Source organism: Balaenoptera acutorostrata, chromosome 5, assembly GCF_949987535.1.
Source record: "Balaenoptera acutorostrata chromosome 5, mBalAcu1.1, whole genome shotgun sequence".
NCBI classification, from domain to species: domain Eukaryota; kingdom Metazoa; phylum Chordata; class Mammalia; order Artiodactyla; family Balaenopteridae; genus Balaenoptera; species Balaenoptera acutorostrata.
Genome location: NC_080068.1, coordinates 105,852,152 through 106,129,729, shown reverse-complemented (window position 1 = coordinate 106,129,729; position 277,578 = coordinate 105,852,152). Strand labels below are relative to the sequence as shown.

Below are 277,578 nucleotides of genomic sequence, written 5' to 3'. Positions count from 1 at the left end.
AAGAGGTCAGGTTAAGTCCCAATCGTAGGATGGATGTTCCGGGGGAGGCTGGGAGAAGATGTTCCCACGAGACACCACCTCCTGGCTTCACTGAGCCCTTACACCACCCGATGGAGAAGGAAGGAATCGTTTACCCCATTTTGTGGACGAGGAAACCAAGGCCCAAGGAAGTTAAGGAGGACACTTAAGGTCACACTGCCAGTCCGGAGTGGGACTTAGGTCTATGAGAAATCCAAGGCCATCTTCTTGACCCTACAAACGCCCTTTCCCAGTCTAGAAGCCAGTGATTCTCCCCATTCCTACTCCACTTCCCTGTTCCCCAGAAGTGGGCAGGGCACCAGGGCTGGGCCAGGCACCTCTTCTGCTTCCCGGGGCGCGGGTCTGGGTCTTCAGAGGGCCGGGGTCTGGTACTAGAGCGCCTCTCAAACCTGCGGGTTTGCCCCCAAACTCCGGCGGACGCAGCTTGCAGAGTGAGGGCGCCAAGGCATAGGTGGGGCGGGTACGCAGGAGACTGGGGAGTGCGGTGGTGGTGGGCGGGGGCGGGAGCGGGGGCCCCGGGAGCAGCGAGGAACCGAGGAGGCAGCGCAGCGGCGCTAGCCCGGCGCCGGCCGCTCCCGGCCCCTGCCCCCTCGGTGGTGGCTCGCTCTTCGCTTATCCGGCTCCGAACCAGACACAGCCGCCGTCGCCGGCTGGCGCACTGCCGGCTCCCGGGAACAGCCCCTCGGGCACCGGCCGCTTCCCGGCACGGGAGGGGCGCAACGCGGCCACAGACCCGGTGGCGGTCGAGGAGGCAAGGGGGGTGCCGGCGCGCCCCGGGGCCCCGGCGCAGCGCACGGTGAGCGCCCCCCGGGGCTCGGGGATCCCTTAGCCGCGGGTCCCGGGGTACCAACCCCCGGGTACCCGATGGGGCCACCCGGGGAGCGCAGGGCAGAAGTTGGGACCGCGCGCAGCCCGCCTGTGCCGCCGAACCCGATATGCTGCCGCCAGGGCGAAACGGCACCGCCTACCGGGCGCGGTCCCGGCCGCAGCAGCTGGCGCAGGGGGGCGCCGTGGGGGGCTCGGAGGGGGCGACGCTGCTGGGGCCAGCGCAAGTGGTCACGGCCGGCCTCCTGACCCTGCTCATCGTCTGGTCCCTGCTGGGCAATGTGCTGGTGTGCGCGTCCATCGTGCGCAGTCGCCACCTGCGCGCCAAGATGACCAACGTCTTCACTGTGTCTCTGGCTGTGTCTGACCTCTTCGTGGCGCTGCTGGTCATGCCCTGGAAGGCGGTCGCCGAGGTGGCCGGTTACTGGCCTTTTGGGGCCTTCTGCGACATCTGGGTGGCCTTCGACATCACGTGCTCCACCGCCTCCATCCTGAACCTGTGCATCATCAGCGTGGACCGCTACTGGGCCCTCTCCAGGCCCTTCTGCTACGAGTGCAAGATGACGCAGCGTGTGGCCTTGGTCATGGTCGGCCTGGCGTGGACCTTGTCCATCCTCATCTCCTTCATTCAAGTCCAGCTCCACTGGCACACGGACAAGATGGGCTCCTGGGGTGGGGTGGACCCGCCATCTAACCTGGTCAACGGGGCGCCCTGGGAGGAAGCCGGGGAGCCAGACTTGAGGGCGGAAAACTGTGACTCCAGCCTGAACCGAACTTACGCAGTCTCCTCCTCGCTCATCAGCTTCTACATCCCGGTGGCCATCATGATTGCGACCTACACGCGCATCTACCGCATCGCCCAGGTGCAAATCCGCAGGATTTCCTCCCTGGAGAGGGCCGCGGAGCACGCGCAGAGCTGCCGTAGCCTTGAGGCCTGTGCGCCCGACACCGGCCTGCGGGCATCCATCAAGAAGGAGACCAAGGTCCTCAAGACCCTATCGGTGATCATAAGGGTCTTCGTGTGCCGCTGGCTGCCCTTCTTCATCCTTAACTGCATGGTCCCTTTCTTCAGCGGACACCCCGAGGGCTTCCCCTGCGTCAGCGAGACCACCTTCGAAGTCTTCATCTGGTTTGGCTGGGCCAACTCCTCCCTCAACCCCATCATCTACACCTTCAACGCTGACTTCTGGAAGGTGTTTGCCCAGCTGCTGGGGTGCAGCCACCTCTGCTCCCGCACTCAGGTGGAGACAGTGAACATCAGCAATGAGCTCATCTCCTACAACCAGGACACCGCCTTCCACGAGGACATCGCAGCTGCCTACGTCCATATGATCCCCCACGTGGTGACCCCAGGTGACGCGGAGGTGGACCCGGAGGAAGAGGAGAGCCCTTTCAGTCGTACGTCGCAGATCTCTCAGACGTCCCTAGATGGTGACCCTGCTGCTGGGTCTGTCGAGCTGGACTATGGAGGGGAGATTTCTTTAGGCAAAATAACGCCTTTCACCCCAAACGGATTCCATTAAACTGCCTAAGAACTGTTCTTCATGGATCTATATAACCGCATAGACATGAGCAAGCATGCAGAATACACACTGGACACACACATACATTTCCACTGCTGCTCAGTTTATCATGCCTTCCGTGTCGGTGTAGTAGTGCATGTGCTTAGAAACCTCACCTGACTGATTTGCTGAGGAAAGATTTGGCAGAAGCAGTTGGAAAAAACTCAGTCAAATATACCCTAGCCTAGCAGAGATGGATCAATGGTTCTGTTAGAGAAGATAAGATGGTGATTGATTCTAAAAAAAAAAAAAAAGTGGTATTTTTCTTTAAAAAGTATACTCTCCCCTCCCCTTTTAAATGAATAGATTGTTCAGTGACTTATCTGTGTTTGGGCTGATTTTTAAGCAATAAGGTTCAATGTGTGTGTAGCGCTGATGGAAGTGTGTGTGGCTTTCCTGTATCTTGCTTCCTGTGGCCTGTGTTTCTGCAGTTTCTACTTGCTGTGTGTCTTTGCTACCGCTGAGGAATTCTTCCTGATTTGTTCTGGTGTCTAATAGACACAAATTATGTGTTCTATGGGGTGATTATCATTGCTTTGCCAGATTGGTTTTCAGGACGGCTCCTAGAGAAGCCATGAGAGCATCCTTAAAAGCAGGAAAGACTTTGGCTGGGTCTGGAAGCACCCATTTATTTTCTTTACAGTCAGTTTGGCCTTAAAGGTACACACAGGGGCAAGAGAACTTGAAGAGTTTCTGATATCTCAGAATTTTAAAGAATTAGATACACACATCTTGAGTCTGTGCTGAAAGCTGGCTTCATGCCACAACATCAAATATGGACTTCTCAAGCCTGGAATTCCATTTTTTTTTTCTCATTTGGAATCTTCTTTTTCAAATTACATAACATAAAACAATTCTCCTGATTCCTAGACAGATGCTATCAGTTCATTGAAACGATGACATAGAATAATCACCTGTTCTTTCTCAACCTCAAATCTATAATGTTTTAAAGTTACATGGCTTTTGATCTACCGTGTTTTCTGAAGGGCTTTGAAATGTGTGAGTTGATATGCTTTCAAAAAACAAAGCCAATTTTTAAGTAGGCATTTTCATTTGTAGACAGTAGGAAGTGAGGGAATGCATTTTAACTAAAATGTAGGAGCCAGAGATGATATTTGAATGAACTTGAAATTGGAAAATCAACGAAAAAGCCCAGTGAATTCCAGTCTTTTGGTTTTTCTTCTGTGCAGTCTGCACAGCAAAGGGGAGCATTTAGTTCCAGAGCCACTCCAGACCAGAGCATATTATTACCATTAGATCTAAATGTGAGCGTTGTTAATGGAAGCAAATGAAAAGTGAATATGTAATTTCGTACAGGTCCCTACTTTGAAGCAGGCTTCTCAAGGATAGTTCAATCAACTTTGGTCTCTTTAGGGATAATTTTATTGTCAGTCTCCTGAACAACCAGGTCTTGCTCACTGCAAAATGTGCAGTGCCTGGCACATAATGCTTAATAAACAGCTGCTGAATGAATAACTGACTTTCTGGTATGGCGAGATTGAAAGCGAATCCTATTTGATACATTAGTTTTCATATATGATTTAGTCAGATTGATATCGGAATCTGAGGTCTAGTGTTCCATTTTTACCTCTTGTGAGCTGATTGGTAAGTGGACCATTAAGGAAACATCAGGGCAGTGAAAAGCGCCCTGCTCTGAGATTCAGGAGATAGCTGTGTGACCTCGAATGAGTCAACTCACCTCTCTGGGTCTCACTTTCTGTCTGCCTCTGTAAATTGAAAGAGTTATACTAGAGCACAGTTTTCCAAATCATGTTTCATGATACAAATATTAGTGGATAGGGTCTAGGGTGAAATAAATTCAGCAAACCCAGGTACAATATCTGTTTTCTACAGGGCTTCTTAGAACTTTTCCTGCGCGTCGTGACTCCCCAAGCAGGAGAGAATTCTGCATTGTTTTCCAATGTCTTTGACCTTGTGAATACCTGTTTGGTACAATTCCTTATTACTTTCTCTTTGGAGATCACAGTTGCAGGGAACATAGTTTCAGAAACTCTAATTGATCTGAAAAATCTCTAAAATGCAACTCTTCTATTCTAAAAGACAGGTTGTTACAAGAAAATTTTTTTGGTGACAAACGTTGTTCTAGGCCCCAGTTCAAATAATTTCTGTGTTAGGAAACACGGGTTATGTGAGGATTTTGGGAATGCCTTCTGCAAAATATCACTCATCATTCATTATAATTATTTATACCTACTACGTGCTAGGCACTCTTCTAGGAATATAGAGGTCTGGGAACTTATATTTCAGTGGGAGAGAGACAGCAAACCAACACTATGATACTGTACTGTACTGCAGTGTATTATGCTAGCCAGACTCTGTAATGTCTTGTCAGGCAGTGATACTGATGTGATGCAAAATAAAACAGAGTGAGTGGAGTGGTGTGGCTGCCATTTGATTTCGGGCAGTCAAGCAAGAGGCATGAAGAAGAGAGACACAGATGGAGAAGGAAGGCTCAGGGCGACACCAGCATCCAGGGGGAGGAGTGCTCTGGGCAGAGGGAGTGGCCAGTGCAGAGGTCTGGACACGGGACTGTGTGGGGCGCGCTGGGGGAGAGAAGGGTGGCCGGTGTGGGTGCAGGGCTATGGAGGGTTAATGCTAACAGCAACGGCAGACTCATTCTGTGCCTGGGCTGCGCATGTACGGATTCATTTAATCCTTGCAACCCTGCAAGGCAGGCACTTTTGTTACCCCCATTTTACAGATGGGGAAATGAAGGCATTAGGAAGCTAAGTAACTAGCCCTGGGTCACATAGCTCGTGAGCGGCCGAGCTGGACTTGAACCGGAGAGCCTGGCCATTGCGTCTTCCTTATCTGCCCTGAGGTGGTGAGAGGGGCTGCTGAGGCATGGCAATCAGCAAACGCACTGATGCCTGGATCAGAATACTCCTCGTTCATCTGTTCATTAGCTGGTTAACTGATGCATTCCTATATGCTTGTGTAAGCTGATGTCCATTGTGTCCCTGCCCTGGTGCTCCTTTGTGTTTGGAGGGGAGGCAGCAGTGAAAAAAGGAGCCCATATTTTGGCCAGGTACTTTCCTAATCCCTATTTGATCCTCGCATTAACCGCACGTACTACTATTTTTCCATTTTACAGATGAGAACACTGAGGCACAGAGAGGTTAAGTTGGTTTTCCAAGGTTAGATGACTAGTAAGTGGTGGAACCAGGGTTTTTACCTAGGCCTGTGGTTCTCAATGGAGACAATTTTCTCTCCCAGGGGACATTTGGCTGTGTCTGGAGACATTTTTTGGTTGCCACAATTGGGGGTGAGGTGCTCCCGCTGAGGCAGGAGATAGATGGGCCCCAGGCTGAGCAGCTGGAGTTGGTCCCCTGTGGACAGATACTCCAAGATGAAGATGATAGCTGGAACAAGAGGAGCTGAGCCCTGCCCAGGTAAGAGATAAAGAGACCACGTATTTCTCATTCTCGAGGCCAAGGAGACCCTCAAGGCTACACATGTGCAGAAAGGCTCCTCGGGGGCCGAAAAGGGGGGGTGTCATCCCATAGTAGGTGATGTCAACTTAACCATAGGCCTCTTCGCTAGAATCCACCTTGGCTAAGAGACACGCGTGCACACGGGGAGGACCCTGAGTTATACCAAATACAGACTCAGAGCCAGGCAAAGCAAGATGACTGGGCAGAGGAAACCTGGAAGAAATGCCCCATAGAAGATTCATAGATTCAAACTACCACAAGGGCGAGACACTGAGCCTGACTGTGTGTCTACTCACATGTATCCTTTTTCCTCCTAATAAACACTTCACTTGTTTCACTACTTTCTGTCTCTTTGTGGAGATTCATTTCTACAGAGCCGACAGGCCAGGGCCTTGTCACCGGCTACCGGTCTAGTGGCTGGGATCCAGCGCTCTCGCTGCCGCAGCCTGACTTCAATTTCTGGCCGGGACCTGAAATCGTGTTTCAAGCCACTGCAGGCTGAGGCCACCTGAGGTCACTGCCACCTAACGGCCGAGGCCAGCGATGCTGCCGAACTTCCTACGGTGCACAGGACAGCCTCCCACCACAAAGAATTATTTGGCCCTAACTCCACATCCCAGCTGCCTGTCGCAAAGCCGCACTACCTAGGCTTTGAAGCGCCACAGCCTTGGGTTCAACTTTTAGCTTCCCCTTTCTTAATTGTCTGAATTTGAGCGTCTCTCCTAGCTTCAGTTTCTTTGGCTGAGAAATGGGTAACTTAACCCCAAAGTCCCGGGTGAGTATTAAATGAGATCGTGTAACACTGAGATTATTTTCGTGTCGTTCTTTTTCCTTTCCTCTTCTCCTTTTTAAAAGAACTCTGCGGTTTGATATATTTTAAGAAGACTTTGAGGTTCCTAGCTTAGGTAGAACTACATCGTCCTGAAAGCCAACAGCGACGAGAGCTGAGACTCCTCCGGTCTTGTTCCCACAAGGCTTGGTCTCCTTCTCAGCCTAGACCAGTGTTGGGCACGAAGTAGGTGTTCAATAAATGTCGATGTCTCTCCCAACCTTGGTCTCCTAACACACACACACACACACACACACACACACACACACACACACACACACTCACACTCACGCACACACACACACACACACACATGCCAGGGTCAGGTGATGCCACTGAGTAACTAGGTGTTTACACAGCGAGTCCAGGGGTGGTGTTTTCTGTCGGGGGGTGGTGGTGGTCCTCGCATTTAGGGCTGATCAAGGGCCTGCAGGGCTGAAAGCCCCACAAGAAGTGTTTTCATCATGCAACACACCTGAATGCTCTTTGTAACTAGCAAAGTGCCTTCAGAGTGTTACCTTGACAATTCCCCCGTGAGGTCCTTCCAGCCTGCCCATTAAAGAGATGAGGCAGTTGAACTGGGGAGGGGTCCAGAGACTCACCCACGATCACCCAGCCAGAGGGACCCACGCTGAATTTAAAGGTGGCCTTAATTCCTGCGCTCTCTCCACCCACTACACGGAAGGAGCATGTGACAACAGGTGAGCAGTGAGCACTTCCTTAAACTTTGCATCTCACTCTCCTTACCCTATTCCTGTCTCTGGGTAATGGCAGGAACACTCTGTCCCCCACTTTGGGGAAGTTTCATGACCTGGTTGGTGAGACAGGACGTGGCAACCTAGGGAACAGCAGGGGCACCTCGGGCATTGCCCTCTCTAGGGGGTCTCCCACATGGTCTGCCTAGCGTGGTGGCTTCAGGGGAGGTGGACTTTGTACCTGGTGGCTCAGAGCGCACAGGCGCGCTCGGAGCATGCGGAGAGCCAGGTGGACCCTGAGTCTCCTTTGGTGACCTTGCCTCCATGAACTGAATCCCCAAGGTCAGACCTTATCCAAGGGGAGGGAATTAGACTTCACCTCTTGGTGGGATGTGTCAAGGAATTTGCAGAAGAGATGTTTTACATGTTATGTTTTATTAAAAAAATTATTCTGACGCAATTACAGACTTACAGAAAGGGTGCAAAATATTACAAAAGAATTTCTAATTACCCTTGATCCAGGTCCCCCCAAATTAATATTTTATTGTTACTTGCTTTGTTCCTCTCTCTCTCTTTCTTTTTTTCTTTTCTGAACCATATAAGACATGATGCCCATTTACCCCTGAACACTTCAGAGCGTATTTCCTAAAAACAAGGAATTTTCTTATTTAATCTACAGATCTTATTCAGATTTCATGGTAATGCTTTTTATAATAAAACAAGCCAAGATCTGTGTTGCATTTACTGCTGTATCTCTTTAGCCCTTCTTTACTCTGAAGCACTTCCAGCCTCTTTGTCTTTCATGACTTTGAATTTTATGAAGAACACCGAGCCAGTCACTTGGTAGAACGTCCCTAAATTTGGATTTGTCTGGTGTTTCCTCCTAAGTAGATTGTAATATACACTTTGGGCAGAGGCACCACAGAAGCGATGGATGCTGAGTTCCTCCCAGAACGTCGTGTCTGAGGCACATGCCGTCAGTTAATCTCATACTAGCAACATAAACTCTGATCATAGGATTGTGGCAGTGTCTACTACATAGTGACTATTTTACCCTGTGTAACTAGTAAGTATCCTTTGGAGAGATACTTTGAGACTATAAAAATATCCCATTATTACTCAGAATTTCACCCATTGGTTTTAGCATCTACAAATAGTGATTCTTCTCTGAATCAGTTCTTATTATGATTGCCAAATGGTGGTTTTTTTTTTTTTTAATTCCACCTTTTTTTATTGTAAGTCAAGGAATTTATTTATTTATTTACACCAATGTAGACTCTTGGATTCCAATTTTTTTCCAATAGGCTATAATCCTTTACTCTCCATATTTATTGTGATGTTTAAATTGTCCCAGATTTGGCCATTGGGAGCCCTTTCAAGTTGGCTCCTGTGTCCTTTTGATATGCTTTATTATCCTTTGAGCAGTTTGCTATATTTTGGCACAAGATATTCGAGTCTCATCTTGTGTATTCCCTGCCTGAGCCCTGGAATCAGCCATTTCTCCAGGGAGATTTGGTTCCTTTTTATTGGAGAATGGTATTTAGAAACCAAGATCCAGGTACTGGGGTGTTATTGCTACTGAGGTGACATTGCTGCTAGGTCCTCTTAAAGGACAGAGCTGGGAAATATATACATATATACATTCATATGTGCATATGCACATTTTCATAAGGATCCATATATATTTCTATATCTAGCTATGTACATATAAGTCCCATAGGTTACTTTTGGACATATTTTACTGTTACTTTTGGACATATTTTACTGTTACTTTTGGACATATTTTAAAATCATTACCTTGATTTCAGATCCTGACTTTCTAATGTCTTACTTCATGAGAACTGGAAGTCAAAGAGATTAAGTTAACTGCCAAGGTTTTTTTTCCTTTTTTTCATATTAAAATGGGGATAATAACCGGACTTACCTTATAGTTTATTGGCAGGGTTGTGTGATATGGTGCAGGTGGAATGTGGAAAGCCACGCACACAGTGAGAATTAGAAAACTATCAGTTCTGTGACTGTGTTCATTACACCTGAGAGTGCAGAGCAGGACCTCTTGTGTCCAGGTAATAGTTCCGTGCACCATTTCAGAGTTAGTGTGGGGACCAAGAGCTTAGGGCCAGGATCCAGGAGATGCATAGGATGGAACAGCAAACCAGACTTGGCCACACCTGGGACAGAAGAAACAGGACAAGATGTCAAACTTGATAAGGAGGCCAGGGGAGATCTAAGAGGAGAATGTTCTCGAGCTCATACAGAGCCCCTGGAGCTCTAGGTCACTTTGGGGAAGGAGTTACAGGGAACATGCGTACCCCCTTTCACAAGCGGGGCAGAGCCATCAGAATTTGGCTTTGACATGGTTAAGGAGATGCCATTTTGACATTCCCAAATTGGGGCCTGGGGATGCATGTGTCCCAGGATGTTAAGATATTGTAGGATGTTAACATAGTGCTGGGCCCAGAGGATTGTTTTCTATTCTCTTCTAAGACCATCTCTGGGGAACTGGCGCTCCACCAACAGTGACAGAATGGTGACACCTAGCATTTGACACCTGACCACATACTCTAATGCCAGATGTTTTATATCCATCTTTTCATGCCATCGTTGCAGTGTTCTTGTGAAGTAAGTGCCATTACTTTCATTTGAAAGAAGAGGAAAAGAAAGCTCAGAGAGGTTCAGTGATTTGTGTAAGTTCACACTTCCAGTAAGTGACAGAAGTGGGATGTGAAGAGAGGATGTTCATGAAGAGGGTTCTCTGCAGATGGAGCCATTGTCTACCTCCTGGAGAGTCCCCCCTTTGGGGCCTTACACACTCCTTGGAGGGATTCAGACAGAGGGTCACGCCTTCATACATATTGCCCCAGGGGTCTCCTCTGAGCTAAACATCTTGAGGCCCTGAAACTAATTCTCGTCAGATTCGGTTGTAAATTCTCTCTGCATTTTGGTCCCTATTCTGTGCTCTTCCAATGCCTTTTAACAATGGGCAATTAGACCTCAGTTGTCTATATCAGATTGGGTCTGCTCAGCATGTAGGAGGTCCTATCTTTCCACACCTCTGATAATTTCAAGAATTGGGAAAGCATGTCCAATACTGCTTGTCAGAAATTGCAACTATAGCTCAGTTCACACATCAATTTGAATTCATTGGTAGTGGCTGCCCAAAGTCCTGTGATGAGAAAGATACCAAGGCTGCATTCCAATCAATGGAAAAGAGGTGCCTGATTAACTAATGATGTCTATCTGGGGCTTGGGAGGTGGAGGTTGTGTGATAAGTGCTAAGCATTTTGCCATTCTGGGTCTACCAGTAGTCTTCAATCCTCTCTGACCCATAGAATCACTTGAGGGCAATCACTTGCCCCATAGAATCACTATTAGTGTCTGAAGCTCACTCCGAACAGTTGAATCAGAATTTCTGAGGGATAGGGCCTAAGATTTGGTATTTAAAAAAATTTGAATGTGTTTGAACGTATAGCCACAGTTGAGGAACACTATCAGTCTACATATCATTAGGCAGGTTTCAAAATTTTCTCCCTTGATCCTGCCTTACTTCCTCAAGGTGCACTTTTTTTTTTTTTTTTTTTTTTTTAAGGATTTTTCTTTTTTTTTTTAAATTAATTAATTTATTTATTTTTGTCTGTATTGGGTCTTCGGTTCGTGTGAGGGCTTTCTCCAGTTGCGGCAAGCGGGGGCCACTCTTCATCGCGGTGCGGGGACCGCTCTTCATCGCGGTGCGCGGGCCTTTCTCCATCGCGGCCCCTCCCGTTGCGGGGCACAGGCTCCAGACGCGCAGGCTCAGCAATTGTGGCTCACGGGCCCAGCTGCTCCGTGGCATGTGGGATCTTCCCAGACCAGGGCTCGAACCCGTGTCCCCTGCATTAGCAGGCAGATTCTCAACCACTGCGCCACCAGGGAAGCCCCCAAGGTGCACTTTTGCTACAATATTTGATTGGTTCTTATTAGCAATGACTACATCTGACAGTACTCTAGATCTCTTATTATCCTGCATTATTCTTAGATTTTCTGTCACAAGAAAGAATCTCAATGGCTAGCCTTTGTGGAAGATGATCTCAATAGTTAAACCAATTCAAACCTCACTTCAGGTGCGGCTAGAACATTCTCATTGAAAGTGAACCCTAGGGGTCCTTTTACTGAAGGAAAATAATCCAGTGGGCCAAGTGGTAATATTGGAATATCTAATACTCAGATTCCTCACTGGTAAAATGGGATGTAGAAGATGAGGAGTATTTAGTCAGTACCTAATAAATATTTGTTGATTAAATGAATTAGTGGAACACAAAATCAGAATACTTGTTAAAAATCTAGAAAAAAAGAATAAAGATATCACAATATATCCTTTGCCTGTTACACTGGAGACAATGGATCTCTTCAGTTTCACAGGCCCATAAATTCTGAGGAACTCTATTCTAGGATCTGTGTGTAAGAAATTATTTCCAAGAAGCTTCCTACAATTCTGGGCCTGATTTGATGAGATTCTGGTATTCGAGTTGATGCTGAAGTGGGAGGAGGTTTTTAAGAATCTTGGGAAGGGAACAAGTGTATTTCACATGTGGGAAGGATTTGAATCATTTGGGGGGCAGAGGACAGACTGGTAGGCGGCTTCTGAGACGGCCTCCAATGGTGCCTTCATCCTGCTATTTTCCCTAAAGTGAGGACTGAACTTAATGACTGGCTTCTAATGAAGAGAATATGGAAAAAGTGATGGCTGTCACCTCTGAGATTAGGTTACAAAAGACTTTCACTTCCATCTTGCTCAGTCTTTCTCACTTTCTTGTTCTGATGGAAGACAGCTGCAATGTTGTGAGCTGTCCTATAGAGAGAACCAATGGCAGGAAACTGGTGGAAGCCTCTGACCAACAGCCAGCAGGGACCTGAGGTCTGCCAGTAGCCACTTGACTTGGCTTGGTAGTGGAATCTTCCTCAGTTGAGCCCTCGCATGAGATTGCTGCCCAAGCTGACACCTCCATTGCAGCCTGTGAGAGACCTTGAACCAGAAGACCCAGCAAAGCATCACCTGGGCTCCTCACCCACAGAAACAATAAAGTAATGAATTCTGTTTTGTTTTGTTTTTTTAAATATTTATTTAGGCTGCGCCGGGTCTTAGTTGCAGCACATGGGATTTTTAATTGCGTTATGCAGGATCCTTTAGTTGCGGCATGTGGGCTCTCTAGTTGCAGCATGCAGACTCTTAGTTGTGGCATGGGGACTTCTCAGTTGTAGTACGCAGACTCTTAGCTGCTGCATGCATGTGGGATCCAGCTCCCCAACCAGGGATCAAACCTGGGCCCCCTGCATTGGGAGTGCAGAGTCTTACCCACTGGACCACCAGGGAATTCCCTGAATTCTTGTTGTTTTAAGCTGCTAAGTTTTGAGTTAATTTGTTACCGAGTGGTAGATAACTCATGTAGAAGGACAGGGAGGGAATAGCATCTACTGAGCCCTTCACTAACCTCAGGTGCATCATAGACCTTTTCTCATTTCATCCTCACGTCAACCTGGATGAAGAAGATGCTGGGTGAGTGTCAGGGGTAGGATTTGAAGTCAGATCTGTTTGATTCTAAAACTTGTACTCATTTCTCAAGTCCAGGATGCTACCCAGGAGACATTTTCCATGTTTCTAAAGTCAGTAATAGAATGACTAATGCTGTTGCTAAAAAGTTTGCACAAAATGAGCCATTATTAGTGTCAATACACTCAGCAACCTGCTGTTGCTGACCCCCTGTGTGTCTCCAGTTAAATACACACCAGGGCGCTGATGTACACAAAACTCAGATGCACACAGATGCCCTCACAATACATGTGTGCCCAAGCTACATTTATAAGCATGTTAGCTCACATATGCACACATAAGCATGCACCAGCACGCACAAGTGCCGTCACATATACCCATCTCATCTTCTAAGAAAAGATTCTTTACAACAGTCCATTCCTAAATAAACAAACATTCAACAAGGTTTTCGAGCCTGGACAGAAATGGCCACTATCATTTTTTTCTTTAGCAATATTCTATGTACTTTAAGCAAATTTGAAATCTGGCTGGAGACTTCAGAAATCATTTTGTCCACTCCCTTCATTGTGCACATGTCCCAGAGAAGTTGATGGACTTGTCTAAGAATCCCAGTAAGGTTGTAGGAACTAGAACCAGGTCTTCTGACCTCAGATCACTTTCTCTTTTTGCTCTTTCCCTGGCAATATGCACCTGTCACAGAGGCTGGGGGGTGGGAGAGATGGGGGAGTTGGAGGTTGGGGGCATGGGTAACGGTCCTTGACCCTGGAAATCCATTTCCAAAGGAGATCATGAGCGCAAAAACATTCATAGTTCTTTCTGTGTAAAAGAAGTTGACGACATATATTCTTTGTGTACAATATTCCCTGTTAAGATGGAACACTGTTTAGTTGTTTGTGGATTAAATACAGATGCCCAGGGATTTTTAGGATCCTGATTAATTCTAATTGAAAGAAGTGTGGAGAATGATAATTTGCAAATGACAAATGTTAGCACTTGGGGGGACAAAACAGCATTTCAAAAGCTGGTTTTTTGTTTGTTTTTAGTATTTCATGAAAGAGAGCAGGTCTTTCTGTGCAAAGTGGCAGGAAGCTATTTTCAAGGAAGAGCTTAGGGGGAAAGAGGACTTTGAAAATGAATTGAAAACAAACTCAAAGGCACTGGACCTTCATTACAAGTTCCTCCTCCTGGGCAAGAGGCTATTAAAATGAAATAAAGAATTTAAGCAAATTTCTGTTCTCTACCCTCTCCTCCTCCCCCAATTTGGTAAAATGATTTGGACATCTCAGGCAGCAAAGAATGATCATCAGATCTGGAAGCAAGAGATTTGGGTTTGAGTCCCAGTTGCGTCATTTTAAAGTAAATGATTCACCATCTCTGAGTTGGGTCCTCTCAGCTCTGATAATGAATACCATCATGCTTATATCACAGGGTTATTATTAATTCAAACAATGCTCATTTGCTAGAATTTACTCTGTACCAAATGCCATGTCAGGACTTGGGCAGAGTGATCTCACTGATCCTTCACAGCAGCCCTATGAGTAGGTCTGTGCATTTCTCTTGTACAGGAAAAGATGCTGAGGTTCAGAGAGGTCATGCTCCTTGCTCCAGGTCACACAGCTAAGAAGTGACAAGGTAGGGATTCCAACCCATGCCTGTCTGACTTGCTGCTATTCCATATGGTAAGAATGTGATGACAACAAATTGCAAAACAAAACAAAATAAAACCCACAAGCTCCAAAGACATATTGATTGCCTGTTCTGTCCCCCGCTTCCCACCATGCTAGGAACCCAGAATTGAAAATGGATTAACATTATGGGCTCTGCTTCCATGCACCTGACATCCTATTCTCCGGAGCCCTTGGAAGCTGGGGAGGAGAAGGAGTCTGGCGGTGGTGGTGATGAGGGGTGATGCTTTTGGATTTAACTTTGGACTCATGTTTAAGGTGCATAAGGGCCATCCATGTGGGTGGATGCGGTGATGACCAGGGCAGAGATCCGGGTCTGCGACCACCACCACCAGAGATAATAGCCAACATTGATTGACTGCTTAATTAGTGCCAATTAAGTTTCCAGGTGTTAGTCTATTTGGTCCTCACAACGATGCTGTGATGTAGCTGCTACCATCATCGCTGTGTGCAGAGCGGTGAGGGGACCTGCTTCTCATCCACACGCAGGCAGAAGGTAAAACCTCAAGGCAGATGGTTCTCGTGAGTTCCAGGGTTTTCCCATTTGGTGATTCACTGATCAATCTCCTTCCTCAAGCTTCAATATCTCCTCTATTTTGAGTCACTTTCAGTCTTGTAAGAGCGCTCCTGTGTCTTTATTTTTGCCTCGTTAGATTTTTCTGGGTTCACTATGTGTCAGAAATTTTCTCCCTGAAAATGAAAGCATTTTCGTGACTGTTGGGTTGAGGGACCCTCAAGGAAATACCTTTGCATACCAATAGGAGGCACTAAATCTTAATTCCTGCAAACAGACAGCAGGAAAGTGTTTGCCATGAGGAATGTGGTGAGGGAGGCATCGACCTGTTCTGAGCGCAGGCCTCTCAGCCCCCAGTGCTGTTCCCTGCACAAGTACAGGGTATGTCTACACTCTCTGCTCCCCAAAGACCTGGGGGCTCCAAAGAGCACCCTGGGCAGAGAGAGGATCATGATAAAAGTGATTTATTGGCTGCTTGCTACATGCACATGCCCCCTGCTAAACATTTCATAAACATTAACTCACTAAATGTTCACCAAAAATTCAGTGCAATTAATACTGCCACTGTACAAATGACAAAATGGAGGAATGGAGAGGTTCAGTGACTTGCCCAAGGTCACACAGCGAGTGTGGCAGGTCTGAGATTTAGATCCAGGCAATAACACTCCAGAGCCCACTCTCCCCACCAAGAACCCTGCCTGGCTTGGTGTTGTGGCTTGTGCTCCCATAGGCCCGAGTCCTGGGAGCCAAGTGAGGGCCCTCAAATATCCCATCTGGGACTTCAATCCCTGTCTTTTCTCTAGCAGCCCTTGACAACAACCACTTAGTTTATTAAGAGCATTTTTCTGACCTTAACATGCCCAGAGATTTGGTCAAACATTATTGTGGGTGTGTCTGTGGGGGTGTTTTTGGATGAAATTACCACTGGGCAGAGTGAAGCAGATTGCTCCTCTCAGCGTGGGTGGCCCTTGTCCAATCAGTTGAAGACCTGGCCAACAAAAAGTCTGAGTCAGAGGGACTCCTGCCAGACAGCTGCGCTGAGGCTTTTTTTTCACCTTCAGACTGGGGATGAAGCATTGGTTCTTCTTGAGTCTCCTGCCTGTCTCTAGCTTGCCAACTGCAGATCTTGGGACTTTTCAGGCTCCATAATCACATGAACCAATTCCTTATAACAAATGACTTTTCATATATATATATAGTCATATATATATTCATATATATACATATATATGAATATATATATATATATCCTATTTCTCATCTCATGTTGGAGGACAGGATCACAAGAGACCATGTCAAATCAGGCAAGAATATTTGATGCCTCTGCTTGGATGTGGCATATCTATATCTATCTTCCTTCTTTCCTCCCTCCCTCCCTCCCTCCCTTCCTTCCCTCTGTCTTCTTTCTTTCTTTCTTTCTTTTTTTCCTTCCTTCCTTCCTTCCTTCCTCTCTCCCTCCCTCCCTCTCTCCCTTCCTTCTCTTTCTTTCCTTCTTTCCTCCCTCCCTCCCTCTCTCCCTCCTTTCTTTCCTCCCTCCCTCCCTCCCATCTTTCCTTCCTTCTGTCCTCTTTCTTTCTTTCTTTCTTTCTTTCTTTCTTCCTTCCTTCCTTCCTTCCTTCCTTCCTTCCTATCTTCCTCCCTTCCTCCCTCCCTCTCTTCCTTCCTTCCCTTTCTTTCTTTCTTTCTTTCTTTCTTTCCTTCTTTCCTTCCTTCCTTCCTTCCTTCCTTCCTTCCTTCCTTCCTTCTTCTATTGGCTCTGTTTCTCTGGGGAATCCTGACTAATATAGTCTCTGACTTGCTGTTAATTGGACCTGAGGCTTTGGAAACTGAGCAGTTTCAGAGACTGATTCTGGAAATTTGAAGGGTAAGGTAGGTGGCCAGCAATCCAGCAGTTGGCAATAAGGTTTCCCATTAAGTGGTCTGAGAATCTAGGCAGCAGAATCTATTTTTGAGTGTCCAGTGGGGGCCATGAACTTTGTTCTCATGAGGCAAAAACTCTGGCACTGGGTTGGGAAAAAGGGCCCATGAGGAAGGGGTGTCTAACCAGCACAGTCCAAGAAGGGCAGTATAGTTGTAACTGCACAGCCAGGATTCAGGGTGAAACCCCAGGCTGGTCTCTAGATTAATTTAACAGATTAATTTAATTAATAGATTAATTTATTCATTCATTGATTGACTCATTACAAGAGGTAGTATGGCAGGATTTATGCCTGCCATAAAAACTTAGGCTCTGGAGTTGGGTTGCTAGTTTAGAATCCCTGCTCTCCCACTTACTAGCTATATGACTTTGGGGATAAGTTGTGCCTCAGTTTCCCAATCTTTTGAATGGGCATAATTATATCCAACTGCAATGCTGTAAGGATTAGTTGAGATACTTTATATAAAGCACTTAGAACAATCCATGGCACATTGTTAGTATTGAATTAACTTTATATAATGTAATAGTCAGGCTCTATTGTGATAATCTGCTTAACAAACAATCCCAAACATCTCAGTGCTAATAAAAAACATTTACCTCTCACATTCATAGATAAGCTATGGCTCTACAGGACTCTAATGGGTTTGGCTAAATTCAGATGGGCCTAGGTCTAGGCTGTGAGTTGGGTTCATGCCTGCTTCATATGGCTCTCATTAGGGGGTCCAGGAAAGGAGCTGCAGCTATCTGAGGCATGCCTCACTTAATGCCTCTGCTGGATGTGGCATCCTCTAAGTTTACTCACATCCCATTGGCCAAAGCAAGTCACACAGCCAGGCTCACTATCAGTGGGGTGGGGAAGTACATCACTCACATGAAGGGAGGGGAAAGCAAATGCTTTCTGAACAATAAATATATAGTAACACAATCTCCCACAGTATTATCAAATGTTTCTTGAGTGTGTAATAGTCCCCAGGAAATGTTCCAAGCATAGGGATTCAGAGATGAATCAGACAGTGACTCAGCCCTCAAGGGTACTCTCACCACCGTGTGGTAACTACAGTAACTGGAGTGGCACAGGAGGCCACGAGGAGGACCCCAGGAAAACTTAACCCCTCCTGGGGTCCAGCAAGAATGATTTTAATTCTCACAAGGTCCATAAATCAGGTATCACATCTCCATTTTACATATAAGGAAATGGAGACTCAGAGAAGATAAGTCACTTTCTTTTGGTCCCACAGCTAGAAAATGGCTGAGCCTGGAACCAAACCCTGGCATGACTGTCCCAAGGCTCTGCTCTTTGCATGACAGCACTGGACTCAAGTGTGAAGTCAGGGTCAGCAGGACCAAGATGAGGACTGACGGAGACTCCCAATCCTGGCAGGAGTCTGGTCCCAGGTCTGCATGAATGCGAGCTCTAGCAGAGACATCGGTAAGCCTAGACCCTCACAGCTGGACTAATCACTTCAACCATCTGAAGGGCAGACTCAACAACTGCCAATCCAGTGAACTGTCCAGAAGATGCTTTCTGTGTTGCCCTGTAATACTAAGTCCCCAAGCCCAAACCCAATGTGTCCTCCTGGTGTCCTTGATTCCCTAGAGTTTTTGCCTCTTTGTTTGTCCACAGTGCTGGGCACTTTCCCTATTTATGTATTATACCAGGTGATCGCTGCTTATGAAAAGCCCATATTCTCCATTTTCATCAGCACAGTCTCCAGAGCTCCAGCCAGTGCCTGGCACCGAGCAGGGGCTGAATAAGAAGGTGTGGAGTGAGCGAATGAATGGCTGGATCCATAGATGCTGCTGAGTCCACTGGAAGGAGAGCAGATGAGATTTATTTTTGTCCCTATCCCCTCTCTGGTCCTCTGGAGGCATTTTAGCCAGAATAGGTCTGGTGCACCCAAACACCAGAGTCCCCTGGGGACACAGGCACAGAGGCGAGTAATTGGCTCTCTCTTGTATATCTCAGAAAACATTGGGGTGGGGTGCCCCTGTCTTTTATCTTCTGAGAAGTAAACTCGATGTCCATTGTGCTCTATCAGCTGACTTTAACCCTTAACCCAAATACTCCCCTGATGCAAAGCACCTAGTCCAGATGAATCAGTAGTGGTACCTCCCCAATCAGTCTAGAGCATCTGTATGGTCACGGTCCTGTATCACAACATCCACTACAATCAGGGCCTGACAGAGAATCCTAATTTTCTTCGTGGGTTATTTATAACCAAATCACAGTGGGAAAAAGAGCTGTTCCCCTCTTCTCTCTCAAGAATGTCAATCTCTCCATTTCATGTAAGGCTTCTGGCTGCAGTGATAAGACTTAATGAATTGGCTTGTGAATTGGAGAGTGCTAAGGGCAAAGGAGTCTTATCTCTAAGAGACAAAGAACCCCAGAGATAAAGGGGGCCTTAGAGGTTTTCTAGTCTAACTATCCCATGTTACAGATGGAAAAACTGGAGGATCAAAGAAGTTAAATTAGTTGCTGAAGTCAAATAGTTAGGAAAAGGTCGGGGACTTGGAAATCTGAGTCTTCAGTTCTGATTCAGGTTTAATCACTCATAATATGTATGATTTAGAGCTAGTTACCCAATGTTTCTGAGTTTTCTGGCAAGTGGGAAGAGTAATAGCTATTCTGTGATGATTAGAGATAAATGTCTAAGTAGGTGGCTTATGGGAGTTGCTACAACGATGCTGGAAGAAAAGAGTTAACTGTTCTCTTCCCATCACCTCACATGGCTTCAACCAGCTTCACGCTGCAGAACACAAGAGATTTCTGTGTTCCCTGCTTCTCAGTGTGACTCATTTTGATTTTTCATGGATACAGAATAAGCAGGATTGTATGGGAGTTCTTGTTCCTCTAGACTGACAAAATACCAGCAGGAGGGATCAGGGTGAAGTTGAGGGAAAGATAGACTTACTCCATGACCTCCAGGATCCCTGTTCCTTGGTGTGTTCTCAGTCTTTGGTGAATTGCTCAGCAAAGGAGCTTTTTAGGGCTCCCTTCCACAGAGACTTCTGCCCCTAAGCTCCTCTCAATAGCAGGTCTGGTGAACCGTCAAAAGATAGCCATATACAAGCCAAGGAGAGAGGGCTCGAGAAGAAACTGACCCTGCAGACACCTTGATCTTGGACTTCCAGCCTCCAGAACTGAGATAACAAACTTCTGTTATTTAAGCTGCCCAGGCTATGGTGTCTTGTCACCACACACCCAGAAAACTAATACAGTCAGTTTCACTCCCTATAGTTGGAGGTCCGTGAGGTTCATTCTCATGGTGCTACATTAAAAATTTTTTTCCTACCTTTATTTATAAAGAACACATCTCCTAGCAGAAATGAACACAACACTGTAAAGCAAGTATTATACCCAATAAAGATGTTAAAAAAAAAGCCCCACAGCTCCTCCTCCCAGTACAGACACACTCACAGAGGAGAAGCTGATGACACCACCACCAATAACAACAGAACTGGGGACAGTGGAACCTTATTTGACACTAGTCTGTGTGCCTGACTTGGGCATCACTGGGAATTCTTCCTCAGCTGTGACCCAGACAGAGGCTTGGAAGGCATTTGCCATCTGGGGTTTGCCTTCTTGCTGCTTTCGGAAACCCTGCTTCTGCCACGTGCATAGGACACACGGCTCAGTCTTCCCTGCTGCTCCAGCTGACAGCCCGCCAACCACGTGGCACATGAGGGAGGTCATCCTGGACCAGCCATCTCTTGGCAGATCCACCATCCGACCACAGATGCAAGAGCGAATCCAACCAAGATCAACCCAGAAGACCCTCCCCTGACCTCTACACTCATGAGCTAAATAAATTTCTGGTGAGGTTTCTTAGAGCTATAGCTATAGCTAATTGAGGGTAACTATAACCTAACATAGAAAAAGCCAGGTGAGGGTGTGGTCCACTGTGGGTTCAACCCCAACGGAGACACTGTAGGAAGCTGTAGATACTGTAGGTCAACACTGTAACTCTGAGAGAAAACAGGCTGAGGTATTTATTCAATGATTCTCATTCCTTATTGTAGAGAGCTGTTCCCACGGGCGTTAACTCTGCTGAACGTCTGGGCTGTGGGACTTAGCCACATTCCATAGCTTCAGAGAAAGCCTTGAGGTAGAAAAGTTGAGAGATCAGACACCCCTTGCGATGAGAAGCCATCTGGGTACTTGGGTACTGTCCATCCTTGCAGCGGCTGAAGTCAGAGGTGGGCCCAGAGGATGTGGGGTGAGCACCGATGGCATCTACTGCAGGTGGGGCGTCTCAGTTACAACAGGAACTGTGCAGTGACGGACAGGGTACCGGGGGGGAGACTGCTTAAGAGAAGGGATTTGAGAATGCTCTGTGAACTGCCAAATATATGAATTGCATTGGTTATTCTTAATCTAATGTCAGGGATCCCTTAGTTTTTTTAAAAAAATATTTTATTTTTTGTGATTCTGTATATTCTTATTGTTTATTTACTTATTTTTAATATAATTTTTTATTGGGGTATAGTTGCTTTACAATGTTGTGCTAGCTCCTGCTGCACAGAGAAGTGAACCAGCCATATGTACACACGTATCCCTTCCCTTCTGGATTTCCCTCCCATCCAGGTCACCACAGAGCACTAGTAGAGCCCCCCTTGCTGTACAGTAGGTCCTCGCTAGATATCTATTTCATACCCAGCGGCGTGTATATGTCGGTCTCAGACATCCCTTTGATGGTGAACATTTCAGGCAAAGGGGGAGCAGACTCCCAGCAGCCTGACTGGGGAGCTGTGCTGGGGCCGCAGAGCTGGAGAATTCGTCTCCGTTCCACTTGTACTGCTCGTTGGAGGAGACTGTCTGCTTTGCTAAGTGTGGCCGTGTTCATGCTTCTGCAATGACAGAGATTATGAGCACGAGATAAGTGCTTATTAGCCAAGCTTATTTACTCAGGGACCAAATGTGTTCAATGGCCACTCCAGTGGAGGAAGAGGGACGTGTGCGTATATTTGACTAGAGATGGGGGATTCACAGATTAAAGGTTTGGGGAGAAATGTTTCCTGCACGTGCTTTTTTTAAAAGCCAGAATTCAAAATGTGAAGAAATGAATTTCAAAGGAGTGGAAGTCTGTGAATACTGACAGAGAGTGGAAAATGCAATGCTGGGCATGGGGCCGACCCCGGTCAACGCTTCCCCAGCGAGTTCAGGGGACGGTCAGCATCGTGGGAGACAAGGGCTCTGCACACATGTGGAGGATGGGACGGAATATTCTCCTTTTGGGGCAGTTGCTTTATTCTTTAGCAATTCATCTCCCCCAGAGGATGGGCAGTAACTTAGGCTACCTAATCTTGCCTAACTCAGATTTCCCAAAGGAAGTTGATCTCAGGAACTTTTTCTGTCGACCTCAAATAATGTCTCTAGGAATACTTGTAGACACCAAGCTGCAGGAACATGTCACAAACCCATTTCCTTGACAGGTATGTGGTCCCAGAAGAGATGAGACTTGCTTAGTATGTATCATAGAAGGAGGATTGGCTTGGGAATCAGAAGGTCTGGTACCTGGCTTGGCGTTATCTTGCTATTTGATCTGGGCAAGTCACCTATCCTCTGTAGGTTTCAATCTGTCCAATTCTTTCTGTTTTCTCATCAGTAAGATGGGACTCATAGTAGGTGGGTCGTTTGAAGATTAAATACAAATTCATGGAAAATGCTTAGAGCAGCCTGGCGCATACTGTGAGCTATAGGCTATTATTGTGATGATGACACGATGATGATGATGGTGTACTGGGCTTTGTGTTTATGGTTTTGCCACATCATCTAGTGATATTGTCATTTACTGATTGTGTCTCTACCATGAACTAGCCTAAATACTTTCTATACATTATCTATTTTAACCTTCAAAACAACCATTAAAATAGGCAATATTCCCCCCATTTTACAGATGAGAAAACTAAGGCTCAAGAAATTTATGCTACTTTCCCAAGACCCCAAAGCTAGTAAACAACAAAGTCAGGATCCAATCTCAGCTTGAAATCTCATTACCAGTAAAAGTAATTCACTGTCCATTAAGAGAGACTGTGGAGGGACTAACCTGGTGGTCCAGTGGTTAAGAATCTGCCTTCCAGTGCAGGGGACGCAGGTTCGATCCCTGGTCAGGGAGTTAAGATCCCACGTGCTGTGGGGCATCTAAGCCCGCATGCCGCAACTACTGAGCCCATGTGCCACAACTATTGAGCTCACGCACCACAACTACTGAGCCCGCATGCCACAACTAGGGAGAAGCCCACGTGCTGCAGCGAACAGCCCGCGCGCTGCAACTAAGGCCCGATGCAGCCAAAAATAAATATATAAATATTAAAAAAGAGAGAGAGACTGGGGAAATCTTTGACTGCCTGCTTTACAGAGACACTCTCCATCACTCTCTGAACCCTCACTCTGATCAAATATTCTTAGTAGCACTTGTTATTACTTGATATTAAGTTATGTGTCTGTGATCTGTATGACCCATAGAATGTAAGTGCTGGGAGGACAGCATTCTTGACTGTTCTTTAACTGTGGTGTCCTCAGTGCAGAGAACTCAGCAGACACACAGTAGGCTCTCAATAAATATTTGTTGACAAATGAATGAATGGTACGCTTATTAAACACCTCCTGTGTGCTAGTGAATGTGTTAGATCCTATGGATACAAAAGTCACCAATGTAGGCTGTTTCTGTGTTGGGATAAAATAAAGCTTGGAGGAAATTATAACATAGTGGATCTAGCTTCACAGTGACCTGGGAAAATGGGCTTTCTCTTCCCTTCATGATACTTCTTTTAAAAGCTGGAAAAATGGCACTCTGCTCAGGGCGGATAAGAGGTGCTGAAGAGGATGTGCTTGACTTAAAATAGCTTTGGGGGAGGTGCTCATACTGGCCAGAGAAGCATCTGATGGGCTTTTAAGACTCTTAAAGACTGGAAGAGACCAAATTCATCGATTTCTTCCTGAGCTGCCTTCCCAGTCCACGCTTTTACCCGCCTGACACCCACCTGCCTGGCCTGGGCAGGTGTTTATGTGCAGTTCGGGCTTCAGTCCTGAGGTCTGGCTACAGAAAAATTGACCCTGTTTCATAACATAATCCCAGCTCTAAGTGGCATCCAGCCTTTTGGTGTGTGGACAGAAGGGAGAGCTCTCATGACTCTGGAAAAGAGGAGGTGGCTCCTTCATGAGGGACAATTCAGGTGAGGTCCTCTCCCCCTGTGCCCTTGGTCCTTGTGTCCCTCTGGCCTCGGTCACCTGCCACTCTCCTCCTCTTGCTTGGGGTTGCAGCTGCATGGAAGTGCCGAGTCCCCGGAGCACACCGTGCTGTTTCATGCTCCCATGCTTCTGCTCATTCTTTTTCTTCTAGAATGCTCTTTCCCCTTCTTATGCATTCCTGCACGCCTTCAAGGTTTGGCTGAAGTGTCTTCTCCTCCAGGAAGACATCCCTGCTCACCATCACCTTCCCTGCTAATACTGGGTCAGCTGCCTCTCGTTAGAATCCATATCTTGTTTTGACATTTGTCACGGACCCTCCTTGTCTATTTATCAGCTTTCTCCCCCACTGGACTGAGCTCTTCAACAGCAGGCACCATGCCCCTTGCTCCCTTGCATTCGCGGTGTGTAGCATCTATGTGTGATAGATACCTATCGACTGAATGATTGATCTCTCAAAGATGGCACAAGCTCAAATAACCAGAGTTGACCTGCAGGAATTGTATTGACATTGCTGGGGTGCAGGAGCCAGGTTGCCCCAAAGCAACCTTAAGCTTGATGGAAGATTTGGCCAGAACCCAAGATCAGCCACCCAAATCCTTGGCCAGTGCCAGCAGCCAGGGCAGTTTCTCTAAGGAGATCTGCAGAGAGGCTGGTCACCTGTGTGCTTCTTGTTACTCTCTAGGTTCTGGGCTGAAATCATAACAGAACATCCTCACCCCGTGAACAAAGTTGGATGCCGTGGGCCTCTGTGAGCCCCTGAATTAGTCTGCCTCAGGCTTTGTTATTTCCTCTTCAATCCCGCCATACCGTGCCGCTTGGCAGCTGGTCAGCTCAAAGCCAGGATGGAACCAGGGATAAAGTTTGCCCTCTTTGGGAGATGCCTTGTCTCCATGGCTCTGTCCTCGGCCAGGTAGAAGCTGCCTGTCACAGTGTCCGGGCTGGACTTTCGGGCCTGTGCTCGCTCCTTTCTAGCAGCTGTGCACAGCTTCCCTTTACCACAGGCCAGACTTTTCTCAGACAACCTATTTCCATTTTGATGAGTTTCTTGGCACCCTGGGGCCACCACCGGCCCATCCTCATGTCCTTGGCAGCCGGCATATTACATGCCTGTCTTTCAGGAGCCTTTGATCACATTCAAACTTTAAAGCACGGGTCTGGGGCTTCTGGTGATGTTCTGCCTGCCTCAGCCGCAGTGGGAGCTGGTCAGCCTTTGGGGCGATGAGGGGTACCCAGTTGAGGGGCTGGGCTTGGTCAGTCTCAAGGGGGAATCACAGCATGCACTCTGGGGGACAGGGCAGAATATCTCTTTTTACCCCTAAGCCACTTACTGAGTTGATGGTTGATGTAGGGATTGTGGTTTTCCACATGAGGAAACTGAGGCTCAGCAGGGCTACGGAGCCTGGTAGAAAGAGCATTTTAGCTGCCCTGGGGGGCCAGCCAAGGACAGGTGGGCTTTGAGAGGAGACTTGGAGGATAGCTAAGAGTTTTCCAGGGTAAAGGAGAAGGAAAGTCATTCAAGTTACAGGGAACAGCATCTGTAAACTCCTGGAGTGGTAAATGAATGAAGTTTGGGCAGGAATGGCAAATGGGACCAGAGAAGAGGATTTAAGGAGGCAAGTGGGGGGGAAGCAGACCCAAGCCACAGTGTGAAAGGCTTGTGGGTCATGCAAAGGGGCTGCAATGGGGAGTCAGGGAAGTTTTGAGAGGGACATGTGCTTTAGGAAGTCCCTCTGCTGCAGCGGGGACAGTGATTTGAGGGAGAGCAGTTCTGGAGCTATTGCAATGCTGCAGATGTGTGAAGCTCCTGACGGCAGGAGGGGGGAAAGGCAGAGAAGAAAGAGAAGAACAATTTTAGCATCATCAGGACTTGGATGCTGACTGAGTGTTGGGGGAGAGGAAAGCAGAGTCTGTGTGGCCCTCGGCTTGCAGCCTGGGCAGGTGGGGGGATGCGACAGAAGAGGGAAGAGGTGTGATGCAGAAGGAGGTGGACATGCTGATTTGCAGCACCTGAGGGGTGTCCAGGGGTCGCTGTCCAGCAGATACTGGAACCAGGTCTGCTGCTGGGAAGGGGGTTCTGGCAGGAGGTGGTATCGGTCAGTCTTCAGCTGGAAGGTTGTTGAAACCATGGAAATGAGAGATACTGTCCAGGGATGGCATTTGAATGTGAGATGGGATGAAGGCTGAAGGTGGACCCTCAGTAAGAGTAGGAAGAACACGAGTCAGTGAGGAAAGCTGAGCAGGAAAGCTCGGTCAGGAGGGAGGTCCAGGTGACCCCATGTCGGCCAATTCAGTGTGCTGCAGGTCACACTGGGGGCCTTCTAACCTCCCCGAGTGGGTCAGGGGAAGAGTTCTGGGGGAGGAGCGCCCTGAACTGAGCCTTGAAAAGTGACTCTGCAGCTGGTGAGGAAGGAGGGATGTTGGGAGAACAAAGAAGTTAAGGACGCACTGAGGCGTAACATGTGACACTAATCAGTGACATTCTGGGGGAAAGTCTAGAAGCAGGCTAATGAAGGGGCCATGCCTTCTCTCTGCACATCTTTCCAATACACCAACCTGACCAGGTCATTCTTGTGTTTCAAAAAGCATTCAAAGTCTCCCCAGAGGCTCTGGCAGGTTTCCCTAAGAGGGTTCTGAGGGGGGGTTATAGGTGTTCCATTCTCCCTGGCCAAATATGTTTGGGAAAGAGTGGGTTAGACAAAGTTAAACAGGTTTCCTTACTGCCAGACCTCTCAGAACTTTCAGTGCACTCTGCGACTGTCCACGAAAGAGGGAATAATAGAAGGGATTTCCCAAACCCGTGCGACCACTGAACCCCTCTTTCCCAGGACCTCTGGGGTCTGAGATTTCATGAAGCACTCTTTGGGAACTGCTTGCCTTCAGCCCAAAGTCCTTATTCCTCAAAATGGAATTCAAGGTCCTGAATCTTGCTTCTTGAGTCTAGACTCTTACTGCAGTTTCCGACCCTCCTAGCACACCCTGTGCTCTGGCCACGCCAGCCACGCGCACGTTCCCCAGGTGCTGTATCATCACATGTCGTTGGGCTTCTGGGTAACAGCTCTTTCCCTTTTGCTGGCAAGGCCCTCTCCCTTATCTGTGGCTTGCTCCAGTGAGAGCCCACCTCCTCCTGGAAGTCTTCCCTGATTCTCTCAGTCGGGTTAGGTGCCCTCCCTTAATTCCACAATGCCCCCAGCTTCCTGCCATGCCAGCACTCCCTGTGGTGCTGAAACTGTGCACCTGCTGCCTTTCTCATCAGACTTTGCCTTCTTCAGGGGCAGGGTTGCGTTGGCTTCATCGCTGTATTCCCAGGGCTGGCCACATACTGAGCGCTCCTAATCATAGGTTTTGAGTTAATGGAAAGAGGCAGAGACAGAGCTTGCAATGTAGAACTGCTGCTGGAGCAATATTCTTTGGCCAGCTGTTACCAACCTACCAGACATTCCAGATGTTCTAGAGTTCCATCCAGTGTAAAAGGCACTTTCTCATACACTCTCTCACTTCCTGAGATGATAAGTATAGTTCACATTTAAAAAGAAATTTAGGAATGCCTCTGCCAGGGTTTTGCATACACAAATAAAGATGGCTCACGCATGGGATGAAGCCTCGTAAATCCAGTCTTTGAGAAAGGCTGTCCTCTCTCTCACTTGTAAGGTGAGCAGCATTGTGAGTCCTGGAGGGAAGACTGTATCTTGGCTTAGGACTCTCTTCCCTTTGTCTTATTTGGACTTGTGGTCAGAGCCGCCCTCGCAATCCCAGGGGGCACCATTCGCACAAGAGAAGGGGCAACAGGATGGCCCTGGCTTGGACCCTCCCTGGCGGGCACCAGTTCCTTCTTGTATCAGACACTGGGCTTTCACTGCAGCCCTGAAGTGGGAAACAATTGCCTTTGGGTCAACAGGTCTTTCTTGGGAGGCCAGTGATACAGCTGAGTTGAAAAGAGGCAGGGTCTATGTGCCTCATGTTGGAGATTATGCTAATTTGCCCTAACTGGGAAAATGCATTTTTTTTTGACGTGGATGTGGCATGTTAAATTGAACATTCGACTAGAATTTAGAGTATTTAGGCTCAAATATAAACTCCATCTTTCATCATCTAGGAAATCTTGGGCCGTCCCAGACTTCAGACTAATTTTTTACCTTATACAAATGGTAGAGGGTGACAGGGCTGGGGTGGGTGGGTCAGAAGTCCTTGGGCATCACGTCCCTGGTCCCTTCCCGGGCTTAGCTGCTGAGGTGCGTGGGAGCACTGGTGCTGGGCTCAGAGGCTGCAGAGCGTCTGGGTAGCGGGTGTTGGAGGGATTGGGGTTGGTTGTGGGTAGCCAGATGCCTTTTCCGTGCCAACAGAAAACGCCCTGCTGACCCCTGGGAGGAGATGGTACGGGGAGGGTCTCGTGTGTATTGCGGTAGAGAGAAGGAGCAGAGTGGTTAGGGCAGAGGAGGAAGGACAGGCAAAGGCTGGAGAGAGGCAGCAGGCAGCAGAACCTATTCCAAACAACCCTCCCGCCCGGCCTGCAAGGCTCACCGTGTCCTGCCCTCTCCCAACCTCTCTTGGGATAAATTATTCAACCTCAGAGGACCCCAGTGGTTAAATGATGAGATTAAGACCTGCCCTGGCAGGGTTGTCTTGAGGACTAGAGAGAATTCATCTTAGGCACCCAGCACGGCTCAATAAATTATATCGATAGATATTTCTATTAGTATTAATGGCTTTAACAGATCCTCACCTATACAACACTAACCTACTTACCCTCCAGGTCCTTTATCCACGTGATGTGTTGCTAAACCAGTTCTCCCCATTCTAGACTTGTGCATGATGATACTCTAGGGGGAATTGTGTCCCGCCAACCTATTTTACAGGTGGGCACTTGAGATCCATGAGTAACAGTTTGATGCTATTCTTACGATATCATTCTCCAGCCACCCAACTGAGAGTCACAACCCAGGCACTTCCTGGCACATTTCCATGTTCTAAGTATTTGCATTGCACTCATCTCCACTGGATTTGTTTTTGTGGCTTATTTATTTATTTTCCATCTCCTTCCACTTGAATGTCAGTTTCATTATAATTGTAAATTTTTTTCTTTACGCTCATATCCTCAGCACCGAGAACACTGCAGGGCACAGCAAGTGTCCTCTGTAATTAAAATTGGTGAGGAACTACCTTATAGGTTCTGGTGGCCAGCTTTGTGACCTTGGGCAAGTTGCTCTTCTAAGCCTTAGTTTCTTCTGTGCTAAAGTTGGGACAACAATACCTGGAGATGCAGCTTGAGGTCAGGCATCTCCAAGGAGGCCTCAGGGACATGCCTCAAAGGATAATGTTTTTGCAAACTCACCATGATCTGGCTTAAAGATGAAATCTTCTTATACCTGAGATTTACGGGGAATGACTCATTTCTATTATTCTCACAAGAGACTGATATATAAGCCAGGCATGATAACTTACTAATTTTTGCTATGAAAAACAGAATCATTGAGAAAAATCAGAGTTCAAACTAGTTTCAGCAGTTTGCTGGAAGCCAAATTATAATGAGAAGCCTGCTAGGGCATTATGGAATGAGAAAAAAGGGCACGAGTTAATTGATGTAAATACTTGTCATTTCTGGCATCTGGCTTTGAGAGCTAAGCATACATTTCCAAAATCAGGAGTGACTGGACAGGTTGAGACTGTAGGTCAAGGCATCCTTATCTTTGAGGAGACCAATGGCCTCTGCCCTGTGATACTTCAAGCTTTGTTTTCAGGCTTTCACAGCTGATCAACATCCCCTTATGATGGACAGAGCCTGCCTTGGACTCTTCGAGCTTTAGTTTTGTCTTTTAAAAACACTTTTCCGGGGCTTCCCTGGTGGCGCAGTGGTTGAGAATCTGCCTGCCAATGCAGGGGACACGGGTTCGAGCCCTGGTCTGGGAAGATCCCACATGCCGCTGAGCAACTAAGCCCGTGAGCCACAACTACTGAGCCTGCGCGTCTGGAGCCTGTGCTCTGCAACGAGAGGCCGCGATGGTGAGAGGCCCGTGCACCGCGATGAAGAGTGGCCCCCACTTGCTGCAACCAGAGAAAGCCCTCGCACAGAAACGAAGACCCAACACAGCCATAAATAAATTTATTAATTAAAAACAAACAAACAACAAAAAAACCCCACTTTTCCATCTTCTGGTTTGCTGGGGTCTCCCTCCTTGATTCTAGGTGGCTCTGGAAGAGTTGTCAATTAGATTGTACTGTCTCTTGCACTCTGCCCTGCCCACCACTTCTGGGTAGAGCATATGAGCAACTCATCCACCCTGGCCACAGTGATTGATCTGGGAAGATGTATGTGACCTGAGTAGGGCAATCAGAATCTTTGTAAGGTTGCTATCTGGACATTGGGGGATGGTAGACTGCAAAGCTGGCCACAGTAACCCCTCCCATCCCACACGCCCCTTTGCAATGTAACTTTAGCCACCGCCCATGAAGAGGTGGAGTCTATTTCCGCCCCCCCCCCCCCGCCACCCCCGCTACTCTTGAATTTGGGCTGATCCCATGACTTGATTTGATCAGTTGAAGAGATGTTGTTTGAGTTCTGAGTATTCTGTTGTCACTCTCGGAATCCTGCTGCCTTGTGAGCAAGCCAGGCTGGAGCTTCTTTGAGATTAAAACACTTGATTCAGCGAGAGATGATGTAGACAGAGAGAAACCCAGACATCCCTTCTGTTCTAACCATCCCAGTTGAGGCCCCTGATGTGTGAGTGAGGCCACCTGAGACCAACCATCCCCCTGCTGACACAACCTGACCACAGATGCCTGATCAGATCCAGAAGATGCCACACGGATCCAAAGAATTGCCCAGCTGAGCCTTGCCTGAATTGCTGACACAGAACTGTGAGCAGAAAAATGGCTGTTCTTTTAAGCCACCAATTTTGGGGGTGTTTTGTTCCACAGCACTAGAAATATGAAATTTTTTCCCCACTGGTGGCCAAGCTGAGAAGGTGCAAGTCTGGGGCTACAGGAGGCTGCTATACTGAGAAACTCAAGAAGAGAAAGCCAGGTAGAGAACAGCAGAACGGAGAGATGACAGAGTTGGAACCACGAATGATATTATTTGAGCCCCTGAATCCAGCCAAGACTTAAGCTGGCTGCCTTACTAGTTGAGCAAAAGAAAAACTTCCTTCTTTTTTTTTTTTTTTAAATTAATTAATTAATTTATTTATTTTTGGCTGTGTTGGGTCTTCGTTTCTGTGCCAGGGCTTTCTCTAGTTGCGGCGAGCGGGGGCCACTCTTCATCGCGGTGCACGGGCCTCTCACTATCGCGGCCTCTCTTGTTGCAGAGCACAGGCTCCAGATGCGCAGGCTCAGTAATTGTGGCTCACGGGCCCAGTTGCTCCACGGCACGTGGGATCCTCCCAGACCAGGGCTCGAACCCATGTCCCCTGCATTGGCAGGCGGATTCTCAACCACTGCACCACCAGGGAAGCCCCCTTCTTTAATTTTTAAGTTAGTATGAGTTAGGATTCTGCCACCTGCAACTTAAGGAGCCCTAAGTGATACACATTCATTGGGTGGGTGTGTTAATATATGCAGTTAGGTTTCAGCCAAATTTTGTTGGCCTGGTGACTTCCAATATCTTTAAAGTTAGTTCTTCTATCAGTCAAAATTCCCTGATTCAAAAAATATCTCATTCACAATTAGTTTATTCATTCACCAGCTCTCTATTGATCGCTTACTACGGGCAAGGGACTATGGTTACTGCTAGGGATTTAGCAGGTACTATGACACATCTGGTGTCCCCAGTCTCCACTTTAGGCTATTTAATTAGAATTGTGTTAAATTCCAAGAAAAAGAAATGGACGTTATGTGGAGAAATGGAGGTTATGTGCACAACCTACGCCACAGTTTTGTTGTGAGAACCAAATGGATCATGTGTGTGAAAATACTTAACATCGTTCCAGCATAAAAATATGTATTTTTATTTTTACTCACGGGATGAAACTACAAGCTCATTTCTGAAGTATCTGATCCCATCACTGAAAATACCTTCATTTAGATGTTCTTTTCTACTTCTAAATCTTACTTGGAATGCAACATTCTCAATTTGCCAAATAATGGGCTAGTGAGTAGCTGAGACGTGCCTGCTCTAGAGTCAAGAGGCATATAGTCCTGGAACTGCTGGAGGTCTGGGCTTCCGACACACTTCTGAAATACTGTCTCTGTCTTCACCACCTACACTTCCTGCTGAGAAACCAAGTGTTTTTTTTTTTTCCTTTGCCTTCATTACTTCCAAGCTCTAGTTCTTGGCTGAGACAAACTGCAGTCCCCAAATGCTATGATTTAATGAGAGGAAATTTACTTAATGTACAAATTTGCCTGGGGAAGTGACTCTGATAAGGATAATTACATCCACATCTTAGTGTAAATTGCAGCAAATGTCTAAACTGTGGGCAGCTGCTGAGTCCCTGTCACTCAATGCAACCTCCATCCTTTGGGGTGCACAACCAGCTAATAGAAGTTCAGTGGAAGAAAATGAGAAGTCTGATAATAGCCATCTGACCTCCCTGAGTTTCATCATTTATTCAGTTAAGAAGTAGTATCAGAATAGGGTGTTTTCTGCATGGACCTAGGTCTGGCCATATATGGAAGCTGCTGGGGAGGGCTTGGTCCCAGGCATATTGAGGAATTGAGGTTGATGCCGCGGTCATGATTTTTCGGTCCAGACCAAAAGCAGTGATCAGCCTCATCTCCTACTCTTATCCTCATATGAACCATGTTTGGCCACACCAACAGTTTCCTATTCTCTGAATATGCCATTTACTTGTTTATTTCCATGCCACTGACCCTTTTGTCTCAAATTCCTCCCCCCCCTTCTCAGTCTGATGAAATCCTAATCCTCATCTGAGAGGCAGCTCACATGCTTTCACTCAGAAACATCTGTCCTAATCACCCCAAGCTACAGTCATTGTGTCCTCAGGGCTCCCATCACATCCTCTTCATGTCTGTGTCAGGGCATTTATTTGTTCAGTCAATATATAATGAGCACTTACCAAGAATATGGGGTCCTGAGATGAATCAGTCATCTTCTTGTGGGCTCTCAGAGTCTAGTTGGGGAGATAGTCAAGTAAAAAAAGATAACCACAATTCTAGGGCAGTGATAAATCCCTCAGTGAAGGTGAACAGGGGCTTTTGTGGGAGTCAACGGGAGAGAACCCAGCCAAGACTCGGGAAACACAGAAAGAGTTCTAGAGGCAGGATAGTCTTTAAGGATGAATAGAATTTCCCCAAGGGAAGATAAGGAGAAAGTCATTCTATGGAGAGGGACCACTAGACCTGTGCTAATTATCAGTGGTTTGTCTTCCCTAATTTTTCTCAATCTCTTGAAGGTTGATTTTACCCATTTTTTAAATCCCCATCACCTAGGAAAGATGTATAGGTAATGTTTGGAGACATTACTCCAGAGAATGTTAATTCTGGTATTGTTTGGGGATCTGGGCTATAAGCAGTACTAAATAACTCAGTGAAAAATAAGAACATGTAACCAAAATAATGGGTCTGTATCAGTTACTGATTGCGTTTAACAAACAATGCCAAAACTTGGCAGTTTGAAGCAACGATAATTTATTTCTTGTGATTCTGTGAATTGGTTGGGTGGTTCTTCTGCTATTTTTTCTTGGACTCACTCATACGGCTACATTCAGCTGGAGGGTCACTGGATCTGGGCTTAGCTGGAACAGTGGATACAGCTGGGCCTCTCCCTTTATATGGCCTTTCATCCTCAAGGAGGCTAGATTGGGCTTCCACACAGGATGAGATTAGCACTCTAAGAGGGAGAGACCTGGAGCACAAGCGCTCATCAAGCTTCTGCTCGTTATTGCATTTTCTGATGTCTCAGTGGCCAAAGAAAGTTGCATGGCCAAGTCCAGACTCAAAGCAGTAGGGGATTACACAAGGGGATCACATCATCATGCACACCAGGAAGCATGATTCATCGGAGCTGTTAATGCCACAATCTACCACAGATCAGTATGTGTCAGGCAGTCAGAGCAGAAGGGATGAATATACATGTATGGTACACACAGGTAGAGATGCATGTCAGAGTCATTGTTCTGGAGACAAGGGGCTGGGGTCAAATTTCTGAGATCCTGTAGTGCAGTGACAGGAGCCCTAAACTTGGCTGGGCTTGGAGCTGGAAGAACAGGGTTTGGATCAAATGAAACGAATCCATTAAAATTTACTTCACAAGTTATCACCAGCATCATAAGCAATACTGTGAAAGTATTTTGCAAACTTGTAAAGAGGAGAAATTAGTATTCTTAGGCAGAAAACCCAGGTAAGCACCACAGACAGCTCCAAGACTACAGTGAAGCTGCAGTAACTACACAGCATGAATATGAATTCATGCTCCCTTAACCCGGAGGCACCTGTGCCCTAGAGAAACACCCTGCTGAGTGTCTAAATGATTAGATTTGCTTCATATATTCTCATTTGCCTTGGGCTATTTCCTGTCATGACCCGTATGAATTGAGTTTAGATTTAATCATGAGGAAGAGAAACCCCAAATAAGAGTAGCTTAAACAAGAAAGAAGTTTTGACTCTCACAAGCCAAGGTTATTGCTAGCCAGTTCAGGGCTGTTATAGCAGCTCTGCTCCATGAGGTCCAGACCCAGGATCCTTACTGCTCACTGCCCTGTATCCTTCGGGTGTGACCTTCAACATCACGGTCTAGGTGGGTGGCCAGTGCTCCTGTCACTACATTTACACTCTTTCATTTGCTCCTCCCTCCAATAAACACAACTTTTCTGGTGCCTACTATGTATCAGAAATAGACAGAAGGGTTACATGTGCTACATTAAAAATCAGGAATCTTGAAATTCTGAGAAGAGGAAGAGAGAAGTTCTTCAAAACATCTGTGAGGAGAAGCAGCCAAGACATGTAATCTAGGTAATGGCCAGTCTGGGTTAGGGATGGTGTTTGAACCATGTAAAATAAGTCCAGTAATATTTACTTCAAGAAGAAAGATGAATATAAATCCTTTATAATATTTTCTCCTTAGATCCCAATGAATTGTCTTGTGCTCTGCTTACTCATATCTCACTGTGGAGACAACTGCTCTGGGCTAACTATTAGTTTCCTATTGCTGCTGTAACAAATCACTGCAAAATTAGTGCCTCAGTACAACACATATTTATTGTCTTATAGTTCTGGAGGTCCGAAATTATAAAATCAGTATGTTGGCAAAGCTGAATTCCTTTTGGAGTCTGTAGGGGAGAATCAGTTTCCTTTCCTTTTTTAGCTTCTAGAGGTACCTGCATTCCTTGGCTCAGGACTCCTTCCTCCATCTTCAAGGCCAACAGTGTAGCATCTTCAAATCTCTCTCCCCGCCCCCTCACTTTCTATGTCTTTCTCTATCTCTCTTTCTCCACTCTCTGCTTCCACCGTCGCATCTCCTTCTCTGACTCTGACCCTCCTGCCTCCCTTTTATAAGGACCATCGTGATCACATTGGACTTGCCTAATTCCCCCATCTCAAGCTCTGTAACTTATTCACATCAGCAAAGTCTCTTTTGCCATGCAAGGTAACATATTCACAGGTTCTGGGGATTAGGCCCTGGGTATCTTTGGGGCCTATTTTTCTGTCTACTACATTACCCATTCATTCATTTATTCGTTCAACCAATATTTATTGTGCACCTGCTATGTGCCAGATACTATGCTATCTGGATACAGTGTAGAGTCAAACAGACATGGCCCCCTCTCTCTTGGAGCAGTTCTTCATTTTTCTAGATAAGCACCAGTTGATAATGCCCAGAGCAGGTGAACATATGCAATAACATAAGAGGAATGTTTCATGTGTTTAAAACAGACACAGACACATTCACTCACTTACATAATCCCTTCAAGTACAAGTACCCTTGTGACTATAAATGTTTAGGATGGAATGCCCACCCTGTGACCTGTTTCTAAATGAGTGAACCTTCATTATAAGGAAAACATCCCTAATGCTCAGTGCAAACACCTCTACCTCAGTCTCACTAGAAAATAAAAACTGGGGAGATTTTTTTCCCACTAAGTCCTGTGCTTCTTGATAATTTCAGCTTCCTCATCTCTCAAGGGCCCATAGGTGACTCTAGCCAGTGCTGGGAGAGCAGAGTCAATTCCTGCTGAGGGAACCCAAGCCTGGCCAATCACTGACTTTGCCTCACCTTCCTTGCTTGCTGGTGATTGGCTGGTGGATTGACCAATGAATACCTGGCTAGGGATTTTTTTGCGGGGCAGCCTTCCAGGGCTGAATTACTTATAAAGTTTCCCAAACTGCCTGGCCATTTGGAGTTGAGAATTATAGATCCACTTGCCACCTCATTGTCAGGGGCCCAGAACCTTGAGTTCCCTTTCCTGTCTTTACTCCAAAGATGGAATCTGTATCTTGAATGACTCTAGCTGTACTGAGAAGTTATCCTCTGTAAGACTTTCATCTCCATCTGGCCCTGTGTATGGGCCAGCCACTATCTTAAACAGGAACTTCTCTGCCCTTTATACTCACTCTTCCCCCAAGTGAGGAGAACTGGGTTTCTTGGGGAAATGGAGAATCTGACATTCACTGGTTCAACTTTTCTTTCTTTCTTTTTTTTTTAAATTAATTAATTAATTTTTGGCTGCATTGGGTCTTCGTTGCTGGCATGGGCTTTCTCTAGTTGCAGCAAGCAGAGGCTACTCTTTGTTGCCATGCATGGGCTTCTCATTGTGGTGGCTTTTCTTGTTGTGGAGCACAGGCTCTAGGCACGTAGGCTTCAGTAGTTGTGGCGCACGGGCTCAGTAGTTGTGGCTCACGGGCTCTAGAGCACAGGCTTCAGTAGTTGTGGTGCACGGGCTTAGTTGCTCTGCAGCATGTGGGATCTTCCAAGGCCAGGACTTGAACCTGTGTCCCCTGGATTGGCAGGCAGATTCTTAACCACTGCACCAACAGGGAAGTCTGGTTCAACTTTTCTGATTGGATTAAATATATGGGTTTAAAGCTGTGAGTATTGCCAAAGGAAAATTGCACCAGATGGAGTTAAGCAGGCAAGGAAAACATTATTCAAGACTATTGCAATAGCGGTTAAGACTATTGAATAGGGGAGAGAGATTGAGCTCAACTTGAATAAAATGGGGACAGCTAAGGATTTATAGCCAATGGGCAGGGTGAGGGAGTCAGTGGATGGAAATTACTAAGAGGGACTTGGTTAGCTAACAAGAGCAGGGAAAAGAGGAGTTTGATTGGATATGAAGGATGGGGGAAGAGGACCTTGATTAGATATCAAAGGTTGGGGTATTCTCATTAAACTGGCTTAGCAGGATTCTTGCTAAAACTGGGATCTGCAGGCCAAGGCCAAGGTCTAGTCAGGAAGAGTGCTCAGAGGAGACTGACTAAAGTTTGGTCAAGGAGGGGATCTTTATCAGTGTCACTGTTTTCTCTGTATCAAGAATTGACTTGCCATACGACCTACACACTCTCTGTCCCTCCATGCGTGAATGCCCTGGCCCCATGAATATGTGAGAGAGAGAATGTGTCAGTGTGTGTGAGGTGGGGGATGGTGAGAAGCTTGGGCTTGGTGCCCACGTTCAGCTCACGAGCTCAATATTAGGAAACATGTTTTAGATGTTTTCTTTGATCACCATTCCAGAGAGGCTGTTCCTGTTTATAGTTCCCACCAGTGATGTAGGGGAGTTCCAAATGCTCCACATACTTGCCATTACTTGGTATTGTTCATTCTTTCACTCTTTTCCTCCCCTTGTTCAGACTGAGTAATTTCTATTGATTTGTTTTTAAGTTCACTGATCTTTTCCTCTGTCATCTCCATTCAGCTACTAATGCTCTAAAGTTAATTTTACATTTCAGTTATTGCGTTTTTCAGTTCTAAATTTTCAATTTTTAGAAATAGTTTTAATTTCTTTGCTGAGAACTATCTTTCCATTGATTTCAAGAGTGTTTTCCCTTACTTCACAGAGCATGACTATAATAGTTACTTTAAAGGAGCCATAAAATTGGGGTCATTCCACCTAGAGGGGTGGGATAGGGAGGGTAGGAGGGAGACACAAGAGGGAGGGGGTATGGGGATATATGTATGCATATAGCTGATTCACTTTGTTATACAGCAGAAACTAACACACCATTGTAAAGCAATTATACTCCAATAAAGATTTTTTAAAAATCGGGGTCATTTGGGGTTGGCATCTGTTGATTGTTATTTCCCTTGAGTGTTGCTGAGGTTTTCCTAGTTCTTCATATATCAAGTAATTTTAAGTTATATCTTGGGCATTTTGAATATTATACTATGAAGCTCTGTGTCCTATTAAAGCTTTCTGGACAATTTTTTAAAAGCAGGCAATCAACCTAGTTATGTTCAGACTGCAAGTCCTGACCCACATTCTGTGGACAGTATTTCCATTTTCAGTTTAATTTTCAAAGTTTTTGCAGTGCTATCTGGGTCTGCCCTGTGTGTGCACCACCCAGGGGCTAGTCTGGACCCATGTGGTGGTCTAACTTATAGTGAACTTCTCAAAGTTTTTTCTACGTTGCTTCTGGTCAGTTCCCTGATGTGGTGCTCAGAGGGGAGCCCAGGACTTCATACATAGATTCAGAGCATCCCTTTCTTCAGCTGGCCCCTCACTGTGACTTCCCCAATAATCTCCAGTGTCCAGTTGTCACTTCTGGTATTTTGGCTAGAAATGCAAGGATATAGCCTCCCCATTGTGTTAAGCTTCACAAATGGGTTTGCATCTGGGGCAAAACATTGATAGAAAAAAAAAATAAAGAAAACATAACTGGCATTCCCCCACAATCTTCAGACCACAGAGGCCCATTGTGCCTGTTCCTATTATCAGAGAGAAGATTACTTTTCTTAGATTTTTGGTGTCTATGTGGCTACCACTGCTGTCACAATCCTAGGAGTTCAGCTTCACCGCTGGGGTCTCAGGGCCAAAAAAAACGGGAGAGATTTTTACACTTTAAAAGGTGACTCTTTCACACCTACTGTATTCTTTTCCCCAATAATAGACCAGAAAAGGACAGAGATGTATAAAAATTAAAATGACAGTGTTGGGGAAAATGAAACATATGAGATTATGGGTGTCTTATTGTTTTCTTTTTCAAAAAATTTCTTAATGTTGTTCTACTAACTTTTCAACTGTAAAATGTAAAAATGATTCCTGGTCTGTTGCCTGATAGTCTTATTTCTCATTCCATTTCTATCATTATTTTGGGAAGACTTTCTGAGTCTCATCTCTCACTCCAACCCCAGATAAGGTTGCATGTTCCCATATCACTGTGTCCTTCCTCCCCCAAGTGCTGATGACACTTTACTGTTAACGCTTCTATGATTTTCCATCTCCTGTGGAGACATGAGCTAATGCAGGCAAAGACAGTGTATTTTCTTGCTCACTGATGTATCCTCAGTACCTGGTATATGGCAGGTACGTAATAAACATGGAGTGACTAAATACTCAAGTCTAAAAATGAAAGAGAACACCCAAAAGCTAATATTTCTTTTTAAGCCAAATTTGGCTTTTTTTTTATTTCAGCCACTTTTTGTACCCACATATCATTTTCTCTCCATATTGACAAACACTGTCCAAAATTTCCAGCCAAACCAAAGCTGGATGGTATGGTGCATTGAGTCGGCAATCAACCAAAGGAGATGCCCAGTGATGAAAGAATATTCTATAGGAAAGGAAAATCAGAACTCAAGTTTTGGCTAAGGCCTATTTTGTCAAGGATGATCAGAAATACGGAAGGGATTATGGCTGAACGGATTCCAGTGGTGTTGCTAGGTCCAGGGCTTCTTTCCCTCTGGCCAAACTCTTTCTACCGTGACATACTAAATTCAAGTACTTTGCATCTGTTTCACTTTGGAGGCAAGTATAGGGAAGCACCCAAACCATAAGGCATGCATTATAATGTTAGGCTGCAAGTGTTTCCACCCAAACAATGCTAGCATAGAAGGGTTGGAAGACCCCTTAATCATACTGCCTACATCTACTCCTAACAACTTCCTCCCAAATTGACACTTAGACTTCCTCAACTGTCAAGGCATGTAATCAACCAAAGTTTGCTTGTGACTTTGAGTAATGGTGAACTCACTACCTGTGACAGTTAATTTTGTGTGTCAAAAATCATTGGTCTTGGGGTGCCCAGATATTTGTTTAAACATGGTTTCTGTGAGGGTGTTTCTGGATGAGATTAGCACGTGAATCGGTAGACTGTAATGAAGATTGCCCTCCTCAGTGTGGGTGGGCATCATCCAGTCTGTTGAAGGCCTGAATAGAACAAAAGGGCAAAAGAGGGGAGAATTCATTCAACCTGACTGATTGAACTGGGGCATAGGTCTTCTTCTGCCCTCAGACTGGAACTTACGTCATCGATATTCTTGGCTTTCAGTTCTTTGGCTCTGACTGGAATTACACCACTAGCTTTCCTTGGTCTCTAGCGTGCAGATAGCAGACTGTGGGACTTCTCAGCCTCTATAATCATGTGAGCCAATTCCTCTTAATAAATCTCTATATTTATGCTGTGGGTTCTCTTCTTCCAGAGAACCCTGATGAATATAGGTTGTGGTACCAGGAGTAGTTCTCCATAAACAGAATTTTAAGGATGAGTTGTTTGAATTGGTTCTGGCGTTTCTGGAATTGGTGCTCTGATCTGGTTAGATTTAAAGATGCTACTGACTCTATCTCCAGTAGTAAAGCGAGCACTGGTTGTCCATGCTTGGTCTGGCAATGGAGATATGTCAAGTATTTCCATTGGATTCTCCTCATCAACCAATTACAACAAGCGAAGAGTGGGGTGACTGTATATGATTCTTTTGAACATTATTTGAAAACTAATATAATGAGGTAGGCTGGCATGAAAGAAAAGGATGAGTTTAGGGGTTTGAATTCCCAGCTCAAGCACTATATAAATGACCTAACAACTTCTATGTGTGCCCTGAAGGAGACCCTTATCTCCTGTAGCTGCAGGACTGAGATTGCTGAAAATCAAAGACAAAATCTCATCCTGTGGCCAGCTGGATTATAATGCACGTTGAACTCCCAGCCTCACAGGGTGTCTACTGTTAAAGTGAGGGCATTGACTGTGATCCTGTAAGTTGGGATGAGGACAGGTGGGAAGATCTTGATGAAGCTGGGGATGTCAAGCCCCTAAATTCTGATGAGTCTTCTGTGCCAGTGGAAGAGGTCACCCTATCCCCAGCAGAAGTGACCTTCCCACCTCCAGTAGAAGCAGCCTCCCCATCCCCAATGGGTAGTGTCTTCTGCACCCACAGTGGTATTGGCCTTTGCATTTCTGTCCAAGGGGCTTAACCTTGCATTGCCTGGGAAACTGTAACGGCCTCTCACCACCCCTCTTCCTTCTAGACTCAAGTGCCAGAAGACCCCTAAAGGTGAGGTACAAGTGTGGCCCATGGAGGTGTGACACACTCCTAAAGAACAGCTTGAGTTTTCTAATTCAACAGACATAAATATGGGGACCATGTGTCGGAATGGATGTCAAAGGTGTGGGATAATTGTAGGAGGACCATAAAGTTGGATCAGGCTGAACTTACTGATATGAACTCAGCAGAGATCTGCAATTAATGTTGTAGCTCAGGGAGTTAGAAAGAGCTCCAATGGTTAGTTTGGTTGGTTGGCTGAAATATGGATACGAAAAAGGTGGCCCACAGTGGGCAAATTAGAAATGCTGGACCTTCCTTGGTTTAATGTAGGGATTCAAAGTCTTAGGGAGATTGGCATGTTAGAGTGGATTTGTCATTTAAGACCTCTTCACCCATACTGGGAGGGTCCAGAAAACATACATTTGACCAATACTTTGAAGAAGATGGTATTCTTGAAGAGCTCAATGATTATTCTCTATAGACAAGACCTTACAATGGGAACTGCAGTCAATGAATTGGAAACCTAAATGCAATGGGAGTAATTGGATCCCAGGGGGACCATGGCCAAGTGGTGGCACTTAGTTGCCAAAGTCAAGGTGGGCTGGGTTACCATAATTGGCAGTAGAATCAAAGCAGCCATCAGAATAGTCTGACTAGCATAGACCTTGTGGCATTGGCTAGTTGATCGTGGCGTTCCTGGAAGTGAAATAGATAGAAAGCCTAGTAAATTCTTACTTGATCTGTGTTAGCAGAAAAGTTCTAGACCAAGTGAACAAAAGTCTAAAAACAGAGACACAGCCCCTCATTCTCTTCTCAGAATTCCTTGAATGAAGGGGAGGCTGGTTCCCCTTGAAGAAAGATCCTGGTACAATACCAAAAACTTATCCTGTTAATCTTTCTCCCAGCCTATCCTTAAGTGACCTACAACCTTTACCAAGGTAACTGTAAATTAGGAAAGAGAATAATCAGCCTTTGGGGACACTGGATGGGCTCTGTACTGATATTAATTCGAGGAGACCCAAAACATCACTGTGGTCCACTAGTCAGGGTAGGAGCTTATGGAGGCCAGGTGATCAATGGAGTTTTAGCTCAGGTCCATCTCACAATTGGGTCCGGTGGGTCTCCTAACCCACCCTGTGATTATCTTCCTAGTTCTGAGCACAAAATTGGGATAGATACACATCAGCAGATCCCCACATTGATTCCATGACCTGTGGAATGAAGACTATTATGGTGCAAAGAGGAAGCCATTAGAACTGACTTTACCTAGGAAAACAGTAAAACAAAAACAATACCAAATTCCTGGAGGGATTGCAGAGATTAGTGTCCCCAAGAAGGACTTGAAAAATGCAGGGGTGGTGATTCCCACCACATCCCTACTCAACTTCCTTATTTTGTCTGTGCAGAAGACAGACGGATCTTGGAGAATAACAGTGGATTATTATAAGCTTAATCAGGTGGTGACTCCAATTGCAGCTGCTGTACTAGATGTGGGTTCATTGCTTGAGCAATGAACACATCCACTGGTACCTGGTATGCAGCTATTGATCTGGAAAATGCTTTTTTGTGGACACCTGTTAGTTAGGACCGTCAGAAGCAGTTTACTTTCAGCTGGCAAGGCCATCAATACAACTTCATTATCCTTCCTCAGGGGTTTATCATTTCTCCAGCCCTTTGTCACAATTTAGTTCACAGGGACCTTGCTTGTCTTTTCCTTCCACAAGATATCACACCGGTCCATTACATGGATGACATTGTGCTTATTGGACCCAGTGAGCAAGAAGTAACAAGGAATCTAGACTTCTTGGTAAGACATTTGCATGTCAGGGGTTGGGAAATAAATCTGACAAAAATTCAGGTGCCTTCTGCCTCAGTAAAACTTCTAGGAGTCCAGTGGTGTGGGGCATGTCAAATGTTGCTTCTAAACTGAAGGATAAGTTGTTACATCTGGTTCCTCCTACAACCAAAAAAGAGGCACAATGCCTAGTGGGCCTCTTTGGATTTTGGAGACAACATTTTCCACATTTGGGTGTATTATTCTGGCCCACCTACTGAAAAGCTGCTAGTTTTGAATGGGGCCCAAGATAAGGCTCTGCACCAGCTCCAGGCTGCTCTGCTACTTGGGCCACCAGATCCAATGATACTTGAAGTCTCAGTGGTGGAGAAGGATGCTATTTGGAGTCTTTGGCAGCCTCTATAGGTGAATCCCAGCATAGGACCTTAGGAATTTGGTGTAGAACCCTGCCATCCTCTGTGGATAACTTCTCTCCTTTTGCGAAACAGCTCTTGGCCTGCTACTGGCCTTAGTAGAAACTGAACACTAGACCGTGGGCTACCAAGTTACAACTTGACCTGAGTTGCCAATCATGAACTGGGTGTTATCTGACCCACTAAGCCATAAGTTCTATTACCCAATGGAAATGGTGTATATGTGATCAGGCCTGAGCAGGCCCTGAAGACACAAGTTACATGAAGAAGTAGCCCAGATGCCCATGGTCCCCACTCTGACTGCGCTGCCTCCTCTCTCCCAGTCTGCACCAGTGGCCCCATGAGGAGTTCCCTACAGTCAGTTGACAGAGGAAGAGAAGAGTCTTCTCTCCCTGGTTTACAGACGGTTCTGCGTGATATGCAGGCAACACCCCAAAGTGGACGGCTGCAGCATGACAACCCCTCTCTGGGACATCGCTGAAGGACAGTGGTGAAGTGAAACCTTACTGCTGGGCAGAATTTGGGCAGTGCGCTTGGTTGTTCACTTTGCTTGGAAAGAGAAATGGCCAGTCATGTTGTTATGTAGCAATTCATGGGCTGTTGTCAATGGTCTGGCTGCATGGCCAGGGATTTGGAAGGAACGTGATTGGAAGATGAGTAACAAGGAAATTTGGGGAAGAGGTATGTGGATAGACGGACCTCTCTGAATGGGCAAAAAGTGTGAAGATATTTGTATCCCATGTGAATGATCATCAAAGGGTGACCTCATCAGAGGAAAATTTTAATAATCAAATGGATAGAATGACCCATTTGGTGGATTCCAGTCAGTCTCTTTCCCCAGCCACCCTTGTCATCTCCCAATGGGCTCATCAACAAAGAGGCCATGTTGGCAGGAGTCGAGGTACACACGGACTCAGCCACATGCACTTCCACTCACCAAGGCTGACCTGGCTACGGCCAAGGCTGAGTGCCCCACCAGCCAGCAGCAAAGACTAACACTGAGTCCCCAATATGACACCATTCCCCTAGGTGATCAGCCGGCTACCTGGGGTAGGTTGATTACATTGTACCACTTTCATCATGGAAGGGGCAGTGTTTTGTTCTTACTGGAATAGAAAATTACTCTGGACACAGATTTGTTTACTCTGCACACAGTGTTTCTTATATACCCATAGAATTACGGAATCTTTTATCCACCATGATGATATCCACATAGAATTACTTCTGATCAAGGAACTCACTTCACAGCAAAAGAAGTGCAGCAATGGGCTCATGCTCATGGAATTCACTGGTCTTACCATGTTCTTACCATCCTGAAGCACCTGGCTCCACAGAATGCTGGAATGGCCTTTTGAAGACTTGTTAACAGTGCCAGCTAGGTGGCAATACCTTGCAGAGCTGGGGCAAAGTTCCCTATAAGGCTGTGTATGCTCTGAATCAGTGTCCAACATGGTGCTCTTTCTCCCATAGCACAGATTCACGGGTCCAGGAATCAAGGGGTGGAAATGGGAGTGGTATCACTCACTATTACCCTCAGTGACCCCCTAGCAAATTGTTCGTTTCCTGTTCCTGCAGCCTTATGCTCTGCTGGCTTAGGAGTCTGAGTTCCAGGAGGAGGAATCCTTCCACCAGGATGTACAACAATGATTCCACTGAGACTGTCACCCGGCCACTTTGGGCTCCTCGTGCCTCTGAATCAACAAGCAAACAGTAAGAGGGAGATACTGAGCTGTCTAGGGTGATTGATCCAGACCACCAAGGGGAAATTGGATGACTGTTCCACAGTGGAGGTAAGAGAGAGTGTCTGCAAACAGGAGATCCCTTAGGGCATCATTAGTATTACCAAGCCCTGTGATTAAGGGTCATGAAAAACTATAACCACCCAATTGTTACTGGACTAATAATGGCCCAGATCCTTCAGGAAAGAAGGTTTGGGTCACCCTACCAGATAAAGAACCAGGACCAGCTGAGGTGTTTGCTGAAGGCCAAGGGAATACAAAATAAATAGTGGAAGAAGGTAGTGATAATACCAACTATGACCATATGATCAGTTACAGAATGAAGATTTTAATTACCATGAGTATTTCCTCACTTTATGAACAGGTTTATGTTTCTCTCTATAGATCTAACAATATCTTTGTTTTCTTTCTTCTTTTATTTCCTCACCATGTAACAGAAGATGTATTGACTTTGTATCATAGTACTTAAGTATTGTTAATTTTACCTCATAGCATTTCAGTTATGAGGAATCAAGGAGAAGAGTAAACATCACTCAAGGACTTTACCTCCTCTTCTGGAGAAGGGGTTAGTGAACTTTTGGTTGAACATAGGATAGTTCTATCATGTTAGGCAGATTTATGACCTCGTTATGGTCTTTGTTTGGAGTTTGAGTATGATTTAAAGAGATGCATATAGGTGCCAAGTTGACAAGGGGTGGACTTGTGATGTTTAATTTTGTGTGTCAACTTAACCGGATCATGGGGTGCCCAGATATTTGGTTAAACATTATTTCTGGGTGTGTCTGCAAGGGTAATTTGGATGGAATTAGTATTTGAATTGGTAGACTGAGTAAAGCAGATTGCCCTTCCCAATGTGGGTGGGAATCCAATCTACTGAGGGCCTGAATAGAGCTAAAAGGTGGAGAAAGGGAGGGTTTGCTCCCAGCCTGAATGCTGAGCTAGGACACTGATCTCCAGCCCTTGGGCTGGAACTTACACCATCAGCACTTCTCTTCTCAGGCCTTCAGACCTGGAGTAGAACTCACACCACTGGTTACCCTGGTTCTCAGGCCTTTGGCTTTCTTGTGTCTCTAGCTTGCATGTGGCAGACTGTGGGACTTCTCAACCTCTGTAATTGTGTGAACCAATTCCTCATAATAAATTACATATATACATATATATATATTTTCCTGTTCTTCCGAAGAACCCTGACTAATACATTGTCTTTCAGGTAAATCTCTTCTAAGATTGGCAAACATAAAGCATGTGTGATACTCTCACTCTATACCTGTGGCAGGCATCACTAATCAATCACAGTGTTCCTTTCCTCCAAGCTTAGGTTTAACTTCAGAATCATTCTTAACATTGTTTTTTTCAACTGAACAGTGTTAAATTTGCAGTCCCTGCCTCAGCTTCTGGGAAGTTACTTCTTATGTCTGCGTCTCTAGGTCTTCTACATATTGATCCCCTTTATGCTCTCTGTGAGCACATCTGGTACTCAGAGGTGAAGATGTTTCTGGAGCCCCATGGGACAGCCTGGAAGAGACAGGACCTGGAGGGTGGTGGGTTGGTATCAGCCTCTCCTGAGTCTGAGATCCACAAGGCAGAGCTAAAGATTGGAAACAGGCATTTATTAGGAGGTATGAAAACCTTCATCCAGGATCAAAGCCAAGGGTCCTTGGATGCTTCAGGATCCAGGCTGAGGGTGGCTCAAGGCTATTTCTGGCAGAGCTGGGAATGGAAACTCAGTCTGGATTTCTAGCCCATCGAGTCCTCTGTCAGACTAGATTGTTATTCTTTGAGAAAGCATTCAAATGCTACTTCCCCAATTTCATTTTGAAACCATGGGGTAAGTCATGAAGAGGGCAGGCCATGGATCTCTACAGAAGAATGCTGGGTCCACTGAAACATAGGGTGATTCTTTCCAGCTGCCAGAAGAGTTTGGGGGATTCAGCTGTGAATAAACCCCAAATGGCTGCGATGTTAGATTAGCAAAGGTTTATTTTTAAATACTTAATAACGTTAAACTTGCAGGGGACTCTTCCATTTCCAAAAATGGTGAGATCATCCATTCAGACAATCCTCTTTTTGACAAAATTCTCCAGTGTGGAGGAGGAGTCCGGTTCAGACCTTCCATTTGTTTTATCATCAGTTACAGCTGAGTCCATTTTCTTCTCTGGTGGGTAGGCCTTGTTCCTTTTGGCAAATGCCTGGCTGATTTCTGCATGGGTTTTGTTTTTGGTCTCAGGCAGGAAAAAATACAAATAGAGAGCACCTGTGAGGCAGATTGTGGCAAAGACCAGGAAACAGTAGGTGTCCAGACTTTTCTGTGGGAAGGCAGAGACAAAAAACATCAGAAAGACAGTTGCTAAATTGGCTGTGAAACCATCTCTGGGCTGATTTTTTTTTAATAGTTTCCCATTCATGTATCAATGTTCCTGGATAAAACACTGCAGGTGTGAGGCTGGCTCTATGGGCAAATGTGCCTTAGAAATGTCTACATGAGATGTTCTCACATGAGGCACAAATGAATCCACTTCAAACCCTGGTAAAGATGAGGAAATGGCAGTCTTTATTTATTTATTTTGAAAACAAGGCATGTAAAAATTACTCATCATGAAAGCAAAATGTGATACTTGCTGAATGTTATCCTAAGTTCATACTTACCATTAACCACATTCTTCCTGCCTCCAATATACACATGAGAAAAGTGCAATGTCGAAAGGGAAGTGAAACTCCCCAGTTCATAAAAAAATTCCAGAGCATAGGCTAGGCCAAGATAACACCATTTTTTCTAATATGCAAAAGATTGAACTCACTGCTGCTCTGAGACGTATGGCTTCTTACAAATAAGGGAAACTAGAAAAAAAGAGAAATGTTGAATGCAATCACTTTACTTTATGTATCCTGATTAAAGCACTGGAATGACCCTGCCCGCTGCACTAGACCTTGAGCTTCTCCGTCACTCAGTCACCTCCGTAGCTCCTGTGCCTATCCAGTGCCTGGCTCATAGTAGTTAATAAATGTTTGTTAAATAAAAGGCTTTATAGGTTCCGGCTGTCAGGGCTATGCCTTTTTCATCTAACAAACGTCTACTGATTCAAAGATAAGGTGACACTGTCTTTGAATGATACTTCACAGCAAGCGATATCTTGATTTTAGTCAATTACATGCTATTCTTTGACTTGACAAACATTTAATTTTGGAATATGACATAGTGTTGAAGAACTTGATCTCTGGATCACATCCTAGATGCACCATGTACTGAATCTGAGGCTCTTTGTGCCTCAGTTTCCACCATTGTAAAATGAGGATAATAATGCTAGTTATAGGTTGTTGTGAGAATTAAATGAGGCATTGCCCTGTAGAGGTCATAGAGCAGTCCCGGATGGAGTAAAGAGTCCAAACCTGGGAGCGCTTGGCTGGGAGGGCATGTGCCTTCCCACTTGTCCACAGAGATTCTATGAGTGGAACAGAGAAGGGAGGGGGTGGGCTCTATAGTCAGTTGGGTAGAATTCAAATCCTGGCTCCATCATTTACATGATGTGTCAACACTTAAGATGTGCTGTTTAGGATAGAACTTCAATGCACTGATTGAAGTTTCCTCATTTCTAACATGGTGATCTATACCACATATTGTTTTAAAGATGAAATGAGATATATTCAATGTGGCTTTCAACATCTCCACTTGTATGCTGAATGCGCATCTTGACTTACCAAGTCCCAATGGAGCCTTTAAACCTGCTCCTGCTCTGGTCTTCCTGGCCTCGGTTGATGGCCCCTCCATCCTGCCATTTGCTAAAGCCAACCGAACACTTATCTTTATCTCACACCCACATCTGATGCATCAGGAAATCATGTCAGCTCTACCTTGACATATATTCTGAATCCGAGCACTTGTTACCACTTCTACTGCTACCATGTTGGTGCAAGCTATCATCATCTCTGCGTTGGACTGTTAGTATAGCTTCCCAACAGATTTCCCTGCTTCTCCTGTTTCCCGGCTTAAGATTATTCTCAAGAGAGAAGCCACAGCGATTCTGTTGAGCAAAGGACAGAGCGTGTCACTCCTCTGCTCCAAATGTACCATGACATCCCAAGGCAGGTGAGCAAAGCCCAAGTCCCTACCATGGCCTCTAAGCCCAGCACCCACATGGCCCCCTTACTTCTCTGACCTCCCTCTCCTGCTGTCTTTCTCTGCTCCCACTACACTGCCTTCCTGACACTCCTCCGGTGTCCGCAGGATCTTTGCACATGCTCTTCCCTTTTCCTGGAATAATCTTCTTCTACATGTCTGCACATCCTGCTTTCCCACTCCCCTTCATCTCGGCTTTCTTTCTCAGAGAAGTTCTCTCTGACCTCTGTTTCTAAGGGCTCCCCCAGCTCTCCACTTATTCTGCTTCATTGTTCTTGAAACCATTCACCGCTACCCAGCAGGATCGTCACTTGTTTATTAACCGTCTCCCCGACCAGATGGTAAGCTGCCCGAGGACAGGAGTTGTTATTTTTCTTGTATTTCCAGAACCTGGGAGACTCCTTGACACATAGTAGGTGCTTCACAAATGTTCACTGAATATATAAATGTGCTGAGGCTCAGACAGCTTCCCTGCTTACCCCAGGCCACACGTGGAGCTGCCTGGGACCTCTCTGCCACCTGCAGAGCTGACACTGGTGGAGCAGTCACCTGCTTCGTTTCCTTTCCCAAGAGACCCAATGTGCGGCAACAGGATTTTTCTCACCATTTCACAGAATTGAGCCAAGAACCCTGCGGTACTGCAGGCATCCTGCGAAAGGACACTGCCCACCTCAGGACTCTCAGGGGCCAAGTTATTGGAATACATATTGTGCCAGCAGTCATGTGGCAACCTGGCAATCAACCTGCAAGCTGTGATTGCATTTAATCTGGGAAGAGAAATGCACTTATTAAGCACCTCCTGGGTGCCAGCAATATTATAGACATTATCTCATCCGATTCCCATAGCCCACACTGTGATGATACAGCCACTTTTCTTTCCTTTTTACAAAAGATGAAATTGAGGATTAGAGAGCTTCTGAAACATGTCCAAGGCCACGTAGGGATCGATGAGAGTCAGGACTTACACCGAAGCAGGCCCGGCTGGGAGCTTACACTCTCTCCATTATTTATCAGGACTCCCTATCTGGGGTGTGTGTGTGTGTGTGTGTGGGCGGATAAATGTTACTGGGATCCTTCAGTTTTCCCCAATAGCAGTTGCAAAGCAGATCTTCCTAACCTCTTACAGGTGAGAAAGTGAAGATCAGAAAGGGCAAGTGATTTGACTGCAGTTACCCAGCTGGTAAGGGCCGTGTCTGGAATTTGAACCCAGGTTAGCCTGATATGGAGGCCATTGTCTCACTTCCATACCTGCCTCTCTTGGGCAAATTCATTCACTGCAGTTGATCTGGCAAAGTGCCTGGCACAGAGGATATACGTGTCACTTTTTCCCTGTCTCCTCTCTTACTTCAAATCAGCTTGGAAATTCACTTTCTGCCCAACTGCTCCTGAGAAGTTACTCAACCCCTCCTAAGTATGGTTGGTATGGGAGGGTAAGTCCAGTGTCCCCCGAGCGAGATTTTAGGCAGCACGTCTGTTGCAGGAAGGACCTTACCTAAGAAGCAATAGACCTTGACTCCAGATCTGACTCTGTCAAACACTCAACTCATCAAGGCACCCTGGGAAGCACCCACAACCGGTGTGGGCCTTGTTTTCCCCATTAGTAAAATGGACACAATCATATTAGAGGTTTTCTGTAAAACACTTTCACATTCATAAAGCTTAGTTCATAAATTAAAACAAATAAATCTGGCAACTTTAAAATTAAGAGCATCTGTTCATCAAAAGGTACCATACATAGATGGTTCTTTGGGACACTAGTCCACCATCCTCTTGATCTGCTGGCTTTCTGAATAAAATCACAATTTCTTGCCCCAACGAAACAAACAAACAAACAAAAAAGGGTACCATACAAAGAGTAGAAGAGCCACAAATGGAAGTATTGTGATACATAGCAAACAAAGAATTTGTACCCCAAATTAAAAAAAAACAACATTTATGAATCAATAAGAAAAAGATGACCTAATAGAGAAAATGGCAGAATGTATGAATGAGCGTTTCACAAAAGAGGAAACACAAATGGCAAATAAGCTTGTGAAAAGGTGCTCATTCTCCTTAGTAATTTGGGATAATGGGAATTAGAGCCATAATTTTATACCATTTCACACTACCGGGTTGGCAAAAATGTGACAAACCTGACAATGACAATACCAAAATGCGTGATGAGCAACACGCATTTTCGTACCTGTGGATATACCGTTGAGGCTGTAAATAGCCACGACCACTTTGGAGCGTCACTGGGCATGACCAAGTCAAGGCGAGTTGTGCGTGTCCTATGACCCAGCAATGACACTCAGAGTGCATCTGTTCTGGAGTGGTGCTGTTTGAATTTAAATTAATTAAAAGTTCAGTTCTTCGGTTGCGCTAGCCACGTGCAAGTGTTCAACAGTCGCATGGCTGGTGGCTCCTGCTTTGCATAGCAGACGGCCAACGTTCCCGTCAGCACGGAAACTCCTGTGCATTGTACCCGGATGTTCATAGTAGCACTATGTAGTTTTTTTTTTTTTTAATTTATTTTATTGAAGTATAGTTGATTTACAGTGTTGTATAATAGCACTATTTCTAGAGCAAGGAAATGGGAGACGACACCAATGCTCATGGAAAAGGGAAGGGATAAATAAACTGGGTTATGTTCATACAAAAGATTCTACAGAGTAGTAAAAAACAACGGCCTGTAGCTGGGCATATGACACAGATGTTGCTCAACAGTATATGCTGAGTAAAAGAACAAGGCAGAGAAAATACCTTCAGGGTGATTCTCTTTGTATAAATATAAAAACCAGGAAAAGCAAAACACCAGATTGTTAAGGGACACATTCATACAGGGGTCAAATCCTAAAGAAAACCTAGAGAATAATAAGCACAAAATCCCTGCTAGGGATTAGGGAGAGGCACCCAGGGCATTGCAATAGCTTAAGTTGGTTAACTACATTGATTTTCCCTACTACTTTTAAATATAATGCATTCTATAATTACAATAATAGCAATTTTTCTCTTTGTATATATGAATGAAAAATATTGCCTGCCATATCAGTAAACAAAGGATGTTGCAGCCATCAAGCCGTCACATGACAGCCGCCCTGAAGGTGAGCCCTGAGGGAACTCAGGATAGAAACAGAATGCCCGCCATCAAGTCATCAGACATTGTAGCCCCCCTCCAACTTTGCACCCTGAAGAAACTCAGGATGAGAAAACACAGGATACTGGCCCCAGATAGCTGAGGTGCATATCAAAGGAATGATTTCAGTAAGCCCAGACTCTTGCATCATCTCATACATAGAAAAGCGCTAAATTTCTTAACTTGAGATAATCTGTTTTTTTTAAATTAACAGCAACCTTCTGATGTTCCGACTACCTGGTCTTTGTTTCAAAAACCCATGTATATCCTGGCTCCCCCTTGCCTCTTCGGAGCAGTCTCTCAGGGCTATCTGAGATGCTGTGTCCCGGGCTTAAGTCCTCAGTTTCGTCCACCGAATAAAACATAACTCTCAGCTTTCAGGTTGTGCATTTTTTTCAGTCGATATGTATATGATGCATTTCATACTCTTTTGCATATGATGTGTTTCATAACATAATTAAAATATACATATATAAATATACATTTAATAGTATAAATGAAAGAGCCTAAACCCAAGCAGTAATTCACTCATGGTGAACAGGTATCAAAAGGAATCTTACCAAAAGAAAGCTCTAAAGCTGGAGTCAGATGTAAGCACTTTAGTTAAAAAAATAAAAAATCCTCCGGGAGGCAGGGCTCACCTTCCCAGGTGGTTCAGCTGAGGACCAGTCTGGAAGTAGAGGCAGGACCCTGAGGTCCTGAGGATCTCCTGGGAGCCTCAGAGGAAACAGAAGTAGTAGAAACAGTAGAACTTCATCAGGTGTAGGTGTCTGGCCCTCTCACCTGGGTAAACTTCCTTCTCCAACTTACGAAAATGTTATAAGCTATAGTTACATCCTTTCTCTGAATACACCCATTGTGTTATTACAAATGATCATGAAAGTGTTCCATATTCTTTAATATGGAGAAACAAATTTTCTTTTGAGAATGCACTATACCACCAAATTATGCTAAAAATATTAGGCAATTGTGGCAAAGTGCTTCTTTTAGGAAAAGATCCTTGAGAATAAAGAGAAATCTCAGCTTTCTTCTACTCCAGTTTATCAGAATGATGTGAAAACACAGCAGCTCTTTAAAGCTGCCAACTTCCCTGAACAAGGAAAGTAGATGCGAAGTACAGTGCTGGGAACAAAGTCATGAGCTCTGACAAATTAGTCCTGGATTCCTTTGCATATCAGCCTTGTTGGGTGTGGGTGGGGGGAGAGGCATGGGCACTGCCTAGAAATCTAGTCACCAAAAGCCATGAGCTCTAGAGGTAACAAAATGATAACCTGGTGTAATTCTGGGTTCAGTTTAGACGTAGACATCAAACAGATGATCAAAAGCAAAAAGCGTTCTGAGTTAGAATGAATAATTCCTGCAGTAGTAGCTCCATCCCCCAGAAGAACTGACCAGAAGCACTCTTTCTGACTTAGAAGCCTTCTCTTCATCTTTCACACTGGGTCCAAGCATGTCCACAAACCTCTACAGGGCATGTCCCACTGTTTGCGAGTTGGCGGCATCCCAGTTGCCATCTCCCTGGGGACAGAGGCACATGTCACCCCTCTCTGGGTCCCAAGAAATCACCATAGTGTCTGGTGTGGACTCTTTTCCTAAGTAAGTTAATCACAGGGTGTTTAGAACAGTGCCGAGCATTCAGTGTGATGTGAATGTTGGCTTTCCTCCCTCTCTGTGGGGCTCTGCACAAGGTAGAGGGGGATGTTTGAGGCTGGACCACACCGGCTAGAACCCTGAAAGTCATTCGTCACACCTCCTGTCCTCTCAGCAGATCCTCCCAAAAAGTCCTGGTGTGTTTCCTTCCTTCAGTAGCCTCCAATCTAGCCTCCCCTTGGCATCTCTAGGCTGGAAGTCTAGCCCAGGGGTCAGCAAACATTTCCTGTAAAGGGCCATCCAGTCTGTCAGGACCTCGCAACTCTGCTTTTGTGGGAAGGCAACTGGAGATGATGAAACACACATGAATGTGCTTGGCTTCATTCCAATAAAACTTTATTTACAAAAAACCCCCTGTGCTTCCTCCACATTGGTTCTTGGTCACTCCCGCCTCCCATCATGATTCCTGCTGACTCTGGGCCTCTGTGCTTGCTGTTCCCTCTCCCCCCAGCTTTTCACCTCCTCGCCTGGTGTCCAAGCCCAGCCTGGGTTGTAAGTTCCATGATGGCAGAATCCACGTTCCCTGCTCTCCGTTGTACCCTCAGCCTAAGACAGTGCCCGGCTCACTGTAAGCATTTTCTTAACATAAATATGTCCAATGAGGGGATAAATGAATGAAATGGGAGGACTCTTATGGAGATGCATGAAGGTACGAAAGGTGGTCCAAGTTAGATTTTCATGATGAGACAAAAATAGAATTCTTCTGCTGAGTTTCCACTCCCACCCGTGGAGCTGGAACATTGGTTCATTGGTGATTCGAGCGAGCTCTCGGATGAGTCAGGGCCCAGACCACCATTTAAGAATTGATGGGAAGCCAGGTGCCTTACACTTGTAACTCCAGTTCTGCAAAGAGCTTTGCAAGGCCAGGCTGTTCTACTTTCTGAGCAGAGTGGGCCTGAAATGTTAGGATGCTTCTGGGGAAGTTAGAATGGGGCAGGCATCTTAGTGATGACTTACATCTCTGGCATGTGTTGTGGCTTCCAAGTCAATGTCACGTGTACAGTTAAGGTCTTGTTGGTGCTGCCCAGGAGCCTCTGAGTAGACACAGCCCTGTGGCTGCCTGATGGATGGCATGTCAACTCACTGGAAGCCACGTTAACCACCCTGCCGACGCCTCCCACTCGCAGCCTCCCTGCCCCTGGCTCCTCCTCCTCCACCTGCTCTCAGAACTGGCACTGCCATCCTCCCACCTGCCCAAGACGGACACCCGGCATCACCTTTGACTATTTCCTCCCTCTCTGCCTGTTTTTGTTACTAAGTCCTGACGACTTTACCCTGAAACATCTTTCTTCTTTCTTAAAAAACATACAACTTTTTATCAAGAAAGAATGTACATACGGTAACTTACCCAGATCTTAAGTGTATATATAGGTCAATGCATTTGGAGAAAATTATACCCCTGTGTAACCAACACCTTTATTAGGATGTGGAACGTTCCCACCTCCCCAGAAAGTTCCTTGCGCCATTTTCTAGTCCATTCCCCCCGCCCCACTCCCCCACAGAGTTAACCACTGTTCTGGTTTCTATCACCTTAGCATCCATTTTTCCTGCCCCTGACCTGAATCTAGTTCCCAGCAGAGAGCTAAAGAAATCTTTTAAAAGTACAAAACGAATCATGTCTTAAAATCATGCAGTGGCTTCCCAGAGTCCTTCGGATAAACCCCCAATCCCTATCATGGCTTCAGCGCCTCGAGGGATTTGGCAGGCATCCTTGGATGCCTGCTCTGTACCTGCTCAGGGCTTCGCCAGCACCTTCCGTCTCTCTGCCAGGCATCGCCTCCCTCCCCCACTCCGCACACACGCTTCCTCAATCTCAGCTTGAAAGGTCCCTGCACTGGTCAGCCCACTTAAGCCCCCCATCTTCCCTCCTCCCGTGAAGCTACACCCATCCCGTGAGAATCGTGTCGGTTCTTCCTGAAACGTTAGGCAGTTTGTGCCCTCCTGTTCAGTGCCCGCCTGCAGGGCGCAGCACGATGCCGGCACCCACAGGCACTGAGCGCATGAAAGATGCTCTCTCCTCAGAGGGTCCCCTGGCCCATCCGGAGAGGCTGGGGGCAGTTTTGCTTGCTTTCAGAGCCCACCATCTCAGATCTGCATCAGCTTTCCCCCTCGCTTTGCACAGGCATTTGGGATATTTTTCAAGTTGAAAAGAATCATTTTCTTGCTTCCAGATTTTGTTGAACTCAAAAGGAATTTTAGAACTCCAGTGGAATCAAGCAGGCATACATTTGCATGCCATTTTCTCCCAACCAGAAAATATTGATGCTAATGGCAGAAGCCCAGTTATCTGGAGGCTTTTACAACCAATGACGCAAGGGACCCAGTGACGCTGACCACAGCAAAGGCTCAGAGGAGAAGGCAGCCTGCGGCTGAGGGCAGAGAAACAGACAGTGATAGTAATCTCCCCAGGGGCCAAGGCAGCCCAGCCCAGCCCATCAAGAACATTTTGCAGGAAGGGGGCAGGGTGGGTGGGAGAGAAGGAGGAAGGAGGGGGAGAAGGCAAGCTTTGAGAGGCCACTTGTCCTGATGGCTCAGCTGGTAAGGGGTGGTACAAGTTTCCAGTGTTTACCATGATTGCTTTTTCTGTCCTGTCTCCTCTTTCCAGGTGACCCTAAGATCGCACGGCAGGAAACAGCCTTCCCAGTACTAATAGTGATCATGACAGCAACCGATCCTGAGTGTCTGTGGGTAGACCCTGTACTGAAGTCTTGACTTTGTCTCTCATTCTTTGGGGAGCCCTGCTGCAAAAGTGGGGCAATTCTCTTGTTTTATAGAAATAAAAATTATGGCTAAGAGGGCAACCAAAGTTGGACAAAGTTTGACCAGCCTGCCCTTCACCTAACTGCTGAGCTGCAAAGCCAGGGTTCAAGGTCAGGCTGTCTGACCCCAAAGTCTGTGCAGTTTCTTCTTGTGTCTCATTTGTACCTGGAGAGTGGCCAAGATGTCAGAGTAGAAAGACCCTGAGCTCACCTCCTCTGACGAGCACACCAAAGTCACAATTATCTGCAGGGCAGCCATCGATGAAAAAGATTGGAACCTACCAGAGAAGATCTTCTATAACAAAGACGTAAAGAAGGAACCACAACAAGATGGGTAGGAGGGGCGGACTCACGATATAATCATTTGTACCTGACATTTGCCTTTGTGCCTGGCAAATAAGGGCAATCAGAACCGCCACCGACCACAGCAGCTACCAGTTACCAAGTTACTCTGTCCTAGAGATCAGGCCAGTGTTACAGGAATTGCCCCCGACTGGCAGCCCCAGACACAGAGCCTGAGACTGGGGCATGAGAGCTTATTTGGGAGGTGATCCAGGGGGCACTAGTCGGGGAGCGATTTTGAGATGGGATGAGGGTGACCAACTGTCCCAAGTTCCCCGGGACAAAGGGGTTTTCTGGGATGTGATACTTACAGGGACAGTCCTGGGAAAACTAAGACGAGATGGTCACCCTATATAGGGAAGGTGTGGTAGGTTGAATTGTTTCCCCCCAAAAGATATACTGAAGTCCCAACCCCTGGTACTTGTGAATCTGGCATTGTTTGGAAATAGTCTTTGCAGATGTAGTCAAGTTAAGATGAGGTCATTAAATCCAATCACTGGTCCCCTTATAAAAAAACACCGAGACACACACAGATGGAAGGCCATAGGATGATGGAAGCAGAAATTGGAGTGATACAGCCACAAGCCAAGGAATGCTGAAAACCACCAAAAGCTAAGAGAAGGGTATGAAACAGATCTTTCCCTCACAGCCTTTAGAAGGAACCAAACTTGCTAACATCTTGACTTTGTACTTCTAGTCTCCAGAACTGTGAGAAAATACATTTCCATCATTCTAAGTTTTGGGGACTTTGTTATGGTAGCCCTAGGAAACTAACACAGAAGGGGGCGTGTCCAATGGGAGCTCAGTGCTTTCGCTGGAGTCCTCTGGGAGAGCGGACCACACATCAGAGTTGCCCTGACACATACGAAGAGGGGGCAGCTGGGTTATTTATCCTCCAACAGATGAGAAAACTGAGAAAGCTGAGGCTTGGAGAGGTTAAGAAAGTACCCCAGGGCCCTTCTGCTAATGAGTGGGTTAGAATACTGATTTGATTCATGCCAATCTCCAGAACCATGCTGGCCCAGATATTTTTTTCTGAAGAAGTTCATGCTCCTTGCAAGCCTCTGTTTGGGTGTTGGGACACATTTGCCACTGACACATTTTGGAATGAGTGAAAGGACCAAAATGCGTGAGCGACAGTGCTTGCTGGCTATTATGGGTGGAATTATGTCCACTCATGACTCATATGTTGAAATCCTAACCCCTAATACCTCAGATGGATTGTATTTGGAGCTGGGGTCTTTAAGAAGTGATAAGGTAAAATGAGGTCATATGGGTGGGCCCTAATCCAAGACGACTTGTTTCTTAAAAGAAGAGATTAGGGGAGTTGAGTTCAATCTCTCTCCCCTGTTGCAACAGTCTTGAATAAAACCTGTCTTGCCTTTTTACCTCTGATGCAATTTTTCTTTGGCACTACCTTACATTGGGACTTCTTTCTGTGTAAGAAAATACATTATTTTATTTAACACAATTGAGTCACATTTTTCTGTTATTTGCAGCTAAAATTAAGTGATGCAAAAATTATTTTCTTCCCTAAATAATAAAAAATTTTAAAGAATTTGGAGTTCTAACCATGTAAAAAAAAAAAAAAAAAAAAAAAAAAGAAGAGATTAGGACCAGACATACACAGAAGGAAGGCCATGTGAGGACACAGGGAGAAGACAACTGTCTACAAGCCAAAGAGAGAGGCCTCAGAAGAAATCAACCATGCCAAGAGCTTTGTCTCAGACTTTCAGCCTCCGGAATTGCGATAAAACAAATTTCTGTTGTTTAAGCCCCCCAGCCTGTGGTACTTTGTTATGGTAGCCCCAGGAAATGAGTACGGTGGCTTTTGATTATGGCTGAGGTGCCTCCCAGAAGGGCTGTAGAATGGAAACGGTTCCTTTACGGAGTCTGCAGCAAGCAGAAGTTGACCCCACGGGAGGGTCTGCGTGGGGTGAGGGGTGCGACTGCGAACTTGTAAGTCCCGCATTTCTCCAATGCTTTCATCACTGCCAGCGGCAGCCCCAGGAACCTAGCAAGCTCCCATCCAGAAAGGAAACTTAAGCATCACTGCCTTCCCCAGTTTGGGTCAGGAGGCCGACATTTCCCCAAATCTACATGTGGCCACCTGACTGGTGTCTCCATCAGCGTGTCCGGCAGGGCCATTCAGCTCGAGTCAACAGTCATAACTTCAAGGTTTCCTGAACAATCCCTGAGAACCCAGAGGCCCTGGGGATGCCCCAGCTGGCAGGAACTCTGCTTTCAGAGGGAGTTTGCCTTAAAAATGCCCACGGACATAAGGAAATGCTCATGAGTTCATGCTGGGTGAGAAAAGCAAAAACCAAAACAAAAAAAATAGGTTCCAAGTTTTATAAATATGAAAAATTACGTATATTTGGAGGAAAGGAAGGAAGCAGCATCATTAACCCATAACATGGGTGTTTTCACTTCTTTTTCTTTATATTTTCATAGTTTCTATAGTGGACCTGAGCCATTTATAATTAGAATTGCCTCCTAACTTTACAGGAAAAAAGGAAAAAGAGGAGGGGGAAGAGGAGGACACAAGGATGAGTTAATCATATTCCTTGTTTCTTGACATACTATCATTACTGGACTGGGCAACTTTCCTCTCTTATTTATATTTATTTGTTTTTCCTCTTTTTATCCTCATCTTCTGCTCTCATTCCTTTTGCCCTTCAGTGGTCTCCCCTTGACTCTAGACAAACTCATGTTTAAGTGTTTGATAAATGTTCTTAAAATCAACGTATCCTGTCTGTCTATCTATCTGTCATCTATCTGTCTATATCTATCTATCTATCTATCTATCTATCTATCTATCTATCTATCTTTCTATCTATCATCTGCCTTTTTCTTTGTGAAAATCTGTATTGTTGTTTTATGTGTGTGTTTTAAATTTACATAAGTGGTACCAGGCTACAGACTCCACTCTGTGCTTTACTTCTCTCAGCACTGGGTTTAGAGTCATACACATGGGTGATGAAGCTCTAGTTCCTTGCTTTCACTGCAGCATAACTGTTTTGTAGTGTGTATCTACTATGCTTTATTTATTCTTTTCCCCAAGGGATGGCTACTCAGATTACCTTTAGCCTTTGGATGCCACAAACAGTGTTGTAGTTCATATCCCTGTACAGTCTATCTTATGGACCTTTGAAAAAATCTCTGGGTAGAATTTTGGGTCATAGTGTATATGGATACTTAATTTGATTAATTGGCATTAGACTGTTCCACCAGTGCACGAGGTCTCCCATTTCCCTAGGACTTTGTCAACATTTAGTGTTCTCCAAATTTCTAATTTTGACAATTGGGCAAACAGTTGACTAACTGTTTACAGAGGTAGGTTATTAGTGTAGTTTGCCTTTATTTGATTTAAACAAGTTTAAAGTTTCTCTTCCCCTGTGTTACCCTTTAGACTTCTTGTCTGGGAATTGCCCTTTCTTATTCTTGATCCCTTTTCCTACAGGGACTCATGTCTTTTTATTGTTGACTCGCAAGAGGTCCTTACTACTCTAGGAGTTAATCCCTGATCAGTTTTAGAGGTTACACATGGCTTCTCTCACCCGCTTCTGCTGCACCCTTGAACTTGCTGCTCCTTGTTGGGCAGAAACCCGCGATTTTGATATAATTGGATCCGTCCCTTCTCTCCCCATCGTTTGTGCTTTTAGGGGTCTTGCCCTTCCCCAGCCTGGGGCACAGAGATACCTTCCTACTTTGTCTTCTGTTTAATTTTTAGTTTTACTTTTCACATTTCGTTCTTGAAGCCATCTGGAATCGTTTTACACATCTTATCTATTTAGTCCCTGCTCCTTCTTTTCAAGTTTGAAAGTTTTTGCTTACACAAAGGGTTCAATGGATAAAACTGTAAGAAAGTTGCTGACCTATAAAATGCCCTCTCTATAAATAGGAAGGAAGAAGGGACTGAATATTTTTGAAAGGCTCTGTACTGTTGAACTTCTGAACTGTGTCACGTCCATGGACATCCTTCCTGGGAACAAACCGACAATCAATTAGCACAGCACTAAAGGGGGCAACTGTGAAAGAGAAGGAACGAGCTAGGCTGAAGGTCAAGCTTAAGGATGAAAGAAGGCCTGACCATCAAGTGGGCTTCTCACGGAGCCCTTGTTTTGTGGATAAAATCCTCTTTCCCCTCCTGATGATGCCAATGGCAGTGTTTAAATCGTAGAAATCTTCTGTGGACCAGTTCAGAAGTAACGATGCTGTGAGTTCAACTTTGAAGGCAGTGCTGCTGATTGGCTGACACTGGTCTGTAACTGCAGGTGATGAAGACCAAGGGTGTGTGAGCTGCCCCGATGGCAAGGTGACTGTCACCAGCTTGGCTGTCTGCCCAGCCGGGGTGATTCGTCTGGGCCCGGTACTGCCTCATGCAAGATCCTCCTCCCCAAACTGGATTTACTCTGCTCCTGACTGCTCCCTCCCCTTGGCCATCATCCTAATCGAAGCCTGAGCACCATTTCTCCTGCAGGTGACAGACAATCCCAAGCACCAGGTGGTCTTCCCACCCACCAATCCAGCCTCCAAGCAGCCGGAAGTGTCTTCCCGAAACACAAACCCAATTTCTCCTTCCACTGCTTAGTATCCGTCACTGTTTCCAAATCTCTGCCTTGGGGTTCTCAACCAGAGCTACCCATTAGAATCATCTGGAGCACTTTAAAAAGATCCTGATAATTCCACCCCCAACCACTGGCTCAGAATCTTGGTGATGGTGATGGTAAGTCCCAAGCATTAATCATTTATCTTAAACTCCCCCCGTGGGTCTCATGTGCTTCCAGGGCTGAAAACCTCTGGTCTACAGGATCAAGTGTAAGTTCTCTAGCAGAGCATTCAAGGTGTAGTAGGGTCTACTCAACATTCACTAAAGAAATATCAAATGCCTGACGTAAAGATCTGGTATGCAATTACTATTTGTATTTATTGTATGAATGTCCAGTCTGTCTCCTGCTACTAGGCACGTTCAGGCCCTTTTGTAATCTAGCAGGAGCTCTACCACCCCAGAACTGTCACCATAGGACTCCTCCTGGGGGTCTCAGGACCACCCTGGGCTCACCCCGGGGGGGCGGTAGTCAGGGACTCAGCATCACATCTGCCTGGCTTCTGGGCAGCCTCCGACCATGTGTCTCAGCCTGGCTTCCAAAACCCACCTGTACTTCCTGTAGTCAGCTATGCAATGGCCCTCAAGTATCTAGGTCCTGATATCCTGTGAATGTTGCTTTATATGGCAAAAAGAGACTTTGCAGACGTGATTTAGTTACAGTCTCGAGATGGGAATATTATCCTGGATTATCTGGCTGGGCATAACTGCAATCACGGTTGCCCTTATAAAAGGGAGCCTGAGGGAGATCTGACACAGAAGGTGAGGCCACGTGACCACTGAAGTGAGGTGCTGGCGTTGACGATGGGGAGGGGCCAGGAGACAAGGAATGCAAGGAAAGCAGCCTAGAAGCTGAGAAGGCAAGAAAATGGATTCTCCTCTGGAACCTCTGCTGGTGGTATGGCCCTGCCAACACCTTGACTTTAGCTCAGGGAGACTGATTTTGGACTTCTGGCCTCCATAACTGTAAGAGAATAGATTTCTATTGTTTTAAGCCACCCAATTTGTGCTAATTTGTTATAGGAGCCCCAGGAAAGGCATACACTCCCCATTCCTCAACTCTGTAGTTCCTCCTTGCCTCGAGCCCCTGCACACCCCCTCCCAAAACTCATCTGCCAACCTGCACCTTCGTCATCTCTGCCCATGGACTGTCCTACGCTACGACCTATCATGTATAATAATGCTTTTCAAGCATCGCACGATTTCCTCACAGTAGCCCTACGAGGAGGCTCTGTTATCAACCTCCATATACAGATGAGGAGCAGAGGTCTGGAGAAATCCAAGATCGCACAGCTTATCAACAGAGAGCAGGGCCTCAAACCCAGGCCCTCTGATGATAAATCCTGATCCCTCAACCCGTTTCCATGCTTATTAAAGTGCTACAAACAGAGCTCCTAAAATCGGACAGCAGGGTGGAGGACCCATCCACAGAGTGACTGGCCTGGCCTCTCTCTCAGCACGTTGGAGCATCAGGCCCTTTGCTGGTCTTTTCCCAGCAGGGAGCCCAGGAGCAGGCGGTGGTGAGCAGGTCTGCTCAGCAGGTTGTACAGAACCAGTGTGCGTCTAAATGCCAGGGAGAGCCGGCCTCCAGGGGCTTGACGCAGGATTCCTCGGGTAAGTAAGGGTGGTAGACGTGTCCGCCCTGATCACCGGCTTCTACCCTAAATTGTCTCCCCCAAATAATGTGCTTGAGGAATTTGATCTGACCAAATCCACAATCATTTAGAGCACTTGATGGTGTCATTTTCAAGGCTGAATTAGCACCTCTCACCCTCTGCATGAAAGACTTTGGTCAAGATGTGTGACTCCTGGGGGACACCGTAGAGTGCAGTGGTCAGGAACGCATGCCCTGGAGATGCACGGGTTTCAATCCCACCTCTGCCACTCGTTAGATTAGCTGCGCAACCCTGGGTAAGTGACTTAACTTTTCTGTGCATCCTTTTCTCCATCTGTGAAATGGGGCCATAATGGCACCTGCCCCACAGGGCTGTTGTGGGATTAAATGAATTACAATATGTACAGAGCACAGTAATTCTCAATCAATGTCAGCTCTGATTGTCAATCTGGGTGGTTTCCTACTGTATTAGTGCCCTGTGGCTACTGTAACACATTATCATAGATTCGGTGGCTTGAAACAACAGCAATGCATTCTCTCAGAGTCCCTGAAATCATATGTCTTTTCATACATCTGAAATCAGTGTCACTGGTGTTGGCAGGGCCACGTTTCCTCCGGAGGCTCTAGGGGAGAATCTGTGGCTCGTCTCTCCCAGTTTTGGTGGTTGCTGGCATTCCTAGCTTGTGGCTGCATCACTCCAGTCTGCCCCCATGGTCACATCTCACACGCTCCTTCTTTTTTTTTTTTTTAATTAATTTATTTTTTTATTTTTGGCTGTGTTGGGTCTTTGTTTCTGTGCGAGGGCTTTCTCTAGTTGCGGCGAGCGGGGGCTACTCTTCATCGCGGTGCGTGGGCCTCTCACTATCGCGGCCTCTCTTGTTGCGGAGCACAGGCTCCAGACGCGCAGGCTCAGTAGTTGTGGCTCACGGGCCCAGTTGCTCCGCGGCATGTGGGATCCTCCCAGACCAGGGCTCGAACCCGTGTCCCCTGCATTGGCAGGAGGATTCTCAACCACTGCGCCACCAGGGAAGCCCTCCTTCTTTTTTTAAATTTTATTTTAAAGTAAAAAAATTTTTTGGGCTTCCCTGGTGGCGCAGTGGTTGAGAATCTGCCTGCTAATGCAGGGGACATGGGTTCGAGCCCTGGTCTGGGAAGATCCCACGTGCCGTGGAGCAACTGGGCCCGTGAGCCACAATTACTGAGCCTGCGCATCTGGAGCCTGTGCTCTGCAACAAGAGAGGCCGCGATAGTGAGAGGCCCGTGCACCGCGATGAAGAGTGGCCCCCGCTCGCCGCAACTAGAGAAAGCCCTCGCACAGAAACGAAGACCCAACACAGCCAAAAATAAAAAAATAAATAAATTTAAAAAAAAAATTTTTTTTTAAATTTTTACTTTTGGCTGCACTACGCAGCTTGTGGGATTTTAGTTCCCTGACCAGGTATTGAAACCGCGCCCTTGGCAGTGAGACCGTGGAGTCCTAACCATCGGACCACCAGGGAATTCCTCTCACATGCTTCTCTGTCCGTGTCACATCTCCCTCTGCCTCCCTCTCATAAGGACACTTATGATGGCATCTGGGGCCACCGTCTCAAGATCTTCTACTTAACCACTTCTACAAAGACAACTTTTCCATATAAGGGAATACTTAGAGGTTCCAGGGATTAGGACCTGATATCTTTGGGGACCATCATTCAACCTGCTACACCTGGATTCACACATTCATGAGTCCCTTCTGATTTGCACCTGTGCTGGGCTGGGGACTGGGCTGTGGACACCAGAGGACTTCAGCTGGAGTCGTGAACCTGAGCGTCAACGGCTAGACAACCTTGGACAAGTCAAAGACGTGCCCAGCCTCACGCGTCTCAGCTGTATGATGCCCCACAGGTGGCAGCACCTTGTGAGCTACACCCATGGGACTGAGATGTTTCTGTGCACCGGCATCTGTCTCTCACTCTGCTTCTAGGGAACCTGGCCCAGGACAGTGTAGTATCCCATTTTATCTATATAACCACCCCGTGGACCATTATTTCCATTTTAATTGAAATGGAAACTGAGACCCCCTAGGAGGGAAGGGACCCAGGGGGTGGGCTACTGTGGGTGCTCAGCACTGTGTCGTGGCTTGGAAGGGTCTCTGTGGCTTTACTGCACGGTCACGCCCACCACCCACCCACGCGAGCTAGGTGTGCAGCAGGAGTGGGAATCCCTGTGGCCAATGCCAGGGTGGAACGCTCGTGACTGATGGGCTGCTACTCCTGGCAAAGGTAAGTCTGTCCCAGCGGAGCAGGCGGGAGGAAAACGGGACTCACTATCCCCCAGCAGCCGGAAGCAGCTGCGCAACAAGGGTGTGTCTGCGGTTCTGATGTCAACGATAAAGCTCGGCATTTACACTGGAGTCAAGTCCTCACTTATACCTGGGCCCAAAAGTTCGACCTCAGCATCTAAGCTCTCCCACGACTGGGGACGAATCTTCCTGCCTGGCCCTCCTCCCGATAATACTCCTTCTACGCCCCAACACCCTCGGCCACTCTGGACCACTTGGCGCCTCTACACTCAGGATTCACCTCCACAGATCCAAGCCTTTGCTCACGCTGTTGCTTCGCCCTGGGATGCCCTTCCTCTCCATCACCACGGATCTAAGTGCCCCTCAGGCTTCAAGGCTGCGCTCCGTGCCTCTTCTCTGAGATGCCTCCCGGGCCGACTGCTGCAGCTGCGATAACCTCCCTCTTGTGAGAACTGCTTGGTGTGAGCCCCCTGGGTGGGGTTCATACCTGTCCCCTCCCACAGCCCACCACTGCCCTGGCTTAGAACCTCCCAAGGCTGTGTCCCCAGACCCTCGAGCAATGCCTGGCATGTTGTAGACTTGGCAAGCGTTTATAGAATGAATGAATAAATGAATGAATATGTGCATTTTGAAGTCTAGGTGGTCTTTCGGGGGGGTGCCCTGGAGGGTCTAGAGAGACTGGGCTTTGAATGTTGGTCCTACTCTTCAGTAACAGTGTGATCTTGGCCCGGTTGTGACATTCAGTGTTACTTCAATGAGATCAAGTGTGTCCTGTGCCCCGTTGTGGGTCCTTGACAGACGCTACCTTCCACTCAGCCATTCATTTGGTTGAGACCAGGCCTCGGGCCACACATCTGGATACAGCGTAGCTTAGGGCCCGGCCTGCAGGCTCTGGTCACCTTGTTCCGGAGACAGACACAGAAGTTCACCCTCATAGGCCCATAGTCTTGGCTGGTACAAGGTGGCAGGCTCTAAGGATTGGATTTGGAACGATGGAATCGCCCACCTCCAGCGGCCCTGAGACTCCTGTATCCAGAGGACTCCAAGCGAAGGCTTGCTGATGGCCTGGCAGAGGGGCAGCGAGGGGATTCACGCGCTCACAGCGGGTTCCCTGCCTACACTGGGATGGGCCAGGTCCTCACGAGTCTGTTGTTTCCCACGAGATCCTGCCAGCTTTTCACAACATCCTGCAGACATTTCCAGGCAAGGTCAAGGTCAAGGTCAAGGTCAGGTGGTCCCTCTCTGACATGGGACCCATGCCTCTCTCCAGCTCTAGCCCCAAATGCCAAAGGCAGTGATGCGATATGAGCCCAGCACCTCCCAGGGAATAGATCAGAGACCTGTCTTCCAGGCCTTCCCCAGAAACTTGTCTTTCTTTGCCTCCCCCTGTACTTCTCCCTGCATTGCCCCAAGCCCTGAAACCCAAGCTTATAAAGAGTGATTCTCCCAACCCTCCCATGACACCTGTGCCCCGACGTGCCTGACAGGAAACAGCTGGTCTGGATATTCTAAGATGGGCATGCAGACGTGTATCATTTGTGCCTGGTGGGACCTCGGCTCTTTGGGTGGGTGGCACCCCTTCCGCCCTTCAGCCCTTAAACCAGGCTGAGCCCTCCCTCACCTTATTCCCCTGCTCCAGGCCAGGCTCTCAGCATCCCTGGAGCTGACTTCTCTATGAGATTATCCTGAAAGCGTGAATGGATGCATTTTTACATGTGGTGACAGTTTTAGCACGTGGCTCTTGCAGGAGGGACATTATAACTCTCGGAGTCCTGGTCCTACTTTGCCCTCAGAGATGTATCATGGCAGGGTGACCCAGCATGAGCTGTGACCCCAGGAACCTCTCAGGCTCCCGGGGTTCCCAGGCAGGTGAGCGCCGGGCTGGAAGTGAGCCAGTTGGAATGAACATGATCCCCCAACACGTCTTCAAGGCCATCAGAAATTGGGTTATTGTGAAAGGAGCGTGAAACCGGTAAAAGCCCTGTGGGTAGAGGAAGAGTACAAGTCCGTGGCCATGACCATGTCCTTACTGAGCTCCGGTGCCTTGGGCAAGTCTCCTAAGCCTGCTGAGCCCAACTTTCCTCCTTGAAAAGTGGGCTAGGGTCCTCATCAGGGAAGGACACAAACTTTCTGGCTCTTCCCTTTTGGGACGCAAGGCAGCGTGCATTTCCCCTTAGGTAAGGTGTGGTCGTGTGACTTTCAACCATGGAAAGTTGCACAGAACACACGTCACTGCCATGCCAAGGTCTTAACTGGCAGGTGTGAGACCTGCCACATTCCCTCCACCTGGCATGGGGGCAGTTATTTCAGAGAGAAGGGTCCTGCCAGCCAACATCCCTGAGTCGGGAAGCTCTGGGGCAGAATCTCTAGTCTCCCCCTGCAGTGAACATTACCACTATCCCAGGTGGTTTAACACCACTGAGGCTTGGGGGCTGTTTCTTCCTGCAGCAGACCCCAGCCCATCCTGACTGATACATGGGGCTGATAAGACTTTCCATGCGGTGACGTGACTGCACATGTGACCTGGTACACAGTAAATGCCCAGCTGTGGTCACTGTCCTCTCCTCTACCCTTTCCTTGACATGTAAGCCAGCTGCGTATGTTAAGCTAGCATGCACTGAGCGTGAATCTGGGCCAGACTCACCGGACTAAGAAAATATCTCAAGGTAAATGCAGTACCGCATTTCTATTTGGGAGAAGCTGTGGATGGGCTACGATTTGCCAAATGAACAACGTGAAATAAAAGTCACAGAAATCCAATTTCAGCTGGAGACCTCTCTGAGCGGTTTGTGTGGTATGTGTGTGTGTGTGTGTTTGTGTGTGTGAGTGTGTGTTTAAAGATAAGTTAACTACTCAACCCCAGGTCAAATGGGCTTTTAAAAGAGTCATCTGCTTATAACCAAAGGCTTTTTCCTCCCGTGTCTTACCGGTGAGGGTGAGAGAAGGGGTTCAAACCTGGCTCTGTCATTTCTCTGAGCATCTCTCTGAGGCTCCTGGTCTGTAAAGGGAGAAATACAGGCCCTACCTCCCAACACTGACAGGGCTGAATAGTGCCTGGCACTCAGCAAGCGCTCAGTAAACACTAGCGTTAGTGGCATGTTAGTGTTGTTAACTCCCAAACTGCAGCGGGAAAGTGAGATGCCCCTTTTTGGTCTGGGGGGTCCAGAGGTCTTTCATGCCCCCCCAGAATCGCTCAGAAGATGTGGCCGACTTCCAGGACACATAAAGCTTAGTTGTGGGTTGTGTGAGGCTCTAGAATGTCTCACTTAACTTGCAAGGGTGGTGGGGAGATGTGCGTTGGCAAAGAAGCGATTTAAAGTGAATTTTCCCCACAATAATGAATATTTTACTGACCCCCTGGCTCTGCTGGCTTTGAACCAAAGTGGAAAAAGCCATTTAAGGTTTGAAATCCATTGAAAAGACAACTTGTGTTCTGGGTCCAGCCGAGCGAAGGTGCCCCGAGGATGGAGTAAATGGACGAGGAGTGGTCTCTAATTCTCTGGTCCATGGCCTCCCCATGGCATTTACGTTTCAGAGATGCAACGGCTGTAGCTAAGTCAGGATGCTTTAAAAGTTACATAGTGCGTCAGCCCCTAACTCTGAGACTGAGACAGAGTGGCACATGGAGAATGTTGACGAGGAAGAAGGGGCAGGGCAGAGCCACCGGGTTGGACAGGGACTCAGGACCTGGGGCCGACCCCGTCCGCTCCCTGAGCCTCAGCTTCTCTGCAGGATGGAGAGGATGAGAAACCGCAGCTCAGGGCTGCATGAGGGTGATGTGAATTCATAAAGCCACGTGCAGGGGGCCTGGTGCAGAGTAGCTGCTCTATAGCTGGGGATGCAGGAGTACCCATCACGTGGGCCTGCAGCTGGGCCACTGACCTTCACTCAGCCCAGCCTGCAGCAGAGTCTCTGGAATGTGCTGGGCTTGGCACTAGTTAATGAAAAGAGGAGGGTTGAATTAGGCGCTGAAAATGGGTGGTGGGTTCCTTCTCAGAGGTTTCTGATGGATTCTCACCTTCACCAGTGGTGTCACCTGCTCTCTGGGCAGCAGGGAACCCTGGTGGGAATGAGGGCGGGGAAGTCTGACCCTCCCTCCTGGAATGTAGCTGGGCCCCTTGCTCTGTGAGGAACACTTGTAAAGTCCTTGTCTTTGTGTTCCTGGCCCTGGAGGACTCTCAGATATTATTTCTTGCCTCTCCTGTCTATTTTGTTCCTTCTGTTCCAACCACACTGGCCTCTTTGCTGTTCCTTACACAGTCCAAGCACGGCCCTGCTTCAGGGCCTTTGTACTTGCTGTTTCTCTGCCGGGACATCTCCATTCCCAGGCTGCTCTCTCACTTCGCTCAGGTCTCTGCTCTGATGTCACCTCCTTTGAGAGGCCTTCCCTGATTGCCCCACCTAAAATAGCATGTCCACCTCTGTTGTTGCTTCCCGTTTCAGCTCCAAGACCATGGAACACAGGCTTTAGCTCCCCTCTATCCTCATTGCCTGAAACAGTGCCGGGCACAAGGCAGGGACTCAGTAAATATGTGTGGAATGGATGAGTGAGTGAATGAATAGATTCTTTATGCAAAAAGAACTTGTGTCTGTTTCCTGAGTTATCATTCTCCTGTCAAGGGTGGTCACCCCTGGGACAATGACCCCGTTAGCTGTGGTGATGCCGACGACGATGAGGACGCCGCATGCATGGCAGGGTGGCAGCGCGCACTGGAAACATGACACGGACCTTGCCTCACACCAGGACGAGTGCACTGTAAAAATGCAGGTTTGAGGTTCTCACCGAGGGTTCCCTGCAGACCCTCAGCGATGGGAAGCCCACTTCTTTTGAGACGGCCCTTAGCATTTAGGAGCAGCTCCCGAACCATGCAGGAAGGAGAAAAAGGATTAAGGATTTAGGCAAACTACATTTTTCCATCCTTGGGCCAATAGAGTTTCCACTTGAGAGAGGATCAGCGTCTGCTTTATGAATCACCCATCACTCGAAGGGGATCTCGTGAGCGAGAGCCCCCTTGTTGGTCATACCTGAATGAACGGGAAGAAGAGCCCGACGGCAAAGTTGGAGAGCCAATTGACGGTTCCTGCCATGGTGTAGGCAGCTGGCCGCTGCGATTGCTGGAAGAACTCGCCGGTCAGGATGAAGGGGATGCCGCCTGCAACCAGAGCCAGGGCGCGGATTAATCCCCCTGGGAAGGTCAGGCCGCCAGCACCCATCTCTACTTGGCAGGGGACCCCCACCCGGTGAGAGCCGGCTCTACCTGGGAGAGTGATGCCTTTGGGAGTGGGTGCTGGAGTTACAGCCTGTAACCCCTAAAGGTAACATAAACCATTCCTCTGACCTGGCCCACCCAAATGAGAGATGATTCATCCTCTTGGCTTTGCAAATGCCCTCTGAATCAAGCTGTGCTCCTCCACAAATTGAGTACGATGTGTATCAACATGATGTACCAGGCAACTGACACTGAATATATTGTGCTAGGAATGCTTATAATTTATCTTCAGAACAACTGAGTCAGGCAGGTATTGGCTACCATATTCCCTGGATGAGAAAACTGAAGCTCAGAGAGGTTACTTGACTTAGCCAAGGTCACTCAGCTCCTGAGTAGCAGAGCCAAGATTCAGGTTTGGGACTCAGACCTCCAAATCTCAAGGTTTTTCTGCTAATCGTTGCTTGAGAGGAGTCCTCCTTACCGCCTCTCAATTGGACGCCTGGTGGGCCCCGGTCCCTGAGTCGCCCCAGCAGTGCAGCAATAGCAGAAACATCATTGTCATGGGGTGGGACAATTCTTTATTTTGAGAGGCTGTCCTGTGTGATTGCAGAATGTTTCTCACCCCTTGCCTCCAGAAGCCAGGAGTGCCCCTCGTCGCCATGGCAACCCAAACTGCTTGGTCACATTTCCCAGTGCCCCCTGGGCACCACACCTGGCTGAGATTCTCTGAGGTCTGCACCCTCCCCCTCCAGACTGTCCTGCTCAGCGAGACTCAGGATTGGGTCCTGTGACCACGTGCAGGACCTGGGGTTCAGGATGACAGCTCCACACCCCCGCCGTCCTCAACAGGAGTCTCCACTCGAATCAGACCTACACCTTGGAAGTCCACAGAAAAGACAGGATGGGTAGTAGAAGGGGAAACCCTGAGGGCCTTTGCCCATCTCAGTTTGGGAACCACTAGGCTCATTCCACTCATTCCATCAAGATTCGGTGATTACTGGCTGTGCTGGGGCTGGTCCCACAGTCTTGGAGGAGAGTGGCAATGCCCCTGCCCTCCTGAGACTCCCTCATCTGGTGAGGGAGACAAGATGACTTGCTTCTTACAAAGGAAGTGAAGGAACAATAGATAATCGCAGCATGTGATAAGCACTGGAGGAAATACTCCGGGCAATGGAGGAGGTGGGGATCTAGGTTAATAGTTGTGCGGAGGGCCCTCTGGGCAGGTGATGGTGGAGATGTGGCTTGAAGGAAGAGATGCAGCTTGTGAAGATTTGGGGCAGATCTTGCTAGATTTGGGGAAGATCATGTGGTGGAGGGATGGGAGGGCTGAGACCCTTAGGGGTGAAAAGGATTGGGTCAAGGTCCAGTACAGAGGCCAGTCTGTCTGGACACCTGAGGGAGGGTAGAGAGGCATGGAATGAGGTGGCAAAGGTGAGCAGGGCCAATTAAGCAGCCTCTGGAGATCAAGGAGAGGGGTTGCCATTGAAGAAAACCAATGAGGGGGTTGAAGTAGGGGTTGATGTGATCGGTTTGCATTTTGTAGAGATCACTGCTGCTTGGAGAAAGGGCTGGAGGATGCAGGGGTGGATGCAGGAGGCTGTTGGGTTATGCAGGAGGAAGTGATGGTGTCTAGAGGGTGCAGATGGTGGCGGTGGGGATGGAAGGAAGGGGCCGAATTTGGGGATTCTCCATCCCATGGACGCAAAGCTTTTAGAGAGAGCGCTGCACACAACCGCAACACTCATCATCAAGTTCAACCAAGCAACCCAAGGTCACAGAGAGGACCACCTCAAGTCCGTGTCTCACCAGAGTTTTCACAACAATCACCCCAGCACGCTGCCAGCAAGCCTTGGACTCCACACATCAAAAATGACTCAGAATGGACCACCCCCGACCCCTCGCTAGACTGTGAGGCCTCCAGGGCAGGCAGCATCTCCATTTGCCTGCCAGAGAGTAGACAGACGATTGATATTTACTTACTTGAATTAAATGCTCAACATTCAATTTTGAAAAGCTTTGATATGCAGTTTATTACAAAAGGGGGAGTCTCTCTATCTTAAAGGTATCTGTCAAAATGTGCAAGAACAATGATTGCACATTGAAATGTGCTAAAACCAACCTTAGGTCTGTAGAGCATGTGATATTGCGTTGTTGGAAAGCATATGTGTCACACACCCAGTTGGTCCTGCAGATAACACTGCCGTGAGCCTTGCTGCATATCCCAGGGGGCAGTTCACAGCTATTCTGAAGCCTGAAGAGGGTTGAGGGCTGGTGTTTCACCTTTCCTGAATTTCCTAGGTGTGTTTTGGAAGCATCTGTGGATAACTCAGTTAACATTGGTGCACCAGCTTCCAATGGAGCAGAACGTTGACGAACCTGCCTCCCTGTACTTTCTTTGTGGCTTCAGGGCTGAGGCCATGACTTGTTTATTGGTTATGGCCCTCCTCCCAGCACAGCACCTAGGACACACGTACAGGTGCTCTGTAAAGGTTTTCAGGATCAGTGGAGGAATGATTAAGGTACCCTGGGGTTCACAGGACATCTACATCAGGTCTCTTCTCTCTTTCCTTCATCAGGCCTTCAGGCCACCCTCAGAGAACAAATATAAGCAACCATGAGGATCCTACACAGCTCATTGTGCCTATGCGTTTTCATTTCCATTATTTCCTTTGAACCTCACAACCAAAGAAGGTGGTGAGGCATAGTGGGCTTGGGCTCTGTTGTCAGTAAGAACAGGTTGAAGTCCTGGCTCCACCAGATCCCTCTAGCATTCAGATCTCTCACATGTGAAGTATGATAGCAGGGTCTTACTGCTGAGGGTATCTGTGAGGATTAAATGAACAATTGTGTGCAAGTACTTAGTACAAGTCTGTCCCATGAGAGGTCTTCAATAAGTGCTACCTACTTAATAATTGTTAGCTACTATGATAATAGTTTAAAACTCCTCTGAATTATTTCCCCCCTTTTTATGAGTTAGCTGAAGCTCAGAGAAGGGGAGTGACAAGCCCAAAGTCTCTTAACAAGGAGTGATGATGATAATGATGATGGTGATGGTAATGATGATGATGGTGGTGATGGTGATGATGGGGTGGTGATGATGATGATGATAATGATGATGCTAGGGATAATGATGGTGATGATGATGTGGTGGTGATAACAATGCTAGTGATGATGATGGTGGTGGTGATGATGATGCTAGTGATGATGATGGTGGTGGTGATGATGATGCTAGTGATGATGATGGTGATGATGGTAATGATGATGATGGTGATGATGATTATGATGGCAATGATGATGATGGTGATGGTCTTGTTGATGATGCTAGTGAGGATGGTGATAATGACAATGATGCTGATAGAAATGAAGATGATGGTGGTAATGATGATAATAGAGATAATGGTGCTGCTGCAGTTGCTGAATGATGGTGGTGGTAACTATGTGATAGGCATTGGGAAAAGCATTTGACATACATTATTTCATTTAATTATCACTGCTATGTGGTAGTTACTACTATCATTTTTTTTCCCATTTAACATATAAAGTAACCTAGGCCTAAGAAAGTTAAGTAATTTCCTCAAATCACATCACTAGCGGGACTCAAACTCAAGGCTGGGTGACTTCCAAGTTTGAGTCTTAATTACTCCATTGTGAAGGAAGCAAGTGTAAGACACTAACAATCTTTAAAATATGTGAAAGGAACTTAGCAGTCTTCATGGTTTTATTTGAATGCTCTCCCAAGTCCTGGAATTCACTTGTTTCTCTCTTGCCTAAAGGCATGCGTGGCCTGATTTCCTGAGTCTCTCATGGTCTGTTTCTTTGAATCCAAGGTAAAATGAGAAGGAATGGGGTTTGATATGGAAACAGAACAGGTTTCTTGCAGGTCCTCTATCTTTGTTTTGCTTTTCAAAATGAAAATAGTTTTATTATTTTTTTCTGATTATCATGAGTAATATTTGCTCCTTTTAAACAATTAAGGAAAGCATGCAGTATAGAAAGGCATAAAAAGAAAACAAAAGTCATCCCTAAACTTTCTACCCAGGATTGATCCCCATTTGTATTTTGGTACTTGGCAAATTGAATGTTGCTATAAAAAAAGCCTAGAGTGAGTCTGATATTTCTGCTTTAGTGATTGGCTTCTTCTGCCTGAAGCCCTGAAGAAATCTTTCCTTATCCTTGAAGTTTATAAACTTAACTATGGTGGGTCTTGTGTTGGTCTTCCCATAACCATTTTTCTTAGAACATGGTGTATCCCTTTGACTACAGATTCAGGCTTTATTCATTTCTTAGGTTATACTTTTGAAAACTTCTGTTCTACCTGTTGGATTCTTTATTCTGAGACAATTGTTACCCTTATGTTGGATCAACTTTGTCTCTCTTCTGCACCCATAGTCTCTCAAATGACTTTATTCTCTTGTTTTCTGCATAGATTCCTCACGCCCTGGGCAATCTCTCCCCTCTTTCTCTTCTCCCTTCCTTTCCTTTCTTCCTTCCTCCATGTGCCATGCTGGTGCTTGCCCTGTGCTCTTGTTCACCTTTCCTACATGTAGAGTGAGGTGCTCCATCCAGATTTCCATCTGCTCTGATATGGCAAGTGATCCATCTTTGGCACTTTTTCTTTTTGTCTTCTGGGTTGTCTTGTCTTTCAAGTCACAGTTTGAGGTGTGAGTACTATCTTCCACTAACTTCTGTAAAAGGTGGGAATGGAGTTGTAGGGGGAATGTGGTGAGGGCTGCTGGAAGCCCTTTCTGGGAGGTCTGGGCTCTGCTTTTTCTTTCCTCTGAGATTTTGTGAAGTGACCTGCAGAACCCATTCCACAGGGTCAGGGGGATTTTCTACTTCTGTGGGCTTCGACTGGTCTTCTCAAATCAGGACAAAGTCTTGGAAATTGAGAAGCCCCAGGGCCTTTGAGGTTTGCCGTGGGGGAAGGCATCTTTTTATCTTTCCCCAGGATTGCTGACTCACTTCCTTACTCTATTTCCCCCACAGATTAGGGTGTTAGTGAGAGTTCTTAACCGTTTTTGAATCCCCTTCTCTGGTTAGTGATGTTTCTGAGGAGTGGAGACCGAATTCTAGCCCCACACTAGAATTATCCTTAATTGGTGCAAATTTTCAAAATCTATGGTATAATTTTTTTGTTTGGTTGATGGCTAGTTTTTTTCGGTGTAAAGATTTGTTTGGTTGTTATTACTGTTTTTTTTTTAAAAAAAGGTTTTTTTTTCCTGCTCATTTTGTTAGGTATATGGGGGAGGGAGATCCTATAACCAGGTTATACATGACCGTATTTACCTGAAATCTCTTTATAATTAGGTTTTTAAAACCAAGGTATTAGTGTTCCTTTTGGTAGGTGTGTAGATGGCTGCTTATCTTAAAATTATATGCTTCAAAATTAAAGGGAAGTTGAAGACAATACTTTTGTGTAAAGGATTGTGACAAGGGAGTGCCTTGTTTAAAATGATCTGTTTTGGGGCCTTTTATTTTGTGGACATTATTATTTGAGAAAAGATTTTACATGCCTGATCTCATTGACTCTTTCTTCATGACCAAACTATGAGTTATGAATTATTATTACAGATTAGGAAACTAAGACTCTAGAAGATGAAGGGCCTTACCTAAGTTACTAGTCCCACTTGTAAGTGTTAGAGTTGGATTTTTGACTGCAAACCCTGCTTTCTTTTGACTGCAACTTTCAGCTAAAAAGGATAGAAAGATGACAATGAATTTGTGCTGTTGTTTCCCCATATGCCTGGATACAGGATGGAAACAAGACATATTACAGCACTCAATACCTATTAGGCAATAGGTATCATACAATACAACTTAAACACTGAAAATAAGCCCCAATGATGACATCTCTTGGTCAACATATCTTGTTATCTTATTTGGCGATTATTTGTTATTTTATTTGGCTATCTTATTCTGGATTCCCCCAGAAGCAAACACTGACAAGTAGTTTATGTGTGAGTTGATCCTAGGAAATACTAGTAAAAGTGTGGGTAACTGAAGGAAGTGAATAAAAGATATGTCATCAAAAAGTTACCACTGTGGGCAACCAGAGCTTACTCCAATTGGAGACCCTTGGGAAACTGTGGAAAACACATCTCAAAGCCGTCCCATCTGAGAGGCAAGGGAGCTGGGTATGGATTCACCAAACCTGTCAGTCATCGAATGAAGGTTGCTCTTCAGGCAGTGCTTTTGGCGGCCATAAGATTGGGCTAAGTGACGTCTGTAGGCCCTCAGGGTAAAGGTGCATGTGGTGGCAGCTGTAGGTCCTACTGGGATGCCCTGAAAGGGTTCGGGTTAGGGTTAGAGGGGATTTGAGGAGGGACACCAATCATCTTTGCTACTGACATCTATTCTCCAGGCGTTAGACTTCACGATGGCCACTGCAATATGTATGTCTGAGTAGTTAAGTGTTTATATCTTAGACACCTTAGTATTTGCTTCAGGAATGGGAGTAGAACACCATGATTAAGAGCATGGGTGGGATGTAACACTATGGTTAGAGCATGGGTGGGGGTACCACACTATGGTTAAGAGCATGGGGTAGGGTATCACACTATGGTTAAGAGCATGGGGCAGGGTTTCACACTATGGTTAGAGCATGGGGTGGGATGTAACACTATGGTTAGAGCATGGGTGGGGTATCACACTATGGTTAAGAGCATGGGGTAGGGTATCACACTGTGGTTAAGAGCATGGGGCAGGGTATCACACTATGGTTAGAGCATGGGGTGGGATGTAACACTATGGTTAGAGCATGGGTGGGGTATCACACTATGGTTAAGAGCATGGGGTAGGGTATCACACTGTGGTTACAGCATGGGGTGGGATGTAACACTATGGTTAGAGCATGGGTGGGGTATCACCCTATGGTTAAGAGCATGGGTGGGGTATCACACTATGGCTAAGAGCATGGGGTAGGGTATCACACTGTGGTTAAGAGCATGGGGTAGGGTATCACACTATGGTTAAGAGCATGGGGCAGGGTATCACACTATGGTTAGAGCATGGGGTGGGATGTAACACGACGGTTAGAGCATGGTTGGGGATATCACAATAAGGTTAAGAGCATGGGGTAGGGTATCACACTATGGTTAGAGCATGGGGTGGGATGTAACACGACGGTTAGAGCATGGTTGGGGATATCACAATAAGGTTAAGAGCATGGGGTGGGGGTACCACACTATGGTTAAGAGCATGGGGTAGGGTATCACACTATGGTTAACAGCATGGGGCAGGGTATCACACTATGGTTAGAGCATGGGGTGGGATGTAACACTACGGTTAGAGCATGGTTGGGGATATCACAATAAGGTTAAGAGCATGGGGTGGGGTATCACACTATGGTTAAGAGCATGGGGTGGGATGTAACACTATGGTTAGAGCATGGGCAGGGGTATCTCACTAAGGTTAAGAAGATGGGGTGGGGTATCACACTATGGTTAGAGCATGGGGTGGGGTATAACACTATGGTTAGAACATGGGTGGGGGTATCACACTAAGGTTAAGAAGATGGGGTAGGGTATCACACTATGATTAGAGCATGGAGCAGGGTGTGGCACAAAGCTCCTGTCTCTGGATCACTGCTGTAACAACCAAGCTGTATTGGACAACCGCGCCCCCTGGTGTCCACCATGAGGAGCCATCTGACACCAGGTCTATTCTCACAACCGTTCCTTCTCCTCTGGAGACAAACCTGATTGAAATTCCCACATTTCTACCTACTGGCTATGTAACCATGGGAAAGGACATCTATGGCTCTCAGTTTTTGCATCTATGAAATGAAGATAACACTACTTCCTACCTCTTAGCATTGTTTTGAGGATCAGATGCAGCCTGCTTAGCAATGTGTGTATGTCGTGTTCCAGCAAACACAGCCCTTGTTATTTATGCCCCCGGCAAGCTTCCCTGCACATTTTCTTTAGCTCCCTTCCTCCTCCTCTGCTATTTTCTAGCTCTTGCCATGTACCTGAGAAAAATCTCAATTTGTATATAAAAGAAATGAAGGGCAACTGTCCAAACTTTTCTATAATTCATATTTATTAAAATTCTTCAATGGAAGCACTATCATCAATTTCAAAAGCCCTTTAAAATGCCTAGAAATCCCTTTAAAAATCTCCATATATGTGTCCATAAGTCACATAACCCTTTAAATACATTTTCCCCTTAAGTACCAGCTTTGAAAAATAGCTTATTAAATTTTTTTAAATCAAATATAATCATTTTGAAAATTCTTTATGGTTAGTTTGCTGTGTTTCTTTCCCTAGACTTAATCTTGTTTGTCCCTTCACTCACCCATTTTCACCCAACATTTATGTACCAAGTCCTGTGCTGAGCATTTTCAGAATCTACTGGTCCACATTCTAATCCTCACTGGACAGGTGAGGAAATCAAGGCACAGAGTAACAGAGTGGTTTGCTCAAGGTGGAACAAGCTATAAATGATAGGCCTCGTCCCGAAACCAAGAGCTTCTGGTTGGGGAAAAAGACTCTCTCCCCTGCCCTTTCCCCAGGAGACATTAGAGAGAAGATAAAGGCAGGATTTCCAAACAGGTTTGTTTCACGATGGCAGGCGGGAGCATGTCAGCAATCAGTGAGCACAGCCTGCAGCCTTGGGGGGAGTTGGCACCAGAACCCAGCCGGTGCAGGAAGGTGAGCAGTGCCCAAAGGGGCTACCCGCTCTGGAAACTCCTTACCTCGGAGGATGCCTGTTCAGCCCAACAGAAGAGGCAAGGCTGTCCTCTTGTCTCTGGGGAGCTCGGATGCCCACCTCCTTGGAGCCCTTCCAGAGGTTCATCCCATCCTGACCCTCAGTGGGCACCTCTGGCTCCACAGACCACACGTGGGAGGCTGTGGTCCTTCTCTAAGCCTCAGTTTCCCCACCTATAACCTGAGCACTGGATGAGCTATTTGAAAACTTAGTAAAGCCTGTTCACTCAGCACATGTAAATTATGACCATGCTGAGGCACCCAGGCTAGTGGCTAAGAGCACCGGCTTTGGAGTCAGATAAACTCTCCACTTACAGTCTGTGTGACCACAGCAAGTCATATGGCTCTCAATTTTCTCGCCTATAAAATGAGGATAGAGCTGCAGTTCCTACCTCTTAGCATAGTTTGGGGATTAAATGAGACAGTGCTTAGCAATGTGTCCAACATGTAGCAAAGGCTCAATCATAACAACTGCTACAGTCTTCTCGTCATTCATTCACTTAATACATGTTCTTTGTGTATCGACTATGAGCCAGATGCTGGGACGTCCATGGTGAGCAAGAAGCAGACTCAACTTCCGCTTTCAAGGAGCCTCCAGCATCTGGGGGTCCACTAAGTCAAGAAGGCCAAACCCATCACAAGATTAACGTTCTCCTGGACCACACCTCTTCAGGGCAATTTTAACAGTAAAAATAGTTCATGCGTTGAGTACTTCCTATGTGTCAGACTCTGGAAAAGCTTCCCCTTTGTGGAGTTTTAAATTATTTCAGAAAGGGAGTGATAAACTCCATAGGGATACAGCATCAGACATTGCCGGTCATGGATAAGGAGGAATTACAAGTCAGCAGGAGTCCTTGGCCCGAACTGAAAGAGCAAAGGCAGTTTGCTCCTTTTGTATCCAGAGATGCTGCAAAATCAGATACCACCCGTCCAGCCCCATCCCCATCTTCCAGATGGGGAGACTGAGGCCAGACAGATGAAGGGAGATTCTCCATGTCTCAGGATTTCCAAACTAGCCTGTCTGCTCTGGTCACTGTTCCCCATGGGAATTCGTAGCTCCTGCCTATGCTGACTATTCCCACTGCTGGGAATGGCCCCAGCTTTGGACATACATCAAGGCACAAGGGATGTGGGCAATTTACTTATCATGGACTTGGCTCCCAGTAGGTGATAATATATTTGTGATGGCATCTTTCTCCCCTTCCTCCCAGCCTAATCACAGCCCAAGCAGCTAAGCAGCAGAGGTCCTGACCCCAGCTGGTGGTCTCACCCGCATGGAGCATGTCTCCTAAGGAAAGGGAAGGGAGGTTCTTCCAGGAGGGGAAATGAGACTTGGCATGAATTTAATCAGACAGAAGGAGGAGATGCCATCACCACCACCTATTCCTTCCATGGACGGTATCACTATCTTTTTATTTCTTTATTCTCTGCTTGTTTGTTGTGTTCTTTGAGGGCAGGTATCTTGTTTCTTTTGCGCACCGTTGCCTTCCCCATAGCAACTGTGTTCCTTAATAGACGTTTACGCTCAATAGATGTTTGTGGAATGGACGAATGAACAGGAAATGATGACAGACAGTTAAGTCTTTTAAGTGTGAGGTGGAAATTCACTCTGTGGCTGGTGGATGGAGGGCGAGCCGGGCCCGGGGGCCAGCATGGGGCAGAGCACGGGGGTGGGTCTAGAGGGTGCTGTTTGGTGGGAACCCAGCTTGGACGGGGGAGATAGGACAGCAGAGGCATCGTCTGGAGGGTCCGCTGGGTGGATCCTAGAGTCTAGGTTGCTATGCTAGGGGGTTTGGAGTTTGCAGGTGGGAGATGCAGTGGCCAGCTGAAAGGCTTTAGCAGGAGAGAGCCACGATCACATTTGTGATGGGAAAGCAGTCCTGGATGCAGAGTGGAGCCTGTGTCTGTGGAGGGAGAGTGTGGAGGCGGACAGGGATGCTGGTTAGGACACGATCACTGGGAACCTGAGAAAAAAATTGGAAAAATGTTTGCGTAAAAGTATTTTGTGCCCTTCAGCATCATTAACAACCATCTTCTGTGACTCTATCCTGAATTTGCATAGGATCCATCATGAGACTTAGACTCTTTTCTGAACTGCACTCCACTGAAACACAAAGTGAGTCCCCTCTTGACCACCAATTAGTATGTTTTGATGAAGACTTTAGTCTAGTGGAATTTCTTTAATCTGGACTTTTAAGTCAAATTCTTAGGTTTGAAGGTCTCTGTACTGGAGTTTCTGGAGGAGGGGATGTTTTCGAAGCAGCTCAGGAGCAAATGGGCCACATAAGGCCAAACGGACTCTGCTAATTCTAACTAAAAATGCGGAGCTGCCACACTCTAATGAGTGCAGGTAGGAAAACACAGTTCAAATCTATCAGGACGTGTTCTGTTTGGTAGGTTCAGCACACTCAGAGGATGTGACTAAGCTTGATCAGGACTTTACATTTCAATAAAGCCAGAGGTCAGAGGTCTCAGGAGTCAGTTCTCATGGGCACAATATAACATCCTTCCTTATTTGGATGAGCACTAGAGGGGCTGTCGAAACAGACAAGTGAGGGCGACTGGATAAGGAAGGGTCTTTAGTACGGATGCTGAGTTATAAGGCAGCCTGGAATAGAGTCAAGGACCCTGGGGACAGAGCCTGGCACCTGCAATTCCAGGCAGTCACACCCTCAGCCTGGGTCTCGGCAGAGTGGAATTGTATATTCATTCAGTGAACACAGATGACTGAGTTCCTGCTCTGAGCTGAGGCTGTGCCGGGCACTGGGGATACAGCTCTGATGGAGTCATGGTCCCTGGGCTAGATGGCATCTCAGATCCTGTGGGTTCATGGTGCTGTCTGGCTCAAGATCCCAGAATGCTGAAGCAGATGTGGTTGGTGGACCCCCCTTATTCCAGGTGCCCCCTCCCACCTCAGTGCAGCTGGCCCCTCACCCACCTTCCGGCTACATCCCAGGCACAAGGCCTTGTCTGGCTTTCCATCTGCCAGAAGGCTGGGGAGCTGACACGTTTCTCCCCAGACTGACTGCAGGGAAATGCTATAAATACTTCCCAGGGAATGACTATGAGATGTGTATTTCCTACAACTTTTCAGACTTTCCCAGCAGGATGCTGCTCTGGTTGCCCATGGCAGTAACTTACTCCACAATGTACCTCCCTTCTGCTGCCTTCCTTTCCCCACCTCAGGTGCCCATTTTCAGGCGTTTCCTGGGATCATCTCCTAAATAAACGGGTTCCTTGAGTCCTTGTCTTAGTCTCTTTCTGGGGAAACCCATCCTGGTTTTTCAAAGTCATGTGTTGTCCAAGACTGAAGCCAACACCAATTTGCCCTTTTCTGAACAAAAATTGATTTATAATCTAGACTCCTGGGGCATCTGGGGTGACCAGCTTGTCCCAGCTTTACAAACAGAGCATCCTGTATCTCAGAAACCCCTGGAGTGGTTTGGTCACCCCAGTGGTATCTCAACCTATTTCCTGATTGCATAGCAGCATTTATTGTGTTTATGAGATGCGAGGAAAGAGAAAATTCAAGTTGTAAATATTTTTGGACAGGCTGAATTGATCTACATAAGGAAGAACTGAGAAGAAGGAGAAGAGACAATGGAAACGGTTTCAAATGTGAGCCTAGAGGGGGCAGGAGCTGGGCTTTGTGGCAACTCATTACATGAGCGATGCTGAGATCAAGAAAGATGGAGAATGAAGTTTTCAACAAATCCCGCCGTCTGCTGAGAATGGTGCCCTAGTGCCTGGCTGTGGTAGAATTTAAATTGCTGCTTGTTTTTGGCTCTCAGACTGATGTTTCTGTAAATGTGACTCTGCTGAGTCCGGCATATGGCGGGTGGGCCTTTTTGGGTTCATCAGGAGTTTTCCTTTGCTTCTTCTTTGTTCATCCTCCCAGGAGTCCTTGAAGGTGGCCGTGTCATGCCCAACTGACTGATGGGTGAAGAGACTGTATGATGTGTTTTCAGAGACTCAGCGGTTGCTCTTGATAATGACGTCAGGATATCCGGGGCAAGCTGAGACTGGCCCAGGCAAACTACTGATGAGGGAACTGGGCCCAAGGTAAAAACTCTCAGCTGAGGTCCCACAGCTGGTAAGGCAGTGGCAGAGGTGAGATTCTAACCCAGGTCTACTGGACCTTCCATGGAATCCTCTCAGTCAAGGTGAACAGCTTAAATTATAATACCTACCCTGTGTTGCCCACCCACGGTGTGGCTGTCCGTGCAGAGTCATAGTAATTAATTCTAATTGCCTAAGACTCTTACTAGGTCAGCAGTATTATCCCCAACTTACAGATGAGGAAACTGAGGCACGAAAAGGGGAGGTGACTTGCCCAAGGTCATTTACCTAATACGTGGCAGAGGTAGGATTTGACACGTGGTCTTCCTGACACACCAGCTATGAGGCTGAGTCGGGGAGCACAGAGAAGGGAGCCCACGTTCAGATGATTAAAACAGGAGACCCGGGGATGCTTGTAAGGTCCAAGAGCAAGGACCACGTCCCTGCGTGAGGCCAAGTTGAAGTGCTCCATGTGTGTGTGACCTAGGCAGGCCTTGGGGTTTTTCCTGATTTTCCTTGGGAGTTTCCCTCAGTGGAGAGGTGAGATTGTTCTCTTTATCTAGGTGTCTTCCTCAAATCCTCGCAGCCCACAGCTCCTACGGCTGCAGCAGATGTTAAGGCTGAGAAAAAAGCTACCCCTGGAAGTCAGGGAGCACTGCCTTTGCAGGTAGTCGCCCCAGCTGCGTTTTCATCCTGGGTTGGCTGTGACATGCCAGCCTCGGCACAGCTGAACCATTTCCAGATCAAAAGCCTAAACCCAGTGGGGGTCTGCTCAGCCCTGGCTCCTGGGGGAGCAGAAACCTTCCTGCTGAGCGGGACCACAGCTGATCAGTTGGCCTGAATCCACCGGACACACATTAAGTAATTAATAATGATTTGCTGAATGAAGGATTGAAATATAGCCACATCTCTTGCATTTTGAGGCTAGATCAAATTCCTGCTCTGCTTCCAACTTCCAATAGCTTCCCACTGCATTAAAAATAAAATCCTAACTCCTTACCAAAGAGTTATGAGCTGCTCCATCACCTGGTCCCTGCTATTCCTCCAATTTCACCTCTAACTTCACCTCTTTCCCTTCCTAACAACACTCTAACCTTCCCTGAACCTTTCAAGCAAGTTTCTGCCACAGGACCTTTGCACGTCCTTTCCCTAGATCCTCACAGGGCTGCTTCCTTCTAAGCATCCAAGTCTTGCCTTCAATGCTCACAGAGGCCCTTCCTGTCTGCCCTCACTAAAGCAGTCCTTCTCTTACTCTATTCCTTCTTAGTTCATGTCACTCATTATAAAGTATTCATTAGTTTACTGGTCAGGGTTCTATAAATATGCATTTGTTGGGGGGGGCAGCTTGGGGTCTGAACACTCCCCCACCCCTCCCTCCTCTCCAAGACGTAAGGTCCAAGAGCAAGGACCACGTCCCTGTGTCATTCACCGGTGTGTCTTGAGTGCTGGGTCAACATAAGGAGTGCTTGATAAATACTTTTAAATTAACAAATGCACTTTCCTATCAACCTTACTCATCCTGCTCCTCCCTATTGTACTTGACAGTCAAGCCCACGGAATTTGCACTTCCCAGGTTATTTTTTCAGTTTTTTAGGTTATACTTATTTACAACCTAATTTATAATTATTTATAATTATTTTATAATTTATAATTATGTGTAATTATTTTAGGCTACAATTATTTGATTGTCTATCTTAATTAGATGATGAACTCCACAGAGACGGAAAATGTCTGTTTCTGCATCCTCAGTACGGAACACAGTACCTGGCACATAGTACGTGTTCAAAATATTTTGTTGAATGAATTAATTGGGAACATAACTGAGAACAGATAAAAGAGCAAAAAATGTACTGTAAGCCACCAACATAGGTTTCAGAAAATCCATGTGCTAAAGCGCATGCATGAGTTTCCTTATAAAGAAAGCCCCTGCCGGCCCTTTTAAGACCTAATTCTCACGAGCTTGATTTTCTATTTTCACCCATATTTTACTCAAAGAAAGCAGCTGGATGCACACAGGGCCACACCTCAGGGGTGAGGCAGTACACGGACATGCATCAGCTCTTCCCGACTGGGTCTGAGAAATGGGACTACATGTGGGTGAGATTTACCGTTAGAGGTGCCACTGTCTTAGAAAAATAACCCCCTGACCTGGGCAGTTTGATGTCCTCTCAGAAGCAGTTCTCTTCCCGAAGGCTTGTTGGATTTAGTGAAGACTCTCAGGTCTCCAAAGCTTGGCCTCCAGAATTGCAGAGCGCCGCAGGGGACCGGCTTCTGCTGAAAAGATGCCACCCATCAGGGGCAGTTTTCTTAAGCACAGGAAGCTGACCTGTGGCTTAGGAAACCTTGTAACAGCACCCATTTCTTGAGGGCTTTCTGTGAGTTGGAATTTTATTAGGCACTTGGCAGAGATTTCTTTTACACTCAGACCATAGCTTTCTTGTATGCATTACCCTCATATTACATATACATATCCTCATATTACAGACAGGACCGAATCGGAGAGCTGAGCTAACCTGACCAAGGTCACATAGCTGGTAAGTGGGGTCCCGGCCTTCAGGCCCAAGGCTGGAAGAGGATGAAGCCCATAGTTTTCCGACTACATGAAGCTGCCCGTGGGAAACATAATATAGAGGAAATGCCATTTCATATTCCCGTTTTTTTCTTCCCCTCATGCAAACTTGGAGCCTAAAGGATGCTGTGATAGGGGGAATGATGTCCCCCCAAAGAAGTCCACATCCTAATCCCCAGAACCTGTGAAAATGTTACCTTAAATGGCCAAGGGACTTTGCAGATGGAATTAAGAATCTTGAGATGGGGAAATTATCTTGCCTGGTCAAGGTGGGCTCAATGTCCTTAAAATAAGAGTCCTTAAAAGAGGGAGGCAAGAGGGTCAAAGTCAGAAAAAGAGATGTTATGACAGAAGCAGAGGTTTGAAGGTGGAGGAAGAGACCGTGAGGAAAGGGATGCAGGCGGCCTTGAGAGGCTGGAAAAGGCAAGAAATAAATTCTCCCCCAAGAGCTTCCAGAAGGAAAGGTGCTCTGCAGACTCATTTTAGACTTTGGGGCTCAGACTTGTAAGATAATAAACTAGTGTTGTTTTCATTCACTGAGATTGTGATAATTTATTACAACAGCAATAGGAAACTAATGCAGACTCTAAAAGGTACTCTATTCATGCAGACACTGGTGCCTTAGAAAGATCTCGGCTTAAAGCAAAGAGATGGTTTGAAGACCCACTGCTCCTTCCTCTTCTGAGTATGTGGGCATCAGCATTTGAGTCATCCCTTGCTGTTTCAGGGTTCCTTCCCCTAATACTGAGTCAAACACCTCCAGGTGTAATATCTTAACATAAGAAAACAATTGCCAGAAGATTTTAAGCTTTTTTCCTATTTCAGTGCAAACACTTGGAGATGCAACCATGGCATGTGGGACCCTAAAGATCTTCTTGATTGAAATCAATTTAGTGAGGAGGGAACTAGTGTTTATTGAGCATTGACTATGTGCCAGGCCCGGTTCAGACACGGTAGGTGGTACGTCTCATTGAAATCTCCTAGCCCACCGTCTCGTGTGCATTTCAGAGGCAGGGAGCATAGTGTGACGAAGAGTGTGGATTAGGAAGCTGAACTGCCTTGATTTGAAACCTGGCTTGCCTATTACTGGCTGTGTAGCCCTGGGTGAGCCCCTTGTCTCTCTCTGTGCCTCAGTTTCTTCATCTGTAAAATGGATAATAATCACATAGGCTTTTGGTGAGAATCAGAGGTGGGTAAATGGGGAAGAGAACGGGCGGGGTGTGGGAGGGAGGTTGAGACTGAGAGAGAGAAAGAGAGAGGGAGAGAGAGAGAGAGGCTTGCCCCAAATCACACAGCAAGTAAGAGATGGAGCCAAGTGGATTTGAATCTTGAGCCAGCGCTTATTCCAAAACACCCAGTTATGACAGTGGTTCCCAACCAGGGGCGATTCTGCCCAGGGGACATTTTTGCGCCACTTTCGGTTATCACAACTGAAAAGAGATGCTACTGGCCGTTGTAAGTAGAGGGCAGGGACCCTGCTCAACATCGTACAGTGCACAGGATCACCCCCAGAACACAGGATCATCTGGCCCCAAATACCAGCAGTGCTGAGATTGAGAAACCTGCCTAGAATTTTCTCCAGCAAGCCACATAATGGCGTTAAGTTACCATGTGTTCATCACCTGGGGCGGGGGCGGGGGGCTTGTGAAGAAACCAAATTTCTATCAGACCATTTATCATCTTTCTAGAACTCAATTTATAATTTGTGTTGTTACAGAATGTATTGAAATCTGCCTTCATAAAGGGAGGGAGGCAAGGAAGGAACTTACAGCTCACCAAGCACCTTCTGTGTGCCCGGCACTGTGCGCATTACTAAGCTATACTTCTTGCAGAGCAAGGTGAAGGCTACTTGTTTTATTTTGCAAATGAGGAAACGCAGCTTAGGGAAGCTAAGTGACTTTCCAAGGATGTCACAGTAGTCGAAGGGGTGATCTGACCTCAAGCCCCGTGCCTCTCCCTTTGTGCCATGTGCCCAGGGTGAGTTTCCTACGCTTTTCTGGACAGAAGAGAGAAGAATGTGTGGGAGCTGGTTCCACGCTTGATGGGTTTTGAAGATCTGCCACCCCTGGATTGATGAGGCAGCCCAAGGTCCCTGCAGTAGTGCTGGTTTGCAGAGATCTGGTCCCAGGGCCCATGATTTGCCATCTTAGCAAACAGAGCATTTCAAAGCTTATGGCTCCCGGATGAAAGGCACGGCCAGTGCCTCACCTGGGACCCCTCTGCCTCCAGCCAGGGATTCAGGAGGGGGTGAGGGGGAATTGTGGTAAAAGGACACAGCCCTAGACCTTGTTCTGACACTAACGGTGGTGCGTAGGGCCAATTACTGCCTCTCTGAGCCCCAGTTTTTTTATCTGGAAGATGGGGACACTGACCCAATAGGGTGATGAGTGTGAAAGTGGCTGGTAACCTCTAAAACCTTAATTATTATTATTGGTGCTGTGTTACTACAACAACTACTACTGTTGCTACTCTTATTAGTGAAAGACTCACCTCAGAGTGGCTCTCTGAGGATACCTGGGACACCTCCTCCAATCTGTTATCCACACGGCAGCCAAAGTGAGCATTGGAAGTAGAAATCAGATTGTCAGCCCTCTGAGTAGATCCTACAATAGTTCCCCACTGACTGCGCTTGGAATCCAACAGCTAAACTAATCCCCACTGTGGGCCGGGCTCCTTCCTACTCCTGACTTCATGTCTCGTCACCTCTACCCTGTTTGTTCACGCTGGGCACACACGCCTCCTTGCTCTTTCTAGAACTGCACTGTCTGACATGGTAGCCCCTAGCCTCAGGCAGTTATGGAGCCCTTGAAACGCAGCCAAGTCTGAACTGAGATGTGCTGTAAGTGTAAAATACACACTGACCATTTCAAAGACTTACTATGAAAAGAAAGAAATTTAAAATACCCCATCAACACCTTTTATACAGTGATTACATGCTGAAATGATAATGCTTTGAATATATGGAGCAGAACACGATATGTTAATAAGAGTAACTTTACTTGTTCCCTTTTTACTCTTTCAGCGTGGCTACTAGAAAATTTAAAATTACATAGGTGGCTTGAATTGTATGTCTTTGGGCAGCACTGTTCTAGAACATGCCAGGCAGGCTGTTGCCTCAGTTATTGCCTCTGCCTGGGAGAGTTTCCCTTTAGGTGTCTGCAAGGCTCAATTACTAACTTTGAGGAGATCTTTGTTCATACTTGACCTGCTCAGAGAGGCCCTTCCTGACGACCTTAGTTAAACTGCACCCCCTTACTGTCTGTCACCCTTTATTCCCTTATATTGCTCCCCCCTCCCCATGGGACTTATGATGACCTGGCTTCACTTCATATACTGCCTCCCTAGAAGCATAAGCTCCATGGGAGCTCTTCCAGATGCTTATTTATCCCAACATCTGGGACACAGTTGGGCACAGAGGAGGCCCTCATTTATAGATAGCTGAAACAGAGAACTATTTTGTCCCTTCCCTGTCCTCAGCCGTGGAGGGAGCTGGGGTGGCCTTCGTGCTCCCTGGCTCAGGTCACTGACAGCCTGAGAACTGGGGAAGGAAGCCGGGAGCAGAGACCCGGGGTGTCAAGCAAAATGGCACATACAGGAATACGGTGATGAAGAATCTGATCACCGCTGCTTCTCCTAAAGCAGGTGCTGGGAGAAGGGAGGGGCGGCCAGCACGAAGTGAACGCCCTCCAAGCGCTGTTACACACCCAACGAATGTGTTCTATGTGCCGGCACATGGGCCCCATCTACACTTGCTTCATGTACGTTGTGCCTTTAATCCTCACAACACCCAGGACCCATTTTACGTGCTGGCAAACTGATGCAAGAGAGGGTAAGAAGAGGCCAAGGCCACACTGGTGGTCGTGGGCGGATTCAAACCAAGCTGGGTGGGACTCAGAGCCCAGGGTCCTTCCCCTCATCATGGTGCCTCTTTGGGAAACATCATCTTTTACTCCTTAAGAGTCAATTTTGGGTCCCTAAAATCTCCTCTGAATGCTCCTAATAGGGGGAGATGAACAGAAATCCTTCAAGTACTTTTATCAAGTACTTTTATCAGCGTGAATCTTGCCTTCTCTCAGATTACCAGAAAAACAGCAGACAGTGTGTGAATGTGATGGGCCGCCTTTCCATTTTAGCTGTTATTTTCGATACTTCAGAGAAGCGATCATTGTCATGTAATTGTATTTCATTTGGAAATATACAAATTAAAACAAGGTTAATGCCAATCCTCTTGACCCCCATGAGAGTTTGGTCATTAAAACTGTGAAAGAGGAAATGAAGGTGAATGTGGTATTTCCTTCATGACCTGTTTCCACCGCCCGTCCCAGCCTGCAGTCTCCGCATCCACCTGGGTTTCTGATGTGAGCAGAGGCAAAGGAAGGAGAAGCCCTCTCTTTCTTTATCAATTAACTCTTGAGTTTCTTATTAAAGGAGATAATGCAGGTAATGTAGTTAGCACTGTGCCTGGCCTATAATAGGTGCTCAGTAAATGGTATTGGTGATGATGATGATGATGTTGATGTTGATGATGGTGGTGGTAGTGGTGATGATGATGGTGGTGGTGGTCATGGTGATGATGATGGTGATGGTGGTGGTGGTCATGGTGATGATGATGGTGTTGGGAAAGGTGGTCCCTTGCATGGAACCTTTCAACCTCCACTAGGCTGCAGAAGAGTGAGCCTTGGGCTTGGAACGCTTCCTTACCAAGAGACAAAGAGTCCACACAGCTTGTGCATGATTGTAAAAACCTCCCAACTAGTTTCCCAGCTCCTACCTTGACCTCCTACAGGCTGTTTTAACACAGCAGTCAAATGATCCTTTTAAAATGGAGCTCAGACACTGTTTCTCTTCAACCCCCAATCCCCAGAGGGTTGTCATCTCCCCCAAAGAAAAAGCCCGAGGCCCTTAGAATGGCCTATGGAGCTGTCCACGATCTGCTGTTTCCTGGCCCTCCATCCTCAACCCTTCAATCCCAGCTCCTGCTGTTTTTCATTCACTTATTCCCCTGGCCTCGTTGGCCTCCTCACTGTTCCTCAAACAGATCAAACATGCTCCTACCCCAGGGCCTTTGCACTGGCTGTTATGTCTGCTCAGTGGGCTCTTCCTCCAGCTCTCTGGATGTCTCATTCCCTCATGGTTTCACACTTTTGCTCAGTTATCACCTTGCCACCAGGGCCTTCCCTAACAACACTGTATCAAGTGGCAATACCTTCCCATAGATGTTTCCTGGCCACCTCTCCTGCTCGAATTTTCTCCATAGTGCTTATTCCAGTCCAATATACTTTATAAGTGAATTTTCATGTTGTTTTATATTGTTTCCCAGTACAACATACAACGTCTCACTATAATAAACATTCCATGGTGACAGGTGTTTTGTCTCTTCATTATTGTATCCCCAGCACCTAAAGGAGCGCCTGGAACATGGCTGCCATCAGTAATTATCCACTGAATAAATGGATGGATTTAATCCTTACAGCGGCCCAGTGAGGTGGATACTATTGTTATCTCTAGTTTTCAGATGAGGCCCAGAGAGGTTAAGCAACTTGCCCCAGGCCACACCATTAGTAAGAGGAAGAATTAGTACCTGAACCATGGATGTTTCTTGTTCTAGGACCTTCATTTTAAATTACTGTTATGGGCTGAATTGTGTCCCCTCCAAAATTCATGTATTGAAATCCTAACCTCCAATACCTCAGAATGTGACTACATTTGGAAATGGGGCCTTTAAGATTAAATGGGGTCATGTGGGTGAGTCCTAACCCAATCTTATAAGAAGAGATTAAGGCACAGACACACGCAGAAGGAAGGCCACGTGAGGTCACAGTGAGAAGAGGGCCATCCACAAGCCAATGAGAGAGGCTGCAGAAGAAACCAACTCTGCTGACATCTTGATCTTGGACTTCCTACTTCTAGAATTGTGAGACAACACATTTCTGTTGTTTAAGCTGCCTGGTTTGTAGGACTTTGTTATGGCGGCCCAAGCAAACTAATACACTCATTATAGAAGTTGAGTATACAAGGCAGAGTCTGATCTGGGCCTGCCTACCTCTTAGCCCCTCTGCCAATACTCACTGCTCCCCCATGATGCCACCAGCCACCTGGACTACTTGCCATTTTCCAAATATATCCCACTTTCTTATGCATTTTAGTCTTAGGAAATGCTATTACTACCTGGAATGTCCCTAACCAGCACCCCCTGCCCTCACAAAGACGTCTACGTTCTAATCCCCAGAACCTGTGAGTGTTACCTATAGGACAGAAGGGATGTTGCAGGTGTGATTAAGTTAGGATCTTGAGATGGGGAGATTATTCTGGATTACCCTACGCAATCCAGATGGGCCCAATGGAATCACAGGGTCCTTATAAAAGAGAGGCAGGAGGTCAGAGAGGAGAGAAGGTGCTACCCTGTTGGCTTTGAAGATTGAGGAAGGGGCCACAAGCCAAGGCACGTGGGCGGCCTCTAGGTGGGAAAAGACCAGAAAACATATGCCCCCAGAGCAGAAGGAACCAGCCCTGCAGATACCTTGACTCTGTCCCAGTGAAAGTGGTTTCAGACTTCTGGACCCCAGAACCATGGAGAATAAATGTATGTTATTCTAAGCCACCAGGTTATTGGTGGTTGGTAACGGCAGCCACAGGACACTGACACAGCCCCTGCCCCCCCCACACCTTGCCCCCAAGAACTACTTCCTATTAACTCCTCAAGATCCAGACTCTGCATGTGTTCCTTTTTATGCCTCCCTGACCCTCTTTAACGGAGGTGACCGCTCCTTGCCTTGTAACCACATTGTGTCTACTTAACATTCACGTTACATGGGTAACAGGAAGTTAACACAGAAGCTTCATTTGGACTCAGAACCAAGACACAACAGAGGTGGAAATTCCCTAGGCAGCTAGCTGCCAGGTCACTGCCTGTGCAAGGAAGGCCAGCAAGCGTTGGTTCACAGCTGTTGAGCCCCTTCACCCACTGTGAGGTTAGAAATGGGTGAGACAGGAGAGAAGGAGGGTGAAGCTGAGTGGCGGTGGTGGTGGTGGGGCGCTGTTGCAGATCAGCGAACCGAGGAGCGGGGAGAGGCCCTCCACGTACATACCCCATCTCCTAACCCCCGGAGTGTGTGAATGCTACTTTATGCGGCAAAAAGGATGATTAAGTTAAGGGTCTTGAGACGAGGCGCTTATCCTGGATTATCGCCGTGGGTTCTACATGCAATCACACGCATCCTTTATAAGAGAAAGGTGGAAGGATTTGGGGGCAGACACAGAGAGGGAGGCAACATGAAGATGGGGCAGAGATTGGAGTGATGCGGCTACAAGCCAAGGAATGCCGGCAGCCACCAGGAGCTAGGCGAGAGGCGTGGACGGATTCTCCCCTGAGCCTCTAGAGGAGCTCAGCTCTCCTGACACCTTGGTTCTGGACATCTGGCCTCCAGACTGTGAGAGACTAGCTTTCTGCTGTTAAAGCCATCAGTTTGTGGCACTTTGGTCCAGCAGCCATGGGACACTAATAACCCGACAGAGAATCATGCTCTCCCCATCTTAGTGGCTGCAAGGAACAACTAAGTGACAGCTTCCCCTGCCCGGTCCCAGGATTGCTCCATCCCAGCCAGGAGGAAGATGGCTGCTGGGGGAACCACAGGGAAGCCTAGAAGCCCGGCGGGTGTCACTGACTCCAAGGCTGCAGAACCAGAGCTTTCAAAACTTTCCACACTTTGGCTGCAAATCCAGGCTTCTGCCCTGAAACCTTGGAGGGCTCAAATTCACTCTCAGAACAGCGTTTGCTTGGGATTGCTTCCGAGGAACCATCCTTTCCAGGGAGGACTTGGCAGACAGTCGTACAGAGCACTGTCATAATTCCAAATTAACATTGCAGGAGATAAGCTCACTAATTAACTCTGCCTTAGGCTGTGGGAAAGAGATAAAGAGGAAAGCTAAGTGTTTGGAAAAACAGGAGAGAGTATGGCAGGAAAGGTGACGCCAGAGTCAGGGAGACGTGGGTTCAAATCCTGCACTGCCTATGCCCGCGTGATGTGGACAAGGCGGGCTCCAGGAGCCCAGGTATGTCTGTCAGGAATAGGGTGTTTCCTTGGCAGGATGCCCTGAGGATCAGGGTGAATATGGTACCTAGCTCTGAACAGGTGCTCCCCTTAAGGAAGATGACATTAATTTTAAAAGTTCCCCTTGGTCTTCTTGAATAATCGGAATGCCCACTGTAAGCCTGGCGAGCAGCTTGCCAGCCATCTGTCTGGTATTAATGATGATGGGAATGAGGATGGTTAGATGATGGAAATCTGTCATTTCCAAAGCCCATTGGCCCCGCATCAACAGCTCTCTGGGGATAAGGAAATATTTTCCTGCCAACCTCTTGGCTAGTTTCCTAGGGCTGTTCTAACAAATCACTGCAAACTTGGTGACTAAAAACAACAGACATTTATTTCTCCTCTTCTGGAGGCTAGAGGTCTGAAATCGAGGTGTTGGCAGGGCTGGTTTTCTCTGGAGGCTGTGAGGGAGGAAGCGTCCATGCCTCTCTCTTAACTTCTGGTGTTGCTGACACTCCTGGTGCTCCTTGGCCTGTAGTCACATCACCCCAATCTCTGCTTCCATCTTCCCATCGCCCTCTGTGTGTCTCTCTGTGTTCTCTCCTCATCTTATAAGGCCACTAGTCATTGGATTTAAGGCCCACCCTGAGTCCAGGATGATTTTATCTTGAGACCCTTAACTAATTACATCTGCAAAGACCTTATTTCTAAACAAGGACACATTCTGAGGTTCCGAATGGACATGAATCTTCGGGGGGGTCAATATTCACCAAACTACAGTAGAAAAGAGCACAAACATTGCCACCCACTGACGTCAGGAGCATCTGCACGTATGACCTATAAGAGTCATAACCTCTTGGAGGCTCAGCCTCCTCATGGTCAAAATGGGAATAAGATGCTCTGCCCCATAGGGCTGGTGTGAGAGTTGGGAGAGATCACTTGAGTGAAATACTCAGCACAGAAGCTAAAATGCTGGCTAAATACTCGATTGTTCACACTGTCATCATGGTCATATGACTTTTCCCATTGCCCTGGGGGTCTGTGCAGGAGAAGTGAGGGGCCAGTGGTCAGTCTGGCCAGCCACCTGGGTGTGGGTCTTTGGGCAGCCCTGGAGTTGGTCACTAAGCCTGAAAGCTTCCACAAGCAGGGAATGGTTTGGGCTGGACTGGCTGCTCAGGAATCTTCTAGAAAATGTGTTAAAATGCCAGTCTTGTTGCCTACCCAGCGGCCTGGACAGGGGATGGGGAGGAACATTTGACCATAGCAGGGGGTTCTGAAACACAGCCACCCAGCTGGAGAGCCCCTAATCTGGCTCAGCCCCACATTTCACTGATGTGGAAACTGAGACCCAGAGGAACAAGGACTTGCCGAAATCGATGCAGATTTTGACAAAGTTGTAGTGAGATCCCAGGAGCATCCACTGAGCATCTTTCTTGAGTCCCACAACTTCGCTGGGGGTTCCCTGGGGCTCTGGGGCGGTGGAGTACGGTATCTCCTTGTTCTGGCCAGAAATTAGGCTCGGAGAAGTGACTGATGAAGGGCACGTGGTCGGCTCAAGGTCAAGTCACCAAAAGACAAAGACGTAAAATCCATTCGTGAAGAAGAATACGTGAACAAGAGAAACCTCATCTACCGATGTGCGGGTATCCCTTGCTCTCTGCACCTTTGCTATCCAAACTCTTGTTTTCCAAACACAGGAATCAAATAAATTAAGATAAATGTGTTGACACATCTCTTGCTATCCAAACCCAGTTACTTGTTGTGTGTATGAGTCTTTGGAATAAAATGGATTTGAAGAGGGAGGAAGATTACTGTGGATACAAACATATTTTATGCTGCTCAACTGTGCCTTCTCTTGCCCAGTAGCGTTCAGCTACAACAACAGGGAATTAAATTTAAAAAAAGGGAAAAATTTTCCAAATTCACTTATGCAGCCAAATGAAGAACAACACAGAAATCGATGAAAGGTGTTAAAATTGTTGTGTTCCATACAAAATTCCCTACATTCTTGAGAGATAGTTTAAAAAATATGATAACATCATTAAAAAAAGATAAATTCAGCAAATTGTTTTTCTCTATGATATGGCTTTCAGCAATTTAACCATTCAGTGAGTTGACTTGCGATGAATTAACTTTCAGTAAATTGCTTCCTACATGGCCAGTAATAGGTGGAGGGGTGGACGCTCGTGTCATATGCTGAGACCTTAAAAATAATTAGGGTCTTTGACATTTCCCTGTAGCCTGCCATCACCACTGCAATTTGTCTTTTCAAATTATCCCAGTGGAGTGTGTCATACATTTCCAGCGGGGACCCTGACCTCTGACTGTTGCTTAAAGTAAGCTCCCCGAAGGCAGGGACTCTGTGTGTGTGTGTGTGTGTGTGTGTGTGTGTGTGTGTGTGTGTGTGTGTGTGTGTGTGTGTCTGTGGTTCACCACTGTATCTCCAGGATTTGAAGGATGGCTTTTCCACAGTTTGCACTCAATAATTACTTTTGAAATGGGTAAATGAATGAATGACTTATATTTCTTCCTAAAACGAGAGTCCATAATTGTCATCCCTTTCCTATTCTATGGTTACAACTTCTGGGGAGTTTGCAGAATGGCCCCAGTACTTTGTAGACTGTCCCAGGAGAGGTAAAGGCTTTTTCTCCACCCCTTGGTTCTGGGCTGGCTTTGTGACTTATTTTGGCCAAGAGAATGCAGCAGAAGTGAGGTCAAGCCTGGACCTTGGGAGGTTTTGCATGTTTCTTCTCCTGCAATTTTGGTACCATCATGTAAATGAGCTGGACTGGCCTCCTGGATGGTGACAGACATCAAGTGACCCCTCTTGATTACAAACATTGGTTGAGGCCACCTCAGACTAACTGGAATCCAGCCAATCTGCCAGCCAAAGGCAGACATGCATGGATATCAGCAAAGCCTGGGCCAGTGTAGCAAACTATCATGGTAACCCATAGACTTGGGAGAAACAATAGATGGTTATTGTTTAATGTACTAGGTTTTGGGATTATTTGTTACACAGTGATAGCTCACTGATACAAATTCTTTAATGACCCCTAAATTCATTTCTACTAAGCCTCTCCCATCTTCCATATTTTACTTCCAATTAGTCCCCACACTATAGACTTTTTAAACACCAGTCTGATAATGTCACATTTTAGCCTGAAGGTCTTCAGTTGTTGCCTACTTCAGGGAGGACAAAATGCAGTATTTCAGCCTGTGAGGGCAATGACAATCTGACATTGTTTTCCTTGTGTCTGGACCTTCCCTGCAGCCCCCCCACTCTGCTCAACTCTCTCCTCCTGGACACTCTGTGTCCTTTGAGTCCATCAGCACACCCTGCTCTCTGACTTCTGTCCTCTGCCCAGAAGGTCTTCCTTTTCTTTTCAGCCAGCCAACTGCAGGGCCACTGCTAGCTCAAACGACACTGTTGTAAACCAGAAAATGTGGCCCTTCCTCAAAAAAAAAATTTTTTTCATAAATTAGTATGTTTCTGTATGACCTGAACAATCACACACTGTGGCCCAGCTCAGCTTAGTCGGGGAAGCTCTCCAGACACCTGGCAGGCAACAACTCTGTGTGGTGCCCATGCATGTCACACTGTCTGCTCACCCCACCCAGGAGGCCAGGGCCCACCCATGCTCCCCCCCACCAACACCCCTCCCTGAAGTTGGGCATCCAGGCCAGATTTGGAATCGGGCAAGGGATAGGAGTCAGGCCTCTGAGAGTGGGTAAGAAAGGAGCCTCGGGGGACATCTGCAGAGAGGGGTACACACACATGTGTATATGTATGTATATGTGTGAACCAGTGTATGGGCATGCTTTCCCGAGTATGTGTATGACTGTGTTTGCCTGTGGGCTGATGTCAGAGACAGCATATGTTCTCCGTCTAACATGGTGATGATGCATGTTTAGACATGGCACTGCGGGGAGTGCACACTCTGAAAACCCATGCTTGATAACTCTGCTCGCTTCAGCTCAACATTCAGAAAGCAGTTTAACTTTACCCCCGCCAGGTAACCTGACCCCCCACTTGTCCAGGTAACTATCTCCTCGTGCTCACACAGTGCCCGGGTCCTGCGTTATCTTGGTAGTCTACTGTAGAGCTTAAGAACTCAGGCTCTGGGGTCACACTAACCTGAACTGGAATCCTGGCTCCCCTGCTCATTAGTTGTGTGACTTTTGGTAAAGCACTTAACCTCTCTGAGCCTCAACTGTCAATCCAGTCCCCTTCCCCAGTGATACTCAGTTACTTCCTCTTCTTTGTCTTTACTTGGAAACTGCCTCTAACCTGGGCTCCAAGCTCCTGGTTGGGACGTTTCTCATTCCTCTTCACGCTCCTAGGGATGAAGGTACAGCTTGTATTGACTTTAACAAATCCATATGTTTACCTACATCATGCATTCTCAACTGGGATGAAAATTAGTTCTTGGGGCGGAGGGGTGGCCAAAAAATGTTAAACATCACAATGGTTTGTGGAGCTGCCAACCTCAGTCTTACCTGGCACAATCTTATTTCTTAGTATTTAATTTCTCTTACTAGGGAGGAATTAAGATTAATTAAATTTAGTCTCCCCCATATCTGTTCAGGCTTGAGGGGATGGTGCCACCTCCCTCTGTCCCTATTTCTCAGGTGTCTCCATCTTTTCTATTGAACCCTTTGACCCTGCTTCACCCCTGGAAATAGGCCACTTGTGCAATTCCCTTTAAAGTGCCAGCTGTCAGTACCTTCGTGCTGGACCTTGACCTAATTTCAAGTTTATACAATAGTTGAGAGTTTACAGGGTAGCTTTAGAAAGGTCATCTCATAAGTGCTCTCCTCAGATCCCGTGTGGTAATGGTGCAGGGGTTGGGTCTCCTGCTCTGGATGAAAACTGCTAAGAATTCACACCAGCAATGCGGTGAATTCTCACCTTCTGTATACATTCCTTTTACAGATACAAATGTGTCCTGAGCAATGACTGCTATTTTTTTTTTTTTTTTTTTTAGCCTGGATTTGTGAGACATTCCCATTTATTGTCATTAAACAGTTTTTCAAAAATGAAGACCATATACTGATTTGCTGTCAGGCTAAATCTCTTGATTTGTAGCTCTAATCATTTTAATGTATATATACTGATGTTTTCCACCCAATCATTTCTGCTTGGTCAAGAAAGTTAGCAATTGATTTACTCATTACTCTGCTTTGCACATAGTTTCCTAACTTCTTCGGGGAAATGAATCATCTTATTTGACCCCCACCTAAACTCTGAGCTACTTAATGCAGTTGAGTGGAGGCCAAGGTCATGGGTAGAGTTATTATCTCATCTATTCATTCATTCAACAAACAGACATGTCTGGGCACCTATACCTGCCAGGCACTGTACTAGGCTCATGGCTTGGGGAACATCTATTCCAAGCTGGAGCCTTGTTGTCTGCTGACCGAGCTCCCTCCTGGGACAGCATCCCCTGAGGGACAGAACTGTCCCCTCCGGGCCTGGTGTAGTACCTGCCCCATGGCATGGGGTTCAGAGGCAGACATAGCTGGGGCTGACTCTGGACTCCACCCACCCCTGCCAGCAGTAAGATAATGGATCCAACCTTGCAGAGTTGAGAGAATTAAAAGGGATAATGTCCAGGCAACATTTGCACAAATACTGGTTGTTTGATATCCCCTGGTTCCCTCTCCTTTCTTCCCTCTTCTGCCCTCTGGTAAATCCACTGAACAACAATCATCCATTTCCAGGTCTGTCTCTCGTGGGCTCCTCCAGGGCAGGAGCGGGATGTTTTCCACCTCCTTCTCCCTAGACAGGGTGGGTGCGGGGCTGGCATTCAGTTCATGTCGAGCAAGTGTGTGGTTTGGACTCTATTTCCTTTGGCTCTTCTCCCATCTAGTCCCCCCGCCCTGGGGCTGGATGGGCTCTGGGCTGCTTGGTCTGCGGGGCTCGGCCTCTCCCCTTTCTGGGTCTCACCGAGCTCCCATCAGAGCGGACCCTCAAAGTTCAGTTCTGAGAGCCTGGCTGGCACTCCCCACAGTGTCTGTGGGAGGGTCCCCCGGGGGTGGGGGGCAACCTTGGCCAGCAGCTGAGCAGGTGGCACTCCAGCCCCTCCCCCACCCTCAGGGGACCCCTGTGGCCGGTGCCTCAAGGGCTCCACAGTGTCAAGGCCACAGAGGGTAAAATGTTCGAGATGGACGTCTAACTATTGTGAATGAAAAATGTTGCCTGCCATACCAGCAAACAAAGGATGTTGCAACCATCGAGCCACTGCAGCTGCCCCCGACAGTGAGCCCTGAGGAAACTCAGGATGGAGACAAACAGGCTGTCCACTGCCAAGCCCTCAGCCACTGCAGCCAGCCCCACATGGTGCACCCTGAGGGGACTCAGGATGGGGAAGTACAGGATACTGTTTCTAGATAGCTAAGGTGCAGATCGAAGGAAGGATTTCAATGAGCCCAGACTCTTGCATCTTCCCATACATAGAAAAGCACTAAATTCCTTAACATCCTTGAGATGTCTGGTTTTCTTTAATGAACAGTCATCTTGTGATGTTCCAACTACCTGGTCTTTGTTGCAAAACCCCTGTATATCCTGGCTCCCCCCTTGCCTCTTCCGAGCAGTCCCTTAGAGCTATCTGAGATGCTGTGTCCCAGGGTGAAGTCCTCAGCTTTGTCTGCCGAATAAAACATAATTCTCAACTTATAGGTTGTGCATTTTTTTTCAGTCGACAGACAGATCGATGTCCTGGATGGGATATTTGAGGGCCTTCCCTTGACTTCCAGGACTCAGGCCCACGGGAGCATGGGCTACAAAATCATGCCAGGCAGGGTTCTTGGTGGGGAGAGTGGGCTTTGGAGTGTTACTGCCTCAGTCTGAATCTCAGATCTGCCACACTCGCTGTGTGACCTTGGGCAAGTCATTTGTACGCGATGCATCTCCTCCTCTGTGGTGGGAGGGAAGCTGTCTGTCTCATTCACTCTTTACTTCCAACCCTGGCCCAGAGCCTGCACTGTGGTATAATAAGAAATACATATTTGGTCTTTTCCCCCGGTTCCCGGCACAGAGCTCAGTTCCTGGTACAGGACATGGAGCTCTTAAAACCCTTGGAATTTCCTGAGTGATAGGAGTATCTTGTTTTTCCTAATGAGCCTCTTTCCAACACACCTGAGTTTATGCTAACAAAGTGACTCACGTGGGCCCTTAGATGGTTTCAGGGAGAAGCTGGCCTTGCTTACACAGTTGGAACTTAACCCCCCAATGCCCAGGGAGGGGTGAGGGGCTGGAGGTTGGCCAATGATTGACTCGACCATGCCTACGTAATGAAAGCTCTACAGAAACTCCTAAACAATGGGGTGGGGAGTTTGCAGGTTGGTGAACTCATGGAGGGGCTGGGAAGGGGGTGCACTCCACAGGGCACGGAAGCTCCACACCCACTCCCCCATACCTTGCCCTGTGCATCTCTTCAGAGTAAGCTGTAGTCATGAGTAGAGCATGTCTGTGAGTTCTGGGGGTCGTTCTAACAAGTATTGAACTTCAGGGGATGGGTCTTGGGAACCCCTGTACTGTAGTCGGCCGGGCAGAAATGCAGTCACCTGGGGACCCCAATTGCAGCTGGTGCCTGAAATGGGAGAAGGCTTGTGGGACTGAACCCTTAACTTGTGGGGTCTCTGCTCCCTCTGGGTAGGGAGTGTCAGAACTGAATTGAATTGTTGGACACCCAGCTGGTGTTAGAGAATTGGAGGATGGGTGTGGGGAAAATGACACATTTGGTGTCAGAAGTGGTGTTGGAAAACACAGTAGGGTCTCCATGCGTGAGTGCTGAATGAATGCATGAGAAATACAATCATACGTTGAGTGCTGACCAGTTGCCAGGCTCTGTGTTTGGTGCCTGGAATACAGAAGTGATGGAAACAAGTTCTCTGCTTTTGAAACATTCCCAGATATTAGAGGAAACTGAGCAGCCTCAGCCATTGTAATATGGGATGGAGAGGGTGAAACCAGCAGCAAATCTGGGGGCTGAAAGAGCACAGAGGAGGAGCTGTCTAGTTCTAAGAAAGGTTCAAGGGACAGTGTGAGCTGACTTTTTAAAGATGAGAAGCCATTCCTCAAATGGATGGTGCCAACCACAAATTGGCACCTGCCATCTACGTCTACGAGGATCAAATCATGAGCCGCTGCAGCCGCTGAGCTCCAACACCCCCTGAGAGGAGTTCAGGGTGGAGATCAGGAATGAGGCCCTCTGTGCTCTGGGAAAAACTGGCAGAACAGGTCTTCAGATAGTTAGGTATTTTCTGGTGAAGATTTTATGAGCCCAATTCTTGCATCTCCTCGTATCTAGAAAAGCACTAAAAATTTTCACGGTGACATCTGCTCCTCGTGACTAGCAGCAACCTTCTGCAAAAACGTGTGCTTGATTGCATGTACTCCCCCTTCACCAAAATCCCGTATACACTGACCCTCCCCCCACGTCTTCGGAGTGGTCTCTCAGAGCTATCTAAAATGCTGTCTCCCGGGCTATAGTCCTCATTTTGCCCCACATAAAACTTAACTCACAACTCTCACGTGCATTTTTTTTTTTTTAGTTGACAATGTGTAAGGGTGGAGTTCTAGGTGGGGGGACAGATTTGTAAAATCATGTAAACATGGGGGACAGTGGGGCAGCTGCATGCAGCTCCACGTGGCTGTAAAGCAGGGACAGTGGGGTGGGGGAGGGGGAGGGGGTGGGCAGGGCAGAGATCCTGATGGTCCCTGCAAAGGTTAGTACATGCGGGCAGTCTTTCCAGATTACATCAGTGTGACAGATAGAGGTGTCCCCTTTTCAAGCCAGGCATGTGCTCCCTGGGCACTTGGCATCTCTCCCATCAGGACTGCTCCAGCCTTTGGAAGGCTCAGATCCTAATGTGCTCCTTCGTCAAAGCAGTGATCAAAGTCCATCTTGTTGTGTAGACCAGGGTGTGTCTGTCTTCCCCTTCGGCTCATAAACTGCCCTTAGAGGGCTGAACTTAGTGCCAGGCACAGAGTCAGTGGGTAATAAGATTTTTCAAACTGTAATTTACATGCTCTGGGGATGATCTCCTTTCCGTCAAAGATAAAGCTCTTCTATCCTGTGCCTCATTTATTAGGCTTCTCTGCCACTGCCTTGGGGTCACGCGCACACATAAAATATGTAGCAGGAAACTGCCTTTCTTGTTTTCATTCTTTCTCTTCACCTAATTTCAACTCCCTGTCAAGTCTCCTTCAATTGATCTGCTAACCACAGAAGCTACCTCAGGCAAACTTACAGCTTCTCTCCTGGGAAGAAGATTCTTTTCATTTAATCATGGAGGGGCGGCTTCCCTGGGGAGGCCCTTGGCCATTTATCTCTTATCGGCTCCGAGCCACGCTTCCCCAAGGTGGCTCCTCCTGGGATCTGTTCCTTCATGTACACTTAGGAGGATGCAAGATGATCTCACAACCCCAATGGCAGTTCCCCTTGGACAGGTAATTTCCCCAGGGGCTTAAGCTGTGTGCTGTCAATGTGAATCCAAGTGAAGTTTCTAAACCCTGGTCAGTCTCGGGGTACAGTAGCTGGAGTGGGTGAGGCCCAGCGGCTCGGTGAACATGGGGGGTTTGGGGAGCACAGGGTAGGGACCAGCAGCTGATCTGAGATCAGGGGGGCAGATGGACCTTCCTTAGGGAGCCTCCCTGACACTGATGGAGAGCTCAGAATCTAAAATGCTGGAAACTCAGCGTGCAATACGGTCGCAATCACAAAAAAGCAGTGTTTGCAAACACTGCAAGGGGAACCAACATCATCGCAAGAAGGGAGAGGGTTTGGGAAAAAGCACAGAAGCCAAAGCTTTGTGATTTGGGTCAGGTAAGCACTTCAGGCAGGTTTGTGGATGAGTTCAATTTAGTATCTTTGTGTAAGAGGACAGAGAAAAAGGCCAACCCGTCCACTGAGAGACCATGTCAGCACTCACTATTCTTCCTGGGAGAAGAGCTGTTATCAGAAAAAACCCGAAATGTGCTCACATCCCACCCTGAAACGTGGAGCTTTCCCTCAGCGGCCTGCACTCAGCACAGGGCCCCTGTCCACGGGGTCCCTGCTGGCTGGCGCTGCCCAGGCCCACTGCCCTCGTCTGGTCCTCATTTCCTGCCGCCTGCGTTTCCCACCCAGCCCCTGGCTTGCGGCTTCGCCTCTGATTTGTTTCCATCCATCTGCCTCCCAGATCCACTCTTCTCACTGCAAATCTTAAAAATCCCCCCAACGGACCTCTCTGGAGCTCAGGATAAAATGGCAAATCTTAACTCACCGCCCTGGCTTCCCTGGACCTGCTTCCAGCACATCTCTGACTTGTCCTGTGCTGTACACCCTGCTCCAATGCACCCCCCCCAACCCTGCCCCACGCTGGGAAAGCGGTTCTTGCCTGGCTCTACCCTGGAGGTCCAACTGAGCCAGTGTCAGGTGAGGCCTGAATCAGCGTTCACTGTAGTTCTCAAGCCACCCAGGTGATTGTAATGCTTTCAGACGAGGTTGGAAAAGGCGTCTCTAGCCCAGGGATTTCCAAGTTTGGCCTAGGTCCCACCTCCAGATTAGGGTTTGGTTGGCTGTGGATGCAGCCTGGCCATCAGGACTTTTAGAGGTTTGCCAGGTGATCTAGCAATGTTTGACGACCACTGCTCTGGCCCTGCTGGGTTATTTGTTGTTCCTTTGGCATTAACTTCCTTTTACATTCTGGCATTTTCGCTGGCTGTTCCTGCTGTATGGAAATTCGTCTTTCCCTCCCTCATAAGCTACCTCGTTCTCCCTTCTTCCAAATGTCAGAATTGAGGGACTCTAGAGAGAATAGCAAACTTTCTGAAAAAGGTCAGATAGGAAATATATTAGGCTTTTTAGGCCACTGCATGTGGTCTCTGTCACGCATTCTTCTTGTTTTCCTTTTAAAATGTAAAAGCCATTCTTTGCTTGTGGGTCATACAAAACAGGCCATGGGCCAGATTTGGCTCACAGGCTGTAGCTCCCTGACCCTGGACCAGAGCATTGTTTATTTCGTAAGGTAGTGAGTTCCCCATCAATGGAAGCAATCAACTCATGGTTGGAGGACTTCCTGGCAGGGAAACCATAGATGGGACTTGAACTTCCAATGAATAACTGGACTGAAAACCTTTCTGTTCTTTCATGAACTTGGGATGCCTTAGTTCTAATTCATCCCAGCTCCTGGACACAGCTCCTCATCTGCCAAAAGATCTCTGAGGTCCCCTGCCAGCTCTGAAATCATCCCAATCCTCTGTTCTGCCTCAGTTCATTGTGAAGCTCTGCATGTGTCAGCATGGCCTTTGTTTCAACACGAAGAGCTGCGATTTAGGTATCTGAGTTTAAGAGACAAAGAAGAAAGACTGCTCCTGACCTCTGTGTACAGATGATATTTGAAGCAAGAACAGCTGGAAACCATGAAAATCAAAATGCTCTGATTTCATCTTCAGCCACAGACATCTGACAACTAGATACGAATGGCAAAATTACACCTTTCTGTGTAGACACAAACAGGACTGATTCACAATGATCCAGAGAAGACCCATCCTAAGAAGATAAAAACAGAAGCTTCCCCTCTTATCCCAAATTCTTTGTGTCAGTCTTGCAAGTCAATCTCAAAATGGGCCTAACTCCACGCACCTTTTAGCAAACAGCCAATGAGTATTGACCACATGCATAGATCAGAGTTAAGACTGCAGGTCCTAGAACAAGATGGTGTAGATTCCAATCTAGCACTTGTCTCTTAGCTGTGTGACTTGGGGAAAATGACTTAATCAATATGATCTTTGTTTTTTTTTCATCTATAAAATGGGAATAAAATTAGTTTGGGAAGGAAAGGTTTTGCAGCTTACCTGTAATTCATCTTCTATCAACTGGGATAGGAAGAGAGGAAAGAAAGAAAAAGAAATGACCTGGTCCATTCTGTTTGTAAACTTGCTAAGCCAACCTTATAATGGTATTTTCTAGCAGAAAGATAAGAGAGTCCTTATGTACAAAATGCTTTTAGGAGGCTACACCTGGTCTATTTAGAATGGAATGTATAGCTATGGATATAGTCCACTAGAAAATGTCAGTGTCAGCTGTGTAATTATCAAAGTATAAAATGAAGATGCTTCATGAATAAAATAGTTCCTGTATGTAAGTGTTGCCCTGCATGTTTTATTCAGAGACCTCACAAGTTTAATCTGGGCCAGAGTGCACTCTAACATGCAAGGAAGAATCTGGGGAGCTGTGTTGATGGCTTCAGTCTTCACCTGGGTCTTACGATGACCTAAGAATTATTAGTAAAGTTTGATTCTGAGTAAAATCTCTGATTGTTGTGATTTTCTTTTGACAGTCTGACTCTGTGTTATCTTATATTCACAGAGTATGTTTATGAGAAAGCATTAGAACAGGGCCTGGAGCATAGTAAGTGCTCAATAAATGTTATTATTATCAGAGAACTGGTGTGAGGACTAGATCAGGGGACAGAGGGAATGTGCTGGAAAAGCTCAGAGCAGTGCATGGCTGTGAATTCTTATTCTTTGCAATGGGGTAGAGAGAGCACAGGTTTTTAAAGACCTGGTTCAAATCTTGACTCCAGCACTTACCAGCTGGTTCATGTTAGGGGACACTGTAACCTCTCTGGGTTTCAGTTTCGTCATTTGTAAATGGGAGCAATTAATCCTAATATCAAGACTACTGTGCAGAGCAGGGATGACGTGTATTCAGACATCCAGCGTGATCAAGAGAGGTTAACGCCCGAACGCCTTTATGAGGGAGGCCAGGACTGGGCCAGGAGCAGGATGGGGCCAGGGAAGACCTACGCCACTGCCTCTGGGTTTAACCAAATCACTTTTGGGGTGCTCTCCCTTGTCTCCCTCTTAGAAGGGTTCTCAGGAGAAGATAATGAACCACACACAAGGCCCTTTCATGGAGCTTATTTTCTAGCTGGGGGGAGACACATTAAGCCAGGCATCAGCAGACTACAGCCCACAGGCCACATCCAGCCCACCACCTGCTCCTGTGAATAAAGTTTTCTTGGAACACAGCCATGTCAGCCTTCATTTACTCACTGTCTGTGGCTGTGTTTACACTACCACTGCAGAACTGCAGAGTGGCCACGGAAGCTGTGTGGCCTGTAAAATCTTTACTGTCTTGCCCTTAGCACAAAAAAATTGCCAATCCCTGTATTAAACAGATGAGGATACAGTACGGAGATGAGCCAGTGAAAGATGCTGTGAAGGAAGTAAACCAGGATGATGTGATCGAGAGTACGTGTGTGTATGTGTGTGACTATGGCATGTGTGTGCACATGTGTATGTGTGTGCATGTGTGTATCCTTGTGTGTATTGTATGTGTGTATGTGTTTTTGTATACTTGTATGTGTATGTGTTTGTGTATACATGTGTGGGCACGTGTGTGTGTACGTGTTTGTGCATGTATACTAGGTGGTCAGGACAGGCCTCACTGGGCGGGTGACATCCCCGGTAAGATGGCCACACCAGCCTATGAGCTCCGTGAGAGCAGAGACTGTCCCCCTGGGTTTCCTCCCCAGTGTCCCCAGGCCTTGCACGGGGCCGCTGGCCACCCACCTCCAGGGGTACCAACGTGACTGCTGCCTGTGGAGCTGGTGGTGCAGAGACCCCGTGGGACTGAGCACATTCCCTCCTTGAATCTCCTTTAACTGCAACGTGGGCTCCTTGTTTGTCCTCCTGTCATTAGCTGCCCCCCCGGAAGGTGCCTTCTTCCTCTGGCCATCTCATCATCACAGCACAGTGTGTGTATGTGTGTGTGCGTGCGCATGTATGTGTGTGCACACAGGTGTGCGTGCCTGACGCCCTCCCCCGGTCATTCCATGGCCCTCTCCACCATCTCATTACAACCTTCTGTTGTCGTGGCTGGGGACAAATGTGACAGGCTTCGGAACATGACGGCCCATGAAAATCAGCAGTGCAGAGGGAGAGAGAGAAATTTGGGTCCATTTGTTCTGATAGAAACTTGTTGTTTTCATCAACACAAAAACCAAAACGAATCAGAACCACAGCAGTGCTTCCCGGAGAGATCTGTACAGTCCTCAGACCTGCCCCGCACCATCTTCCCAGCCCCAGCGCAGCCTCTGACTGGGCCCCTGTGGGACACAGACCCCCAGCTGGGGGTGGCAGGGCCCTCAGTCCCACCTCCCCTGGCCATTGGAGAGATGAGGAAACTGAGGCCCTAGGAGAGCAGAGGACTTGCCCACTAGGGAAATGGCAGAGCTGGGGCTGAAGGTGGGTCCTGGGTAAACTGAGGCTCAGAGTACTCCAGACTCCACACTCAGGCAGGTACAGTGTAAGGTGGTGGTTAGGGCCTGGGGGTGGGCAATTCCATCGCTGCTCGCTCTGTGCAAGTACCTTCCCATCTGGCTTCTCTAGAGCGGTCACGAGCCTTAAATGAGTTAACACACATCAAGTGCTTGGCCGAGCATGGTACATAATCAGTGATGAATAAATCTTAGACGTTACCATTATTATTATAACTATCATTATACCTTCCATACTAAACTGTAGCTTCTCTGTGGGCACAGACTGTAACTTGAGTATCTTCGATTCATCCCAAACTAGTGAATCTGGCTCACAGCTCTCGCAGCTGTTCATGGTTGCTGTGTTGTTGTATGTTACCGTCTATGCATCTTCGAGTGAGCCTGTTACCTACCATCGGTTGGATGGAAACCAAGGCGGTCACTGCATTTAAATCGATGGGGACCCTCCCCTCCCCCTCCACTCCCAGTGGCCCTCGCCCCTCCCCAGACCCCGAGCTCTCTCTCCGTGCAATAAGAACACCCCACCCTGGTGATGCCATGAGTCCCTGGGCTGGCGTGTGAGGAAGGAGGGGCGCCTTACCTGGCCCGCTGCAGAAGGCGGCGATAATGGCCAGAATGCACACGATACTCAGGTAAGGGATCCAGGGTGCGTGGTCCTGCAAGAGAGCAGCCGTTGGGCAGGTGAGGAGGCAGCTGGGCTGGAGGACCTGGTACCCACCCCAGCTCCTCCTCAGTCCATCTGCATGACCTGAGGCAGCTCACTTTACATCTCTGAACCCCAGTTTCAGCGTCCATAAAATGGGGATAATGATAACCCTTAAGCCATCCCACCCGCCTATGTTACAGATGTCAGAGTGAGATGAGATGATGCCTGCAAAGCAGTTGGCATAGTCCCAGCATACAGTGGGTGGTAAATAAATGAATAACTAACACTGATTGAGTGCTTAGTTGGAAGCAGGCAATATGAGACATTCTTACAGGCAATTTCACATTTAAAAAATTTTCTCTTGGGCTTCCCTGGTGGTGCAGTGGTTAAGAATCCGTCTGCCAGTGCAGAGGACACGGGTTCAAGCCCTGGTCCGGGAAGATCCCACATGCCGCCGAGCAACTAAGCCCGTGCGCCACAACTACTGAGCCTGCGAGCCACAACTACTGAAGCCCGTGCGCCTAGAGCCCGTGCTCCGCAACAAGTGAAGACACCTCAATGGGAAGCCTGCGCACCACAACGAAGAGTAGCCCCCGCTCTCCACAACTAGAGAAAGCCCGCACGCAGCAATGAAGACCCAACGCAGCCAAAAATAAAATAAATAAAATAGTAAAATAAAATTAATTAATTAAAAAAATTTTTATCTCAGTCAATCCCAATTATCCTGCAAAACACTATCTTTCTCCCTCTGCCGTCCTGGCAAGGTGTGAGATGAGTTAACTTGCATCATTAAATACGCTTAGAGGGGCTGCCCCTTGTCTAGCGAGTGGGGATGGCTTCACACTGGGTGGGAAAGATGTTTAGGAAATCGGTTCTGCTCTAGTGGACTGGATGGCTGATGGTTAGAACATGGTGTCAGCCGCGCTGGGACACGGTGGGTGAGCGTGTGTGGAGGTGCCAGGGCACCTGAACGCAGTCTAGAGAGACTCGGGGAGGGGAGGGGTCTGCACTCACCTTTGAAGGCTGAGTCGAAGTCAGGCAAGAGGAAAAGGAAAGGAAAGGCATTCTAGGAGAGGCCTCCCCATGGGCAAGCGCTCGGACGCACGGGAGAGCACAGTGCAAACATCCAGAGTGGAGGGTAGGGGGAGAGGGGAGAGAGCGGCCCTTCCATGCCAAGTCCACCAGCTCCTGCTGCAGGAGGGTCTAGGGTTGGCAGGAGCCCCGCAGGCTCTTGTACTGTATAGCTCTCTGCTGCACCATCATCCATCCATCCATCTGTCCACGCATCCATCCTTCCATCCATTTGGCAGATTGCTCCAAGCTCCCCCTGGATGCCATGTTGGGAGGTGGGAATGTACAAATGGGCATCGTCCTCACCCACACACCTCACTGTCCATCGGGAGGGAGAGAGATGGTTCAACAGTGAAAGCCAGGCTGTGTGATAAGTGATGTTGCAGGGCTGCCCCTGGATCCCTGGGAAGACAGAGGGGGGCACCTCACTCAGAGATGGGTTAGGGGAAGGCTTCCTGGAGGAAGAGGTATCCAGGAGGCAGCCAGGGTTTCCTGAGTCTGGAAAGCAGAGAGGCCAGCTGAACAAAGAGGGCAGGGCCAGGCTCTTTGGGGGGCTGCTGGGGAACAGAGATGGGGGGACAGGGAAGATGAGGTCACCTGAGCAGGGAAGTGCTCTGAAACCTCGTGAGGTGAGGCCTAGAGGGGCTCATGCGCTCCCGGCGGCCCTTCTGACATCTGACACACGCTGCAGAACGACAGTGACCCGGAACATCCAGCCTGTGACGCTCCCTGCCCGGGACAACCCTGTCTGGCGGTTGGGAAGAAAGGTCTCTGCCAGCACATCACCCGAGGGAGAGGTTTCCATCTCCTGCCTGGTCAGCACCTCCTTTCTGAAGGACAAGCTACTGCCTGTCAGACACCAGCACACCACAGTTAAGTCCCCTACATACGAACCTTCAAGTTGTGAACTTACAAAGTTGGGAACGTGCGTTCGCATGTCCAATAATGTAAGGTAGTTCACGTGTCTGGCGTACATTGTCACGTGTGTGCATCCTCTACAAGTGGTTGTGCTTTTGTGTAATTTACTGTATAGTACTGGATAGAGTACAGTTATACAGTATCTTTATTTCAAGCCCAGGATGTCCAGAAGCAAGTGTAAAAGCAGTGGTGACGTAGTTGGTGCAGCACCACCCAGACATCACTGGATTGTTTTTTCAAGAGGGTAGGTAGAATTGAATCCAGCAAGGAACCAGAACATGTGCCACCAACGTCAGACATGAGTGAAATTGCAGCTGTCCTCTGTCTCCTATTGCTGACGATCCTTCAGCTCTACCATCTCCCACCTCCTCTCCCTCCTCCAGTCAGTAACTCTTCTTGCCTGTTCACTCGATGCCAGCCCCTGGATACCAGCTATTGTACTGTACTACTGTACTTTTCAAGGTACTGTACCATAAGATTAAAAATGTTTTCTTTATTTTTTTGTGTTTGTTTGTTTTTCATGTATTATTTGTGTGAAAAGTATTATAAATATGTTACAGTACAGTACTATATAACCGATTGTGTTAGTTGGGTACGTAGGCTAACTTTGTTGGACTTACGAACCAACTGTACTTACAAACGTGCTCTCGGAACGGAACTCGTTCATAGGTAGGGGAATTACTGTAATATTGCCTTTTTCTAAAGACGTGTGGGACATTGAGACCTTTGGCAGATGACCAACACGTGCAACTCTCCCTTTAGGGATTTGTTTTTGAAAAATGCAAAGTTTTATTGACCACTGTGACCTTGCCTCATGCTTCCCATAGAGCCTAGACGGGCTGGAGGCACCGAGTAAGTGCTCAATTAATGCAGGCTGCCTTGAGCAGTGTGGGGGGGCAGAGGAAATCCCAAGATCCTGGGGTCTGATCCCAGCTCTGCCATTCACCAGCTGTGAAACCTTGGGCAACTTATTCATTTAGATATATGCCTCGGTTTCCTCATCACCATTAAAGGAAAAAAAATACCATTTTCATAAGAATTAGCTTTGGCTCCATCCATCCCCAAAATATACATTCACTGAGCGATTATTATGCTCCAGGCACTGTTCCAAGTACTGTAAGTGCATTTCCCATTTAACCCTCATGATACCCCTGGATATAGGGATAACTGTCCCATTTTAGACATGGGCCCCAAGGAGCAGAGAGGTTAAGTGACTTGCCAAAAGTTTCATGGAGAGTAAGTGGGAAAGCCAGGATTCCCACCCGGCGGTCTGGCCTCAGAGCCCCTGCTGCTACCCCCAGGCATCGATGTGACAGTTGTGAAGGTGCCTCATACGGCAGTGCCAGCCACCCTGAGCTGGAATGTGAGAGTTGCAAGAGGCATCTTAGGAGTCATCTAGCGCTATCTCTTCTATTCCACAGATGGGTAGACTGAGGCTCAGGAGGGGACATATCTTGCCCGAGATCACACAGCTCATTAGTGGCAGCGACAGGACCAGAAGTCGTGTCTCTTATCCCCCCAGTTCAAGGACCCATTACTAAACCCCCTCCCCAAGGGTACCCAGCAGCTTCAGAGCTGAGATGCCCTTGGGAACTCTGCATTACAAGAGTCATCTGTAGACTGTATGGACTTCCCAAGCTGAAGGTCCCGGAGCACGAAGCCAGAAGCCATGCCCATGCTGTCCTCCCTTGGGGAGCGACAGACACGTCCTCTCACCTGCAGCGTCAGCGTGACGGTGAGGATCCCAAAGAAGAGGGTCATCAGCCCAAAGCCACCAATGAGGAGGGGTCTCCGCCCCATGCGCTCGATGACCAAGCCCTAGGTCAGGGTCAGAGAGAGACGGTTACTACTCCCCTTCTAGCAGCGAGCGAAGGGGACCATGATGCTTGGAACTGCACTGGGGTCGTTGTTAAAGGATGGCTCTGACCTGGAGGCGCTTGGCCACTTCCTACCCTGCCACAGACAGAGGAATGATCTTTACGAGAATGGAAGAAAGGGAGGGAGAAGAAAGTCACAGCTCTTGAGCACCGGCAGTGTGCTGATACAGTCACCTTCGCCCTAATCTTCCTCACTGGGGAGGGCGGGCTTGTCCTCAGAAGAGATGTGGTCGCCCCTCTCTTCCCCCACCTTTGGATCCAGCGGGTGGAAGTTAAACTCTTTCCATCCTTTATGCCGCGTGTCGTGGGTGTTCCGGGGGCAGACTTGGGGGGAAGCCCTGGGTGGGGAGTGGGCAGAGAAGGTTCTGTCGTTTTCCGCTCTGCCTGTGCCTGGGTGGCTCAGCCTCATTCTGGGTGTGATCCTGGGAAGCCCAGGTGACTGCAGCCCCTGAAGCCATGTCCCCCGACCCAGCTTCCTGCAGCCACAGGGCTGTCACTGGCCTCCATCCGGCTGCCCCGTGTCTCCCTCTCAGGCAGGTAAGGACAGGCTCTTCACGGAGCTCCTTCAAATGCCAATGGCCCTGGAACATCGTGATCCTGTCTGAGTCTCAGAGCCAGGCAGCCTGGGGCTTATATCCTGGGTCTACACTTTCCAGATGTGTGAAATTTGACATGTGACTCCCCCCCCCCCCCAGAGCCCCAGGGCCTTTACCTGTGAAAGGAGGACAAAATACCCTCCAACAAAACTGTCTGGGGGTTGTGCATAGGTTAATAAGAGACTGTGTTCAAAACACATAGTAAGTCTTCCGATGTCAGGTGCCCTCCCCTCCTCATCCCTCCTACCCCCATTTCACAGAAAGAGAACATTGAGGATCAGAGAGGTGAAGTAACTCAGTGGCCATCACACAGACATCATTAAGGGGAAGAGAGAGGGGGAGAGAGAGAAAGAGAGATGGAGAGACAGACAGAGAGAGAGAAATTAAACTCAGGACATCTAAATAAAAATCTATGGCTTTTCTCAACTGGGCAATCAGGCAAGGCTTCCTGGAGGAGGCAACAGCAGGCAGAGAGGCAGGGAGCAAAGGCTTGTAGGCTGGAAAACCCTGGTCAAGTGAGTGATCTGGCTTGGACAAAGGGAAGCAGTGACACTGCTGGGGGCCACGAAGCCAGACCAGTGCCTCTGCTGTCTACCAGCTTCAGATGACGATTCAAAAGCCAGAACATAGAGAAGAACTGTCGCCATCCCGCCCCAAAGCCTCGGGGTCTCTCGCTAAAGGAGTCCTGTTGCAGGAAACCTAGAGCCCTCCTCCTTTTCCTCTTTCCCTCTTTCCTCATGCCCTGCTCTGGAAAAGGCAGGCAAGGCGAAGCCAGCGGGGCACGCTCTCCCTGGGCTCAGCCTGGGCTGCTGTCCTGCTGGTGCAATGGGCGCTGAGGGGTGAGTGGGCACCGCTCTGCTGGCTTGCTGAGTGCCCAGGAGGGGCTTGGGAGGACAACAAGCCTGGATGACGGCTACATGTCTCAAAAAACATCCATGACTTTCCCTTGGCAAGGTTTTCCCCCTGCCGCCCAGGGAGGCAGGGCGGACCCACGTGTCTAAACTTGGCCTTCTTGACACCTGACCCTACAGAGCAGAGCACAGGTGGTGTCCAGAGGCTTGTGGGCCTGAAATGGGCAGGTCTGGGTTCAAGTCCCTGCTCTGCCCCGTAGGGTCTCTGTTCCCAGGACAGTTGACTTAGCTTCTCCAAGCCTGTTTCCCTACTTGGAAAATGCAAATGATGACCCTGCCTTTGCAGTGAAGCTGTGAGATCAGAGGCAAAGAACTCACGGTGCCTGAAATAGGCTTGTGAACAACCCGGGCTTCCGAAGAATGGCAGGAGATTTGCAAGAACAAGTCTTGCAGTCAAGGTGGGACCTGGGGTCTGGTCCCAGCTCCTGCCTCTAACAGGCCGTGTGGCCTTGAGCAAGTCAGTCAATGCTTCTGTGTCTTCATTACTCCTCTTTTCTGATGATGGTGGGTTAGTGTGGGTGATCATAGCTGACGATCATTTGCCAAGTACCTGTTATGTGGCAGGTGCTACATTCATTAAATACTTTCTATGTGTCAATTCATTTAACCGTCACTACGACTTTATGAAGTAGGTTCTGTTACCCTCCTACACTGTTGGTGGGAATGCAAATTGGTGCAGCCACTATAGAACACAGTATGGAAGTTCCTCGGAAAACTAAAAATAGAACTACCACATGATCCAGGAATCCCATTCCTGGGCATATACTTAGAACAAAACTATAATCCAAAAGATACATGCACCCTAGTGTTCATTGCAGCACTATTTACAATAGCCAAGACATGGAAGCAACCTAAGTGTCCATCGACAGATGAATGGATAAAGAAGATGTGGTACATATATACAATGGAATATTACTCAGCCATAAAAAAGAATGAAATAATGCCATTTGCAGCAACACTGATGGACCTAGAGATTATCATACTAAGTGAAGTAAGTCAGAGAAAGACAAATACTATATGATGTCACTTATATGTGGAACGTAAAAAATAATACAAATGAATTTATATACAAAACAGAAACAGACTCACAGACATAGAAAACAAACTTATGATTACCAAAGGGGAAAGGGGGTGGGAGAGGGATAAATTAGGAGTTTGGGATTAGCAGATACAAACTATGACATATAAAATAGATAAACAAAAAGGTCCTACTCTATATATAGCACAGGGAACTATGTTCGATATCCTGTAATAAACTACAATGGAAAAGAATACGAAGAAGAATGTATATGTATAACTGAATCATTTTGCTACACACCAGAAACTAACACAACATTGTAAATCAACTATCCTTCAGTAAAAATTTTTAAAAATTAAAAAAATAAGTAGGTTCTGTTATTTGTCTGATTCTACAGGTAAAGAAACTGAGAGACAGAGGCTTTGGGAACTTGTTTAAGGTCACGTGGATGATAGAAGGCAGAGCTGGCATCAGCTACAGTCTCTTCTGGTTCGTAAGAAGACATTAACATTTTCCCAAGCAGAATAGACAAAGCACCACTTCGTAAGAGTGCACGGTTGCATCTGGGTGCCCGGCACCCTCCTCCCTGCACCCTGACCATCTCCTTCACTTGAAGGTCAGGAGCTTCATCTTTGTTTCCCCAGAACCTAGAAGAGCACCTGGCAATGTGGAGCCAGCGTTTGCTGATGGAGTGAAGGTTGATCTTTGTAAGACAAGTATGACAGTTCTCATTTCGCAGAGGAGAAGGATGATGAGGATGGTAAGTTTATTCTGTGGGAAGCCAGGCCCAGCGAGAGCCGTGGAGGAAGCAAAGATTAGCAGTTGCTGGGAAAGTTCTAGAGAGAAAGAAGGGAATGCATCTAAGTCATCTCTCCTCTCCAAGTTTTCATGACTTGAGTCCAATCAAAGGTGAGGCCCTGATAGGGGCTGCCAGGGCCAGAGCAACATGGTGGGAAGCTGGACCCTTGGGAGGTGGGGATGAAGAAGGTCGGGGACACCCAGGATCAGAGGCCCAGAGAGATTATGGAATTTGTCAAAAGTCACTCAGAGCTCCTCAGAGATAAGGAAGTGGAATGAATGCTCTCTCACACCACAGGAATGGCTGAAAAATATCCATGCTCTTAGACTCAGTCATTCACCTTTTGGGTATTTATCCTAAGGAAATAGATATTTGGTCAAAAATTTGTGGACAAAGATCTTCATCGCAGTGTTATTTATACTAATGAGGAAATAGAAACAATCTAGAAGTCCAACAACTGAATTGGTTAAATAAATTCTGGAACATCCAGATGATAATTATGTAGGGATTCACATATTTTAAAAGAATTTAAAATAACAGAAAAATCTTCAGTGCATAATTTTAAGTGAAAAGAGCAGGGCATAAAGCTGTATAGACATATACAGTTTTGTAAATTACAGTTATGTGAAACTAATACGTTCTAGAAAAATATATGCAAAAATAGTTTGCAATGGCAAATTCTGGTTGGGGGAATAATGTGTGACTGTGATTTTACTTGTTATTTTTTGGTCACTTCCAAGTTTTCTACAATGAGCTTTTAAAATTTTTTTAAAAAGAGAGTAAAAGATAGACTTAGCTAAAACTCAGAGATGCAAATCCCTATTCACTGAGCCACAAATCTTTACTTTTTCCTGATCATCAATGATTTCCAATACCTGCACTGGCAAATTTTCATCACTGTGTATAATGTGTTTCTGCTACAATCTAAGGATGTCATAGCCATTCTTAACGGTTAATGGAGCTGAGCTCAGAGTTAAGCTAGCACTGGAAATGAAGCCTGCTCATAACTGGACCATTTGGGGGCTTCATCTCATAAACGTCTTAGGGGGTTCAGTTAGTGTACCCAGAGACAGAGCGCAGAAGTGACTAGAGACATTACCATGACAACCGTCACAGTCTTCGGGAGACACTGAGGTTGCTACAGTGAGATTGACGTGTATTGCATTGTCACGCTGAACTTGTTACTGATTTCAGTGTATAGGGTGTTGTGTTTTTTTATTGTTCTTGGGTTTTTATTTTTTGTTTGTTTTAGCTTCTTTAAAGGCATCAACACTGATTTCAGAGTCAGAAATTGTGCCCCAAACACAGACCAGTGAGAACCACCGTCTCACACCATGATGCCAACATTCGAGTGCTTTGGCGGGGGAATTGGCTGTTTCGTGTCACTAACGTCCCTGCATGATCCACTAACCTGAGCCAAAGTAAAGCTGGAAACAGTGTCTTTGATTTGGAAACAGTTTGTAAATATGGTCTGGGAAGACGCCAAGGCAATGACTGTGAAAGAGAAAGAAGAGATGGCAACAACCCTCTCCATCCTAGAGAGAAACAGGGTCAGTCTCCAGGGCTCTCTTCCTCCTTTAAACAGCACTGAAGTGCAGCCTGTCAAAAGGGATTAGAGTAAACACGGTATTTCCACTCGACATTGAATCATGAGTGAAGACATGAACTCAAGGTGAACAGCAGACTCTGAAGGTTACTGGTGTCAGCTGGGGATGAACTGTCAGCCTCCTGATGCTTCCAAGAAAGTCCGCCTGGGGAGTCCTGAGCCAAGGTTTGTCATCCATTCAGCAGCCATTTACCTGTACCTACTGCCCACCCCACAGTGCTAGGACCAGTGGTGGAATAATAATGGTAAAACCTTTTTGTTTTTGGTTTGTTAGATTGATGTGTATTTGATTCAGTAAAATGGACCTGTTTTAACTGTGCAGTTTGGAAGGTTCTGACAGATTTCTCCACCCATAAAACCCTGACCACAACAAGATACAGAACATTTCTGTCACTTCAAAGTTCCTTGTCCCTCCAAAGTTCCCTGGCCCCAAGCAACCACTGATATGCTTTCCATCAGTTTAGATTAGATTAGTCTAGATTAGATGACAGTTCCATAATGGTCATCAATATGCTTTTGGGATTTGTTCATGATGTATAATCAATAGCAGAGCAACTAAGCCCGTGTACCACAACTACTGAGCCTGCGCTCTAGAGTCCATGAGGCACAACTACTGAAGCCCGCACGCCTAGAGCCTGTGCTCCACAACAAGAGAAGCCATCGCAATAAGAAGCCCACGCATCGCAAAGAAGAGTAGCCCCTGCTCGCCGCAACTAGAGAAAGCCTGCGTGCAGCTACGAAGACCCAACGCAGACAAAAATAAATACATAAATTTATTTTTTTAAAAAAGAAAACACAAGGAGAGATTTTGCCAAACTTATGTGGATAGTATGATTGTAGTTGATTTCTTCTTTGTTTCTATTTTCTGTATTTTACAAATTTACCCTAATGAGCTCATGCTGATTTCTCATAACAAAATACTTTACCAAAAAAAAAACAAACAAAAAAGGGAAAATCCAAAAAACAAACGCTGTAATTTCCCCATGACTTTCGTTCCAGACTGACTGTGATTTCCTGCTGATCAATGTAAAAATTAATAATAACAATTGGGTAGAGTCTATAACTCAAGACAAGAATTTTGAGAAACTTCCAGATTGTGAAACATCAAGATATTGTCCCTCTAACAAAAGACTGTGAGTGGAAGAGGCAGGCAGAACATCAGGTCTCGACACTCTTATGACATCCGTTTTTAAAAGCATCTTGTTAGAATGCCCCATTAAGAGCAGGGAACAAAATAATGTGTTCTTTCAGAAATGAGTCAGAAATGCAATTGGAAGCCTCTGCCTGTTTGCACTGGCGTCAATCTTGTCAGTGCAAATCAGTGAGCAAGAGTGAAAATAAAAGGTCAAGGTAGAAGACATAGGAATAGCTCATAAAGGGTGAAACCAAAGACAAGAGAGGTTGAGTGCATTGTCCAACATCACACAGCCAAGAATTTCCAGAGCCAGGATTCAACTCCAGTTAGGTCTGTTTGCAAAACCTCTGCAATTTCTGCTAGATTCTGAAATTCCCTAATGTTTTATCCATCCCCCCCACCACCCCCGTATGTTTATTTTACATATCAAAGGTTGAGAAAAAGTGATGAGCTCTACATCTCTCTTCTTTTGGACACTATTGCTTATTAATAAGTTACCCTCTTGATGGACCGATGGACTGGAGTGTACTTTCTCCTTTTCTTTGCCTTGCAAACTCCTACGTGTTTGGGGTGGTGATGACAGCTAATGGTTTTAAAGTGATGGCAACAGAACTTAGGCTCACATGGACTCTGATCTGGACTCCCAGGGAGATATGGCCCTCTCTACAGGGTGCCCACCTCAATGTTTCATTTGGGACTAAGTGAGAGTTCAAAGAAAAGAACTACTTATTGAAAAGAAGACAGTAGGGAAACAAGATGTAGATAAGAATATTCTCTAGATAGGTGAAACATCAGTGATAAACTGCATTATAAACTCCCAAAATTCAAACACTTCGGAGTGACAAAGGGCATGTTTCTTTAAATTCATGCGCTTGTTATCTGGAGGTCCCTGCAGCTCTGTTTACCACCCCATGATGTTCTCAGGAATAACCCTCAGTTTACTCACAGAGAAGATGGCAGCCAAAATCTCGATGCCACCTGTGCTCAAGGTGATGTATGGGATCTTTTCCAGAGGGATTCCAGCTTTTCCAAAGATACTGTTGGTGTAGAACCAAATCTATAAAGCAGGAGAGAAAAAGAAGGCAGGAGGGTCAGTGAGAGGCATCTATTTTCTAAATTAAATTCAGGTACAGGGTGGTCTCTGAGATTTGCTGCTAAATCCAGAGGCATAAGGTGGAGCTATGCGGCTTGGCCGACTGCTTATTTTCTCCTTTCTCCCACATTTTCCCTTTCTCCAATACTAACAGAATGTCTACATTACTGGGAGCAACATGTGCTCAGCTAAGTGTGGCAATGAGATATGAACAGAAATATTGGTGAGGCTTCCAAGAATTCTCCTTAAAAGGAGATTATCATGAAAGAGGTGTGATCCCTTTTTTGCCCCTCCTCCTTTCTGCTGTCAGGATGGTGAATGTGATGGCTGGAGCTTCAGCAGCCCTCTTGGGACACTAGGTGACCTCAGGACAGCACTGCTTTTAGCCCCCATGGTAACTTTGTGAGAATTAGATACGTTCCCTGATCCACAAGACATTTTACTGTCATCCACTGGAAACTGTCATAGTAAATCTATAATGGGTACAATATGAATGAAGCTCCTGAGAGTTCTGCAACTCACAAGCTGCATAACTATACATAGAACCCTTATGGTATGAAAGCCCCAGTTGAGATGCTAGAGCAGGAAATTAGAAAGAGACTGTGTGAAATCTCTTGCATTCCTATACACTAATGATGAAAAATACGAAAGAGAAATTAAGGAAACACTCCCATTTACCATTGCAACAAAAAGAATAAAATACCTAGGAATAAACCTACCTAAGGAGACAAAAGACTTGTATGCAGAAAACTATAAGACACTGATGAAAGAAGTTAAAGATGGTACAAACAGCTGGAGAGATATACCATGTTCTTGGATTGGAAGAGTCAACATTGTGAAAATGACTCTACTACCCAAAGCAATCTACAGATTCAATGCAATCCCTATCAAACTACCAATGGCATTTTTCACAGAACTAGAACAAAAAAATTTCACAATTTGTATGGAAACACAAAAGACCCTGAGTAGCAAAAGCAACCTTGAGAAAGAAAAATGGACCTGGAGGAATCAGGCTCCCTGACTTCAGAGTATACTACAAAGCTACAGTAATCAAGACAGTATGGTACTGGCACAAAAACAGACATATAGATCAATGGAACAGAATAGAAAGCCCAGAGATAAGCCCACGCACATATGGTCACCTTCTCTTTGACAAAGGAGACAAGAATATACAATGGAGAAAAGACAGCCTCTTCAATAAGTGGTGCTGGGAAAACTGGACAGCTACATGTAAAAGAATGAAATTTAGAACACTCCCTAACACCATACACAAAAATAAACTCAAAATGGATTAAAGATCTAAATGTAAGGCCAGACACTATAAAACTCTTAGAGGAAAACATAGGCAGAACACTCTAGGACATAAATCACAGCAAGATCCTTTTGGACCCACCTCCTAGAGAAATGGAAATAAAACCAAAAGTAAACAAATGGGACCTAATGAAACTTCAAAGCTTTTGCACAGCAAAGAAAACCATAAACAAGATGAAAAGACAACCCTCAGAATGGGAAAAAATATTTGCAAATGAAGCAACTGACAAAGGATTAATCTCCAAAATATACAAGCAGCTCATGCAGCTCAATATCAAAAAAACAAACAACCCAATCCAAAAATGGGTAGAAGACCTAAACAGACATTTCTCCAAAGAAGGTATACAGATTGCCAGCAAACACATGAAAGGATGCTCAACATCACTAATCATTAGAGAAATGCAAATCAAAACTACAATGAGGTATCACCTCACACTGGTCAGAATGGCCATTATCAAAAAATCTACAAAGAATAAATGCTGGAGAGCGTGTGGAGAAAAGGGAATCCTCTTGCACTGTTGGTGGGAATGTAAATTGATACAGCCACTATGGAGAACAGTATGGAGCTTCCTTAAAAAACTGAAAATAGAACTACCATGTGACCCAGCAATCCCACTACTGGGCATATACCCTGAGAAGACCATAATTCAAAAAGAGTCATGTACCACAATGTTCATTGCAGCTCTATTTACAATAGCCAGGACATCTAAGCAATGTAAGTGTCCATCGACAGATGAATGGATAAAGAAGATGTGGCACATATACAATGGAATATTACTCAGCCATAAAAGGAAACAAAATTGAGTTATTTGTAGTGAGGTGGATGGAGTTAGAGTCTGTCATACAGAGTGAAGTAAGTCAGAAAGAGAAAAACAAATACTATATGCTAATACATATATATGGAATTCAGAAAACAAAAAAAATCAGTTCTGATGAACCTAGGGCCAGGACAGGAATAAAGACACAGACATAGAGAATGGACGTGAGGACACGGGGAGGAGGAAGGGTAAGCTGGGATGAAGTGAGAGAGTGGCATGGACATATATACACTACCAAATGTAAAACAGATAGCTAGTGGGAAGCAGCCGCATAGCACAGGGAGATCAGCTCGGTGCTTTGTCTCCACCTAGAGTGGTGGGATAGGGAGGGTGGGAGGGAGATGCAAGAGGGAGGAGATATGGGGATATATGTGTATGTATAGCTGATTCACTTTGTTATACAGCAGAGACTAACACACCATTGTAAAGCAATTATACCCCAATAAAGATGTTAAAAAAAAAAAAAGAAGAAGGAGACTGTGTCCATACTCACGAGCGTGATTCAAACCTGGGCATTTTGGAGTGTGTTAATAATGATTGCAGGATAACAGGCATAAATAAGGACTGCCCTCTGCAAACCACCGTGTGTGGTCCTGGGTCTGCTGTATCAGCCCTCCCAATTTCCTTCATGTGAGAGAGAAGACCTATATTGTTTAGATCACTGTTGAGGTTTCTGCCACATGAGGCCAAACCTAACCCTAACAGATACTCACAGGGCATCAGACAATCACTGATTTGGAGTTTGGAGACCTGGCTGCATCTTGAATTACCTGTGTGACCTCAGCCAATTCCCTCTGCCCTGCTGAGATTCCTTCTCCTCCTGGGTCAAAAGAGGACAACCACGCCCTTCCTGGGAGATATCAGGAACTGGGTAAGTCACTATTCATTGATCTAAAGTTTTGGATCAATAGGCTGAACATAAATCATCTGTATCCTCCTAATCCCAGCCATTTCCTTGAAAAGCAAGAGTTTGCTGAATGATAGAAAACCATGCCATCTTGATATATGAAATCTGACAAGAAAACGTGCTGCCTTGAAGGGCTTTGGGAACATTTATAAACTGATCATCGTTAAGCAGAAACATTAGGGCTTGTTGCTTATAACTTGTCAGGCTCGACTGTAGCTGGGTGTGTTCTCTGCATTTGGTTCTTTGTTTCTGGAGAAAGGTCTTGTTTCTACAGATTTGTCTTTTTACGAGCATTGGTTGGAAAAAAAACTTTCACACATTGGGGGAGAAGTTATAATTTAGGACCTACTCATATCTACAGATGGTTTTGCCAACTAAAGAATGTCACTCGCTATCCGGCTCTACAAGGATTAGGTCATTAGCCACTGCAGTCGCTGACCTTCAACACACCCTGAAAGCAGTTCAGGGTGGAGGTCAAGAATGAGACACTCCGTGCTCTGGGAAAACTGGCAGAACAGGCTTTCAGATAGATGTTTTTGAGAGAAAATTTTATGAACTCAACTTCTTGCATTTTCTCATACTTAGAAAGGCACTAAAATCATTGACGAGACATATGCTCCTCGTGACTAGCAGCGACCTTCTACTGAGATGTGTGCTTGATTGCATGTACCCCCTTCACCAAAATCATATATATACTGATCTCCCCCGCTACCTCTTAGGAGCAGTTCCTCAGAGCTATCTGAGAGGCTGTTTCTTGGGCTATAGTCCTCAGTAAGCCCCCAGTAAAGCTGAACTCACAGCTCTCACTTTGCATTTTTTTTAATTCAAAAGTTTATTTTTTAGTAAATCAGTAATTCTTCATAAAGTTATAGGCACACCCAGAGACTCCAGTAAAAACTACTGCATGAATTTTTCTGAGCTTGTGGGCATTGATGCATTTGGTGGCAAAAACTGGTTTTAATACTCACATAAAACAGGGACTTCCCTGGTGGCGCAGTGGTTAAGAATCTGCCTGCCAATGCAGGGGACACGGGTTTGAGCTCTGGTCCGAGAAGATCCCACATGCTGCGGAGCAACTAAGACCGTGCACCACAACTACTGAGCCTGCGCTCTAGGGCCCGTGAGCCACAACTACTGAGCCCATGTGCCACAATTACTGATGCCCGCACGCCTAGAGCCCGTGCTCCGCAACAAGAGAAGCCACCTCAATGAGAAGCCTGCGCACCACAATGAATAGTAGTCCCCGCTCGCCGCAACTAGAGAAACCCTGTGCGCAGCAACAGCTTGCAGCAACAAAGACGTAACGCAGCCAAAAATAAATAAGATAAAATAAATATTATTTAAAAAAATATTCACGTAAAACAAAGACTCTCCTGCTTGTGTCTGCCTCTCATTTGAATGAGCTGATAAATTAGAATTTTAGACTCTATCTTTGCTGTCATGTCCATAGAGTACAGAAGTAGCTCCTGATAAATTCATTAATTCCTAAAGCTCTTCGGGCTCTGACAGAAGCTAAAATAATTCCAAAAAGCCTTAGTCTCCACTGGATTTGTTTATATGATCTCTTCTCCTTTTGAAGGTAACTGATTCCCCAGCACACCTTCAGGGTTGGATCAGAAGAGTTTAGCTGCCTTTCTTAATCTTTGCCCAAATTCATGGATTTTCAACAGTCAGCGATCTCTCTGGGCCCTTTCCACCCCCAGCTGCCCTGCTGCAAAGGTGGATCTGACATTTGGATCATTCTCAGCCTCAGCTCTGAACCCCACACCCCGACCTGCTCATGTTCCAGAAGCTTCCAGCCTCTGATCCCATGTGATATGTGCTCTCCGTGGAAGCTATGTTCCAGCCTCCTGCGTGGCGCTCCTTCCTGGCTTCTCACACCCCTTCCAACCCCCTTCCTTCCCTGCTTCCAATTCTCCCTTGCAGCAACACTGCCAGGAGTGTCCTTGACGGGTTTAAATGTTAGTGAAGAGACTCACGGTGCATAACATTATGGGCTCACGGGGACAGTTATAAGTGGCCCTCCAGTCATCTTATACTTAAATGCATTTCTGCAATGACAGGCAGAAATCGGCCCTTTGGACCCTCTCCCCATCCAGGGCCTGCAGGGAGGACCTGCTGGGCTGGTCCTGTCGCCATGGGGAAGGCCTGTACATCACACAAGCTGTCGGCCTCATTTTGCTGGCTCCACGAAGCCATCGCCCTCTCTCTGCATCACCTTACAGAGCAGGAAGGTAACTCTCTGCACCTGCTCCCACTGCGTTTTATTTGGTCTGAGGGCGTCGACCAATACGGAGGCACCGGGAAGTTTGGAGCGTGTCCCCCAAGGACCCTCCCGTGGACTACAATTTGTGTTGACCTCATCCCGACGCAGCTGTGCTTTTCCTGGTGGCCTGGCAGTCTTCAGCCACTGAGGCACATGGTGGAGAGGAAGGAGCAGCAGTTCTGAGAGGCCCACAAGCCGGGATTTCAATCCCAGCACTGCTTCTGTGACCTGTGGGTCTGGAGGGAAATGATTTCACGTCTCGAAATCTCCGTTCTCTGAAAGAAGGTAATCATACTCTGTCTTTCAAGGTTGTTGTGAAAGTTTTTTAAATGATGAAGTAAAGCATCTTTTCTCTAATTGGTGCATAACAAATACTGGGTATCACTTTGGAAGATTTCCATCTCTCTATGGAGATGTGACTGCTCCTTGGTAAAGGAGAACATGGGTCAGTTGTGTGCGTGCCTGGGGCACAAGCACCTCTGCATCTGCCTCAGCCTAGCCTCCTCCCTGTGGGATGGACCTCTGGGGGACTTTGCAGGGGCGGGGTGGGAGGGGGGCACAAGGGGAGGATTTGGGCCTCCTTCACTCCCTGCCTCTAACGCCCTAAAGCCCTCATGCTTGACTCATGACATGTGTTCTAGAGACAAAGTGTAACATGCAAATTACATGCAAATTATTTTCATCTCTCAACCGTGTGTGAAGGGGACTGTGCCTGAAGATCAGCGAGACCACACACAGCTGACAAGGCAAGAACAGGACAGAGAGCCAGGCCTGTTTGCTTCCTGCCTGCACGGGCTGGGCTGGGCTCTGAGCCCAGCTTACTGACTTGAGATTCTCTTCTAGCCTGTTACTCCCTGACTCCTATATACATCCATGGCCTTGACTGTAGTCAGCCATCAACTGAGAGATGCATCTAAGCTATCTCCCTGGCTAAACATCAGGAGCAACAAAACACCTGATGACCTTTGCCCAGAGCAGGGTGCTCCTGGCACAGAGTATGCACTTAACATACGCTTGCAAGACTGGTCCACAGAACGGTGGTTCCCCCAAACGGTGTCCACATCCCAATCCCAGGAACCTGTGAATATGTTACATTACATGGCAAAAGGCCTGAAGATGTGGTTAAGTGAAGGGGCTTGAGGTGGGGAGGCTACCCTGGATTATCCAGGTGAGCTGCAAATGTAATTGCAAGGGTCTGTATATATGGGAAAAGGGTGGGAGGTCAGAGGTCAGAGAGAGAAGACCAGAGGATGAAAGCAGAGGTCAGGGAGAGAGAGAGAGAGAGTTGTAAACACAGAGGTGGTCTCCACAAACCAATGGTGATGCACAGCATCTACTTTGAAGTATAGAAGACAGGGGGGATCTTTTATTAAACACTATGTCCCAGAAACCGTGCCAGTGTTTCACCTACTGTCTGGCAGGACCTCCTTTCCCTTCATTTCCTTCTCCCATTCGGGTAACAGGCCTCTCTCTCAGCCCAAGAAATGAGGAACCACATAAGGGATCAGGATAAGGGCAGGCAGGTACCCTTGGAAAGAGGAAACTTGCCTGCCCGCTTGTGCTGGGCTCTCTGTGCACCTGCCTCCGTAGGAAGCTTGCACTCCCTCTGCTCTATGCCGGGAGGGAGGGAGGTGCCCTGTGGGAGTGGGCCTGGGGTTGCTTCCTTCTGTTGAGACTGGGTTGGCGCCTTGAATCCGGGAATGCAGAATTAACCCCAGCTTCTGAAGTCACACCTTCTAATCTAGTTTCACTTGGAATAGAGCTGACATTTTGATCTCATCTATCTGATTCCTGTGCCAATCTCTCTAATCTGTTCTGAATTTCAGAGAGGAAGGAAGGGGTTTATATATTGTATCCCCAAACCTATCACCTATATGACCTAATTTTATCCTCCCCATAACCAGTGGGGTAGCTATCTTGTCCCCATTTAACAGGTGAAGAAACTGAGGCTCAGCCAGGGGAGGGCTACACAGCTATGAGTGACAGAGCTGGGATGTCAGCCTTTCTGCTGCCCTCTGCTGCCTCTGGGTGAGAGGCCATCTGAATTCACTCCTGAGATGGAAGGAGGTGGGTATTAAATCAGGTGGAGTCAATCTGAGAGGTGAGAGGGAACAGAGTGCATCATGGGAAAGGATAACAACAGGCTGGGAGGGAACAGAGTGCATCATGGGAGAGGATAACAACAGGCTGGGAGGGAACACAGTGCATCATGGGAAAGGATAACAACAGGCTGGGAGGGAGCAGAGTGCATCATGGGAAAGGATAACAACAGGCTGGGAGGGAACAGAGTGCATCAAGGGAAAGAAGTCTGCTGCACAGAAAAGCAAGACCACCACCGAGGGAGGAGCTTCGCTCTTCTGATAACTCCTGAAAGCCCAGACCCTATTCCTCGGCAGCACTGCTTCATCCAAAGCCCCAAGCCAATATCATCCCTCACTCTCATCAGGCCTTGCTTCTACCTGATAATGGAGGTAGAGGAACGGGCTGGCTCTCTCCGCCTCTCTGGATGGGACCAGCTGAGGCCCAGCTGCAGTGGCCTACCTCACTCGGGAAAACAGGACCTACAATCCACTCCAGGCCTTCTCCAGGGCGAGCAGGCTTGTAACAGCCCCCAACACTGCCGAATGCCAGGGTCAGGGCAAATTAAAATCTGAAGTCCCCTCTCTGTGAGCTTTGGAAATAGGGGAGGCTGTGAGTGGACCTGATGGGTTTGACTCCCAGCAACAACTCCCGGCGGTGAAAACACGGACAGGGTTTCAACCTCCCGGCCCTGCTCAGATCCTTCAAGTGGTGTGAGAATTAGGTTGGATGAGGGACCCGGAGTGCCCCACTCTCCGTGCTCAGTGAAGGGCGGCTCCCTTCCCTGCCCCTCACTCTTTTTCTTCATGGAAATCCAGAAAGATACAAAGTCAGGACTCAAATGTTAATAGGGGTCAGAAAATCTTAGCTTTTGAAAGCTTTTCTAAGAGTGCTGGGTTACCTAGGTTTTCTCCTCCTCTTACATAAAAATATAACCTCACCCTACCCAGCCTTTAGCTAACTGCTACCACCTTTCTTGTCTCCTTTGAGTTATGTCCCCATTTTACATCTCAGTGATTGAGGTCAAGGGGTTAAGTGGTACCCAGGGTTACACAGCTGGGAGGTCAGAGGAAGTGGGCTGGAACCCACCATCTGGTGGTCTCATGGCAGGGCTCTTAAAACAAGATAATAACTAAAATTATCTAGCACCACCTATGCGGCTGGTCCTGTGCTGGGGCTTTGTACACATCCTTTTATATGTCTTCACGACCTTCATCTGGGCTTTAGTTTCCCCACTTTACAGCTGGGGAAACAGGCACTGAGCAATTATGGCAACTCGTCCCCTAACTTGCAAGTTCAACGCTGGGAGTTGAACACACACAGTTGACCTAGAACTTCCGCTCTGGACCACATGCTAGGGCGGCCACACGGAGGGTCCGCATTTAGCATTCTCTTCATCCATGGGAACAGAGCAAGTTCTTCCTGTGAGATGGTCTCAGTTATTAGGGTAACAGAACATTTCACTCTTCTAATTTGAGTTAGAAAGTTATTTAGGAAGAAACTTCAAAATGAAAGCTGTTTCTAACGCTTCTGAAGTTGTGATTAGAAGTTTCGTGCAGAGCGTAATTTGGGCTTCAGAATTCCTAATGATGCCTAGACAAATGAGGTGGACCTTCACATGGGTCCCGGCCAGCAGAGGAGGAAGGGGTCATGCTGTGCTACAAACCTATCTCAGGCTTTCCTGTCTCCTGCCCTCCCTCCGTTCTCCCAGCCTTGTCTCCCTTCCATTTGACTGTTTATCAGGGGTGTGGGACGTCTGGTGCTCTGCTAGGCACGGGTGTTACACGCCCATCCTTGCCCTCCCAGATCTAGTCTAGCAGGGAGGGAAGTGTTACACAACAATCACACAGGTAAAGAGTTCGAGGGGCACACCTGGGAGCCCTGTGATGCTTGGGCCCCCACCAAGTGGACAAATATGGTGGCAGTAAAAGGCCTCTGAGCATCTAGAACAGATGTCACCAGGCCCATATGGCTTATTTCCAGCTTGCACTCTGAGCCGTTCCACTCTTGTTTTACATTTATTTCTAACAAGCTTGGGTGTCTTGCGTCCCTGCCACAGTGCGTATCGGAAGCAGCAAAGTTTGAAAATGTGGGGCTTCCCTGGTGGCGCAGTGGTTGGGAATCTGCCTGCTAATGCAGGGGACGCGGGTTCGAGCCCTGGTCTTGGAGGATCCCACGTGCCACGGAGCAGCTGGGCCCGTGAGCCACAATTACTGAGCCTGCGCGTCTGGAGCCTGTGCCCCGCAACGGGAGGGGCCGCGATAGAGAGAGGCCCGCGCACCGCGATGAGGAGCGGTCCCCGCACCGCGATGAAGAGTGGCCCCCGCTTGCCGCAACTGGAGAAAGCCCTCGCACGAACCGAAGACCCAACACAGCCAAAAATAAATAAATAAATAAATAAATAAAAATAAGAAAATCCTTTAAAAAAAAAAAAAGTTTGAAAATGTGTCACATCGAGAGAGAAGTAAACAATGCTAGAAACAGTTTTGCTGATACCAGCCAGGAGGAAGGAAGACCTAACAGAAGCTCAGCAGTTACCATCAGAGATAGTCCATGTACACAATTTCATATAATCCTCAGGGCAACTCTGAAAAAACATGAGTATATCATCTCCATTTTCCATAAAAGGAAACTGAAGTCTGGAGAAGTTGGTATGATTGGCCTCCTCTGTTCAAGAAGAGAGGAATACAGAAGAAGGAAGGGAAACCCAAGGTAGATAAGAGTACCATCATCATCATCCTTGACCTTCTAGAAGATTCCAGAAGGTTCAAGAAAACTATGGCTTCCTTGCACCAGGTTTGGCAGTTGGTCCAATTTTCATCAACCCAAGGACTTGGTAGAAACAGTGCCCTCCTTGCCCTTGTTCTTCTCACCCCATACTCTTTGCCTTCCTAAACACTCAGCTGCCTCCCATATGCCAAGGGCTGCTGGAGACACAGGCACCGTGGGAAGGGCCTCCATACTCAAGGATGGTTGCGGAGAGGGGAGCAGTGTCAGAGCGACTAAATATTTGCACAAAAGCCTGTTTTTTGTGCAAATGACAAATTGCTCAGGAGGAAGGCAGCTGCATAAAATAAGTAATTTTAAGTGACAAGTCTAATTTTAGAGAAAAGAACTTGAAAGTTATTGTGAGAAGGAGGGGAAAAACCCCAATATGACACTGAAAAGGAATTTAGTAATAACTAAATATTAAATTCAACTTTCACTTGATTTTCTAGTATGTGTAACCATTCATTGACTCTTTAGCTAAAAAGTACTGAACAATACGTAATGCTTGTTTAAGACAGTGGTTCTCAGCTGGGGGCAATTTTGTCCCCAGCAGATGTTGGGCAACGTCTGGAGAAATTTTTTATTGTTATATCTGCTGTCATCTAGTGGGTAGAGGCCGGGTAAGCTGCAAAACATCCTACAGTATACAGGGCGGTCCTTGTGGCAATGAATTTTCCAGCCCCAAATGTGCATAGTGCTAAGGCTGAGAAAGACTGGTTTAGTGCTAGGTATAAGGTCTTAGAGATGGGCTGGCCAAACTGTCAGGGCCCCTGGTGCCAGGACATGTGAGTTTGACAGCACAGGCATCACCCACTGTGACCTTGAGCAAGTCCTTGACCCTCTGTAAGCCTCAGTTTCTTCATCTAGAAAATGGGGACGGTGCCACCTACCCTGAAGGACCTTTGGAGCCAGAATAAAGTGATGAATGGAGATGTCTAGCAGTATTTACAACTGTCTTAACGTATGGACCATGTCCTCCCACCCCCAAATAATTTCTGGTAAAACTAAGGGGACAGAGCAAGTCTTAAAGGGCATTTAAAGTTTTTCATCTGTGTTAGATAGCTCTCTTCCTTGGTGTCATGAATTATTTGGATTAAAAGGTAGCAGGTGCAGGGAGAGAGATTGGACTGAAGCACAGGACAGTTGGGCTCTGAGGCTGTGATTTGCTGCTAACCAGTGTTTATCCTTTTGTATGTAAGACAGAAGTAAGACTTGTCCCCTTGGCTTCCTAGGGATGACCTGGGGACACAGCCCAGTGACACATATGGGGATGCTCTGAGGGGGCCTTGGGGATCCTTCCTGCTCGGGGCTTAAGCACCCAGACCTTGTAGCCAAATGGCTGGAGCTCAAATTCCCTTTCCACCATTCCTAGCTGTGTGACCTAGGGAAAGTATCTCAATGTCTCTGTGCCTAACAGTCATGCCTAGCTCACAGGGCTGCCATGGAGACAGCTCTTGGCTCATATTAAGTGCTAAGTAAGTGTGTGCTTGATTATTATTACAGCTGAGCAGACAGAGGCTGGGCAAGGGAAAGCAACTGGCCTGGCTTAAAACTGCAGGTTTGTGGTCACAGTGAGACAGAAAGCCAGGCTCTGGATCTTGGCCCAGAGCTCTTTACTCTAGGCCATGTCAGGTTCCATGCCAAGCCGGAAGTATTACTCCTGACTTAAAGATTAAAAATAATCCTCAACAAACTAAGAATAGAAGGAAATTACCTCAATGTAATAAAGGGCATATAGTTGTTTTATTTATTATGTTTATTTTTGCTGTGTTGGGTCCTCGTTTCTGTGCGAGGGCTTTCTCCAGTTGCGGCGAGTGGGGGCCACTCTTCATCGTGGTGCGCGGGCCTCTCACTATCGCGGCCTCTCTTGTTGGGGAGCAGAGGCTCCAGACGCTCAGGCTCAGTAGTTGTGGCCCACGGGCCCAGTTGCTCCGCGGCATGTGGGATCTTCCCAGACCAGGGCTCGAACCCGTGTCCCCTGAACTGGCAGGCAGATTCTCAACCACTGCGCCACCAGGGAAGCCCTTGTTGTTTTATATTATTTTAGACACACCAGAATTCTCATGTTTCCTGTTTGCATGGTGTATCTTTTCTCCATTTTTTACTTTCAAATTGTATCTTTATGTTTAAATGTTTTTCTCATATAAATAGGATATACTTGAGTTTTGCTTTCAGATGCATGCCAATAATCTCTGTCTTTTACTTGGAGTATTATTTCCCATTTACATTTCATATAATTATTGATATAGTTGGGTTTAATATACCCTTTTTGTTAAAAACAAAAAAACAACAAAAAAACCCAAAACAAACAACCCCCCCCAAACAAAACAAAACAAAAAAATAAAGGGCACATACATGATAAGCCCACAGCTAACATCATACTCAACAATGAAAAACTGAAAGCTTTTCTTCTAAGGTCAGGAAGGTCTTAGAAGGATGCCCACTCTTGCCACTTTTATTCAACATAGTACTGGAAGTCCTAGCCAGAGAAATTAGGCAAGAAAAAGAAAGAAAATGCATCCAAGTCAGAAAGGAAGAAGTAAATTATCACTGTTTGCAAATGACATGTTCTTATATGTAGAAAATCCTAAGATACCACACACACACATACACATACAGAATGTTAGAACTAATAAACAAATTTGGTAAAGTTTTAGGATACAAAATCAACATGCAAAAATTAGTTGCATTTCTATACACTAACAAGGAACTATCCAAAAAGGAAATTAAGAATACAATCCCATTTTCAACAACGTCAAAAATAATAAAATACTTGAGAATAAAGTTAACTATGAAGGTGAAAGACTTTTACATTGAAAACTACAAAACACTGATGAGAGAAATGAAAGAAGACACAAATAAATGGAAAGATCGTCCATGTTCACGTATCAGAAGACAATATATATTAGTTAAAATGTCCATACTACCCAAAGCAATCTACAGATTCAGTGTGATCCCTATCAAAATCCCAATGGCATATTTTACAGAAATAGAAAAAAATAATCCTATAGTTTATATGGAACCACCGAAGACCATGAATAACCAAAACAATCTTGAGAGAAAAACAGAACTGGAGGCATCACACTTCCTTATTTCAAAATATGTTATAAAGCCACAGTAATTAAGACAGTATGGTACTGGCATAAAGACAGACATACGGACTAATGAAACAGAAGAGAGAACCCAGAAATAAACCTATGCATATACAGTCAACTGATCGACAAGGGTGCTGAGAATATTCAGTGGGGAAAGGATAATCTTTTTGACAAATGGTGTTGGAAAAACTGGATATCCACATACAAAAGAATGAAATTGGACCCTTATCTTCACACAAAATGGATTAAAGACTTACACATAAGACCTGGAACTGTAAAACTTCTAGAAGAAAACATAGGGGGAAAACTTCATAACATTGATCTTGGCAATGATTTTTTGAGCATGACGCCCAAAGCAAAATTAGACAAGTGGGACTACATCAAACTAAAAAGCTTCTGCACAGCAAAGGAAATCATCAACAGCACACAAAGGCAACCTACAGAATGGGAGAAAATACTAGCAAACCATATATACCCGATAAGGGGCTAATATCCAAAATATATAAGGAACTCCTACATTTCGATAGCAAAAAAATAAAAATAAAGCAAAATGACAATAACAAAATCCCCCCCCCCAAAGCTTCTAAAAAGCCCTGTTAACAAGTGGACAAAGGACTTGAATAGACATTTCTCCAAAGAAAACATACAAATAGCCAACAGGCATATGAAAAGAGTCTCAACACCATTAATCACCAGAGAAATGCAAATCAAAACAACAAGAGATCACCTCATGCCTGTTAGGATGACTACTACTTCTACTACTACTACTACCACTACTACCAAGTGCTGGTGAGGACGTAGAGAACTTGGGAGCCTAGTCTAGTGCACTCTTGGTGGGAATGTCAATTGGTGCAGCCACAATGGAAAACAGTATGGCGGTTCCTCAAAAAAACTAAAAATAGAGTTACCATATGATCCAGCAACTCCACTCTTGGGTTTTTATCCCAAAGAGTTGAAAGCAGGATCTTGAAGAGATATTAGCACTCCTATGTTCAATGCAGCAATAGTCACAATTGCCAAGATATGGAAATCACCTAAATGTTTGTTGATGGATGGGTGGATATAGAAAGTGTAGTATATACATTTAATGCAATATTAATCAGCCTTAAAAAAAGAAAGAAATCTTGCATTTTGTGACACTGTGGCTGAATCTGGAGGACATTATGCTAAGTGAAATAAGCCAGTCACAGAGGACAAATACTGCACGATTCCACTGATATGAGGCATCTAAAATAGTCAAACTCATAGAAGCAGAGAGTCGAACTGCGGTTGCCAGGGGCTGGTAGAGGGAAAACTCGGTGTTGCTAATCAACAGGTGTAAGGTTTCAGTAAAGCAAGATGAACAAACTCTAGACATCTGCGCAATATGGTGCCTAGAGTTAACAATACTGTGTTGTGCACTTGGACGTTTGTTAAGAGGGAAGGTATCATGCTTAATGTTCTCACAACGATAAGAAAAGAGATGGAATGCAGTTAACGCGAGGAGAGTGGCTGAGATCTCAGCACTGCTGGCTCTGGGAGCGGACAGACATTTTTTTCCATCTATGCTTATGCAGTGGGGCTTATAGATGCATCCGAGGGGAATTTATAAAGTTACACAGGGTATGCAAATTGGGAAATTATGTCCCAGCGGAGGAGAGAATTCTGTTTAGAAATGTCATGGTTCTCAATCTAAATGCCTCGTTAAATACAGATTCCATATGTGGTTTTATGACTCCACATGCTAACTTTAAAGAGTGGATACATTCTCTCTCTGCTTTCTCAGAACAGGCAGGGTGCATTTGAGACTGTCTACCATGACCTTGGTCTTACAAAGAGGAGGAAACGACAGGACTAATCCAAGGTCACGTTGTTAACCCAGGTGCTCCCTCATTCTGCTGACCAGACCAAGGTTAAACAAATAAGTAGGGAGATGATTTCATTTCATCCCAATGTTTCCAAAAAAAGAATTAAGAGTTGATGAAATGAGGCAGAGCATTGTGGTTGTAACTTCCTGTACTGTCATCTTCCCTCTTCGGACAGGAACTACTTCCCTATCAGGTCACCTCCCCTACATACCCACAAACACCCTCCCTGCTGACTTTTGTATGCCAGGCTCATACACACAGGGCAGCTATTTTACCCAGACCTCTTCAGAAGTTCCCTTCTCCCTCCGTCTAGGCCTAGCCACACTTGTCCTGAGCTATGTTAGTGACCTCAGAGGTAGTTTGGATGCTTCGGTACAAGAATCTCCTCTATGCATCCCTGCCAAGTGGCTGGCCAGCTGGCTTGCACACTTTCATGAATGGGGAACTCACCACCCCTGGAGGCAACCCACTCTTTTCCAGGAGGGACAATAATAATAATAATCCTAAGTCTGCCTCCTAGGCCTCAAATTCCTGAATTCTACCTTCTGGAGCCCCTAAGAGAGAAGGGGTGGCTTTGTCCATCAGAGGGTTAGGGAACCCCATGGAAGACTCCCTCCTCCGGTTCCCCTGCCCACGTCAACTCAGGCCCCAAGAAACCTTTTCTTTAAAGCCTTGAGGTTTTCTCAGGCCAAGTTGTGCACTGAAGCCAGCCCACTCAAGGGTACTTTTATTTAAATTATCTCAGTGTTGCTCACTTATGACTTCCTAATACCCATTTTATTAAGAAATATGACTTTTAAGTATTTCCAAGGATAAGTAATTATACTGATAGGCAGCCTTTAATAAGGGGTAATTCTGGGCTAGCTGCTTTATTGAACACCTTGCATGGATTATTTCTTTCAGTATTACGTTATCCCATTTTACAGATGCGGAAACTGAAGATCAGGTTATGTGGTGGCCCAATGGCACCGAGCTGGGGTTGCAACTTGGGCGTCCAGGCCCTGAACCGCCCCTCTCCCATGCCTCCCTCTGGTTCCTCCGCTTGTGCAGGAGCGCTCACCGCATTGAGGCCACAGAGCTGGTAACAGGCCATGGTGATGACCACAGTGATGACCTGCCAGCGGACAGAGGGACTCCTGAGCAGCTCCAGCACGGACACCAGGCGGCTGTTCCTCTGCTCGCGGCTCTCCGCCAGGACCTCCTCCACCTCTCGGGAGACGTCCTCTTTGCCCAGGAATGTCTGGAAGGCTGCCAACAGGGACAAGCACAGATTTCAGTGGGGTTAGGATGTCCGCTGTGTCGGATGCTGGGTCCCACAGGGATGGTTGGTCCATCCAAGACACACTCCTTGTCAGGGATGCAGCTGGCAGGGATCTTTGAAACCATGGAGTGCCAAGCCTTTGTATAAACGTTGGAAAACAGAGGCCCTGAGAGATGCAATGACTTGCCCAAGGTCACTGAGTTGGCCAGGAGAAGAGCCAAGAGAGAACCAGGCTCTCCTGATCGACCCCACAGCAAAGCGGAGCATGCCCAGGGTTCAAATCCCGTCTCTACCACTGGGTAGATGGGCAGTGCCCCGTGCCTCACACGGCTCCTGTAATGATTGGGTGATGTGAAACGTGCTAAACCCTGGTTCCATGAATATAACTGAGCACCTCCTGTTTGCCCGGCCCTGTGTGCTCGTCCTCATAGGAGACATCCAGACAGAGGTCAGATTGCCACTTGCTCAGGATGCCCAGGTGTCGATTCTATCTTCAGAAGGAGGATTGAACTAAATGACCTCCAGGGTCCTTTCTACAAGCCCCTCTGAAACACAGAAACCTGGGTTGGAATATTCTCAAAGAGCTAACCTTCCCAGGATTCAAGCTCACCCGTGTGACTCAGGCCTTTCCCAGGCTGAACACTGCAAATTTCCAGCTTCAGTGAACCTGTCATTTTTTTTTTTTTTTTTTGCCAAGCCCTTAATTGTGAAAACCTCCATGGATATATGCCCAAATGTGGGCTGTCTGATTAGACCCCTGAGATCACAATAATCAGATCAGGGGAGACGCTTTTAGAACATGGATTTAAATATCCAGCACTTAGATAATCATCCTCCTACAGGGATGGTGGCTACGGTGACAGCTCCTGTGGACATTCCATTCCAGACACAGTGGGCGTCATCCCTAAAAACACTGCTCTGCGTCACAGGTCATGTGAAATTGCTCTTCTTAGGTAGGAAAAAAAAAAAGCTGTTAAATTTCTCCAGATTCTCCAAGAAGCAAGCCCATGAAGCCTCTGGGATATTATTTCCAGGAGTATATTAAAAACTGTCTCAGAATGTCTCTTTTGTAAGCTGTAATTTAATATGTTTCCTAGCATTTATTAAGGGTAAGTGGAAGAAACAGCTGAATGAGTAATGTTTCTGCAGCATGCACTAAACCATAGTATTTCTCAAAGTTCAAAAATGCAACATTCATGTGACAAAGTAGTCCTAGAGTATTAGGGCAAGAAAATATTTATCTCTCCTCCCTGACATACATGCTTTCCATATAAAATAAGGAGAACTTTAGAACTTTTTTTTCCCTTTTCACCTTGGCTGCCAGGAAGCTCTCAGCTAAATTCAGTGTTCAACTTTTAGAGTTTCCTGGAGCAAAAATCTCTCTTCTTCCTTTAAAAGTTCTGATCTCCTTCTTCTTTTAAAGCATCCATTTAACTTTCCTGTTGTATTTGTGTTCATAAAAAGTTTGCTTCTACTTGTCCCACACCCCTTCTTCTGTGGTTCCCCTGAATGGGTGACGAAGCGTATCTCATGCGACTGGCCTGGCAGACATGAAGATGCGCCACTCAGGCTCCCTTCAGGAAAGGACTTGGCTTCTGGACTGTGAGGAGGTTGGTTAGTTGACAGCCTCCAGCTCTTAGCTTCATGGGCATCCATCTCATCTTTGAAGCCCAGGAAATGCTGTTCTCATAGTGGTCCCAGCCCACGACTGAGCATGGCTGTGGTACAAGGGCGCAGCCATCCTTGCCCAGCAGGGACTCATGTAATGCACAAGTGCTGTTTCGGGGCTCCCTCCGGGGCTGGCAGAGACCTTGCCAAGTGGCCTTGTGGTCTGACGCTCCCCCTGCTCAATCCTGCTGTGCCCTTTCCCTGCCCAGCTGTTACTCCCCAGGGAAACGTCTCCACTCCTAACTCCTTCTCAGCCTCTGCTTCCTGGAGAAGCCAACCTGCAACAACTAAATACTTGACAGGGCAAAATCATCAGTCAGCTTCACTCTATTTCCAACTTTGGAAGTGCCAAGCTGCTTTGGTTCTCACACCTTATCCTGAACTATCCCAGTAGTCCATAACTGCTCTCCTGGGTCCAGTCTTCTCGTGCCCTGTGGAGCTCTGACCATAACCCCCTCTGCACGCTGCAGCGTCAGCACCCATCTCACCAGTGCACTTGATTCTAAAAGGCCCCCTGGCCTCTACACTCTGCACAGAGTGAAGCTCAGGCTCCATGGCCCAGCCCATGGCTCTCCTTCAGCTTCTCTCCTGCTGCCCCCATCTTTGCATGCATCTCTCTTGGATGTGCAAACATGCACCTCATCTTTCCTACACACGCTGTGCTTTCTTGGTTCTCTGCACTTGGCCATGCCCTTCCCTCTGCCGGGAATGTCCTTCCTGCCTTTCCTTGCCTGGCTAACTTCTCCTCCCTCCCGATGCCAGAGCCTAGGCTCTCACAGCCCTCTGTGCTTTCCCACCTCGGTGCTTTCTCCCCACACTGTCATCGGCACCTCCTTTCCACCTGCTGTGAGCACCTTGAAGCCCAGTTCCTGGTGCCCGGTGGAGGGCAGGTGCCAAGTTCGTGCTTGTTGATCTGAGCTGAACCAACCCAGCTGGCAAACCCACTGCCTTCCCTGAAAGCAGCATTTCTCCACCTTGGCACTTCTGACATCTGGGGCCAGAGAACTCTCTGTGATGGGAGCTGTCCTGTCATTGTAAGGCGTTTAGCAGCATCCCCTGCCCTCTTACGCACTAGATGCCAGAAGCACCCCTCAGTGTGACAATCAAAAATGTCTCCAAGCATTATTTAAAACAGCCAAGACATGAAACAACCCAAGTGTCCATTGATGGATGAATGGAAACAGAAAATATGGTATATATGTATAAACACACACACACACACACACACACACACACACACACACACAATGGAATATTATTCAGCCTTAAAAAAGAAGGAAATCCTGCCACTTGCAACAACATGGGTGGACCTTGAGGGCATTATGCTGAGTGAAATAAGTCAGACGGAGAAAGACGAATACTGTGTGATCTCAGTTATGTGTGGAATCTAACTCTCCCCACCCCAAACCAAGCTCATAGACACAGACAACAGATCGGCGGTCGTCAGAGGAAGGAGGTGGTAGGTGAGTGAAATGGGGGAAGGTGGTCAAAAGGTACAAACTTCCAGTTAGAAAATACATAAGTCCTGGGGATGTCATGGACAGTACGGTGACTATAGTTAATAATACTGTATTGGATATTTGAAAGTTGCTAAAAGAGTGTGTCAAGAGGGGGCCTCAGAGAGCCTTGTGGCCTGGCACAGGGGCTCAGAGGCCCCTCCCAGGTGGGAGACCCCCATAGATGTCCACCAATACTAAGAAAAGCTTGCTTTGCTCAAAACCTCCCCATGGCGCCTGGCTGGACACAGAGTCCTTTGGGGCAGGAAGGGGGTGAGTGGCTTCCTCAGGTAAATTCTAATGTCCTCTTTTCCCTGGAGGCCATGGGCCTGTGGTCAAGGGGGGGACATGGCTTTGAATCCTCCTCTGCCTCAGCCTCAAGGCCAGCAGGTCTATGGCCGGGCCAGTGACCGCAGTCCAGGGTGTCTTGTCGGGGTGTGGTTTGGCTTTGCCTGGCACTGCTGATTGGCGGACAATTGAGTTTCAGGTACCCCAGGCATATCATTGACTCTGATTAGTTCTACAGAACACAGAGCCCTTGCGGGGGACAGCACTGGCCTTTTAAAGGGAGGGTCTCAGGCCTGGTTGATGGAAGTCACAGGCCATTCAGAGCCAATTCTCAGCACGAACTTACTGAGCATCTACTAGGCTTCAGGCACTGTGCTAAACAAAAGCCGCAGACCCTGCACCGGCGAGATGGTGTCCCCATCACATCACATTTCCTAACAAGCTTTTGTGGAATTCTAATCCCAAGAGAGGCTCCATGGAAACCAGATTCCTTGATCAGAGAAGTTTAGTGTCATTGCATGAGCACTCTGTCTCTTGGTGGTTCAAGCTTCACATTAGAATAGTAAAGGTTCTGATAAGTCCTGCAGGAAAGACACCCATTTAGTTTTGTTTGGCTCCACTTTTCCCAAATGTATTTGCTGGGGTACCTACAGAACAACCTGCAGAAGTACATCAAGAAGTGTGATTCTAACTTTATATAGCACGTATCACAGAGGCAGTGAATCCAGAACATCCTGGGGGCTGGAGGGGGAATCTCATGGACGGCATTGAGCAGAGAGAGGAGGCAAACATCACCAGACCAAAGGCTATCTTTGTCTTTTAGAAGGCACTTTGAAGAGCAGAAAAAGTCTGAGGTAGGCAGAATAATGACCCCCCAAATCAGTCCATGTTCTAATCCCCAGGACCTGTGAATATGTTAGCTTTCATGGCCAAAGGGACTTTGCAGATGTGATTAGGTTAAGGACCTTGAGATGGGGAGGTTACCCTGGATTATCTGGGTGGGTCCAATGTCATCACAAGGGTCCTTATAAGAGGGAGGCAGGAAGGTCAGAGTGAGAGAGAAAGAGAAGTGACCATGGAAACAGAGGTTGGAGGAGGGACGCACTTTGAAGAAGGAGAAAGGGGCCGTGAGCCAAGGAATGCAGGTGGCCTCTACAAGCTGGAAAAGGACAGGAATGATTCTCCCCTAGAGCCTCCAGAAAGGAACACAGCCCTGCTGGCACCTTGATTTTAGCCCACTGAGTCCTATTTTGGAGTTTTGACTTCCAGAACTGTAGGATAATAAATTTATGGGACTTCCCTGGTGGCGCAGTGGTTAAGAGTCTGCCTGCTAATGCAGGAGACACGGGTTCGAGCCCTGGTCTGGGAAGATCCCACATGCCGCGGAGCAACTAGGCCCGTGAGCCACAACTACTGAGCCTGCGCGTCTGGAGCCTGTGCTCCGCAACAAGAGAGGCCGCGATAGTGAGAGGCCCGCGCACTGCGATGAAGAGTGGCCCCCGCTTGCCGCAACTGGAGAAAGCCCTTGCACAGAAACGAAGACCCAACACAGTCAAAAATAAATAAATTTAAAAAAATAAATAAATAAATAAATAAATAAATTTATGTTTTAAGCCACTAAGTTTGTGGTCATTTACAGCAGCAAAGGGAAACAAATGCAGAGCCATCGAAATTAGATAGCTGTAGGTTCAACCCCACCACCACCACTCACTTTCTGTATGACATGGGAAAAGCATCTGACCTCTCAAGCCTTAGGTCTCATCTGTAAGGTAGGGCTGAGGCCACCTGTGTCTCCAGGTCACTATGACATCCACCTGGGGGAGCGTAGGCAGGGCACCAGCCTGGAGCCTGGTTCACTGCAGATGCCCATCGGTGCCCCCTTTCAGGGACAAGTAACCCACTGGGAGGCCAGCGGGCACGAGTGAAACCAGCATCACGCAAAACCTAATAAGGGCAAATGTGGGGTACATCTGTCCAGTGCTGCCTGGGGTCTAGGAGGGAGGGTTTGGAAGGGAGGGGGGCTGCAAACTCAGGCTGTGCAGCTGCCAGCCTGGTGTTTAAACACACAGCCCTAGATGTCAGGTCCTGGCTGGGTACCCATGGAAGAATCGCTCAGCCTCTCTGGGTCCCATCCTCACCTCTAACACAGTGATGACCCTCGTGCCAGCCTCTCAAGGGTGTGAGGACTGGGTAGTGGGCACACATCTGGAGGGGTGTTTGGCTCATGTGTCACGTGTTAGCGGGACCCACGTGGACAACACAGGCCAGGAGCCTCCAAGGGACGGGTCTGGGAGACATTTTGTGGCTGGACCCTGGATGGCCTCGGGGATTTGGAAGTGGGCAGCATGGCGATGGGGGACGGGGGTGATGATCTGGAGGCTACGGGACCCTGAGAACTCCTGTCCGCACTGTCGCAGAGGGCTGAGCCCACATTCCGCCCGCCCACGCTTCACACCGCAACACAAAATAAAGAAAAACAGGTGATCTTGACCAGGTCCAACTCACAGCCCTGAAGTTTCCCAGATCAATGTTGCACGGTCTGGAAGTGGTGCCCGAGCCTGGCAAACTTGGAGAAAGAGCTGAAGGTTAAGGGCAGCGTGATTCAGGCCCTGAAATACCCGCAAAATGCCGCACCCTGAGTAAAAACGGGAAGAGGTGTGTGACGAAGAGGAAAGGGACAGGTCGTGCAGATGGGCTGAACTGGCTTCCACCCCGGATCTGCCGCCCATCAGCTGTGGAGCCTGCAGGCCTCCGGAGCCTCACGCACCCGCTTCCTCGGGCTCCAGAGGGGTCAGTGTGATGATCTGGTGCACTGGCACCTGACAGTTCACCACACCTGTGATGGGTCGTGTAACGGTGGGGAGGTGCTTAAGAGCCCCAACTCTGGGGCCACACTGCCTGGGTCTACATCCCGACATCACCACCCTTCACCTAGTCTGATGCCAAGCCAGTTACTTAATGCTTCGGTGCCTTAGTTTTCTCATCTGTAAAATGAGCATAACAGCATTGGGGCTGCCAGTAGTATTAAACGTCAGCAGTCACGACGTCCTTAGAACAGGGCTGACTCTTAATGAGCTGTAAGTACTAGAAGTCTGTTAACTATTACAGAAGGTACTTGGTACAGTACCTCCTGGCCCTTCCTCCTTTTATCTTCCTTTTACCTTAACCTGACAATGGGTACAAAACACTATAATCTATCATGACCCCATAAACATATGTTTAAGTCCTAACCTGTAGCTGGGAATGTGAATTTATTTGGAAATGGGGTCTTTGCAGGTGTCATTTCAAAGTCAGTTAAGATAAGGTCATCCTCGAGGAGGGCAGGCCCTTAATCCAGTATGATTCTTTTCCTTATAAGAAGAGGGGAAGAGACAGAGAGACAGACACGCACAGGGAAGACGGCCCCGTGATGACAGAGGCAGGGACTGGAGCGAGGCGGCTTTTAAGCCAAGGATTGCCGGCAACACCAGAAGCTGGGAGAGAAAGCAGGTCCTGCCAACACCTTGATTTCTGGCCTCCAGATCTGGGAGAGAATACATTTCTGCTGTCCTAAAGCCACCCGATTTGTGGTTCTTTGTTACAGCAGCTACCACATGTGATCACCTCCATTAGCATTTATCACCTCATGCTAGAGCAAAGCACAGAGCAACCTGGAGACTTGTTCTCGTGACCCGAAGGGGCCCTGGGACAAGGCAGGCCGAGGGATTTTGGTGGGAGCCTAGGGTGATGGCCCTTTGCAGTCACGTGTTGGGGACAGCACTGAACTCAGCACGGTGCAGGCCTCGGTGTTTCTAAAAATAGGAGGTTTCATCGAAGCACTGATTTTCAACTGCTATTGGTATTTAAGAGGAGGAAATCATTGGGTTTTTAACTCAGGTTTGGTTTCTTTTTATTACTGACAGCAGTAGGATCCACAGGGGGGGATGTCAGAAGGGGGGAAGTAAAAGATATTGGAACTCATGTTTATACTTTTACAACGTTTCATTATGGACCAACCCTGGAGTCTTCACATGGCCCACATGAGGGGGGTATGGGGGCTCCACTGTGCACAGGAGCTGCCAGCCCTTTTTCTTTCTTTGCTTTCAGCGTAGAGTGATATATTGAAGTTAGGTATGCAATTTACTGGTTAGCGGATTTGAGAATGATAGTTTTCAGTTTTAATGGAATCAACCGTGACAAATGTACAGGAGGCTGATAAAGAATCCTCCAAAGAAACCACAGATTAAAGGTAAAATGAAGAGAGGCAGCACAAAGACAGAGCAGCAGACCTGCCACCTCGCTCCAGGCACAAGCCTATTGTCAGCTCCAGTGACCGTGACAGAAAGCTGCCTAGCAGAGGTCTTAAAAGTTAAGATATAAGCAATCTATCTCTTCAAGGTAAGGTGACATTTTAACAAAAGAGAGAACAAAGCAACCTTTTGATAGAAGTTATTCTATGAAAAAAGATGTTTGGAAATGCTTCTATCACCGTGTGGCTTGGAAACCAAAGTGACGGACACAGACCACCAATTCAAACTCTCAAATCTGTACATTAAAAAAATTTTTGTGAACAAGTTAAAAAATATTCCTGTTTGAAAATATTCCGAAAAAAAGGGTTTCAGTGCGTCTTGCTAAATTTTGTTTGTTAAAATATAAAAAGGCAACATCTTCCGATTATTTTGCAAGAACAACTGGTTGACGGCGGGGAAGATGGAAATTTACCAGCTGCACTTGCTCCTCCCCCTTCCCTGGGATGGTTCATTCCTAGAGGGTGGGATTGCGGGATGAATACCAACGTGTTAGGTTCAGCCAGCCTTCTCACCTTCTTCCATTTGGATCTATTTCACTTCGTGAGGTTCTTCTTCAGCTATCATCACCATCAAGGCCAATACTGAAATAATAATGGGTATTACTTGCTGAAGGTTACTCTATGCCAGCCACAGTTCTACATGCTTCCTGTGCTTTTACTTGTTTAACACTCCTATAACCACCCTCTGTTAGTGTTCCCATTTTGCTGGTGAGAAGAGAGGAGAAACTTGCCCACATTCAGGAGAACTGGGATCCCTGAGAGCAGAGCCTGAGACAAGGATTGGGTGCAGCAAGTTGACACAAATGATGGTTGCAGAAAGCAGGTGTGAGGGGTGGGGAGTGTGAGGCATGGAAGGAAGAGGTTGCACAAGGCATGTCTTGAGGAAGGAGGCTTCTACGGACAAAAGGGGTCAATTCTGCTGGACGTCTGAGCAGCCCATGGACCGTCTCCCAGAACTGTTGCATGGCGGAGGCTGCCCCCAGGGGCATTAACTCCCACACGTCCACGTGGCACTACAGACGAGCTGAGTGGCATCCTGGCTGCGGAGAAGGCCTGAGCGTGCTGGAGGTGGGGGGAAACGGCAACCTGCCTCTGTGCTCTCGTGGGACTGTCATCATAGCTGGGCTGAAGTCAGAGTGGGCCTTGGGATGATGTGATGGGGCACCAGAGGAGGCCACTACTGTCACCAGCTGGTAGTGGAATAGTTGGGATTAGAACCCAAGCAGGGGCTCCAAAAACTTTGCTCCTTCCCAATGCTCAGTTATGCTCCCTGGGACTCAGGACCAGACCTTTCAGATCTTTGAAATGCTTCCTTCCTCCCTCCCTCCCTTTCTTCCTTCTACCCTCCTCCCTTCCTCCTTCCTTCCCTCCCACCTTCCCTCTTTCCTCCTCTCTCTTCCTAAATTTCATTCTATATCCTGAATTCCTGAAGGAGACCGGAAGCATCCTTTGGCTTTAACTCAACCATCTGTTTGCCCATCACTTTCATCAGACTGAGGCGAATGTCTAGACTGTAAATTTAGCAGCGATCTCATTACACTTGGGAAGCAAGGGAGGAGTGGTTTGGACTGACTCTTGCATTCTTTTTTTCACCCAGGGCCCATGAATAACTATATCTCTTCCCTCCGGTCTTTAGGTGAAGGCCTGGAATCAGCCTCCGGAGCAGGGATCCCACTCACAAAGGGGCAGGAAACCATGCTGGGGGAACACAGCATGCGGCGTGGTGTTGGGGGTGTCCTGCAGCCAGTGAATGGCCGCCACCGCTGCCCTGTCATCACCGGAGTCTTACCAGCTCTGGGCAGGTGCTTATGCTGGTGTGAGGCTTATGACATGTCATACCAGAGGCTGGGTCTTATTCAGGGCCTGGTATGCAGCAGGTGCTCAAACTACGTTGGATAAACGTGACTGGACCCTACTCATATTTGCTAATGTTTAGTCCAGAGGAGAGGGTGCTCTGGGGGGAGAGGCCTGGATGTGGGTGGGGTTGGTCTTGTTCTCCTTGGCCCTGAGCCAGACAAGGACCAAGGGCAGCAGCTGTGATGCATCGGATGTCAGATCGTCACAAGAAAGAACTGTCTGATTGATGTGTTCAAGGGTGGGCTGGGCGGTCTCTTGAGCAGTGAGTTCCCCATCCCTGGAGGTAAGCAAGGAGAGGCCTGATGACCACCTGTCAGAGATGTTGTGGGAGGAACCCGGGCATTAAACAGGAAGATGGACAAGGTCTCTAAAGCAAGTGCAGAACCCCAGAATCGTGCAGGTTCTATAGGAGACTGGGGCATGGCATCTGTGGGGTGGAGGGGGAAGCAGTGGGACCGACACATGCAGTCGTAACTAGCTGTCTGTGGAGAGAGAGGAAAGGGCTTTAGAAACTGGTCGTCTATAAGCCATTTCAAAAAGTCATTTTCTATGGAAAACAACCCTCCCAGAGGAGTCCATCGGCTTGAATTTCCAAGCCATTGCAATAGTTCATCCCATCTACCCCAGGGCCTCCCCTCCGGCTCAGCCTCCCACCCTCGCCCTGGCTTCCCGGCTCACACCTCATTCATATTCCTGGCCGTGTTCTAATCCCTAACTCCAGAAAACTTGAAAAAAGAATGAGAATTTGCATTTCCCAACTGGAAAGAAACCCCTCTGGGAGGCACGGTCAACTTCCGGGCTGGGAAAGGGACCCGTTATGTAACCAGATCTTGTACTAGTTAAAGACTCGCCTTTATTCAAGGGGACTCAGGACACCAGGCAGGCGCTAGGAGTCTAACATTTATTGTGTGCCTACTGTATGCCAGACTCTGGGCTGGGTGTCTTACAGACTTCCCTGCGATTCCTAGTGTGGTTTGGTCCCCTGAGCCTCAGGAAATTAGGAAATACGCCGGAGATCTCAGGTCGAAAGGGAGACAGTCAATGTTCCACCTGGATCTGTCTGATCTTTCTTTCCACACACCTCAAAGGATGATGAAAAGAAACTGCGGAGCTGAGAAGCTACCGGAAGCAAATTCAGTTCATTTCAATTAACCTGCGGCTTCTGAGAGCTTGTGATGTGTTGCGGGTGCAGAGGTTAAGGAAAGAAAAAGGCACGGTCTCTGCTCGAAGGAGTTCTCTCAAGTGGGAGCCAGAACGCAACTCACTGCTGCTCCAGGTGAACAGTGATGGATGCGGGGTCTGCAGGAGCCTCACAAAAGCCCTGCCATTCAACAGATGGGGAAACCAAGGCTCAGTGGGATGATGTGATGTGCCCGTGTCACACAGGAGAGCTGGCGTTTCCACTGCTGCACTGCCTCTGCCCACAGGGGTGATGCAAGCCTAGCTCAGAGGATGGTGTTGATGGGAGGTGGTCACAGACAGCAGGCCTCCTGGTATCACCCAAGCTTGTTCATCTTGCATAACTGAAACTTTGTGCTCAATGATAGCAACTTCCCACCCCCCTTTCCCGGCACCCCAGTCCCTGGCGATCACTATTCCACAGCTGGATTCTATGAATTTGACTATCTTAGATCCCTCATGTAAGTGAGATCATGCAGTATCTGTCCTTCTGTGACTGGCTGATTTCTCTTAGCCTAATGTCGTCCAGGTTCATCCATGTTGTCACATATTACAGGATTTCCTTCTTTTGTAATGCTGAATAATATTCCATTGTATGTATACACCACATTTTCTTTACCCATCCATCCGACAATGAACATTTAGGTTGTTTCCACGTCTTGGCTATTGTAAATAGTGCTGCGGTGCTAATAGGAATAGGAGTGCTAATACTTCTTTGAGATCTTGATTTCGATTCTTTTGGATGAAATTCCAGAAGTGGAATTGCTGGACCATACGGTAGTTCTAGTTTTCATTTTTTGAGGAACCTCCAAACTGTCTTCTGCAGCAACTGCCCCATTTTGCATGCCAACCAACCGTGTGCGAGGGTACAAGGTTTCCAATTTCTCCACATCCTCACCAATACTTGTTGTCTTTTGTGTTTTTCATAATAGCCATCCTGACAGGTGTAAGGTGATATCTCATTGTGGTTTTGATCTGCATTTTCCTGATGATTAGTGACATTGAACTACATATATATATATACGCCATTTGCATGTCTTCTTTGGAGAAATATCTATTCATGTCCTTTTCCCCTTTGAAAAATCAGATTACTCATTTTTTTGGTTTGTTTTTGCTATTGAGATGTAGTAGTTCCTTATGTATTTTGGAGATTAACCCCTTATCAGATATATGGTTTGCTAATCTTTTCTCTCATTCATGTAGGTTGCCTTTCACTCTCTTAATTATTTCCTTTGCAGTGAGGAAGCTTTTTAGTTTGATATAGTTCCACTTGTCTATTTTTGTTTTTGTTTCCTGTGTTTTTGGTGTCAAATTCAAGAAAATCATTATCAAGACCAATGTTGTGAAAATTTCCCTGTTTTCTTCTAGGAGTTTTATATTTTCAGGCCTTACATTTAAGTGTTTGCTTCATTTGGAGTTGATTTTTGTGTATGGTGTACAATAAGGGTCTAACATTCTTTTGCATATAGTGATCCAGTTTTCCCAACACTGTTTGTTGAAGATACTTTAGCCCATAGCTAACATCATACTCAATGGTGAAAAACTGAAAGCTTTTCCTCTAAGAATTGGAACAAGGATAGGATGTGACTCTCAACCACTTCTATTCAGAAGCCCTAACCAGAGCAATTAAGTGAGAAAAAGAAATACAAGTCATTGAAATCATAAAGGAAGAAGTAAAATTGTCCTTGTTTGTAGACAACATGACCTTATATATAGAAAATCCTAAAGACTTCACCAAAAACTGTTAGAACTAATAAGTGGATTCAGTAAAGTTGCAGGATACAAAATCAACATACAAAAATCAGCTGTGTTTCGACACACTGACAATGAACTACTTAAAAAGGAAATTAGGAAAACAATCCCATTTGCAAGTATCAAAAAGAGTAAAATACTTAGGAATAAACTTAACAAAGGAGGTGAAAGGCTTTTACACTGAAAAATCATTGATGAAAGACACAAATGAATGGAAAGATATTCCATGATCATGGATTAGAAGACTTGATGTTGTTAAAATGTCCATACTACCCAAAGGGATCTACAGATTCAATGAAATCCTTATCAAAATCCCATTAGCATATTTTACAGAGATAGAAAAAAATAATCCTATAATTCATATGTAACCACAAAAGACCATGAATAGCCAAAACAATCTTGAGGAAAAAAACAAAACTGGAGGCATCACACTTCCTGATTTCAAAATATATTACAAAGCTAAAGTAATTAAAACAGTATTGTACTGACACAAAGACAGACAATAGACTAATGAAACAGAATAAAGAGCCCAGAAATAAACCACTGCATATATGGCCAACCGATCTTCACTCAAAATGGATTAAAGATATAAACATAAGATCTGGAACTGTAAATACTCCTAGAAGAAAATGGAGGGGAAAAACTACATAACATTGGTTTTGGCAAGGATTTTTTTGGATATGACACCAAAAGCAAAATTAGACAAGTGGGATTATATCAAACTAAAAAGCTATAGTAATCTAAATAGTATGGTACTGGCATAAAGACAGACATACAGACCAATGGAATAGAACAAAGAGCCTAGAAATAAACCCATGTATATAGGATCAACTGGTCAAAACAAGCTGTGGCTTTGAAATGGGCAAAATGGCAATGGGACCAAAGGCTCACACTGGAGTGAGAGAGAGCTGGGCTACAGCAGATTCCCTCCCTATATAACCTGGAAAGTCACTTGGCAGCTAAAACCTCAGTTGCCTTCTGTAAGGAACTGGAGTTAATATCAACACCAACAAGACTAGCCAACATTCATGGAAGGCTGCTCTGTGTGTCAGAAGGTACTTGTAAGAATCAACTGACACGGTGTATAATAGGTGAATTATCCCTGATGAACAATAGCTATTAGAAGTAGCTTTTGGAGGTAGAAATAGTGGAAATACTTGTTAAAAACAAACAAACAAGAAAGCAAATGACAACAAAAATGGGTTTCCTCCCAGGTCAATGTCTGCCTCACCCAGCCACAGGTATTCACTGGTTTATGATCAACCCTCTGACTGTGGATGGATTCCTGCCCTGTCTCCCTTCACCTAGTTAATGTCAACACATCTTTTCATCCCAGCTCAATTGCCACCTCTTCCAGGAATCTCTCCCTGATCTCCCTCTAATCATCCCAAATGAGCTCCACACTCCTCCCTTTGTAGCTCCTGGCCTGGGGCAATCTCACACTAGTCCCAAGGTTTGCCTGGCTCCTGTCGGGCTCTCTCACTGACTGCTTGCTTCAGGACCAGGGGTCCTGTCTGGTTTTGCTCCATATTTTATCCTTCAGGCTTAGCACTGTACCTGATACACAGTAAAAACTCCATAAATAAGTGGGCATCGAATGAGTGGTGACCTAGTTTACTCACAGTGCAGACTCTATTACAATGGCCTTCTCTAAGCTGCACTTCAGACTTGCACCTTCAGCTCCTACAGAGGGTCTGTATAAAAAAAGAAAGCATAGAAAAATATCATTTTCAATTGCTTTAACTTTCGTTCAAGGCTCTATTATGAGTCCCAAGACCCCCCTCTGGAGGGTCCCTTGTAATAAATGGTTTTTCGAGTTGTGTGTAAGTAAAGTCTCTCTCTTCTGAGAAATTGATCTGCTTCTGCTAAAGAGAGAGTCTGTGGATGCCCCAGTGCCTTTCTTGCCCTGGCTGCCAGGACGCTCAGAGGCTAATTTGGTTCCTCCCCCTAGAAAAACAACAGAAATGCTTCCCATGATGTAGGCAATTTCCAGGCACTGTTCTAAGCCTTTTGTGTGAACCAAATCATTTAAAGTTTCAAAACAATCCAATAAGGTTAGTGCCACAGAGAGAGGCCCCAAGATAAAGGCTGCACATAACCGGGAAATGGCAATGAAGGAGTATGAACCCCAGCAGCTTGGCTCAGAAAATTTGAGCTCTTAACCTCCATGGTGTGCTACTTTGCCATAGCTCTGTGCAACCTGGTAGAGGTTCTTCCTTCTCCTTCCAGGGCCCTGAGTTTCATCTGTAACACACACACACACACACACACACACACACACATACACACGTGCACGCACATGTGCTCACTTGCTTATAAGCTGCCTCAATTTTTTTCCTTGACTCCTATAAAGCAGAAGATGGAGTCGCTAATACTTAATAAAAAGAGAAAAAAAGAAGCCTCTAGGGTGTGGTGTGGCAAGGCCACTTGACCTTTAACCTCCAGCTTCTTCATCCCTATGATAAGGACCATGTGTCCAGGCTCCCTCACAGCTTTGTGGTACTTACTCTCCCATATGCCAAATACAAGGGATTGTAAAAGTTATGGCCACTCTTGCTCCAATAAACCACTGATATGGGAGCAAAAAGATAGTGGCAGGGTGATCATGGTTGTCTAGCAGGTTAGAACCACTGGGGCCACCGTCAAATGCAGGCTGGTCCTCCCGTGAACTTGGCCCGAAGCTCATCTCCTGCGCCTTTGGGGATGGGAGGGGGCGATGAGAGTAGAGTGGACATGGGCCAGGAGAAAGGGCCCGGACACTGCTCAGCCACTGACTTGCCTGGGCCTCAGGCAAGGCGCTCACCCCTCTGGGTCTCAGTCTGCAAAATGAAGGCGGTGCGTCAGCTTTGGCTCGTTTCTATTTCCTGAGGCTGGAGGAAGGTCTAAGCTGAGCTCAGCTACTCTCCTCCAGACGCATTCCATTCGAGCCAAACTTTGTCCTCATGCTTTTTGGTCAACAATGTATAACCCAGATTCTGTGGTTTTATAAACAAAGAGCCAGGCAAGCTTGGGTTCAAGAACCAGCCCCACCGCTTACCAACTGAGTGACCCTTGGCAGGTTGTACCAACCTCCCTGAGCCTCTATTTTCTCACCTGTAAAGTGGGGGTGAGAACGCAGATCTCTTAGTTGAGGAATGGTGTAACGGGCGAGCCACTGGGATGGGCCCGGGTGCCGCAGGTCCTTAGCACATGACAGGCCCCCTCCTCCCTTCTCTTGGGCCACTGCACAGAGTTAGGACGCCTTCCACCTGTGCACCTGTGTTTTAAGCAGGCCTCGTGTATTTGTTCATTTATTCAACACACGTTTATTGAGCACCTACAATATACCAAAAGCTAGTTCTCTGTGAGCGCTAATCTCAAGTGCTTGAGATCTGACCTTAGGGAAGGGCAGCCTTCAGGTCGTGCATCAGTCTCCACGTCTGACTACGATCACTTTGAACTGGAGCCTATCCTGAACACTTCCACGATATTCCACGTCCGGTTCCTTCCCTCTCAGCACACGTTCAGACATCCCTGCATGCACAGCCTTCCCTGCCACCGCGAGTGACTGCAAGGAGTCTCGAAATGGGGTGACTTCGTATATATACACGTGCTTTGCTTTAACCTGGAAAACGTCTACCCTGAGGCAGACCTCTCCAGGGCAGAGGTAGAAACTATCAAGGCAAAAACATCAGAAAGTCCAAATTCTCTGAAACATCTTCCTGCTGAAAATAGCTGGTCTGCATCCTACAGGTCCCTCACTCCTGTCTCCCGCTCTTAGCCTTCTTCTCTTCCATGTTCCCAGGGCAAGTCAGCCTCTTGTCCAATTGCCATGAACAACTCCAAGTGTGAAGCACAGAGCTTCGAGAAGCAGCGTGCTCTGGAGACCAGAGGACACACTGTGCTGTGAGGTGTACTCTGTACTCTGGTTTCGTTCATTCTTTCAACAGCTGTTTAATGAGCACTTACTACATGCCAGGCTCTGCTCTAAGTGCTGGTGTTCTCTGCAAAGAACAAAACAGGAAAAGTCCCTGCCCTCAGGGAGCTTTCATTCGAGTGGAGGAAACTAAATACTAATAGATACTAAACAACTTAACATAGAACTATGGAAGTTCCGGTAGTTGATAAAGTTCCAGTAAAAGAAGAAAACTAAATCAGGGTGAGTGATCGTGAAGAGGAGAGGATGCTGTTTGAGCTACTGTAATTGGGAAGATGTTTTTGAAGAGGTGCCACTGCAGCAGAGAACTCAGTGAAGTGAGGGCGCGGGGCAGGCAGATACCTGGGGGAAGAGCCTTCCAGGCAGAGCAGCAGGTGCAAAGGCCCGAGGGTGACATGTGCCGGGAGCATTCCACCATTCACTAGTTGAGTCAGATCCTGCCCACTGGGACTCAGTCCCAGATCACCCTTTTAGAATCTCTCCTGGGTCCCTGGGGCTAGAAGCCCGCAGACCACATTCCCAGGACTCCGGGCTAGCCCACTCCTGCTAGAGTCCACCCATAAGAGGCGCTGATGTGCATGAAGATAGGAGGAAAAAGACTTTCTCCTGCATCTGGTTGAACCTCTGGCACCGTGAGCGGTGGCAGCTCCTGCTCAGTCTCAGAGACAGAGACTCTTGCGTCCTCACTGGCGATGACACCCGCCACATTCCTGCCAGCAGCTCTAGCATCTGCTCTGCAGCGGAGATGGGCTGCCTGTGGATTCAGCGAGGAGGGAGGACTTGGGGCTCGAGCCTGAGTGGTGACTCTGGGGACCCAGCCTGCTCCCCTGCCCCAGCGCCTTGGCAACCATGTCCTGCATTCCATGCCTCTCTGTCTGAAATGTTTTTCCTATTATTCCTGTGTCCTGAGGGTGACATTGACCAGTGTATCGACCTGCTCAGGGACCATGACGTCATCTCCCTGAATCTCTCTGAGTCTTAGTCTCTTCATCTGTATAATAAGGAGTAGAAACTTTGTAGGCCTTTTTGTGGGTGAGGCTTAAGGCAATGGATGCAGTATGCATACCTCTGTTAGTTTCCCATGGCTGCTGTAACAAATTACCACAAACTTGGTGGCTTAAAACAATGCAAAGTATCATCTTACACTTCTGGGGGTCAAAATCTGAAAAGGGTCTCACTAGACTGCAAGCAAGGTGTTGTCAGGGCTGAGTTCCTCCTGGAGGATCTAGGGAAGCATCCACGCCTTGTCTTTTCTGGCTGAGGCTGCCTGCTTTCCTTGGCTCATGGCCCCTTCCTCCATCTTCAAAGCCAGCAACCTTGTGCCAAAACCTTCCCATACAGCTGTCTGCGGGCTCTCTCTCTTCTGCCTTCCTTTTCCACTTATAAGCATCCTTGTGATTACACTGGGCCCACGTGGTTAACCCAGGATAATCTCTGCATCTCAAAGTCAGTCGACTAGCAACCTTCATTCCACCTGCATTCTTAATTCCCTTGCCACATAACTTAACCTGTTCATAGGTTCTAGGAAGTAGGATGTGGACACCTTCTGGAGGTGGGGGGATCATTATTCTCCCTCCAACACTAGCACACAATAGAAACTCACATGACAGAAACCATTTTGAGCCCATTTTATTTCGTGCCATCTCACTGCCCCTTGGGTGACAGGACACTCCAGCAATGGCATTTGTGACCACCCTTTAGTGTGAGCCCATGTGGTAGCAGACCCTGGGTGCCTGTTCTCCAGGAGCCCTGGGCCCAACCCGAGATCCTGCCCCAATGTGCCAGATCCTGACCACGGAGGTTGCAGCTGGACCAGCCTATAGAAAGTAACTTGTCCGTCCTGATGACACAGGTGGGGAAACCACAGCCCAGAGAAGCAGCACAGCAGGACCAGGGCTCCTGATGCCAGCAAGGGTGTAACACCGGATTCTGGGGTCTCTCTTGGTGCCTGCTGTCTATAAAGGCTTGACAAGACTGATACCCAAGAAATAATTAGCAAGGATGCTCAGAGGATGCACCTGCTGTTCCAGGAGTCACACGGCCGACCATTCCTAGCTGCATCTCCCCTGCAGACTGCCCAGGCAAAGCTGATGAGTCCCGGAGCCCAGGTCTGGGACTTAAAAGTCTCTATTCCACTGCTTCTGGCAGGGAGCTCCGTGGCTCATAAAATATTAAAAAGGACATCGTTGCTATTTCATTAAACACCCAGTGTACGAAGAACGAGTTCTGGGATATCTGGGGATCTGTTTGGGGATGTGTTCTGTGCCCACCAAGCACATTCGTGAATTCTCGCAGGTTCTTCATCTCTGAGTCCGGAGAGTGGGTAAATGTCTTCTGCTGCCCTCTCCTAGAAAATGGGGTGATTCTTGTAGAACCCTCAGCATTAGGGCCCCGTGAGACGTGAGATGACAGGTAACTGGCAAGAATCTCCCTCTGGGAGTCAGGGGCCCTGGCATTTGAGCCCCTGCTCCATGGATGATCAGGTAGGGGGGGATGGTGAATCCCAAACCCCTCTGGGTTGAGATGCTCGGCTGTGGGAAGGAGAGGCCAAGCTGCCTTCTCCCTGCCCAGGAATTTGGTGAGACTCACTATTTTTAATGACTTTCACAGGTGAATGCTCTTCAACAGCTTGGACCACGCTTTCAAGTCCTTGATTTTTTTTTCTTATCTATTCAGCACGCAGCCAAGTGGAAGTCTTTGTTGGATGCCGGGGAAGGGGGAAGGTAGGGGGGGTGGTGCTCAGCACTCAAGGAGATGCGGTCCCTGCCAGGGAGAGTGACATAAACAGCAGGTGACTCCAGAGTGTCACCAGTACCAGGGTGAGATGACTAGGGGAGTGAGGGACAGGGTAGGACTGAGACGGTCAGTGTCGTGTGTCGACTTGGCTGGGCCACAGAAAGCAGATATTTGGTCAAACACCAGTTTAGCTGAGGGTGACATTTACATCAGTAGACTTGGAGTAAAGCAGATGGTTCTCTGGAATATGGGTGGGCCTCACCCAATCAGGTGAAGGCCTTAAGAAGTAATGACTAAGGTCCCTGAGGAAGAGAGAGCACTACCACCAGATGGCCTCCAGACTCGAGATGCAGCATCAGGTCTTCCCTGGGTCTCCCGCGCCCACCATCACATGTGCCAATTTCTCAAACTAAATCTCTCTCTCTCCCCCTCTACACACACACACACACACACACACACACACACACACACACACACACACACAACCATATTGGCTCTGTTTCTCTGGAGAGCCCTGACTAGTACAGGGGCCACCCTGACCACCTTGGGACCCCAGGAAGGACATCACTCTGTCTCACTCCTCCTCTGAGTGCGCTGTTCTAGAGGCGCGTGGCCTACCACACAGTGGTGGCAGGAGGACGTGCTCACAGACCCCCGACTACAGGGCTGGACCTGACCAAGGGCCACAGCCCCTGTGCTCTGTAATCCCTCACCCCGGGTGTCCAGGCCAGGCTTTGGGGGGCAGCTCACAGCTAGTGGCGGAACACAGCCAGGGAACTAAGGCAGCCTTGTTCCTGGGACACACACAGGGCTCCTCTGGGGCTGACCTTGGCTGGAGGACGTGTCAGGGCCTTGCTGAACCTTCCCTGTCCTGTGCAGCACCTAGACCCTTCTGCCCAAGCCCTGTCCCTCTCTTCTCCACCGGGGGTTGGGCTGGTCCCATGTCTGTGATCTCTCCACCTCCCCTGGTCCCTCCACATTCCCTTCACATGCACTTATGCCAATAAGTTCCTGCCCACTGGTCCACCTGGTGTCCGCTTCTTAGAGGACCCCGACTGACAGTTGGCAGCCCAGACACTGAATTCGGAACCCCTCAGTGGGCTGCACTGAGCTTCCTGGCATAAGTAGGAATAAGCGGGCAAGAAGGAAGGACAAGCATCTTCAACAAGGCGGCCATCTGCTGGCCTCTCCACAGCCCTTTGAGACAGGCCTGGTATTACAAGATGACATGGAAGGTCTTCCCAAGGCCCAGGACCTCTCTGCATGACCCCAAGTTCTCGGCTGTGTCCAGGATGCTCATGGCCTGTATGGGCAGTTGTTTCCTCCCCTTCCTGGACAAGGACCTACTTGATAAAAAACAAGTGTTTGTTGACTGACTACTTTGGCCACATGATTATAATGACCACAGCCGATGTTGCTACAGTGTTTTTGCACACTGCAAAGTATTCTCACATCCATGATCTTATTTCATCATCCTTCTGGTCCCTCGAGATAGGCATTTGTGCTATTCCCATTTCACAGATGAGAAAACTGAGCCTCATCTGAGATGATGGGCAACTTGCCTGGGCTCACAGGGCTATCATGTGGAGAAGCAGAGGCTGGAACCCACAGTCCCTGAGCCCACATACCATGGCTTCCAAAGAGCCTGGGAGCATCAAATAGCAGCAGTGATGTTACCGGTATAAAGAAGGAAAGAAAAGTGTGTAAACTTAACGGCTGACACCAGAATGTCTTTCAAGGAAAGAACTGTCTTCACTGAGAAAAATATTTTGATAAGTGCCTGGAGTAGGAGGGTTTGCTGAACGTTTGCATGGCGGCTGGCTCCAGCTTCAGAAGGGAGGCAAGCTGCTCCACACACTAGAAGGAGAAGAAATTGGAGCTCAGGGGCCCTCTGAGCAGGCGGAGCGGACGAGCAGAGATAAGAGGGGAAAACAGAGGCTGGTGAGAGGCAGGAAGTCGGGCACCTTGGGTAGCACGCCCCTCCGGAAACCCTCCAGTGATCCTGTGGGCGTGACTGCTGCTGTGCTGTTTGAGGAAACCAAAGTAGGTGCTGAAGTTCAAGTTGGGGTTATTAGGCTATAAGACAGGGCAGCATGCAAGAATGCTGGTGCCCAAGACAGCTCGAAGCCCGGACGTGCTCAGGACTTCAGAGACATTTGAAGAAGCCTTTGAACATCCTGTGCTGTGGGATTGAGGGGACAGGAAATTCCTCCCAGCACTGAGGGGCACGGGGACCCCCAGCAGACCCGGGGGCTGCACAAGGATGGCACCGACCACAGGCACAATGTAGAAAACATCCTTTGCTTTGCTGGAACCCTCTGTGATTCTCTAAATTTAAAGTGAGTGTAAAATAACAAATGTTGGCGGGGGTGTGGAAAAAAGGGCACCCTCGTACACTGTTGGTGGGAATGTAAATTGGCGTAGCCATCGTGGAAAATCATATGGAGGTTTCTCAAAAAACTAAAAATAGAACTACCATATGACCCAGCAATCCCACTCCTGGGTATATATCCGAAAAAAAAAGAAAAACCCTAATTCGAAAAGATACATGCACCCCAATGTTCCTAGCAGCATTATTTACGACAGTCAAGGTATGGAAGCAACCTATGTGTCCATCGACAGATGAATAGATAAGGAAGATGTGCTATATACATACAATGGAATACTACTCAGCCATAGAAAAGACTGAAATTTTGCCATTCGCAGCAACACAGATGGACTTGGCGGGTATTATGCTAAGTGAAATAAGTCAGACAAAGACAAATACTGTATGATCTCCCTTATATGTGGAATCTAAAAACTACAACAAACTAGTGAATAAAACAAAACGAAGCAGATTCACAGATATAGAGAACAAGCTAGTGGTTCCCAGTGGGGAAGGGGCCTTAACGGGGTGGGAGAGGGTGAGGTACAAACTATTAGGTGTAAGATAGGCTACAGGGATGTACTGTATGACACAGGGAGTAGAGCCAATATTTTGTAATAACTTTTAATGGAGTGTAACCTTTAAAAAATTGCATAAAAAATTGAAAAAGTAATCTATGCAAGAAATTAAAAAACAAAAAAATAAAGTGAGTGCAAGTCGCTAACTCTCAGTCTCTCGCTCTTTGGAATGAAGATGTGCCTTTGTGCTCTGGGAGCCTGGGGCTCTTACAGGGTGGTTTCTGAGCTGTGTTTTGCTGCTGCTGTGGACCCTTGGGTGTTTTGTAGGAAGGTGCCTGTCTCCCTGGACTGCTGGTCCTTTGCTCCTCAGCCTGTCCCATCAGCGGGCTCTCCAGCCAGGGAATGCAGAGCCCTGGGAGACAGCTCGTCCAGGGGCAAAGTGGGGAGACGCTCAGAGGTCACTCATCGCTGCACCGTAAAAGTGAAAGCAGAGTGACAACAGGGGAGGGCGCTGGTCTTCCAGGAGCAGGTGACTGTGCTGGTGGGGGCAGAGATAAGACCTCAGAGGGACTGCATCTCCTCCTCCTTCAGCCACATCCCTCTGCTGGGTCCAGGAGATGGTGCCACCTTTCTAGTTGGCAAGTGTGAGCCCAGGGCACTAAACGGTCCCCTTCTCTCTTTGGTGTCTCCAGGCGGACACAGTGTGGCCGTAAGCTTCTAGGCAAGAGGAGGGCCTGGGAGGGGTTGACCACCCCAGGGCTTCCTTCGGTTGGTACCTTGGTACCTTGGGTGACCACCTGGGTACTTGGCTTGGGTTTTGGTGGATGCATTTGGGGGGCAGGAAGCTTCAAGAGGACCAGCTCACCTTGCACATCCTCCCTTATCAAGAGCCCACCCAGCACAGAGCACAGCAGAAACCTCTATCCAGGCCTGCCTTCTTCCCTTCCTGTCCTACTTACCTCTATTCTTTCCACACTTTTGTGATCACATGGATTTATTTTATGTTCTATTTTTTCCCCACTGAGCATTATGTACGAAGCATGCTTTCATCAGGCTACAATCATCTTATAACTGTTTGTTACATAAGTGAATCAAGTTGGCTTGGGGATAGGATTTTTAGTTTCGAATACAGATGTGCAATGACTGACTTAACTGTTCTCTGATGCAATCAACGCATATCTGGAGTTCAACCCTGGGTCAAATACAGAAAATCACCATATGGCAGTGGACATTTTTCTGGCCCTTAAACCTAGCAACCATTGGATCAATTATTTTTTGCTTATTTTATTTGTCTCTACGTACATGCTGTGTCTTACAATTAGAAATACACTTAAACATACACCAAAGGCATCACACTGCCCTCTAGTGAATTCAGGACTGGAGTGAGGCAAACTGAGTTTGAACCTCATTTCTGTCTCTACTGGCCGTGGGACTGCAGGCAAGGGGCTCAGCTTCTGAGTGTTGATTTCCTCTCTGAAGTCTCTGAGGTTCTGGAGACTTGTGATATTGGAGACAATGAAATCAAGGCACTGGGCATGGAGCAGGTGCTCTATAAATTATAGCAAGAAAATGGTGTATTGGAAAGAAAAAGCTTTAAAAGCTTCATGCCCAAAGTCCTTTCACTCAGTTATTTGTTATAAATGAAAATCAGAATGTCCAACAATTTTGAGAATTCAAGTAAAAAAATGCTTTTTTTTAAAGTTAAAAAAAATTTAAACTACATTTAAAATGAAGGTAAAGTCATAGTTCAACTGGAACTGATTTTCCTTACTTAATGTGATGTCTGAATTTCCTGTGCTGCTCTAATAAATCACTACAAATAAATCACCACTAGGCTTAAATCAATACAAACGTTTTTGACAGTTCTGGAGGTCAGAGGTCCAAAATGGGTCTCATTGGGCCAAAATCAAGGTGTCATCAGGGCTCTGCTCCTCCTTCGGGCTCTAGAGGATGGTCTGTTCCCTGGCCTTTTCCAGCTGCTAGATGCTGCCTGCATTGCCTTGGCTCCTGGCCCCTTCCTCCACCTTCAAAGCCAGCAGCACAGTATCTTCAACCTGTCTCTGACTCTTAACACTTGCTTCTGTTCTCACAGCTCCTTCTCTGACCCTGGCTCTCCTCCTCCCTCTTTCACTTATAAGAAGACTTGTGATTACATTGGGTTCATCCAGATAATCCGAGATAATTTTCCCTACCTCAAGACCCTTAAATTAATCGGCAAAGTCCCTCATGCCACGCAAGGTGACATTCACAGGTTCTGAAAATTAGGAGGTGGACATACTTGGAGGCCATTATTCTTCTGACCATACATGATAATATAAAAACAATAATAAGAAAACATGTTTAAGGCACAAACATGGGGGGTGGTGGATAAAAGCAGCCTCATAGATAAATCCACAGGATTGTCCCCCCCCCGTAAACATGATGGAAATGTCATGGAAAAAGACAGGAAAAGCTCAGGTATAAATGACGATTGATTTTTTAGAGAGTTGTGGGTGATTTTTCCCCAACATTAAACAAATTCTCCATTCCCAGAGCAAAAGATTTCAAATCACTTTATCCATAGAATCCCTTTCTTCAAATGCAAGGTCATGCAGAAATTTACATGGCAAAGGCAGACAATCTCCTTTTGATGTGCACAATCCTTTACAGTTTGCAAAGCCCTCCTCCCACAAACACCCCTGTACTTGAACTTGTCTACCTTACCCAGAGGCAGGACAGTTGTGATGTTTCCCTTCTTAGGAATCAGGAAACCAAGGCCTAGCGGACATTGGTGGGCCTAGAGGGTCTTGATTAAGCTGGACCTTCTGGCTACTTCCAGTGGTTCTTCCCATTCCTGCCTAGTGCTCAGACACCTCCACAAGTGAGAACTCCCCACCTCCATAAGTGGCCTATTCCATTCTTGCATCTCCTCTCTCATGGTGAATCAAGATCTTCCTCCCTGTGGCTTCTCCCATTTGGTTCTCAATCTATCATCCCAAATAAGGCTGCTCTCTCTTCCCCTTGACAGCTTGTCAATGGTTTGGTCATGCCCCTGGGTCTTTTCTTCCTTAGATGGAACTTGGAGAAGGTGGAGGCGGCTGTGATGGCAGCCCTCTTGAGCCGTGAGTGGGAAGGAGATTGGGGGGGGGTGGAGGAGGCTCACATCACGGTGAGTCCTTTAGGGCAGAGACCTGAGACCTCTAGTTTGTACCTGCTCTTGCTCTGCTACCTCATGGAGGGTCCATGCAGGTCCAAGGGCCTGGACCTCCAACCTGGCCATCCTCAGGAATCTCTGTTCTTTTTGAAGACAGGTGTTGCAATGGTTTGGGAAAAGCTTGTATTTTCAATGCACCTCTAGCATGAATCCACTTGAATATACTTTATTCTTGCCTTAATAAAAACCAGACTCCTTGTGACCAAGGTAACGTACTTTAGCCCTTAGCACAAAAGGGAATGAAGTCAGCTGTCTCTTATAAGGGCCATTGTTGGGGCCCACTTCTGTCCATCTGGCATGTGACCTTGTCTCCTGAATGTTTCTGGCCAGCTCTGGACTGCAGAGCAGTCCCTTAATCCAGCTCAGCCCACCGAGGCAGTTGCCCAGAGCATCCATGGACAAGGGGCACGATGGCATCCCCTAAGGCGCAAAGGCAGCATTGGAGATGTAATGATATGCAGCCCAGAATGTGGTTGACAGTCCTTGTGGGGTGGGAGTGAGACTACCGTGGGCGTGTTCAGGAATGACAGATGAAGGCAGCTCCCACTAAATTCAGGGCTTTTACTTGGTTCACTGGGTGCAGGTAGCTCATTACCAGAGCTCACGTGGCCTCACCTCTAAATATGCATCAAATGGCTGTTTAAGCAGCGCCATCTTGAAGGAGTCATGAGTTATCAGCCTCCAGAGCGCACGAAATGCCTCAGTCTGGCTGGTCCCAGCCAATGGGTACTTGAGTTCCTTTCTTTCCAGACTGTGGCAGAGCCTGCTGGTGACCAGATGCTATTATTCTTTCTCCCTTCCTCCTTAGGAGCAGGCCCCGACTTTCTGTGACAACAGTGCACTAAAGGACTACATTTTCCAGCCTCCTTGGCAGTTAAGAGAGGAAACATGATCACATTCTGACCAAAGAGACCTAGCAGATACGTGTGAGCCTTCAAGGAGACTTATTAAAATAGAAGGGTAAGTAATCCCTCCTTCTCACCCTGCTCCTCTTGGCTGGAAAGCAGATATGATGGCAGCCACTTTGGACCATGAGGCAACCTTCTGGGAATCTAGAGATGAAGGGCTCGAGGCAGATGGAGAGATGAAAGGAACAAGGTCCCTGACACCATGAAGAATTGTAACAGCCTTAGTCTGCCTACCTTCAACCTTTTCTTATGTGAGAGAGAGAAATAAACTTCTATTTTAAGACACTATCGTTTGGGTTTTCTATCATAAGGTGGCTGACTTGAATCCTGATATGTACACCTTTCTCTCAAAAAAACCAAACCAAAACAAAAACCAAAGAAACAAACAAACTTCCCCTGATTATGATGTCAACCAAAATTACAATAGCAGCCAATAACGGACAGTCTTCTTTTTCTAGTCAGGCCAGGGTCTAGCCAGTAACTGGCTTCTAAATGCCATAGAAATACATTCCCTCCCAGCCACAAAACAACAGCAATAAAAAGAATTGCTTTTTCATTTATCTGGGGATTGAGGTCTGAGCTCTCTGCCAAGTCTACATGCCTGATCGGGGTCTGGCGACAAAAATACAGACCGTGGGGGCTGGGATGCCAAAGCATTACCGGGAAGGAGCACCCAGAGGTATCATTCCTTCACGGTGATGAGCATATATTACTTTTTTCTCTTGCCTGTATCTTTTTCTTGAAGCCATCCTCCTGTATGCTCTATAATTCTACTAGAGATGTCAATCAAACCTTGCAGCCCTCCATCCCCCAATCACCAGACTGGATAGTAACCCAGACTGGTCAATTCTGGGAATTCCCATCAGGGAATTCTAACTCCCGGGGCAGTGATTGGTTCAAGCATAGCCATGTGACCCAGGAAGGGCCAATTAGAATTATTTCCTCCAGGGATTGAGATGTGTGCTATGTGAAAGGGAATCTCTCTCCTTCTAAAACAGTGTTTAAAAGTTGGAACTGCTCAAGACTGTCTTGATGCCAAATGGAGAAAACCCGTCTAAGGATGAAGCCAATGAAATCCTAAGAATGTCTAGGAGTTGTTGAGAGAGGGACAGTACCCTCTCTGATGACTTAGTTTAATCTCCTGGATCCCACCATGCCTAAGGAAATCCAGCCTTCTCTATCCCTATTATAAGGCAGAACACATATGGCTCACTTCTGATATTACTTTCCTCCTGGAGGGGCATTTCATTATGGTACAATTCTTTCCGCCCTCTCTGCCCACCCCTCACTCACTGGTCCCCAGAAACGAGAAGGGACTTAGCTCATTGGTAAGTTGGGGAGAGAAATGGCCCGCACAGCTTAGTTCCTCCCTTTAATTTTGAGATCTCTCTGGTTGGAGGAGAACACAGTCTTTTCTTCCGTGTTCTGCATTTTTCAGGGGTGGGCCCTGTTGGGAGCCCATGAGTACCGTCTTATGAGGCTCTCCTGGCCATCAGACCAAAAGCCAATTTGCCAAGTGGCCTTTCTTTATCCAAACTAAAAGCGACATTTTTATTGCATCTCCTCCACTTGTGCATCCATCTCTCAATTGGTGGCAAACTTGAGCCAGAAAGAAGAGTGGTAATTATTGGTGCCCTCAAATCCCATTCCTAGGGACATGTGTTAAAAGTTTCCCTCTTGCTTATGCTTTTTTTTTTTAATAGTATTCTTAAAAATTAATTAATTAATTATTTATTTTTGGCTGCATTGGGTCTTCGTTGCTGTGCGCGGGCTTTCTCTAGTTGCGGTGAGCGGGGCCTACCCTTCTTTGCGGTCCACGGGCTTCTCATTGTAGTGGCTTCTCTTGTTGCGGAGCACGGGCTCTAGGCATGCGGGCTTCAGTAGTTGTGGCACGTGGGCTCAGTAGTTGTGGCTCGAGGGCTCTAGAGCGCAGGCTCGGTAGTTGTAGCACACCAGCTTAGTTGCTCCGCAGCATGTGGGATCTTTCTGGACCAGGGCTCAAACCCATGTCCCCTGCATTGGCAGGCAGATTCTTAAGCACAGTGCCACCAGGGAAGCCTGCTTATGCTGTTTTGAGTTTCTGTCTCCCATAACCCAAAGGTCCTGATAGATGCAACTTCCCTGACTCCAGTGTCCTATCACATTCCCTATGCTCATATTTCATTTCTATTCAATTAAATAAACACCATTTCTCACAGTGGAAGTTTGGGCTCTTTCCCCCATTTTTAGGTGCTGGGGACTTCTCAACTGGCAAGAGGGCACAAATAAATCAGACTCAGGGCTGGAACTTAACCCCTTGCCACTCTGAACTGGGGGTGGGGAGGATGGGAAAGCCGGAAAGGGGAGTGTGTCTGCATTGTCTGCATTGATGGCCTCCATTCATTGCTTCTCTACATCTATGTCCTTTGTGCTGTAACTGTGTAGCCCCTCCCACTCTGACTCTGGGGCTTGACCATGTGACTTTGGCCAATAGTATTTTAGCTGATTCAAAGCTTGAAAAACTGCTTGTGTTTTTCGCTTCCTCTCTGGGACCTCTGTGCTTGCTGTGAGAATATGCCTGAGCTAGCCTGCTGGAGGATAAGGTACATGGAACAGAGCTGAGCCATCCTGGATCAGCTGGCTGACCACCAGATATGTGAGAGGGCTTCTGCTGAGACAAGAGGAGTTGCAAGGGCAAGCCCTATCAAGATTAACAGAGTAACTGCCATTGTCTTCAGCCAGTGAGTTCCAAGGTGGTTTGTTATGCAGCATTATTATGGTAATAGCTAACTGCTACAGGGTCCTTTCTACCAAATTACCAACAGACTGGGCAAGGTGTATCTCCCATGGTGCCAAACAAGGTGGTAGGTAATAGAGCGTGTTTTATTTATGCTCATAGGTTCCAGAGCAAGACTTTCAGAGTTCAAATCCCAGCGCTGCCATTTGCTAGCTTTGTGCCTTTGGTTAAGTTATCTTGTCCTCAGTTTTTTTTTTTTTTTGTCTTAAAATGGAAATAATAATGCGATCTACTTTCCATGGTTGTTGTGAGGGTTTAACAACCTAACACATGTGAAGTGCTTAGAATGAAATGTTCTCAATGCAGATGAGCATTGAGGAGTGTGTCTGCCTCCCTTAACTAGACGCCCCCTTCACCTCCTGGAGGGCTGGAATACCACCTTATGCTCCCCTCTCCCCACCACCTGGCAGAGCACCCAGCACAGTAAACATCCATTGTTTGCTGAATGCCTGGAGTGAACTTAGCACTTTTATTAGTATAGATGCAGGTTTCAATGTTCTATTTCAACCTAAGGCCAACATCTTTGTTCTTTTTATAAAGTGTACATGTAATATTTATCATTTTTTACAACTGGCCTTCTTCTCACTCCCTGTTGTGCTATGAAATAAATCTTTTAAACCTTCTTTGCTGTCTGGCATTCATATGCACTGCCCATTCTGACTGTACTTAACTGGAGCGTTTCCCAGGATTTCCTCCCCAGTGGAGCCAGATGGGCATCCTCACATGCCAGGAGATCAAGCTGGAGGAATTGCTGTCTTCTAACAACCTATAACCCAGTTGCTTTTGGAAATCAGATCCCATTGGCTCTTCCTCAGCTGCCTTCGTTTTACTCCAGAGCCTCCACCATCTGACCATCAGCCTTCTTCCCTGAAGCCTGACTTTTGGATAGTTTGCCTCCCCAAGGGCCCCACGGGAAGCCCCCTAGACCACTACCCACATGTGTCCCTCTGTGTGTGAGGGTGGTGGGAGGGAAATCACCCCTGGGTTCCCGTCCTTCTTTTGTCACTTACTGGCTGTGAGATGGGGGAGGAGCTATTAACCAGGGTCTCCTGTGGGCTTCTGGGGGAGAGGGCTCAAGTCCCATCCCCACCACCATGCTCCACAAATTTTGTGTATGTGGGCGTCTATCGAAGAAAGATCTGTCCTTTCCATCAATTTTTAAAGGCCTCTAGAAACCAGAAACCATATAACCACAGCCCTGGACAAGTCATTTCACCCCTGTAAGCCTCTGTTTCTTCATCCAAAAAACGAAAGTAATGACAGTGTTCTCTGATTTCATGTTATAGAAATGTCGTAAATGAGGAAATAGATCTGACTCACAAACTGATGGACAGACATAGGCAATTATTAATATTTCATTATGACACTTGTCAATTCAGAAAATACTTAGGTTGTTTGGATTTTAAAAGATGTTGCACAAATTATAGTGAGCTAAGGACTACATATAATTCTCAGTTTGTTCTTGGATGTGGACATTTGGGAAATTTAGATTAGAGGACAGGATATGGATAATAAGAAACTGGACAGAGTCCTCAGTGATAATGACAGCAGGTAATACTGTGGACCATATAGATATAGATATCATCTAATTTAATCCTTAACAAGCCCATGGGGGAGGCTCATATCATTTCCTTTTTACAGATGAGGATTCTGAGAATCAGAACGGTGAAAAGAATTGGTCAAGGTCAGACTGCAGAGCTGGGATGTGAAGGCAGCACTAGTTATTCCCAGCCCTCATGCTGAACCTCGGTGCTGTCGACCAAGTCTTGTTTTATAAAACTAAAAGAATGGGGACGCTATTGTTCATTCTACATTGTCTGTCTCCAGGCAAAATGATTTTGCCTTTTCCGGGCTGTAGAAATGTCTCTGATTCTGAAAGCTGTACTTTGAATCTGGCCCAGAAAGCTACACAAGATGACTGCCAAGCCCCATGTGGGCCTCATGCTTCCCTCCTGTAAAATGGGTATATTTCTGTTCCCTTGCAGGGCTAACGGGAATGGTCCAGTGGGTCTTGTTGCAGAGGCCCCATGCTGGTGTGATGTGAGGGCTCGTTCTGCGCTTGTATGTTCCCTTTCCTTGCATGTGAATATTAAGATGGGAAAGCTGATCAGTGAGAAAGAGAGGAGCAGAGGGAGGGCTGGGATAGACTTAAACCACTAAGAAATATGCAGCATCTCTGGGGTTGGGACAACCCGAGAAGTGACCACAGAGAGACACTGAGCAGAAGAGAGCAGACCTGGGCCTTATCCTACTCTGTCCTGGCTTTTCCAGGCTCCCTGTTGCTAACCGTAAAATTGTCACTTGCTATCTGGTTCTACAAGGATTAAGTCACTAGCCACTGCAGTCGCTGACCTTCAACACCCCCTGAAAGGAGTTCAGGGCAAGGATCAGGAATGAGGCACTCTGTGCTCTGGGAAAAACGGGCAGAACAGGCCTTCAGACAGATATTTTCAGGAGAAGATTTTATGAGCTGAAATTTCTTGCATATCCTCATATCTAGAAAAGCACTAAAATCATTAACGGTGACATCTGCTCGTGACCAGCAGCAGCCTTCTGCCAAAATGTGTGCTTGACTGTACGTACCCCTTTCACTGAAATCATATATACTGACACTCCCACACCGCTTCGGGGCGGTCTCTCAGAGCTATCTGAGATGCTGTCTCCCGGGCTATAGTCCTCATTTTGCCCCAAATAAAACTTAACTCACAACTCTCATGTTGTGCATTTTTTTCAGTTGACACTTTGATCTGTGTCCCCACTCTGGGCCACCCATAGCAGGCTGTTGGGAAGATGAAACGGGATAGGGTGTCCTAGGGCACCCAGCATGCCCTGCAGCGCTGACCCCTGTGAAGCGGCCAGAGCCACATGGACCAGACAAAGCGGCCCCTACCTTTCTCAGCTCCAGCCTGGTCGTGCTTCTCAAAGATCAGGTAGCGTGGGCTCTCAGGGAGAAAGGGCAGGCTCACCAGCTGGACCAAGACGGGGACGGCAATCACTCCAAACAGGTACGGCCAGGTGCTCTCCTGAAGGGAGAAGAGGGGGCCGGTGAATGATGAGGACTTCAGTCATTATTTGGCGGCTAGGCCCCTGGGCCAGCAGCTTCTGCTGTCTGCACAGGGTCCCTCTGCCCAGTGTGAGCCCCAGGAACAAAGGCTGGGGAGGGATTGGACACTGGTTTTGTTAGGGAACCACTGACTAAAACCACCCGCCTTGGCCAGGAATGATAATAACCACTTGCATGAGTTGTCTCACAACAGGAGGTCCTAAAACTAAATGGGAGAATTCGGGAGGGGCCAAAAGGAGGGAGGAGACGCCAGCCCATAATAAGTCCTGCCAACCTTCCAGAAACCCTCACGCTGGAATCCATCTTGCCTGAGAGATGTGCACACCGCCAGGAAGGACCCTGAGTCAGACCAAGTACGGGCACAAGCAAGATGATGATTGGCCAGAGACAACCCGGAAACCAACCCCGTTACCCTAAACACTGAGACTGCGACACATGTGGCAGAGCAGTTCTCCTGGGTTCCCTTACCCTGCTGCTCTCTGCCCGGGCGCCCCTTCCCAATAAAGTCTTTTGCTTTGTCAGCACGTGTGTCTCCTTGGACAATTCATTTCCGAGTATTAGACAAGAGCTCACCTTCGGGCCCTGGAAGGGGTCCCCCTTCTGGGAACAGTTTAGCACCAGGCCCACGTGTTTGGTATCTCCATGCAGGGGGTCGGTGAATCCTCAGAGCCACCTGGGAGGTGGTTACCTTCAGGGTGACTCCGAGAAGGTGGAGTTCGGGGAAGCCGAGAGCTGGCCAACTCAGAGGCCCCTGGGGCATCAAGTCTGGCCTGAAGCGGCTCAGCTATTTCCTGGTTGTGTGGCCTTGGAAACATTCTCACGGCCCCTTGGAATCCCCTTCTCCTCACCTGGGGAACGGGGACAGCCACAGGCACCCCTCAGGCAGTCGTGAGAGTGGGATCAGACGATGCTCTCACTGTGGAGCCTGGCACCCAGTAGGTACGCAGCGGAAACTACTACTATGCGGGCGGCACCACCCAGACGCCTCCGAGGCCCGGGATATCCGACCCATCTGGCTCCTGTCAGTGAAGGGCTAGAGCTTTTCCACGTCCCCAGGGAAGTGAGGGTGGTGGGCCTTCGGGCACAGCTCGCCCCCGAGGTGGGGGAACTTTTCACTTCCCACCGGCTGTGAAAGGCAAGCAGACAACACCCACCATTCAAGAGGCATTTTGAGTCCCTTCCAGCAGCACCATTTGCCTATTATGCAGTTTAAATGCTGCACGGGGCCCATATTATTATGCTGATTAAGGCAGCATTCTTCCTGATTTTTTTTTAAAACCCAGGTTTACAAATAAACTCTCATTGTGTCTCTGAAAGGAGAGAACATCAATAGACAGCAGTTCTGACTGGGAGAAAGAGGGAAAAAACCCAAAGTTCTCACTGTGGAATTCTTGAATGTTTCATTTCCTAAGAAAGTACAAGGAGAAAAGAAGACACATCCAGACCTAGAAAGGCTTCGCACAGGGCGAAGGTTCAGATGCCCTTGTTCCCGGTGAATTTAAGGTTCTTGTCTCCTTGCAGAAGAATTCGGAGACAAAGCAGGGAGGCTAAGAAAGTAACGTGAGAATTTATTTAAGCAACAATACGCTCTCAGAGAGGGGCAGACAGGTGAGGAGCTGCAGTCCTGGGCTTCTTTGGCAAGCCGGGGTACACAAATGAAGGCGTGGAATATTCCCTGGGGAAGGAGGAGTTTGGAGGTTGTGTTCCTTGATTTTCATCTCAGCTCCATCTTCCCAAGGGGAGGAGGGATGTTTGTCCTTATTTAGCTTAGATCAGAAGTGCCACGGTGTCGGTGCATGATGGGTACTTATCTGTAAGGCTAATTTTATTGTAATGAGAGCATAATGAACAACAAGTTACATTTGGACACAAGAGATTCCTGAATTGCCTCATCTTTCTTTGTCTGCTTCCAGGACACATCACCCAAAAGGTGTGGTTTCCTGTCAGTCTGGAGCTTCCTGCTTTTCTCTGTCTGCCCATGGACCCCCACTGTTTACAAGATGCGTGGTTTCCTGCCACCATAGGACACGACAAAAACTGGTTAGAACCAACTAGGTCCAAGATGGCGGAAGATTCAACTTCCGGTGTACCTTAAGCCTCATTATACACTCACTGTAATACATTAGCTTGCTAAATGACACACCCATGACACCATGACAGTTCTGAGGCTAACCATAAAAGGCCAAAAAGTGGGCAGTGGCCCAATTCCTGGAAATCCCTGCCCCTTCCCCCAAAATAGTTGGAATAATTCTTCGACTCATTAGCCTATGAAATTACCCAGTCCATTAAAACTAACCAAGCCATATTTTGAGGCTTCTCGCCTTCTGAGACGGCCCACACTCTGTCTGTGGAGTGTGTTTCTCTCTAAATAAATCCACTTCTAACCTATCACTTTGTCTCTCATTGAATTCTTTCTGCAATGAAACATCAAGAACCTGAGCTTCATTAAGTCCTGGGACCAGGTGTGTGATCTCAATTAAAAGACCATGGGGGCTTCCCTGGTGGCGCAGTGGTTGAGAATCTGCCTGCCAGTGCAGGGGAACACGGGTTGGAGCCCTGGTCTGGGAAGATCCCACATGCCGCGGAGCAACGAAGCCCGTGCGCCACAACTACTGAGCCTGCGAATCTGGAGCCTGTGCCCCGCAACAAGAGAGGCTGCGATAGTGAGAGGCCCGTGCACCGCGATGAAGAGTGGCCCCCGCTTGCCACAACTAGAGAAAGCCCTCGCACAGAAACGAAGACCCAACACAGCCAAAAATAAATAAATAAATTAAAAAACAAACAAACAAAAAGACCGTGGGTTCAGGTCCCAATCTGAGGTACACGGTTTCACCACTAGATGGAAACTGCGGACCATCAGCAGGCAGACCCCAGACTGACCATCAACATATAGACCCCCAGGCTGGTTGGATCCAGAAGACCGACATCTAGATTCCTGAACCATCACCCTGTTGCCTCACCATCAAACAATCAGAGAATTGCATACAAGCTGATCGGGCACCCTGTGACCCCCCTCCCTCACAATGTCTTTAAAAACCCTTCCCTGAAAGCCATCTGGGAGTTTGGGTCTTTTGAGCAGGAACTGCCTGTTGTCCTTGCTTGGTGCCCTGCAATAAATGCTATACTTTCCTTCACCACAACACGGTGCAGTACACTGGCTTTGCTGCATATTAGGTAAGTGGCCCTGAGGGGCTGGGAGCAGAGAGGGAATGCTGATGGGTGTGGGGTTACCTTTTGGGGTGTGAAATAAAATTCATATTTTATGGCAAAACAAGAAAAATGTAAAATAAAAAATTTTCCCTGCCCTTTGGCTCCCCGCCCTCTACTGTGCATTGTGTATCTGCATTACGCATCCACCAAACCTCCCCCGTCAGCAGCAATACCTGCTCAACCATAAAGAGGAACAGTCCCCTTGCATCAACAAGACAACTCCTTAAAGACAACATTCCTTCTTGATCATGGAAGGGGCCATGAGGACATTTGGATCTGGAATGTGTAAATGGTGAATAAAACGTCATTTAATGTACTCCCCTCTGTCTCAAAAAACTTATATAACTGTGCCTTCACTTCTAACAGGTGCAACAGTTCTTGGAGCTTTCTGAGGTGCTCTTCCTGGGTAATAACCCTAAAATTTGGCTCAAATAAAATTTTCCATTTCTTTCTTAGATCAACTGATTAATTTTTCATCAACAGAGGTGATGAAAATATTCTAGAATTAGAAAGGAGTGATGGTTGCACAACTTTGCGGGTATACTAAAAACAACTTTTAAATGATGAATTTTATGGTATGGGAGTTATATCTGAATTTTTAAAAAAGATCATGGACATCACAAAGCGGATGAGAAACCACCTCACACCACAGGGCCCACATCACAAAGGGGAAGAGAAACCACCTAACACCACAGGGCCCACATCACAAAGGGGAAGAGAAACAACCTCACAACACAGGGCCCACATCACAAAGGGGATGAGAAACCACCTCACACCACAGGGCCCACATCACAAAGGGGATGACCAACCACCTCACACCACAGGGCGCACATCACACAGGGGATGAGAAACCACCTCAAACCAAACAGCCCACATGAAAAAAGGGATGAGAAACCACCACACACCACAGGGCGCACATCACAAAGGGGATGAGAAACCACCTCACACGACAGGGCCCACATCACAAAGTAGATGAGAAACCACCTCAAACCACAGGGTCCACATCACAAAGGGGATGACAAACCTCCCCACACCATGGGGCCCACATCACAAAGGGGATGAGAAACCACCTCACACCAAAGGCCCCACATCACAAAAGGGATGAGAAACCACCTCACACCACAGGGCACACATCACAAAGGGGATGAGAAACCACCTCACACCACGGGGCCCACATCACAAAGGGGATGAGAAACCACCTCACACCACAGGGCCCACTTCACAAAGGGGATGAGAAACCACCTCACACCACAGGGCCCACATCACAAACCGGATGAGAAACCACCTCTCACCACAGGGCCCACAACACAAAGGGGATGAGAAACCACCTCACACCAGAGGGCCCACGCCACAAAGGGGATGAGAAACCATCTCACACCTCATGGCGCACATCACAAAGGAGATGAGAAACCACCTCACACCAAACGGCCAACATGACAAATACGATGAGAAACCACCTCACACCACAGGGAGCACATCACAAAGGGGATGAGAAACCACCTCACATCCAAAGGGCCCACATCACAAAGGGGATGAGAAACCACCTCACACCAGAGGGCCCACGTCACAAAGGGGATGAGAAACCATCTCACACCACAGGGCGCACATCACAAAGGAGATGAGAAACCACCTTACACCACAGGGCACACATCACAAAGGGGATGAGAAACAACCTCACACCAAAGGGCCCACATCACAAAGGGGATGAGAAACCACCTCACACCACAGGGCCCACATCACAAAGGGGATGAGAAACCACCTCACACCAAACGGCCAACATGACAAAGACGATGAGAAACCACCTCACACCACAGGGAGCACATCACAAAGGGGATGAGAAATCACCTCACACCACAGGGCGCACATCACAAAGTGGATGAGAAACCACCTCACATCCAAAGGGCCCACATCACAAAGGGGATGAGAAACCACCTCACACCACAGGGCCCACGTCACAAAGTGGATGAGAAACCACCTCACATCCAAAGGGCCCACATCACAAAGGGGATGAGAAACCACCTCACACCACAGGACTCACATCACAAACCGGATGAGAAACCACCTCACATCCAAAGGGCCCACATCACAAAGGGGATGAGAAACCACCTCACACCACAGGGTCCACATCACAAAGGGGATGACCAACCACCTCACACCACAGGGCCCACATCACAAACCGGATGAGAAACCACCTCCCACCACAGAGCCCACGTCACAAAGGGGATGAGAAACCACCTCCCACCACAGAGCCCACGTCACAAAGGGGATGAGAAACCACCTCACACCACAGGGCGCACATCACAAAGGGGATGAGAAACCACCTCCCACCACAGGGCCCACATCACAAACGGGATGAGAAACCAGCTCACACCACAGGGCCCACTTCACAAAGGGGATGAGAAAACACCTCCCACCACAGCGCCCACATCACAAAGGGGACGAGAAACCAGCTCATCCACAGGGCCCACATCACAAACCGGATTTGAAACCACCTCCCACCACAGGTCCCACGTCACAAATGGGATGAGAAACCACCTCACACCACAGGTCGCACATCACAAAGGGATGAGAAAACACCTCACTACACAGGGCCCACATTACAAAGGGGATGAGAAATCACCTCCCACCACAGGGCCCACGTCACAAAGGGGATGAGAAACCACCTCCCACCACAGGGTCCACATCACAAAGGGGATGAGAAACCACCTCACACCAAACAGCCCACATGAAAAAGGGGATGAGAAACCACCTCACACCACACGGTCCACATCACAAAGGGGATGAGAAACCACCTCACACCACAGGGCGCACATCACAAAGGGGATGAGAAATCACCTCACACCACGGCGCCCACATCACAAAGGGGATGAGAAACCACCTCCCACCACAGGGTCCACATCACAAAGGGGATGAGAAACCACCTCATACCAAACAGCCCACCTCACAAAGGGGATGAGAAAACACCTCACATGACAGGGCCTTCATCACAAAGGGGATGAGAAACCAGCTCACACCACAGGGTCCACATCACAAAGGGGATGAGAAACCACCTCACACGAAACGGCCCACATCACAAAGGGGAGGAGAAACCATCTAACACCACAGGGGGCACATTGAAAGAAAAAATATATATATTTCATGGAATGAAAAGATGACATACATATAGGCAGAATTTTCACTACATGTTTTTTGGTGTGAGTGTGTTTATTTTGTTTTCTCTTAGAGTTTGGCTACTGTCTCAGTAAGAGCAAAACCAGAAAGCTGGGGGAAAAAGACAAGGGAACCAACCCAGTTAAGCTCCTACTATGTGCCAGGCATGGTGTGAGCTCATCACATGATTGTGTCTTTTGACCTTCCAGCATCTGGTGCTATTTGCATGTGAGAGATGTGGAGACAATGTAATATCTCTGCTGAGGCCTCCAGCCAGCAGCTGCACAGGTGGGAATCAAGCCCAAGCTTTTCCCACAGCATCAAATTTGAGAGGCCCCTCCCAGGGGTGGCATCCTTCGAGCTGTCACTGGGTGGAGGTTGGGTCATGGGTGGCTTTGCTGCTATTCCATGGCACTTGGACCTGGCTCTGAGAACAACCAGGAGCCTTTGAACTGAGATGGACACCCCCTAGTTCCCCGAATCCACAATTCAGCATTTCTGGAATCATGCAGTCTGTGAGCACATTGAATGGATTCCCAGTATTACTGAGAAGCCCAGTCGGTGGTACAGCGTCTTAAATGCAAACTTTCCTAACGGTGATCACTTTGGTAGCTGTGATCTGGGCTCCATCTCCAGAGAAAAACTGATGCTACTGACCCCAGGGTGGGTGAGCCCCAGCTTGGGGTGCTGACGGTGTCTGGACCAGGGGAGAAGAACAGCGGGAATGTCCAGAGTAGAGCTCGGGCAACAGTTTACTCCTGAGGCACTGAGCTTAGCCAACAACAGAGTACATGAACTTGGCTCTTTCCAGTGAGTGTTTACAGGTTTCCCAGAAATATTAGGTAGTCACAGGGAGAGATGTTGTATTTAGGAGTAATTATTGCCCATCTTCTACCAAGAAAAGTATGAGTGGGTATGTGGGTGGGTGATCATTTTAAGTAGAATGTTTCAGCCATATTATGCCATGTGACCCACCCAAATAATAATACAAATAGCCACGATGCCTTGCTTCTATGGATGGCTGCACCAAGTGCTTTATCTAAGCATTTATAAGAATGAATGAACACGTCTGATCTGCCAATGACATAATAACTATTGTGAACACTTATGAGCAGTGACCTGCAGCCTGGGCACAGATCCTGAGCAGGCTGTCTGGATTTGAATGCTGCCTCTCTCCCACTCTCTGTGGCCTTGGGCAAGTGACCTAACTGCTCATGCCTCAGTTTTCTTATCTGTAAAATGAGGATAATGCTTATGCCTATACGTTGGTCGTTGGCGGGGGGGGGGGGGGGCGGTTAAATGACTTTATAGATGTATAAAGTGTTCGGCCTAGGAATCCACACGCTAGCATTCCACAGGAAAGAGCAGTTTTTACTACCAAACGCCGTGAAAAGTTCATCACATAGACTATCTCTTTGCATCTTCACAGCTGTCCACCGGGATGGAGACCATGATGATGCCCGGTTTACAGAAACAGCCACCACAGCATAGAGAGGTTAAATGACTCATCAGGGCCCCAATTTGGTCACAGAGGCCCGACTGAACGCCAGGTCTCAGATCCCAGAACCTGAGTTCTGATCTATGAAGCCTGGTCACAGGTGCCTCAGTGACCAGGGAGGGACCATGAGGCCACCAGACCCAGGGGATCTGACCTCTTCCATCAGCCTCCAGTGGTCCTCAAAGATGCTCCTGGGTACCTGGTCCTAGCACCGAGCCGAGGTCTCGGCATTTCCCATTACAGTTTAGACCTCTTGCTGCCTGAGGGCAGAGAGCATGCCTGGCACATAGTAGCTGTTCAATAAATACCTACTGGAGAAATACAGGAGCACAGGAAGGGGCTTCTTACATACCATCACTGTTGCAAAGAGCCCTGCCATTTGCATTTCTTTCTCAGGAGCTATTCAAACAAAAAGGCATGTTTTAAAAAAACATGTATTGAAATGGAGCAGGACCCTATGGTCCTTGCCCCCCAGCACTATGTTCTCCACCTGCCTTTTGTCTGTGGAAAAACTTTAGCCAAAGAATAAGTTTAATCAGAGAAGTGAGAAAATGCAGAAACAAAGGAAAACAGTCCAACAGGACTAAATAATAATAGTTTAGTCATTAAGCATAGTCAGGGACCTTTAGTTTCTATTCAAGGGCTATAAATAATATTCTGAGCCATATCCTGTGAGCTGTCTTATAGATACTAAAACCCTCACAAGGTGGAAGAAGTTAACTACATGATGACCAGACTGTAGCCATCACATAAATTGCCACAATTCCAAGAACTGGACTCAAAGAAATGGGAACAAACCAACGCTGGAACTGAAGATTAACTGTAGTAAAAACAGTCAAGGTGACGCTGATCAGACCACCATGTGACCAATTTCAAGACGACTGTCGGAGCTGCCTGTGCTGCTTCTGCACGTAGCCCCCTCCCTCCACCTAGAAAAGCTCTTGCCCCCTGATTGCGGAGGGGGGCGGTGAGCCAGCTTTTGGACAGGAGTCCGCCCTCCCCCCGCCAACCCCCGGTTGTCGGCATCTGAAATAAAGCAAACTTTCCTTTCCACCAACTTGCCTCTTTATTGGCTTTTGAGGGGCAAGCAGCCAGATCCCCACTTTTGGTTACAGTATGACCCGCCTAACATGGGACCACTACGTGCTCCGGAGAGTGACTCTCAGATGAGTTCTTGTAGTGCCAGTTAGAGCCTGTTGTGTTCAGTAAAGCATGAGGCCAGAGCCCTTACACTTGCTTATTTTACTTGGGAGGGAAGAAAAATAGATAGTCTTGTCTGCCGAGATGATTTTCACTCTCCCTCAGGTAAGGTGAGTGGGTCTTGCGATATAACTCAGTTATCTTCCTCTTTCATCTGCAAGGCTCCCTTTTTTAAAATAGACTTCTAGGTCCTATTTCCCCCAAGCTATAGATGACCTCAGACCTTTCCATATATAAAACCCTCCTGGACCATGATGAGATAGCAAAAACTTTTAAGTAGAGTTGGAATCATTGAACTTATCCCAAGTCAGGTTCTAATTTAAGGACATCACATCGTGCCATTGCCCCCCAGTCGAGTGGAGCTGGGAAGGTGATGCTGGTGGCCACTCCTGCCACTGCCAGGACAGGCTCCCAAGGCCGCCGAGCTCCATGCTACTGGAGGTGAGAAGGGGAGGAAGGAGATCTCCCTCACAAGACTATCTGAGGGATGAAATGGGCTGTTTTTCTTTATATGTCTTCATATTTAAGATCTCATTCATTAGACTCAAGGCTAACATTCATCCAGCTCTCCAAGTGTCAAGCTCCGTGCTGGATACTTTACAAATGTAACTGCAACAAAGTTTAAAAACATAGAGTTCATGGTGTCATCGAAACACGACCTTGGTTTTTGTCTCCTACATTCACTCAAAATGTAATCACTGAGGGTGCCCTTCCCCGCCCCATCTCAGGGGTCTTAGATGGTCCCAGAGTCACAGTTTCAAAATCACAATCAAAATCATGGCTGAATGACGAATTTTACACCCGCCTCCCCCTGCCAGTCCAAGCCTGCATGGAGCTGGAGTCTGCAGTGGAAAGAGTTGGGGGTGGGAGGTAGATGTTTGAGGTTCATTTTTCTTCCTCCCCCTGCCCTCCCCCAGCTTCTACCCAGAGTCTGACCACCCCCCTCCCCCCAAGGATGGAAGAGGTAAAGAACTAGGTCAGGTCCCTGGGGCTGGCAGAACGTTTATAGCTGATATTCTTTCACTGTGAGCATTTTCACAGGAATTCTGGAGAGTTCCATCCCTGGGATCAAGTCCCCTCCCACTGCAGGTTCCCTAACCTGGGAGTTTGCACCTCTTTTTCTCTCTCTTCTGAAGAGTCATCTCCTCTGCAGCCCCAAGGAATCCAAGGTCAAGGCTACTGTGTATTGTGAAAGTTGTGCCCAGTGCCCCCAGGGGGTGAGTTGAGGCTGAAATCCAGCCCACTCGGACCTCCAAGCTGAGGGCCCTCAGGGCTGGTTATTAACCTTGCTTTTTATTTCCTATGTTTTATGATGATTTGATATCTTGGAGCCTTACTGATCCTGGAGAGACTCCCCCTCCAAGGCTAGCTAATTCCTAGCAAACAACTTGCCTGGGAGCATGCCTTTAACATACAAACCAACCAATCCAGAGCCCACACCAACCACTTCCTCTATTTAGCTCTGACACACCAAGTCAATATGCCCCCTGCCCTAAATCGCCCCAGGGCCAGGTACCAGACAAGTAGAGACAGCCCCTGTAGCCCTGGGACCACCCGAAATTATTCAAACTATGCCATCCTGAGCTTTCCCAAGCTTGCCTCCCCCAGTCCTTCCCACAGAAGCCACAATAAAGGCTCTGGGCCGTGCCCTGCCCTCTCTCCTTCTGCCTCCTGACACACCCTGGTGCTTCCTCGTGTGGCCCTGCACGGGGTGGTGTGCACCTTCACAAGGGGACTGTGAATAATAAACTCTTCTTTCAAAGGCAGTGTCTCTGTGTCTGTCACCTTACAATGCCCGATTAAAGCCAAACCCCAGGTACATTTTAGAGCAGCTGGGTCACCCTCTCCCTCAGGCCTGGTGCCACTTGGGTTCTTGCTGCAGGGGAGCACTTCTTTCTGGAATCCACTGCCTGTGACCTTCCAGGACACCTCTCTCCCGGTTCTTCTCCAGTTTCTTTGAGCACCTTCCCAGGGATTTGAGCCCAACCCTCTTTTCTGTTCATCTCCATCACTTCCCCCAGGGCAGTGGTTCTTAGACTTGGCTACACATTGGAATCACCTGGGGGATTCTGAAAACTGCTGATGCCCATGGTCTCCCACACTTGGAGATTTGGGGTTAATTGGCCTGGGGGTGTGGCCTGGGCGCTGGGTTGTTCAAGCTGTCCAGGTGGCTCCAGTGGCAACCAATTGAGAGCCTAGGGCCTCACCTCCAGCTGCGGCGGACGGTGGTGTGTGGCGCAGAGCTGAGGGGCTCATCCCCCAGCTGCCGGGAGTGTTGTTGGCTATGGGAGAGCAGGTGGGTCCCCACCCTCCCCCAGAGACATGCCCTTGAAGGATGCTTCCTCCACAAGGCAACTCATGCCTCCTCAGGAGCAAGCTGCACCCAGTGGCTGGCTGACGTGGAGGCACAAAGGCCTCTCCTCCCCTGCCTGAAAGCGGTGCACCTCTGACGGGTCCTCCCAGGTCCAGTGCTCCCTGCGGCTGAGACCTCCGTTGCAACTGAGGGCAGCTCACCCTCTCCCTCTGTTGAGTCCTGCTTCCTTTACTGCCTGACAGGTGTTGATCTGAGAACACTCCCCCATCAACTTCCTGCTCACAAATCTCCATCTCAGGGTCTCTTCCCTGGGGAACCCAACCTAAGACACATGTATGGGGCCATGACTCCAAGCCTCCACGTCCGGGCCACACCTCTTACTGGGGCCCCTAACTCACATTTCCAGTTGCCTAGGGGACAGCTCCACTGAAAACCCTTGGGTTCCATAATCTCCGCATGGTGTCCCCCACCTCCCAGCCCACGCATGCCTGTCCCTGGACCACAGCCGGGGCTATCACCACCTGTCCAGAAATTCAATTAAGAAACCCGACATCACCTCCATTCCTGCCTTTAGCTCACAGGCCTCCCGCTGCCATCCGATCTGCTGCCTATCCTCATATAATCCTATTGACTCTGTTTCTGAAATCTCTGTCTTGTGCATCTCCTCCTCTTCTACCTTGCTAGCATTTGCCTTAGGGGAGCTTCTTACAGCGTTTTGCCTGGATTCTGACAACAGCATCTTCACTGTCCTGAAATCCTACTGCATTCTTTGCTTTCCCCTCACAGCCTCAGAGCGATCCTTCTAAAATGTGAATCTGACGTTCTAAGCTACTTCTCTGTCTAAAACCTTCAGCAGCTCCCTATTGCCCTCACGATCAAGTTCAAATCTCTTCGCCTGGAATACAAAGCCCTGTTTTATGAGCACCCTTCCAGGATTCCAGCCTTGCCACTGGCTAGACAGAGGAGCGCTCTGCTGCTCTGCTCTGCTCTGGTCCTGCCAACCCGAGGGCGTCCCTGAGTCTGACAAGCTGATTTCATGATGCTGTGCCTTTGCACCTGCTGCTTCCTCTCCCAGGAATGCCTGCCCTTATCCACAGAACATCCATGTATCCTCACAATTTTAGCATTTCCTCCTCTGGATGACATCTCTTCCTGGTACAGAATTCCATGAAAGCGCTTGTTACCTGTATAGCACGTCTTTCTTTATGGGTATGTCTCTCCGACTAGACTGAGCTCCTCAGGGCCGCCCCCTGCCATGTTCTTTTATGTTTCTTCCCAATGCCTGGCACTTGGCAGGTGTTCAGTAAATGCTTCTTGACTGAATACGTGTTGAGTAAGATGAATGGCATAGGTAAGCGATGCTGCAGATAAGATAGAGACCCCTGAAATAACACACACCCCTGCTTTTAAAGTACTAAATACACACACGCACGCACACACGCACACCCCACATATATACAAAAGCTAAAACTTCCCTACGTGGTATCCTATTAAAGGGCTAAAGTAGCATAAATAATAGTCCCCTATGAGGTACTATTATAATTTTCAGTCTATAGAAGAGAAAAATGAGACCCACAAATGTTAAGTAGCTGAAGCAAGCTCACGTGAGAAACTGGGGGACAGAGTTGAATAAGAGCGTGGCTCTTCTGATCTGTGCACGGGGCTCTTTTTGTGACATTATTCCTGATACCACGTGGTTCTCAGTGCGAAGCAATACCCATCGCCTTCCCTCGTGGCAGCTGCTAGTTAAATAGTGAATTTATATGCAGATGATATTAGGCTGAACCAGTCCTGCTCCTCTATAGAAAGTTCTGTACAGAACTCATCAGAGATCACTCGAGCTCAGCTCCAGTGGCTCATGCTGTTACCAAAACGGATTCCACCAGGGTGAGGTGCAGGTCCGTGCATCAGCCATTCAGCGAGGGAGAAACAGTCACCTTCTGAAGGGATGCTTTGTAAAAGGGTTGAATGCACCTTGCTTGTTATTTGTCACAAGCTGGGTCTCAAAAGGGAAACAGCACGGGTCAATGAACGTCCATGGAACCCATGACCTCGATGTCCCCACAACCGCCTTCCAGAGGGGGGACCCTGCTGGCTGCAGCTAACAGAGCCCTGGGGTGGGGACCATGTGCCCAGCTGTGTCTGCACCACACGACACCACCTTATGATGGGTCAGTCTCTCACCATCTCCACCCCAGATCCTGCAGAAGTCAACACCACCCCACCCCACAGGGTACAATCCAGACGCTAAGACGCTCAGGTCATTGCAGCAAATGTGTTGCTCTAGAATCACTGTTTCAGGTACAGTAAGTCCCCTACATATGAACCTTCAAGTTGAGAACTTTCAAAGATGCGAACGTGTGTTTGCATGTCCTATCACGTAAGTCAGTTCACGTGTCTGGCGTACATTGTCACCTGTGTGCACCCTCTAAAAGTGGTTGTGCTTCTGTGTACTTTACTGTACAGTACTGTATAGAGTACAGTAGTACAGTATCTATTTCAAGCCCAGGATGTCTGGAAGCAAGCGTAAAAGCAGCAGTGATACAGCTGGTACAGTGTAGCCAATTGTGTTAGTTGGGTCCCTAGGCTAACTTTGTTGGACTTATGATCAAATTGGACTTATGAACATGCTCTCGGAATGGAACTTGTTCATATGTAGGGGACTTACTGTACATATTCATGGTCTGACTCTGACTTCAACAACAAAAGACACCTCAAGAACATCGTTGTATGATTACCCTCGCATTTTCCTGTCTTAGAAATAATACTGAAATTACCCTCTCAGGGCATAACATTCACCTCTCAGAAAGTTGTCCCAAGTACCACATGTGAGTGAAGTGACCAGCCCAGGGTCACCTTTCAAGAAACGCCAGCTCCCTACCCGCTTCCTACAACTTTTTTCTGCCTTTCAAAGGGTTTCAGTGCCTTCTGCTTCGCTTGGTTCTCGAGCAATCTTATGGGAAAGTAAGGTCAGTAGCTATTATTCCCATTTTACAGATAAGGAAACTGAGACTGGAGAGGTGGAGAGAGGGGTTAAACATCCTGCAGCAAAATTTCCCATGAAATGAACTTTGTCCCTTCCTCATTTTAGAGAGAGAAATCCATGTAATGTTTAAAGGTTGTTGACCTGCAGAGTGCCTCCCTGGGCCAACCTACAGTGACAGGCTGGCACTGAGCACGTGTGAATTTGCTGAGTGCTTCATACAGAGTAACTCGATTTCACCCTCACAACACCCCTGCCTTCATTCCCATTTGACAGATGAGAAAACAAAGGCACCAAGAAGTTAAGTAATGCATTCATAGTCATGTATCTTATAAATGGCAGAGTGGTACACCCACCCCAGGCAGTGTGGTACCCAGCTCTGTGCTCTTAACCTGAGCAGTCCAATTTCTCTGACAATACGTTTATACAGATCACTGTTCTCTTTCCCAAGGTAATTAGGTAACCAGCATTCTTTTCTAAATAATGCTGCCTGAACTTGAAGCCCATTATGAATCCCTTTGTCAGGCTCCTGCGTTCTAGCTGAATCATACTGGTTTCTGGGTCTCATTGTTCAGATCCATTCATACCACGGCTTCGTCTGTCACCTCCTTCTACAAATCCTCATTGTGGCTCATCTGTGATCAGATCAGTGTCCTCCAAATGGAGCTCAAGAAAGGAAGACAAAGAATGTGGTTTGTTCTAAGGCTCACAGAAGCACAAGGACGCCCTGTGATTTGGACCTTCCTATTGATGACCTGGATCCTGGGGATATGGAAGGTGTGACTGCCAGTGGTCAGGTTCCAGCCTAGTTACCAATGAGCTCCAAGACTTTGGGTCACAAATTTGGGCCATAACCTTGGGCCTTTCACAGCCCCACTCAGCTTCAGAGTTAGACCCAAGTTCAGTTCTGGTTCTTCTACTTACTAGCTCTGGGGCCTTGAGCAAATTACTTGTTCTCTCTGGAATCGCATGAGAAGAGTAATTAACACTTATTTCGCAGGGTTGCTGTGAGGTTGACAGCGGTGATATCCTAGCATGGGCCTGGTACATGATTGGGAGCCGAGAGATGTTGCTTCTTTTTTCCCTTTGCTGTGGTCCTGAGCCAACACAAGTGGCCTATCCTAATTGAAGAGTGTGTCTGCGATTAGATCTGCTACCCTGAGCCCGTGACTTCGTGTCTGGGTTGAGTGTATGAAACTCACCTTTCAGACACAAGCGGGAAGTCTAGGAGTTAAAGGCCAGCCTACCCACAATCCGGGGCTCCCATCTAATTTCATCAGCCACTATCCCTCCTCCTTGGGTGCTCTGTCCCCCTTGCAGTCTCTGTCAGCTATCTGGTGCCCCTTCCCTGGACACGGACACCCCTGGTGGCTCTTTGCTGAACACACCAATGAACAAGCGTGGCACCCCTCCCTCTCGGGTGCTGCTTCCTCATCTATAAGATGCTAGGCTGCACCTATGTGCATGCTCCCATCCCCTCTGCTCTGAGTACCCTCCATTCTCTGCACACCAAGGATATGGGGCTGGATTTTCAAAGCAATGCTAACATCTCATTGCCTTAACTCGTTCACGTTGTCATTCATTCCATCTGTGGCGCTCTTATTGAGCCACTCTGCCTCCAAATGTGCCTAGCTCTCCCTCAATCTTCTTATTTTTATTTTTGTTTTTGCACTGGCCATTTGCTCTACCTGGAATGGTGTCTCCCTTCCCTACCACCTGGACAATGGACATAAGCCATTTGGGGTAATTATTAAACCTCTCTGAGACTGAACCTTTAATCTCTAACATAGAAAGTGATAATATTTATTTCCAAGGGCTGCTACATGAATTAAATGAGGTATTGGCTGACATCTATTGACCACCAGCTCCAGGTACTGTTCCAAATGCTTGACATCTGCTTCCTTCTTCAAGCCTTACAAGAAACCCCCACGAGAGAGGTGCCATTGTAATTTCATTGATAGGTAAGGAAGCGGCTAAGAGAGGTTCAGAAACTTTTCTCAAAGTCCCACAGCGCGTGGTGGTGGGGCTGGAAGGCAGACCCAGGCAGTCTGGCACCAGAACCCGCATGCCCGTGACTCGATGCTGCAGCTACAACTGGCCTGCTCTGTGCTCTGCCCTTTTGGAGTTCATTTGTCTATGACAGAATCACATTTTCTCCACCTCTTTTTAATCTTGTGTGAAATTTTTCTGGTATGAGATCCTTAGCATTTTGTAGATTAACAATAATTGTTGTGATGACATCACCATCATTTTGTAATACCAATTCTCTGTGTTACAATGTGCCAAGAAAAAGCTACTGTCCTTGAGCAAACATGGGATACTTCTAAAAGGTGACGGCAAACTGGCCACAGAGTAACCTTAATGTGTTCCCCGAAGGAGGAATTTATGGATTACTTTCTCTTTACACAGCAAAATGAAACTGGCAGTGAGTGACAAGAACAAAGTCACGTCTGTTTGGGAATTGAAAACATTACTCTAATTAATTGTTCCCAACATGGAATCAAAACGACAAATTATTTAGAAAAATAACATTGAGAAAGTGGCATACTAAAATTTTGGGAATGTTGGCAAATCTATCTTCAAGGGAAAAACTGTATGAATAATAATGAAAAAGCAGGAATTAAAATTGGAAAGCAATAAAATGGATAACAGAGTTTAGTCTTTCAAATAGCAAAATTAGAGGCAACCATTTGGACATGTTATTTAAAAATGGAGAGAGCAGGGAGTTCCCTGGTGATCTAGTGGTTAGGATTCAGCTCTTTCACTGCTGTGGCCTGGGTTCAATCCCTGGTCGGGGAACTGAGATCCCACAAGCCCTGCAGTGCGGTCAAAAAACAAAAAAAAAAAAAAAAGAGAGAGAGAGAAAGCAAAATCAAATTAAGTCAAGAGAGAAGATATAAAGAATAGACATGAGGATGTTAAAACTTATATAGTTGTATGTATATTTGCGTGCATATTTGAATGTTCCAATGAAATGAGTGATTTTATTGAAAAGGCAGCAATTTTTAAAACTGACTGAAAAGAGATTAGATTGTTAATTAAAGAAGAAACTGATAAAATATCCTCCAATAATTTCTTCCTGAAAAAACTACGTTGAGATGGTTTCACTAGTGAGGTCTTTTGATACTTTAATTACTAACTAATGTTATATAATATCATCTAGAATGAGTAAAAGATGAAAAGAGATAAAAATATAAATTAAGCATCAAAACTCTAGACAAATCTCATCTCTGGATATAAGTATATAAATCTAAACAAGATACCAATGGATCAAATTTAACAACATATAAAAAGAATATTCCACAGTGACCAATAAAGATAAATGCCAGGGCTGTGAGGATGGTTTAATACAAGGCATTCTAATAATATAACATATCCAATAATTGATTGTCAGGTAACAAAAAAGCATCAGTAGCCTAATAAAAACTAGAAGATATTTTCCACATTGCTGATATAAATACTAAAATGAGATACATAATTCCTTACCAAGATAAATACTAGCCCATTTTAAATTGATAAGAATTAACATACTTACATTAATAGTGAAACACAATAGGTGTTCCAAATAAATTAGGAAAAAACAAAGATGCCCACTGCAATCAACATTATTAACATATCCTGGCCGATGCAATAAGACATGAATGTCAGTAAAAAGAAAGAAAGGGCATAACCATTAGAAAGGAGGGGACAGAATTATCAGTCTTTGCAGATGCTATCAGTAATCACTCATTTGAATTGTCTAGATAAGCAAACAAATAAACAGACAAAAACTGTAAGAAAGCAAAAGAGAGTTCCAGATTAACATATATAATCAGTAGCTTTCCCATATTTTGTTGACAACCAAAAACGTAATGGAAGAAACCTCCAGTAGCAGCAACAAGATAGAAAATAACTATAATGAATAAGAAAATTAGTTCCTATTGCTTAGTTAGAAATACAAAAGCAGTAAAAACAGCTGAGTGATACAAAAGACAATCTAGATGAAGAGGGAGGCATGATATGTTTCTCAATGGAAATAATCAATTATGAAAAACAATCTTAATTGGGTTCAAACTAATGACTCAGTTTAACACAATTCCAATCAAAATTTCAATGACTTTTTTGTGTTGAAAAATGAGGAAATAGTTTTAAAGTTCCCATGGAAGAATATACAAGTGAATGCTTCCGGCACAGTTTTGAAAATGAACAGTGGTGAGGACAGTAGTAAACATATAACAAAGTTACAATGATGAAAACAATGAAGTATGGGCACCAGAATAGAAATATAAAAGGAACAAAGTGGATGGCCCAGAAGCAGAAACTCACATATATTTTGAATTTAATGTGTGGTAAAGAAACCTCAAAAATCAATAGGGGAAAGGTTGTTTGGATTAAAGAGTAGTTTAGGAAAAAGTGGTAAGAGAGGTGGGAAAAAGATAAATTTAAATGCTTTACACCATATTCTACAATAACTCAAAAGATTTTAAGAATTAAATGTAAAAACTGATACCGTAGACAAACTGCAAATAAATACAGATGAAGATTCATTGCATTCCTAAGAGAAGAAGAAATTTCTAAGCTAAAAACCAGTGGAAGAAATCTCAAAGGAAAAGAAAGACTTTGTTACGTAAAAAATTTTTTTTTATGATCCACACATTGAAAATAAAAAGGAAATTAAACGTAAAAAAACCCAAGTCATAAAAATATTTGCACAGCAGGACTTCCCTGGTGGAGCAGTGGTTGAGAGTACGCCTGCCAATGCAGGGGACACGGGTTCGAGCCCTGGTCTGGGAAAATCCCACATGCCACGGAGCAACTAAGCCCGTGCGCCACAACTACTGAGCCTGCGCTCTAGAGCCCACGAGCCACAACTAGTGAGCCCACGCACCTAGAGCCCGTGCTCCGCAACAAGAGAAGCCACTGCAGTGAGAAGCCCGCACACCGCAACAAAGAGTAGCCCCCGCTCATCGCAACTAAAGAAAGCCCGCGCACAGCAACGAAGACCCAATGCAACCAAAAATAAATAAATAAATATATAAATATATATATATATATATATATATTTGCACAAATATATCAAAGGGTTAATATTCTTTTTTAAAATTTAATTTATTTTTTATACAGCAGGTTCTTATTAGTCATCACTTTTATACACATCAGTGTATGTATGTCAATCCCAATCTCCCAATTCATCCAACCACCACTCCCCCCCCCCCACTTTCCCCCCTTGGTGTCCATACGTTTGTTCTCTACCTCTGTGTCTCAGTTTCTGTCCTGCAAACCAGTTCATCTGTCCCATTTTTCTAGGTTCCACATATATGCGTTAATATATGATATTTGTTTTTCTCTTTCTGACTTACTTCACTCTGTATGACAGTCTCTAGATCCATCCACGTCGCTACAAATGACTCAAAGGGTTAATATTCTTAAAAGCAAAAGAGGTTGTAAAATTACTAAGAGAGTCGTTAACTTCCCAACAGACACATAAGCAAAGTACATGAATAGACCATTTACAGAAGACATGTTTGAAAACTCACTGACTTAGTGTGGTGGGCTCAGTAATGGCCTCCTCCAAGACACCCACATTCTAATCCCTGGAACCTATGTGGCAAAAAAGACTTTTGCAGTTAAAGATCTCCAGATGGGAAGATTATCCTGAACTATCTGGATGGGCCCTAAATGCAATCGCAGGTGTTCTTAGAAGAGGGAGGGTAGACTAAACATGCTGCCTGCCATATCAGTAAACAAAGGGTGTTGCAGCCATCTGAGATTGCAGGCACTCCTGACACTGAGCGCGAAGGGAACTCAGGACGGAAACAAGGACTGCCCGCCATCTAGCAGACGTCAAGACTGCAGCTTGAGGAAACTCAGGATACTGGCCCCAGAGAGCTGAGGTGCATATCAAAGGAATGATTTCAGTGAGCCCAGACTCTTACATCTTCCCATACATAGAAAAGCGCTAAATTCCTTAACTTGAGTTATCTGGTTTTCTTTAATTAACAATAATCTTTTTACGTTCCGACTGCCTGCCCTTTGTTGCAAAAACTCCTATATATTGCAGCTCCCCCCTCACCTCCGAGGAGCAGTTTTCTCAGAGCTATTTGAGATGCTGTCTCCCGGGCTTGAAGTCCTAAGAATGTCGGCTAAATACAACATAACTCTCAACTTTTAGGTTGCGCATTTTTTTTTTCAGCTGACAGAGGCAAAGGGAAATTTGACCACAGAAAGGAGAGGAGGAGGCAATGTGACCACAGAGGCAGACCTTGGAGCAATGTGGCCACAAGCCGAGGAACGCCAGCAGCCACCAGAAGCTGCAAGAGACAAGGAACAGAATTCTCCTCCTCAGAAGGGCACAGCCCTTCTGACACCTTGATTTCATCCCAGTGAAACTGGTTTTGAACTTCTGGCATCCAGGAATATGAAAGAATAAATTTCCATCTCTTTTGTGGTGATTTGTTATAGCGCCAACAGGAAACTAATGCATTTATGAAATATCCAACCTTGCTAATAAGCAAAGAAACACAAAATAGTATTCTAAGGCAATACTATTGATATATTATTTTTGCCTTTCAAATACCAAAGAGTTATTTAAAGGCTCATGGGTGACAAAGGCATCTTGTACACTGCTGGTGCAGAAGCAAATTGAGGCAGCTTCTGGAGAAAAATTTGATATGTATGAAATCCTCAAATAAATTTATATTCTTTGACATATTGTTTTCATTTCTAGGATGCTAAACCACACAAATAGAGATTTGAATAATGATTTATGTGGAAGATTGTTCATCCTAAGTTTATAAATTCAGTGTTTCAATAATAAACACAATCCAAATGTCCAGCAAATAAAAGAATAATGAAACAAATTATGGTAACTCAAAAAATAGAATAATGTACAATTATTAAAATTATCATGGCAAATAATTTTAATGACTTGTTCACAATATAGTGTTGCAAAATAATCAGCACACAAAAAGTTATAAATGTAATGAACCAAATGTTGTGTTTGTGTGTATGTGTGTGTGTAAGTTTACGTGATTAAAAAATAATGGAAAAAAGCTTTTAAAACTGTTAAGGTGTTTGTCTAGAAATGGTGAGATACAGACATTTTAATGTTTTTATTTACCAGTTTCTTCCATATTGTGTACAATGGATATGGATGCAACATAATCATAAAAATCAAACAAGGGACTCCCCTGGCAGTCCAGTGGTTAAGACTCCACGCTTCCACTGTAGAGGACGCAGGTTCGATCCCTGGTCAGGGAACTAAGATCCCTCATGCCTCACAGCATAGCCAAAAAAAAAAAAATCAAACCAGATAACAGAAAGGAGATAAGAGCTTTATGAAAGGTATTTGTTTCAGTATTGTTCATGTTAGTGAAAATTCAGGAACAGCAAAGGCATTCAGTAATGGGCAATAGTTACATTGCACCTTTGTGATAGAATATAATGTAACACTGAAAATGTATCTATGCTATTTTAAAAATGTGTTTACAAAGAGTCTAGTGATACAGAGAAATGACTTTGATAGAGTGGTGATTTTTTAAAAGTAAAACACAAAGCTAAGCACAGTATTATCTCTCTTGCATAACAGAGATATAGAAATGTAGAAAGAAACTTATAGACCAAAATACTCAAAGTGTCTGCCTTTCTTATCACTGCAGAATTTCAAGTGGCTTTACTTCCTTTTTCATATTTCCCAAGTGTACCAAGCTGAGCACTAAATATCTGCACAAAAGAACAAACTGGACGTAAGTTGTGTGTGATGCACTGATGAGCTCTGAGCTCCAATTCTTTCTTGGCCGCATCCTCATCTGGAACGGATGCTCTCCCAGGCATGTGAAACCATTCACTTATGGCCTCAAGCTGTTCCCAAGTCTTCTCACACTTTTGCCTACAATTTTTATCTCAGTTCCTTTCTTCTTTGTCATTGTAGGAGAAATAGCTAATTAGTATGTTTTTTGAAATATTCTTTCGAAATACAAAATGTCATATAAATGTTCAACCCCACAGTGTTTTACAATGTGTCTTTGATTAAACTCAAGGCACCAGCGTTAATTCTCTCTCTTGCCTTCTGGCATCTGTTCTAAAAGCCTTCTTGCTACTTGCTACATTGGTACCCCTAGGTTATTTTTTCCCATCAGATTGGATTTATTTCAGATAGTCTTGGGCCTAGCCATGAGGATGTGTGAGTAACTCAAGGAATGTCTTTTTTTTCAAATTCATGCTAAGGGAAAATGGATTTTGGGCTTCTCTTCCCTTAGAGGAAGAGACACGGGAGATATCACCTCACTCTCCATGATATGAAGACACAGTGAGAAGGTGGCTGTGTACAAAGCAGGGAGAGGGCTCTTGCCAGAACCTGACCATGTGTGCACCTTGATCTTGGACTTCCAGACTCCAGAACTGTGAGAAATATATTTCTGTTGTTTATAAGCCACCGGTCTATGGTATTTGTTATAGTAGCCCTCACAGGACTAAGACAGGACCCAAGTAGCAGAAAGAATCTGATAATAGATTTACCAAAGAGAACTTTATTGAGTGATGAGAAATTGACAAGTATCTCAAAAGAAAAAAGCTTAGGCTCTATTGAGGCAGATATTTATTTACTTTTTACCCCTGGAGCACAGTTCTATTCATTGATTTTAAAATATTATTTTATGTTTAAACAGCTGAGGCTGTAATTGTTATATTGTTTTATTGTCACACAAAAAATGGTTACTTTTATACTTTAAAAACAAAAAACAAAAGAGTCTCTTTAATATGGGACCTCACTTTGGTAAGGAAACTGTTTCCCACAAGCATTAATTATAGAAATTGTCATGCATGTGACAACCAAAAATGTAAGTGTGAGTTGTTTTTTGTTTTGCAAAACAACAAAAACAACCAAACCAAAATGGTAGCCATAATAATCCAAAAGGGTAAATAGTAAAAGATCAGAAACAGATGTCTCTGATGTGACCTGGATTAGCTGAAATATAAAAAGTCATACATAATGCTACGGAATTATACACTAAAATGGTTAAAATGCAAATCCCAGATTATGTACATTTTACCACAATAAAAATAGCAAAACATTAAAAAAAAAAGTTTTTTAAGTGATAAATGTCAACCAGTTCCCATTATCCTATCATCATGCAGCCACCATGCTTGATTTGTCAGCTTATAAAACCTTTGCTGATTGAGGCAGGAGCCAGCCCTAGGGTTAGTAAGACTCAGGTAGCTGGCACAAAGAATGGGACCTGTTTTCTAACCCAGGCGCTTACTGTGCTATTGTGGTTTATAATAAGAAATTTATATTTGGTCCTTGTCCTGGTTCTGGCACAGAGTTCCTCTTAAAACCCTTGGAATTTCCTAAGTGATAAGAGAAATAAAGATGTTTTGGTATTCATAACAAACCCCTTTCAACCACACCTGAGTTTATGTCAGTGAGGCGACTTTTGGACCACACCTAAGGATGGGGGCTGGTTGCCAGGTGAACCAACCAACTGATTAGAGGGTTGAAACTTTTGGTCCCACCCCCGTGACATCTGGGGATGGGAGTGGGGCTGGAGATTGAGTTCAATCACCAATGGCCAATGTTCAATCAGTCTTGCCTGTGTAATGAAGCCTCCATTAAAAGCCAAAAGGATGGGGCTTGGAGAGCTTCCCTGTTGGTGAACACGTTTTAAAGCATGGAAGCCCCACACGCTTTCTCCACACCTTGCCCTATGCAGCTCTCCCATTTGGCCGTTCTTGAGTTACATCCTTTTATAGAAAACTGGTTTCCTGAGTTTTGTGAGCCACTCCTGCAAATTAATTGAACCCAAGGAGGGGTCCTGGGAACCTCTAATTTATAGCCCACAGGTCAGAAGCTCAGGTAACTGGACCTGGGATTAGCATCTGAAGCAGGGACAGTCTTGCGGACCGAGCCCTTAACCTGTAGAATCTGACACTACGTATGGGTGGATAGTGTCAGAATTGAGTTGAATGGTAGGACACCCAGCTGGTGTCGGGCAATTGCTTGATGTGGGGAAAGAACCCACTGGATGGGACTGGAGTCAGAGTCATAGTCACATTCCCAGAGAACCCAGAGGGTCCCATTCGTGGCTGTAAAAGACACACCCCACACGTGGGTCTGCGAGCGGGCAGACCCGGATTCTGAGTTCAGCTCCAACATTTTTTTACTAGTTAGCTCTATCCCTCACCTCTCTCAGCTCCTGTTTCCATGCCTGTAGATACGAGCTGTTCACAAAGTAGAGTGCGGGTATGAATGGCATTAAATATGTGCTTCACACGAGCGCACCATTGATGTGAGCATCTGTTAGGTTTGTTTCTGCTGCCGGCCTCCTCCTGCTGGGATGCAGCCCACAGGGCGGGGGTTGGTCAGCTGTGCTCTCTTCAAATGCCCAGAAGGGGTGGGCATTTGACGATCGACCTTCAGTCATGGTTTAATCCCTCCCTCCCTCCTGGTCTTCTTGTGTAGGTGGGAAGGGGATGGCTCTATATCCCTGGGAGGCCTCCTCACCATTCTTCCCTCATTTTCACTGGACACTCAGGCAGCAAAGCCTGTGGATTCAATCTGCCCTTCCTCTCTCTCCACCGGGCCTCCGCCTCAGTTCCCGTCTCATCCTTCCCTCACTATGTGCACCAATAGCAAGTCTCCATCAGGTTCCTCTCCTCCCTTCTGACCCCTCCCACTCCTACCCACACCTGCCCCCCACCTTCCCAGAGCCACCTTCTAACTCAGATCTGGCCACGTCACTCCCCTGATCTAGTGTCACCCAGGGCTCCCTACTCCCCCAGGAGGAAGTCTACCATGGCTCAGCGAAGAGGTGCCTCACCTCTCATGCTCCCCACGCACGCTTTTCCCTCAGCCCCCAAGCCACTCCTACGTCTTTTACAGGCCTGTTCCCATTTCAGGGCCTTTTCTTTAGTTATTCCCTTTCTCTGCAGGGTCTTCTCTCCAAACCCCCTCATCACCTGCCTAATTGCTGCTCACTCTTCAGGGCTCAATTTAGAGGCCACCTCTTCTGGGAAGCCTCACTTGATTCCATCTATCCCCACCCCAACGTGGGTGAGGTGTTCCTCCTTGCCAAGGCCACACAGCAAGTACATGCCTGTACTGGGATTTAAAGTCAGGCCTTCCTGTTTCCAAAACAGAAAGCCAAAAACAGAAGACTGTGCAATTACATATTAATGTGGGAAAGAAAGGCTCAAGAGTGAGGTAGAGCTAAGCCAAACACCTTGGAAAGATGCCCAAAATATATTAAATGAAGACGGCAAGTAACAGAGCAATGTATATGGTATGATTCCATTAAAAAACAAAACAAAACTATGTATATATAAGTTTATATAAGCAAAGAAAAAAGCCTAAATGAAAATTATTGAGCTGTTAACAATAGCTATTGGGTGGGTGGATTCGAACATTCTGTAAGGTTTGAATTTTTTGTGTATTTTTTATTTTCTAAAAAAAAAAAAATCAAACCCAATCAAAGAAACTCAACAACAACTTTTCTCCAATAATAAGCAAAAGGCTTGAATGCTCAAGAATTCTAGGACATAGGGACAAGCTTTTAGAGGAAGGGCTCACCTCTTTCTACCCTTCGTCTGGCAAGGGACATGGGGAGCAGAGATGGTGACATGAAGTGAGAATGGACGTGGTTGGCTGGAGAGCCACACTTACCTTTCCCAGCAGCTCAGGAAGGCCCAGCAGCTGCCCCGTGAACACGCCAATGCAGATGAAGATGGCGGTCACCTGCCCCAGAGAGCCGCGGATCTCCTTGGGCGAGATCTCGTTCAGGTACATGGGGAGCACACTGAGGGCGATACCTATGAAGGAAGCATGGCAGCAGTGAGACAGCTGTCTTCTTCCAGGAAGACTCTGGTCACGGCACCTCCCTCTGTTCTGTGCTTGACAAAAACAGTGCTGCAGTCACAACACCACTCCCCGCACGCTGCACAAATTGCCAACATTTTAACATGCACTTTATCATTTACTCCATAGAGTATGGCTGGGAGGTGGATTTCATAGGAGAGGACATGGTAGTAGCTGATGGTCGTGATACTGGTGTTGATGGTGACGGTGGTGATAATAATAACCAACGCACATAGTGCCTACCTAGTAGCAGGGATCTTCCTCCTCTCTTTACATATATTAACTTATCTATTTTAAATAACAACCCGCTGAAGTAAATGTACTATCATTATCCCCATTCTAAATATGAGAAAACTGAGGCACCAGAGAGGTTGAGTAACTTTCCCAAATCACCAAGTGACATCCAAAAATGCTCCAAGAGATTATTTTCCCAGTAGGTCAGGTCTCTGATTCTAGAACTTCAACTTTCCCACCAGCTAACGGCACCTCCTTAGGGAAATCATGGAACTCAGTTATGGCAGATACTGTTAAACCCATGTTACAGCATTTTATAGACTACGTCACCCACATAGGGTCTCATAACCTTTAAGATAAATGTATGTGTTCAAAGGCTTATGACTGATATTTCTATTTAAAAAGTAATAGTTATAAATATGTCTCATAAAACATAATACACTGCACTCATAGAGGTTCTGTTAGTAAAAATATCATGAGGCCTTGTCAGGTTCAAGAAACTTTGTTTTCTACCCATTTCTGGGCAGGGTTATTCTTAAGACCCTTTATAGACCCATGAAGGTCTACAAATGCACTTATCCCAGGCAGATTCGTGGCTTTCTTATTACACTCTGAGTCACACTGCTTCCTGGGTCAAATCCCTGCAACTTACAGAAGTTGAGGACTTGGGCTGAGAGAGTTAGCCTCTCTCAGCCTCAGTTTCTCTATCCACAAGATGGGGTTAAGAACTGAGTCTGACTTCATAGGATTGCTGTGAGAGTTAATTGAGATTTGCTCAGTGCTTCACTCAACGTAAAGCTGTACAAGTCAGCATTACTAGCACTAACTGTTATTGTCTTCTAATTTTTCACCAGCTTGTTTGGGCATCAAAAATTTCTTTCCTGCCCTGGCCTCCTGATGCCTAGAGGTTAGAGCACAGTTCCCGACACACTTTAGGCACCAATCGATGTGTTTCATCTTAAGCTGGATTCACCCCAGTTTCTAGCATTCAGGGAAGCCCTTCCTAAAAAGAAATAGTGAAGGGAATGTGCTGCCCAATTTACAAGCTGAGCATCTCATTCATTGCATCTCAGCCCAGGATAACTTTTTCTGGTTCAGCACACAAGGGAAACACGCTTAAGGTGCAAAGAGACAGGAATTATCTCCAAAGTTGCAACATAAACCAGATGCTATCTGAATTTTTATCCCAAAGACACATATTGAGAGCATCTGGCCTCATGGAAAAATCAAGTGGCCATGGATCAATGTGGCACATTGTTGCTTGGGGGGCAGTGGAATAGAGAGTAAGGTGCAGGATTCAAGTCCCAGAGCCCTGCTTTCCTCACTAGGTGACCTTGATCAAGTTAGTTAGCTTCTCCTAGCCTCCGCCTACCCATCTATGAAAGAAGGGTCATAATTGCTGTCTATTCCTGTTGCGGTGGGAATAAAATTTCTACATATAAAGCACCTGGCTTACTTTTGGTCACTTGATGGACACTTGGAAAACTGTTAGGTCCTCACCCTGACACTCCCCCTACCCTCTGGGGATAATTATCATCATCATCTCACAAAAAGCTATTAAGGAAATGATATGGCTGGTAGGAAAGAGGAGGCATGGGTCGTGGTAATGGACATGGCATACGGTTGGCACAGTAAGAACGCTTCCTTCACAGGGCGCCTGCGCAGACTGAATCCCTGGAGAACGCTTAGCAAGGTGAAAGGCACACAGGACGCTGTCAATTAATGGAGAATCTTCTTCCTTGCCCATTGTGAAATTTTGGGGAAAAGTGAGATGGTGCTGGCTAAACCAGTGGTGAGCCATGAGGAGGTAGCCGGCTGTAGGATGACCAACTCATCCCAGTTGCCAGGGACCATCCTGGCGTTAGCACTGAAAATTCTGTGTCCCGGGAAGCCCCTGAGTTCTGGGCAAATGAGGATGGTTGGTTACCCTCGGGTCGTGTTGCTGCACCAAGCATCCCACACACCTGAGTGGGCCCTCTTGACCTGTGACCCCATATCCTGTCATTCTTCCCCCACAGGTGCCCCAGCCTTACGATTTACCAGACACTCCAGGCTCATTCTGATCATGGGATATCAGCCTTTGCTGTTCTGTTTATCCCGAGTCCTCTGGCCTCACAGCTCCACAGGCTGACGCCCCACTGTCCTTCCCGTCTCAGCTCAGCCTCACTACCTCCCACTAACGGGAACTAATGTGACCCAACGGGTCCTTTGCAGATGGAATCAGGTTAAGGTGAGGTCACACTGGATTAGGGTGGGCCCTAAACCCAACGACTGGTGTCCTTATAAGATGATAAGACGCAGGGAGACACAGAGGGAAGAGGGGCGTGTGAAGATGGAGACAGAGACTGGAGAGATGCTGCCACAAGCCAGGGAATGCCAAGGCTTCCCGGCAGCACCAGAAGCCAGGAGAGGCATGAAACAGATTCTCCTTCAGAGCCTCCAGAAGGGACCAACCTTCTGCAGATACCCTGATTTTGGACTTCTGGCCTCCAGAACTCTGAGAGCATAATTTCTGTTGTTTTCAACCCCCAGTTGTGGTTCTTGGTGACAGCAGCCATAGGAAACTGCCATACCTCCTCATGGAGGCCTTCACCTGTCAAAATCAATCCCTCCCCATCACTCCTTATCTCTCCATCCTGTCTTATGTTCCTCATGGCACTTAGTGCTTTTTGAAAGTATCTTGTTCGGTATTTACAGTGGACCCTTGAACAGCATGGCTTTGAACCACGCGGGTCCACTTATACTCAGATATTTTTTCACTAAATACATACGACAGTGCCACACAATCCGATGTTGAATCCACAGATGCAGAACCACATGTACAGAGGGTCGACTGTAAAGTTGCACGTGAATTTTTGACTGCACTGAGGGTCGGCACCGCTAACCCCCATGTTGTTCAAGGGTCACCTGTACTTGTATATTGTCTGTTTCCCCACTTCCAGCCACAAAAGATTTCCTTGGGAGAACAGCACCAGACCTAGCACACATGCTTGATCAAAGTTTATTGGGTCCCCAAGGCACTTGCACTCTACCGTTAGTTATTTAACCAAGGCTGCGGAAAAGGGGAGGTTGCTGGGGTCGCCAGTGGTTGGGAGTTGCAGACCAGCAGGCTGGTGCAGTTATAATTGTGGTCTATGGGAACAGGCCTCAAAGGCTAGTCCTACAGGGGCTGCAGACTCCAAGAAGTGCGCAGAGTACAGAGTGCCTCTCATCTAAAACATCAACAGTTCCAATCTACCGAGCACTTCACAACTTCCAGAACCACTTTACAGCCTTCGGCTTCCTCAGGGTACGTGGCCTGATGGAATGCAAGGAGCAACTGGGGATAGGTCCCCTCACACAGAGCTAGCCTAACTTCCAGATTCCTCCTAGAGTCCAATTCCAGAAGTAGCATTTTAGCCCACACAAAGCAGAAAGGATTGAGGGAAAATATTCTCTAAGGACACTCAAAGATGTTGCAGGAAATACTCTAGGGACAACTGGATATTTGCATTTTTCTATGGGGTTGCAGAAAAATTTGAGTCCAGTCCAAAACTAAGCATTTCACTGAATATAAACTTAAATTTGAAGATTAAAGTGTGACACACATTTTTTAATTGCACAAATAATATGTGTGCAGTTTGATGAATCGTCACAAAATGTACACACCTGTGTAACCTCCACCCGGGTCAAGAATCAACTTACAAGACCAACACCCCAGAAAGCCCCCATCCTGTGCTCCCTCAGAATCACTATCCTTCCCCTCCTTCCCAAAGATCACCACCAGCCTAACTGCAATCACCAAAGATTAGCATATGGAATCAGAGAATATGTACTTCTTTTACTTCTTGCCTCTTCTGCTGATATTATGTTTGTGAAATGCATCAGTGTTGTAGCATGTAGCTCTAATTTGTCTGTTTTCAGTGCTGTGTAGTATTCCAATGTGTAAGTATTCCACAGTTTATCCACCCTACTATTGATGGACAGTTTGGGGTTAACACTAATAGTGACACTATTTACAATAGCCAAGACATGGAAGCAACCTAAATGTCCATTGACAGATGAATGGATAAAGAAGATGTGGTACATATATACAGTGGAACACTACTCAGCCATAAAAAAGAACAAAACAATGCCATTTGCAGCAACATGGATACAACTAGAGATTATCATACTAAGTGAAGTAAGTCAGAAAGAGAAAGACAAATACCATATGATATCACTTACATATGGAATCTAAGATATGACACAAATGAACTTGTTTATGAAGCAGAAATTGACTCACAGACATAAAGAACAGACTTGTGGTTGCCAAAGCAGGGTTGGGGAGGGATGGATTGGTAGTTTGGGATTAGCAGATACAAACTATTAGATATATGCATAACTGAATTGCTTTGCTGTACACTGGAAACTAATACAACATTGGAAATCAACTATACTTCAATAAAATAAATTTTAAAAATACTAATAGTGTCCCATAAATACTCTTGTACAAGTCTTTTGGTGCACATGTATGGAAAACTGAAAATGCATACATATATGACTGCAAAATCATTGTTTTGTAATGATATTGGCCTGTAATTTTCCTTTCTTGTAAAGTTCCTATTAGGATATACAATCAAGGATACATTCATTTTATAAAATGAGTTGGGGAGTGTCCCCTCTGGAAATGATTGTATGGTGTTAGTGTTATTCTTTCTTAAAGAAGCCATATAGGCCTTGCATTTCCTTTGTTAAAAGGTTTTAAATTACATGTTCAACTTATTTAATAGAAGAGGACTATTCAGAAATTCTATTTTTTCTTAAGTCAGTATTGGTAAGTTTTTTCTTTCTTGTCACTTGTACATTTATCTAAAGTTTTCAAATATATTGCATAAACATGTTCATGATATATTCTTATGTTTTTAATGCTTCAGGATCTATCCATTCTGATCTTACGGAAAAACACGAACGAACTTTTTGGCCAACCCAATAGCATTAGTTATTAATTCCTTTTCTCTCTTTTTATAAACAGTCTTGCAAGGGGTTTATCAATTTTATTAATCTTTTCTAGGACTCACTTGTCTTTGCTGATGTTCTCTAATGAAAATTCTTTTTCTAACTTCTTTGAGATGGAATATTAGACCATTGATTTTCAGCCTTTCATGTTTTAGACTATATGCATTTGAGGTTATAAATTTTACTCTAAACATGGCTTTAGCTGTATCTGACAAAATTTGATATACCTTATGTGGTATTTTCATAATCATTTAATGCAAACTACTTTAAAATTCCCATTGTGATTTCTTTTTTATCCCCTGGTTACTTAGAAGTACACATCACTTACATCTTAATTTCCAAACATATGAGGATTTTCTACTTATATTTCTGTAATTAGTTTCTTTCGTGCAAGTGTGCTAGTGATAAATTTTATTAGCTTTTGTTTGACTGAAAAGGTGTTTTCATTTCACCTTTATTTTTGAAAGATATTTTCAGTGGTTGGAGAATTCTAGAAGAATATTTTCTTTCAGCTCTTTGAAAATATGATTTTGCTGTTTCTTTGTCTTCCATTGTTTTTGTTGAAAAGCCAGCTTTCCATTCTATTCTTACTTATTTGAAGGTAACATATCTTTTTATCCTGATTGTTTTTTAGAATAACTTTCTGTTTGCCCTTGGTTGTCAGAAGTTTTACTAAGCTGTGCAAAGGTGTGGTTTTCTTTGTTTTTATCCTACTAGGGATCCATAGTGCTTCTTGGACTTGTGGCTTTTCATCAGAAAAAAAAAAATGTTGACCATTATCTTCCAAAAATTGCTTTTTCTCGATCCTCTGTCTCCTCTCTTTCTGACTCTCCAATTAATGTATGTTAGACATTTTTACAATTTCCCAGACATTTCTTACCCTCTTTTCTGTGTTCTCATGCTTCAACCTGGATGCTTTCTTCTGATCTTTGATGCTTTAGTTCCCTGATTCTTGCTTCGGTTGCATGCTATCTGCTGGTAAAACCATTCATTAAGTTCTTGCATTTTTCAGTTTTTGCATTTTTTAGTCCCAGAATTTCGATTTGGTAAGTCAAAATATAGCTTCCATTTCTTTGCCAAAATTCTTGACGTTATCTCTTGATTATCTGAACATATTAAGCATAATTATTTTAATGGCTGTGTCTAATACTGCTATTTTCAGAATCACTATCAGTTTATTTTTTATGTTATTTCTCTTGGTTTTCTCCTTGTATGTTTGGCTACTTTTGATTGAATATCAGAGTGTATATGAAAACTGTAAAAATAATTTGAGGTTCTGGATGTATGCATGTGGCAGGGTGAGAGGCTAGAGGCATTAGCAATCCCAGCTTACCACAAATCAGTTGGTGATTGAAGTGATTTGAAGATCTGATCCATTTATGATTCATTCTTGCTCCTATGGTGTAGCCCTGTGGTGACTAGTGACCTTCCTACTTGGCAGGAGTTCAACTCCAATTCCTCCTCCTCAGCCCCATGAATCTGTTGAAAGGTCTACTAAGCATCTCAGATTCTCAGCCATCATTCTGGAATTGGGAGATACCTCTAGAGGAAAAGTTGCCCCAAATGCAGGGCTTACCTCTCTGGGTTTCACTCTTTTCCCAGATTGTGGTCCTATAAGTCCTCCCTGCCTCGGTAGCTGTCTGATACCTTTAAACAGATGTTTTTTTCTAACCATTTTATTCTAAAAGCAGAAGTCTCTCTTCCTCCCTTCTCTCTCTCTCTCTCTCTCTCTCTCTCTCTCTCTCTCTCTCTCTCTCTATATATATATATATATATATATATATAAAACCATTTCTTTATGGCAAAGGATCCTCATTTTCCATTTGTTTCTGCCCTATGCCTTTATTTCTCAGTCTCCTATATTGTGGTGTTGTTTAATTAGGAGACGATAGAGCTACATGTGGCATGTGAGGTCTGGAAGCCTAAAGAGGACATTCATGGTAGTAGCTCTAAGCGGAGAATGAAAAGGAGCCAGAGCAGATTTTTAGAGCTGGTGGAAACCTCAGCTACCAGAGTTCATTCTCCTTATTTTCTAGATTACATCACTGAGGCCCAGAGAGGGGAACTGATGGCCCCAAGGTCACCTGGCAAGTCAGTGGTAGAGCCAGAACTTGAAGTCAAGTCCTTGACCCTGATTTCATGTCCATGCCATGTGATCCTCTAAATGCTGCTGCCTGAACTTGTCCACTAGAGAGCACATAATGCAGCAGAGGTGAACTTGTCACTGGAGAGTTCTTAGTGCAGCAGACGTGGGCTTGTCCACTGCAGAGGTGCTAATGCAGGAGATGTGGGCTTGCACCCCTGGGAGTGTGGGCAGCTCTGGGAACGCTGTGGCAGGAACCTGTCCAACGCAATCATCCACAAACACAAAACACCTCTGCATTCTTTTATCTTGACTTTACAATCAGCAAGGATTTGCCCTCCAACGCCATGCTTATCATGTTTGTTTCAATGTAAAAATAGTGTGTTTATTTTTGCTCCAAGCCTTTTAGAAATAGGACACTTCAGGCAGGTGTCCGATGTTTTCTGCAATGGTTCCAGATATTCCCCCTCCGAGAACCTGGTTTGAGCAGCACAGCCACCTGAAAATCCTCCAGGTTTCTCATTTGGCTTTAAATTATTTATTTCAAGCAGGGCAGCAATTCATCTCACAACCAGCAATTTTCTTTCTTTCTGACCAATTGCCTCACCTTAAATGCCCTCACATTCATCTCTCTGCTTTGAGAGGGTTTGGTGAGAATAGATGACACAAAGCTTCCACGTCGTGGCTCAAATCCAAGAGGCCACATTCCAGAAATCAGGAGTGCATTTTTTCCCCACCTGTTGACTTTACTTTTTTTTCTGTTTCTTTTTGAAAAGCTCATAGGGCAAAGGGTCTAAAAGACGTTTGTCTTGAATATGCGGTTTTGTAAAAATGGCATCTCTTTTTGTATCCAGCTTATTTTTTTTTAACATCTTTATTGAGGTATAATTGCTTTACATTGCTGTGTCAGTTGCTGCTGTATAACAAAGTGAATCAGCTATACATATACATATATATCCATATCCCCTCCCTCTTGCATCACCCTCCCTCCCACCCTCCCTATCCCACCCCTCTAGGTGGTCACAAAGCACCGAGCTGATCTCCCTGTGCTATGCTGCTGCTTCCCACTAGCTATCTATTTTACATTTGGTAGTGTATATATGTCAATGCCCCTCTCTCACTTAGTCTCAGCCTACCCTTCGCCATCCCTGTGTCCTCAAATCCATTCTCTACATCTGCGTCTTTATTCCTGTCCTAACCCTAGGTTCTTCAGAACTCTTTTTTTTTTAGATTCCATATATATGTGTTAGCATACGGTATTTGTTTTCTCTTTCTGATTTACTTGACTTTGTATGACAGATTCTAGGTCCATCCACCTCACTACAAATAACTCAATTTCGTTTCTTTTTATGGCTGAGTAATATTCCATTGTATATATGTTCCACATCTTCTTTATCCATTCATCTGTCGATGGACACTTAGGTTGTTTCCATGTCCTGGCTATTGTAAACAGTGCTACAATGAGCATTGTGGTACATGACTCTTTTTGAATTATGGTTTTCTCAGAGTGTATGCCCAGTAGTGGGATTGCTGGGTCATATGGTAGTTCTATTTTTAATTTTTTGAGGAACCTACATACTGTTCTCCATAGTGGCTGTATCAGTTTACATTCCCACCAACAGTGCAAGAGGGTTCCCTTTTCTCCACACCCTCTCCAGCATTTACTGTTTGTAGATTTTTTGATGATGGCCATTCTGACTGGTGTGAGGTGATACCTCATTGTAGTTTTTTTTTTTTTAACCTCATTGTAGTTTTGATTTGCATTTCTCTAATGATTAGTGATGTTGAGCATCCTTTCATGTTGTGTTTGTTGGCAATCTGTGTATCTTCTTTGGAGAAATGTCTATTTAGGTCTTCTGCCCATTTTTGGATTGGGTTGTTTGGTTTTTTGATATTGAGCTGCATGAGCTGCTTATAAATTTTGGAGATTAATCCTTTGTCAGTTGCTTCATTTGCAAATATTTTCTCCCATTCTGAGGGTTGTCTTTTTGTCTTGTTTGTGGTTTCCTTTACTGTGCAAAATCTTTTAAGTTTCATTAGGTCCCATTTGTTTATTTTTGTTTTTATTTCCATTTCTCTAGGAGGTGGGTCAAAAAGGATCTTGCTGTGATTTATGTCATGGAGTGTTCTGCCTATGTTTTCCTCTAAGAGTTTGATAATGTCTGGCCTTACATTTAGGTCTTTAATCCATTTTGAGTTTATTTTTGTGTATGGTGTTAGGGAGTGTTCTAATTTCATTCTTTTACATGTAGCTGTCCAGTTTTCCCAGCATCACTTACTGAAGAGGCTGTCTTTTCTCCACTGTATATTCTTGCCTCCTTTATCAAAAATAAGGTGACCATATGTGTGTGGGTTTATCTCTGGGCTTTCTATCCTGTTCCACTGATCTATATTTCTGTTTTTGTGCCAGTATCATACTGTCTTGATTACTGTTGCTTTGTAGTATAGCCTGAAGTCAGGGAGCCTGATTCCTCCAGGTCCATTTTTCTTTCTCAAGATTGCTTTGGCTATTCGGGGTCTTTTGTGTTTCCATACAAATTGTGAAATTTTTTGTTCTAGTTCTGTGATAAGTGCCATTGGTAGTTTGACAGGGATTGCATTGAATCTGTAGATTGCTTTGGGTAGGATAGTCATTTTCACAGTGTTGATTCTTCCAATCCAAGAACATGGTATATCTCTCCATCTGTTTGCATCATGTTTAATTTCTTTCATCAGTGACTTATAGTTTTCTGCATACAGGTCTTTTGTCTCCTTAGGTAGGTTTACTCCTAGGTATTTTATTCTTTTCATTGCAATGGTAAATGGGAGTGTTTCTTTAATTTCTCTTTCAGATTTTCTGTTGTTAATGTATAGGAATGCAAGAGATTTCTGTGCATTAATTTTGTATCCTGCTACTTTACCAAATTCATTGATTAGCTCTAGTAGTTTTCTGGTAGCATCTTTAGGATTCTCTACGTATAGTATCATATAGTAATCTGAAAACAGTGACAGTTTTATTTCTTCTTTTCCAATTTGGATTCCTTTTATTTCTTTTTCTTCTCTGATTGCTGTGGCTAAAACTTCCAAAACTATGTTGAATAATACTGGTGAGAGTAGGCAACCTTGTCTTGTCCCTGATCTTAGAGGAAATGGTTTCAGTTTTTCACCATTGAGAAGGATGTTGGCTCTGGGATTGTCATATATGGCCTTTATTATGTTGAGGTAAGTTCCATCTATGCCTACTTTCTGGAGAGTTTTTATCATAAATCGGTGTTGAATTTTTTGAAAGCTTTTTCTGCATCTATTGAGATGATCATATGGTTTTTCTCCTTCAATTTGTTAATATGGTGTGTCATCTTGATTGATTTGCATATTTTAAAGAATCCTTGCATTCCTGGGATAAACCCCACTTGATCATGGTGTATGATCCTTTTAATGTGCTGCTGGCCTCTGTTTGCTAGTATTTTGTTGAGGATTTTTGCAGCTATGTTCATCAGTGTATTGGCCTGTAGTTTTCTTTTTTTGTAACATCTTTGTCTGGTTTTAGTATCAGGGTGATGGTGGCCTCATAGAATGAGTTTGGGAGTGTTCCTCCCTCTGCTATATTTTGGAAGAGTTTTAGAAGGATAGGTGTTTTAGCTCTTCTCTAAATGTTTGATAGAATTCGCCTGTGAAGCCATCTAGTCCTGGGCTTTTGTTTGTTGGAAGATTTTTAATCACAGTTTCACTTTCAGTGCTTGCGATTGGTCTGTTTATATTTTCTATTTTTTCCTGGTTTAGTCTCAGAACGTTGTGCTTTTCTAAGAATTTGTCCATTTCTTCGAGGTTGTCCATTTTATTGGCATATAGTTGCTTGTAGTAATCTCTCATGATCCTTTGTATTTCTGCATTGTTAGTTGTTACTACTCCTTTTTCATTTCTAATTCTGTTGATTTGAGTCTTCTTCCTTTTTTTCTTGATGAGTCTGGCTAATGGTTTATCAATTTTGTTTATCTTCTCAAAGAACCAGCTTTTAGTTTTATTGATCTTTGCTATCATTTCCTTCATTTCTTTTTCATTTATTTCTGATCTGATCTTTATGATTTCTTTCCTTCTGCTAACTTTGGGGGTTTTTTTTCTTCTTTCTCTAATTGCTTTAGGTGTAAGGTTAGGTTGTTTACCTGAGATTTTTCTTGTTTCTTGAGGTAGGATTGTATTGCTGTAAACTTCCCTCTTAGAACTGCTTTTGCTGCCTCCCATAGGTTTTGGGCCATGGTGTTTTCATCGTCATTTGTTTCTAGGTATATTTTGATTTCCTCTTTGATTTCTTCAGTGTTCTCTTGGTTATTTAGTAGCGTATTGTTTAGCCTCCATGTGTTTGTATTTTTTACAGTTTTTTTTCCTGTAACTGATATCTAGTCTCACAGCATTGTGGTCGGAAAAGATACTCAGCTTATTTTTAATTAAGGAAATTCAGAGAGCAACCAGTTATGTGTAACTAGTAAGTGTCACCTCCCCCAGAATAGCTAGACAAGCAAAGCAGCAGGAAAGAGGCTAAATGGGTAAAATGCAAAACTGCCAGAAAGAGAGACTTCAGTGGCCTCCGTTAGAAAAGGACTTTTAGATGCTCCCATCTTGCCACCCTTTCTCCTGAGCAGGCAGGGTCTTCGAAACCCGACCATCGGTCCAAATCCTGGATCTGCATTGTTTTAACTAAGAATAAAAATGATAACAAGGGGCTTCCCTGGTGGCGCAGTGGTTGAGAATCTGCCTGCCAATGCAGGGGACACAGGTTCGAGCCCTGGTCTGGGAGGATCCCACGTGCTGCGGAGCAGCTGGGCCCGTGAGCCACAATTACTGAGCCTGCGCATCTGGAGCCTGTGCTCCACAACAAGAGAGGCCGCAATAGTGAGAGGCCTGTGCACCGCGATGAAGAGTGGCCCCCGCTTGCCACAACTAGAGAAAGCCCTCACACAGAAACAAAGACCCAACGCAGCCATAAATAAATAAATAAATAAATTTAAAAAAAAAATGATAACAACAACAGTAATGGCAATGATACCATTATTGGTGTTGGGGGAAGGTAATAAGGGCCTGGAATGTGCTTGTTTTGCACACACAGCATACCATTAAGTTTTACATTCCCTAACAAGGGAGGCTTAGGAGTATTCCCCTTCGCCAGATGAGAGAAAGGGGCTAAGACAGGGAGGCAGACTGCTGCTGTGTGGCCTCCACTTTGTCCATGCTCCCTGAGTCCACATCCTTGGGTGCTTAGATGCCTCTGACCCTGACTCTGCATCCCGTCATGGGACTCACCTTGGCCAGTGGGACTCTGGCAGATGTGTCCAAGCAGACTTGATAAGCGCTTGCACACTGGGACTTGTTCCTCTTGCTGCTCATTGGAACCCCCAAAACCCCATGGAAGAGGCTGGGTCACCCCACCTGGGGGTGAGAGACCACGTGGAACACAGATGAGCCAGCCCTCGGGATCCCAAGACCAGCCCACCTGCTGGCAACCAAACATGAGCCTGAGAACATCCAAGGTCATTCAGCCACTGACTGGCCCGCAGCCAACCTTAGCCACGGGAGAGAGAGCCCAGCAGAGCCCAGCAGGGCTGGCCCAGATTAGAATTGCCCCACCAACCCTCAGAACTGTAAGCTCAGCAAAAGAATTATTGCCTTAAGCCATTATGTTTTGGTTTTGTTTTTTAATGCAGCAAAACCTAACTGATGAAGTTAACCTTGGTAAGTGTCAGAACCCAGGACGGCTTAATCCATAGCCCTCACCCTTAACCACTTTACTGTCTCACGTTTCTGAGCCTCAGGGCCCTCATATGTAAAATGACAACAAAACAGCGTTCCACTAAAGTACAGTTGGCTTATAATATTATATTAGCTTCAGGTGTACAATGTAGTGATTCAATATTTTTATACATTACAAAATGATCACCACTAAGTCTATTTATGATCTGTCATTATACAAAGTTATTGCAATAGCACTGACTATACCCTCTATGCTGTACTTTCCATCCCAGGACTTATTTATTTTATAACTGGAACTTTGTACCTCTTAATCTCTGTCACCTATTTTGCCCAATGCCCCACCCCCTTCCCCTTTGGTAGCCACCCATTTTTCTCTGTATCTATGAGTCTATTTCTGTTTTGCTATGTTTGTTCATTTGATTTTTTTTTTGCTAGATTCCACGTATAAGTGAAAAAATACAGTATTTTTCTTTCTCTGTCTGACTTAATTCATTTAGCATGCTACCCTCTGGCTCACAGGCCATAAAAAACTGTCTACAGGCCAAATTTGTCCCAAGGGATGTAGTTTACCAAATCCTGTTCTTTTCTAATATAAGCATTAAAATTCATAGCTTTTCCTCTAACTGCATCCAACAAATTTTGATATGCTGTATTTTCATTATCATTCCGTTAAAATTTTTTTTTTTAATTTAATTTTTATTTTTGGCTGCGTTGGGTCCTCGCTGCTGCATGCGGGCTCTCTCTAGCTGGGGCGAGCGGGGGTCACTCCCCGTTGCGGCACACGGGCTTCTCACTGCGGTGGCCTCTCTTGTTGCAGAGCACGGGCTCTAGGTGCTAGGGCTTCAATAGACGCAGCACGCGGGCTCAGTAGCTGTGGCTCCCGGGCTCTAGAGCGTAAAATATTTTTAATTTCCCTTGTAACTTCCTCTTTGACTCATGTAATACTTAGAGGTGTGTTTTTATTATTTTCCAAATTTAGGGGGGGTTCTTAGATATTGTTTGTGATTTCTAATTTAATTATACTGTGGTCAGAGAATATACTTATATGATTTCAATAAAAGATTTCAATCTTTTCAAACTTATCGAGGTTTGCTCTATGCCCAGCGTTTGGTCCATCGTGGTGAATAAACCATGGCCGTTGAAAAAAAATATATAACAGCCTTTCAGCGTTAGGGGGAGATCAAAGGTGATGAAGTTCAGGAACATGATTGGTCAATTAGAAAATTCTACATGAACACCAGCCAGTATTCTCTCCAGTTAATGTTCTTTCTACAGGCTTCTCCCTTCTACTTGAATAGTGAGAGTTTGAGGTATTACAAAATCCTGAATTATTTCCTGCCAGCAAAGCAATGAAAATAAATGAAGTCTCTTCCTCCCTGACCTCCTATACGGCCTCATACTCTCATACTCTCCCTTGTCGTTCCCGTCACTCATAACGCCTGGTGCCCTCAGCTTATAAAAGATGGACAAGGAAGGGAACTAGCCCTCAACGACTTCATACAGGGTTCCAGCAGCATTAGGCAGTGTATGTACACACACACACACACACACACACACACACGTCTTCATGTCAGCCTTTTAACAGCCCTCCAAAGTAGCTATTGTTATCTCCATTTTACAGATGAGGAAACTGAGGCTCAGAACCATTCAGTAACTTATCAAAAGTCAGTAATTGGCAAATAGCAGAGCTGGGATCCAATCCTAGGGGTTTCTAATCCTAAAGCTTGTGATCTTTCCACAAAGGCCTGAAAGTAACACTCTACGGATTTGTGTATTTAGAAAGAAAGCAGGGTTGGCTTGTTGGTTTTGACAATATATTTTGAGTCTCCTACTCTCACATGTCATGGCCAGAATCAGGCCATGTCTCGCCACTTCCACCACCGCCATCCTGTCCTACTCATAGCTATCACCCCTGGACGGATGGCCTTCCCACCCCACTCCTGCCCTCCCGCTACCTTCTCTCTACACAGAAGTAGGAGGAATCTTATTGAATCATAAACCAACTCTTGTCACATTCCTCTCAACCCTCCCCCAGCTTCCCATCACACTCAGCACAAATCCGCAGTCCTCACTGTGACCTACAAGGTCCTGTGGGATCTGACTGGCCCCTCTTCAACTCATCTGCATCCACTCTCCCCCTGGCTCACCGAGCTCCACCACACTGGCCTCCTGACTCTTTCTTGAACTTGCCAAGCATGCTTCCGCTTCAGGGTCACTGTCCTCTTCTCTCCGCCAGGTACACAGTTCCCACAATATTCATTTGTTTCTTGCCCTTGGTTCATTCTGGTCTCTGCTCATTTGTTTCCTCCTCCAAGCAGCCTTCCCTGAGTCCTATTTAAAATAGCCCTTGCTATCTTCCTGTGCTGCTTCTTTTCCTCCTAGGGCTTACCATTATCTACCTCATATATCTAATTACCTATCTGTCCACCCACCAGAACATAAGCTCCAGGTGTAGGGACTGGGGGCTCCTGTTCACCACTGTGTCCCCAGTGTAGACCACAAGGCACAGCATGTGCTCCGTAAATGCTGCTTGGTGAACACATGAAAGAATGAATGAGGAACTTCCCTGGTGGTCCAGTGGTTAAGACTTCGCCTTTCAATGCAGGGGTGCGGGTTCGATCCCTGGTAGGGGAGCTAAAATCCCATGCCTCGAGGCCGAAAAACCAAAACGTAAAACAGAAGCAATATTGTAACAAATTCAATAAAGACTTTAAAAATGGTCCACATCAAAAAAAAAGCGTTAAAAAAAAAAACAAAAAAGAATGAATGAGTCAGAGGCCCAGACAGGAAACATAATCCTCATAAAAACTCCCTGGAAACCACCGACAACTTGGAATATGAATTTTATGGTGAGGATGACAAATAGAATGCGTGATGTGCCGAAGACCATCCAGGCCTTTGGAGTTGGTTTGGGTCCGTCCCAGTCGGTGCTTCTCCATTAGAGGAGCATCGTGGGTGGGTGGTCCGTCCCATGGGACTGCCCCACTTCATGCAGGGTTCTTGTGTTCTCGGTCTCTGCCAATTCAATATCAGTAGGGATGCATGTGACAGCCACAAGTACCCCTCACATTTTGAAACCCTCCCCAGGAATGTGTTACTGCCCCCTGTCCTGCCATGGTGAAGGCTCACCTCCATCCACGCCCATGATGAAGCGTCCCATGATGAGCATTTCAAAGGCTCCTGCTTGGAGAGAACAGGCCATCAGCAACGTGGCGGAAATTGCAAACCCATTGTTGACCAGCAAAGTGTATTTCCTGGAAGAAAAGGAGGGGTTTGATGAGGCTGCCACTGGCCTGTGTATCCCCGGAACAGGATCCAGGTCCCCCCCCGACCCCCATTGCCAACTTTGGCCATATGACCCTGAGCAAGGCACTTCCTTCCTCTGGGTTCATTACCACGGTTGATTAGGTCACCTCCGAAGGCACTGTGAGCCCTGATATTCTATGAATCTCCCTGTTGCAATATTTTATCTCATCGGTTCTAAGACCTTCATTTAACATTACAAAGTCAAAATGTGTCTTACAATCCATGAGTCAGATGTCAGGCAGGGAAATGAAAACTACGCTAGTTAGTTTCACAGAGTGAATTAACACAGGGAACTGGTTAAGGTCACTGCTGGGGCTGGCAGGCAATTCAGGCAAACTAAAGGGAGCAAGTCCCTTGTCCCTCCTCTTCTAGTGCCCCTCTGGCAAAGGGCAGGTGAGGCATGCAGGTCTCAGGCCCTGCATCACAGAGCAGAGCACAGAAGGGTACTTTTGGAGCTGGGAGCAATAGCTGTTAATCAGCACACCTACAGCATCCTATGACTTCAGTCCTAGGAGAACTCCTTCCCTTCCTTCCTCCCTTCCTTCCTTCCTTCCTCCCTCCCTCCCTCTCTCTCTCATTCTTCTTTCCTTCTTTCTTTATTTCTTCCTTCCTTTCTTTCTTTCTTTCTTTCTTTCTTTCTTTCTTCCTTCCTTCCTTCCTTCCTTCCTCCCTCCCTCCCTTCCTTCCTCTGCAGTTCATGTAACAATGCTTCTTATACCTAATGGCACCTTCAATTTGATGAACCATAGCATGAAGCATGAGGCTGAGCTAATCCCCTCAAACGAGGTCAGCCAAATTCCTTTGGCAAGACTTACTATTCATTGCTCCTTGTTAGGACCACTACCACTGTTTTATATGAATATATAACATATTCCTAAGATCTCATGGTTGAGAAGCATAACTTGTTTGGAGGCCTGGGGACCTGGGTTCCTGCACCAGTTCCTCTCTCTTTTATGACCTAGGGGACTTCGTACATCATTGCTCTGTGCTTTCCTTGCCTCACCTGCAAAATGATCTTAATAGCTCACACTAATTGAACTTTTGCTATATGACAGACCCCATTCTAAGCATTTTACATGAGTAGCTCATTTACTGCTCAAAAGGACCCTATGAAGTAGGTACTATTCTTATCTTTGCTCTGTAGATGAGTTAACTAGGACACAGATAAATTAGTGACTTGTTTTAGGTCATACAACTAATGAATCAAGTAGCTGGGGAAACAGCCTCTCACGGGATACTTTTTCCCTAAAGACTCAATGATCTAACAGTATTAAACTGTTTTAGAAATTGTAAGAAGCTAGGGCTTGAAACGGAACTTCGTTATTACTTGTAGGAGTTAGCCCTCTTAACTTCCGGGCCAAAGTTCTTTCTACTATTTTTGATTTATCTCAAGCTGTTCATTAAATTTTTTTCCCTTTCCTACACTTCTTGGAGAACCCCAAACTTAGTGAATTTTGCAGCTCAATTAGGATGGTATAAAGGCTGCTCATTGCAACTTCTTCTATAACAGCAAACGATTGAAACAACCCAAGTGTCCATTAATAAGGGGCTATTTAAATAAATTATGATACATATATAAAGTGGCATATTATGCAGACATTAAAATAGAGGTAGCCTTCTATATTCTGATATGGAAAAATCTCAAAGATGTATTGTTAAGTGCAAAGAATAAGATACAGAACTTTATGTAGAATATGCAACAACTTATGTGATAAAGTGTGTGTTTGTGTGTGTGTGTGTAGAGATAGGCACAAATCTTGGAAAAGATACACAAAAAGCTGGTAACACTGATTGTCTCCAAGGAGGAGACAGAAGACAGAAACAAAAACGAAACTTTCGACTTTATATTTAATTGGTCCTTTTGAAAGTTAAGTCACATGAATGTATTAATTATTAAAAAATAAATATGATTTCAAATTAGTCTTTCAAAAGATTAATTTAACTGGACTTTATGATGGCGAAAAAATGTGATTTAGCAGAGACTTAAAACAAAAATTCCAATCTAGAGTAACCTCCCTTATTCTGATGCCGAAGGTCACAGCCTCAGGATTCAATAAAGATAAGTCTGAAGGCACTAATTTCTGTTATTGGTGAAAGCTCAAAGCAGGATGTGAATACCCTGCACCCCATGGTACTCCTCCATGTTCAGGGCCCTTCCCCTCAGTCCTCTGAGGAACTACTGTGTCAGCCTTGAGAGGAAAGCGGGGCAATGGCTGGAGGGAGTGGCAGGAAGGCCTGGACCCTCCTCACAGAAGCTTTCACTGGGGTTCCACTCATCATGTATTTAGTGCGTGCTAGACACTCGGTCTACCCCAGGAATGTGGGCGTCATCCCCGTCCTCCGCATCATGGGCTTTAGAGCCTAGTGAGGAACACAGACGGCAAATAAATCACACAAGTCAATTAGTGACCATCTGTGACTTCTATAAGTAGATATAGAAACTATGAGATTGTATAACTCAGAACCGTACCCACCATTTGCCTGTTTGCGCTCGGCTCCCTTCTTTCTCTGCCCGGCTCTGTTTCAGGGGGAACTACCTTTCCCAGGCTCCCTTGCTTCTGGCTTCCTGGGAGGATTGGCCAATGAGAGGCCTGACGTCCATCTAGAGGGCGGGGAAGGGGAGAAGCAGGGTATTTCCCCCTCTCTGTGCTCCATTCCAGCAACTCTGTGTCTCCTCCTCTGCCCTAGCCTTCTCTCTGTAGTCCCAGCAACCTGCTCACTAAAGTATGGCCCTGGCTTTTAAACCCAGGAATGCTGCTTCTCCCTTTTGGACCTTCCATCTCATGGGTGGTAGCAGCTTGTCCGTAAAAAAAAAAAAAAAAAAAAAAAAAAAGATTTCTCACAACATGCCCAAATATTCTCCCTGTAGCTCCACCTCTGGGGCTCAGTTCCCACCTTGAGGCCACACAGGACAAACCCCTGTTGCTGTAGAGGCTAGTGTAAGGTAAGTTTGTGAAGAGATTGTTGAGGGAGGAGAGGCAGGAAGGGGATGCTGTGGCCAGATTTGGAGGGTTCTTGGATGTTGGACAAAACAATATGTTCTATAATCCGTAGACAATGAGAAATAAAGGGCTTGATTAGGAATCATACCTCAATTCCTATCCCCAGACACTTTGTCCACTGCCCTACTTCAGTTAAACTGGACATTTGATACTAGAATGATATTAATGATATCCATAAAAATAATGCTAGCATTATTTAGTGGTTCTCCAGTCTGGTTGCTCATCAGATTTACCAATAGCACATACAAATATGAGATTCTTGGGTCCACCTCTAGAGAATTTTAATCCTTGGTGCAGACTCAGTGTGATACCTTTAGTATAGTACTAAGAAAGAGCATGGCTTTTATGTAAATTATTTCATCTCATTTCATCTTTAACACCTGTAGTTATCAGTGTTAATGAAATCATCAGTTCACAGAGGAGGAGGTAAGGACTACTTCATCCCCCACCACCAAATTCACCCACCTACCTGCACTGGATGAAACTGCCCCAGTGATGTAAGGTCTATCACTGTCATTGTGCATCCCTACCCCAGTAAAGGACTTGTTCCCTCTCTTCTCAATCATTCCCATATAAACACACCTAAATATTGTCTCTCTTCTCCTCATCCCTCTGCTCCTTGTCTTGGCTCCCTTTTAGAGTGAAACTCCTTCATGAATGTTGTCTGCTCATCTTCTAGACTTTCCTCACCCCCACTCTGATTAGATGATTTCTACCACTCTACGGAGATTGCCTTTGTGAAGGTCATCAACAACCTCTACCTTGACAAACAACAGCCAATTCTCTGCCTTCCCCTGGTACAACCTCTCAGCAGCATTTGACGTGGTTGACCACACCCTCTTTCTTGAAACACAGTCTTCTCTGGACATCTGTGATTGCACCCTCTCCCATTTTTCTCCCCACCAGCCTCACCTTCTCAGTCTCTAGGCTGGTTTGTCCTCACCTCGCTGAGCCTTGAAACTTGGGGTGCCCAGAGCTCCGGCTCATCTCCTAGTCTCACCTCTCTCTACACTCCTTCCCTGGGTGATCCCATCCAGTTCATCCCTCTAACCGATGACAATTCCCAACTGTATCTCTGGATGCAGACTCTCCTCAAGTCTAGACTTACATATCCAACTGCCTCCTGGACACTTCCACTAGCATATTTAGTAGGTATCTCAAACCAAGCATATTTAAAATAGAATTCCTGAATTCCCACTACTAAATCCCTCCCTGCCCCAAAATGCATGCCGAATCCCTCTTCCCATAGACTTTTTCATAAAAAAAGCCACTACCTTCCTAGGGGCTTAGGCAAATACCTGGGAATACTACTTACATCTTTTATTTTCTTTATGACCCATATACAATCCATCACTGAGTCCTATCTATACTACTTCCAAGATATATCCCAAATCAAACCACTTCTCCCATTTACAGCCCCACAATATGGCAGTGGTCCAGACCACCATCATCCTACACTCATAAAACTGCAGTAGGCTCACACACACTCTTGCCCTGCTGAAGTTCATAATCCACAGAGCAGCCAAAGTTATCCTCTCATAGCACACACTGACATACTTTTTCTTACTTAAAACCTGCTAGTGGCTTCCCACTGCACTTAGAATAAACTCTTCACCAGGGCCTGTAAAGCCCTGCGTGAGATGGCTTTTGCCACATCATCTCATACTCTCACCTTCACGCTCATGAGCCTTCCCATGGTCCCTCAGGTGTGCCAGGCTGCTTCCTAACTCATGGCCCTCATCCTTGGTACCCCTCTATTCATTGCATGAGTCTTATCTCACTAAAGTCTCAACTCAAATGCAACCTCCTGACACTCTTTGACATGGCTGCTTCCCCCAAATGCAGAGCTCATCCCCCTCCATCCTCTCACCCTGTTCTATTTTCTTCACAGTCCCAACACTGTAGAAAATTATCCTCTGTGTTTATTTGCTTTATGCTAGTTGTGCATCTTCCCCTACTAGAATGTAAGTGCTATGGGGTCAGCGACTTTGTCTTGCCACTGTAGCCCCAGCAACTACACCAGATCCCGGCATACGCAGGTGTCCCAGATATATTTGCTGCATAAATGAAGGGAATGAATCTAGGAGCCAAGTCATGTGGACCCCAACTCACCCTACGTGGCCCAGCTCTGATCTGCCCTGAATCTCACTTTAGCTTCTACGTCTATGGGCTGGAGAGCTGCTGTTCGCCCGAATCCACGTCCGATAATGTTCCCGCTTGGACAGCCCAGCCACATACTAATTGAACAACTTTGGGCAGGTTTCTTACTCTCTCTCAGCCTTGATTTACCCCTCTGTAAAATGGATATAATAATGTCTATCTTGTAAGGCGTCTATGAGAATGATTTATGTAAAGTGCTTAGGATGGCACCTGGAACATATTTAGAGCTTCAATTAATTTAAAAAGAAATAAAATAAGCCCATGGTGATAGCTAACATCCACGGAGTTCTTACGATGTGCCAGGCACTGTTTTAAGTGTCTTATACTCACTGAAGACCCTAGAAGTCAAGTAATCTTGTTACCCCATTTCTCACATGAAGAAACAGATCTAGAAGTTAAGTACTTGGCCAAGGTCACATGCTATTAAATGGGAGATTTGGCATTCCAGGAGCCAGGATACGAAGGCCGCTCACAATGGTGGCTGCCATATTTATTCACAGCCATTCATCTTTCAACAATCATTTATTCATTCAACTGACATTCATTCACTCAGCACACGTGTGAGGGTGGATTGGGTGCTGAGCATCATTCTAGGCTCTGGCACACGGCCACGAACACGGCCAAGTCCCTGCACAAGTAAAAATAAAACATATGTAGCATATCAGATGGTGATAAATGCTGTACAGAAAACGAAAGCAGGGAAGGGAGTGTACTTTTACACAGAGTGGCCAGGGAGGGCTTCCCCAAGAAGGTAACACCTGACCACAGACATAAAGACAGTGCAGTGCGTGATTTGAAGAAAGAGCAGACGTGAGCCATATGGACACTGGGGTACAGCAATCCTGGCAGAGAAGAGCCAGACGTGGGCTATTTCAGGAACATCAGTGAGGCCAGCATGGCTGGAAGCACTGAAGAACCAGAGAGCAAGCAGTAGAAGGTGAAGGTGGAGGGGAGTGGTAGAGAGCTCATAAGGGGTTTGTATGCCACCAAGAGAGCTTGGGTTTCTACCCTGAGTGAGATAGGCAACCACTAGAAGATTCTAAGGAGAGAAGTGTCATGGCCTGACCACTTAGCCTTCTGTGTCAACCCTGGGCTGTAGGGGTAAGTGTGGGAGCAGGGAGACCAACTGGGAATATTGCAATAGATCAGGCAAGTGCTAATAGGAATTTGCACCGGGATGGTAGCAGTGGAGGGAGTGAGCCAGTAGCGGTGGAGGGAGTGCCAGATCTTGGTGTGTTTTGAAGACTGAGCTGGTGGAATTTGTTGATTGTGATTTATAATAACAAAAATATACACAGTCTTTGTCCCTGGTTTCTAGCTCACACTTCCTGAAACCCGTGGAAATTCCCAAGTGATGAGAGCAATGAGGGCATCTTTTGTTATAATATTTAGTCTCTTGTACTCAGTTCCTGAAATTGCTTCAGAGCCATAAAGATGAAATAGATGTCCTGTTATTCATAACAAGCCCCTTTCCACCACAACTGGGTTTATGTCAGTGAAGTGACTTTTGGAAAGGAGCTAAGGGTGGGGGATTGTTGCCAGTGGAGCCAACCATGTGATCAGAAGATTGAGACTTTCAATGCCATCCCCAACCTCCAGAGACAGGAGAGGGGCTGGAGATTGAGTTCAATCACCAATGGCCAATGACCTGAACAACTGTGCCTATGTAATAAAGCTTCCATAAAACCACAAAAGGACAGGGTTTGAAAAGCTTCCAGGTTGATGAACACGTATAGATTTGGAGAGAGTGGTGCACTCAGAGAGAGCATGGAAGCTCCGTGCCCTTTCCCCATACCTTGCCCTACCCATCTTTTCCATCTGGATGTTCCTGAATTATATCCTTCCATAATAAACCAGTGATCTACTAAGGAAAATGTTTCTTTGGGTTCTGTGAGCTGCTCTAGCAAATTAATCAAACTGGAAGAGGGGGGTCATTGGAACCTCTGACTTACAGCCATTGGGTCAGAAGCATAGCTGACAACCTGGACTTGCAATTAGCATCTGAAGTTGGGGCGGGGGCAGTCTTGTGAGACTAAACCCTTAACCTGAAACCCAAGGCAGGCGGTCGTTGGAACCTCTAACCTATAGCCAGTTGGTCAGAAACACAGGTGACAACCTGGGCTTGTGACTGGCGTCTGAACTGGGGGAGAGGACAGTCTTGTAGGACTGAGCCCTCAGTCTTGTAATCTGATGCAATCTCTAGGTAGATGGTGTCAGAATGGAGTTGAATTATAGGACACCCAGCTGGTGTCTGGAGAATTGCTTGATGGTGTGTGGGAACTCCCTTCCCGCCACACATGTTGGAAATTGGGGTTCAGAACCCAAAATACTGATGAATTGGATAGAGGTGGAGAGAAATAGAGGAGCCAGTGATGCCTCCCAGGGCTTTGGTCTGAGCTCCTGCACTAGATGTGATGATGTATTTTGTGCTATACAGGGGATGTTAAAATCACATTCAAGTCTGATTTGAAACATTTGCAAATTGGGCTGCACACCCTCTAAGCAAGTTCATCATATTAATATATTCCTTCCCAAAATAACCCCCAGCATGACAGTATCCCATTGAGGATAGAAACCTTATTTGCAGATAATTCACAAAGCTGACTCACTCAGGTTCAGAGACGGGGATTTTAATCATTGTGTTTCCATATTTTTCCCAGGCATGACATGCAGCAGAACAAGGGGGGCCAGCACCATGCCGTTTCTGAGAGCAGAACTCCAGCGCCCCCTGGGAACCCCACTGCGGACACCGGCTTCACTGTTTTGAGCTTCTCCAGGGGTGAAGAATCTCCCCAGTGCAGTCCAGATCATCAGCTCTTGGCAGAAGAAGTCAAATTCAAGGAACAGCAATAGGATAATGAGGAGATTGAAGCCCATATCCTTGAGAAATGGCCAAAGGGACTGGGGACACTTAGCCTAGACAAGAGAAAGCTCAGAGAAAGTGTGAGAGCTGCCTTCCACTATGTTACGCTTTAACATGATGCACAGGACCAGGATCAAGTGGTGGAAGATACAGGGAGTGCTATTTCAGTTTGGATTTGGAAAGATGCAAAGTACTTTTCATTAAGTCCTAGTGAAATGGGGGAAACTCTAGAGATACTAGCTCCTACCACTTACCCTTCCAACAGTTCTTTAGCCTGACCAAGCCTGTAAGCCAAGATGGTATCTAGCTTCTACCATCTGTCACCCTCCTCATGTCTGTCCATTTCTTCTTATCCAGTTTGAATTCCAAGGCCCATCATTTTAAACATTCATACACCCTCAACTCCTTGATCCAGTGACCCACTCCCTTCATTCTACGTGTCTGACAAAAGCCCAGCCCTGGTTAGATCTCAGCCTACCTTGCACATGCGTACCAAACTCATCTTGGCTGGGAAAAACGCAGAATTATGTTGACTGGTCTCACTTGAAATTCATGACCACTCATCTCCAGCAGACTTTAGGGCCCCCTAGCAACCATTCTAGAGTTTCCTGGTTTGTTCAATCTCCTGGTCTCCTAGGGGACTATTTCTATATCTTCTCTCTCTTTTAATCCCCTTGTCCTGTTTCTCAGATGATGACCTTGCTTCTTCTTCCACCAAGAAAGCAGAGGAAATCCGAAAAGACCCTCCATATGTTCCTTCCACATGCATGGACTTACCTGCATCTGCGCCCACACACTCTGCCTTCCGTCCTGTTTCTACAGATGGATGCTCCCCACTCCTATCTGAAATCGATTCCTCCAAGTACCTGCTAGTTCCCCACCCACTCCGACCTGCTCGAGGATATTGCTTCAGCAAGTTTCACCCCTTTCTCCTGACTATCCATTTTCCCCTCTCTGCTGGAACATCTCATTAACATGCTGTTGTAGCTCCCATCTTAAGACAAAACACAAACAATTCTCCTGATCCTACGTCTTCCTCCATTTATCACATCATTCTCTCTGTTCCACTTTATAGTAAAACTCCTCAAAGAGTGGTCCACGCTCACTGTCTCCAGTTCTTGTCTCTTTCTCTCTTAAACCCAAGCTAGAGACTCCAGGAGACAAGGAACCTGCATCCCTGAGACCAGATAACAGGGCTGGCTCAGCTCCAGAGACGGTTTCAGGTCCCTTATGCTCCCCTGTCCTCATTCCTCTCCTAAATCACAGATGAGCCATATGCCCCAGCCAGGGTCAATCCCATTGCTGGACCTGCTGGTGACCAGGACCACCTGACTCCAAGGACCCCCAGCCCCACCCAAACTTCCGTCCAAGTCACCCATCTGGGCCCCTTTCTTTGGATCCCATCCCAGCCTTAGACATTGAGCTCAGGAAGCTCCTCTTCCTCCGGGACAGCCACCATCAGAGACAAAAAACAAGGCATCGGGATGCAGTTTCCATCCACACCACATGATGGGAAGAGTGCAGCCTTGTGGTCTAACAGACCTGTGTCTGAATCAGGTCAACCCCATTCTTTGTCACCTTGGGCAAGTTGCTGGGCCTCTCAGGGCCTCTGGTTTACAATAATACAGAGAGTTGTAAGAAGTAAATGATGTACCATATGTCAAGGACTGGTCTATAGCTGGAGGTGAATAAATGGTAGCCAACTTCTTTAATTTTTGCTCCTTTTCTCCCCTACAGAGTTACTATTCAAGCTGAGACTCAGTTCAACTTTTACACTCATAATGATGAGTTACTATTCAAGCTGAGACTCAATTCAACTTTTACACTCATAATGATGAAAAAAGGAATTGGCAGCTCCTTGGGGTATGACAACCAAAGCCCTTGGATCAATCTCTCTCTGCATCCTAGGACTCTTCCATCACTTAGAAATTTAGTACTTTTCAAATACATTTTCTCTTTTGCTTTCCTTCTGTTTTGTTTTGCTGCCATGTTATTGAGGATGGTAAAGCCACTTTGATCACCTTCATTTCACACGCAGGAAAAGTGCTGGCTGAGAGGTGAGAGGTGGCAAAGTCCCACGTCACACAATTGGCAAGTTGGGGAGTCAGGACTTGCTGGTCCATGACATCCGATTCCAGTGTTCCTTTTCCTGTACCAGCTGCTTGGCTTCAGAGCTTTCTTCTGGGGCAGGCTTGGGGCATAAGTGCCCATGGCCAGATATAAGGTAGGTATGTGTCACAGGCAATAGTGTCTGGGGCCAGGGGTGACTCCATCTACTGGAATAGGCAAGAGGACTTGGGGCCACAGGCTTAGCAACAGCACCTTGGAGACCCTGGCCAGTGGTGCCAGTCTGGGGGCCAGCTGGTCACTTATCTGTTGTCAAATAGTCAAGGATGTTCCAAGACCATTGCCAGCAGGACACTAATTATGATCTCCTTGGCAAGTGGAAAGATCACGGTGCCGTGGCTGACGTGTGTTGGTTCCTACCTGAGCTCAGGCACTGTGTGAGCTGGCTGAGTTTGGCCAGATGCTCTGACCTTGCTCAGTTCCCATTCTCCGTCGATAGACCCCACGGAGTCGAAAGAATTAAACAAGAGGGTGTGTGTGAGTGCCTGAAACATTGGGGGACCTCAGAAAACGGCAGCCCTGACTCCATCCCACGATCGTTGTACCCCCCGTGTACTGAGTTCTCATTGGCTACTGCCCTGGAAGTGCCCTTGGGGACACAGAGAATGTTGGCAGCTCCTCTACCTCACTGGGGTACCACAGGCCTTTATGAGCATCACATGATGTTTTCAGATGGCCTCCTGTCCCAGCCTATGGAAAGGCTGCTCTGAACCCCATCGGTTCTAATTTGGGGATGTGAGGCTGAGTGTAAAGGAGTGGGCAGCACCATTATTAACACTGTTTTTGTAGCCCCAAGGCCGGGGGGGATTTCCTGGGGTCTGATGAATCTCTTTGCTAATTCAGGTCAGTGCAATACGGAGATTTGTGAAGTCCCTACTATGTTTGGGTGTCAAGGTGATGATGAGTAAATAATATGGTAGATAATAATAGCTTCTCTTCATTGACCTACTGCTAATGGGCCATTCCCCCTCCATTAATTTTCTTTAGCCCTTACAGCATCCCCTGCAGGGCAGCAACTATTGACTCCATTTTATAGGTGACGGAACTGAGGTTCAAATACATTAAATGACTTGGCCAAGCCCACACAGCCAGGACGTAGAAGACTCATGATTCAAGTTCACACACGATTGCTCTAGAGACTACTCTTTCCATTAACACCTCAATATCCCCCAGGAAGTTGCTATGAGAAAGGACAGAGAGAAAATGTTTTGGGGGAGTTTACTGATAACTCAATCTTATACGAGAGAAGGCCTCACGTAAAAAATGAATGAGGAATGAAGCTCAGAGGTAAATTGGATCTGAGTAGAGGGGGCGAGGATTGGGAATTTCAACACGAAATTGATACTCACTGCAGCCCTGTTTGTAATGGAAAGGATTTGAAATAACCTGAATGTCTCTCAATAGGGAACTGGTTAAATAAGATATCATCCAGTCATACAACGGAAGACTGTCTAAGCAACTGATTTTTAAAAAGCAGATCTATCGGTACTTATGTGGAACAATCTCTAAGACACTGTGCTGACTCTTTTCCGTTTGCTCCTGTAAATGGATCCCTCCGCTCTCTTCCTGCTCTGCTCTGTGCCCTGGGAGCTGGTCCTCCTGAACTGCACCAACAAGACTCCTGAGTTTTCAGGCTTCCACTTGGGTTTGACCAATGAGGGGCACCAGCAGCAGACTGGGGGGCAGGAGGAGAGAGGAGCCAGGGTATTCCTTCCTAGCTCCGCCCTGTTTGGACAGTAGGGTTCTGACATAGCCTGGCGCCTCTACAACCTCAGAGGCTGCCTGTCAGCCCATCGCCCATGGATTCACTTCTCCTTGGCCTCCGGTACCCTATTTCCGCTCCTTGCCCTTCTGGCGTTAAAACTTCTCCAGCTGGACTGAATGGAACTCTGTTGCCTGCTGGGATCCTGACTCTGATACAGGCATATTTATGAACATTACAGAAGGGATCCCCAAACAGAGATGGCCCCCACTGACCTCCCAAGAACCTTTCCGATCAACTTCACCAGGAATGTCCCCACGAGTCCACCAATGGCGAATATGGACACGGTCACAGACCAGAGCAGAGTCAGAGTATCCAGGTCTATCCGACGTCCATGCCTCCTCTCCCACGACTCATTGTAAAAGGTCTTGATGTACTGAAAACAAACAAGAAACCATGTTATTCCTCCGTCCCATTCTGCCGTCCTCGAAGCCAGCCAGTTTATAAACAAAACAGCTTTTATGGAGAACTGTCTTCATGCCAGGCACATTGCTAAGCTCCCTTTGAGCTTTATTTTGTTGAATCCTTCTAACACATTTTGTGGATGGGCCCTATTTTTACATCCTTTTGCAGATAGGGAAACTGAGGCTCAGAGAGACAAAGTGACTTGCTCAGCTAAGTGGCAAATCTGGGAGTCAAACTCAGATCTGACTCTGAACTTAGGGGAACCGCACAGCAGAATCACCTCAGGAATGTGTTTAAAATGTACGTACCTAACATAAGAGAAAATATTTACCACCTAGATAGGTAAAGATTCAAGACACACAAAAACACTAACCATAAAAGAAAAACAAAATGCTCATTTGGATTTACAAATTTTTTCAGTATTTTTATGTTTAGAACATACTTTTGTAAGATATACCTTGTATTTATACAATGTACTGTTGTGTAATTAAGAATTTGGCTGGCCTTTCTGGAACCCAGCAGGACCCTATGGGACCTTCCTGGGACAGACCCCTCCCCCAGAGCCTCTGCTGTAGTCCTCTCTGAAGGACCTAGATAACAGTGTCAGATGCACATTTCCTGAGTTGTTTTACAGATGCTAAAACCCCTACCAAATGGAAGATGTTAACGACTTGATGACCATGAGCACGTAGCCCCAAACCTACAGGTGCCAAACTGGCACAAAAACAGAAATATAGATCAATGGAATAGGATAGAAAGCCCAGAGATAAATCCACGCACATATGGTCACCTTATCGTTGATAAAGGAGGCAAGAATATACAGTGGAGAAAAGACAGCCTCTTCAATAAGTGGTGCTGAGAAAACTGGACAGGTACATGTAAAAGAATGAAATTAGAACACTCCCTAACACCATACACAAAAATAAACTCAAAATGGATTAAAGACCTAAATGTAAGGTCAGACACTATCAAACTCTTAGAGGAAAACATAGGCAGAACACTCTATGACATAAATCACAGCAAGATCCTTTTTGACCCACCTCCTAGAGAAATGGAAATAAAAACAAAAATAAACAAATGGGACCTAATGAAACTGAAAAGCTTTTGCACAGCAAAGGAAACCATAAACAAGACCAAAAGACAACCCTCAGAATGGGAGAAAATATTTGCAAATGAAGCAACTGACAAAGGATTAATCTCTAAAATTTACAAGCAGCTCATGCAGCTCAATATCAAAAAAACAAACAACCCAATCCAAAAATGGGCAGAAGACCTAAATAGACATTTCTCCAAAGAAGATATACAGATTGCCAACAAACACATGAAAGAATGCTCAACATCATTAATTATTAGAGAAATGTAAATCAAAACTACAATGAGATATCATCTCACACCGGTTAGAATGGCCATCATCAACAAATCTAGAAACAATGAATGCTGGAGAGGGTGTGGAGAAAAGGGAACACTCTTGCACTGTTGGTGGGAATGTAAATTGATACAGCCACTATGGAGGACAGTATGGAGGTTCCTTAAAAAACTAAAAATAGAACTACCATACGACCCAGCAAACCCACTACTGGGCATACACCCTGAGAAAACCATAATTCAAAAAGAGTCATGTACCAAAATGTTCATTGCAGCTCTATTTACAATAGCCAGGACATGGAGGCAACCTAAGTGTCCATCAACAGATGAATGGATAAAGAAGATGTGGTACATATATACAATGGAATATTACTCAGCCATAAAAGGAAACGAAATTGAGTTATTTGTAGTGAGGTGGATGGACCTAGAGTCTGTCATACAGAGTGAAGTAAGTCAGAAAGAGAAAAACAAATACCGTATGCTAACACATATATATGGAATCTAAGAAAAAAAAAAAAGGTGATGAAGAACCTAGGGGCAAGACGGGAATAAAGACACAGACCTACTAGAGAATGGACTTGAGGACACGTGGAGGGGGAAGGGTAAGCTGGGACGAAGTGAGAGAGTGGCATGGACATATATACACTACCAAATGTAAAATAGATAGCTAGTGGGAAGCAGCCACATAGCACAGGGAGATCAGTTCGGTGCTTTGTGACCACCTAGAGGGGTGGGATGGGGAGGGTGGGAGGGAGGGAGACGCAAGAGGGAAGACATATGGGAACATATGTATATGTATAACTGATTCACTTTGTTATAAAGCAGAAACTAACACACCACTGTAAAGCAATTATACTCCAATAAAGATGTTAAAAAAAAAAAAAGAATTGATCGTGTTAACCCCTGTGACTCCGCCCTGTTACCTCACCATCAACCAATCAAAGAACTGTGCACGAGCTGATCACATTCCCTGATCACATCCCCTCACATGGCCTTTAAAAATGCTTTCCTGAGACCCATCGGGGAGTTCCAGTGTTTTGAGCACTAGTTTCCCAGGACTCTTTGCTGGGCGCCCTGCAGTAAATGCTGCAGTTTCCTTCACCACAACCCAGTGTCAGTAGATTGGCTTTACTGTATGCAGGTGAGCAGACCCGAGTCCGGCTCTGTAACATTTCTTCCTGGTTCATGAATAGTAGCCTCTAAACCCTTGGGATTTCCTGGATAGGAAATGTTGATGATAGGAGTGTCTTTGTTATCCACAGAGGGGCTCTCGGACCCCACCTGATGGCTTATGCAAGTGAGATACCCCAGTTTGGGGGCTGGCCGTGCTGGAAATACCCACCATGTGGCTGGCACTGCGGGGGAGAGCTTCGAGCCAGGTGGTGGCAGCCCTGCCTCCAAGGAGGGGCGGGGGACTGGAGATTGACGTGATCATTCATGCCTAGGTAATGAAGCGTCAACAAAAACTCCAGACATGGAAGCATGGTGAGCTTCCCTGGTGGACAGTACTCTGTGAGTTGTTACACATCGAGGTGCTGGGAGGGTGATGTGTCTGGATGTCAAGGGGAGAGAACTCCAGAAGTTTCATGTTTGGAACGCCCTCCCTGTAAGTGTCTCTTCTATTGTCTGCTTCTGATTTGTATCCTTTTGGCAATAATAAAACTGTAATTGTTAGCGTAGTGCTTTCCTGAGATTTTTGAGTTGTTCTAGCGAATTATCAAGCCTGAGGGGCTAGTGGGTGCCCCCAAATCTGTAAGCAGTTGGTCAGAGCTGTGGGCAGCCCTGGGATCCCCGAGCTTGCAGCTGGTGTCTGAAGTGAGAGCAGTCGTTAGAAGACTGTGCCCTTAGCCCGTGACCTTGGCCTACCTCTGGGTAGTCAGCATCTGAAGGCGTCACAAACCTTTGCTCCAGGCAGTGTGCTGGGTGCCAGGGAAGCAATGACCAGCATTGTTTGGAAGGACACTTTGACCTATAGAATCCCATCCGTTGTCCTTTTTGCTAAACCTCAAAGCACTTGCCTGAACTGTGGGCCAGGACTGGGCAAACGGGCTCTAGGTGTTCCCTCTCTATTTTTGGAATCAGCTCTAAACTCTCCCTCCCAGCCACCTTCCTGTCTGTCCTCCCAGCCATAGCATTGCCTGTTTACTAGCTAATTTCTGTTTTCACTTAGGCCTCCTATTCAACACACTCACTTAGCTCAACTTTGGTCCTTCCGGGTGACTCTTCTTTTTTTTTTTTTTTTAATTTATTTAATTATTTATTTATTTTTGGCTGTGTTGGGTCTTCGTTTCTGTGCAAGGGCTTTCTCTAGTTGCAGCGAGCGGGGGCCACTCTACATCGTGGTGCGCGGGCCTCTCACTATCGCGGCCTCTCTTGTTGCGGAGCACAGGCTCCAGACGTGCAGGCTCAGTAGTTGTGGCTCACGGGCCCAGTTGCTCCGCGGCATGTGGGATCTTCCCAGACTAGGGCTCGAACCCGTGTCCCCTGCATTGGCAGGCAGATTCTCAACCACTGCACCACCAGGGAAGCCCTGGGTGACTCTTCTTAATGTCTGCCCCAGTGGTCACCCTGCTTGAGGCTGGCTGCTCTCTCAGGCCCTGGCTATGTGCCCGTGGCTCGTCCTGCAGCCCCAAGCACTGCACAGATCTCAGCAGGAAAGCATCCAGGCCCGCCACTCCTCACCCACGCTCCTCGTGATTGATTACACCCGAGCCCCATCCCATTTGGGCCCATCTTTGTCTTTGTGGGACCCCTTTGGATGGGAGTCTGGGCCCCATATCTTCCACTCAGGCTTGGACCTTTCATTCCTTTAGAATACTGCTTCCAGAATCTTCCTGTAGGCTCTCCAGACATCACTCATGAGCAAGAGGAATTTTGATTCATGCTCTAGGCTGACACATCACCTCACCCAAGCCACATCAGCCCTGCCTGCCCGAGGACGGGCACCCACCTTGGCTCCCAGACAACAGCCCTGGGAATAAGACTCTGATGTCTCCATCCAGCCCTCATCGGCCTCTCAGGCGAGATCCAGACCCAGGGGGCCCTCAGGCACCAAGGGGACATCTCCCACGACAGCTCTAGATTATTGTAGCAGCACTAATGGAATAGATCCCAGGCAAGAAGCATTCTCCTACTAAAAGTCAAGGCTTAAAATGGCTTAACTATGAGGCCATTTGCCAGGTTTCAGAGGAGCCCCTTTAGCCTGCATACATGACTGCTTGAAAATTCAGCAATTATCATGTTTCATTTGATTGGTATATAAATTAGCTCTAGATTTTGCATAGCCTTTTACAAGGGTTCAGAATGCTTTAAATAGATAGGTAAATAAGTAGATAGAAGATGATAGATGGGCTTCCCTGGTGGCACAGTGGTTATGAATCTGCCTGCCAACGCAGGGGACTTGGGTTTGAGCCCTGGTCTGGGAAGATCCCACATGCCACGGAGCAACTAAGCCCATGCGCCACAACTACTGAGCCTGTGCTCTAGAGCCCGCGAGCCACAACTACTGAGCCCACAAGCCACAACTACTGAAGCCCACACGCCTAGAGCCTGTGCTTCACAACAAGAGAAGCCACCACAATGAGAAGCCTGCGCACCGCAATGAAGAGTAGCCCCCGCTCACCGCAACTGGAGAAAGCCCGCGAGCAGCAACGAGAACCCAATGCAGCCAAAAATAAAAATAAATAAATTTTTTAAAAAAAGAAAAGAAGATGATCGATAAGTAGATGGATGGATAGATCGATAGAATCTAAAAAAAACGGTACTGATGAACCTAGTGGCAAGGCAGGAATAAAGACGCAGATGTAGAGAACGGACTTGAGGACGCAGGAGGGGAAGGGTAAGCTGGGACGAAGTGAGAGAGTAGCACTGACATATATACACTACCAAATGTAAAATAGATAGCTAATGGGAAGCAGCTGCATAGCACAGGGAGATCAGCCCGATGCTTTGTGACCACCTAGAGGGGTGGGATAGGGAGGATAGGAGGGAGGCGCAAGAGGGAGGGGATATGGGGATATATGTATACATATAGCTGAATCACTTTATTGTACAACAGAAACTAACACAACATTGTAAAGCAATTATACTCCAATAAAGATATTTAAAAAAGAGATGGATAAATTGATAAAGAGAAGTAGGTAGACGGACAGATTAGATAGATAGATAGATAGAACTATGCCAATTAGAATTAGTCATTGGAAACAGAAAAGATAAAGGTTTAGACATGCAGCAATAAATGGATAAAAGAGAGAAAAATATTAGGAATATAACATCTGTAGGAAAATTCACCACTCGTGGATTGATTGTTCAGAAAGCCAGCCAGCTCTCTGCCAGGAGGTCCTAATGACAGCAGGTGTCCACAGGGGCCTCACCACTTTCCTGGAACCTTTAGCACAGCGATTAGCAAACATGGATCACTGGGCTAAATCTGGCCCAATGCCTGTCTTTGTAAATAAAGTTTTATTGGAACACAGCCTTGCCCATTCACTTACATATCGCCTATGGCAGCTTTCTCACTACAGAGATAGACTTGAGTAGTTGGGACAAAGGTCTTATGGCCTGCAAAGCCAAAAACCTGCAAAAGCTCTAGCAGATCAACTTAGTAGAGCAGAAAAAGGGTACACCTTCGAGTTAGGCAGACCTGGGTCAAATCTCTGTCCGTGTGAATGTGGCAGAGGCAGCACTAGAATTTACACAAAGGGCAGACTCACAGCTGGCAGTTTGGCTGGCGGGTGAGGAAGCCTAGGGGACTTGCCTTGGAACTGAATTTTCACACAAAGAACTTTAAAAAAATCTTAAATGTATCCATTTACTCATTCAGCAAATATTTATTATAAATGCTTACTGTGTGCCAGACCCCGTTCTAGGTGCTGGCACTATAGAAGCAAGGAAACCATGAAGCCCATGTCTTCATGGGGCTTACTTTCAAAAACGGGGGAAGGGGCTTCCCTGGTGGCGCAGTGGTTGAGAATCCGCCTGCCAATGCAGGGGACACGGGTTCGAGCCCTGGTCTGGGAAGATCCCACATGCCGCGGAGCAACTACGCCCGTGAGCCACAATTACTGAGCCTGCGCGTCTGGAGCCTGTGCTCCGCAACAAGAGAGAACACGACAGTGAGAGGCCCGCGCACCGCGATGAAGAGTGGCCCCCCGCTTGCCCAACTAGAGAAAGCCCTCGCACAGAAACAAAGACCCAACACAGCCAAAAATAAATAAATAAATAAATAAAAATAAAAAAAAGAAAAACGGGGGAAGAATGGACAAGAATCAAATAAATATATAGTATCTCAGGTGGTGTTATATTCTGTAAAGAGAAGTAAATTAGGGTGAGGGGCTAGAGAGTGATAGAGAGGTGCTGCTGGGATGGGCTGGTCGAGGAAGACATCTGAGGAGGGGACATTTGAGGAGGAGCCAGAGGTAATTGAAGGAGAGAGCATAGGACTATCTGGGCACATCTGGGAAAGAGTGTTCCAGGCAGAGGGAAAAGCAAGTGCAAAGGCCCTGGGGTGCCCGAGTATGGGTGTGTTTGAGGAACAGCATTGGGGGAGGGGGGTCTTGTGGGGGCAAAAGAGGGAGCAAGGGGGAAAGTGCTGGTGATGAGAGCAGAGTGGTCACCAGGCGCCAGGCCCCCTGGGCTTGGGGCCACAGCGGTCTTCTGGGTTGTTTTCCAGGTGTGATGGGCAGCCATGGAGGTTTTGAGCAGAAGCACAATTTGATCTGCCTTAATTTGTAAAGGGTCCCTCTGGCCTTGGGTGGAGAATAAACTAGAGGAGCCAGAGTGGAAACAGGAAAACCAGGTAGAAGACCCAACGGCAGGCCAGGCTGGAGACCTGCTCAGGGGTAGCTGCCGGGGTACTGGCCACTGGTTGGTGCAGAAACCCTGAAGCTTCAATGACTGAAGACAATGAAGATTCCTTTCTAGCTCCTGCAATGCCTAGTGTGTGTCCTACAACTTGTCCCTGTGCCATCTGGGGGAAGAAAGAACTGAAGAACATTCTGGAATGTCCTCACGGGCCAGGCCTCCAGTGTCTTATACTCACTTCTGCTCACATCCCATCGGCCAAAGTTGGGCAAGGGCCATGTGTGGATGCCCGAGGTACCTGGGTATCCTCTTCCAAATGGGGAATGATAGGTAGTCAGACTTGGGGGGCTCCTTGAAAGCAGGGTGCACAGGACCTACAGTCATTTAGGGTAACTGTGTTGACGAGAAACAAGTGGATATATTAAGAATGGGGCTAAGGGCTCCCCCCACACACACCAGGAATGCAGACACATTAACCTCCCTGGGCCTTGGTTTTCTCATCTATAACAGGGGTTAGTTCTGGCTCCCTTGGGGACTGTAATGAGGATGAAATCTGATACCGTCCCTAATGGGGCAGCACAGTCGGTGCCCACAGTGGGCATTATTTTCATCATCAGCTTTCCAGAAAGTTTCCAAATATCTGAGGCGAGAGAAACACGGAATGCTTGTGAGATGCAGCCGGGTGGCGGCCAGGGCCAGCGTCAGCTACTACCTGGATTGTTCAAGTGGTGAAATTCCGCCTCGCCTGAGGGTACACAGCCTTGGCCTGCAGTCCCTCTCCTCCTCCAAACCCCCCCCCGCCCGGACCCGGTTATCCCACCACTCAAGAGGTGAAGCTGGTGGGCAGGGGCCTCAGGACCCTGTGTCATCGCTAAACCAGCATCCCTTCTGCTGGGTCAGTGCCCTCGCTGTGACTTATTTTCATCAGCACCTCCGGTGGCAGCCTCTATTCACCAGGTCTGTGCACGGTCACCCCCAGACCCCAGCATCTGCATCTCCTGGGTCCGAGAGTTTCTTTCTCCTTCTGAGAGGCCAGAGCCCCGGTGAAGTCTGACGCCGACACAGAAACCCACCACCAGGCGTGGGCCCTTCCCACCTGTGTTAGACCCCGCTCCCTGGGCTCTCTGCTCCCATACTGGTCTCCTGGACCCTGGGGCTGCCTCGCTTGCCCACACATAGGCCCACAGCAAAGGGAAGAGATTTCTGAGTGATCGCTGGCCACAGGCTGAGCCCCTCCAGCCTCGGGCCCCCTTCCATCCTCCTGGCCACTTCACCAGGGGATTGTCACCACCTGTCAGGATCTGGGGTCCCCAGGGGATCTGGGGTCCCCGTGCAGGCCTGCCCGGCTCCAGCTCTTCCAGCTCCAGGCAGTTTCCGCCCTGGGAGGGGCGCCCAGGCTGAGCCCTGGCCCCCAGCCCGCCTCCAGTGCTCGCAGGCTGGGTGGTGCTGACTCGTGCTCCTGTTCTGGCGCCTGTGATCCTCCTTGAGCCGGCCCTGGCCTCCTTCCCAGCCTCCTCCCCCTCCAGCCCTTTGGACCCCACAATCCGGCCGCCCCCTCTCTGCACCATTCCCAGGAAGCCTGCCGCTCTCTCTCAAGCCCCGAATAACATAAAGCCCTTCCACCGGCCTGTGTCCCCATCTCCACCCCGCGCATCTCTCACTGCTGGGCACCTCCCCAAACTGGAGAGACAGGCAGATACAGAGAATCACAACTTACCAGAGCAAAAATGCACGGTAGCAAACCAGTGCCAGGGCAGGAAAACCTGAACTGTAATTAATGAATTGCTGAAGGCTCAGTGTGGACAAGTCTGAGAGTTAATATCTCTGGGGACCCAGTCATATCCATCCCCCTTTTGTGAGTTTTACCTCCAGGGGCTCTACCAGATTCTCACAGGGACTGTCAGAAAAATCCCCTTATGCTTCCAGCAGGGGAGGGGAAAAGGAACCATTCTGAAATACATCAGAGCATTCTGTTCTTCTTCACAAGGCCTGTCCTTGGGAGAAAATATTTCACTAAGTAAATGGAGAGATATTCCATGTTCTTAGACAGGAAGACTCAATATTATCAAGATATCAGTTTCCCAACTTGATCTATACATTCAATACGATACAAGTCAAAATCCCAGCAAGTTATTTTGCGGATACTGACAAACTGATTTTAAAGTTTATATGGAGACACAAAAGACCCAGAATAGCCAACTCAACATTGAAGGAGAACAAAGTAGGGTCTGATATTACCCTACTTCAAGACTTACTATAAAGTATGGTAATCAAGACAGTGTGGTATTGGTAAAAGAATAGTAGCAGATCAATGGAACAGAAGAGAGTTCAGAAATGGACCCACATATAGTCAACTGATCTTTAACAAAGGAGCAAAGGCAATATAATGGAGCAAAGATAGTCTTCATCAAATGGCACTGGAACAATAGACATCCACATGCAAAAAAGGAGGAAAAAAAGAATCTAGACATAGATCCTACACCCTTCATAAAAATTAACTCAAAATGGATCAAAGGCCTAAATGTAAAATGCAAAACTATAAAACTCCTAAAATTTTTAACATAGGATAACATAGGAGAAAAATCTAGATGACCTTGGGTATGGTGATGACTTTTTAGATAAAACACTAAATGCGTGATTCATGAAAGTAATCATTTATAATCTGGACTTCATTACAATTTAATGGTCTGCAAAAGATGATGTCAAGAGAATGAGAAAAAAAGCCACAGACTGGGAGAAAATATTTGCAAAAGACACATCTGATAAAGATCTATTACCCAAAATATATAAAGAACTCTTAAAACTCAATAATAACACAAACAAATCTGATTAAAAAATGGGCAAAAGACGCAAACAGACACCTCACCAAAGAAGATATACAAATGGCAAAGAAGGATATGAGAAGACATTCTACATCATATATCATTGAGGAAATGCAAATTAAACAATAAGATACCACTACAAACCTATTAGAATATCCAATCCAAAACACTAACAACATTAAATATTGGCGAGAATGTGGAGCAACAGGAACTCTCATTCACTGCTGGTGGGAATGCAAGATGGGACAGCCACTTAGGAAGACATTTTGTCAATTTTTTACGAAACTAAACATACTTTCCCCATACAATCCAGAAATCATGCTTCTTGGTATTTACCCAAATGAATTGAACACTTACATCCATACAAAAAACTGTACATGGATGTTTATAGCAGCTTTATTCATAATTGCCAAAACTTGGATACAATTAAGATGTCCTTCAGTAGGTGAATGGATAAATAAACTGAGGTACAGCCAGACCATGGAATATTATTCAGAATCAAAAACAAATGAGCTTTCAAGCCATGAAAAGACACGGAGGGATTTTAAATACATATTACTAAGTGAAAGAAGCCAGCCTGAAAAATTATACATTGTATGAGTCCAACGATATGACACTCTGGAAAGGGAAACCTTCAATCTGTAAAATATACAATATCTGCAATAAAGCAAAGGGAATAAAGCAAGGTGTGCCTGTATAGAGACAGTAAAAAGATCAGTGGTTGCCAGGGTGAGGATGGGAGGAATGAATAGGCAGAGCACAGAAAATGTTCAGGGCAGTGAAAATATTTTGTGAGATACTACAATGGTGGGTACAAATCATCACACGTGGGGGCTTCCCTGGTGGCGCAGTGGTTGAGAATCTGCCTGCCAATGCAGGGAACACGGGTTCGAGCCCTGGTCTGGGAAGATCCCACATGCCGGGGAGCAACTGGGCCCGTGAGCCACAATTACTGAGCCTGCGCGTCTGGAGCCTGTGCTCCGCAGTGAGAGAGGCCGCGATAGTGAGAGGCCCGCGCACCGCGATGAAGAGTGGCCCCCGCTTGCCACAACTAGAGAAAGCCCTCGCACAGAAACGAAGACCCAACACAGCCATAAATAAATAAATAAATACTTTAAAAAAAAAAAAAAAAAATCATCACACGTGTGTCAAAATGTATAGAAAGTACAACACAAAGAGTGAACCTTAATATAAACTGTGGGCTTTGGGTGATAATGATGTGTCAAGGTGGGTTCATCAATCATAACAAAGGTACTGCTCTGGTGCAGGATGTTAACAGTGGGGGAGTGGAGGCAGGGGGTATACGGGAATTCTGTGCTTTCCACTCAATTTCGCTGAGAACCTAAAACTGCTCTAAAATATAAAGTTTATTAATTAAAAACATTTTTTGAATGAGTGAAAGACAGGATTGCTCCTTCCTCGTGTTCCCACAGTCATTGCTTGCACTACTACTTTTCTACCCATATCATTCTATTCCAGGTTCAAGTTTTAAACGTCTCTTTGCATTATAAGCCATGAGTGTAAACGTTCTCCACCCTCTGCTGGAGGCTCTGTTGGATTACCAAGATGAAGCAAGAGTGCAAATTCTCTATCCTCTTAAAGACAAATATGGACAAATTGGATCCCATCTCAGGATGACATCACAATGACAAAATCAAAGCCGTTGATTAATGCAAGCATTCGGAGAAGCCATCTAGACCCCCTGGTTTTCAAACTGTTTTTAGTATCAGAATCAATTTTTCAAATGAACTTACAGAGCCCCTAAAATGTAAAAGAGCTAAGAGAATAAAAAAAGTGCTGTTCTAGTACAGATGGAGTCTGGATCCCTGAGGCACTTCTGCAAAGTCCAGGGCTCCTGGGGCCCCTTTGAGACCCACTGGTCCAGCTTCCCCCTATGTTTTGCACACAGCATGCTGGGCCCCCAAACAAGGAAAAGCCTTAAAAGCACCCACAAAGGTCCACAGCCTGGCTTCTGTCTGCCTCTGTAGCTCATGCCCTTATGCTGTCCAAAATACATCCTGGGCTCCAACAGCATCAGACCTTCATTTCTGCAAATGTTTCATATCTCAGGCTTCAGTGCCTTTGCTCCACCTTCAAGATGCAGCTCTGGCATCACCTCCTCCAGGAAGACTGCCTGTATACCACCATCGACCCATCCACTTTACCCCAGGGATGGAGGTAGGTCAAGCAGAAGCCAGCACCCCCAGGAATGGGTAGCACCTAAACCTAACAGCCTAGGTGGGTGAGAACCAAACCTTCATCTGCAAACCAGCAGAGTGGTATTAGGAGGGCCTGGGGAACTGCACCTAATGACCTGATTTCAGAAGAAAACAAAAGCCAGCAATGGATCTTAAACCAACAGATACTCAAGTGACCTCCAGCTGTGATTAAAAGCCATAAACAAAGAAAAAGCAGATCAGGGAAATGTTTCTGTGCCTAAGATCCCTCCGTAAGCCTCAGATTTCGTGTTCCTTGCCCTGGAATAAGACCCTTAGGATCTGGCCCCTGGGACCTCCGAAGATCCCTCTCCTCTCTACACTCTCCCAGGACCCTCCACGAACAGGGAACTGACCTCACGAATTGTCATCATCCTCTATTTCTGTATCTCCCACCTCTCCCTCGAGGGCAGGGGCTGGTCTCACTCTCTCTGTCCCTCCCTCCACCCCAGTGTCCAGCAAGGGTCTGGCACAGAACCGGCCTGCAAATGTTTGCAGAATGGGGTACCACCCCGGGCTAGGCGGTAACACCCGGCTTTCCGCGTTGCCGCAGCGCCCTCTGCTGGGCACATCCCGCTGCCGCGGGCACTCACCGGAGTGGGGGCGTTCACCGCCGAGAGGTTGTACCCATAGAGGAAGGAGGAGCCGAAGGCGCCCACGAGAGAGGCCACGACCAGCGAGCAGGACCAGTCCTGGGAAAGGAGAGCAATGCACGTCAGACCTGGCACTCGGGCGCACAGCCAGGGGCCCGCAGGACGCAGCTGGACCGTCCTCTGCTGGGGAGGATTTCCAGATCAAGGATGCAGGTTCCTCAGAGCCAGCCGGCAGGAGGGGCTCCCATCCAGGTCCGGCCCAGGGGGGTGTGGCCAGCCCAGGGAGCTCAGTTTGCCTCTGTCCACACCACTGCCCTCCTTGTCCGGCTGCAAGAGGATCTGTGAAACTCAGACCTACTGTCCTTCACAGGTGCTGTTAGCAGCTACGACACTTATTTTAGCTGAATTCAGCCAGTCTCTGACTCACCTAGGAGCAAAAAGCAAAGCCAGACTAAGCCGCCAGCAGCAGCAGCTGGTTCTTATTAAGCGCTACGGACCAGGCATCTGTTCTAAGCCCTTTCCGGGCATTCTCCCATAGAATCCTTAGATCAGTACTGTTTTATCTTGATTTTACAGGTGAGGAACAGAGGCATGGGGCAGTCCCTGGTGCTGTCTGGGTTGGGGACCAGAGCCCAGGTGGTCCAGCTCCAGCCCCCATGCAGCCACCCACTGCACCACACTGCCTCTCCCCCGCTGCCTCTCCCCCGCTGACGCTGCTGACGGCCACACAGACGCACAGACACCCACGCACACTCTGTTCCAGGCTGGAGCTGTCCATCTACAGGCCAGTGTGAGCACCTTGGGACAAGGACCTGCAGACAGAGATACAGGGCTTGACCCGGAGAACCAAGCATCTGCCTCCATGTAATCCTTCCCTATGGACCCATCCATGGACGGCCACAGGCATGACAGGACCAAGAGTAGAAACATCTGGGCCCCTTGGCAAAGGCTGGCCAGAAGGCAGGGGCTGGAGGCAGGAGGGGCTGCCATCCTAAGCTGACCAGAAAAGTGTGGGCCACTTGTCAGAGGGACCCAGGTGCTCTTGGAAGGCACTTTCTCTCCATGATTTATCATGTGTTGTGTGTGTGTGTGGTGATTGGGGGGCAGGGGAGGGCGGTGTGTTCTAGGTGCCAAGCCCTGACAAGCTCCTGGGATACAGCAGGTAAATGTGACAGATGAGGTCCAAGGTTTAGGGACCTGAAGGGATCAAACACTGTTTGAAAGGGAAAGCCAGACTTCGATAGCCGATTTCCTGCTCTGCCCGCCTAGACAGCCTCCTATAGCACAGGCTTCAGTGCTTGATGGCTCCATCACTCAGCTGTGGGATCTGTCCAGGGTCTTGACCTTTCTGAGCCTCAGCTTGCCCAGCTGTAAAATGGGATCTAAATTACAGCACCAGCTGCATAGGCTGTTGTGGATGTGTTGCTGGCTGAGGACGTTGAGGGGCTTGTGCACGTAGCCAGTGTTCAGAAAGGCTGTTCACTCACTTTGTTCTCTCTCTCTACTCCCTCTGACCCAGCCGTGCAGAATGGCCATTGCCCAGGCTATGTGCCAAGGTCTCTCTTGCCCTGGCCCATATGGCCATGCCCCGCTGAAACCTTCCCTTCTGGAGACTTTCATATCTAAGACCCACTGAAAGCCACCCTGAAAGTTCCACCTCCTCATTTTTACTTTTCTATCTTTGATTCAACGTTGTCTGACCCCCAGGTCTGCCTCTTATGACTGCGTAACCTCAGACCAGTTACATAGCTGCTCTCTGATGCGGTGTTCTCATCTGTGAAATGGCGATGATAATACACCCACCTCATAGGATATTCTGCCGAAGAAAGGAGTTAGAGCAGGTAAGGTCCTCACCTGTCCAGGGGTAGGTGCCCCTGGGGGTCAGCAGCAGAGGCTGGACAGTGGGCGTGGGTCTTACTTTTTGAGGGCAGGGGTCTTGCTTCCAGGCACCGAGCCTGCTACAGAGGAGGTGCTTGGTAAATGCTGGTGATTGAATTGAGGCCAGAGGGAGGGTTCAGAGGCCATGGAGAGGGACGTTGGCAAGTGTGGAGCCAGAATATTTTTCTGCAGTAATAGGAGCTTTTACTGAATGGGATTCATTGATGGAACAGAATCACATTTTGGACAAAAGGCCCATTCTCCATCGCCTTTCATCTTTAAACTCATCCTCTGGGTCTCAGCTCAGATGTTATTCCTTCTGACTCCCGGGCTGTGCTGGTCCCCTGGGCTTCCCTCACTCCCAGCCCTGGTCATTATTCCCTTGTCTGCACCCATCAGAGGGCGGAGAAGAGCAGGTGGGAGCCATCTCCCCCGAGCCCCCCACACCCCTCTGTGGCCCACCTGTGCCCACCACCTCTCACCACCTGCCGCAAGGTGGGGACACCACCCAGCACGTGCGAGCAGTTCACTGCCTTGACCTCATTGCACGAGCACAGCCGCGCTGCCAGAAGATACTGTGGGTCCCAGGAAGCTGCGACTTACGAGTTGGAGCACCACGGCCAAGGTCACAGGGACTAGGAGGCCAGGACTCAAGGCCAGAGGCCTTTCAAGCAGTCAGAGAGTGCCTGTGTGGCCCAGACAGAGGCCAGTTTCTGTGTTTACCTTTCTTCTCCTCCCACGCGGCGTCCCGCTCCTCAGATGGATACACTCAGGAGGCACCGAGCGGCTCGGGTCACGGGCAACGGGAGCTGAGCTCGGTTCCAGAGAGTCCATGTTCTGTTTCCCGACAACCCACCTGCCGGCTCTCCCTCAAGCTGGCTCGGCCCACAGTGCCTTCCAGCCCCGGCTCTGCTGGGGCATCTCCGTAAATGAGGAGGCAGAGTCCACGGAGGGAGGGTGGGCGGGAGCGCTGAACAGGAAGTGTGGCAATTGTATTTTGTCTGAACAGGAAATGGGCAGTGAATGTTTTTCCCCTTTCCAAATCATCACAGCGTCTGCAGAGCCCTGAAAGGGAAACTTGTCTTCCCAGGAATCACCACCCTGAGTTTGGATTCTTTCTTTGGCATGTTTTTATTGTCCCTCTTAAGGCCAGCGTGCTGGGAGGGGAGCGACTGGCATGAGCCCAGGGCAAGTTTCCCTCAGGACTGGGACAAATGGAAAGGTCACTGACTACAGGAGAAGGCTGGTGCGGTTCCAACCCTGACTCCACTGCTTTTTAGCTGTGTGTCCTTAGGCAAGTCGCTTTGCCTCTCTGAGCTACCACATATACAAGTGCGAAATGGGCGATTGATCCCGCCCTGATTATCCTGCAGAGTTATTCTGAGGCTGGAATAGAAAACACACAACCCCAAGCAGCGTGTTGGAGATGGACCTGGGCTGCCCTGCAGCTCTAGAACAAGGGGAGGCTGTGGGTTTGGAAGAAAAAGAATTTGCCACTGGTCATTACTCTGCCCTGCTCATTCAGCCAGGCTGGCTCAGTGAAAGCATTAAGGAGGCAAGACCCTCATGCACACCAGGATGTCATGGGAATTAACTCACCGCGTGGCCGAGTTGCTCAGATGTCAGAGAAGGGCCTTAAATCATGTGTAGGACAGGTTGCCTTGACTGTTTCCTCCCAGAGGCAGAGAACAGGTGCAGAGGCCGGCAGAATGATGGCGTGCTTGGGGTACGCAGAACCCCTAGAAGGCCAGGGCGGCCTCAAGTCCGCATAAAAAAGACCAGAAGCCGGCAACCTGGGTTTAATGGAAAGCGCATGTTGAAATAAAAGCTGTGGATCATGGCAGAAGCACTGGGAGCGGGGATTATCAAATGCACGTGAAAACATCCAGCCCGGAATGCACAACAGTGGGAAGGGATCTGCTCAACAGGGAACTGAAACTTCCAAAAGAAAAAGCCAACCCTGAATAATTAGGCTAGTTATTTGCTGAGTGCATGAATCAGTCAGCACAATACTCATTCCGCATATCGATCACGCAGGGATGCGGCTTGGAGAATTGGCTGTTTCTGGAAACAGTTTTTGGCCAGTTGGCCAGCTCCCTTCACAGAGCTGGGTCCAGAGCAGGACTCTAACATGGAAGTTCTCGATTATGACATCACGTGCGATGGCCGAGGATTCCTGGGGAAACACGGAGGAGGCACCGAGCCAACCGGGGGGCTAATCTCGGAAGACTTCCTGGAAGAGGTGATTGGAGAGCAGACTCTTACAGGATGAGTAAGCCGGGGGAATATGCAGACAGAGAAGGGTGCGGGGTGGGAGGGCACTGAGGCAGGCCTGCAGACATGGATGCCCTGGGACGTGGGGAGAAGCAAAATAATTGAGCTAATTGGGGCCTGAAGTGTGGGAGGGGCAGCATGGCTGCATTGCTGTGCAGTGAGGAATCCCCTGCGCCATCCTGTGGGGTGTCGTATTCGTCATCTCATTTCCTCCTCCACCCCCTCCTTGACTCAGGCCCTTCCATGCATCCACCCTGGTCTCCTCATCTGTAACAAGGGGTCTCCCTGATCTTGCTAAAACTCACAGTGGATCAGGTGATCTGCCCGCTTCATTTAAAATTGTTCCATGTTCCCCATGGGGGTTGAAAACTCAAAAGACCCCAGGACCCCGGTGGTCCACACAAATGTGCAGCTACAACTGGGAGGGACCTTGGTGTGTGGGGAGTACCTGAGCTGCAAAGGCATCCTAGTCCAAAAGCACTAAAGGCTCTGCCACCCAGAGGGGGTGCAGACTGGAGGCCAGGGGTGGAGGGTGGGGACAAACTGCCCGCAGCTGCCCTGGCCCTGCCCTGCACCAGGGGCTCTCCCAGTCAGAGGAGTGAGAGAAACTTGCAGGACATCACTTTCCCTTTTTGTCCTGCAGCCGGGAGGCAGTGCTTGGCATGAAGACCTCCTCTTACTGGTGGAGCTGGCTGTCTGTGAGTCCTCCCCACAACCTGCCCACAAACCAGCCCAGAGGTGAGCAGCGAAGTCCCACACCTGAGATCAGAGCCCAGGTGTCCTGGCTCAAGTTCCAGGGTGGCCTTGGCTATTTAAGAAGCCTGGCCTTCGGGTGAACCACGCTTTCCTCCTTCAGGCAGGTGGGGGATCTCAGATTCCCAGCGGGCATCCCCAGAGCATCGCAGGGTGAGAAAACAAACAGCTCCACTCTTTGGAAAGCCTTGGTGAGGGTGATGGGAGCTGTCCCCTCACTTTGCCACAGCTCAGAGGGTTAAAGCCCAGACAGTGGCGCTGGACAGACGGCCTGGGTTGGGGTCTCGGCCCAGCCACTTATTACAACCTGTGAGCTCTTGGGCAAGTTACTAGGCTTCCCTGTGACACAGTGTCCTCATCTGTAAAATGGGTGTGATAATGGTGCCACCACGTCTTACACTTAAGATTTGATGAGTTTGTACACGGAACACACTAAACCACAGAACCTAAAACAGCACCCGGCATATATCAATTGCACAATGAATATTCATTATTATTCTTCAAACCCCCTGTCCCCAGAAAATGAGCTATTTCTTGACCCAAATGCTCTCATCCTTTTCTAAACAAACACCATGGTAAGTACTCCACGTAGGAAGATTTGCCCCCCACCCCCAGGATATTAGTGTCCACAGCTGTAAAGAAGAGGTCTGGGGCCAACTTGATGTTGCTGGACCACTGCTAAGGCTGTTTCCTGGGCTTGGGTTCCTGCCTCCGTAACGAGCATGATTGGGTACAGCTTTGTGAACCAGATGGCAGCTAACCAGCTTCCCAGTTACCCATCTCACAGCACACGTCTACACTGCTCTGCCCTTGGCCAAGTGTGTTCACACCCGTGATATCACCAACCCTCCCAGCAGGCTCAGGAGGAGCAGCTAGCCTGACGTTACAGAAAAGAATGGAAGTTCAGGGAGAGCCTGGATTCATCCGTCTCCAAATCCAGTGCCAGCCCCCCATGCACACAGTCTGTGGCCCATGCTCTCAGGCAGATCCTAGAAAATAAACTCTATCAAGGATGTGGTCATATACAAATGAACCTATCTATGAAACAGAAACAGACAGAAACAGACTCATGGACATAGAGAACAGACTGGTGGTTGCCAAGGGGGAGGGGGTTGGGGGAGGGATGCAGTGGGAGGTCGGGGTCAGCAGATGGAAGCTATTATATATAGAATGGATAGACAACAAGGTCCTACTGCATAGCACAGGGAATTATATTCTTTATCCTATGATAAACCATCATGGAAAAGAATATGAAAAAAAGAATGTATATATGCATAACTGAATGCTGTACAGCAGAGATTAACACATTGTAAATCAACTATACTTCAGTTTTTAAAAAGTTAATTTAAAAAAAGGATGTGGTCATAAACCAGCATTCCTGGGTGTGCTGGGCTTGTCCTGACACTCACTCACTCCTCCCTGCACACACCCATTTACCGGTGCCCATAACTTTGCTCATCCTTCAGTGCTCAGCGCCTTCGCCACCTCCCCCCAGAAGCCTCCCTGGGCCTCTCTCTGCCGCCCCTGTGTTCCATGTGCTGCTAACAGCTGTGCTGACTGTGACCTTTCCCCCAAGTGTTATCCTCATGTGTGTCTTCCCCTCTGGATAGGAGCTCAGCAAGGACAGGGACTGTGTATGTTAAGGGGTAAACTGTGTCCCCCAACATTCATATATTGAAGTCCTAACCTTGCTACCTCAGAATGTGATGATTTGGAGACAGGGCTTTTAAAGAGGAGATTAAGGTAAAATGAGGTCATATGGGTGGGCCCTAATCCAACCTGACTGGTGTCCTAGAAGAGATTAGGACACAGACAAGCACAGTAGGACAACCATGTAAGGACACAGGGAGAAGACAGACACCTACAAGCCAAGGAGAGAGGCCTCAGAAGAAACCAAGCTGCCCACACCTTGATCTTGGACTTCCAGCCTCCAGACTGTGAGGCTGGAGGAAATGAGATGATGAATATTTCTGTTGTTTAAGCCACCCAGTCTGTTGAGCTTTGTCATGGCAACCCTAAAAAACTCACATGGTAGATAGCCTCATCCACCAGAGGGCAGACAGCAGAAGCAAGAAGAGCTACAATCCTGCAGCCTGTGGAACAAAAACCACACTCACAGAAAGATAGACAAGATGAAAAGGCAGAGAGCTATGTACCAGATGAAGGAACAAGATAAAACCCCAGAAAAAAAACTAAATGAGGTGGAGATAGGCAACCTTCCAGAAAAAGAATTCAGAATAATCATAGTGAAGATGATCCAGGACCTTGGAAAAAAATGGAGGCAAAGATCAAGAAGATGCAAGAAGTGTTATCAAAGACCTAGAAGAATTAAAGAACAAACACCTAGAAGAATTAAAGAACAAACAAACAGAGATGAACAATACAATAACTGAAATGAAAAATACACTAGAGGAATCAATAGCAGAATAACTGAGGCAGAAGAATGGATAAGTGACCTGGAAGACAGAATGGTGGAATTCACTGCTGCAGAACAGAATAAAGAAAAAAGAATGAAAAGAAATGAAGACAGCCTAAGAGAACTCTGGGAGAACATTAAATGCAACAACATTTACATTATAGGGGTCCCAGAAGGAGAAGAGAGAGAGAAAGGACCCGAGAAAATATTTGAAGAGATTATAGTCTCAGTACCCAGAGACCTGGGTACCTCTCTGCTCCTCTCTGGCCTCGGTTTCTCCATGCGAGATGGTCAGGTTGGACCACTTCTCTGTTTTCCTACACGTGCCACATCACTTATCAAGTACAGGCCCTTCCCCGGAACATCCTCATTCAGAAGGTCACTCTTACGGTGGGACATGCTTTGGAAACCTTAGACTTTCTTTCCCAAAGATGTGAAAATAAAAGCAGTGCAAATTCAAAGTGCCAATCTCCCCTGTCAAATTGGAGACAGTTACCGAAATTATAACCCAAATCACTGGCACAACAGAAGTGGAAAACTGTACAGCTTCTCTGGAGTTTGGAAATATGTTTCTAGAGCCATAAAAATATTTAGGTCCTTTGGCCCAATGACTCCATTTATAAATAGTTAGTCTAAAGCAGTAATAACAATGTGTGAAGATTTAAGCCTGAGATGGTCATTGCAGCATTTTTCATGGTAGCAAAATGGTCTTCACAATAGGACAAAATATCTAAGAGTAAGGTTTAAAGTGATGAAACTCATGCAGCACTTTAAAACTAATGTTAAAGAAGAATATTTAATGTCATTGGAAACTGCTCATAATACATTCTTACTTGATAAGAGGAAGATATATAAAAGAATATACATTAGCCAACATTTAAAATAGGTATACTGGGCTTCCCTGGTGGCGCAGTGCTTAAGAATCCTCCTGCCAATGCAGGGGACACGGGTTCAAGCCCTGGTCTGGGAAGATCCCACATGCCACGGAGCAACTAAGCCCGTGCACCACAACTACTGAGCTTGCGCTCTAGAGCCCACGAGCCACAGCTACTGAAGCCACGTGCCTAGAGCCCGTGCTCTGCAACAAGAGAAACCACCGCAATGAGAAGCCCGCGCACCGCAACGAAGAGCAGCCCCCGCTCGCCACAACTATAGAAAGCCCGCACGCACCAACGAAGAACCCAGTGCAGCAAAATAAATAAATAAATAAATAAATAAAATAAAATCGGGGTACTTATTAATAGAGTCATACTATTAAACAATATATGTACTTAAACTATGTCCATGTGGTTTTTAATTTAAAATTAAAAGTGAAATAAAATGTTCATACATTAAAGTATTTATTAAGCCCCTGGTATCTAGGTTATGGGGATGCGATCTTGAGCAAGACAGACCTTGCCCTCTCCTTATGGAGCATACATTCTGGGAGAGGAGACAATTTAGGAAGAGAATATGGGCTGCTCATGGGGCACATGGAAGGTAGGTGGCCTGGCCCAGCACGGGATGGGGGAGAAGTGGGAGATGGGCTGCAGAGATGCGCAGGGGACAGATCGCATACTTCTGTGCATAGAAAACAGACTTCCTGGAAGCAGCACAACATAATAACAATTACCACTTGGCCATGGTTATCTTATCCAATTTTTTAATCCGATTTGTTTTCCTACAGTTTTCCAATTTTCTACACTGAAACAATCCAACAAAACCAACCACTTCTACAACTGGAAAAACAATCTTTTAGAATTTCTTCAAATTAAAAAGAAACAGTTTTTTTTTGAAGAATTAAGCCCTTAAGATCTCAAGGAGCCAAGTAGACTTAAAAACTACAATTGTGGAAGAATACACAGTTCTTATAGGATGACGGGCTGTGAGGGCCGAAGTCATGTGAGCTGGCCTGACAGAATGTCAGTTGGTGACACGTGAGCGTGACATTCGAGGCCCTCCACCGAGGGACCCGCCTCTCTCCCTCCAGCACACGCCCAGGGACATGCCATACACTGGACCTCTGTGTTCACGCCACTCTGGCTGTTTCCTAGGCTGGCCCCTGGCCTGGAGTGCCTCTCCTTTGTTCCTGTCTCACTTTCAAGGCTCACCTACTCTGCTTGTCTATCTATCTATTCCTTCTAGAAAATCTGAATCACTTTGTCCTGTGCATCCCCTAGCTCATCGCATTAGTCTCGCAGGAGCCAGACTGTACCGGCTGACTGTTCTCTCGTCTGTGTCCTCGCCGGTGACCGTGACCTCCTCCTGAGGGTTCATTTTATGTGGCAGCTCATCAAAGCCATGGTGCCCAGTTGTGTGGTCGGACACTTAGAGAACGGGCGAGATGTTGCTGGTAGTTTTTAGGTATGACTCACATTTACAATCAGTTGACTTTAAGTTGACGACCCTCCATAATGTGGGTGAGCCTCATCCAATTAACTGAAGGCCTTAAGAGCAAAGACTAAGGTGCCTGAAGAGGAAGGAACTCAGCATCAAGATGACAACATAGAAATCCTGCCTGAGTTTCCAGACTTGAGACCAAGGCTGCAACATCAACTCTTGCCAGAATTTCTAGCCTGTGGGCTTGCCATATGGGTCTGGGGCTTGCCAACCCCACGATCATGCAAGTCAATTCCTTAAAAGCTTTCTCTCTTTATTCTTCTATCAATATCTATATCTGTCTATCTATCTATCTATCTATCTATCTATCTATCTATCTATCTATGCATCTATCTAGACATGCATCCTGTCAGTTCTGTTTCTCTGGAGAACCCTGCCTGATACACTCCTCACACTCCAGGATCACAGCTGATCCATCTCTGTGCCCACAGATCTGACAGTGCCTGGCTTGAGACGAGCATAGTAAACAGAATGGGTGGGTGGGGTGGAAGAGAGGAGTCAGGATGGGATCAGATGAGATGGGATGGGACCAAGGGAGCCAGAATGACGGTATCCATGGCCACCACCTGTTGAGCTCCAGAGACTGCATTCCCATTCTAGTTTATGTGAATGGCTGTCACCACATGACTCCAGGGAGCACCAATTACACAGGTGACATTGTCAAAGTCCCCCTGGAGTTATGCAACATGGTGGTCCTGCAGGTACCCAAGGATGAAGATGGTCTCCAAACAATCAAGCAAGAGTCTGATTTGAAAAGGCATGAGCCGGGTAGAAAGAGCAAAGCTATATTGGAGTCAGAAACCTGCCCATCTTGGTTTTGCCACCGTGACCCAGGACAAGTTACTCAACCTCTGGGTCTGTTTCGTTATCAGTCAATGGATGATTGTTACCATTCTCTCATGTCATGATTGTTAGATGAGGGAATGTACATAAAAGGCCTGGGGAGATGCCTGGCAAATCTGTGGTGTCTAAGTAATGGCAACCATCATTCCCTGAGCTGGAGAAGACTCAGAAAGCAACAGATTTGGGGATGGGAGGAAATAAAGAATTCTCTTTAGGACGCGTATGGCTGAGACATTTGTGTGACATCCGAGTACAAATATCACTCTGGCAGCTGGAAATAAGAGCGGTGCTCAAGAAGTGGTCTGGGCTGGAGATAAATTAAGGACAATTAACACCATGGAATTAGATAAGTCAGTCACCCAGGGACAGAGTGTAGAAAAAGATTCCTAAGGAACTCCGACCAGGAAAGAGCAGAGGGAGGACAGAAGACAGCAAAGGGGACGGAGTCGGAGAAAGCAGGGAGAGCGAACTTTGGCAGGAGAACTTTAAGAGGATGTGAGTGGTCAGCTGTGTGACTATGGCTCAGGGGTCAAGGAAGAGGAGCTAAGAGTGTCCAGGGCATGTGGCCACACGGAGGCCATAGGGAAGTGTAAGTCGGGGGGTTGGGGAGAGCCTGGACCATCTGGAGGAGGAGATGGATCTTCCTAGAACCTTGGCCTCGAGGAGGAGCAGAGAAGGGGGTGGGCAGTGGGTGTGGAATCAGAGGACGGAACATGGGTGAAGCGTGGGCAGGATGCAGGTTTGGAAGTAGGGAGATGGGAGACTTCTGTCCAATGGTGTCTATATTCTCAGTGAAGCACAAGGCCAAGCAACCAACTGAAGGGGCAGGAAGGTTTGTGAAACTGAGAAATTGCCACCGGGGACCTCTGGGGAGCAGCCTTAAAAACCAAGCCTGGTCGGGCTGTAGGAGGGTGTGGACGGTCCGTTCCCGGCTTGGTCCTGGGGAAGGAAGATGTGGGTCTCGGAGCACTGGGGGTTCATGAGGGAGGGACAGAGGGTGAGTGGCAGGCATGATGAGGCAGTTAAGGGAGGATGGAAGCTTCCCCTGGGGGCTTAGATTGCAGAACAACTGAGAGAAGATGGGATCCAAGCTGTGATCAGAGGGTGGCTTTTGTGAGGATGAGTCCAAAGCTGGAACCACCTAGAACTGACGGTCAGAGCTGATGAACGGTCCCAGATGAGGAGGAAGGAGTGAGAACAGACGTGGGCGGGAGAAGAGGAGGCAGCAAGTGGGCACTAACTAATCACAGCCTGTGTTAAATCCTCCCGTGGGTACAACTAGGGCGAGGGGGCACGGGCGCAGGATGGGGGAAGCGGTGCGCTCGGAAGATCCAACACGAGAGGTTGAATAAATCTTCTACACTGAGAGAGGTGAGTTGTGCCTGAGGCCAAGGATGCAGAGGTATTTGTTCATTCTTCCCAGAAAATATGTTGCAAAGGAGAAATTTTGCTGGTACCAGGAGGATGTGTGTGTGGGGTGCGGGTTGTACTTCCTTTGGGGTCAAAGCCAGCTCTGACCTTCTTACTCCCTGGTCAGAGAGGGTTGTTAAGTCCGTAAGGACCCACTGCCCAGGGTTGCTGTCTGCAACAGAGGCCATAACGGAGCTGAGAATGACGCCACGTCCCCAAGACATCACGTCACAGGGGGAGACTGCCGCCTGTGCAGTGCAAGGCCTGTGCAGATGGCTCGTACCCGAGGCAGCATGGAGTCACAGGTTCAAATCCCAGCTCTATAGCTCGCTAGCTGTGTGCCTTGGGGAAAGTTACTTAACCTCTCTGTACCTCTGTTTCTTTCTGTCAAGTAGGGAATAATAATAGGACCTGCCTCATAGGACTCTCATGAGGATTAAATGAGTCAGTGTATGTGAAGCACATAGTAAATGCTAAAGGATCACGAGCCGTCGGTATCACCGCAGGCTCCTGGGAGATCTCATGGAACGAATGGTGTCTTAGAACGGGTTCAAGAAAAAAGGAGGGGGACCCACTTGGTGTTTGACTAGAGAACCTTAAACCGCCTCAAAGTAATTCTCTAGGCTTAAATAGAATAATATCAATAACATAACATAGTATAACATAAATATAAGCCCAGTGCATGGGGTTCCAAAAAATGCTAGCTGCTGTCTTTTGAATCTGCGGTAACAATACTAATACTGCTGCTACTCAAGTCTAACACCCTGCCAGTGCCCATCATTGTGGCCTAAAAGGTCGGATTGCTGCTGTTCCCATTGGTGAATAGCCACGTGCTGAGGCCCCAGGGGCCCACCTGCCACAATCCAGCAGCTACAGGCCACAGGACTCTGATGCTGACAATTTGATTGGGGCCCCTTAGGCTGCACCTAGGGTTAAATGTTTAGAAAATCACCTCTCCTGTACTATTGCTGCTGCTGCTTATAATAAAAACGTCAGGGGCACCGTGTGTTGGATGCTTTAACTGGCCATGTTAGAGGTAAAGCAAGCAGGGCTTGGAGAAGAATCTTTTTCCCACCCAACCCATCACAGAGGTGGGATCTGAGCCCAGACCCCTTGAAGTCAGTCCCGTGCTCATGAGCCTGCGTTGAGAGTAAGGATACAAGTGAAGAAAAGACACCCACCTGCATCAGTGCCGCACAAAATGTCAGCAGACAGAGAAGGCGGATGTCTTCTCCCAAACCGGCTCCTGCGGACAGCAGCCACCCCCCTAACTGTCTGCAGTCGTGGCCTTCTGTCCTGTCCACCCCAAGATGTGGCCCTGCTGACAAAGCCCTGTGGGCCCAGCAAGTCGCTGGTTGACAGCTCTGAGCAGAAAATGCCGCACATGCCCTGGCCCCAGTTCTCTGACCAACACTTCACGGTGACTTTATTCTGAATTTTCAGGGTTAATTCTCTGCTGACTTTGGCATGGAGCTAAAGCTAACCTAAAGGAATGTGGAAAATAGGGCAGCGAGGAAGAAGGGGAGGGGCGGGAAAGAAGAAGGGGAAGGGAGGAGGGGAGTTATTAGCTGCCTTTGGAATAATGACCACACCATAATCAATTTCGTTTTTATATAAACATTTGTCAGACACCACGCTAAGCACTCCAAGTGCATTTCTCACTTAATCTTCACCTAGTTGATTTTCATATCCCTCAGTTTTTTTTTGTTTGTTTTTTTTTTGTTTTTTTTTAAATTTATTTATTTTTATTTATTTTTGGCTGCATCGGGTCTTTGTTGCTGCACGCGAGCCTTCTCTAGTTGCTGCAAGCGGGGGCTAATCGTTGCGGTGCACTGGCTTCTCATTGCCGTGGCTTCACTTGTTGCAGGGCATGGGCTCTAGGCACGCGGGCTTCAGTAGTTGTGGCACACGGGCTCAGTAGGTTTGGCTCGCGGGCTCTAGAGCACAGGCTCAGTAGTTGTGGTGCAGGTGCTTAGTTGCTCCGCGGCATGTGGGATCTTCCCGGACCAGGGCTCAAACCCGTGTCTCCTGCATTGGCAGGCGGATTCTTAACCTCTGTGCCACCAGGGAAGCCCTATCCCTCAGTTTTTAAATCTCTTGCTCCAACTGCTCTGTAAGTCTTGGTAATTCCTGAAATGGTCACCAAAGCCAATCCAAACCTGCGAGCCTGATTACCTGTTTCCTGGAGCTTCCTCAGCCCGTTCCTGTCCAGAGAGCAAACAGAAGATGCTTCATGAATAGAACGGCTCCCAGTAGAATCAGATATAAGCCTGGGAAATTGTGAAAGAAAGCTGCATTAATGACTAAAAGGCATCCAGCAGCTACCGTAAACATTCTGTGATAGCAATCTTGACAAGCAATAAATGATTAACATCGAGCTACTGATGGCTAGCTCAGCTTATTAAAAACGTGCCCAGCTGTGGGTCAGCAAGTTCTGGCCTGGGAGTCCAAGGCAGAGGTACCCTGGCGAAGTCACTGCTGACTGCCCTAGGGTGTCAACTCCCTTCTGGATAACAGTGTAGGACCAACCTGCCCGGGCAGCTGTGTTGAAGGTCAGTAAAATGACACGCAAGAGTTGTAAAGCAAAACACAAAGGAATGGGCTTCCCTGGTGGCGCAGTGGTTGGGAGTCTGCCTGCTAATGCAGGGGACGCGGGTTCGAGCCCTGGCCTGGGAGGATCCCGCATGCCGCGGAGCAGTTGGGCCCGTGAGCCACGGCTGCTGAGCCTGCGCGTCTGGAGCCTGTGCCCCGCGGCGGGAGGGGCCGCGATGGTGAGAGGCCCGCGCACCGAGATGAAGAGTGGCCCCCGCTTGCCGCAACTAGAGAAAGCCCTCGCACGAACCGAAGACCCAGCACAGCCAGAAATAAATAAATAAATTAAATAAATTTTAAAAATAAATAAATAAAAGGCTGCTAGTAAAAAAAAAAAAATTGTTAAAAAAACAAACAAACAAACAAAAAAACACAAAGGAATGCAGGTTGATCGAGTCTGAAGCCCAGAGGAGCAGGATGAGGGGTCAACTCTTGCTGCTTTGTCAGTGGAGGAGTAAAATCAGCCCGTGGTGAAATACACAAGAGCCGTCACTTGGGAAGTGCTGCTCCCATGGTCACGGCCATTGCTGTTATTTTATGAATGCACGCTGTCCTCCTGACCTCCCTTTAGCTCAAAAGTGATGCAGGTGTGCTAATCCTACTCTTTTTCAGCACCAGGAGACAGATGGAGGGCTGGAGTGGCAGAGGTATGTGAGGGAGAGAGGTGAGGGGCTAAGAGCGTTGCTGGGCAGCTGGGACAAGATCCAAGCTCAGCCAAGGGCATCAACGGCCTCCTTCTGAGCAGTTCACAGTGAGAGGTGAGGAGTTCACAGACAGAGGTGAGGGTGTGGGAAGTGACGCATGGTTTTGGGGTGAAGCACAGAGAGATGGGTGCCCAGGAGTCCCACCCACCTCGAGAAAGGAACCCTGTGCCTGGCTCAGGCATGAATTCAGGCCCTGGGAGAGAGCGCTGTCTTGGGAGCCTGGAAAAGCCCATCCAATTCCCTTGGCATCGATTGGAAGCAACCGGGCAACCTCCTCATGGCTAATCCCATTTCCCCAGTGCCTTGTTGTTGACAAAGGAGGGCTGGAGAGCCGGAGGAAATCACCTGATCCCTGGAAGACACCTACTCAAGATGTCTTTATCAACCGACCTCTGATGCCTGCACAGCCCACACGCTAGAAAGATGACATTTCTGTGCCTGGGTGGCTTCAGCTGTACTTTAGGACATGCAGACACACCAAGAAAAGGCTGTGGAGCGAGGGGATTGCTTTCCCAGGCTTTTCAAACCTTCCACAATTACCCAGCTGGCGCCCACCCCTCCTTTCCCCAAGCAGTCACCCAAACTCTTTCTTGACATCTTTTTTGCTGTAATAAATCATTCTCAGGTGCCAGGACAATTCAACCATTGGTTTAGCAGTATCTAGGTAAACAGTATAAGATGATGACAGAGCCTGAGATTTGATGTCAGACCTCAAATCCCAACTGCTGCTCCCCAGCATGTCTCGTGGGACAAGTCACCTCTCTGCAAAGTGGGGATAAGGGAATAATCATCTCAAGGTCACGTACAGATCAAATGAGATGCAAGGGTATATACCTAGGAATGGAATTGCTGTATCAAATGGTAATTCTGTGTTTATTTCTTGAGAAACACCAAACTATTTTCCACAGTGGCTAAACCAGTTTACATGCCCACTAATCACTCCTGGGTGTATACCTTTGAAATGGCCTGCAATGTAGCAAGCTCCAGGTAAATATTTGCTATTGCAGTTACTGTTGAGAAATCTCTTTATAGCTCATTATTTTTATTCTGTTTCTTTATTTATTCTTTTACAAATGTCTACGGAGCTCCTACTGTGAGGCCAATACAGTGCTAGATGCTGAGAAGGCTGCAAAGAAGGGAAAACCTGTCAGGAAATTCACAGTCTAATCAGAAGGATGAGCCACTGGAAGGGACCTACTTTTAGTGAGCACCTACTATGTTCCGGGCACTGGTTAGGCATAGCCTCATCTAATTCGAAGAACAGCCCCTGAGCTCTTGTTATCTCCATTCTACGGCTGAGCCTGCTGGGGTTTCAGAGGTCACCCCACTTGCCCAAAGCACCACGCCTTGTGGATAAGAACTGACGCTCTTAAAGCAAGACCACCCGCTCTGTCTGCCCTGACACCCGTTCACTGCTGCTGTGTGGGCAAGGCCCTCACCAGAGAGAACAAGTCCGTCAGGGTGAGACCTTGATGTCAGACACCTTTCTCTTCTTTCTTTTTTAGCAGCCCAGCATCCAGACAAACTTCTCACTTGGGAGCACCTCCCATTTGTGGGTCTTATGGACGCATCCCTTTCACCCTCTCAAAAATTTCCTTCCTTCCAGAAATTATCTCATTTCAATAGCATCAATTTCTCCCTCTCTCTTAGGTCATCCCAGGCTCTGTACAAAAACCTCTTAATGCCACCAATTAAAAAACAAAAACAAAACTAACTGTTGGCAAGGATGTGGAGAGATTGGAGCCTTGTACATTGCTAGTGGAGATGTAAACCGGTTCAGCCACCGGTTCAGCCATCAATAGTTTGATGGTTTCTCAAAAAATAAACGTAGAATTACCATATGACCCAGCCATTCCACACCTAGGTCTATACCCAAGAGAACTGAAAACAGGTGTTCAAACAAAAACTTGTACATGAAAGCTCCTAGCAGTGCTATTCACAATGGCTGAAAGGTGGAAACAGCCCAAATATCCATCAACAAATGAGAAGATAAGCAATTGTGGTCTCTCCATACAATGGAATGTTATTCAGCCAAAGAAAGAAATGAAGTTCTGACACGTGTTACAATGTAGAAACTTGAAACCCTCATGCTAAGTGAAAAAAAGCTAGATTTGGAAGGTCAACTGTGGTATGATTCCATTTAAATGAAATGTCCAGAAGAGGCAAATCTACAGAGGCTGAAAGCAGATTAGTAGTTGCCTGGGGCCAGGGGAGGAGGCGACTGGGGAGCAGCTATTAATGGGTCAAGGGGTTGCTTTTTGGGTGGTGAAAATGTTTTGGATCTAGACAGACCTGGTGGTTGCACAATATTGTGAATGTACCAAATGCCACTGAACTGTTCACTTTTTAATTTTTTTGGCACTGCGCGCGGCATACGGGATTTTAGTTCCCGGACCAGGGATCAAACCCGAGCCCCCTGCAGTGGAAGCCCAGAGTCCCAACCACTGGACCGCCAGGGAAGTCCCTGAATTGTTCACTTTAAAATGGTTAATTTTATGTTAAGTAAATTTCACCTCAATTTAAAAAAAAAAACCTCCCCTTGACCCCATGACCTCCCACTCCCACCTGTTTCCTTGGTCTTATTACAGGAACTCACTGTGTCATGTTCATTTCTCTCCTCAGCTCGTGCCCATGGGATTTTTGACCCACCGCACCTCTCAATCATCCAAAGTCAGTAGTCAATTCCCTGTAACCTCCCAGCAGCTTTGGTGAAGTTGATCACTCCTCTTCCTTCTGGGTCCTTCTACAAACTTCCTTGTCCCATCTTCCAGCCAACATGCCTCGACTTAGTTACCATTTTGAAATAAATTAAGAATTTCAACCTGTTTTTTTAAAAAACAAAATGGTGGAATGGAATGTTCTAAATTCAGACCCTCCTCCCTACTCATCAGTTTGGTTTGAGTTGGCAGATCAAGGCTTTGGCATCCATAGTGACCCAGCTTCAAACCCTGACTCTGCCGCCCACCAGCTGTGTGACCTTAAGCAACTCAGCTACCCTCTCTGAGCTCAGCTTCCTTACCTGTATCGTAAACAGCATGTCCCATAACAACATGTGTGGGGACCAGTAGCCATGTGCGGACATGATACTCAGCACCTAGCAGAGACTCATAAATTGTACCTAGTTTTTAACGTCTCTACGTCAATCTTTCATAAAATTCAGAGGGTCCGGATTAGATGTCAAAGAAAGGCTGTGGACCAGACATGGTCAGCTCAGATCCTGCTGAGACCTGGGGAGGCTCACCCGAGCCCCTTCCCTGAGCTTGCTGGGTTGTTCCCGCCTCACTGGCCGCCCTCCATGTTCTTCTGGGGCCTCCCCTTCTCCTCCCCCTCTTCTTTCTGCACTTGCCCCCTGGTCCCCTGGGTGGCTCTGATCCCATCTCTGCACTGGGGAGTCCTGTAACCTGGAAGAGCCAAATCTGACTACATGTTGGACCTGTTTCTTTTACTTTAACCTTTGCTTTCCACTGCTTTTGTTCACTAAAAAGATACTGTCGGGCTTCCCTGGTGGCGCAGTGGTTGAGAATCTGCCTGCCAATGCAGGGGACACGGGTTCGAGCCCTGGTCTGGGAAGATCCCACATGCCACGGAGCAACTGGGCCCGTGAGCCACAACTACTGAGCCTGCGCGCCTGGAGCCTGTGCTCCGCAACAAGAGAGGCCGCGACAGTGAAAGGCCCGCGCACCGCGATGAAGAGTGGCCCCCACTTGCCACAACTAGAGAAAGCCCTCGCACAGAAATGAAGACCCAACACAGCCAAAAATAAATAAATAAATAAATAATTAAAAAAAAAAAAGTTTCATTCTAGCCTAAAAAAAAAAATTAAAAAAAAAAAAAAAAAAGATACTGTCTATACACAATGGCCTGCCTCAGGGAACCCTGCCCCTCTGCCTGAACAGTAAACCAAAACGCCTTTGTTCACCTGTGGATGGCTACAAGAAAGAAGAAATTAACACATCTCCTCCCTGAGGCTGGCCATTCCAGGGGACATTTGCAAATCTTATGGCCTTTTTACTTTACTTCCTCATCTCCTCCCCCTCTCCATTCTATGAAAGAAACTGGCATCCAAACCCGGATAAGATGGTTCTTTTGAGACATTAGTCTGCCATCTTCTCCGTCTGCCTTGCCTCAACACCTCGTCTCCCATTTATTGGCCTGTCATGCGGCAGGCAAAACGAGCTTGGACTCATTTTACAGTCCCACGTTTTACGTCACCAGCCCAGACCTGTGTCCCACGTTCCTGTCCAGAGCACATCGTCACTGGGATACCAAATGGAATGAAGCCGGCAAGTGGCTGGGTCAGTTCCCGGCAGAGCAAGGACTTGAAGACAGTCATGTGCCTGAGGCCAGAGCGGTCCCCCTGGGCTGCACTCAGCTACTCACAACACTTGGGTGAATAATCCGAGTCTCAAACTCACTATGTCGGAACCTGCTCCCCTACTGTCTTCCCTTCCAGGTAAATGGCATCACCGTTCTACCTGCGGTCCACGCCCCACCTCGCCCCTGAGATGTACCCAGGATCTGACCACTTCTCTTCATCATCTTCCGACCCTCTCAGGGTTATGTCCTCAGCTCTTAGCAAGGTCCACAGGCTCTGACCCTCACCGACTCATACCCGACCCCTGTCCCCACCCTCTCTTCCCCCTTCCCCTCCACTCTGGCCAGCTGGACCCCTTGGTGTCCTCAAGCAAGTCTAGTACACGCTTGTCTCAGGACCTTTGGTACCTGCTGTTCTGCCGAGAACACCCTGCCTCAGATACCCAAAGGGCTCCTTGCTCACTTCCCTCTGGTCTCCACTCAAATAGGACCCACTGGAGAGGACCCCTGACCCCCTGATACTAACTGCAGCCCACATAATCAACCCCTCATTTCCGTCTACCCTACCCCTTTGCTTCTGGAATGGCACCCATCGCCACCTGGTGAACAGTTACCTGTTTGTTGATCCGCGCCCTCCAACGGGAACCTGTAGCCCAGAGAGCTGGGATTTGGGTTTTCTGTACTGGCCACTCCTCGCCTCCCCGCTCTGGTCCTTCACCTTCTCTGCCCTGGCTGGCCTGCTCTCTTGCAACCGGCTGCCAGCCCAGCAGTACATGAGGGGTGTGAAGAGAAGGAGTGGGGGGCGTTTCTTCCCCCCGCTCCCTCCCTGCGCTGTTCAGTGGCTCTGGTAACAGCTGCTTCCTCCTCAACTCCAGCTGCCCCAGGCGGCCCACCCTCCGAGGCTCTCAACCAGCTCCGCAAACACTGCTCCTTCCCTGCCCTCGCACTTGGGCTGGCGGCTCCCTCCCTCCCTTGTTTGTTTCCTTCCCTCTGCCCTCGCCTCTGTTAAGTCCTCCCTTCACGGTCTGGGGTGGATTCTGTTCCCTCCTGAAACCCGAGCCCTGCCAGCCTGTCACATTCTCTGCTGTGTCCAGCACCTAGGACAGTGCTCCGAAAGTAGTGGGCGCTCAGTAAACATTCTTCACAACGAATTAGCTAATGAATTAATTAGCAGAAGAATGAATGGAAGGAAATCAATATGCTATTTAAAAGAATGAATAGATAAACGGATGGAGCAAAGCATTTTGTTTCCTTGAAAGAAAAAATGAGTTAAGCAGATGAGTTAGCTTTCATGGAAGCAGAAACGGAAAAAAAAAAAAAAAAAGTGAACACAATCCCTGGGTTTCTCTGAACTGTGCGCTCAGTGGACCACTGAGCCTGTCTCCTCCATTGGCTCTCACCCTGAAGGTTAAGATTGCAGGAGCGTCCTCCAAACAGATGCATACAGAGTCTGAAATCCCCTTGACCTTGGAGCCCCAGCTGCCGGCCCCCCCTTCCCGGCCTGGCTGCACACTCTCTGAGGTTGCCCATGCGGTGTTTAGGCTCACCCTCTGTCTCGAAGCAGCAAAGACTCTTACTGGGCTCAAGGAAGGTCCCCAGAGCCCATGGCCCTGCACCACGGAGAGGGGATGCTGAGTGTCTCTCCAACAAGGGGCCCTTCCTTGCTGAGCAGGAGCCCTGGCTCCTGGGGACCACCGCGTTCTCCCTGCTTCCAGCCAGAGAGCAGTCATTTCTGTGGCTTTGTGACAACAACTCTAAGGGGGGAGAACCAGCAATGGATTTGGGATGGAGACCCACAGACAACTTAGCCCTTCAAGGTGGGCAGTTGCCTTTCTGGGTCTCCCAAAGCTTGGGCCAGGGCAAGGGGACCAGGGAGAAAAAAACAGAACCACAAATCCAAGTGCCCCTGAGCCCAGAAGGCGCAGGGAGCGGGCAGTGGATGTGGATGGGCTTCTGCAGCTGCTGCCCTTTGCTTCTATGTTTCCCGAGAAGCAGCTGCTCAGGGTGGTTGAGCTGGCTGAGCCGAGGCACCTCCTCTGTGGGATCGGGGTCTGAGATCCCCTTGACCTTGGAGCCCCAGCTGCCGGCCCCACCTTTCCAGCCTGGTGAGGTCTGGAGGAGGTCAGGAGAAGCCAAGTGCTCCCTCTGGGGAGGGGCAAAGGGGCAGAGCAAGGGAGGGGCAGAATCAGGGCCGACACCAGCTGATGTCACTGTTGGGCCCAGGCCTGCGGCTAGAACACTCTGTCCAACTTTTACAGCCCTGATCCTGCTCCCCGGGCTATAAACGTGGCAGCAGCCACAGGTGAGGCTACACATGGACACCTATTCGCCGCGTGTTGCCAAGCAAGCTCTCCTCTGGGAAAGAAATCCCTCCGTCCATTCATTCATTCATTCGCTTACTCGGTCATTTATTCAACAAAGGTTTCCCGGGGACTTACTAAGAGGCAGGCCCTTGGTGAGTTGCTGGGATACAGAAATGAATCAGATAAAGTCCCTCCTGGAAGGAGCTGGCACTCATAGGAGGGAGACAGATGCACAGCAGAGAAGTGTAACTGCGGAAACTGTCCGTCTGTCCATCCATCCAGCAGACATGCACCGTATGTGCACTGTGGTCCAGGCGCTGTTCCAGGTGTTGGGATGGAGGAACGAAAAAACACAGCAAAAATTCCTGTCCTCGTGGAGCTGACATTCAGGGAGGGAGAGAGATCGTAAATAAAACACATAAGTAGATGATGCAGTATATTAGAATGTGAGAGATGCCATGGGGAAAAAAATCATTAAAGGAGGGAGATGGGAGTGTAGGGTGGTGGGGATAAGGAGATAGCAAATTTTTAAAAGATGGTTCTGGAAGGTATCCCTGCAAAGGTGACATCTGAGCAAAGACTTGAAGGAAGGGAGAGGGTGAGCCACCTGGAGCACTGGGTTGTTACAATCGTCAGAGACCCAAGGGGCTGACTACCCCCGCAGCCCAGAGGGAAAAGCTCTCTGGATGGGAAGGAAAAGAGACTTCCAGCAGAAGGACAGCCGAGGGAGAAGGGCCAAAAGGGTGAGTAGCTACCGGAGTGTAGACTGAAGGGGTGGGGAGAGTGACGGGAGATCTTTCCAGAGAGGTCGATGAGACAGGAAGATGGGATGAATCCAGTTGCTTGGACTGGGTCCTGTTGGCAAGGGATTTGCTTTGAGTAGTGGGATGGTGAGCGATGGAGAGATTAAGATGCTGATACTAGACCACTAACCAGCTTCAGACCCCAGCTCCACCACTGGCTCTGTGACATTGACAAGTCACTTAACCTCTCTGAGCCTCAGTTTCTTCCCTATCTGTAAAAGGCAAGAGTCACAGAACCCACTTCACAGGACCAAGTGTCTTAGAACTGTGTCTGCATCATTTATTCCTCCGAAAGAGTACGGAGGGGCCGGACCAGCCTGGAGGAAGGGAGGCGCATTTGAGAGCTTGCAAGGTCTTTGATCACATGTCCTAGAGCAGGACGTTTGTATGTAAAGATGATTTATCCCTTTGTTCGATGCCTGATTCCTAAGCACTAGCCGTCTTCCAGGCAACATGCTGGAGATACAGACATGGATCTGCCCTCTTGGGTTTGCAATCTGGGTGTAGGGGCACGGATTCCAACAGGCACCATCCTGGGTAGGCTTGCATAGAGTGTGTGGAGTCAAGGGGCAAAGCCTGACTCTGAAAAAACCTAGAACACCAGACAGGGCAGTGACAGCATGACGTCGGTCACTGCCACCACCTGGAGAGTTTCTTAAAAACAGATTTCTGGCCCCCACCCAGACCCACTGATTCTGAAAACCCAATGGGAAGGTCTAATAAACTATCATTCAATGTGCCCCAGGTAATTCTAATTATCAGCAAAATTGGCAAATGCTGATCCAACACAACCCCCTCTTTTTGCAGACAGGAAGCGTGGCGTCCAGAGACTTGCCTGAGGATGAGCAGCCAGTGAATAGCCGAGGCAAGGCTGGAAATCAGAGCCCTCGCATCCCCATCTGCATTCATTTCCTAGGGCTGCATGACAAAGCATCACAAACTGGGTGGCTTAAAACCACAGACATGTGTCCTCTCACACTTCTAGAGGCTAAAAGTCTGAGACCAAGGTGTCAGCAGGGCAAGGCTGTTCTCTCTTGAAGGATTCAGGGAGCATCTGTCCTGTGACTTTCTCTCACCTGCTGGTGTCGCTCGCCATCCTTGGCTTACAGCCAAACAACTCGTCTCTGTCTCCATCCTCACCTGGCCTTCTCCATGTGTGTCCCCTTCTTGTAAAGACATCGGTCATCTTGGATTAGGGCCCACCCTACTCCAGTGTGACTTCATCTTAACTAATTCCATCTGCAATGACCCTATTTCCAAATTAAGTTCACATTCTGAGATACTCGGGGTTAGGACTTCAGCATCTCTTTTGGGAGACACGGTTCAACCTGCAACACCTCCAAGGCTTGTGCATTCCTCCCGCTGACATATTTAATGATTATGAGCCTCCTAATTCCGGGAAGATCTCAGGGTACCAACACTAAAATAAAACGGATAAAACAAAACTAAGGTAATAAGAAATACTGAATAAGTAATAAAACGGAAGAGGGGACATAACTGTAACAGATGCTTGGGCTAGAGACGGTTTGAAGCCACTGATGACTCAGGTTCACTCTGAGTGTCTGGACTCCGGACTCATGACTCCCTACGGGAGTTATCTTTACAGGAATGTGGCCAGGCATCTGGAAAGGACCCCTTCAAGCAAAGGGAAAGTTGATGATGTGAGAGTGTGTCTCCTGGACCTTCTGAACTTAAAGATGTTACCCCCAAGCCTGTTTCACAGGTTGTTCTAGAAAATGGATGAGATAATGCAAATTAAATCACTGGGATAAATAACATTTTTATAAATCGTTGCAACTTACAGAAATTTTTCATGTTTATTAGCAGAGATAATCTTCCCCAGAATTTTGTGGGGTGGATGGACTCACACCTTACACTCACAATGAAAGAATGAAGGACAGAGAGGTAATTCAAGGTCACAAAGTGAGTTGTAAATGAGTCACAACTAAACCAGGTTTCCTGGCTCTCAGCCCAGGCCTCTCCCCACTATTCCCCCCATGTCAGCAAGGCTTTAATGCTCCCCACCACTCTTTGCATGCTCAGTCTGCAAAGTCATCATAATCGATCAATCAATATGTGTGTAAGTAAATGGCTATATTCAATTAAAATATTATACATTCTGGTTACTACTTAATTGACATTATCTCATCTGTTTTCAACAAGTTATGAAATAGCCTAAGCAGACATCAGCTCCAAGGCTGGAATAAAGTCACAGGCCACCATCATCCCAGCCCTGTGGGGTTCTTGTACTGGATGGTACTCAGAGAAGATGCTAGAAGGAACAGAGGCCACTCCCGGCCCCCCTTACGGGCTCCAACCTCCCCTTCCAACATAGCTTCCTTCCAGCTAAGAAAGACCACCACTTCCTGGAGAGTTCTCAAGCCAGAGTACATGGGGCTGAATTGACTTGAATGGATCCTTAGAAAGGTATTGAAGAGAGCTGCTGAAATGAATAGGCTGGGCTCTGTAGCTAAGCTAGAGTTTGGAACCCAAGCAAAGATGGAAATCAATACGTACTACATTTGTCCTTTGACAAGCAATGGATTGTTATTATTAGGAGCTTATCCTGTGCTAGACCCTCAAATAAATTTGCATTTCATCCCCCCGATTGTCCTGCAAGAATCCATTTTTTGATGAACACGCAGAGACACAGAGAGATGAAGTGGCTTGCCTGCTGTCAAAGAGCAGAATGGCGTGTTCTGCTGCCTTTGTGTGTAGCCTTTTGCCAAGGGTTTCGCCCTGGTGCAGAGGTGTCCCTCCTCAGTCAACCTCTCCAAGCACTTCCTGGGACCGGGCTGCGGGCACAGCAGGGAGTACGTAGGTATGGAATTCTCCAGATGTTCACACCTGTGTCTTCTGGGCAGCAAATATTGAGGTACTAGATGTGGAAAGTTACTCACCATCCTGCAGGTTTCCGCCCAGGTAACACTCCTTCCAAATGCACCCTTGAACCATGCTCCTGCATTGGGCATTCGTGCTTCTTCTCTGTCTCCCTCCTGTCCTAGGGACTCGGGTTGGACTTGCTCAGAGAAGCCTTACCTCCTGCATTGAGCACAGAGTTTCCCCAGAAAGCCCCTCAGTGCACCCAGAACTGCAGCCTCTGTGCCCCTCACTGCCCTGGGGTGGACATTGGCTCAACACCTCCCAGAAGTCAAAGCGTGACTGGCTGGCATCGGCTGGCCAGCATCCTCCCTGCTCTGCTATTTGGCAGACCGTGGAGTATCTCCCTTCTTCCTGAGCATGGCCTTGACCTTTATAAAATGAATGGCTCCTAAGTGCCCTCTGAAGGACCAGGACCAGGACCAGGTTGGCTGGTGAGAACAAGGATTTTTCCAAGCCTGCCCCTTGGGATTCTGATTTAATGGATCAGGGATGGGGCAGGGCATCTGAAATTCCATCTGCAATGACCCTATTTCCAAATTAAGTTCACAAGCACCCCACTTCACCCCACCCCATCCTAAATGATCCTGATGTGCAGCCTTCAAGCAAATCGTCAGCTTTTGAGTATTTCCCAAACTTCAGCCTTAGCTGGCTGCCTTGATGATGTGTTACTTTAAGCAGAGTTATTTATATTTTGTACCCAGCTTTGCCCTGAGACAGTGGTTCTCACCCTGGCTGTTCATTAATGCCCCTTGGGGAGTGCTGTATAAAACCCAAAGCCAGGCCCCTCTGAGCTGGAGCATTTTAAAACCTCCCTGGGCAGTTGTAAAGTATGGCCAGGGTTGAGGACCAGAGCCTTAAGTATGATATGAATGGAATCTGCTAGATATTGAAACATATGCATAAATGCTAACATAAGAGCATGCTCGTCTACAACCAACCAAAAAGCATCCTGGGTTCCGTGCTTTGAGAAACCCTGGCAGAGGTCGTTTTCATGCCTATTTTACAGATTTGGAAACTGAGGCTTAGAGGCTTCCAAATGCTGACTCTTCTAGAATTAGGAAGTTACTTGCAGAGAATTCAACTTCAGCCATCCAACTCTAAACATCATGCTTTTTTCTGCCCGGTCAGGGGCAGAGAAGTGAGTGGTCCTGCCTTCCAGTGGGGTGGGATTGAGCGGTGATGGGACTCACTCTGTGTACCAGTTTGGAACACAGGCTAAGATGAGGCTTTCCAAAAGACCCACCTTGGGAATCAAGTGTGTTCAGATGTATGCAGAACTCTGCAAAGAGTCTGTCTTTACCACGCTCACCTCGTGATTAATTCCCTCTGGTTTCTTCTAAGATCAGCAGAAAGGAATAAAGTTTTACTACTATCAGAGAAGCCAAGCTCTAATCAGCATTAGAAAGATCAGATTTGTCATGATTCCATCATTAGTGTGGCTCATAGGCTGACCCATGACCTTTAGTTCCTGGCAAAGCCTAATTACAGGAAAGCTGTGCTCAGTTTGAAAACTGGCTGCCTGTTTACTGATCCAATCTAATTAGCTTTAGATTCCCTGACCAGCTCAAGAGCAATGAGCTGCATCTTGTGTTCACCAAAGCGAGTAAGGAGGCCTCCCTGTTCCCGGGTAGCCCGAGGCAGCTGTATTTATAGTCTGATTCTTCAAGGGGACACAAAATCCCCATCTTGATGGGCACAGTAGGAAGCCGGAAGGGATTTCCCAAATTAATTTTTTTCCTAAAGACAACGAGTGCTTCTGATTACGAAATCCTAGCATATCAGTCCTAGCCATGATGGGATCAGAAGAATCATGTTACAGATCTTCCTTTTAGAAGCGAGGTCAGAAAGGGCTCAGAGGGACACGCTGGTTCGCAGAACTGGAAGGGGATGATGCCACACGTCCTGAGGCTGACGTCATTCCGGATTCTGAGCACTGCGGATGCTGAGATGATAAGGCTTAGCTCCTGTCCCCCAGGAATGCGCTGTGGATGGGGAAGTGGGTCACAGACATGCACGGAAGTTTCCAGCATATTCTAACAGCGGCAGAGGTGGGACGCCAGAGAGGAGGCATGTGGCTGTGTTGTTTGATGTTTACCCATTCTTGTATTCATTCACTCATTCATTCATTCATTCATTCATTCAACAGTATGTACCAAGCATCTATTGCATGTCAGGACCACGCTGTTCAAGGCATCATGGACCCAGAGCTGAACAAGGCAGAGAAAGTCCCTGTCCTCCTGGCCCTTCACACAGTGGATAATCAGACAGGAAACAACCATGCGCTTGAATGGATGTTTAGGTACAATTATGGAAAACTCTAGAAAGTGGTGTAAGGTGGTATGAGAGAGAATATCGGGATTCTGACCTAAACCAAAGAGTGAGAATTAACCCCACGTGGACGTAGGTGGGGTTGGCAGTGGGGCCTGGTGAAAGGAGCAGCGGGCAGGGAGGGCCGGGGCTGGAAGGGGCTTGTGTGTGAGGGTCTGAGAGACCAGCGTGGCTGGAGCCGCGGCCGTGGGGTTGGGCAAGTCCTGCCTTGGAGACGAGGTTAGGGAGGCGGGGTTGCATCCTGAGAACAAAGTATTGACGGTTTCTACATGTAGGTGGGGGGTTGAGGGTGACAATGAGGCGGGCTCTTCACAGAGGCCTCTCGGACAGCACATATTGCTGGGCTAATAGCGTTGGGGGGAGATTTGAGGATGGTGACCGAGTGGAAGCAGGAAGACCCAATTTGGTCCATACAAGGGGTGATGGAGGTTTGGACCAGAATGAGGCTAGGAGTTGTGGACGACTCGTGAGGTGGTTCCAGGGATCACAGGAGACCCGCTCGTGCTGAGGCCCGCACACACGGCCTGGCCCACGGGAACAGGTGACCTGGCTTTGCCCGTCCTGCCCTCGGACCGTGCCGGACAGGTGATCGTTACCCTCCTTCCAGCTCTCCAGGAAGCTTCAAGGGAAGACAGCGCAGCCCGGTGGGCAGCGGAGGGACTTTAGCTTCGGAGACACACTGAGCCATTCTGATCCTGCTGACTTAGCTGTGTGACCCTGGGCAAGTTGTGTAAACATGCTGAGCCATGATTTCCACTTCGAGAAAGGAAATGGGAACCTCTCTCTGCAGGTCGAGGGTTGCAGCACATGAAGATGCGGTGAGCCAGGCCCTGAGGGTCAGCTCGTTAAACCTTAGCCCCCTCCCTCCATCTTTGGTAGCACATATTTCTCTCTCCATCCTCTTCCAGGGCTAGAGAGTCTCTGAATATCTAACTCAACTTCCTCTTCTTGTCCTGTGCTCCGTGAAAATCAAATTTCTGCTCTTAGTGGCTTATTATAACTGCCTTGAGTCTGTGACGTTGGAAGATATTACTGGAAAGAACTAAGATGGTTTGTCTTGCAATAGATGGGATAAGCAAGCGAGATGCTTCATTGTGCCAGGCTGCTCTGTCCACCAGCCCAGGTCTCCTCACCAGCCTTGCTCTGTCGGACACCTAGCTACCCATCCTTGGACTGCTTCCTTCTGTCTCAGAGGGCTTCCAGGCAGATGCCGGGTGTGTCCGAAACACCCACCTCCCTCTGTTCTGCTTCTTTGCATCATACTCATCTCTTAAAGCTCAACCCAAGTCTTGCCTTTTCCAAGAAATCCTCAATATCTACCCAGAAATTTTCTGGATGTAGTACTCCTTTTTTTTATTTTTTACTTTTGGCTGTGTGGGGTCTTCGTTGCTGCGCACAAGCTTTCTCTAGTTGCGGCGAGCGGGGGCTACTCTTCGTTGTGGTGCGTGGGCTTCTCATTGTGGTGGCTTCTCTTGTTGCAGAGCACGGGCTCTAGGGCGTGCGGGCTTCAGTAGTTGTGGGGCACAGGCTCAGTAGTTGTGGCTCGTGGGCTCCAGAGCACTGGCTCAGTAGCTGTGGCTCACGGGCCTAGTTGCTCTGCGGCATGTGGGATCTTCCCAGATCAGGGCTCGAACCTGTGTCCCCTGCATTGGCAGGCGGATTCTTAACCACTGCACCACCAGGGAAGCCCCTGGTTGTGGTACTCTTTTTAAAATGGAGAAACTAAGCTTAAAACACTTGGTATCCATGATCAAGTCCAAGTTCCTCAGCCAGATATGCACTAGCCTTCACTGCTTGGTCTCACTATCCATTTCTAGCCAAGAAGTAACAAATGAACCATCCCTCTCCCCTCCCCAGTCCCACGGCAGACATTATTAATGACTCGGACTACTCTTTCCACTAAGCCCAGATTCAGCTTCAGAATCCTTCTCAACACAGCACTGCAAGCATCAGGGGCACCCAGACACCTGGGTGGGAAAGGGCGTGCCGCCCGCCTGTCCTGGCAGCTGCCTCGGTGCTGCAGTATGAGTGCCACAGACTCGGAGCCTGCGTGCACTTACTCCTTCCCCTGCCTCCTCTACCTACTCACCGCTGCCCAACACCAAGTTGCCTCCTTCCTAAGATGGTCCAGCGCAGCCAAGAGGCATGAATGATGCCTTCATCTGCTCGAGGATTCTGCCCCGGGGCTGCCAGCACCAAGTTCCTCCTGAGCCCAGTGACTCTAGGAGGAACTCAGAACGGCGGCGAGCACACCCTTCACTGATTTGTTTTTTAATCACAGGGGATGAGAGCTGAAAAGGGAAATTATAAACATGGGTTAGGCTTTATTCTGGACAAGCTTCTGCACCAAGAATTCCCATGGCCTGGTTCAGCAGAGGCCGGGTTCCTCTGAAAGTTTGTCATTCTTAAAATATGTATGTGGCGAAGCCCCTAGATGGTCAAATCCTTTCTCCATCCCTAAGGGGCTGAGTCTTCCTTGTTGGTTATCCAAATATGGCTGTTCTCTGATTTCATTGTCAAGGCCTGTGTCCTACACTCATCTACTCAATTACTCAATCAATCAGTCATCAGTACTGACACCTACAGCGTACCTGACCGACCTGGTCTGGTCCCGGGGACACAGCGGTGGACAAGCCACCGGGTCCATGCCCTTGTGGGGCTGACTTCCTGGTGCTACCGTCTGAAATCCGGGATGAGACCCATCCAAGCAATTCCCTTGAAGAGCCATAGGACCTCCTGTTCTTAAACCCGAGGGCTCATGTCACCCCAAGCCCTGGCTCCCTACAGATCCCTCCATCCTTCTCAGGGGTCTCCCCCCACTTCTCACGGCTCTCTCCACCTCCATCCCCGGGGACCTTGCTCTCTTCTGTGATTCTTTCCCCATGAAGCCTTCCACCAGTGCCCACTCCCTCTCCCCAGTCTACCCCACCCCTGTCAGTCCTGACAGGCACCGCATAGCTTTCCCCACTGAGTCTTCTCCCGGTCCCCACAGGGACACAAACGGAAGGAGGATGACAAACTGGGAGAATCAAGGACTCACACAAGACAGAGACAGCGGGGAGTCCATTGAAATATATATTCGGTGTATGTTTTTTTTTTTCAAGTTTAAGCCATTTAATTCATTAACAGCTTTAAGTGAAATGCACACAGGAGGAACTGGTTCAATTCTCTCCTGTCGGGCTTCCCTGGTGGCGCAGTGGTTGAGAGTCTGCCTGCTAATGCAGGGGACACGGGTTCGAGCCCTGGTCTGGGAGGATCCCGCATGCCGCGGAGCAGCTGGGCCCGTGAGCCACAGCTGCTGAGCCTGCGCGTCTGGAGCCTGTGCCCCGCAACGGGAGGGGCCGCGATAGTGAAAGGCCCGCGCACCGCGATGAAGAGCGGTCCCCGCACCGCGATGAAGAGTGGCCCCCACTTGCCGCAACTAGAGAAAGCCCTCGCACGAACCGAAGACCCAGCACAGCCAAAAATAAATAAATAAATAAATAAATAAATAAATAAAATTAAAAAAAAAAAAAATTCTCTCCTGTCAGCTGGAACATTCTGACGCCTCTGGAGGGGCAGGATCTCCCGGGTGCAGCCCAGACCTCGAGACACCACCCAGCGTTTGCCTTTGGTGGTGGCAGGGAGACCACGGTCAGAGCCAGTCACCTGGTGTTTTATGCAGCTTCATTTTCACAAGCCCGTAGCTTCGGCCCAGGGGCAGCCGGAGCCCAGAACCTGGGACCCGATGGGTTGTACTCAAATCCCACCTCCTCTCCCTGCTGCCTGGGATTCCAGACAAGTCCCTTCACCTCCTGGGGCTTCTGTCCCGTGATCTGTAAATAGGGGTGAAGACCATGAGACCAGCCTCACAGGAGTGTTGTGCGGATCGAGCCAACACGTGCGCAGTGCTTACGATAGCATCTGCTGCTAGAAACTCTTGATAACAGGCGGGGAAATCGAGGCTCAGAGGGGAGGCTGTCAGCCCGAGGTCACACAGGAAGACAGGGGCAGATTGCCCCTGAGCCAGCTCCCTCCGCCACGCACTAGCTCCTGAGGCGTGTCAGAGGCCACTGGCTCTCACGTGAGGGGTTTCCTCTGTATCTGGGCATGGGGTCAGGACACGTAGGAAAGCTCCAGTGTTGCTGCTGACCTTTGACCCATAGGGACCTGGGATCACTTGGCTTTGGACTGACTCCACCGTCAATCTCAGCACTAAAGCCCAACAACCCATCCCTGAATTCCTGAACCCTGGTCCAGCACGGGCCCTATTGCCTTCTTTTAACTTGTTGGCCTCACTTTTTACCATTTGCTTTTGATGATCTGGGCCCCACTCCCCGAAGAACACTGCTGGCCTGCAGATTTCTGAGGTCCAAGGCCTGGCCGCTCTGAGAGGTGACTTGCAGAAGAGCATCCTCAGCACCTGGGCTGGGCTTTGTCTGCTGCGCCACCAAGATCCCTGGTGTTTGCCCTCAGTCCCACGCATCAGCTCTCTCCAGTGACTCAGCATGAGGCCAACCTAAGTCCTCCTTCCCGCACCTGATGCCCGGCTCCTCCAGTGCTGCCTGGTTGCCCGTGGTACCCTTGGTCCTTGACCCTTGGCCCTTGACCCTTGGCCTTCTCTCAGCGCCAGCAAGTTCCCGCCCTCTTGGGGAACATGAGCTGTCAGGAGTTCGCCTGGGATCAGCCCGCAGGGGTCCTAGGCCCCTCCCCTCAGTCCCTGCTGCTTGACCCTGAGCCACGATTGTTTCTTCCAAACTTCAGTGTCTGCGTCTGTGAAATGGGAATAACAACAGAAAACCCCACCTCACCGGCTGCGAGGGATTCTTCGATCCTCGGGAAAGCTCTCTCTGTGACTGCCTCGGACAATCTATTGGGACAATACCAACGATAAGTGGTAGCTGTTGCTTTTAGACCAGAGTTCACAGTTAGTCCAAATGTTTCCATTTTCACACTTTTTGTAACAAAGAAGAAAAATATACATAGCATAACAGTTATGAGCACAGAGGTGAGAGCTAGCAAAGTTTGGGTTCTACCTCTTGCCAATTGTGTGACCCTGCACGAGTTTCCTTAAATCTCAGTGTTCATTTCTTCATCTGTAAAATTGAAAAGTGATACCTAACTCACGAGCTTTGTGTCAAGATTAAAAGAGATAACGTATGAAAATGTCCTCTCCCAGTGTTGACAGAGAGTAAAAAGAAATCCATAAACAAGGTCATCACTGTTACTATGTTACCATTGTGTACAGGTAATTCCATATGGTTGTTTCCATACTCTATTTATACTTTGTCAGCCTTTTTCCAATTTATGTTCCAGAATATTCCCATCATCATTAACATTATTGTACTGACTGTATAATAGTCTGTCTTTTAGGTGCTCATATGTCCTTTAACCAGTTGGTCATGGTTGATTTCCTTTTTTCAATATTACAAACAGCTCCGGAATAGACAGACATATGTGGGCAAAATAGGTCCTCCAACATTGCGATTCTTTCCCTGAAATAGATTTCACGAAATGGGATTACTGCATCAAAATGCAATGCACAAGCACAAAATGCAACGCACATTTTTAGGTTTCTTGATGTACATTGATATTTTGGGTTCCAGAAAATTTATACAAATTTGCATTCTTGGGGGTGTATACGAGGCTGCATGACACATCACTCCCTCCTCTGACTTACTAAGGAACAATCTGAGCCTCTCGACTCAGTTCTTTCTGCTCCCGCGTCATGGCACTCTTGTTTAGGGACAGTGCCCATTTGTTGAGTCATTCACTCATTCACTCATTCATTTATTCATTCAATGCTTAATTCTCAATTTTCATGTTATTTGGCCTTTTTTCTTTTTTTTTTTTTTTTTCAAACATCTTTATTGAAGTATAATTGCCTTACAATAGTGTGTTAGCATCTGCTTTATAACAAAGTGAATCTGTTATACATATACAATATGTTCCCATTTCTCTTCCCTCCTGCATCTCCCTCCCTCCCACCCTCCCCATCCCACCCCTCTAGGTGGTCACAAAGCACCGAGCTGATCTCCCTGTGCTATGCGGCTGCTTCCCACTAGCTATCTATTTTACATTTGGTAGTGTATATATGTCCATGCCACTCTCTTACCCTGTCACATCTCACCCCACCCCCTCCCCATATCCTCAAGTCCATTCTCTAGTAGGTCTGTGTCTTTATTCCCGTCTTGCCACTAGGTTCTTCATGGCCTTTTTTTTTTTTTTTTTCCCTTAGATTCCATATATATGTGTTAGCATACTGTATTTGTTTTTCTCTTTCTGACTTACTTCACTCTGTATGACAGACTCTAACTCCATCCACCTCATTACAAATACCTCCATTTCATTTCTTTTTATGGCTGAGTAATATTCCATTGTATATATGTGCCACATCTGCTTTATCCATTCATCTGTCGATGGACATTTAGGTTGCTTCCATGTCCTGGCTATTGTAAATAGAGCTGCAATGAACATTTTGGTACATGACTCTTTTTGACCTATGGTTTTCTCAGGGTATATGCCCAGTAGTGGGATTGCTGGGTCGTATGGTAGTTCTATTTGTAGTTTTTTAAGGAACCTCCATACTGTTCTCCATAGTGGCTGTATCAATTTACATTCCCACCAACAGTGCAAGAGTGTTCCCTTTCCTCCACACCCTCTCCAGCATTTATTGTTTCTAGATTTTTTGATGATGGCCATTCTGACCGGTGTGAGATGATATCTCATTGTAGTTTTGATTTGCATTTCTCTAATGATTAATGATGTTGAGCATTCTTTCATGTGTCTGTAGGCCATCTGTATATCTTCTTTGGAGAAATGTCTATTTAGATCTTCTGCCCATTTTTGGATTGGGTTGTTCGTTTTTTTGTTATTGAGCTGCATGAGCTGCTTGTAAATCTTGGAGATTAATCCTTTGTCAGTTGCTTCATTTGCAAATATTTTCTCCCATTCTGAGGGTTGTCTTTTGGTCTTGTTTATGGTTTCCTTTGCTGTGCAAAAGTTTTTCAGTTTCATTAGGTCCCATTTGTTTATTTGTGTTCTTATTTCCATTTCTCTGGGAGCTGGGTCAAAAAGAATCTTGCTGTGATGTATGTCATAGAGTGTTCTGCCTATGTTTTCCTCTAAGAGTTTGATAGTGTCTGCCCTTACACTTAGGTCTTTAATCCATTTTGAGTTTATTTTTGTGCATGGTGTCAGGGAGTGTTCTAATTTCATACTTTTACATGTTCCTGCCCAATTTTCCCAGCACCACTTATTGAAGAGGCTGTCTTTTCTCCACTGTATATGCTTGCCTCCTTTATCAAAGATAAGTTGACCATATGTGTGTGGGTTTATCTCTGGGCTTTCTATCCTGTTCCATTGATCTATATTTCTGTTTTTGTGCCAATACCAAACTGTCTTGATTACTGAAGCTTTGTAATATAGTCTGAAGTCAGGGAGCCTGATTCCCCCACCTTTTTTCTTTTTTTAAAAACAGCTTTGGGGCTTCCCTGGTGGCACAGTGGTTGAGAGTCCGCCTGCCAATGCAGGGGACACGGGTTCGAGCCCTGGTCTGGGAGGATCCCACATGCCGCGGAGCGGCTGGGCCCGTGAGCCACAGTTGCTGAGCCTGCGCGTCTGGAGCCTGTGCTCCGCAACAGGAGAGGCCGCGATAGCGAGAGGCCCGCGCACCGCGATGAAGAGTGGCCCCTGCTTGCCACAGCTGGAGAGGGCCCTCGTGCAGAAACGAGGACCCAACACAGCCATAAATAAAATAAATTAAAAAAAAAAAAAAAAAAAAGATGGCTAGCAGGACATCAGAGCCGTTTAAAAAAAAAAAAAACAGCTTTGTTACAGTGTAATTTATATACCACAAAAGGCACCTTTAGAAGTGTATAATTAAATAGTTATAGAGTTAGGCAAGCACAGTCTAATTTTGGAATATTACCATCATGCCTGAAAAGAAACTCATGCCCCCTTACAGACACTACCCCTTCACGTGCCTCCCCAGCTTTGGCAACTTCTAATCTAAATTCTGTCTCTGTAGATTACAGATATGCCTTTTCTGGACTTTTCTTATAAACAGGATTACACAGTACACGACCTTTTGTGTCTGGTTTCTTTCACTTAAGCATGACATTTTTGACGTTCATCCTGTCAGCCAGCGTCTTCTTGATAAACCTTCTTCACTTGGCTTGCAAGACACTGAGTTTGTTTGTTTCCCTACTACCCTAGTTATTCCTCCTCCTGGAGCTGGGACTTGGGGCAGTGAGACATTCACCTTGGGAGCAAAATTGAAGGAGGTATTGAAAACTTCAGTCATCGAGATAAATAATATTTAACACAGTATTTCCAAAAAGTCAAAATGAACAAAAAAACTCCACGATGAACAAAATATCAACATTTTAAATAAAGGCAGGATCTAGTGGGGAATGAGGGGAGGCTAGTGGGGTGCGTATTACGAGTGTAGAATCGGATCCTGAGACAAGGTTTTCCACCCACATTCTCTGAAAAACAGCCTTTGGCATCGCGTGGCCACTTTCCCTGCTTTAATTCTTCTTCCTAAACCTTTGTTACCCCTTGTCTGTCCCTTAAGCGTTTATTTATTTGTGGAGTGTGCGTGAGGGCTGATGCATTTCAAAGAATGAGGCCAGATGTGCAGGTGCAGCCACGTCAAGGAGCAAATAGTGCCTCTATCATTTGGATTCTTCCCTTAGAATAGACTTCAATAAAGGAGCTACTGTGTCAAAATAAACCCAATGCACAGTTCTAAGTTTCTCTTTTTTTAAAAAATTATTTATTTATTTATTTTTGCTGTGTTGTGTCTTCGTTGCTGCTCACGGGCTTTCTCTAGTTGCAGCGAGCAGGACTACTCTTTGTTGCGATGCGCAGGCTTCTCGTGGCGGTGGTTTCTCTTGTTGAGGGTTCTAGGCGCACAGGCTTCAGTAGCTGTGGTGCATGGGCTCAGTAGTTGTGGCTCGCGGGCTTAGTTGCTCTGCGGCATGTGGGATCTTCCTGGACCAGGGCTCAAACCCATGTCCCCTGCATTGGCGGCAGATTCTTAACCACTGCACCACCAGGGAAGTCCCTCTAAGTCTCTTGACGTCTGTCAATGTTTCACATCAGTGTTTCACCCAAGGACACAGAGAATATCTCCTCCTCTCCAAAGAACACGTTGGATGACGAACTAAGAATCCTGACCTTTATTCATAAGCATGGAGGGCTTTTAGACAAAGCAGCACTGTGGTCCCCAAATCAGTATCAAACATCCGATCACGGCACCAGAGAGAGGAGAGGATGCACTACAGCAGGGCTGACGAATGATTTCTCTAAAGGACCAGATGGTTTTCAGCTTTGTTAGCCATACACTCTGTTGCTACCACTCAACTCTGCCACTGGAGCATGAGAGCAGCCTGAGTTGTGTACATAGATGTGTGTGCCTGTGTTACAATAAATAAATAAAACTTTATTTACAGAGACAGGCAGTGGGCCAGATTTGGCCCATGGGTCATAGTTTGCTGCCCCTGTTCTAGAGTGTTCATGTAAGCTCATGAAGTCTCTGACTTAATGCTTAGTGCAGAAGCAACCTGGAATGTCCCTTGGAACAGTTCTTAGCAGGAGTGCTTTACTAAGAACTTTCCCCAGACAATGTAAGTGCCACTCACAGGGCACCCTCACCCATGTGCAATGAGAGCTTTGAGGAAGGATGGGTGGCGGGTGGCGAATGAGTACGTGAGTGAATGGACGACTATCCATCAGTGAAGAACAGCCGAGGACACAGGGCAGGGGGAACTGGGGGGCATGCAAAGGCCGTTCCACGTAGACGACACTTCCTCTTCCTCTACCTCTGTCTCGAGGAGTAACACCATCGAACCCCCCGCTGCTCCAGCAGGATAAGAGCTAGCTAACCTGTCATCCTCCTCCTCCTCCTGGAGCCCCACGTCCAGGTGATCCCATCTCAGAGGATGTCTCTACCTGGGTTCTCTGCATCCCCACCGCCATTCTCCGAAGCCAGGTTCTTGTCCTGTCCCACCTGGACATCAGCCTGGCTTCCGGTCTCCAGCCTCCTGTCCGATTCGCTATAGTATCCTCTGGGGTAACCTTTCCTGAAGGCAAACAGCATCGTCAGTTCTCTGCTCGAAAGCCTTCAATGGCTCTCAGCTGTTTCTAGATTGTCTCCACTTAGAGGAAGAAGGAAGAAAATAAGGCAAGAAGGAGGGAGAGGAGGAAGGAAGGGAGGGAGGGAAGACAAGCGTTCAGGAGAGCCCGTCCTGGGGCAGCACTGTGCCAGCAGCACCCCTGAATTGTCTCACTCTCCCCTCACCCCTCACGCCTGCCCCGATGACACACGAAGCCCTCACAGTCCTGCCCGGGCTCTGCACCCGCCTCTCCCAGCCAGACGTTCCCTTCACCTGCCCTCTTTTTTTTTTTTTTTTAACATCTTTATTGGAGTACAATTGCTTTAAAATGGTGTGTTAGTTTCTGCTTTATAACAAAGTGAATGAGCTATACATATACCTATATCCCCATATCCCCTCCCTCTTGCGTCTCCCTCCCACACTCCCTATCCCACCCCTCTAGGTGGTCACAAAGCACCGAGCTGATCTCCCTGTGCTATGTGGCTGCTTCCCACTAGCTATCTATTTTACATTTGGTAGTGTATATATGTCCATGCCACTCTCTCACTTCATCCCAGCTTACCCTTCCCCCTCCCGGTGTCCCTGTGCTCTCTTCACCTGATCGATTCCTACTCATTGTTTTAGGATTTGCCTGCAATCCAAATTTTCCAACGTAGCCTTCAGGGACAGCTTCAGGCAAGTTCCGTTTCCCCCTGGAGTCAAGAATGCTCCATTCCCATGCCTGGGGCCAGGCCCAGAGTGGACACCCAGCCAGCAGAGTGGAATAGATCAATGCAATCAGCTTCTATTTTGGAGAACTGATATTGATCAGGATTTAATGGTAATTATTTGTTTGTTTGCTTGACTCTTCAGAATTAATCCTCGAGTAAGCCCATCAGTACCTAATGCTAAGTGAAGAGGCTGAAGGAGAAACAGCACCTCACCATGCCATTTAGTAACCTGATTTCCAGGTTTCCTGCTCACTTCCCAAGAGAGAAAAGCGACCTCTGAATACCTCTCTGTGCAAGTGCTTTCAGTGTTGTCTCGTTTACCCCTACGACACAGCAGCACTGTCATTCCCATGTTATGGCTAAGTGACCTGACTCAGAGAAGTCAAGTAACTTGTCTTAGGTCACACAGCCAGGAATTGGACTGATTGCCCTCAACCTTTCCCCACACCAGGCTGCTCCCAGATCCAAGAGAAACTAAACTGCCATTGTGGTGCTCTCTCTCCATCAATGTGGTAACACTACAGAGCCACACTCCCCTCTGAATTTTATAGGAGCAGGGGACAGGGGAGGTCTCCTAAACCAGCCGCTGCCTGTTGGCTTTCTGGCCTTTTAGAGGGTCTCGTGTTGGAAGAATCTGGAGAGGAAGAACGTGATCTCCAGCACCAGAAACCCTTAGATGGATTGGTTTGGAGTCTCCTGAAAGCATTGTAAGCAAGAGGCTTCTTGATGTACAGTATCCGGTGGCTGTTGATCTAGCCACAGACAAATCTCAGTTCAGTATGGCCTTTGCAGCGGTTAAATAGATTTCAAGTCGTCCTACCTTTGTGGCTTGAGTGGGAGGGAGCTGAAGTCCCTCCTCAAAGACAGGGCTTAGGAGTGGAACCCTGACTTCATGGCATCATGGACCCAGGTTTTCGAGACAGACCCCTTGTGTGCTATAGCATTGAAGCACCACCAATGATGATGATCTCTCCCTTTGGGGGTTGGGGGTGTCAGCCCCTCAGATCCTCTGCTTCTCACCATGACTATTAGTTGTTGGCTTTCCAACATCCTAAGAGAAGATGGGAAAGGTCTGTAAGGTTGTGGTTTGTGGCTTGTTATCTGGGGAAAATGGCAATTTTGGAGTAGCTCCTTTATGGGAATCATGCTGTTGGAATGGAGGACTGTGAAACAATGGAAGATGTGTATATGGTTTCAGTGGAAACAGATCGGGGAGCCAAGGAACACTTACATCTTTATGACACCAGGGGCCTACAGGAAGGTGTGGAGCTGCCGAAGCATTATTTTTCATTTGCCGATGGCTTCGTTCTTGTGTACGGTGTGAATAACCTTGAATCCTTTCAAAGAGTGGAGCTTCTGAAGAAAGAAATTGATCAGTTCAAAGACAAAAAAGAGGTGGCAATTGTTGTGTTAGGAAACAAAACTGACCTTTTTGAGCAGAGACAAGCGGACGCCGAAGTGGCACAGCGGTGGGCCAGGAGGGAGAAGATGCATCTGTGGGAGGTGACGGTCACAGACCGCAAGACCCTGATCGAGCCCTTAACCCTGCTAGCCCGCAAACTCTCCCAGCCCCAGAACAAAGCGAGCTTCCCTCTGCCTGGGAGGAGAAGCAAAGGCAACTCCAGCTCTGAGAACTAAACCCTAGGGTGCACAACTGTCCCTTGAATAGTGACTGCCTCGAGGTGTCCGTGACCTCATGTAAAACAGGCCATTTCTATCTAGCTTTGGCCCTTAGGAAACCCCCAGGGAAGTAATTTAAGGCACTTTTATTTATAATTCAGTTACTATTGCCTGACATGAAGTAATATATTTGCATTCTCCTTGTTTCAAACTTGTCCCTGAAATTAGCACCTTTGTTATCTATATTATGTTGCATTTGTCAAGAGAATAAAATAAAGTTTGGGTGGTATGCACGTGTAAAAAAAAAGCACCAAGGCAAAGATCAACAAACCCACTCCTTCCAGCCCTGGTATTAGGTGAAAGGCCGACCAGGGCTTTTATTAGAATTGAAAATCAGACTAACTTTCCAAATACAGGCCTTCTCTTTTCTTGGCTCCCAAGGAAGCCAAAAAGGAAAAAGAGAGACCCAGCCGATGCAGGCTGATGGGAAAGGGGGGCAGCCCAGAGGACTGTAGAGTTTTCAGATGTATGAATAATTTGAATAAAAATCGTTAGCAACATGCCATTTCTTCTATGCCAAGAAAAGAATCCTCCCTTTATAAATATCCTCAGGGGGGCTTCCCTGGTGGCGCAGTGGTTGAGAATCTGCCTGCTAATGCAGGGGACACGGGTTCGAGCCCTGGTCTGGGAAGATCCCACATGCCGCGGAGCGGCTGGGCCCGTGAGC

At 46.9% G+C, this 277,578-nt stretch overlaps 2 protein-coding genes and 1 pseudogene across 4 annotated transcripts; 2 read left to right on the top strand and 1 right to left on the bottom strand.

The window, feature by feature from the left end:
- Positions 1-974: 974 nt before the first annotated feature.
- Positions 975-2,890, top strand: DRD5 (dopamine receptor D5). Its single transcript, XM_007190955.2, has one exon. It carries the CDS (start codon positions 975-977, stop codon positions 2,385-2,387), a length of 1,413 nt encoding a protein of 470 aa, XP_007191017.2. The 3' UTR covers positions 2,388-2,890.
- Positions 2,891-46,961: 44,071 nt separating this feature from the next.
- Positions 46,962-239,357, bottom strand: SLC2A9 (solute carrier family 2 member 9). Of its 3 annotated transcripts, none has more exons than XM_007190952.2 (12): positions 239,143-239,357; positions 236,542-236,640; positions 223,554-223,714; positions 211,248-211,372; positions 194,912-195,057; positions 168,745-168,877; positions 136,714-136,901; positions 120,415-120,525; positions 113,243-113,344; positions 109,472-109,547; positions 71,064-71,191; positions 46,962-47,859 (listed from the first exon to the last, which is right to left on the bottom strand). In XM_007190952.2, exons 1-12 carry the CDS (start codon positions 239,251-239,253, stop codon positions 47,605-47,607), a joined length of 1,635 nt encoding a protein of 544 aa, XP_007191014.1. In that variant the 5' UTR covers positions 239,254-239,357; the 3' UTR covers positions 46,962-47,604. The 3 variants fall into 3 exon arrangements, 2 of the variants coding, with proteins under 2 accessions (XP_007191014.1, XP_007191015.1); XR_009008486.1 differs by lacking the exons at positions 46,962-47,859; positions 71,064-71,191 and adding exons at positions 98,877-98,957; positions 109,120-109,279; XM_007190953.2 differs by lacking the exon at positions 113,243-113,344.
- A 36,935-nt stretch (positions 239,358-276,292) lies between these two features.
- On the top strand, positions 276,293-276,869 carry LOC103006630 (NF-kappa-B inhibitor-interacting Ras-like protein 1; annotated as a pseudogene).
- Positions 276,870-277,578: the final 709 nt, after the last annotated feature.

Excerpts from the sequence above, each read along its gene's own strand:
- DRD5 (XM_007190955.2), top strand. The coding sequence starts at position 975 with ATGCTGCCGCCAGGGCGAAACGGCACCGCCTACCGGGCGCGGTCCCGG.
- SLC2A9 (XM_007190952.2), bottom strand. The coding sequence starts at position 239,253 with ATGGACTCTCTGGAACCGAGCTCAGCTCCCGTTGCCCGTGACCCGAGC. Across the intron at positions 71,192-109,471 it reads CGCCTTCTGCAGCGGGCCAG|GCGGCATCCCCTTCATCCTG; the intron begins GTAAGGCGCCCC and ends CTCTGGTTGCAG. Across the intron at positions 47,860-71,063 it reads TCTTCTTCCCGTTCATTCAG|AAAAGTCTGGACACCTACTG; the intron begins GTATGACCAACA and ends GCCTTCCCACAG.